General features: G+C 41.9%; 1 protein-coding gene across 2 annotated transcripts; it reads right to left on the bottom strand.

Annotated features, from left to right (window-relative positions):
* Positions 1-7,431: 7,431 nt before the first annotated feature.
* FANCC (FA complementation group C) lies at positions 7,432-120,903 on the bottom strand. 2 transcript variants are annotated; one of them, XM_075277732.1, is made up of 15 exons: positions 120,875-120,903; positions 112,462-112,697; positions 106,698-106,782; positions 90,028-90,122; positions 69,654-69,764; positions 67,356-67,411; positions 65,674-65,838; positions 59,181-59,337; positions 34,392-34,444; positions 23,965-24,079; positions 20,175-20,250; positions 17,330-17,405; positions 14,120-14,294; positions 9,587-9,784; positions 7,432-8,177 (listed from the first exon to the last, which is right to left on the bottom strand). In XM_075277732.1, the coding sequence occupies exons 2-15, from the start codon at positions 112,621-112,623 to the stop codon at positions 8,046-8,048; spliced, it is 1,656 nt and encodes a 551-aa protein (XP_075133833.1). In that variant the 5' UTR covers positions 112,624-112,697; positions 120,875-120,903; the 3' UTR covers positions 7,432-8,045. The 2 variants fall into 2 exon arrangements, with proteins under 2 accessions (XP_075133833.1, XP_075133842.1); XM_075277741.1 differs by having other exon boundaries at positions 23,965-24,064.
* Positions 120,904-209,960: the final 89,057 nt, after the last annotated feature.

Below are 209,960 nucleotides of genomic sequence, written 5' to 3'. Positions count from 1 at the left end.
ATTGTGGGTGCACGTAACCCCCATATATTCTTTGAATTCCCAGTCAGACAATGGTACTGTATACCAGTAGTAAAAATTGTGGGTGCACATAACCCCCATATATTCTTTGAATTCCCAGTCAGACAATGGCACTGTATACCAGTATTAAAAATTGTGGGTGCACATAACCCCCATATATTCTTTGAATTCCCAGTCAGACAATGGAACTGTATAGCAGTAGCAAAAATTGTGGGTGCACGTAACCCCCATATATTCTTTGAATTCCCAGTCAGACAATGGCACTGTATACCAGTAGTAAAAATTGTGGGTGCACATAACCCCAATATATTCTTTGAATTCCCAGTCAGACAATGGCACTGTATACCAGTATTAAAAATTGTGGGTGCACATAACCCCCATATATTCTTTGAATTCCCAGTCAGACAATGGCACTATATACCAGTATTAAAAATTGTGGGTGCACATAACCCCCATATATTCTTTGAATTCCCAGTCAGACAATGGCACTATATACCAGTAGTAAAAATTGTGGGTGCACATAACCCCCATATATTCTTTGAATTCCCAGTCAGACAATGGCACTGTATACCAGTATTAAAAATTGTGGGTGCACATAACCCCCATATATTCTTTGAATTCCCAGTCAGACAATGGCACTGTATACCAGTATTAAAAATTGTGGGTGCACATAACCCCCATATATTCTTTGAATTCCCAGTCAGACAATGGCACTGTATACCAGTAGTAAAAATTGTGGGTGCACATAACCCCCATATATTCTTTGAATTCCCAGTCAGACAATGGCACTGTATACCAGTATTAAAAATTGTGGGTGCACATAACCCCCATATATTCTTTGAATTCCCAGTCAGACAATGGCACTGTATACCAGTAGTAAAAATTGTGGGTGCACATAACCCCCATATATTCTTTGAATTCCCAGTCAGACAATGGCACTGTATACCAGTATTAAAAATTGTGGGTGCACATAACCCCCATATATTCTTTGAATTCCCAGTCAGACAATAGAACTGTATAGCAGTAGCAAAAATTGTGGGTGCACGTAACCCCCATATATTCTTTGAATTCCCAGTCAGACAATGGCACTGTATACCAGTATTAAAAATTGTGGGTGCACGTAACCCCCATATATTCTTTGAATTCCCAGTCAGACAATGGCACTATATACCAGTATTAAAAATTGTGGGTGCACATAACCCCCATATATTCTTTGAATTCCCAGTCAGACAATGGCACTGTATACCAGTATAAAAAATTGTGGGTGCACATAACCCCCATATATTCTTTGAATTCCCAGTCAGACAATGGCACTATATACCAGTAGTAAAAATTGTGGGTGCACATAACCCCCATATATTCTTTGAATTCCCAGTCAGACAATGGCACTGTATACCAGTATTAAAAATTGTGGGTGCACATAACCCCCATATATTCTTTGAATTCCCAGTCAGACAATGGAACTGTATAGCAGTAGCAAAAATTGTGGGTGCACGTAACCCCCATATATTCTTTGAATTCCCAGTCAGACAATGGCACTGTATACCAGTATTAAAAATTGTGGGTGCACATAACCCCCATATATTCTTTGAATTCCCAGTCAGACAATGGCACTGTATACCAGTATTAAAAATTGTGGGTGCACATAACCCCCATATATTCTTTGAATTCCCAGTCAGACAATGGCACTGTATACCAGTATTAAAAATTGTGGGTGCACATAACCCCCATATATTCTTTGAATTCCCAGTCAGACAATGGCACTGTATACCAGTAGTAAAAATTGTGGGTGCACATAACCCCAATATATTCTTTGAATTCCCAGTCAGACAATGGCACTGTATACCAGTATTAAAAATTGTGGGTGCACATAACCCCCATATATTCTTTGAATTCCCAGTCAGACAATGGCACTGTATACCAGTATTAAAAATTGTGGGTGCACATAACCCCCATATATTCTTTGAATTCCCAGTCAGACAATGGCACTGTATACCAGTAGTAAAAATTGTGGGTGCACATAACCCCCATATATTCTTTGAATTCCCAGTCAGACAATGGCACTGTATACCAGTATTAAAAATTGTGGGTGCACATAACCCCAATATATTCTTTGAATTCCCAGTCAGACAATGGCACTGTATACCAGTAGTAAAAATTGTGGGTGCACATAACCCCCATATATTCTTTGAATTCCCAGTCAGACAATGGCACTGTATACCAGTAGTAAAAATTGTGGGTGCACATAACCCCCATATATTCTTTGAATTCCCAGTCAGACAATGGCACTGTATACCAGTAGTAAAAATTGTGGGTGCACATAACCCCCATATATTCTTTGAATTCCCAGTCAGACAATGGCACTGTATACCAGTAGTAAAAATTGTGGGTGCACATAACCCCCATATATTCTTTGAATTCCCAGTCAGACAATGGCACTGTATACCAGTAGTAAAAATTGTGGGTGCACATAACCCCCATATATTCTTTGAATTCCCAGTCAGACAATGGCACTGTATACCAGTAGTAAAAATTGTGGGTGCACATAACCCCCATATATTCTTTGAATTCCCAGTCAGACAATGGCACTGTATACCAGTATTAAAAATTGTGGGTGCACATAACCCCCATATATTCTTTGAATTCCCAGTCAGACAATGGCACTATATACCAGTAGTAAAAATTGTGGGTGCACATAACCCCCATATATTCTTTGAATTCCCAGTCAGACAATGGCACTGTATACCAGTATTAAAAATTGTGGGTGCACATAACCCCCATATATTCTTTGAATTCCCAGTCAGACAATGGCACTGTATACCAGTATTAAAAATTGTGGGTGCACATAACCCCCATATATTCTTTGAATTCCCAGTCAGACAATGGCACTATATACCAGTAGTAAAAATTGTGGGTGCACATAACCCCCATATATTCTTTGAATTCCCAGTCAGACAATGGCACTGTATACCAGTAGTAAAAATTGTGGGTGCACATAACCCCCATATATTCTTTGAATTCCCAGTGAGACAATGGAACTGTATAGCAGTAGCAAAAATTGTGGGTGCACGTAACCCCCATATATTCTTTGAATTCCCAGTCAGACAATGGCACTATATACCAGTAGTAAAAATTGTGGGTGCACATAACCCCCATATATTCTTTGAATTCCCAGTCAGACAATGGCACTATATACCAGTATTAAAAATTGTGGGTGCACATAACCCCCATATATTCTTAATGGCACTGTATACCAGTATTAAAAATTGTGGGTGCACATAACCCCCATATATTCTTTGAATTCCCAGTCAGACAATGGAACTGTATAGCAGTAGCAAAAATTGTGGGTGCACGTAACCCCCATATATTCTTTGAATTCCCAGTCAGACAATGGCACTGTATACCAGTAGTAAAAATTGTGGGTGCACATAACCCCAATATATTCTTTGAATTCCCAGTCAGACAATGGCACTGTATACCAGTATTAAAAATTGTGGGTGCACATAACCCCCATATATTCTTTGAATTCCCAGTCAGACAATGGCACTATATACCAGTGTTAAAAATTGTGGGTGCACATAACCCCCATATATTCTTTGAATTCCCAGTCAGACAATGGCACTGTATACCAGTATTAAAAATTGTGGGTGCACATAACCCCCATATATTCTTTGAATTCCCAGTCAGACAATGGCACTATATACCAGTAGTAAAAATTGTGGGTGCACATAACCCCCATATATTCTTTGAATTCCCAGTCAGACAATGGCACTATATACCAGTAGTAAAAATTGTGGGTGCACATAACCCCCATATATTCTTTGAATTCCCAGTCAGACAATGGCACTATATACCAGTAGTAAAAATTGTGGGTGCACATAACCCCCATATATTCTTTGAATTCCCAGTCAGACAATGGCACTGTATACCAGTATTAAAAATTGTGGGTGCACATAACCCCCATATATTCTTTGAATTCCCAGTCAGACAATGGAACTGTATAGCAGTAGCAAAAATTGTGGGTGCACGTAACCCCCATATATTCTTTGAATTCCCAGTCAGACAATGGCACTGTATACCAGTAGTAAAAATTGTGGGTGCACATAACCCCAATATATTCTTTGAATTCCCAGTCAGACAATGGCACTGTATACCAGTATTAAAAATTGTGGGTGCACATAACCCCCATATATTCTTTGAATTCCCAGTCAGACAATGGCACTATATACCAGTATTAAAAATTGTGGGTGCACATAACCCCCATATATTCTTTGAATTCCCAGTCAGACAATGGCACTGTATACCAGTAGTAAAAATTGTGGGTGCACATAACCCCTATATATTCTTTGAATTCCCAGTCAGACAATGGAACTGTATAGCAGTAGTAAAAATTGTGGGTGCACATAACCCCCATATATTCTTTGAATTCCCAGTCAGACAATGGCACTGTATACCAGTATTAAAAATTGTGGGTGCACATAACCCCCATATATTCTTTGAATTCCCAGTCAGACAATGGCACTATATACCAGTATTAAAAATTGTGGGTGCACATAACCCCCATATATTCTTTGAATTCCCAGTCAGACAATGGCACTGTATACCAGTATTAAAAATTGTGGGTGCACATAACCCCCATATATTCTTTGAATTCCCAGTCAGACAATGGAACTGTATAGCAGTAGCAAAAATTGTGGGTGCACGTAACCCCCATATATTCTTTGAATTCCCAGTCAGACAATGGCACTGTATACCAGTATTAAAAATTGTGGGTGCACATAACCCCCATATATTCTTTGAATTCCCAGTCAGACAATGGCACTGTATACCAGTATTAAAAATTGTGGGTGCACATAACCCCCATATATTCTTTGAATTCCCAGTCAGACAATGGCACTATATACCAGTAGCAAAAATTGTGGGTGTATATAGCCCCAATTCTATTGCTAGGGGACTTGCAGGGTATTTCTGAGGTGAAGGTGGGGGGGCACACCGTTGGAACGGGGATTTGGGGTGTATTTATGGGGTATACGGGAATACACTGTCAGTGTGTTCCATTCAGGATCCTGGGAAAGCTGGGTTGCGGCGATTGAGCCCGTCAGTGCCACGTTACACTGACAAGCTTCTCCCTGGAATTGAAGTTATATGTAAGCCCAATATATTCTTTGAATTCCCAGTGAGACAATGGCACTATATGGCAGTAGCAAAAATAGTGGGTGTATATAGCCCCAATCCTATTGCTAGGGGACTTGCAGGGTATTTCTGGGGTGAAGGTGGGGGGGCACACCGTTGGAACGGGTATCGGGGTTATATATCGGGTATACGGGAATACACTGACAGTGTATTCCATTCAGGATCCTGGGAAAGCTGGGTTGCGGCGATTGAGCCCGTCAGTGCCACGTTACACTGACAAGCTTCTCCCTGGAATTTAGCTCTTATAAGAGCTGTTGGTTGTCTTCTCCTTCCTATCCTAGCCTGTCCCTGCCTACCCAGAATCTAAGCCCTAGCTAACTGGACGGAAACCTCCGTCCCCGGTGAATTGCAAGCTCAGAATGACGCGAAGCTGGGCGGCGCTGTTCTTTTAAATTAGAGGTCACATGTTTTCGGCAGCCAATGGGTTTTGCCTACTTTTTTCAACGTCACCGGTGTCGTAGTTCCTGTCCCACCTACCCTGCGCTGTTATTGGAGCAAAAAAGGCGCCAGGGAAGGTGGGAGGGGAATCGAGTAATGGCGCACTTTACCACGCGGTGTTCGATTCGATTCGAACATGCCGAACAGCCTAATATCCGATCGAACATGAGTTCGATAGAACACTGTTCGCTCATCTCTAATAATAATCACAAAATAAAAAAAATAAAAATAAACTATTAGAAATGGAAAGGACTACATCGTGAGCAGCATTCTATGGTTCCTTTTACTCTAGCAAACCTTTCCTGTACATGTATGACCACCATTCAATTTAAAAGACCATCATGCAATGGAAGTATGGCTGGCTGTAACTTTTCCTGGCAATATCTGATCAGCACGGGTTCCAGAAGCCAGTAGTGATCTGCTGAATGATTTCCTGACTGATATGCTGTGGTCAGACAATCTTTATAAACAATAAGCATGACTGCCCAACACCCAAAATGGTCAGGGGGTCAAGGAGTTAAAAGTTCATTCAAATTTTAGGGAAAATGCAAAGATTATTTTACTCTGGTGGAAATAACCTTCTTATAAAGTGTTTACTCTCTTTTTCAGCAGGCAAGCTAGCTTTAAATTCCTTGGACAGAGTATGGCATTCCTCACTTATGTTCCCACTAGATGGAACAATCCGTTTTGAAGCATGCAGACAGCATCCTCATTTAGACTCCATAGGAATGCTAACCTCACATGATTGCATTTCCACTTCTGTTATAGTTTGGCAGATATTTCACATGGATAAATGGATATTTCTCGTGGAAAAAAAAAAGGTATATTTCAAATCCTTTAGCTAAAATTATCCAGGCATATGGATGCCAGACACGTGGTGAAAGATAATAAACAGCATATAGCCTCTCATCAGGTCACTATTCAGACATAGTACGGATACAAAATGCTGATAAGAATGACGCATACAACATATAGCATTGCAAATTACATAAGAGACTAAACTCGTCTGAGAAGACTTGTTCACCTTTGTGCTCATCACATGACCATGGACTGTAGATCACATGGCCGTTGACTGTAGATCACATGGCCATGGACTGATTTTTATCTACTGGAAGTAACAGAATTAATAACAGTAAGCAGAGATCTAGAAAACTGTGAGGAATTAATACAGAAAGTATATTGGAAAATTGTACAACTTTTATTATTATTATTAACAATTAATAACAATAACATTTGTCTCTGTTGTCCAGTTTGAAACTACAAAAGCTGATTAATAAAAAAAAAAGACATTTTTAAATCTAATTTGTGCTTCGGAGATTTCATTGTCTATAAGCTTGTATATGGTGCTATTGCATCAACCTTATCAAAATGGTGCATGCAGCAGGACACAATGTAGTGTCACTTTCTAGTCAACTTTTTGCTTCTCTTTTTCAGAAAACAAGATTTCACTTTTAGGCTAAGACCCCATGTATTGGGCTGCAGAAAAGAAAAAAAAAAACACAGCAGAAACACATTGTGTTTTCTTCCACAGCATCTTTCACAGAAAGTCTGCTGAAATCGCCAGTGTTTCCACAGGTATAATTGTCATGCTGCGATTTTCTTTTCCGCTGCAGATTTTTTTTCTGCATGTGTGGATGAGATTAGCCAAAATCCCATCCACTTGGCATGTACTGTAAAGCACAGTATTTTTTGCTGTGGTGCTGTGTGTTTGTAATGTAGAGCAGTGGCCTAATTCAGGGTTTTTTTTGTAAGGGGGTGCTACAAAAATAGCAATCCCACCTAGATAACTAAGTGCCATCTGAATTATGTCATTGAAGGGGTATTTCCACCTGATACTGTTAAGTTTTATTGCTAGGAAAGTATGAATCTACTTCATAACAAAGATATTCTGAAGCAGCTGCGGCGTGTGCTATATGGAATGATGAACGATTTAGTATAAAGAACATCAGATGGCTGTGGAGCTTGGAACACTCTTAAAATGTACTTTATCCCCTATATTATACCACCGAACACAAATGCGCTTTTCAATGTTTTAATATTCCAAACTGCACTCAATGTGGTCACATGTATTAGTAAAAAGCCACATTTATTTGATTTCCAGATAGACACAAATAACAAACTCACAATAAATCATTTTAAAAATAATCTTGCTGAAATGTCCGTATCGCTCATTAATATTAAACTGCTCGCAAGCAACTTCCTGACATCTGCATTCTAAATAAGCAATTCTCTTGAGTCAAAGCTGTGAATAAATAGCTTCATTTTCGTACAGGAAAAAGTGACATGGACAATCCAGTGCCAAGAGCACATGAAAATTCCACTGGCCACGAGAGAAGGGTCCAACCTGTGTACAGTTATGTTAGAAGACACATTAAGGCTTGTTTTTCAGCTTCATATTATAGGTTTTGCAGCAGTTTGTGCACTATCGTGACTATCTTCTGACTTTCCATTCCTGGAATATCAAGTCTGCTTAAAGTACGAGCCAGTACGTCAGAAACTTCGCTGGCAGCTTCCTGTGTCTGAGTCATCTGAGAGAAAGGAAACAAGTAACATTATCCTCAAATGCCTTTCGATATTCCACAAACAAATATGCAGTGTGTGTTCCCAAATGCCAATAAGCCAAAATATGACCACAACACAAACAATTTTCATGTTTCCAATTAATCTTCACAAAGTAAGAGCTGGCTTTCCACAATTTGATCAGACCATGACCTTCACTTTGGGTCTAAAAATCAAAGGCTTTGCAACCAAAGCAGGAAGATAAACTTAACAAAAAAGCAAGCAAACTTTTCAAACAATGCATTCTCATATCAGTCTAGGCAGTAGTTGACTTTTCTCCCTATTATATTTGATATTGCGAGTGTAAGTCTTATTGTTGTCTTTATGAAAAGAAAGAGCAAGAATTACTAGAAAGCGATTTACTGTTATCTATACAAGACACTGAATGTGCTCCAATAGTTAAACAAGCACCAAGAATTTAAGATACAATATATAGTACATCTTCTAATAAGATCTGCTGGAGGAATTCAGAAGAATATGTCTGAGGAGATTTATTGTGTACATGCTTGTAAGGGTATGTATGTAACAATAGGTAATGGTATACTGCACATATATCTCTAATATTTTCAATGTATTTTTCTCAAAAATGTAGTTTAAGCCCCCTTTCAGACGATCATATGACTGGTCATTGTGCTATCCGAGTTTATTCCTGATAGCACGCTGGCCCACTCATTTCTATGGACCCGTACACATGGTTGTGAATTACACAGTCACGTGTGCGGGCTGACAGTCCGGGCCACAAAATACAGAACAGGTCCTATTCCTGTCCGATTTTGTGGCCCTGCTTCTGTGGCTCTAATTCATTGAATAAACGGGGCTGCAGAAGTATGGCTGGTGCATGGGCGGCACATGAGTGACATCCATGTGTCACCCGTGCACCGCCCGTGCCATACATTCACGGAAGACCAATAAGATTGTGTAGTACAGAGTTGTGGGAACACTATGTGAAGCCATTCAGACTCTGTGGAACATTGGCTGTGTGTACAAGGCCTTACTGCTCTAAGCAAAAAGAATTCATCTTAACACCTTCTACCAAGTACATAAACTTTTTGAAAATCATATCCGTATGAAATTAGAAATGAATGACAGCATTAGCTTACACACTGTGAACCCATGAGGATATTGGCAGGCTGGCATTTCTTAGCTACTCTATCTACTTCTACTCTACTTTTTTACTACAGGAGTGGTAGACCATATTCCGGGAAGAACCCTTAGAAGCCAGATGCATTCGTAAGTATGTAGCACTTGCTATGGTTTACATGCTTATAGTTTCTGAGCCTGACAGACTCTTAGAATGAATAGGACATATATGAAATATTGTGCAATCTTACATGACCACTACTAACAGTAGAAATACTTGTCACACTTTAGCACTTACTTGAGAAACACAGTCTTTGGCGACAATGTGCCACTCTGGGCAGAATACAATGAAAGTGACACACAGATGTCTAACCAACTGCCACGTACACGGGTGCCACGTATTTCCTTCAGCGAATAATTTGTGAAATGACATGGTACAAATGGCTGAACTTCTCCGGAGTGACACCAAGCATTCATAAACAGCTTTAGCTTCAACCTAAAGAAGATAACAGTTTACAATGATTCATTTGTACTGGTGAAAGATAATGAGCTGTAGTGGTAGCAGAACCTCAAACATGTAGACATCTCTAGAAGAAACTTCTGGGACTATAGCTCTTTCCAAACGAGGGATTAGTGACTGCTGAAATCCACATTACAAAGTCAGCAGACCATTCACTTCTAGAAGGAGAGGCAGATTTAAGGCATTAATGCACATGAGTTGACATTTAACTCTGAAAAAGCAAAAAGTGAAGGCCGGCATTTCTTTAGTGTCTACAATTAAGCTGTCAGGGCATTTAGCCAGAGTATGTTTTTTTTCCTTACTTAAGAAACTGATGAAAGAGCCATTATGGATTGCAAGATCATAACCTGAAAAATGGAAAGTATTGGGAAAATGATCATATACTGAGTACAAGGAACACAGAACTAATCCTGGATTATATAGGATTGTGTAAAGATACGTTACATTTTAGATAACATATTGCTATCTTAATATTCCATCAGTTTAAGAAGCATGTGTTGCTAATCTTGAATAAGAAGGTATTAACTGGGGTTTTAGACCAGCCTGAAAGGGTACAGCAGTTCTACTATGCAGTAAAATCAAAGTAGCAACTGTGTCTCATGTTTTCAAATCTATATATACAGTTCATCCATATACAGTGCCTTGCAAAAATATTCATACCCTTGAACTTTTTCACATTTTGCCACCTTACAACAATAAATTTAAGTGTATTTTATTGTGAATTTAAGTGATAGACTAACAGAAAGTAGAAGATAATGGTGAAGTGGAAGGATAATGATACAAGGTTTTTAGAATTTTAATAAAAAATCTGAAGTATGACGTGCATTGTATTCAGCCTCCCCCCTATATCACTACTTTGTAGAGCCACTTTTCACTGCAATTACAGCTGCAAGTCTTTTAGGTTATGTCCCTACCAGCTTTGCGCGACTATAGACTGAGATTTTTGCCCATTCTTCTTTGCAAAATAGCTCAAGCTCAGCCAGATCGGATGGAGAGCGTCTGTGAACAGCAATTTTCATGTCTTACCACAGTTGCTCAATGGGATTTAGGTCTGGACTGTGACTGGGCCATTCTAACACATGAATATTCTCTGATGTAAACCATTCCACTGTAGCTTTTGCTGTAAGTTTAGGGTCATTGTTTTGCTGGAAGATGAATCTCCTTCCCAGTTTCAAGTCTTTTGTAGACTCCAACAGTTTTTTTTCTAGATTGCCCTGTATTTAGCGCCATCCATCTTTCCCTCAACTCTGACCAGCTTCTCTGTCCCTGCTGAAGAAAAGCCTCCCCACAGCATGATGCTGCCACCACCATGTTTCACAGTGGGGATCCTTGCTGCTTGGGATGCTCAAAGCTTGGGAAATGTTTTTATAACCTAACCCAGCTTTAAACTTTTCCACTACTTTATCTCTAACCTGTCTGAGTTCCTTGGTCTTCATGCTGCTGTTTGTTCACTAGTATTTGCTAACAAACCACTGAGGCCTTCACACACAACTGGATATTAATTATTAGCTAATTAAGTGACTTCTGAAGACAATTAATTGCACTGGATTTTATTTAGGGGTATCAGAGTACAGGGGGATGAATACTTTTGCATGTCACAGTTTTCAGCGTTTTGATTAAAATTGTGAAAACCATCATTTTTGTTCCATTTCACAATTACCTGCTACTTTGTGTTGGTCTATCACTTAAAATCCCAATAAAATACATTTAAGTTTGAGGTTGTAAGGTGACAAAATGTGAAAAATTGCAAGGGGTATGAATACGTTTGCAAGCCGCTGTACTCACTGTAAGAGGGATGTCTAAGTAGAACATACAGAATATTGTACAATTTGGTCAGCAAGATCAGACTGACATCTATGCTTAGGACAATTAGCTGTATTCTTAAGGACACCATACACAGAGAAAAAGAAGGTAAATGCACCAATTTTGGCTAGATCAGTCCATTATCTAATGTGTATAAGAGTCTCATGATCCCAATTTATAAAAGAATGCCTTAGGGGAAAAAACAAACAAACATTGGGTATGTGAATTTAAACATATGATCCTTTTGTTCTGTGTCAATATAAGCCAATGACATATGTGTCTGGCAGTGGCTTCCTCCAACACACCAAACATATGTATGTGGGAGTCAAGAGAAAAACCTGTCAATCACACACTAAAGTGTACAAGCAGCTCTCCTTTTGGAAATATTCTTGGGAAACAAAGTAAGGGTGCATGCACACTGAGTAACGCCGGGCGTGTATGAGAGCCGTACACGCCGGCATTACGGCAGACTGCCGAACACTTCCCATTCACTTCAATGGGAGCGCTCGTAAACGCCGCTGTTACGAGCGCTCCCATTGAAGTGAATGGGAAGTGTTCGGCAGCCCTGCTGTAACGCCGGCGTGTACGGCTCTCATACACGCCCGGCGTTACGTAGTGTGCATGCACCCTAATATTGTAGTACTAATACAACTGACAATGTTAAAGAAACCCTACCAGTTCTCCTGACATGTCGGTTTTAGTACATAATTGTATTCCCTAGGAAATAACACTTCTGAAGCATTCGTTCTTAGAACTTTATGTTGTGCCATTTATCTGTTACTCCTCCTTGAGATGTATTAAGAAACTGACAACCAAGCTTTACCATTAACCTTGTGAATGAGGTGTGTTTCCACAGAATTTGACACTCTAAGGACTGACTGGACCAATGTCAGATGGAGTAGGGTCAGTGTCTCAACTGTAAACACCCAGTTGTATATTTATTCCTAAATTTCTAGAAGGAACAACAGAAAAATAGCAGACAGAGTTCTAAGAAAAAGATGATCTAGTACTGGCATGCTATGGGGAAAACAAGTATTTACTAAAACAAACTTGTCAGAATTGACGACAGATCCTCTTTAGAGATGAGCAAACAGTAAAATGTTCGAGGTTCGATATTCGTTTCGAGTAGCCCTCAATATTCGACTACTCGAATCGAATATCGAACCCTATTATAGTCTATGGGAGGAAAATGCTCGTTTTAGGGGTAGGCAACATTCGATCAAATTATACTTACCAAGTCCACGAGTGAGGGTCGGGCTGAATCCTCCGAGCAGTCTTCTCCTTGCAGCGTCCCCGCGGCGTCTTACGGCTCTTCATTCACTCTGCCAGGCATCGGGCCTGGGCAGAGCTGACTGCGCATGCCCACACTACAAGCGGACATGCGCAGTCGGCTCTGTCCAGGCCAGATGCCTGGCAGAGTGAATGAAGAGCCGGAAGCCGCCGCGGGGAAGCTGCACGGAGAAGACTTCTAAAGGTAGGAGAAGAACCAGCGTTGATTGGCCGACTGTATAGCATTCGGCCAATCAATCCTGGTTCTGCAACGAACTTTTACATTCGAATAGCGAGTGGTACTCGATCAAGTACAAGTATTTCGAATACCGTAGTATTCAATCGAGTACTACTCGCTCATCTCTAATCCTCTTGAATATAAATAATGAATCATCAGAATTGTGGATTTGTATCTTTGCTTCTGGGACTGAACTATTTTAATAGTACAATATGTACAGACTACCAATTTATTTAACCTAAAAATTTAATTTGCAATAAAATGTAATACAAGAATCTCCTTTGTATGTTATTATTTTAGCATTTAAAATCTCTCTCATGCCATGGGATCCAGGAGATTGCATTAAACAACTCACCCTTTGGAAAGCATGGAGCTGCATGTCCCTGAACAGCTTATATTTAATTTAATTTCATTAAGCCTTGTGCAAAAATGCAAATAAATAGTGTTCACAAATATAGTACATCCTAAACTAAGAGACATCATCATGGGTGGTCCTCACAATTCACAGATTCACAACGGTGGTGGGAAAAGCTAACATCTATAACTACAGATACCCAAGCTTACAATCCACAAACAGAATGAATGTAACTACTTCAGCTCTAGAGTTTAGATTGGAAGAATTTTCTGGATTTGGACACAGCCATTACTCAAAAAAAAAAAATCTTCTCTACTTCCGAGTATTAGTAGTGTTATTGTTCAAGTCTCAAGGAACACCTTTGTCTGACTATTAAAGTCTTGGCAGTAAACAGTAAAGGTGCCTTCCTGTTACTTCGATATATGCAGCTTAGCTAAAATTTCTGAAGCCAGAAACCCTGGACTTTATTGCTCTGTTACATAATTGCCTGGACTTCATCTAATGTTAAATAAGTTCCATGAATTGTAAATATATATTGCACGCTGCTGTAATATACTGCTGTACATGGCTGTAATGTAATAATTACACTTTAAGGAGCCTTACATTTTTTCTTGCCAAACACAAGCTGCTTTAGAGCACAACCTACCATTGTTCTACCTCTGCTTTGGCTCTCATTGCATGGATTGTAGTAAAATGCCAGAAGCCACAGCAGGTCGTCTGAAATTTCAGGGTCTGACGTCAACAGCTGCTCTGCTGCAATGTCCACCCATCCTCCTAAACGAATTAGTAAAAACCAGGATTGAAAGACATTCTCGTGAGATCTGGAAAAGAATTAAGTAAGTCACTACAGAATACAAAACAAGCAGATCCAAAATTATTAGAAAACATACAAATATTTTGTCTTCATCTGACTGTCGCTGACAAGACACGGACAAGGCATCAAATATTATTCGGGATAAGCCGTCTATTACCGGTCCCGATCATCCAGCCAAGTATCGGGAACAGGCGTTTATAGGTATTTTTTCCTGATAATAGGTCTGTAAATGTTCTGCCAACAAAAACTCAGTCAGCTGACTACATCTTTTATATAGCAGAAACAATACAAGATTGTGCATCGCCCTTTCCAAACAGAGGTGTAATGCCAACAATCAACAAGACTGTCCTTGGGAAGACGGGAACAATGTCACTTGTGTTGGCCAATGTAAAAGGGTCAAAAAAGCACAGATCAATGTATTATAACATCGATCGGTGCTCATCAGTCTGTGCATTGGCAGATGCAGATGGACTTACTCGTATATCCATTGATCAATCAGGTATCATGTTACCAAACATAATAAAGTAGTAGCAAAAAAAAACCCAATAGAGGCACATAAATACATACAGTCTAACATACGTTAGTCAAAATCCTATATCATGTGGTCCAAACTTGCCCCAATTATAGCAGTATTTTAGTATTTAGTACTCTAATACCATATTTATTATTAAAGTATTCTAATTTTATTCTCTGTTACACACAAACGGCAAGTGGACTCTCTAAGCTAAAATTTAGTGATGGCTAAACCGAGGAGTAAAATCTAAGGGAATCTGTAGAATTCACCCTATAACCCCTATACAGAGATCTCTAGCATAGTTTCAGATCAGTAGCTGTCTGTCTATACTATCAGCACCCTCTTTATACTGCACACTTCACTCTTTCATAACTCATTTTATAATATTTATATAATTTTTTTGTTTAAACTGTGATTTTTATTGAAATTTTCAAATAAACAGTAAACAAACAAACCAGGGTAAAGATTACCGCCAGAGTCGGAAATGGTGGGTAAAACACAAATTAGAGCAACAAAACCAAAGTTGCAATACAAAGCTGCAATATTGACAAGAGACAAAGACAGGGAAACACAAGGAGGGAGGGAGGAAGGAAGGGAATCAGAGACCACGGGTAGCACAATACGAGTCCCAGGGTGCCCAAACCTCTCGAAACTTCTCAACTGTATTGTTTAAAGAAGCTGTGAGGAATTCCAAGCAACTAACATCTGTATTGCGGGCTAAAAGGAAGGGAATCGGAGGTGGCTAGGTAGACTTCCAATGGCGGGCTATAAGGGATTTAACTGCAGTACAGATATACAAAAATAAGATAGAGGGACTTTGCTCAGGGAGCGAGGGGGGAGATTGAGGAGGTATACCATAGGGTCCAAAGGAATTATAAGGGAAAAAACATCAGTCATCATAGTCTGGACCTCCAACCAAAATGGGCGAATCAGGGAGCAATCCCAGAAAATGTGGAAAAGAGTCCCCAGGGCAGACAAACACCTCCAGCAGGTAGGGAAAATGCTGGGATTTAAGGTATGGAGGAGGGCCGGAGTATGGTACCAGTGAAGCAGAATTTTAAATTGGGTCTCACGGTAGGAAATACAGGTAGAAGATTTATTGGCACGCGATCAGATGATCTGCCACTGAGGTAGAGAAATCTGCCTTCCTAGATCAGAGGACCAATAAGTCATATATCTGTGGATCAGGGGAGACCGTCCCTCCGGAGAGGATAACAGACGGTAAATGTCTGAAATCAGAACTTTAGTAGAGGTGCCTGCACGGCGCAGCCTCTCAAAACCGGTGGGGACAGAGACCCGCAGGCCCCCAAACATAGTACATAAAAAATGTGCAATCTGTTGATAATGGAACCACTCTGAACCCGGCATGCCCAGCGAAGAGATGAAATAATCAAAGGGTCTGAGTTCCAAGGAAAAGGGGTTGATGAAGTCCGCTACATGGAACAAACTGAGACCACCTCAAGAGCGAACCATGCGAGAGGCAGCCCCTCTGGGAGGAGCGGGCTGTACAGGAAAGACACCATGGAGGAGCAAGGCAAAGCAAATGGGAACAACTTGCTACACGTAGCCCAAATAGATCTAGTATATTGGATGGGACCTAAGAGGGGGACAGCCAAAACTGGATGTAACGAAGGTGGGCACCCCCATAGTAGTAAAGAAGGTTCGGGAGCCCAAGACCTCCCTCAGTCTTACGCCTTAGGGTAGCACTCATGAAGGACCAATTCTCCAACATATTTTAAGATGAAATGTGATATGGCCATTTATATCTGTAACACCTACATGCTCCTTAGACATCAGGCCTCAGTTTACAAAAGGCGTGAAGGCTCCAAGTACACAAAAGCCACAGTACACTGTCCTTCCTCATCCTTGTATTCTCTTGTTGTAAGTCAACTGGCTGAAGGAACAACCCACAGCCTCCACACTGTCTGCAGTAGAATAAAAAACAATGGAGACTACCTTTATCTGATACCAGTCAAAGATGGGAGAGATCAGCAGGATATTAAACCCCGAGTTCTATGAAGACTTTCTATAAGTCTGACTATATCAGAATCATGCAGAAAATGATAGAGAATGATAATGGGGTTAACTATATTATTAATGCCTGTTTAGCTTCAGTGTTCTTTTAGATTATATGCTTCTATCTCCATTAGTTTCATTGTTTATTGATTCATTTAGTTTTCTGTTATTGGCACTGGCGGAACCAATTAACTGACATTCTGACCACTTTTATACCAGAGATCTCTATAGAGGCGCATGGCCCAGCAGAGGATCTTGATAACTTGATAATTCTGCCCCATTTCCTTAAATTTCTAAAAACCTATGGATGCCACATCATGTAAAAAAAATAAGTAAAAATAAGCTTTTTGTGACTTGAACTATTGGGAATTCTTTTCTTAACACAATAGAGGATTATCATCCCACGCAGGAGTAAGTATTTTGTCAAAAAATGACATGCATGAGCAGGTAATCCTGCAAAACATTACTTGAAAACCATTATACGTGTGTAAATAGAAAACACATTACATTACCTTTCTTCACTGTCCACATTTCTTAGCATTTTACCAATAGTATGCAAATGCTGAATGCAGGTATTAGATGCCAGTCCTAGAATAAAGAAAAAACCCCAGAAACATATGAAATCCAATGTATGTGCAGTAAGAAAAATGTATAAGAAAAATGATTTGCAGGTTTTCCCCAGAAAAAATGCCATATTTGTCCATGGCTATGTGCAGTATTTCACCTAAGACCATTAATCCGGTTCCTGCTGGTGACCATTAAGATGTCCCTGCCTTCCAAACAAATTGTACTGTACTGGGAAGATAGAAAAAAATCTGAATGGGATAGAATTGGAGAAAAAGTGAATTTGTGCAACTTTATTACGGGCTTCGTTTTCACAGCATTCACTGTGCAGCCAAAATGACATGTCAACTGTATTCTATGTTTCAGTACAATTGCAGGTATACCAAATTTATATGGTTTTATTTACAGTTTAACCCCTTAACAAAAATCTTAAACTTAGCAAGAAAAAAAAAAAAGGGGACACCCATAACTTTTTTTTATATTTTCATGTAATAGGATGCATAAGGTGTCTTTTATGCAAGGCCAGGTGTACTTTTTAGTCATACCATTTTGCTGAATGTAAATTGCTTTGAGGACTTTTAACTCAAATTTTTGTTAGTGGTGAAACAACGGAAAAAAAAATGGTGGTTTGGCACTTTTAATGTGTTTCCTGTTCAGCTTATTGAAAAGTATTTTAACTTTTAGACTTTTTTTTTAGTTAATTTTAATTTTTTTTAACTGTTTTATTAGCCCCCTTAGGGTGCTTGAACCTGCAATTCTGCAATTGTTTGATTAATCTTATAATCATAAGGCTGTGTGGGAACCGGCCTGCAAGGGGAAAGGTACAGAGCCAGTGGGGAAAAGCTCTGGGAGAGCTTTTTTTTCACTTTGAGGTTAGAGGGGAGGATCCTGGCCTGCCATGCCTGTTATTACAGTGATAGTTATCATCTGATGACACGCTTTATCTCCAGCTCTCAGCTATAATGTACCATATATACATGAGTATAAGCCGAGTTTTTCAGCACAGCTTTTGTGCTAAAAAGCCCCCCTCGGCTTATACTCGTGTCAAGCAAAAAAATAAATAAAAATTATTATGTATTGTATAGAATCTCCCATAAAACAGTGGAAAAAAAAGCTTTAAAAAAATATAATAAACAATTAAAATAAATAAAAGTTCTAAATCCCTCCTTTCCCTAGAATACATATAAAAGTAGAAAATGACTGTGAAACACATACACATTAGGTTTCCCTGTGTCTGAAAGTGCCCGGTCTACTGAATATAGGGTATCTGCTCCTGTTCCGTTGGGAAGGGGTTACTAGGAGCACCGCAGATACCCTATATTCAGCCAGACTGAATTCCAAGTGGGGGAAAAAAAACCTCAGTCCTCAGGCTCAGGGAAGGGGCAGACAGACAGACAACCAAAACACCCCCTCCCCTTCCCCAGCATCTACTGCACCCAAAAATTCCAGCCATTTAAATTTTTGAAATTTTCCAGTAGCTGCTGCATCTACCCCCCTGCCCCTCGGCGTATACTCGAGTAAATAAATTTTCCCAGTTTTTTGTGGTAAAATTAGGGGCCTCGGCTTATATTCGGGTCAGCTTATACTCAAGTATATACGGTAATGTAATGCAGAGCAGCCACCATCTTTAAAGACCCAGCATCCGCCATACTATTATGGCAGATTTCGGGAAGGGGCTACAGTCAATAAGACTCAGCTGCAATACTAGTAGTTCACATTGACTTGTGACTAAACTAGGACAAAATTTTCTTAATCCAACACAATCCGTTTAAAATGTAAGTGACTGATTTTAAAGTAACATAATAATTAAGAGGTTGTCCGGGATAACCCATTTTTGGCAAGGAGGCCAGGAAAGGTGAAAAAAACCAACCAAAAACCCCAAACTCATACTCACCTGTCCCTAGTGATCCGGTTTTCTCGCTGTGCTTCGGTCCTGCTGTGACAGGGTCTTGTTTTGGTGGAAGTCTCTATGGCACATGACTGCTGAGGCCAAACAGTGGCTTAGAGGAAGGTCATAGGAAATCATGGGTGATGTATGTGAGTGACATCTTGGCTCCTTTACTAAGGTCACATGCGAATGGGACTTCCAACAAAAACAGACCCTGGGCAGCAGAACCGAACTGCAGTTGGAGACAGGTAAGTATGTTTTTTTTTTTTTCCACTTTCACCGGCCTCCTAGCTAAAATGGGTTATCCTGGACAATCCCTTTAATGAAAGGCCCAGTAAAAGTTTTAATTGTAATGTTCACTAAATAAACATAAAATCAGAAACTATATGCCTGTATTTAGCGTGAACATATTATGTATATTTTTACATCAGAAACCATTCCTATGTAATCCATGTGCATTTACAGTGACTATGAACTAGTGAAAATTGAAGTATGAAATACAGTAGTAGGGAAAATCCCAGAGACAATAAGCATTCCCAGTTCCAATCCAGCACAAGGAATCCTGGACGACAGAAAGATTTATTTTCTTGCCTGACCTCAGATCCTGTAACATGCTGAAATGAGATGTGAGCACATTCAGCTGCAGACTGATGCCCAAGCATCTGATATCCTTGAGAATCAGAACATTACATGCATAGCTTGTTAACATGACAATACAGCACATGATAGACGAGATGAGAAATTGTTTCCTTCACAGGAAAGCAAAGAGGAGTCACCTATTTGTGCACTGTAACCCATGGGCAAGTTATGAACCCAGCATACCTCATAAAACACATGAAAAGTATATTTAAAAAAAAGTCTTATCTGGAAAGTTGGCTGATCCAACAATCCCGTGTAGCACCTACCTTCAGCTTTTCTGAGTAATGCCAACACTAGCGGAGTATTCGTGTGTGAAAAGTAAGCTCTTAATGGAAGCCTGGTCTAAGATCAGGGGAAATAAAAATTATACAAAAAAAACCCCATTAAATTGTTGTTTATCAGTTTATTCAAAAATGATCGCACTTACAATGTGCAGTTTAGCTAAAATGTGTAGCAAAAAACGCAGTGTGAACAAAGTGTTAGTTCCCGGGTAAGTGGCAAACAAAAATTATGCAATAAAATAGGTGAGCAACAGAGAAGAGAAGGATTCGTTCTCCACAACAAAGCAAAATTTGTGATCATTTCTGCCACGCAAACATCTACTGTACTTGTAGACATCTGTAAGTGAGGTGTCAGAACCAATGCACCCGGGGCTACAGCTATCACACTATCAGCTGAATTGACACACAACATATTTTAGGTAATATGTCAAAAGTTAATATGGCCAAAAAATACACAAACACAAGCGACTGCCTGAGGAATAAAACACGTGTCCATATGACTGCAACTCTGTACTTGTTACTTCAGCAATTACAGAATAAGATAAGAAATGCACGAGTGTAGCCAGAATCGCTAAAGGCCATACACTCCCCCTACCATGTACATTTCATATGTAGCATTGATTTCAATGTCAGATTTCTAGTAGTATTTTTTGTGAAGTATTTAAGTGACTCTATTAATCATTCAAGATAATTCAAGAGGTGATCTGATTTTGGGAACGTAGGCTACCTTCACACACAATTTTTGAAGGCAATCCTTTTTTTGAGATTGAATCAATAATTTTCAAGCATTGTTTTGTGTTTTTTGGTCATACATTTTTTTAAAAATTTTATTAAAAAAAAAAACAGTCATAGAAAGTCATACCTAGGGCGTGGCGTGTTTGAAAAAAAAGAAGAAAAAAAAAACAAAACAAAAAAACAGAAAAAAGGTACTACATTTTATACCTTTAACTGTAGTATTACTACTAACGGGTGAACCTCTCAAGTTTTGTTTTGGCCTCTTTGGTCCCAAAATTTGCTTTGATCTGGATAAATGTATTGAAAAAAGCCTCCCATTGACTTCAATGGGTTCCATTTTCCATGTGGAACGCACTGAAATCAATGGGAGGCTTTTTCCCCCATTGATTTCAATGGATTTTGCATGGAAAACGGAACCCATTGAAGTCAATGGGAGGCTTTATTTCTGAGCGGATGCTGACACGAATTCCGCGTCAAAATCAGCACGAGGAAACTCCATGTGAATGCCCCCTTAGGCAGGAACACTACATGTGTGAGGAGATAACCCAGGAAATTATCTCTGGCTTTTTGACAAGTCCCAGCCCATAGAAAGTTTATGCATCAGGTCGTACCTGATAGTAACCTATCAAGACAATAGACTATCACCATTAAAATAATTTACAATATTCCACACTTTTTAATTACTTATATGTGCAAGAAATATTTAAGTTTTGTCTACAAATTTAAAGGGATTCTGTCAGCAAGGAAAGCCGTATCAGACTCATGACATTACCTTGTAAAGTGACTTCTACGCTTTCCAAAGATGACTTTCTTATTTTGCATTGCAGCTCCATTTTCATTAAAATCTGTGTTTTATTCTTATGAAAATTAGGCGAAAAGGGCTTTGGGGTAGTTTCTTCGCACTCCGTGCACTGGTTCAGATGTCTACGTATCAGTGTAGGCGTCGTCGTCACGCCACCTACGCTGATACGTAGACGTCTGCTGAGAGAAGAGGATCGCAGAGGCAGCGGGAGCAGTAGCGCGATCGGTAAGTATAATAACATTTTTTTTTTTTTTAATAATAGGCCGCTACGGTAGTTAGGCCTATTTACCAACCTCCCCAGACCTGGTCGCTGCCGCCCCCGCTTCCCCATGTACTATAGGCCGGCAGTGAATAGGCCCGGGCCAGGCCGCGATCCCACTGCCGCTATTATTATACTTGGGGGTCTTTTCAAACCCCCGAGTATAATAATCGGAGCCCCAGAGGAGGTGAGGGAACATAATAAACAATGTTACTTACCTCTCCGGGATCCAATGTTAATCCTAGCTGGCTTCGGGCCTATATGGTAATGCCCAGATGTCACGTGGTTTGGTATATTACCATATGGGCCCAAAGCCTGTGCTAGCAGTACCATATAGGCCCGAAGCCTGCTAGGATTAAAGAGGACCTTTCATGGGTTTGGGCAAAGGCAGTTCTATATACCGCTGGAAAGCCGACAGTGCACTGAATTCAGCACTAACATCGGATACCGGAGAGGTGAGTAACAGTGTTTATTATGTTTCCTTATCTCCCCTGGGGCTCCGATTATTATACTCGGGGGTCGGAAAAGACCCCTGAGTATAATAATAGAGCTTGAAGGGTCCACTGTGGCTCCTGTAACCTCTATTATGCCCCACAGCGGCCCCCCTGCAACCTCTATTATGCCCCACAGTCTATTGTGCCACTGTGGGGCATAATAAAGGCTTCAGGGGCCGCTGTGGGATATATATATATATATATATACACATATATATATATACATATATATATATACACATATATATACATATATATATATATATATATATATATATATATATATACACATATATATACACATATATATATATATATATATATATATATATATATATACACATACATATATATACATATATATATGGGTTGGGTCAAATCCCAGAGTCAAATCACAGCTGAAAGAAGTGGTCGTAGCGGTCCAAAGGGAAGAGACGGGAAATGTGGGGAGACGGCTCCTGTGAGTATTACTGCATTGTAATCTCAGAATGTAATGGCAGAAAATATGAATTGCATTTGAAAAATGCATTTTTAGGGCTAATTTTTAAAAAAAAAAATCCTGGGAGGAGACCCCCCAGACCCAACCCCCCCCGTTCCCCTGGGGGTATTCCATACCACCCAGTAAATAGGGCCCTGCAAACATGACATGAGAAAGCTAACCTGTAAAGCCCTTTTCATCAAATCTGCACAAGAATAAAATGCAGATTTTCATGAAGATGGAGCTGCAATACAAAATAAGAAAGGCATCTTTGAAAAGTGTTGAAACAGCCCTACAAGATTCAGTCATTCGTTTGCTACTGGTTTTCCTGCTGACAGACTCCCTTTAAATGTGGTTATGTTCCTTGTAAAATGGCTTTAAAGGGATTCTACCACTAAAGTAACATTTTTTCTAATTACCGCGTCGGAATAGCCTTAAGAAAGGCTATTAGTCTCTTACCTTTAGAAGTGGTCTCCGCGGCGCCGTTCCTTAGAAATACCGGTTTTAACCGGTATGCAAATGAGTTCTCCACAGCAATGAGGGCGGGTCTCAGCTCTCAAACGGCGATGGGGGTGTCCCTACTGCTGCCCGAGAGCTCACTCCAGCGCCGCCTCCATCTTCAGCTGCAACCCCGCCTCTTCTGTCTTCTTCTGTTGGTCCAATTTATGACGCCTGCGCAGTACACAGAACGGCGCCGCGGAGACCACGTCTAAAGGTAAGAGACGAATAGCCTTTCTTAAGGCTATTCTGACGTGGTAATTAGAAAAAAATGTTGCTTTAGTGGTAGAATCCCTTTAGATTTTTCCATCTGTATTATATTTTTATACTGTGTATTTTTCCTACTGTATTAGGTTAATTTCCATCACACACAGAGCAGATATTGTGTTACATCATATTCCATGGTTGTTTAGTTAAACATAATTGTCTTGGTCATATAGTAATGTAAGCCCTGCAATTTTCATAAATAGACAGTGTCAGGAAACAAGTACAGTATCATATTTACATACCTTTGCATTGTCCTTATAATATTCATGAAGAAAGCAATGGGTAAATAGTCGTATGATGGTTATCATTTTCATGTTTCCATCGCTTTCCAAAATGGCACTCCTAGGAGAAAGGATACTTGTTGAAAAAGAACAGAAAGTGTCATTACATATGAGGATGTATGAGGCAGTAAGGAGATTCAGGCTTATGCATTTAATCTCAGGACATTTACAGAAAAACACACTCACGTAACACTAATTCACAGAGCTGTTCCTAAGGTGATGCCTGGTCACAACTGAAAAAATGGTAATTATGGTTTGTTTTACCGGAAAGAAAAATAATAATTTTACATACTGTACTACAAGTACAGGAATACTTGGAAGTGTCCAAACTGTACGGACTTGCTGGCTCATTACTGTTTTGCTTCCTTTTTATTCTGAGGAAATTCTAAGTGCAGTGGCTACCTGTGAAGCATGTGCTTTCCCTCTGTTCTCTTAAAGGGACTGAAAGTTCTGTATACAAATTACCCCGGCACTTGGATTTTACTACAAAGTATACAGGTTTTGTCCAGATGATCTAGGAGAAGCAGGGACCTGGGTAGCATTGGAACGTAAAATGTAAGGGATCAGAGGACGACAGTATGAGTTCTTTCTGTCTTGATGCCTCTCAAAGTTTTTTTCAAGCAACAACCGGATCGACCCAGCAACCCCTTTAAAGGCATCCTATCATTAAAAAGCTAATTTTTTTGTGACTAACACGTAGGAATAGCCTTAAAAAAGGCTATTCTTCTCCTTCCATTTAGATGTTTTCTCGCGCTGCCGTTCGGTTGAAATCCCAGTTTTTGTCGGTATGCAAATAAGTTCTCTTGCAGCACTGGGGGTGGTCCCGAGTACTCAAACAATGCTGCGAGAGAAATCTACAGTGCCATCTCTATCTTCTTCAGGAATGGCCTCTTCACACACCTTCTTCCGGCGCTGGGGGTCAAACTTCTAGGCCTCGGGCAGAGCCGACTGCGCATGCCCACAAGCCAAAATCAAATGGTCGCTTACTTACCGAACGGAAGCGCGGAGAAGACATCTAAAGGTAGGAGAAAAATAGCCTTTCTTAAGGCTATTCCTACGTGTTAGTCACAAAAATTTGCTTTTTAATGATAGGATCCCTTTAAGGCTAAGGCCCCAAGTGGCGTCCCACAGCACTTTTCACAGAAAGTTCACAGAGGTTTTCTTGCGGACTTTCTGCTTCAGTTTTACCTATAGGGAAATCACCAGTGTTTCTGTATGTATAACTGACATGCTATGATTTCCAAAACCGCAACATGAGGATGGGATTTGCTAGAATTCCATCCACTTTGCTGTGACAGTAAAATTCTGTGATTTTTTTTTTTCCCTGGCCTAAAGTGGGTTACTGGGCTAAAATTATTGATGACTGTCATGTATGGATCGTCCTAACATGTGACGTAGGTGCGGCTGTCAGGGGTTATTTCCGTCGACTCATCCTTCACTCAGAATACAAATTGAGTGTAAATTGCAGCCCAACACAGTCCACACACCCTAAGTATACGCTGCCACCATCTATTGCATTAAGGATCAATAAGAATGCAGGACACATACTCACTGCTCCCAGCAGTCAGACAGCAAACACACTTTAAGACTAAAGCCCCACATTGCGAAAACACAGCATTTTTGCTGCTATGGAAACGCCGTGGAAGCAAAAATGCTGCATTTTACAGTACCAGCAAAGTGAATGAGATTCTAGCTAACCCCATTCACAATCGCAGCATGTCAATTATAGCATCGGAAAACACTGGCATTTTCACTATATGTTTAATAAGAGAAGAAAATCCGCTGGAAAAAAAAAATATCTGCAAAAATGCAAAGAAAATGCTCTGCAAAAAAATGCAATGCATTTCCACTGTGTTTTTTTCCACAACATTTTTTAGCAGTGTTTCACTACGTAGGTCTTAGCCTAAAAAGGTAATGGGATTATAGAGCATATATGAACCATCATTGTATCATCCTCATCTGGGAAAGCTGGGGAATGAATTGTTTCATCTCTGCCTGGAAAGATGAACACCTACAGGGTTTTGTATTGTAATGCAATAAACCTAGCCTGTATTACTTCAAAGAGTGTGCTGCCAGTCTAGGCCATAGAACAACAGAGAATCTGATCCTGTGATCACAGGAAGGAAATGTCTCATTCCTGACAAGTTCCAGACATTACATATGTATACACACATAACAATATAATATTCTGATGACACATACATAGACAGTATAATTTACTAGTGATATCTATCTATCTATCTATCTATCTATCTATCTATCTATCTATCTATCCAGTATAATTCATTAAAAATTTATATAAGTGGGGTTCTTTCATCACAATTACCTATCCACTGGATAGATCAATAATATCTAACTGATGAGCATTCAACATCTGGCACCTGTATTGATTAGTTGTAATCAGTAGTTGATGCACAGATAATGGAGCAGGAAGCAGACAGCGCTGTTCTCTGTATAATGGTTACACTGAATCACTACAGTGTAGTAGGTCCAATTTAATTATGTGAAGCTGAATTGCAATACCTTGGTCTGGCCACTGCAGAGCCATAACTGAATGCTTCCTGCTCTCTTCTTTGTGTATCGGCTGCTGGGAACAGCGGAGTCATGGGGGGGGGTTTCATTATGAGACCCTCACTGATCTGACATTGATAACCTATTCTTGGGATAAGTCATCAATGTTTTTAGCCTCAGAAAACCCATCTAAGTTATAATTATATCTTGCTTTTTAACTTGTTACCTCCACTACGCTGTCTTGTCACATCTTATTTGCTGACGTATTTCAGAAATAGGACATGAAAAGGCATTGTAAATGGTCCCGGAATTGTGGTGCGGAGTGCTTCTCCTCTCTCCTCCTTTCACTAATTGCTGTATGGGCAGCATGGTGGCTCAGTGGTTAATGGCCTGGGTTCAAATCCTGCCAAGGACAACATCTGCAAGGAGTTTGTATGTTCTCCCCATGTTTGCGTGGGTTTCCTCCGGGTATTCCAATTTCCTCCCACACACCAAAGACATACTGATAGGGAATTTAGATTGTGAGCCCTATATGGGACAGTGACCGACAATAACTGTAAAGCGCTGCGGAATATGATGGCGCTATTTAAGTAAGCATAATAAATAAAATAAATAATAATAACTATAGAGAGGGGCAGGTAGTGAGCAGGGACTAATGTGGCGGCATTGTGCTATAGTTAATAGCAACCACAGCATCTAACTGGTTTCACAAGGAGGGGTCTCCCTCTCTCAGGCATTGGCACCCCCACAAAATCAATTGCTGTGAGAGATGGTAGGCAGGGAGCGCCTTTTAGGCTGTAACTCGGGAATTGTGTGTCTGTCAGTTTTGCAGTGACATCACAATACATTGCAGTACGTAAGTAGGCCAATGTATTATGTAAGTGACCAAATTGTTCTATGTTAAAGTCAAAATTAACCCCTTCCCGACATGCGCCGTAATAGTATGGCGCGTGTCGGGTCTGTAACTATGGCGACCGCCCGGGAGCCGGGCGGCCGTCATAGCCGCCGGGTGTCTACTGCTTCAAGCAGTAAACAACCGGCTCTAATGCCTCCGATCGGTCCCCGGACCGATCGGAGGCATTAACCCCTCCGGCGCTGCTGTCAAAGGCGCCGGAGGCGCCATCTTCCCGGCGGCGCATGGGCGCTGCCATTTTGGCAGGGATCGCCGGCTCCTGGAGCATGCTCCAGGGCCGACCCCCCGTTGCCATGACAGCCGGGAGCCTTGTTAAGGGCTCCCAGCCAGTCTGCAAATTCTCTCTTTTGCAGGCTGGTGTATACAGCCTGCAAAAGAGATGATGCTTTTTTGCAATGCATTGCAATGCATTAGCATTGTAATGCATTGCATTAGTGATCAGACCCCCTGGGGTTCAACACCCCTAGGGGGTCTAATAAATGCAAAAAAAAAATAAAAAAAAAAGTAAAAAAAAATATAAAAAAATATAAAAAGTATTAAAAGTTAAAATCACCCCCCTTTCCCTAGAACAGATATAAAAGTAGTTAAAAACTGTGAAACATATACATGTTAGGTATCCCCGCGTCCGAAATCGCCCGCTCTACAAATCTATACAAATATTTTTCCTGTTCGGTAAACGCCGTAGCAGGAAAAATAGTCAAAAGTGCCAAACCGCCGTTTTTTCACTGTTTTAATTCTGCTAAAAATTTGAATAAAAAGTGATCAAAGCAATAACATTTCCCGAAAATGGTAGAACTAAAAAGTACACCCGGCCCCGCAAAAAAAGACGCCCTATGCATCCCCGTACACCTATGTATAAAAAAGTTACGGTCGTCGGAATATGGCGACTTTTAGGAAAAAAAATTTTTAACACCGTTTTCGAATTTTTTTTAGGGGTCAAAATGTAAATAAAACCATATAAATTTGGTATCCCTGGAACCGTACCGAAACACAGAATACAGGGGACAGGTCATTTTGGCTGCACAGTGAACGCCGTAAAACCAAAGCCCGTAAGAAAGTCGCAGAAATGCATTTTTTCTTCAAATCCACCCCATTCTGAATTTTTTTCCTGCTTCCCAGTACATTATATAGAATAATTAATGGTGGCATCATGAAGAAAAAATTGTCCCGCAAAAATTAAGACCTCATATGACTCTGGGAGCGGAGAAATAAAAAAGTTATGGGGTTTAGAAGGAGGGGAGTCAAAAACGAAAAACGAAAATCAAAAAATGCCATCGGCGGGAAGGGGTTAAACAATGATGTGAAAAAAGTTAAATAATATTTTATTATAAAAAAAAAAAAAGTAAAAAGAATGAAAATTTATTTTCCTCTTCAAATGCTTTGCAAATGAAAAAAAAAAAAAAGCACAATACAGAGATTATGTACATAGTGACCCATTGCTATGGAACGATCATATTATTGATCGCACACAGTAAACGCTATTAAAAAAAACGAATTAAATAAAAACGTCAGGTCTTCCTGCACCCCCCCCCCAAAAAAAAAAAAGCTGGTACACAAGACTGTTGACAATATTTTTCAAAAGTTATGAGCCTTAGAAAGCAGCAATGCCAATACGTTTTTGTACAAGAAAGAGTTTTTTATTGCCCAAATGTGATATATTATATTATTATTATGCTGCACAATGAATGGCACAAAATTTATATATAGAAAGACAATTGCAGTATTGTTGTTTTTTCTACTCTATCTCAGAAAGAGTTAATAAAAGTGAATAAAAATAATATAAAACATTAGATCTCCTGTAACAAACAAAAGGTCTTTGCTAAGGTTAAAGGAAATTAACATTTACATAATTTTTGAGCTTTAGTATATAGAACATGTATTATCAGAAAGGTTGGCGGATGTGACCTGCAGGCATTTCCAGGCCAATTTTAAGACATTTGCAGGAAATAGGTTATTCCGGTACAAAAATATGCACCAGACAAACCAATGAAGATCTGTCTAAATAATATCCATTGTAGGTTAGTTGTTTCCACACTACTTTCAAGGAGCGGTGAAGGTCAAGTTTAATATGTTGCTGGGTATATCCAGTAAGCTGACTAGCTACACTTCTTGTGAACTGTGCCATTTAATAATACTTCCTATTTCACATACATTGTTTGGCTTTCTTTTAATGTGGTGTCTGTCATATATGGATGAAATGTTTATTTGTAATAAATCTATTAGTCACATTTTATCTAACGCTGTTACGTGATCACATAAAGCAAGTTAAAAATAAACAGATGATTAAAGGGAATCAACCATGTATTGTAGCCTTTCTAAAGGTTTTTCCAGCAGTTCCTTTGTTTTTCAGATGCATCCTGTAGATTTTAAATGAACTCATTTTTCTTCGTTATCTTCAGCCCTCTCAGAGAGCACAGGGGGTGTATACTTTTGCCACAGAGCACAGCCACATTATCCTTCTGGTCAAGGGCGTAACTACTGAGGTAGCAGCAGTAGCGCACACTAGGGGCCCGGTGACAGCCAATACCGCTGTGCCGGTAACAGGCCCTATTTACATACCGATCCTGGTTCCTGCCCACGGTTGCCTGTGGCTCTCCTGCCACGGAGGCCGCTGTGAACAGGAGCGGGGGGATCAGTAAGTAAGGCTGTGGGCCCCACAAACACTATTATTTTACTTGGGGGTCTTTTCAGACCCCTGAGTATAGTGATTAGAGGCCCAGGGGAGGTAAGAGAACATAAAAAACAGTGTTACTTACCTTTCCAGACAAGCTTCGGGCCTACTTTAGTGATGTCCCTGAAGTCATATGGCCAGGGCCTTATGTGTCACGACGCAGGCCCAGGTCACGTAACATCCTGTACATTATTGAAGATGGCCAACATCAACAAGGATCGCATTGGAACCAGGGATAGGTAAGTAAGAGTGTTTTTATGTTTGTATCCTCCCTTGGGTCTCTGATTATTATGCACTAGGTTTTGAAAAGACCACAGAGTATAATAATTGTATATGTGTGTCCACAATGGGGCATAATACTATGTGCAGGGGCCACTATGCGGCAATAATACTGTGTGCAGGAGCCACTATGGGGCAATAATACTGTGTGCAGGAGCCACTATGGGGCATAATACTGTGTGCAGGAGCCACTATGGGGCAATAATAGTGTGTGCAGGGGCCACTATGGGGCATAATAGCGCACGCAGGAATGCGGGTTGGGGTCTTTGGCATGTCAAAAGTTTGCCACGGGGCCCCACCATTCCTAGTTACACCAATGCTTCTGGTCCTGTCTATGTACCATTATGGGCCATCCTCTTCTCTTTTCTAAACCTTCCCCCAATCTTCATGCTAGTGCCATCACTAGAATTCCAGCATCACTCTGGCCGCCTCCTTGCTCGAAATCCCAACCATGCGCAGAACGCATGGCCATTTCGGGTAATTACTGTAGAGTGCTATAACTCTGGATTTGAAAAGAAGTGAAGGCGGCGCTTCCTAAGGTAGGACCGTTTAGACCAGTAGTCCCCAACCTTTTTTCCACCAGGGACCAGTTTCAGCAAGACAATTTTTCTATGGCCTGGTGGGGGCGTGAAGGGGTGTGGATGGAGGTGGGGAAGGGGTGTGGTTGGGGGGCGGGGTTAAGCATGGGGGTGTAGATTAGAATCATGTACATATGAAAACACAAGAGAAAGTGCAAACTGACGGCCACTGCAGGTTATGAAGATGGATACTGATGACGGATATCACTCCTAATGCTGCTATTATCTTCACTACAGCTACATTACATGTCACAGGGACAGGTGACGTGTAATGTAGTTGCCCAAAGTTTGGTAGGCGAGTGCGGGGTGGAGCCAACACCCGCTGCATGTCCTGCATAGAATTCTGGACATACAGCGGGTCCCGGCTCAACCTCGCACTTTGCTCACCTTATCCCGATGAGCAACAACCAAGCGTCAGTGTTGTGCTGCTGACTCCTCGCCGCCGGTACATGGACAGGTGCAACATGCCCCACGGCCCGGTACTGGTCCGTGGACCGGCGGTTGGGGACCCCTGGTTTAGACCAATAAGATCTAGGGCTAGGTTCACATCTGCATTCGGGTTTCCTTTCCCGAATGAAAACCTAATCTACATAAAAAAGCAGGAAACCCGCAGACCCCAAAGACTACAATGGGTTCGTGTGGTTTCCACCCAAAAAGGGCAAAAATTGCAGAGAGAAAAGCGCTGCTTGAGGGGAATGGAATCCCCGAATATAGTGCAAGTGCTGATGTGAACCCATCGTAAGGAAAGAAGGAGAGACTCTTACCCAGGGAATGTGGTTTAGGCATCTAGTGAAGATGTAGTTCTATTCTGAGTCCCTGATGGGCAATAGAAGCACCAGCCTCATCGGGAGAAGCAAACCAGATGCCTCAGAATCCAATAACGTACAATAGTACCAAAGGTAAAAGGCAGTACAGTGCAACGCATTACGCAATCTTTATCACTTCATCAGGCACACGACAAACAACAACAACAGAAAGATATTTAAAGTATACAAAAAGGAAATTGCACAATAATGGCATAATTCAATAAGCAGCCATGTCATTCATAAAAAAAGCCATTCCAGGAACTGACATCACTTGATAAACAAATTAATTGATTAAAAAAACCTTAATTGATAAAAAAAAGTATTCACCGTATTAGTCACGAAAACACTTAACCTCATGCTGAACAACAGGTGATGTTTAAATCCACTATTGTTTAATCCCTTTGGTGTTAAAGCATGTCATTATAAACCCAATAGGCTTCTCTAGAAATTAAAGCCTTGAATCTATTTCTAATATTATACAAAATCCAAAGTTTAAAGGGATTCAATCATTCAAATGCAATTTTTTCTCCCTTACACATAGGAATAGCTTTAAGAAAGGCTATTCTTCTCCTACCTTTAGATGTCTTCTCTGTGTCGCCGTTCCGTAGAAATTCCGGTTTTCTTCTGTATGCAAATTAGTTCTCTCACAGCACTGGGGGCAGTCCCCAGTGCTCAAACAGAGCATCCCCAATGCTGCGAGAGAAATCTCCAACGCTGCCTCCATCTTCAGCTGGAACGACCTCTCCCTGCGTCTTCTTCCGGCGCTGGCTTCAAACTTCTAGACATGCGCAGTCGGCTCTGCCTTCGGGCCTCAGACAGAGCCGACTGCACATGCTGAGTCAATTTTCCTGTAGCCGCTTACACAGTAAACTGGTGTAAGCAGCCATTTTCTTGTGGCTGCTTTCACACAAAATTTAATAGTGCATTTTCTCCTGCATCAAACAAGCTCTTATATGGCTTCATCAATGGAAAAATAATAGCCACAAAAAATGCAATATCCTTTAGGGGAAAGGTTGCTGCAGCTGGAAAAGGAGTGTAAGGAATGAGAAAGCTATGCAATCATATATCAGGGTACAGCCCAAGGCTTGGCGTTTATGAGGAACAAAAAAAACATACCAGGAAGGACCCCAGAATGTCCTTTCAATCCTGGGAGCTTATGTACTCCTCACATCTTACATATTCACTTTTCGTTATCCAGTGTGTACTCACATCTGGAAAACTAATGCTCAATATCAAAAATTATATTACAAATTTTCGGGTGTATTTTGTCCTTTAAACCCTTGAACAAATAAAACAATTGGAGCAAAAGTGAAAATTTATTGGAAAATATATATCTTTATTAAATTGCTTATGCGGTGCAGTTTCTAAAATGGGGTCATTTAATGGGGGTTTCCACTGTTCTGGTATATCAGGGGTCCTGTAAATGCATCATGGTGTCTGAAAACCAAAATCTGACATCCAAAAACTCAGTGGTGCTCCTTCCCTTTTTCACCCTGCCTTGTGCCTAAACAGCAGCTTACAACCACATGTGGAGTATTTCGGTGTTCAAGTGAAATTGCATTTAAAATTGTGGGATGCATTTTCTACTTTAACCCCTTAAAGGGTTAACAAACTTCCCAAATGCAATGCTGATTTGAATTACATGCGAGTGCAGTTCTGAAAATGGGGTGATTTATGGGAAGTTTCTAATATATAAGTCTTTAGAATCTCCTTCAGAATTGATGTGCTTCCTAACAAATGGTTTGGGAAATTGTCTGTTATACTTGTAAGCTTTCTAACATCTAAAATAAATCAAAGGACAATTAAAAGGTGATGGCAATATAAAGCAGAGAAATGGTAGATAATATTGGTATAACTATTTGTCATAATTGCTATTACCACATAAAAAGACACGTCGGATTTGAAAAATGGAGCTGTGTCCTTAAGATGAATTTAGAGAGGACTGCCAGACCTGTCAGATCTCTTATTTGATGGCCCCAAGACACAGCCAAATAAATATCTAAAATTCACAAAGCATTACTGTTAAAGCAATATGGGGGTTCTGGATTCATTCATTTTGGATGTACATTCGTTCCACCTGCCTAAGGCTACTTTAACTAGAATAGAGCACGGCTCTAGATCCTGCTTGCCCTGTGTTCATACTATAGAGCTCAATCTGGAACCAAGAGACGCCTAGTGTAAGGTCCCATTTGAATGAGGTTGCCTCAAAAGAGATGGGCTCTCACATTTTGATCAAAATCAAGAATCTCAAATTTATACACATAGATAATGACTATATAATAGTAATGCATTTTGAACTTTACATCCTTATTTGCAAACGTCTTGGCACCCTCTACAGAGTGAATCTGCAATTTTGTATTTGCTTGTATTGCAACCATGGCAGTGTGCAGCTATTCACATTTGTTCTGTATAACTTTATTTTTGTCTTTTGCAGATCTCCCATTTGATATCATGATACATATGTATGTAAGTATGAAATTATAAATAGAAGGAGAGTTTATACTGAAATAAATTTGCTGAAATTCTGGAGAAACGATGGTAAAAATTTTTTTACACATATAAGAATCCTAATGTATTTCTTTATTATTGGGTCAGTGAAGCTAATGGACTTTATGGAACGAGAGTCTTACCTGAATATGTCATCCGTTACTCTAAATATGCCTGGGAAACAAGCAGCTTGAGGCTAGGGAAAAGAAGAAAAGAAATAATATAAAACTTATTTTTTCATTTGATACTAGCTTCAGCAGATGCAAATAGATGATGTTTAACAACTTTAATGGAGAAAAGTGAATTGCAACATGTAATGTTCAATACTTGGTAATAGAAAGAATGAAGGTAAGTCTTTACACATATGACTTAAAATGAATGTTCACTCTAAGAGGTTCTTGGGGTTAGAAAGCCCTCTTTCCTATACCCTATTAAGAACCTGAATCCTGAGTGGGTCCTCTGTTTAGGATGCTAGAGAGGAGAGAGGTTAAGAAGAATGCCTGGTAGTTTGAAGAAACTGCACTGGTCCTACATTACACAGACTAAACACTGTTTTGTTTTTAATAAACCCACGTTGGAATAGCCTATTCTAGCCCTACCTGTTGTGTTCTGCTTGCAGCCATTTCTGAATGATATACACTCACCGGCCACTTTATTAGGTACACCATGCTAGTAACGGGTTGGACCCCCTTTTGCCTTCAGAACTGCCTCAATTCTTCGTGGCATAGATTCAACAAGGTGCTGGAAGCATTCCTCAGAGATTTTGGTCCATATTGACATGATGGCATCACACAGTTGCCGCAGATTTGTCGGCTGCACATCCATGATGCGAATCTCCCGTTCCACCACATCCCAAAGATGCTCTATTGGATTGAGATCTGGTGACTGTGGAGGCCATTGGAGTACAGTGAACTCATTGTCATGTTCAAGAAACCAGTCTGAGATGATTCCAGCTTTATGACATGGCGCATTATCCTGCTGAAAGTAGCCATCAGATGTTGGTCATAAAGGGATGGACATGGTCAGCAACAATACTCAGGTAGGCTTTGGCGTTGCAACGATGCTCAATTGGTACCAAGGGGCCCAAAGAGTGCCAAGAAAATATTCCCCACACCATGACACCACCACCAGCCTGAACCGTTGATACAAGGCAGGATGGATCCATGCTTTCATGTTGTTAACGCCAAATTCTGACCCTACCATCCGAATGTCGCAGCAGAAATCGAGACTCATCAGACCAGGCAACGTTTTTCCAATCTTCAATTGTCCAATTTCGATGAGCTTGTGCAAATTGTAGCCTCAGTTTCCTGTTCTTAGCTGAAAGGAGTGGCACCCGGTGTGGTCTTCTGCTGCTGTAGCCCATCTGCCTCAAAGTTCGACGTACTGTGCGTTCAGAGATGCTCTTCTGGCTACCTTGGTTGTAACGGGTGGCTATTTGAGTCACTGTTGCCTTTCTATCAGCTCGAACCAGTCTGGCCATTCTCCTCTGACCTCTGGCATCAACAACGCATTTCCGCCCACAGAACTGCCGCTCACTGGATGTTTTTTCTTTTTCGGACCATTCTCTGTAAACCCTAGAGATGGTTGTGCGTGAAAATCCCAGTAGATCAGCAGTTTCTGAAATACTCAGACCAGCCCTTCTGGCACCAACAACCATGCCACGTTCAAAGGCACTCAAATCACCTTTCTTCCCCATACTGATGCTCGGTTTGAACTGCAGGAGATTGTCTTGACCATGTCTACATGCCTAAATGCACTGAGTTGCCGCCATGTGATTGGCTGATTAGAAATTAAGTGTTAACAAGCAGTTGGACAGGTGTACCTAATATAGTGGCCGGTGAGTGTAGTTTTTTGCTATTATGCCAATGAAACTCATAGAGCACAGGAAGCGTTTCCCCTTTGCTCCGAGCACAGCAGCGTCATACGCCTCCTGACCTTCATTCCGCCACCGAGACCTTTCCTGTACACCCCCTTCTATGTAGATCAGTTCATGTCAGTTTCCTCTTCGCTGCATCAGTAGCAAAGTAATCTTTTCAGGGAGATTGAAATCCCGACATGCGTTGTGGGCTCAGTCCTAACCCGAAGTAGCCACGTCAAGCCAAGCTGACAGCACATGTGCAGGATTTCAATCTCACTGAAGAAGACTGACTGACTGAAGTTGCTGCTGCTAATGCAGTGAAGAGGAGGCTGATGTCAACTGATCTACACAGAAGGGGGCGTGCATGCAGGAAAAGTCTAGGAGGCGGAATGAAGGCCAGGGAGGGTATGACGCTGCTGTGCTCGGAGCACAGGGGAAACACCCCCTTGTGCTCCGTGAGTTTCATTAGCATAATAGCTAAAACTATATACATCAAAAATGGCTGCAAACAGAGGAACAGAAAAGGTAGGGCTAGAATAGCCTTTCTAATGACTAGTCCAACGTGGTTTATTTAAAAATGCATATTTGGGGGCCACACGGTGGCTCAGTGGCTAGCACTGCAGCCTTGCAGCGCTGGTGTCCTGGTGTTCAAATCCCGCCAAGGGCGAAAAACCATCTGCAAGGAGTTTGTATGTTCTCCCTGTGTTTGCATGGATTTCCATCCCATATTCCAAAAAAAGACATACTGATAGGGAAAAATGTGCATTGTGACCTCTATGTGGGGCTCACAATCTACATTTAAAAAAAAAAAAAAAATGCATATTTAGAATGATAGAATCCCTTTAATCCTAGATGACAGTGCTGGAGTCATACCTACTGTTACTACTTACCTGGGAATTGGCCTAGTGATTCCTCTTCTCCATGCATTGAGAGACACATCCCTGCACCTATTTTCTCTAAGACTATGAGCTGATATACACATGACTACTGTATGTTCCTTCACAGATCTGCTTATTGTCAAGTGACATTAACCGGTTAAGGACCAGGCCCAAAAGTATGTTAAAGACCAGGCCTCTTTTTTCAAAACTGACATGTGTCACTTTAAATGGCAATAACTTTGAGACGCTTTAACTTACACAAATGAATTTGAGATGGTTTTCTCGTAACACATTATACTTCATGTTAGTGGTAAACACTAATCAATATTTTTGCATTTATTTATAAAAAAACTAGGAAATTTGATGGAAATTTGAAAAAAATTGCAATTTTCAAAATGTGAAATTCTCTGCTTTTCAGGCGGATAGTCATACCATCCAAATACATGAATAAATATTATCTCCCATATCTCTGCTTTATATTGGCATCATCTTTTGATTGTATTTTAATTTATTTTGGACGTCACAAGGCTTACAAGTGTAACAGCAATTTTCCAGATTTACAAGAAAATTCTCCAAACCAATTTTTTAGGGACCACTTCAGTTCTGAAAGTAATTATAAAGGCCTGTATAATAGAAACCCCCATAAATTACCCCATTTTCAAAACTGCACCCCTCAAATTATTCAAAACAGCATTTGGGATGTTTGTTAACCCTTTAAGCATTTCATAAGAATAAAAATAATATGGCAGTGAAATTTAGACATTTCATTTTTTTTCACTAATACATTCATTTAGACCCAAAATTAACACATTCACAAAGGGTTGAAGGAGAAAATGCATCTGACAGTTTATTGTGCAATTTCTCCCGTGCACAGAAATACCCCACATGTGGGTGTAAACTGATTTTTGGGCACACGGCAGTGCATGGAAGGGAAGGAGCGACACTGGGTGTTTGAACAGCAGATTTTGCTGGAATGATTTTCAGCGCCATGCCTTATTTGCAGAGACCCTAGAGTACCAAAACAATAGAAACCCCCCAAAAGTGACCCCATTTTAGAATCCACACCCCTCACAGAATTCATCAAGGGGTATAGTCAGCATTTAGACCCTACAGTTGTTTCACAGATTTTACTAACATTGGGATGTGTAAATGAAAAATTACTAAAATGTCACTTTATCTCCAAAGTTTTCATTTTCACAAAGGGTTAAAGGAGTAAAAGCCCCCCACAGTTTGTTAAACAATTTCTCCTGAACACGGCAATACCCCATATGTGGCTATAATCTGCTGTATGGGAACATGGCGGGGCTCAGAATGGAAGGAGCGCTATTTGGCTTTTGGATGGCAGATTTTGCTGGAATAATTTTAGGTGCCATGTCGCATTAGCAGAGCCCCTAGAGTACCAATACAGTGGAAACCCCCTAAAAGTGACCCCATTTGGGAAACTATACCCCCCACAGAACATATTAAAGGGTAGAGTGAGCATTTTGACCCTACAGCTGTTTCACAGATTTTATTAACATTGGGCCATGAAAATGAAAAATTACTTTTTTTTTCAACAAACTGTCAATTTAGCCCCAAATTTTTAATTTTCACAAGAGGATAAAGGAGAAAAAGCTCCATAAAGTTCGTTACACAAATTCTGCTGAACACAGAAATGCCCCATATGTGGTCATAATCTGCTGTATGGGAACATGGCGGGGCTCAGAATGGAAAGAGGGCTATTTGGCTTTTGGAGGGCAGATTTTGCTGGAATATTTTTCAGGTCCCATGTCGCATTTGCAGAGCCCCTAAAGTACCAATACAGTGGAAACCCCCTATAAGTGACCCCATTTTGGAAACTACACCCCTCATAGAATTTGTCTAGGGGTAGAGTGAGTATTTTGGCCTCACAGGTGTTTCACAGATTTTATTAACATTGGGACGTGAAAATGAAAAATTACTTTTTTTCCCAATAAATTGTCCATTTAGCGCCATAGTTTTAATTTTGCAAATAGTTTAAGAATTAAAAGCCCCCCACAGTTTGTTACACAATTTCTTCTGAACACGGCAATACCCCATATGTGGCCAAAATCTGCTGTATGGGTACATGCTGGGGCTCAGAATGGAAAGAGCGCTATTTGGATTTTGGAGGGCAGATGTTGCTGGAATAGTTTTCAGGTGCCATGTCGCATTTGCAGAGCCCCTAAAGTATCAATACAATGGAAACCCCTCAAAAGTGACCCCATTTTAGAAACTACACCTGTCAAGGAATGTATCAAGGGGTATTATCATTTTGAGCCTAAAATGCTTCCCAAAAATTAATGTACAAAATGAAAATTGAAATTTTTAAAAATATGCCATTTCGGTGCCCAATACGTTGCACCCACTTTGTGTTGTCAGAGACCTGCACTCCTAAAACTATTAAGTGGGCCATCCCGGGGGTCAAAAAATTATATATGTGGGTGTAAACTGCTGCTTGGGCACACAGCAGGGCTCAGAAGGGAAGGACCACTGTGCGTTTTAGCTTTTGGGATACAGATTTAGAGGGACCCTCTGGGCGCCATGATGTTTTTGCAGAGCCCTGGAGGTTCCAGTAAACTGGAATTCACCAAGAAGTGACCCCATTTTGTAGGGGCAATTTTAGGGTCTCTGCAAATGTGACGTGGTGTCCAAAAACGAAGAATCTAAATCTGCACTCCAAAAGCACATATTGCTCCTTCACATCTGCACCCTGCTGGGTACCCAAATAGCAGTGTATGCCCACATGTATGACACTGGTGTACCCCGGATAACGTACTTAATGCCATATGTGGGTAGAATCGGCTGTTTGGGCACAACCGGGGACAGAAGGGAAGGAGCGCTATTTTGGTTTTTGGAGCACAGTTTGGTTTTTTTTGCCACTTTTGCAAAGCCCCTGAATTGCCAATAAAGTGGAATCCGCAGACATGTCACCCTATTTTGGACACTACCCCACTGATGGGATTTATCAAGTGGTGTAGCGAGAATTTTTAACCCTTGAGTGTTGCATTTATTTAGTTTCCAGAAATGAAATCGCAACTGATAGAGAAGTTAAAAATGAAAATTTTATAGATTTGCCATTTCAGTGTGCAACATGTTGTGCCCGACTTATGTCAGCAGAGACACTCCAAAAACTGTTAAACGGGTATCCCAGGCACAACAGCTTTTAGAGCGTTCATCTCTGATACAAGTTGGGCACAATATATTAGGCACTGAAAGGACGTATTCCTGGAAAAATGGTCATTTTCACCTCTCACAATCCACTACAGTTATAGTTATATATATAAAGTTATAGCAACACTTGGGGGTTAAAAATGCTGTCTGTACCCCTGGATAAATCCTTCAGGGGTGTAGTTTCCAAAATAAGGTAATTTATCAGGGGATTCCAAATTACTGGCGTTTCAGCTCTACAAAAGTGTCATGGCATCCAAAAACCAAACCGTCTGTGCTCCAAAAACCAAATGACCCTTCTTCCCTTCTGTGTCCGGCTGTGCCCTAGTATCAGTTTATACCCACATATGACATTATGTCTGTTATCCGGGGGTACACCAGTGTCATACATGTGTCATACATGTGTCATAAACTGCAGTTTGGACGTACAGCAGGGTGCAGAAGGGAAGGAGCGCTATGCGGCTTTTGGAGCACAGATTCAGATGTTTGGTATCTGGACGCCATGTCATGTTTGTAGAGCCTGTAAGGTACCAGAAAAGTGGATTCCATGGGGTACCAGGAGTGACCCCATTTTGAAAACTGCACCCCTCAAAGAATTTATCAGGGGGTGTAGTGAGTATTAGTATCCCGGACGTGACTGCACAGCGGATGGCGAAGAGGGAATGTATAAGCTGTGCGGAGGACATTGCAAACACCAAATTCCCTACTATGTCCCCGTAGCTCCTATGATTGGGGGAGTCACTCTGGGGGTCACTTTAGGGGTCACTTCTGGTGTCTGTTCCCTCATAAGCTGTAAATCTGGGGTGTCCCCTGATATCCGCTCACACAGCTTATATATTCCCTACATGACGCACCCAGTTGTGTTCTAATAATTTGGCGATTTTTGAGGGTTTTTGTCTTCACATTGTGAGATGCTATATTTTCTTTATGTTTCTGGTGACGCGGCCATATAAGGGCTTATTCTTTGCGGGATGAGATGCATTTCGTAATGACACCATTTTTGGGTGTCTACATCTTATTGAATACATTTTATTAACCCTTTTTTGCTGGATTTAAAAAAAAAAAATCAATCCTGGCATTGAGTTTTACTTTTTTAATTTTGCACCATGCAGCGTACAGTATAAGTAACATGTTCCCTTTATTCTGCGGGTCGGTACGGTTACGGCGATACCTCATTTATAGTATTTTTTTATGTGTTACTAGTTCTGCAGAGGAAAAACACATTTGGGGACATAAATCAATGTTTTTTGCATCGCATCTTCTAAGAGGCGTAACATTTTTATTTTTCGGTTGACAGAGTTGGTTGAGGGCTTATTTTTTGCGGGACAACCTGCGCTTTTTATTGGTACTGTTGTCGGATGCATATGACTTTTTGATCACTTTTTATAGCATATTTTGTATGGTGAGATGGCGAAAAATCATTACTTCCGGCGAGTTTTTTCCGTTTTTTTTTTCCGGCGTTCGCCGTGTACATTAAATATTATTTCAGTTTTATTGTACAGATTGTTACGGACGCGACAATACCAAATATGCATTGTTTTTATTACTTTTTAGTTCTTTTTTTATATAATTCATTTTCTATTGAGAAAAAGGGATTTTTGGGCTTTATAACTTTATTAATTTTTTTCATACACTTCATTTTAGTTTTTTTACATTTTTTTTTACTTTTTCATGTGTCCATTTAGGACACTTCAATCAGCAATACTTTGCTGATATAGAATGCCATGTGAGACACAGCCTGCAGGTGTCCCACATGGCATTCCGTAGCAGGATGTCAGGCTGTGTAGACGCACAGCCTGACATCAGAAGGTCCTGGCAGGATCACCAGGTATGTGGGGGCTCCGGGCAGTCTGGGGTCACTGGCCAGACCCCAGACTACCTTTTACTGCTATCGGCACCCTCCGATCTCGCCGCGGGGGGTGCCGATCTGATTTAATTGTCGGCGGATGCCTTTCGATCGCGCCGTGATGTTTCACGGCGCGATCGAAAGGGTTAAAACGTCCAGTCGGACTCAGTTCCGACTGGACGTTATTGAGGAAGGGGTTAGGTGTTAGTAACACCTAACCCCCGTCCTCCCCGCACCCATCCCCCCGCGAAATAGGTACCTAAAGACAGGACGTATTTTTACAATAGTCCGGTCTTTAGGTACCTGGACCGCAGGCCGTAATTTTACGTACGGCGGTCCTTAACCGGTTAAAGGCGAACATGGAGTACACTCGGCAAAAAATTGCTGAGGCAACCATATGTCCGATTTATCAGAAAAATACCATGCATGCTGCTTCTATTTTTAGACAGTGGAATTGCAAACAGCATTTAGATATGTTTCTTAAAGGGGTATTCCCACCTCACATACTCATCAGTCTTTACTGCTGTAAAATCTTCTTTCTTCCTGGTTTCTTGCATCATTTTGTGGGCGGGGTTTCACATGCAACCTGTCGTTTAGCTCCGCCCCCAAATTCGCATGTAGCTCCGCCCACCCATATCAGACTATGAAGTACAGGCAGCAGCAACTCCATTCTGTGTTACATACAGAGACTGCCCATCTCTGCCATAATGAACACAATTGAATTCGCTAGCCTGATAACTGGGAGAACAGAAGAAATGCAAGCAGCTCCTCTCCCCTATCTGAGAGTAGGACCTAGGTCACATGGTGCAGACACAGGAATAGCTACAGTAGATACACAGGCTGGCTCCCTGCACTTAGCCCCTCCTCCCTCCCCCTGAGAGCAGCAGATACATCACTTGACTCATGAGCAGCTAAGTCAGGGCTGTGGCCACAAAGAATTGAATAAAGTAAGATAGTGGACAAACAAAGCAGTTTTGCTGAAGCAGTGTATTTAGGAAAAGTCTTACATCCACATTAACAAGCAGTGTAGATAGGATCCTTGTGATGGGACAACCCCTTTAAGCCTTTTCTTACTTTGTGAGTATTACAGCCTTAACTTTCAGATTCTGTCAGCTGCTTAAAGAGCTCCAGAGGGCATGTACCACACCCTGATATTTCCTGAATATTGGTGTGTTTATTAGGCCCCTCTATCCAGTAATATTAGAGGATACAGCATGTGATACAATAATAGGGACATTTTGTAAATTATGAGTGTCCAGTACATTGGACCAACTGGGAAGGAGAAGACAACATATATCAATATAAGCCATACTTGAAACCTCTCTCAAAAATAACATAAAAATGAAAAACTATTTATTTGGGGATCTTTAAAATGAATCCATGAAGCAGATGATCAAAATGTGATATGAAAAGTCCCTTACATTTATATCTCAAAAAAGAAACCAAGGGAAACATGAAACAAAGAATCAAAGAAGTTAATTTTTATTTGTTGCCAAAACTAATGCCCGGATAGCCAACAAGGCAAAGTTATGGTTGCTGTCCTTGGTACTTGTGAAATACATTTATGATATTGCCAAATCATATGATGATGGATATCACATCTCTTGCTTCCTATACTTTGATTGCATGTTATGTATTATTTGTTCTCAATTCTAACATAATCAGCACTATGAAACTTTACTATTGAATCCTTACCGTATGTACATCAGTCATGTGCAGCCTTAGTGCACTGTAGGATGAATTGTTTGTGTTCGTGAAACTTATTTCTGTCATCTAGTCTCCCAAAAATTTCTTCCCCTGCTTCTCTAAGCACCATCAACATCAACAACAGCGAGAGGAACACTCCAATTTTATTTTTAATGTGCAGGAACAGTATGAAACACAACCTGCTATTCATGACCCAAGCGAGATTTGTGTTAGAGAGACTAGCCCAGGGGCAGGGAACCTTCGGCTCTCCAGCTGCTGTGAAACTACAACTCCCAGCATGCTCCATTCACTTCCATGGGAGTTCCAAGAACAGCAGAGCAAGTATGCATGCTGGGAGTTGTAGTTTTGCAACAGCTGGAGAGCCGTACGTTCCCTATCCCTGGACTAGCCTGTCAGGCTACAATATTTTTTTGTCAATGAATGGGCCTTTCTGTGTGGATTCCATGAGAATAATGAGCAGGATCATCATTCTCATGGATGCAGCACAGACCAAAATACATGCAGACTTTTCCCACTAGATATGAATACAGTTGAGAAAACCCCATTTACATGGATGTAAGGCAGGTTGTACATAGGCTTAATGCAGATTTCAACACTGAAATCAGCATCAAATCTTAGGTGTGTGAACTTAGTCTTAGGGTTCAAACCAGGTTAATATAGCCTGGTGACATAAATGTAAATGATACCATCAGATGATTCCAATGTAACGCTTGCTGGCTCAGCCAGATCTCTAGTATAGCACTTATTATTGTTAATTCACAAGCAGGCAAGTACTTCACATTAAAACATGACACTACAGAACTTTAGGAAGTCCCTAATAACTTTATTCTCACACTTTAAGGTACAAATGTCATTCAGTAAATATTACATCATTTAGATTAATTCAGAACAATATTTAAGGTACAGTCAAAGCCTCCTGCATAGTTACAGCAATAAAGAAGGCTTGGATTTGGGAAAGTATTGCCAAAGACAAATCAAATATCTTGCTAAAACAGGATGCAGCTCACATGACTCCCAGAGGCTACGAAAAAAAAGAAAGAGTTCTAACAAGCTGCTTTCCAGAAGAGTTGGAGACATTCTATCTTTCTAGTGCCATGAAAAATGCATCAATGTCACTGTTGACAGAAGTCGAGGACACCAAAGTCTATTGTGGTAATGTTTTCCTTCTCTGCATTAGATGTGTTAAATCATTCCAAAGACAGTGTGAAAGCCACAAGAAATGCCAGTAAATCAGGAGTTTCTATTGTGGTTAATGGGTTCATCTATATTTCTCATGAACTATGATCCGGTACACACTATTTATTAAAATATACCACAACATACAGGATGTTTTTTCACCACAAACATACCAGAAATGAATGTTTGCACTATGGGCGAACCTTAAGAGTTTTCACAGTTTTTCTTGTGAGTCACACTTGTACTACACTGCTATTTTAAGGTTTTTGGGTTTTCATAGAACCTACAAATATCCCTCTCTTCACAATAATCCATTCAAATGGATACAGATATTTGGCCATCAACAAAAAAACAAACAAAACCAGATCCATTTTTTTTTTTTTTTTTATGATAGTCACAAAAAAAGTCTCATACAGGGGCCACACGGTGGCTCAGTGGTTAGCATTGCAGCGCTGGGTCCTGGTGTTCAAATCCCACCAAGGGCAAAAACCCATCTGCAAGGAGTTTGTATGTTCTCCCTGTGTTTGCATGGATTTCCATCCCATATTCCAAAAAGACATACTGATAGGGAAAAATGTACATCGTGAGCTCTATGTGGGCTCACAATCTACATTAAAAAAAAAAAAAAAAAAGTCTCATACAATACTTTTGTGTCTGTCATAAAAGAAAAAAAAAGATGAAAGGATTGGGTTTTTTTTTGTTTTCTTTTTAACATTGAAATCTATATAAACGGGAGGTTTTAGACAAAGTGTGGCCCTGGCCAAAATTAATAATGGGGCCCCGGAGGCTGGGATATCAACAGCACCCCAATATTCTGTTACTTAAGAAGTCAGTGCTGCACTTCCAGAGACAATGATATAGTTTTATGAGATAAGTAGAATTATACTGGGGAGAATTAGGGTCCATTCACACAGAGGAAAATGGCGCTTTCTTTGGCGCTGAAAATTCTGCTAGTGAAAAAAAAAGCTAGAGGCACCCATTGAAGTCAATGGGAGGTGTTTTTTCAGTGCTGAAAATTCAGCACTAAATAAAGCACTGTTTTCCTCACAAACAAAAAACATTATATGAAGACCACAATGATCAATAATACCTGTATACAAGGCCTAGATATTTCACTGCTTCCACACTATGACTACCACCATTAACACTATATAGTGATGCAAAGACAACAGTCGACAACTACACAACATTTGTATCCTAATGAACATCAGTTTAATGAAAAGGTTTTTCTGACTCCAAATTAATCTGTCAGGATTTGACACCTAGAATCACAGGGTGAGATCTTGCGTGGAGACTCAGATCAAGGGATATTATCAGAGGTCTTGTATGTCTTCCATTTTCTAATTATTGCTCCCACCATTGATTTCTTCACACCAAGCTACTTGCCTATTGCAGATTCAGTCTTCCCAGTCTGGTGCAGGGCTACAATTTTGTATCTGGTGTCCTTCAACAGCTCTTTGGTCTTCACCATAGTGGAGTTTAGAGTGTGACTGTTTGGGGTTGTGGACCGGTGTCTTTTATACGGATAACCTCAAACAGGAGCCATTACTACAGGTAATGAGTGGAGGACACAGACGCCTCTTAGGGTGCATTCACACAGAGGAAAATGGTGAGGAATTTGTTGTGGAATTTCAGCGCTGAAAAAAAAGCCTCCCATTGACTTCAATGGGTTCTGCTAGCTTTAGCGGAATTTTCCACGCTGAAAAAAAGCCTCCCATTGATTTCAATGGGTTCCGCTAGTTTTTTCCCACTAGCGGAATTTTCCACTTTCCACTAGTGGAAAAAAAAGCTAATGGCACCCATTGAAATCAATGGGAGGCTTTTTTCAGCAGGGAAAATTCAGCGCCAAATAAAGTGCCATTTTCCTCCGTGTGAATCGACCCTTAAAAAAAAGAAGTTACAGGTCTGTGAGAGCCAGAAATCTTGCTTGTTTGTAGGTTGTAGGTGACCAAATACTTATTTTCCACCATAATTTGCAAAGAAATTCTTTCCAAATCAGAAATGTGATTTTCTGGATTTGTTTTCTCATTTTGTCTCTCATAGTTGAGGTCTACCTATGATGTCAATTACAGGCCGACCTCGTCTTTTTAAGTGGGAGGAACTTGCACAATTGGTGGCTGACTAAATACTTTTTTCCCCACTGTAGTTCCTCCTTATAAATAACACTTCCCCCCTTATCAGTAATAGTTTCCCCTTATCAGTAATAGTTTCCCCTTATAAGTAATAGTTCTTCCTTTTAAATAGCCCCCTTATAAATAACAGTTTCCCCAGAATCTTTAATAATAGTTCCTCCTTACTAACAATAGTTCCTCCGCAGGCCTTATTATTAATTGATTCTCCTTAGAAATAGCCCCCCTTTATATTTAATCTCCGTTCGGAGATTGCGCCGCCCCATTTTGCTAAAAAATGGAGAGACCAAAGTCCTGAAAGCAGAACTTTCTCTCCGCATTTCTTGGTTGGAAACCTGGTGGGTCCCATTACAGTCTATTGAGTCCACAGGTAACCACTTTTTAAGCAGATTCTGCTTTGTATGCGATCATTGATATAACCTGTTATGGAAGAAAGGCATGTTTTAGAATCCTCAGTTCCCATGACTGAATGAGACCATGTCCTGACCATGCCTCCAGGGGATGGGGCACCACCTATCATGTGGTCCTGCCTTATCACTCAGTCCCATCACTTGGGAGGGGTGTAGGGCTGCAGAGGATGTAACGTGGCTGTCTCCTATTAGCTGGAGGGTGAGACCAGACTCACTCTGGAGACAGGTTAGAGCTGCTTCTAACCCAGGAGGAGGTTTTTGCTTTATATAAGATGGTGCAGTATTTTTTTTTTTCATTTTCCATAACAACCCAGCAGCACATTCACAAAAGTAGTTATGACACCACTGGCTTTCATATCAAAAAAACAAAATAGACAATAGACACGTGTAAGTCGGATTATTTCTACTACTAATAAATAAAAGTACAAAATGTATTATTATTTTAAACAGTAAACATCACATAGTAATAAAAGAGAACAAACACTAGTGGGGAGAAGATGGAAGTGCCCAATAATTAGACAGCATAGATAACACTCCAAATTACCCCGACCACACATTAAATGGTATAACATGCCAAACGGTTAATACTTATACATCCACTACAGGAAAAATATGGCACTAATTAATAGTGATTATAATAATGTTTCTAGTAACCTTGAATGAAAACATCCAGATATACATGTATATAGAATGTTATTGTACTACATCCCATAGAAAGACCCATAGCTTTACCACAAGATGTAATCTACTATAAGACTAAGGACCCACGTGGTGTCCCGCAGCAAAAAAGTGCCACAAGTCTGCAGCACAGTTTTTACTGCAAAGTGGGCATGGGATTCAATAGAATCCCATCCATTTTACTCTGACTGTAAAACACCACAAATTGTTCAGAACAGAAAAACATTGCATCTAAACGTCCTGTTTCCTGTTGCCAAGGCATAGATATTAATGAAATCTGGAAATCATATTGAGCCATCATTGAGAGGGTGGAGGGAACTGATCTTGTACCGTAAACACAGCCCAAATACACAATCTAGTAATGCAACTCCCTATTGAGATCTCACCATACTACTGCTTTTCTGTCTGTGAGAAAAAAACGGTCAGGACACATTATAGTGACTGGAGACATTCACATGTCTGTTGTTTTTTGTGGACTGAGAAAAAAAAAATCATAATCCATGTGCTGACTATTTCCCAAAGATACATTACTAGGTGATTGCTGAAAAATGAAGACAGCATCTGTTTTATTTATGTATTTTTTTGCGGATGTGGATCAGATGGTATATAAACATCTTTCAAGAACAACAATGCAGGAGCAATTTACTGATGAACAATGCTTTTTCCAATGTAATGGAGCACAAAGAAAAAGTGACAACCAAGTACCTCAGTGAACGAAACTTTGAAATTTTGGGTTCAAGGCTAGAAAACTCCCCAGGTTTCAATCTCACTAGAAACCTGTGGTCAATCCTCAAAAAGAAGGTGGACAAGCAGAAACACAGAAATTGTGATAAACTCCAAGCACTGACCAGGGAAGAATGGGTTATCATCAGGATTTGGCTCAGAAGCTGAAATCCAGCATGTCAGGGTGAATTGCAGAAGTCTTGAAAAATCAGGATCAATACTGTAAATGTTGAGTCTTTAACGTCTTCCCGACATCCGCAGTTTTATTATAGTAGATGTCGGGTATTTAAATATAGCGGCTGCCATGTCTTATATATACAGAAAAAAACCCATGCTAATGCTTGCAATCTGTGCCTGCACCGATCACGGTTATTATGGCCTCCAGTGCTTAAGTCAAAGCTGACAGAGGTACAATTTTTGTGGAGGTGCATGAGCGTCATCATGGGCGGTGGCCTGCTGAAGTTCTATGCAGTCTGTAATAGAAGTGCTAGAAATTTGCAGTGCTGATAAAGTAAAGCAAAAATTAACAGGAATTAAAAATTCAAATCCCTCCCTTTCTCTAGGATACATATATAGGTACAAAAAATACTGTGAAACACAAACACATTAGGTATCACTGCGTCCCAAACCGCCCAGTCTACAAACTTATACACTGTCTACCAATAAGTATTTGGGCACCCATGTAAATGAAGATATCCACGGTCGTGATGTACGTCACGCCTTCCACCATTAAATAGGATACAGCATTGGCATTAGTCGCATGCAAGATGCCACGAGGTGCAGAGTTGTCCGATTTTGAGAAAGGGGTAATTGTGGGGTACCACAGAAATGGTCGATCCTTAAGGGACATAGCAAGCGAACTGAATTACCCAAAATTGACAGTGGCCTATGTGATTACGAAGTGGAAGGTGAATGGTGATTGTCGGAATGTGCCCCGAGTCAGCAGACCCCAAAACTGGGAGATAGAGACCGACGAGTGCTGGCCAGAGAAACCGCACCCAACCGATGGCTCACATACACCAGGAGTTTCACCAGGTATCCAGGAGTATTGTGTCCATCAATACCATCCATAAGGAAGCATCTGCTGGGTTCTACCAACTATTGGATATGAATAAATGTTGTTTTTCTATTCTACCACAGGTGTCCAAATACTTATTGGTAGACAGTGTATATGCTGTAGTGGGAAAAAAATATATCAAAAGAGCCAAAATAGGCAAAATAAACTTGATATATTTGTCAACAAAATTGTATAAACTTATAAAAAGCTTATAATTGTACTTCAGTATGCCATAGAAACAACTGACTAATGCGGCGTTCACACTTGCGCCCAGGTCTGCCCAGGGGTTTCCATCCTAATTCCTGGAGAAACTGCACAGGGGACGGCTTCCCGGTGGTCAGTTTTAAAACCCATTAATTTGAATGGTTTTTTAAATGAAATTGCCGGTGTCTGCCTGCAGCCTCTCCTTGGAAAAAACGTTTTTGCACGGACACAAAGTCGGACATAAAGGACTTTTTGTCCATCCAAAAAAAACGGTTTCCCTGCAGAGACGCTGCATACGGACACTGGTGATTTGCTTTAAAAACCTATTCAAATTAATGGGTTTTAAAACTCACCGCCGGCAAGCCATCCCCTGTGCAGTTTCTCCGGGGATAGGGGACAGTTTCTCCGGGGATTAGGACGGAAACCCCTGGGTGGATAGCAGATGCTGGTGTGAACACTCCCTAAAAGATCTAAAAATACTGAAGCAGCAAACTTTGTGAAATCCATAATAGGTGTCAGCCTCAAAACCTTTGCCTGCAAGCAAGGGAGCATTTTTATTACAAAGATTCCAGTTGAAAGTTAATGTTTTTGTGAGACCTAACAGAGTAATGTAATATTTATTATGATAATCCATTTAATATGATTTAGTATGGAGTAATTTTCTCTTATGTTGACATGTTGATCCAAAATGACCTTTCTGGTTTGTTACGTTTGTATCAGTGTGAAAATATTGTTTTTATCAAAGGATATCTTTTTCAGTAATCCACAACTGGTTGTCATGGGATATTAACTTTGAAACACATACAATACAATACAATAAAACATGTTTCCAGAAATATGAACTGGAGATGAAACGTTTTCTTTCAGATACTGCCACCTAGTGTCTATTATGAGGAAGTAAAAAAGAAAAACTGTTTTGACAGAAATAAAACGTGTTAATATGTTGCTTGTCTCTCCACTACAATTCTTTGCAGAAGAGAAGACAAGCATAAGACCCTGGCTATTACCCTTCTTCTAGATTTCTAGGTGTGATGTGGATAATAGGACAGGAGAAGCTGTAACACATCTATGCCAATAGAAGCTTGATAGGCTGTTACTATGGCCCATATAAGGAGTCAAAAGGCTCTCAATTACCCAAATATTGAAATGTACTACAAATCCCCTTTTAAAATACATGTGCTGCTTGCCCCAAAGCCTTGCACAGTGATCACATGACCTCAAAGTCAATTTCTGATCACACCAGTGACAATGCGGCTTACACAGTGACTAGAAAACAGATGAGGGGGTCACGTGATGCATAGATGGCTTGTTATTGCTTGTGGTATTGTATGCATTTTAAAAAGTCAGTATTGTACATTTTTTATGTATTTTTTTTTTTTAACCTCAGGACCCATTTTATTAAACATTGGAACGCCCCTTTAAAAAGCTTAAATGTATGTTTGACCTTTTGAAATCCCTCATCACAGATTTTATAAAAACAAAAAAATTATAATATATATATATATATATATATATATATATATATATATATATTTATTTAAAATAATATTTTGAGTGCTCCTTTACTGCAGTGCTCCTGCACAGTGATGTACTCACTAAACTATAATTAATTGGCATAACCTATACTTTATAGCAGGGGTAGGGAACGTACGGCTCTCCAGCTGTTGCAAAACTACAACTCCCAGCATGCATACTTGCTCTGCTGTTCTTGGAACTCCCATGGAAGTGAATGGAGCATGCTGGGAGTTGTAGTTTCACAGCAGCTGGAGAGCCGAAGGTTCCCTAACCCTGCTTTATAGTATAGTATTACATCCATAGCCATCTATTAGGACAGAAGAACATTTCCAGATCAACATCCCAGAACCTCCCAGCTCTAGAAAACTAGTAGTCACAAACTACAATATTATATTTTCCAAATAAAGGCTTGAACTTATTCAATGAATCAACTATCACAGCATTCTGTAGCAACGAGTTCCATCGTCTGACTGTCTCTTTAGTAAAGAACCTCCATCTACAATGATGGTAAGACCTTTGACTGTCTCTGAACCAAAAGCCACTCCCAGGAAGACTTCATCAGGTATAACGAGGCAGTTCTCAACTTCAAGAACACCAAACAGGTCTACGTTACCACACTCATATCTTCCCTATCCTGCGACCCCAAACAGCTATTCACCACTTTCAGCTCTCTTCTCCATCCTCCTGTGCCCCCTCCGTCATCACTTTTCTCAGCTGGACTTTGCCTCTTATTTCAAAAACAAACCTGACACCATCAGAAACAGTCTCACCCTACACTCCCAGCAACCACTCTACCCAACTGCTCAGTGCTCTTCATCTTTAACCTGTTTCTCACCAATGAAAAGCTCTCCACCCCAATTTCAAAATCCCACCTCATCACCTCTGTGTTTGACCCAATCCAGTCACATCTCATCCCCATCCTCACTGAAGTCTTTACTCCTGCCCTAACCCAGAGGATCCTTCCCTTCCATCTTCAAATATGCTACTGTCACACCTATCCCTATCAACCATCCCTCAATCCGTCCTCTCCAGCCAACTATCACCACTTCTCACTGCTTCCACATGACTCAAAATTGCTTGAATCCAAAAAGAACAGTGGAATCTGGCCAATTCCACTAAAAACAACCGGTGGCCGCACGCTCCTTCACAGACTAAAAAATGAAGACCAAAGTTATGAAGAAGCGACTATCTATGAAGAAGCTGCTATCTATCAATAAAAGTCGCTTCTTCATTACTTTGGTCTTCAATTTTTAGTCTGTGAAGGAGCATGTGCCCACCGGGTTGTTTTTAGTGGAATTGGCCAGATTCCACTGTTGCCTTTAGCTTTAGTTTACTGCCCGTCATCACAGAGGGCTGTCATCCAGTGTTAGCGACCCTTCATTCTATGGTAATAAAGCCTTTAAACCCTTCCATCTTCTCCAAAAAAGGAAGGAGTGGCTGTCCTACAGTTCTAGAGGAAGGATCGTGGACCCACCACGCAATTTTTGCCTGGTTTTAACACAGGGAAGTGCATATCCTCCTTCTTCTGCTTACAACAGTCAAAATTGCTCAAACAACACGTCCACTCTTTTCTTTTCTTTTTGGTAGAGTTGGAAGGGACCTCAAGGGCCATCGGGTCCAACCCCCTGCGAGTGCAGGTTTTCCTAAATCATCCCAACTATATGTTTATCCAGATTCCGCTTGAAGATTTCCATTGATGGAGCGCCCACCACCTCCCGTGGCAGCCTATTCCACTCTCTCACTACCCTCACTGTCAGAAAGTTTTTCCTAATGTCTAATCTGTATCTCTTTCCCTTTAGTTTCATCCCATTGCTTCTTGTACTTCCTTGTGCTAATGAGAATAGGGTAGATCCCTCTGCACTGTGACTACCTTTCAGATATTTGTAGACTGCTATTAAATCTCCCCTCAGCCTTCTCTTCTGCAAACTAAACAATCCCAGTTCTTTTAGCCGCTCCTCATAGGACATGGTTTGCAGACCTTCCACCATTTTGGTTGCTCTTCTCTGGACTTGCTCCAATATATCGATGTCTTTCTTGAATTGAGGCGCCCAGAACTGTACACAGTATTCCAGGTGTGGTCTGACCAGGGAAGAGTACAGCGGAATAATGACCTCTCTTGATCTAGATTCAATGCTTGTCTTAATACATCCCAGAATTTTATTAGCCTTTTTTGCAGCAGCACCGCACTGTTGGCTCATGTTGAATTTTTTTTTTTTTTTTTTTTTTTTAAATATAGATTGTGAGCCCCACATAGAGCTCACAATGTACATTTTTCCCTATCAGTATGTCTTTTTGGAATATGGGATGGAAATCCATGCAAACACGGGGAGAACATACAAACTCCTTGCAGATGGTTTTACGCCCTTGGCAGGATTTGAACACCAGGACTCCAGCGCTGCAAGGCTGCAGTGCTAACCACTGAGCCACCGTGTGGCCCCGTTGAATTTGTGATCTACTATTATGCCCAAGTCCTTTTCCCCTATGCTATCACTTAGTTCTAATTGCTGAAGTATCCTCCTATTTCTTGTCCAACATAGTCTTTGACAGATTACAGTCAGGCTTCAGATCCCAGCAGTAGACAGAAACTGCACTAACTAAAGTCATGAATGACCTCCTAACTGCCAAAGCCATGCGTCACTACTCTGTTCTCCTCCTTGACCTCTCCTCCGTCTTTGACACAGTCGACCATTGCCTCTTGTTACAAAACTCTCTCATCCCTTGGTCCTCTCCTGGATCTCCTCATAATTAACCAAGGTAATAAAATACCACTCTGCTATTCTTTTATACCAAGTTAAATTCTGGTGGCTGAGATCAGCAAACAAACAATGGTTACAAACTGAGGAACAGGTGAATAACGGATCACCTTTATCAGCACATAATATATTGCTAAACCAAAAAAACACAACCCAGCAAAAAGCCCTCTGCATTATGACAACACAAAAAAATAGTTTGATCTAATCTCCTACTCTGCATTGATAAAGGGCCAAAACCTCAAAACGGCTGTCTGTGGACAAGAACCTCTTTCTTTTGGAGGAGTTTTTCTAGCTTGGCTCTTATTCCCAGATCATGCCCTAAGGTTTCCTTGAACCATGAATTAATCAAAAGGGAGCTGCCATCTTCCAATAGTTGGCCCTAGGAGTAAATACTTCTTTTCCAACAATTAGGTCTTATTTGCATATTCCTTACCCAGAATTCTTAGAAAGGCAATCACTATCCAATCAGTAGGACCACATATAAACCTCATAGGATGGATTAATAAAGGTATGAAAACCACAAGTGATCTAATGGATAATCATCAGATGCTCACATTCCTACAACTGTCTTCGAAATTTCACCAGTCAGACTTCTTCACATATACACACATTTGGTATTCACTTAACTACCTCTCTCCCAATACCCATACAATCCATAAAACTGCCTTTTTATTTTATCCCTCAGAAAACCTTCAAAAAAAGGCATTTCAACCTTTTATAATGGCTTAACCAGATCACTGGAACACAACAAGTAGAAGTATATACTGAAAATGGAAAGCTGACGTTGGAATAGTATATGACATAAAGGACTGGTCAAAAGCCTTCAATTGTCCAGAACAAAATCTCAGAAGGAGTTCATCGTTTCAAGCTTCTATGGAAATTGGCTGTTAAGATGAGATCTAACCCAACAAAGGTTGCAGTGAGCGGAGGCAAACACGGCACAGAAGGATCTTCTGACTGGAAGATTGTCACATCACATCCAAAGCCTATGGTGTCAAACAATGACAACACAAGACACCATAAGGCATTTGTCCAACATTGGGATATGTTACAGATGTCCAGCTGTTGGTTTTCTATTGTCCTCACGTTACTGCTCTCAAGGGCTATCATGTAATACAGGAAGACAGCCACAGATGCTGGAATGGAGGTCTATTTTTTCAGCAATGAGCCACAATTTGGTCTCGGATGCCGTGATAGTCAGAGATTGGTCTGGAGACTACTTGGGCAATGCCATGAAGAGGCCTTCACAAGGGAATGTCACACCAGTCCTACTCCACAGATTATCATGTGGGGTGACATAATGTACAGTTGCATGACTTCAATATTCTTCATTTCAGGTACACTAACAACTTGATGTGACATTGTTGCTTCAGTAGTAGGGTCATTTCTCCAAAGTGTCCCAGTACCTTTTATCAACAGGACAATGCCGGGCCGCATGTTGCTTGTGTTGCTGTGGACAGCCTGCATGATGTACATATGCTACCATGGCCTTCCGTGTCTCCAGACTTGTCTCTCATCGAGCACATCTACAATATTATTGATCAGCAATTGCAAAGGGAGCTTCTAGAAGCCAATCTTGATGATTTAAGTGCTCAAATGCATTCCACTTGGCATAACATTCCTCAAAAAACCATAAATAGCCTTACCGATAGCATGCCAATGGCTGTAAGCAAATGGATTTCTGTGCTTGTCCGTTATGCTCAATACTGAATAAAGCGTTTCCATTTTTTTATAATTTGCATATTAAAGGGTGCTTCAGTTTCCATCAAACGTTAAAACGCTGGCCATTTTGATCTATTGCAGTATAAGCCTTCATACATTATGCCTCATTAGTTTTTCTGTATTCTGCATTTCTCTGAGGCGGGGGACAGGTGAAATACAGAGCAGTCTCTCCCCTATCTCTCATCACTATTACTGTTTTCTTTAAATGTGTTTCTGACAAAAGGAACTGTAAAACAGCAAACACATAGGTGAGAAATGCCCAAGTGACCATACTATAGGAAATCCATTGAAACTGAGCTGCAAATCTAGGTTCTAATATAGCTAAAAAAAAATATCCCTGATATAGAAATATGATCTCAATAAGGAAATGAGCTTGCTGTCTACAACTAACATGCTGTCAGCAATAACACAAGCAGCTACATAGAAGTAGATGGAAGTAAATAGACTCTTCTTACACTCAGTGTAAGCTGTGAGAAGCTGCAGACTCATCCGTGTGCAGTGCACAGACAGGGAACGTTGTGTGTTGATATGCAGAGGCTTTGACCAGAGACCTGCGCCTCCGCCTTCACTCACTGTGTGCCCGTCTTGAGTAGGCTAGTTTCTAAAGATGGAACTTCCCTAGTAACAGGGAGTGAATAACAAATTAGCAAGAATGGAGACACCTAGAGGCAGTAAGTCATTGAGATTTTTTTTTCCAATGACTTTTCATTGTTTTTTGTTGTCTTCTGTGATATCACTTATCAGAAGTTTAACCAATTGCAGAAGTAGTTGTTAACTCTGCTACATCCGTATAGATATGTCAATATATGTATTTAAACATATGTACATATACACACTGAAACCTCCTTTAAAAGACCTCCTTTTAGTCAGACTAGATTTCCTATGAAAGATTTACTATGGTTAGATCTATTATGCCTACTGTTCATATTCTTTGAGAAGACCATCACCTCTAGAAGACAACATTTCTATACAATTTTGACTGGTTGTCTCATATAGGTTTCACTATAATATGAAGAGTCAGACGGAAGAACGATCAAGGTCCTAAAATTTGTCAAACTGTGATGATGGTGCCCTGTAGTGTATGGCGCTTGAACCTATAAGCTGCCAGTTCAAAGTTGGAAAAGCAATCAAAGTCCATGTTTATATTAGGCTTGCAAATATAGCGTAAGATGGAAAAGCGATCAGAGTCCTGTGACACAGAACGAAGGACTAATGAAGTACCGCACTTCCTACAATGGTCCTTGGACAACAAGTCCTGTTCTGGCAAAAAAAAAAGAGCAGGAGAGCCTTAAGAAAACTACAAGAGGAAAAAAGTCAGCTGCATGCACAGGCACAAGCTTGGGGCGAAATACAATTCCTTTTTGCCCATTAGCAAAGCCAAATATACTGATTTGCAAGATTTGAAGAAATTCTGTGGTCAGGCTGCGCAGGACTTCTTCAGCAAACTTCCCTCTGGTGACAAGGTTAAGAACAGCAGTTTTGAGGATGAAGCCTAGAAACTTTAAAAACATCATTTTTGTATGTTTTGTGACAATATATAAAAGTTTCAACAATAAATTTTGATAAGAAGTAGAGTTATAAGTTTCCAAGTATTAAAACTGACTTTACTTAAAATTTATGTTTTTGAACCTTGACTGTTCTTCCATCTGACTCTTCATATTGTGAGAGAGTGAAGGGTGTGGTCTGGGAAGACAGATATATCCCAGCCAGGCACCTAAAGGGTGTATGGTAAAGACCCACACCAGGGAGGTCAGCTGGGTAATCAAGGCCTGATAATAGTCTGTGTGTGAGGACTAGAAGTGTGGCACCACACTGACAGAGCTGACCTGTCCAGAACGGACCTCCAAAGCAGGTACTGTGCCATCCGTTGTTATTGCCAAGGTGGGAGACTGGTAGCCAGTCTCCTGTATAGTCATGGAAAAGTTTCCTTACTTTTAAGTTAGTTTCTCAGCCGAGAAGGGTTTTTGTTTTGTTTATTCTGTGCCTTTGCAAAGGCAGTGTATGTGTTACATGTGAATAAAGCCTGAACTTGTGTGCAATCCAGTGTCCCTGTTTCCTACAAGCATCTACCTGAGCGATTCCCCACAATATATATATAGTGTATGTATATATATTATACATACAGTATATATATGTATATATATCTGTGCATACACACACACATACACAATCTTTTTCCTCCCCTGGACAAAATTAATACAGCACCGTCTGGAATCCTATCCTCATACTATATAGCAGGCCAGCTTATGTCAAAGGAAACAAAAAAGGCACAGTGTCTGCTCAAAAATGTTATAACTTCCCAGAGATTCTAGAATTTCTATAGCTAATTTTGTTACATTCTCAGGGGACAGGAAACAAAATTAACAGAACACCATATAAAATAGGAGTTACCAGACCATCACACTTTAATTACTCTCACAAACCAAAAATAATGCAGCGACTGATCAGGTTTCCTCTCCAAGAAAGAACAGGGTCACCATGATAGTTCTTTTACACTCTGTGCAGAGATATGGCTTCTGATAAATGACACACTTGTGATAAATGACACACTATTGTATTGTTGTTCTAAGCATAATCAGGGTCCATTCATTTTGCCATAGCACCACAATGCTTTATAATTTAATCAGAAAAGCATGACTCATGTTCCCACATAGTAATACTAATCACCTAACACCATATGGTTCATGTACAGGCCATTAATACAACACACTACTTTCTTGTTCACATTGGATCGCTGCAAGAACAAAGGAGTTGAAATATGGGTTATGTTTTACAAACACAGCTGCAATAGGGAATTCCAGGGAGAGCATGGTGACTGCCTTACTACCACATAATGTATATTGTGTAAGGTCTGCCTTCTGAAACTGTATCAAACAGTAATGAAGTGCTAATGCCGCTCTGTAATGTAGATTTCTGGAGCTAGTAGTGCAACAGGAAAAAGTGGGATTAACTCTTTTATCAAACATTTACCTAAAAGAATAAAGGTATGAAAACACATCGCTAGACATACATTCATTATCCCTGCATATTAATCATATTCATGTAAATAGACTTTCAGGTCAATAGGAAAATATTCTCAATGACGTGTTTTGAGATTGGAGCACTTACCAAGTATGAATCTTTTATAATCTGTTCCATTTCTCTGAATGATTTGCTTTGGAGAGCAATTAATCTTTGTAATACATCCAACACTGCTTTTTCAAGGCTCGGCAAATGACGAAGCCACAGGCTAAGTACTGCTGATTCACTTAGCGCAATCTTCTTCCTTCATTTGTAAGGAAAGTACAAACCAATTTAGGAGTAATCTTTTCTTATGAGAAACAGCGCCACAAATGGAGTAAGACATTACCAGCTTCTTACTGTTATACACTCTGTGACATCAGAACACATCTCTTGGGATAAGGAATATTACTTTTTCTTGAAAAGATGTAGTTACTGGAACTCAAATATAATGTTTCTTCTTACAGTAAACGGTGATAAAAACCTTACAGTCAGTGGAATACCCATACATAGAACACACATTAACTCTCCTTTATAGAAAAATGACATTTGTTTTGTAGAAATCAACTGTAATATATGAACAGCTATTGCATCGCTTGTTATCTAAAAGAATGAATCTTATAAAGCACCCCATACTATTCCCGACCACCACCACCTTTCTACATAGATGGTTCAGCGGGTGGCTGTGAGGGTTAAACTTACATTATGCCTTATCCAGGAGATATAGTGTCTGGTGCTTTCCGAAACAACCTTCGTCTGAGTTTCCGCAAACTATTTACACATTTCCCATCACATCTTGTTTTTAAAAGGGATTGTCCAAGACTCCATGTGCATTGGATACCTATGATGTATCCACAAGAGCAGAGCTGCAGTTAAATGACACCCCCACTATGCTCCATACACTGTAGGGGTGGTGGGTAACTACATTTCTGCTTCCATTCCCACTTGAATAGTAGCATAGCTACTTCTGTCCGTACACCCTGTATACAGTTTTTCAGCAGCCAGAATAGCTGATTAGTGCAGGGTTCGGGTGTTGGACCCCTATGAACCAGATAGTAACGGCCAATCCTGTCAGGACTTGAATAACCCCTTGAGAGAGGTTTTCAGGGACTTTGAATTTGACAACCTATCTTTGAAATAGGTCATCAATTAAAGATCTGTGGGTTACAACACCGGAGACCCTGTGGATCAGCTAGTTGAAGTGGCAGCATGCTTCCTGACCACCACTTCTGCTTAATGGGTCATATTACATCACATTCCTCATTCACATGGCATGGAATGAGTTCGGGAGAGCTACAGTACCAAGCACAGTCGCTGCATAAACGTATGGCGCTGTGCTTGGTAAGTAGGGAACTACTGCACTACAGCCTCTTCCAACTGCTGATCAATCAGGGGCTCTGGTCTTGGACCCCTGCCTGGAAAACGCCTTTAAAGGGGCTCTATCAGCAAAATCATGCTGATAAAGCCCCACATATGCATGAATATGTGGTGCACGATGCGTAAGTAGATAACATTCTTTTTTAGGGTATTATTTTAAAACTGGGGGATAGTTTAATATAACATTTACGGTGCCTGAATAGCCTTTAAGGTTTTACTTCATCTTTTCCTTCAGATTTTATTACTCTATTGACAATTTTTAATAACTAACTTCTATTAATTGTAAGTGCCATAAAGCAAACACAGTCTTCTGTGCTGTTTATACATTATGCACCTCTAATATAGCATCCCCTAGGAAAGTATATAAACATAGAAACCATATAGCCAAATTTTCAAAAAATTGTGTATTTGTTCTACATATCCACGTCACATTCTATAAGTCCTGAGAACAGGATACTTCATGCAAACTGAGGTAATGGCCTAGACACAAGAGTTGCACACACACACACAACCACTTGCTCTAGTAGTAGTATTACAAAGTTTTTACACCATTCTAAGGGCCAGGTCAAAAGACAACTCCAATCGTGGGCATATCTCCTGAATGGGTCATCAATGTTAGATCAGTGGGGTCTGACAGCCTAAGCAGGTGCTATACAGAGAAAGGAGTCACAGTTTCTATTCACTAGTACAGTATCTGAGCTGCAGTATCTCAGCACAGCCACTGCACAGATGACAGAACTATCTACTTCCAGTTCTGCTCTCCATACAGCAGCTGCTGAGTAAAGCTAATGGGTGGGAGTCTTGGGTGTCCTAAAGATAGCAAAAAGTCTCTAATATGTATCCAGCTCACCCCTTATTCCAGTCTTTGCCATGAGGAAGGAACGATTTCAGTTCCGAAACACGTAGCTTGAACCTACAACGCTTTGTCATCTGCTATGACCCTCGGGTTGCTATGGAATGATTTTTTAACGAGAAAATAAAAGTTACATGTTATACCGCCTAGTTGACGCTGGATTCCTTTTCCTATACGCTTGCATGTCCTAGGTCATCAATATCATTTGCTTGGGAAACATTGTATTTAACCCCCTCACAATAACTTATATTTGTATAACTTACACTAGTTTTATGATGTGAATTATAGTGAATTATAGTAAATTTATCAGGAAGCGGTGTTCTGGCCCAGCTTAGTCTCCTCACAAATCTCCATCCACTCTCATATAAAGTAGAGAGAGCGTTGTAGAACCAACAATATGGAACATCTCTGGGGCCAAAATGGGCTGAGTGCCACAAAGATGCCAAAAAAACTGGTATAAATTGGATAGTAAATACCTCCCATTATGTATATGTTTGCTGCCGTGATGAACAGTGAAGTAAAAGAGAAAATTCTCTGCAACATTTTGATATTCACTGCTCCCTTAGAAACTAACTAACTATATATATGTATACAGTGTTGGCCAAAAGTATTGGCACCCCTGCAATACTGTCAAATAATACTCATTTTCTTCCAGAAAATGATTGCAAGCACAAACTCTTTGGTATTAATATCTTCATTTATTTTGTCTTCAGTGGAAAAAAGGGGGTGGACAAAAGTATTGGCACTGTTTGAAAAATCATGTGATGCTTCTCTCATTTGTTTAATTAACAGCACCTGTTACTTACCTGAGGCACCTAATAGGTGGTGGCAATAACTAAATCACACTTGCAGCCAGTTGAAATGGATTAAAGTTGACTCAACCTCTGTCCTGTGTCCTTGTGTGTACCACATTGAGCATGGAGAAAAGAAAGAAGACCAAAGAACTGTCTGAGGACTTGAGAAGCAAAATTGTGAGGAAGCATGAGCAATCTCAAGGCTACAAGTCCATCTCCAAAGACCTGAATGTTCCTGTGTCTACCGTGCGCAGTGTCATCAAGAAGTTTAAAGCCCATGGCACTGTGGCTAACCTCCCTAGATGTGGACGGAAAAGAAAAATTGACGAGAGATTTCAACGCAAGATTGTGCGGATGGTGGATAAAGAACCTCGACTAACATCCAAACAAGTTCAAGCTGCCCTGCAGTCCGAGGGTACAACAGTGTCAACCCGTACTATCTGTCAGCGTCTGAATGAAAAGGGACTGTATGGTAGGATACCCAGGAAGACCCCACTTCTTACCCAGAGACATAAAAAAAGCCAGGCTGGAGTTTGCCAAAACTTACCTGAGAAAGCCAAAAACATTTTAGAAGAATGTTCTCTGGTCAGATGAGACAAAAGTAGAGCTTTTTGGGAAAAGGCATCAACATAGATTTTACAGGAAAAAAAAAGAGGCCTTCAAAGAAAAGAACACGGTCCCTACAGTCAAACATGGCGGAGGTTCCCTGATGTTTTGGGGTTGCTTTGCTGCCTCTGGCATTGGGCTGCTTGACCGTGTGCATGGCATTATGAAGTCTGAAGACTACCAACAAATTTTGCAGCATAATGTAGGGCCCAGTGTGAGAAAGCTGGGTCTCCCTCAGAGGTCATGGGTCTTCCAGCAGGACAATGACCCAAAACACACTTCAAAAAGCACTAGAAAATGGTTTGAGAGAAAGCACTGGAGACTTCTAAAGTGGCCAGCAATGAGTCCAGACCTGAATCCCATAGAACACCTGTGGAGAGATCTCAAAATGGCAGTTTGGAGAAGGCCCCCTTCACATCTCAGGGACCTGGAGCAGTTTGCCAAAGAAGAATGGTCTAAAATTCCAGCAAAGCATTGTAAGAAACTCATTGATGGTTACCGGAAGCGGTTGTTCGCAGTTATTTTGTCTAAAGGTTGTGCTACCAAGTATTAGGCTGAGGGTGCCAATACTTTTGTCCAGCCCATTTTTTGAGTTTTGTGTAAAATGATCAATGATTTAAATTTTTTTTTCATTCTCTTTTGTGTTTTTTCATTGCAAGCAAAATAAATGAAGATATTAATACCAAAGAGTTTGTGCTTGCAATCATTTTCTGGAAGAAAATGAGTATTATCTGACAGAATTGCAGGGGTGCCAATACTTTTGGACAACACTGTATATATATATATATATATATATATATATGTCAGTAACAATTGAGTGCGATATGAACAGCTTTTTAATGTTATTTTAAATCAGAAAGTCATTTTAAATGTAGACGTTTTAACTAGTAGCTCCTACCTTGACCACTAGATGGCAATAAAGTCAGACCTAAAGTGATACAGCTCATGAATGTTTATGGAGCATTTTTAAATAAATGAATCAAACTTTCCCTCCAATATCCCCAGCTAATATAGCTAAAACATACACAGAATACAATTTTAGTTGTTCTTTTGATTCTTTGTAACTCAAACTACATTTTGCAGCTTCATATAGACAAAAATGCATAAACATAAAGTACATGTATAATGGGTAGGTGATAAAAACAAGAAAAAAAAATATAGCACAAAAACCTGCAAGACAAAGAAAGGACTCTTGATCAGGGAGGATTGGTGAGAATTACTGTTGCTTTTGGTTGGTCCCTCTGCCTTTGTTACAGCAGGAGGAACATTGAAGTTTATGGGGCAGCAGTGAAGTACCAAAACCCACCGCTATAAAATGTACAAGTGAGCTGCACAGCTTCTGGCATAAAAACAGAACCAAGAGCTGCACTGTCCCCAAACAGCAAACAGAGATTCTGCAGAGGTCTCATTTGTCGGGCCCTCGAAGATCTAAAACTGATGGCCTATCCCAAGAACAGGCTATCAATATTAATAAGTGAATAATCCATTTTAAGTGTAACTACACTTTACAACAACATTAGATTTTTTGGACAGCATTTCTACTTCACTAGGCATAAAGGTGTGTATGGAGAGGGCTCAGGAGCTGAGCCCTGTCCGTGCACGGTGGATGCCAGCTGCATAACACAGCTGTGATAGATACCGACACCAATCGTAGGTGTTAACCAGGGGTGAACCTACCCCTTTCGCCGCCCGAGGCGAACTACAGAAAGCGCACCCCCCCCCCTGAGGAGGGGGCGGAGCGAAGGGGGTGGCGGAGCGAAGGGGGCGGGGCTTAGCGCCGTTCGCAGGCATAGAGCAGGCACGGAGAAGACCTGCTCTCTGCATGAGGGGAGGCTGCTGGAGCAGCGCTAATCCAGTGGCCTCCCCAAACCACCACTTGGTGCTAAGCCAGTCCAGGACAGCTTGTCCTGACATAGCGCCGCCTGAAGCGCTCGCTTCAGGTCGCCTCATGGGAGGTGTGGCGCTGGTGTTAACACTATAGATGCTGCGGTTATATGTGTCCGCAGCATGTAAAGTGCGCAGGCGCCACCTCTTTAACTAATCGCCACCCTCGGGATCATCATCGGAGGGTGGTGATTGGTTGCCATGCCAGCTGGGAGCCTATTGAAGGCTCCCAGGCTTGTCATTACATTAGTTCTATTCTAATAGAAGTCAATATATTTCACCATACACTCCAGTACATTAGCATTGCAGTGTATAGCGTGAGTGATCAGACCCCCTAGGGTTCAAAGGACCCAAGGGGATCTGAAAATAAAAGTAAAACAAAAAAAGTTTTTTTTAATCTTATACAAAAAAACAAAAAAGTTTAGAAAACATTATAAAAATGACATGATAAAAATAAATAAACAAACAATTTAGGGATCCCTGACCTCAAACTATTAAAATATAAAAATATTTATCAGTGAACGGCGTAGTGGGGAAAAAAATTCAAGATGACCAAATAGCTTTTTTCATCCCAACACTTTGCTTCCTATAAAAAATGGAATAAAAAGTGAACAAACCATCAGACCTGCCCCAAAATGATATAAGTAAAAACGCCATGTTGTCCCGCATAAAAAATGCCTTAACCAGCTTAACACACATAAACATAAAAAAGGTTACAGCTCTCACAATATGGCGACACAATTTTTTTTCTATTTTGTTAACTTTTTATGTTTTGAAAAGCTATCAAAACATTACAAATATTATATAATTTTACTATCGCCATGATTGTACTGACCCACAGAATACAGGTAACATGTAATTTTTACCCCATAGTGAATGCTATAAGAATTAAACCCATAAAAAATTGGCACAAATGCGTTCTGAATTTTTTCCACTTTCCCAGTACATTGCACTGGATATTGATTGGTTCCATTACAAAATATAATTTGTTTTGCAAACAATACGCCATGATGTGACTCAGTCAACTGAAAAATGAAAAAATTATGGCAAATATATGCATATAACAGCTTCAATACAGGCTACTTACTTTTGAATAGCATCATTTACGGCATATAAGAAATGGCTGTCAAGAACTTCATATGGCTCAGACCCATGGTAAAGTAGTAATGCTTCTAGTAATGGGACTACGTCAGTCATGGTAAGGATAGGAATACATGCCATGCTTAATGAGCGGACTTGATCAGCCGGTAGTCTGTTGAAAAATGCATAAGACATGTATAACAGGGAATTGGACAGTCCAAACATCATGTCTAATCATCTAAAATGAATAACCAATGGATACATGCCAGAATATGATATTAGACAAGATCAGACTTCTGTCAAGGCAACCAACTAACATTTCTGCTGCAATACATTTAAGCAGCAAAGTTTATGGTTCTGGTTTTATGGTCACTGAAGACTAGAGTGCATTAAACAACATGTAGATAATGTCAGTATCGGCTGCATTATGCTCTGCTCACATCTGCGTTGCATGGCTCTTTCACAAGTTGTGTTATTTTTGACTGGTAGAATAGCAATGCAATGGCTTTAGTTGTCCTACCTGGAATATTACATACAGTATTCCAGTGGAGCCCAAAGAACAACACTGTGTCATACTCAGGATTGGCAGGAGTGAAGAGTCTTATGACTGAATTATCTGCATTATGAACGAATATGTTTTTTATGAAACGTTTGATGCAAAATCGATTAAAGTGAGTACATACAGTATATACTGTACCAACAGGCCATAACGTTAACACCACTTGCCTCATATTGTTTACGTCACCCTTGTGTTGCCAAAATAGCTGTGACTTGTTAAGGCATGTTAGACTTGTTAGGGTTCTAAAGCTGAAAGGTGGAACTCCATGGATTGGATTTATTTTTCCTCTACTGTACATCCCACAGATGTTTGATCGAATTGAGATGTGGGTAATTTAAAGGCCAAGTCAACACTTGACTACTATGTCAGGTTCCTCAAACCAGAGTGGCAGAGTGTATTAGGGTATGTTCACACAGCTGTATTTGCAGCAGATCTGGGCATAATCAGCAAAGTTTTCACACAGTACTATGTTTTTCAACTAAGCAGCACATTTTTACTATGCCAGCAAACCAGAGGTTTTCAATATAATGGGAATTAGCTTACAGGTGAAATGAAAAGTAACACATGTATTACTCATTACTGCAATTTCACAAATTCACCATGTGAACTAATGTTATAGTTTTGGGGGCTTCCATGTTTCTTTCTTTTTTTTAAAAAAAAAAAAACCTGTGGATTTGGCCATTAATTCATAGGAAGGGCCCATGCACATGACCGAGTTCCGTCCAAGGAAAACAGTCCGTGTGTGGGCACCTGGACTGAACTTATGTATAGGGCCATACTGGACTGAATTTGGCCATGCGATAGAAGTCATTGCATCATAGTCAGTTATAATGTAGTCAATCCCCGAACAGCCTAATAGCTATAGTAATTAACTGACTGACGCCATCAGGGAGCTCACTATATTATGACTGGCAATGATACAATGACTTTTATGCACATGGCTAACTTCAGTCCAGGTAGTATGGCCCACATGAATGTTTTCCACAAATTGGGCGTGTGAAAGGGGCCAAAATCTGCAGTAAATCTGCTGTGAATTTGTTGTGAATTTTACTTTGTGTACCACAAAAAGGTGAAATCCATACCAACAGTGTTTAAAGCACTCCAATTGTGATATTTGATGCATTACTTACTCATTTCTTTTATCGTGTTCCTGTCTTCTAAGCTGCTTCACTAAAGATGAAATGATCTATAAGAAAAGCGCAAAATAAAATGTAATAAATTGAAGTGAATCTTTCACTACCTTCACCAAGTCCCGATTTTAGCATCTGTTAATAGACGCCACTCCACTGATTCCAGTGCAGTCGGATGTTATCTCTGGCCCTCACTGCTTCCGAGCAAAATGCGCAGGTAGTTTTGGTGCCTGATATGCTATTTAATCTCTGTAATGTCAGAAGGGCAGTGTCATGCAGGAAATTGGAGATCTAACGCACATCAGAGTGTCACAACTCAGAATCATACCCCTTGCCTGCTCCTGCCTGACACCGCCATCCTCACAGTACAGAGATTTAATAGCATATCAGGAACCAAAGATAACAGCATTCATTGCTGGGGAATGGTAGGGGCTAGAGTAAAAAAAAATTCAATGGTGCCAGAATTAGTGAAGGGGCACCTATTAACTGATGCTAAGAGTTGCAGTTGGTATAAGGTCCTATTTAAAAGGGTATTCCCATCTCGCTTGTTCACCAACCTGCATGCTGTGTGCTCTCTTCACTTCCTGGTTTTCTCGGTACATTGGTGAGTGGGGTTTCACTTGATCTGCTATCTGCTATGTTTGCAGTCAGTAATGAGGGATTGGTTGTAAATGAATTACCACAGTATGAAGCTGATGTAGAGGCTGATGTAGCAGAGCTGGATTTGAGTCAGTTTGCATTACATAGAGGTAATGGACTCGCTATCTCAGCTCTTATCAGCCAAATTCAATTAAACCGACTGATAAGTGGAGGAGCAGGAGATAAAACAGCTCAGCAATATCGGAGCACTCACCTTCCCCCCTGAGAGCAGGAGGTTCATTACTTTTCTGTGGCGGAGCCATAAACAGCTCAGTGCTGCTCCCAGCACTCAGCCCCCCCCCCCCCCCACTCGCTCCCCCCCCTGAGAGCAGGCAGCTAGGTCAAGCTGAGCGCACGGCTGGCTCTGCTTCATTTCTCCATAGGTATGCATTGACAAGCGTTGATTGGCCAGTCTTACAGCATTCGGCCAATCAACGCTGGTCCTGCCGGAGGAGGTGGAGTCTAAAATTGGACCAGAATGGAAACTGGTGTGGACGGCTCTTAGACTCCGCCTCCTCAGGCAGAACCAGCGTTGATTGGCCGAATGTCGTAGACTGGCCAATCAACGCTGGTCAATGCATTCCTATGGGAAAAAGTCCCTTCCGGCATATCACAAGCTGACAGGGGATCCCGACATAATAAAGGTACTTGATGCCCCCAGACATGCTTCCCCTGATGTCCCAGTTGCTTTCCAGGTTGTTGGCATCATTTCCTGGGGTGTCTTAGTGGACTTGGTGACTCTCCTGAGTCGAATGGTGGGATCCCCTGTAGCAAAGCATTTTCTCCCATAGACTATAATGGGGTTTGATATTCGTTCGAATATTGAGATACTATTCGTAACGAATATTGAATCTCGAACATTTTACTGTTCGCTCATCACTAATCATAAACAATACCTTAATAAAATAAAAACAGCCCATCATACTATTAGGGTAAGTTCACATGTGAAATTTTTGCAGTGCGGCCTGCCCGGCAAAACCTGCCATGGAAAACTTACTGCCAGCAGCAAAAAGTTTTCCTGCCGTCATTCACTTCAATGAGAGGTAGCATGGAACCTGCTCAAAGATTGGGCAGAATCCACATGAAGATGAATATTGCGGAAAAAGAAGAGTCTGCCTTCAATTGAAATGAAAGGGAGGTGGAATTTTTTGCTGTGGATTTCACTTCAAAAATTTCACCATGTGAACTGCCTTTAAAGGGATTGTCCAGGATTCATACCTTTTGAGATTGTAACAGCAATGTATTAGTCTTGGAATTCGATACATATTTGTAATTTGATGTTATTACTGGATTGGTCCAGTATGCAGTGCGCATGAGCAGTAGTGCACATGTTCATATACTTCTCCATGTATCACTCATGCACACTGCATACCGGAGTTGTCACCCAACACACACACAGGAGAGGGGTAGAGACTGCATAGAGGAGCCAACCATCTGTGAACATAGAGCTGATGTGCCTTGCCAAAGTTCGATTTTTGTCTCATCTTTCCATCGGACATTCTCGCAGAAGCTTTGTGGCTTGTCAACATGTAATTTGGTTATTATTACTTTTGCCAGATTCAAGTTATCTCTTTCATGAGGGTACCAACAATTTTGTCCACGTATGTAAGTATGAGTCCCGGATGACCCCTTTAAAACAGAGATAATAAAAATGCTTACGTTTTTTAAAAGCTTATCATAGTAGTCAACAGATGTACAACCAAGTTGGGCAAAAACGTAAGTGTCTTCACTTCCTTTTCCAGGTGAAGAAAGTAGGTGACAAAAAAGTCTCTGTGCGTGGATATAAAAAAAAAAAAGTGTTATTTCTCATTTATTTATTTAAACATTATTTATAAAATGTTAATCATTTTAAATATTCATAAATATAATGAGTAAATATTATATATTTATTCAATAATATTATGTAATATGATCTTACTACTAAAAATGGAGTTCAGCACAATAAATTTGTTATTGCTAATAGTATACTTGAGTCATTTATAAAGTTGTTGGAGTGGTTAAAAAAAATAAAAAAAAATATGATGATGAAGTTTGGTTTATAGACTCAACAGTCTTGATCAAAAGACAGAATTTTGAATCCTAGGGTATCAAGTACACATAGTAAATGTTGATCAGGTTTTGGCAAACACTAAGGAGACTAACACAATGTATATTGAACAACCACAGGGAGGCAACATAACACAAGAAATGTTTGGTCTACAACAGATCGGCCTCCATATCCAGTGATGTTACAACCTAATTTTGCTGATATTCAATAAAATGCACATAGGAGTGCAAAACAAAAAACAAAAAAACTAACAGCAAACTAATCATGTCTAAAAATTTTAAGAAAGATTAAAAACTTTAATAAAATGATGTAGTTCAGAGTCTCAAATTATGTCCAAATAAATGAGTGAACCAAATACATATAATAAAATACTGTGAAAGAACTCCTGAGCTGTCAGGTCAATCTAATAAACAAGCTGTTGGTAGAAGTGTTGCTGATGCTTCTTCCCTGGACAATAATATACAGGTTGTCTTTATAAGCTGCTTGTTTGGGTTCTTCCTACCACAAAATTGTGGTTAGGTTATATAGCTCAATGTACCGTAAATGACTGAGATGCTATGACCAGAAGACTTTCTGCAAGCTTGTGATGTTAAAAAAAAAAACACATAAAGGCTGCCACAAAACTGCACTGGACCACACATGCTTGTATTGAATATACACTCGTATGTACAAAAAAGGAGGTGACAAAAAGACTGTGTGTGTGGATACAAATATCTGGCACGTCTTTTCACAACTGATTTTCTTTGGTTTAGGACACGGTAAAGCTAGGTGGACATGACTTGGGCCCGGTTCACATCAGAGTTCGGGTTTCTGTACGGAGAGTCCGCTTGGGCACCCCCCGAATGGAAACCTATATGTATTAAAAAGCAGTTACCTGGGAAAACACGCAGACCCCATAGTCTATAATGAGGTCCATTTGGATGGCCTCTATCAGAATCAGCAGAGGTGCAGATTAAGACTACCATGTGCCCTGAGCTGTATGAAAACGTTGGCCTCCCACCAGGGTAAAGTTTTCAGGGCCTTCTAAAAGGACTGATCATCAGCTGAATGATCATTCATAGGAATGTTTTTTCTCTACCAATTCCCAGCGCACATACAATGTGTACAACATGCACCTGAGATGCTTCCAAACACAAGGATCAGATGAGAGCAGCTGAAGGCCATTTTTTTCTTAATGGCCACGGGTACAAGAGGAGGGCCTTGACTGTGAAAGAGCAGCAGGTTCCCTCACAATGCCGAGTGTAGGAACGCACCACCCACTCTCTGATGCTGCCCCCTTGCTTATGGGAAAAACTAGATGCCACTGTGTGTGTATTTACATGTAAAATTCTAGTGCCATTGCAGACAACTTCTAAGAGGCACGCACTAGATAAACTTGGTGAGACATCTGCGCCACAACTACTCCAATCTGCATTGATAAATCCTGCATAATAGGTTTGTTAAATGTGTCATAGACATGTAATATAAGGTCAGGTTCTGGCTAAAAGGTGCAAGCATGAGAAAAGAAGACATAATAGAGAGTACATGCATCCAAGTGAGTCAGACATCTTTCAGACATGTTCATCTTTCTGTACATTTGTCCAGGGGATTTTAACTTTGAGGAAATACAAGTTTACTTTAAGTGCTTCACTAATATTTACAATGTCTGACGGAAAGGTAGTACAAACATGGTTGGGGCAGGGAGGCTCATTTTCTCACACAGTTATCCTTGTAAATTTAAATCTACGTACATATGTTTTTCTGCAGACAAAAATATGAAGCAAGCTATATATACACATACATATACACTCACCGGCCACTTTATTAGGTACACCATGCTAGTAACGGGTTGGACCCCTTTTGCCTTCAAAACTGCCTCAATTCTTGCATAGATTCAACAAGGTGCTGGAAGCATTCCTCAGAGATTTTGGTCCATATTGACATGATGGCATCACACAGTTGCCGCAGATTTGTCGGCTGCACATCCATGATGCGAATCTCCCGTTCCACCACATCCCAAAGATGCTCTATTGGATTGAGATCTGGTGACTGTGGAGGCCATTGGAGTACAGTGAACTCATTGTCATGTTCAAGAAACCAGTCTGAGTTGATTCCAGCTTTATGACATGGCGCATTATCCTGCTGAAAGTAGCCATCAGATGTTGGGTACATTGTGGTCATAAAGGGATGGACATGGTCAGCAAAAATACTCAGGTAGGCTTTGGCGTTGCAACGATGCTCAATTGGTACCAAGGGGCCCAAAGAGTGCCAAGAAAATATTCCCCACACCATGACACCACCACCACCAGCCTGAACCGTTGATACAAGGCAGTATGGATGCATGCTTTCATGTTGTTGACGCCAAATTCTGACCCTACCATCCGAATGTCGCAGCAGAAATCGAGACTCATCAGACCAGGCAACGTTTTTCCAATCTTCAATTGTCCAATTTCGATGAGCTTGTGCAAATTGTAGCCTCAGTTTCCTGTTCTTAGCTGAAAGGAGTGGCACCCGGTGTGGTCTTCTGCTGCTGTAGCCCATCTGCCTCAAAGTTCGACGTACTGTGCGTTCAGAGATGCTCTTCTGGCTACCTTGGTTGTAACGGGTGGCTATTTGAGTCACTGTTGCCTTTCTATCAGCTCGAACCAGTCTGGCCATTCTCCTCTGACCTCTGGCATCAACAACGCATTTCCGCCCACAGAACTGCCGCTCACTGGATGTTTTTTCTTTTTCGGACCATTCTCTGTAAACCCTAGAGATGGTTGTACGTGAAAATCCCAGTAGATCAGCAGTTTCTGAAATACTCAGACCAGCCCTTCTGGCACCAACAACCATGCCACGTTCAAAGGCACTCAAATCACCTTTCTTCCCCATACTGATGCTCGGTTTGAACTGCAGGAGATTGTCTTGACCATGTCTACATGCCTAAATGCACTGAGTTGCCGCCATGTGATTGGCTGATTAGAAATTAAGTGTTAACGAGCAGTTGGACAGGTGTACCTAATAAAGTGGCCGGTGAGTGTATATATATATATATATATATATATATATATATATATATATATATATATATATTATGCCACCCATTAATAAGTAAAGTCTCAATCTCCCACAAAACTGCTATACTAAATATCTGAAGATGACACAGTAAATGTAAAGGTTGCTTAAGTCTTCAAATGCACTTAAAGGATCACCGCATGCGAGAAGCCTATCTTTAAGACTACTGAGGTACTAGCTGCCACTGAACTGTTACTACATGAAACATTACAGAAAGTAATTCCTGGCATTAGTCAGAAGAAAATGAAGCAAAACCAAGCTTGTTACTTCTATAAAATGATTGTTGCCTTGAATTACATTAACATCAATGGAGTGACCTGAACACATCACATGTACTGATAGTTATCTCCTCTTATGGACCATAAGAACTGAAAAACGGATCCACTCTATGATAGACACAATATAACTGGTCCATCGGGGGTCCATCCTTTGTAACTGAAATTGCTGGATGAAAAAGTCAACCTTGCATGACTTTTTGATCCGGAGATTTTAGATGGATCTGTGCCAAAGACTACAAACAGAGTCTCTGATGTAAATGTGAACCCAGCCATACACGGCAGAGCCAGAGACCACTCTCAGGCCTCTGGCTGCCACACTGACCACTCAGCACCCCATGATCATATTTATGGGGGGCTGTGGGATTAGGAAGGGGAATTTCTTCCCTCTTTCCATCTACTTTACATGCCATGGTCACTATTCAATAAAGAAGGTGTAGGATTAAATTGATGGGCATCGAAGTTATCCGTATTCAGCAATTGCAGCAAGAACTTGTCGGCCAGACCCTGCTGCTGATCATGCTGCTACATTTATGGTGCACGTATGATCACCATAATGAGTATATACGTTACTGAGTGCTACCTGTCTCTTGCTTATGATGGATATATTAGTCATGTAGAGTTATGGGGTTAAGGTTTTATCATATGATAATATAAAAAAAAAATGCTTCTTTGTTTTTACTATAAACAGCTTCACCCAAATCCATTTCTTTTAGGTGGGGATAGCACTTGTATGATTGACAAAGGAAACCCTGTAATCCAAAAAAAAAAAAAAAAAAAGGAAGGAAGTATAAGCACCATAAAAAAACGTAAACCATAATACTGTCAATTACCTGGAATCATGACTAATAATATGGAAAAAATGGAAATTACTGTAATTGAAATCAACAAATAAATTTTCTGGTTTAATTTAAAGGAAACCAGTATTCTGAATGTCAAACGTTTTTGTGTTTCTTTCAAACATGGTTAACCACATTGAACCTAGGTTGCAATCGAGGGAGAGCCAAAAATACTAGAAGAAAAAGACTGTCATTTCTGTTACTATATTTCTTTCACAGATTCCAACTCATTTCCTTGTACCTCAGTGTTACTAGGATAGGAAAACCGATGCTGTGCTGCTACTGTGGCTAAGACCACACAACTTCTCTGTGGAAAACATCCAAGTTCCATCAGTGAGTCACGCTCAGCGCTGGTACGAGGTTCAGTTATGCATGTATGATATCCATCAGGTTTACAAGTTTGCATATGGCTGAGGCAACGAACAGTTAACTGTTTCATGCCAGTAATTTATTCCAAACCCTTGTCCTGTGTAGTAGTCAAAGAGCAAAGCTTGCCTGTGCTGTATACTGCCAAGGCATCCATTTGACTAACAGGTTAATTTATTGTCTGACCCATAAATATGATATTTCCTATGCTACAATTGAACAGCTTCATGCCAAAAGGAAACAGGACACCTTTGGCTGAATCCATGCTAGACAAACAAACGTGCAGAGTTGTTGATTTTTCTTACTCAGTTCTCGTCTAGAGATTTGAGAGTCAAAGCCAGAGAGAGTAGACACCTACAGCAAAGCGTAGCTGCCTTGTGGTTGACAACATACACCAACATCTACTAATGCCAAGCTCAAACCACCTACATTCTAAAGCAGGGGTTTTATTACGTAGATTGCCATATTAATTTCTTAACAAAAATAACAATCATATACATAAGAAACAAGATAACATATTTACATAATGGATTTATCAACAACAACAACAGTAATTTAAGTAGTTATAAGTCTTATTATAGTCATAAGTTATTACTGCTATTACTGAGTTAAGAGGAGGAATTCAGTAGAAAATATCCCCCATAGGTCTTATGCTACACCAAGCAATTTTACGGTTGATCCCAGTACTTCCAATACCTGGAAAGTCCATTCCAAAACTTTAGATACATAGATGTAAGGAGCAGCACTCCTGAACTGATGCAGAATTATCATAGTAACTTAATTTTAGTGGACACATCAAATTAGAGACAAACATGTTAATAAGAGTAGCACTCCTCAATAAAAATTTGCCACATGAGAAAATAGTGTGCAATATTTCAGGAATTCTCCCTTCATCAGGTGTATGTGAATAAGGCATAAGGCCCTTTGGCTCTAGCCTAAGGCTAAGGTCCACATTGTGGAAACGCAGCAATTTTTTGTTGCAGATTTTGCTGTATTTTTTGAGCCAAAGTCAGGAGTGGATTTAACAGAAGGGGCAAGTCTATATGCTTTATTTATACGGTCTATTCCCAGTGGATGTCGGGAAAGGATTAAAGAGGTTATGTGGGGGTTGGAATTTTTTTTTTTTTTTTTTTACTAAGTACATTCATTGTACTGTATCAATTTGCCTAGTGTACAGGAGCCCCATGATTATCTTTGCAGAGTGCAGTGGGGAACAGGGGAGTTGATGGCAGAAGTCTTATTCCTCAGTCTCCCATGCTGATGCCAACTCGCATAACCGACTGCACTCTACTTTATATATCTGGAGTACAGAGGAGTTAGTGATATCATAGAGATCAAGCCTTGCTGTCCAGTATTCTGGAATAAAAAGTCACAAAGTAGAGATTGAAGACTTTTTGAGCTTTACAACATTATGCATTTTTACATCACTCATTTTGCACTTTAGCAGTAAGGTCCGCACTTCTGAAAGTGGAGAGATATTGGTGCTGAAACTAAGGGCACCGATATCTTCTGCACCCAGGGACATATCGGGAAAACTGAATTCAGCGCACTGTCAGCTTTCTAGTGGTATATAATGCCACGGGTGCCAGAGGACTTGAAAGGTTCTCTTTAAAAATGAACCTTCATTGAGGAAGGATTCTTTACTGTATGCAAAGCAGAGGGTGCCATTTGGCTGGAGAGAGCGAGTTATTTACACCCACTAAGGCTACGTTCACATCAGTGCTGCAGTGTCCACCTGAAAATCTTTTTCCTCCATGAAAACAAAGGACCCCATTATAGTCAATGGGGTCTGTTGGACTCCATGTGTTACGGCTATTTCAGCGGTTCACCAACAGACCAGAACAACAGAGAGGCAACGTTTTTACCTAGCGTAATTAGTATTATTACTAATCATGCCCTAAATTACAGTTGTTAGTCTTGGTAGCAGATTCTATATAAGTTGCACAGCTCAAAACATATGTAAATAAAACAATATGTATCAGAAAAATGTTCTAAAAAACCAAATAGTGTGAGCTACATGGAATGCTGTTTACTCCATTTTCGCTGTAAAATAACTGTTGCATGAGGAAAGACTGACTGAAAGTCTTTAGACTGTGACCACCCACATTATGGGAAGCACTATGATTAAAGGGAGTTCTGGGTTCCAATATCTGCCAGCACAGTCTTCTCCATGCTGTAATTATTATATTTGCAGTCTTCTCATAATCTGTTGCATGTGTCGTGGCAAGTCTCCCTCACTTTACCCATACTGGATAAAGCAAGGTGAAATATTTGTAATATGCTGAAGAGAGGCACTAGAAAAATCTAAATTGCAAGTCACCAAAGAACAAAGAATAAAATACATACAAAAGACGACAGTTTGTAAACATTATGTAGCCTCTTTTAATGAACTGGTCGAGTTCAGTACTTTTTACCCAACCCCCCGCCCAATCTAATAATGAGCCAAGTCATTAACCTGGGTCTTAAAAAGGCTGAAACCATGTAAGTTGTGGTTTAAGAGTGCACCAAGAGAACAGTAAAAACAGTCAAATGCATCTGTCACTTTGTTAAGAGATTACACAAATTGGACATTATTGATTAACCCATGGATTTACAATTTCAATACATTGACTTTAAGGAATCTTGTAAAGAAAAGGAAAAGGAAAGAAACAGCAGTTGCTGTACTAATAAAAAGAACTTAAGCATGTCTGTAATGAAAACCAGCGCCAAATAAAAAGAAAAATATGTCCTATAGTATTAGAACATCTGCCAGGCAAAGGAATCATCAGCATCCTCTAAACACAGCAAGTACTCTAGGTAAACCACGACAAGTTCTAAGCTGGGAAAAAGTAGGAACTTGGCCGAGTACTAAACAAACCTAGCCAAGACTCAATGAGAAGGTGATGGACAGAGAAAAGTGCAGATTGTTTGGTTGGGTCACAATTTTCTTCTTGAAAAAAAAAAAAACCTGCACATTTCATAAAGCTTTGAAAAATAGGTCAGCTATAAAGCTATTCATCACTACAGTATTCTAGGTAATAGTCTCCAATACTATACTGGAGATATACAATCATACATTGTGCTGGAAGCCCCACGTTTCACTATGAACAAACAAAGCATATGCAATTTCCTAAACCAAATGTATACATTAATGTCATGATACTAAAAGCATAACTTATACCAATAACTGAGAGCTTTAAAAATCGTGTAAGGTATGGTGACGTTTGATTAAAGGGAATGTCCATGAGCTAAAAAAAAACAAAAAAAAAACCTGGTGGCAGTTTATATAGTAAAGTAATACCACCACAAAACCAACACTTACAGTCATGGCCGTAAGTTTGGGTACCCCTGAAATTTTTACAGAAAATGAAACATTTCTCAAAGAAAATTATTACAATTATACATGTTTTGTTATAGACGTGTTCTTAATTATATTGCGCACTGTGGACAAAGGAACATCAAGATCTCTGGAGATGGACATGTAAACTTGAGATTAGGTTAGGTGATATTTTTTCACAATTTTGGTTCTCAAGTACTCAGACAGTTCTTTTCTCCTCTTTATATTCTTCATGCTTAGTATGGCACACACAGACACACAATACAAAAATTGAGTCAACTTCTCTTCTTTTTATCAGGTTTCAAGTGTGATTTTTATATTGCCCACACCTGTTACTAGCCACAGGAGAGTTTGAATGAGCATCACCTGCTTGAAAGAAAATTATTTACCCACAACTATGAAAAGGTGCCAACAATGACACCTAACGTGTCTGTTTTAGAAACTAATTGTGGAACATTTTTTTACATAAATGTTTTGTACCATTTATCTGTTATTCCTGCTAGCAATTTTGAACAAATTAACAACCGTGTGTTACCAGTTGGTGGCGTTACCATAGCTAGTCTAACATTGGTCTGTTAAGGCCTGCAGTGTTAGGTTGGGTAGAGACACATCCCTTTGAAAAGTTGTCAATTATTTATACATTTCTAGGCATAGTAACAAAGGAGTGACACAATGCAGCGGTATTAGAAAAAAATGTTCCAGAATCGTTATTTCATAAGGCATGCAAGTATTTATAGTAGTAAAAAAGACAAATCAGGAGTTGTGACAGGTTCTCTTTAAATCACTTTCCACTAATCCCATAATTACATAGCCACAGTGGTCATGTGCCATACCTACTGCCACCACTGCTCTGGATGGTAATAGACTGTAGTTGTCATATGCCCTAAGCATGTCATCAGTATTGCTATGTAAACAAAGACAGGCAGGGACCAAGGGAGCACCAGTACCAGAGTGGAAGGTGATTTAACAAGTGGAAATTGTATATCTTGTTTCTATATATATTCTATAGCCAGGTTTTTTCACTTTGGACAACCACAGGTGACGTTTGTCAGTGACATCGCAGTTAATTTCCTGAGGCCGCTGATTGGCCTTGCAGTCACGTTCAACTCAAAGTTCTTTCGGAACAAGCCCTGGGACACCGCTGACCTGCACAGCAGCAGGGTACGCCAAAGCACTGAGGACAGGTGAGTATGTAGTTTTTTATTTATTTATTTTTCACCTTCCCCAGCCTACAGGAAAAAAAATATTTCTAGGACAACTCCTTTAAGAAGCGCTGCTTTCTATTTCTAGGATATTTTATTTAATAAAGAGTTACCGGTAAATATGTAAAACAATTCAGTTGCTGGGAATACATGACTTGTGAAAATCAATGCTACCAGTGCTCTAGTGCCCAGCAAGCATTAGATCACTATTGTTTGTGATCTGTATTTAGACAAATGCAGGGAGGACACTGTATGATGCCCATATCATCCGGAGAATCCATCATTAAATGAATCTATCTTATATGGGCTTCTCGCAACTTTGGAGAAAAGTGTCCATAACATGCAAATACACTACATGTGGTTTCATATATAGAACTGTTTCCAACCATGTTTTACAAAGGTTTAAATTTGGTTATTCATTAATTTTTTGTGGCCAAATTTTACTTTAAGGAGGACCTTTAATGTCCTAATGAAACTGTGTTTTTATATACTGCTAGAAAGCCGACAGTGCACTGAATTCAGCGCACTGTTGGCTTTCCAGGTATGTGCCCCAGTGGAGGAGATATTGGTGCTGCTAGTTCTTTCCCCACTGTCAGAGGGGCATTCATCATAGCTCAATGTCATCGCTGGGATGTGAGGAACGCACCTTCTCCCCAAACAGTACTTGTCCATAGACTAGTACTAGGGGAAGGGAGAAGCGTTCCTCACAGCTAAACGTCATGGCAGTGCAGTAAGGAATGCCTCCTTTGACAGTACAAGGCTTTGTGAGAGTACTGCCGGGGGACGTTCCTTACAGCCCAGCAATGATACTGAGCTATGAGGAACGCCCTTCTAACAGTGGGGAGAGATCGGTGCCAAAACTAATAGCACCGATCTCTCCTCCCCCAGGGCATATACCGAGAAATCCAGTCAGTGCACTGTTGGCTTTCTAGCAGTATATAAAACCGCACTTTCATGAGGACATGAAAAGTCGTCTTTAAAACCTGTAGTGCATTATGAAACATATCAGAATAATGTCATTTTCTGGTGTAGTACTTTTGTACTTTGTGGCTCTCTACAGATTTCATATACGAAATATACATAGCTTTTTCCCCCTGACGAAGCCACTTGTGTGGTTAAACGCGCGTCGGGGCGCGTACTGGTGCGTGATATACATATAAGGTAATGATCAACCACTTCATATGTCCTTCATGTGTTTGCAATGCTAAATGAAAAATTTTTTCTTTGATAACAAGTGTCAGTCATCTAGGGTCCCTCCATGTGTAATTCTGGTTATATTGTCCATGACAATTGTCTTTTTTCAATTCATGGAGAGTCTCCCTTCATTAAATTTTGCATTGACTCACTATAATGCATATTGTCCTATGGAAGCCTATTAGTATGTATCTCACTGCACTTATTGTGGTTGTACCATTTATCTCTGAATTTTTGTTCTTTATTTATTAATATATGTTTTTTCAATAAATTGCATATTTTAGAAAAATATTGTTCTTGTGTGGTAGTTAGCCTGTTCAGGCTAATGCAGTTATACCAAATAGAGTAAATAGTGGGTGATTTGTTCTTTATTGTGTGCAACTACTGTATATATCTTTCGGAAAGTATGCATAATTGGTATTGATAAACACAAGAAACTAAAAGGATTATACATTCAAGAATTATATTCGTTTATGAAACGAAGAAGAGTTTGCAGTATTTACCTTTAATATATTTTTTTCCTAAACATAAAGCCAATTTTTTTTTTAAAGATTCTACTTTTTTGGGCTCACCAAGGCCACATAATATGTAAAAAAAAATATTTTAATATTATCAACAAAAAATAAATATTCCCATTTGAAATGAGTCATTCCAAAAGGAGATGTTGCAGACAATCAGGCATCTATGAAAAATTTTATTTATTAGCCTTAAAATTTTGTTAATATCAAAAACACTTCAAAATGACTGTGGTATAACAATAGTTTTATGAGCACACAGAGAAAGACAGGAGCGCAGATTTGTTCTTTAACTTATACTGTACTTGTGGATAATTATACACCTATAATATAGTCACAGAGTCATCTCCTCTCAAAGTCCTAAATATGTACACCACAAAACACCACACACAGGACATTCCTAAAGTTATTAACTCACACTCTGGGTGCTCTTAACCACCCACGGGCTGTTACTCCAGTATGAATGGAAAATTATGGGGATTTGGGAAGAAATGCTTTTCATTTGGTTGGTACCACAATATTTATACAGCGTCGGAATGCTCTTGATGGTGCCAGGTTTTCCCCCAATACATCATCTGCCACTACTGATTATAGCCTATGTACAGGTCTTTGGTTTAGGATTATAAATATTAACACTTTCACCCTGTGTGGGACATGCCAAAGGAAAAGCTAAATAATTGAAGAGAAGTCAGAAATTTCAAACATCTCCTAACATAAATGTCAAAATACAATTATTGAAATAAAATGAAGAAAAACCCATGCTTAATAGCAAAACACTTTAAATATATTTTATTAGTGCACTACTTTTCAGTTTCCTGAGTGCATCCAGCAATAAACCCTATGGGTTTTTATATATTCGAATGGTCGTGGCTATATCCAGGGACATGTATATATATATATATATATATATATATATATATATATATATATACTAGCTTTTACCCGCGACTTCGTCTGCGGTGATTTGAGAATTGGGCGGACACAGACGTGTGAAACTGTAAAAGTGCTTTAAAAGGTTTGGTGGGCTAGCAAATGTGATGTGATGTGTTGTGCATGTAGTGATACAGACAATGTGATGTGTTGTATTGTGTATGTAGTGATACAGACAATGTGATGTGTTGTATTGTGTATGTAGTGATACAGACAATGTGATGTGTTGTATTGTGTATGTAGTGATACAGACAATGTGATGTGTTGTATTGTGTATGTAGTGATACAGACAATGTGATGTGTTGTATTGTGTATGTCGTGATACAGACAATGTGATGCGTTGTATTGTGTATGTAGTGATACAGACAATGTGATGCGTTGTATTGTGTATGTAGTGATACAGACAATGTGATGCGTTGTATTGTGTATGTAGTGATACAGACAATGTGATGCGTTGTATTGTGTATGTAGTGATACAGACAATGTGATGTGTTGTATTGTGTATGTAGTGATACAGACAATGTGATCTGTTGTATTGTGTATGTAGTGATACAGACAATGTGATCTGTTGTATTGTGTATGTAGTGATACAGACAATGTGATCTGTTATATAGTGGAAAGCTATATGTAAATGTGAGTGAGTAGAGTGAGGGCTACTCCTGAGGTGACAGTAAGGAGTGTGCAGGCAGGTTGAGGCAGGAAATGCCAGGCAGTGTGTGTGAGTCTATAGCTGGAGCTAGGAGTCCTGCTTTTGTGAGTCTCCTGCTAGGAAGCCATGTTGTTTAGTGGCACCAAAAGTAGCCTGTGACTCAATCCTAAGGGAAAACTATGTTTGTGGAAAATTGCACGCAAATCCGTCCAGGCATTTTAGCGTGATTGAGGAACAAACATCCAAACTCACAAACATCCAAGCACACAAACTTTCACACTTATAATATTAGTAGGATATATATATATATATATATATTATATATATATACACACTGTATAAGGATTTATTTTACTTAGTATTTAGAGTAGTGAATGACATTTTCTCTAAGATGGCTTCATTCTCATAAGGGTTTTGCCTTCCTATGGATCAAAGTTGGAGGAGAATAGGTTGAATTAGATGGACTTAAAGGGATTGTCTAGGGATAAGCTTTTTAGGACCTTAGGGCAGGCTAAAACTACATAATCTGTGGGTGGCCAAAAGCTGGACCCCACACTAATCAACCATTTCTGGCACATGTCCTATACACAATACTAAGCTGGAAGCCTAAAGCTCTATACATTGTACAGCATTCGGGCACCATCACTGCAGCTCAGCTCTCATTGAAATCAGTGGGAACTGAGGTGCAGTGACAACATCTGAACACTAGAAGGGATTATATATGTAAATAATTATACAATATCAGTTGTAGAATATAGTTTTCTGCCAAAATTAGACCCGGCTTTACAGCCTTGGTAGCATAACCGCTTTAATAGAAGAGGGTCATCTGTTCAGGATCCTTATACTTGGCCAGAGTGAAGTGATATTATAAAGAGAATCTTTCATTCTGAGGGACAGGCAATGTTCAGACCCTGATTTAAAATAAGATCCATGAAGGAAATTCAAGGCACTGCCACAGATCTGCACACTAATTTGTGTTACTCAAAATGACTAATTCACCCACCACAGTCTCCACCTATAAAGCACTTCCAAAATTTACAAATCAGTTCCTTTTTTCAGTGATACGGATTGAATTATATGTGTGAAAATTTCTGTACCATATGAAATACACTGAAAATTTCAATAAAAAAACAATGAAAGTAAAATTACATCTTGTACTCAGGCACATTTTAGAGCAAAATACATGCAAAATCGGCGTGGAAAAGCACAATCTGTTGATTTACTTATCAAGTAGGAGTGCTGCAAGAAAACTGGACACTTACTGCAGGTTTCCCTACAGATTACAGCTGACCATTGGAGGTTCCATCATTGGGATACTTTGTGATCAGCTTACTGTCAAGTGTACAAATAAAAATACATATATACAAATACATTAGTATAAGAAATCAAGAAGGACCAATTCACACATGCAGTTTTGGCACAGGTTTTTAAGCCAAAATTCAAGTTGCAAGTAGAGGTAAATCATAACTATTAACAGTAATCTATGTGCGGTTACCATAGATCACTATGAATGCCAGATTCAGTCCAGAAAATGCGCTCAATTTGCAGTCTCATTTTTCTAGAATATATATGCCTGTGTGAGGGAGGCCTAACTGTTCTTGGGTAAAGGAGGAATGAAAACATCATGGCATGATAGCATCAGTAAAAGACCAAAAAATAACATTACTGAAAAGACCATCAGGATGTTTTGCAATATAAGTAAACCTGCTGAAAATATGCTTGGTCAATGACAAAGTCAAGGTGATCGTAAAAAAAAACAGGTCATCCGGAGTACATGACTAAAATCTCAAACATCCTGTTTTTAATTGGCAGTAAATGATTTCATTTGGCCTGCTTTGAAGGACTCTTAAAAACAACTGTGGCTTAAAACAGAAATGGCTTAGCCTTAACAAATTTCAAAAATAAGACCTAAATTTTGTCAGAAATTTGCCTTTAAAAACATTCTGGAGAGATACATGAATAAATCTACCATCCTTAGCTTGTATTTTGTATTCTGAGCTATAATGTAGAACATGTAAGATGCTGTCCACCTTATATTTGAATTCTTTTAACCCATTCACGACATCTGCCGTACATATATGGCAGATGTGGGCTCTTTAACATATCGCCTGCTCAAGAGATGAGCGCTTTACAGCATTCAGTATTTAGGTGCTAAATTTACTATTGGTGGAGGTCTAGTTAGTTGTAAGCTTTTTAAAGCAGATATGTTGCGGGATACATTGTCGTTTGTAATGGCACAATTCAATATTCTGTACAATGTACTAGGAAGCTGGAAAAAAAATTCAGAATGGGGTAGAATTGGAAAAAAAAAACCACATATGCAGCAATTTCATATTGGTTTCATTTTGACGGCCTTCACTGTGTGGTAAAAATGAGATGTTACCTGTATTCTGTGGGTCAGTATGAACATGGGAATACAAAATTTGTATAGTATTTTTAATGTTTTGATACCTTAAAAAAAAAGAAAAAGAAAAACTTCGCAAAATAGAAAAAAAAATTGTGTTACCGTGTTCTGACACCTGTATTTGGCCTGAATTTGGAGTTGTCCCCACCCCTCCACCAAATTAAAGTGGAATAACACACTACAGGCTGATCTAACTCTAATGTAATGTACTTAAAACATGTCAAAATGAGGCTCAGTAGTGTGTGTGGCCTCCATGTGCCTGTATGACCTCCCTACAATGCCTGGGCATGCTCCTGATGAGGTTGCGGATGGTCTCCTGAGGGATCTCCTCCCAGACCTGGACTAAAGCATCTGCCAACACCTGGACAGTCTGTGGTGCAACGTGACGGTGGATTGAGTGAGACATGATGTCCCAGACGTGCTCAATCGGATTAAAGGGATTCTACCACTAAAACACATTTTTTTCTAGTTAACACGTCGGAATAGCCTTTAGAAAGGCTATTTGTCTCCTATCTTTAGAAGTGCTCTCCGCCGCGCCGTTCGTTCAAAATACCAGTTTATACCAATATGCTAATGAGTTCTCTCGCAGCGATGGGGGCGTCCCCCATCGCAGGAGCAGCGATGGGGGCGTCCCCATTGCAGCTCGAAAACCGACCGCAGCGCCGCCTCTATGGTCTTGGGTATCCTCCCCTTGCTTCTTCAGCGTCCTGTCGGACGCCTGCGCAGTACGCTCTGTTCGGCGAAGATTGCCAAACGTACTGCGCATGCGCGAAATTGCAGTGCCCGCACTATGGCTGGGACCGAAATTTCGCGCCTGCGCAGTACATTCGGCAATCTTCGCCGAACAGAGCGTACTGTGCAGGCGTCCGACAGGACGCTGAAGAAGCAAGGGAAGGATACCCAAGACCATAGAGGCGGCGCTGCGGTCGGTTTTCGAGCTGCAATGGGGACGCCCCCATCGCTGCTCCTGCGATGGGGGACGCCCCCATCGCTGCGAGAGAACTCATTAGCATACCGGTACAAACCGGTATTTTGAACGAACGGCGCGACGGAGAGCACTTCTAAAGGTAGGAGACAAATAGCCTTTCTAAAGGCTATTCCGACGTGTTAACTAGAAAAAAATGTGTTTTAGTGGTAGAATCCCTTTAAGGTCTGGAGAACGGGCGGGCCAGTCCATAGCTTCAATGCCTTCAACTTGAAGGAACTGCTGACACACTCCAGCCACATAAGGTGCATCCTGGTGTTCTGTGGCGAATGCCAAACGTCCTGCACGGTGTTGGGCTGTGAGTACAACCCCCATCTGTGGACGTCGGGCCCTCATACCATCCTCATGGAGTCGGTGTCTAACCGTTTGTGCAGACACATGCACATTTGTGGTCTGCTGGAGGTCATTTTGCAGGGCTCTGACAGTGTTTCTCCTTGCACAAAGGCGGAGGTAGTGGTCCTGCTGCTGGGTTGTTGCCCTCCTACGGCCCCCTCCATGTCTCCTGGTAGTGCCTCCAGCCTCTGGAGACTACGCTGACAGGCACAGCAAACCTTCTTGCCACAGCTCGCATTGATGTGCCATCCTGGATGAGCTGCACTACCTGAGCCACTTGTGTGAGTTGTAGAGTCCGTCTCATGCTACCACGAGTGTGAAAGCACAACCAACATTCAAAAGTGACCAAAACATCAGTCAAAAAGCATTGGTACTGAGATGTGGTCTGTGGTTCCCACCTGCAGAACCCTCCTTTATTCAGTGTGTCTCGATAATTGCCAATTTCCATCTGTTGTCTATTTCATTTGCACAACAGCATGTGAAATTGATTGTCAATCAGTGTTGCTTGGAGTTACACTGTGTTACTTAAGTGTTCCCTTTATTTTTTTGAGCAGTGTATTTTAGTTAACTATAGAGCTGGGTATAAGATAATCCTTTAATAGTCCCACAGTGGGGAAATTTCAGCATGTTACAGCAGCATAGTAATACAGATACAGGATAATACACAGTAATATATTACAGAAGCAGACACACATATGCTGAGAAGAGAAGATATACTAGGAGCCCATAGCAGCTAAGGAACAGAAGAGAGAGAAGGAAGACGTCATAGTCATAATCATTAGTTTTCTGTGCGGAGTGTCTTCGCTTGGTCTGATGTTGATTATACAGCCTGGTCGCGGTTGGAAGACAGGACTTGCGATAGCGTTCCTTCTCACAATTGAGGTGAAGCAGACGGTCACTTACAGTGCTACCAAGTGCCATCAAGGTCTCATACATGGGTGGGATTTGTTCGCCCGCATGGAGCTCACCACGGACAGTATCCTTCTGTCACCCACCACCTGTACTGGATCCAGGGGGCTCCCAAGGACAGAGCTGGCCCTTCTGATCAGCCTGTCAAGTCTTATTTCTGTCCCTGGTTGATATACTGCTCCCCCAGAAAGCCACACCGAAAAAGATGGCTGAAGCAACCAGAGAGTTGAAAAAGGCCCTAAGAAGTGGTCCCTGGACTTCGAAGGCCCTCAGTCTCCTGAGCAGGTAGAGTCTGCTCAGGCCCTTTCTGTGCAGCGCCTCCAGGTGATCGGCCCAGTCCAGTTTATTATTACGGAGCACTCCCAGGTACTTATAGGTCTTGACTATCTCAATGTATGTCCCTTGGATATCCACCGTGATCGAAGAACTTCTCCATTTACTAAAGTCGACCACCATCTCCTTGGGGGAGACAAGATTATTCGGGCAAGATTACGTTTTTATTGATACCATATGGGGAAAGATCTGATGGTTTGATCACTTTTTATTCAATTTGTTTAGGAGGCAAAGTGTTGGGGGGAAAAAAAATTGCCATTTGGCTATTTTGATTTTTTTTGCCCCATTATGCTGTGCACCACATAGGATATTTTAATAGTCAGGGAATTTCTGAACATGGTGATACCTAATGTGTTTATGTTTACTTTTTTTTTTAATTTACTTTTATATGTGATCTAGGGAAAGGGAGGTGATTTAATTTTATTTTTTGTTTTTTTTTTATACTTTTAAAAACTTTTTTTTTTCTTCTTTTACTTTTAGGATTAGAACCCCTATGGACCTTGAACCTAGTGTCTGATTGCTCATACTATTTATTGCTATACTAATGTATTGCAGTGAATAGTAAAATCACGTGGCTTCTATTTCAAGCTGCCTATAGATGTACTATTATGTCCTGGGTCGTTAATGTGTTAAATCCTTACTGACAGGGGCAACACAGTGGCTCAGTGGTTAGCACTGCAGCCTTGCAGCGCTGGAATCCTGGGTTTGAATCCTGTCAGGAACATCATCTGCAAGGAGTTTGTATTTTCTCCCTGTGTTTACGTGGATTTCCTCCCATTCTACAAAGACATACTGATAGGGGAAAAAAATGTACATTGTAATCCCTATATGAGGCTCACAATCTACATTTTAAAAAAAAAAAAAACCTTACTGACATGCATCGTATTACCTACTTCCAACAATCCAGAGAACGTGTTTTCCCCATAAGAATGAAGCAGTACATCATTTGGAATAGTTAATAACTTGCTAAATGTTAAATTATATCACATGTGGACAAGATTTCTAACTTTTTTCTGTTTTGCACTACCCTTCCTATTTTTTAAAAAATAGTAACCCCTTAGAGACGAAGCCTTGTTTGGTCATTAAGGCTCTGTGAATTTTTTATATTTTCCATCTCCAGCTTACAAAATTCATCTTTTTTAGTATTTATTTATGCTCAGGGCTCGTTCACATCTGCGCCCAGTCTCCATTCTTCAGTTTTCCATTTCCTGCTGGCATTTTTCAAACCCATTAATTTGAATGAGTTTGAAAAGTGTCCGGCAGTGAGCGCCCGTGAGCGTTTTATGCTCTTTGCAGCAAAACCGTTTTTTTTTTAAACCGGACACAGAGTCGGATATGCAGGACTTTGTGTCCAGTTTGCCAGGTTTCCGTCTTCTGCCTGCAGAAGTTGGAAACCTGATAAGGGCTTGTTCACATCTGCGCCTGGGTCTCCGTTCTGCAGGTTTCTGTTTCCTGCAAAAAAACAGGGGCAGGAGACGGAAACCTGCCAGCTTCTTTCAAACCCATTCATTTGAATCCCGGTTCTTGTTGGTGTGCAAATTAACTCTCTCACAGCATTTGGGGCAGGCCCCAGCGATCCAACAGCACTGGGGGCGTGCCCAATCTTCATCAGCAGTGTCCTCTTCATCCTCTTCTTCTGGTAGTGGCTGGTAACTTTTAGGCCTCGGGCCTTGGGCAGAGCAGACTGCGCATGCCCACAGGCCACAAGAAAATGGCCGCTTGCACAGTACTGTAAACGGCCATTTTCTCGTGGCCTGTGGGCATGCGCAGTCTGCTCTGCCCAAGGCCTAGAAGTTACAAGCCACCGCCGGAAAAAGAATGAAAAGGACGCTACTGATGAAGATGGAGGTGGAACTGGAGAGAGTTCTCTCGCAGCACTGGGGATTCCTACGGAACGGTGGCTCGGAGAAGACAACGAAAGTTAGGAGAAGAATAGCCTTTGTTAAGTGTTACTCAGAAAAAAAAGGTTTTGTATGATAGGATCCTCTACAGCATCAGTAGCCTGTGATGAACAGACATATGGCTTCTGATCTATGATCTGATGAGTGAAAAGCTGGTCAGAAGCTAAATGACCCTCTGAACTTTTAGTGTGTACTGCCATTGCCCCCCCACCCCCTCATAAGTATTTGCTAGACACACTATGCATGCCAATTTTCTTCCCCATTTGGAATAGTGAGCAGGATTTGTCACATAACAGACACCACAGTGCCCATTGAGAGTACTCGGTTAGAACTCGAAACTTTATTTGTAAGGTTGCAAAATGTTTATGCCCTGAAAGGCAAAAATCTGAGAACTGTGATGTTTAGGATGTAGTTAACAGAGATGAGATACAACACAAGAGTTAAGCTGGAGAGGAAACACATTTTTTTCTTCTAATTTCATACGACCCCTTTAAAATCACTATCATAATGTCCCACATTCAAGACAGAGGTAAGGGTTCTTTTTCACCATGTTATTTCACTTTGACGTATATGGAAGGAAAGCACCCAGAATATATCTTGAACTGATTGAAAAAAACAGATGTCACAGAGTGGCATTCATCCTGCATATTAACCAGTATTTATAAAAAGAAGAAATATATACTGTGAGGGTCTATGATGTATAAAGTTTTCCCAGCACATATGGAAAACTAAAAGCAGAAACCTGGTGTAAAAACATCCTAAATGAAGCATTACACTGATGCCAGGTATGCTTTATTACCTTTATCCAGCTGTTTGCTTTTCTTTCTATAGCATTCTGTGGTTCACTGCTGGTCAAGCAGCAAAGACAATAGAGCAGTGTCTGGCGAGTGTCCTCTGCAAAAAAAAAAAAAAAAAAGTATATATATATATATATATATATATATATACACACACACACACACATATACATATATTTTTACAAATGCTTATAATGTGTGAAAAAAACCGACAGAAACATACTCTTTCTTTGGCATCTGTTTGCATCCATTTTTTTTGCCATATATTTTTTCCACAGTGGAGGCATAAATTGCGTAAAAATGTGATGTGAACCTAATTTTAGCAAGTAACTGGCAACCCCACCATATACTGTGCATAGCTGTCAGTCGCTGACAAGACTACCAACAAAGGTATAAATGAATGAGGTTCTACTGAAACTTTTCCCACAAATTTATATGTCTGGTCAATTTATCTTGCTCTACAACATGCAGCCTAGTGACTGCACTGCAATTTTTTTTCATTAAAGATTTTATCAGATTTTCCAAGAGAAACATGATCCAAGTGCAAATGGAAACGTAACAGTAGAAGGATTTGGGGAGGGAGAGGGGAGAGAGGGAAGGGGAGGTACATGGGTATAGGACATCAAGAGAGTAGGGAAGAAAGCGGAGGGTATTGAAGGCTCTGGTGAAGAAGAGCTAAACAGTATAAACCCCCTCCCCCCAAAAAAGAGCAAGATAAACTGTATCAGAGTTCAACAGCAAGGGGGGGGGATGTATCCCCTATAAAAAAAAAAGGTTCATGGTGAAACTCTGGAGAGACAATGAGTCAGATCGTATAAAGAACAAGGAAGTAGGTGTGGAGGGAGGGTAGATGTTTTGGGAAAGAGGGGATGAACAGTAGAAAAGATGAAATGGAGATCTAGGGAAAGGAGTTGGGAATGCAGATTGGAAGGCCGCAAAGTACTAAAAGATGTTCCACAAGGACCACACTTGTTTGTGTGTGCTATCGTCCTATTTGAGTCCCGCAAGGAGGTCCTCTATACAGCAGATGTGGAAAATGGAAGATTATAAAGATAATCTGTTTTCCCTTAGCCCAAACAGCAGCACAAGATGGGGTATTCCTGCTCCTGTGTGCTGTTAGGACAGGTGGAACTTTTAATTAGCTAACAGTTTTTCCCCCTATAAGAGGCCAGAGCGACCTCCTCCCCCCTGTGTTAGTCAAAAAGTATAAAAGGCAATATAACAATACAAACATTACCATAAACAATGGGAGGGAGCCTTGTGCTGCTGTTTGGGCTAAGGGAAAACAGATTATCTTTATAATCTTCCATTCCCCCTACGCCAAACAGCAGCACAAGATGGGGATCTAGCAAGTAAAATCCCAACTAGGGTGGGAGATCTCGGCAAGCAGATGCCAAGACAGAATGTCCGAAGGCTGTGGCCTCTGAGCTGCGCCAGTCCAATCTGCAGTGTCTGGCGAACATCAGATGAAACCTCCAGGAAGCAGCGGAACCTATCTGCTCTAAGGAGAGCGAACGTCTCTCTGACCGGGAAGTTGGTCCAATTCCGGTACTGGTAGGTCTTGAGCGCGAAGAGAGCAAGCGATGGCCTCCCTGATCCATCTTGACAGGGTGGCTTTAGAGGCTTTAACACCTTTGTTATGGCCGTAGGTATTGATGAGCAGGTTCTTCGAAAGGAAGCTGTACAATCCAAATATATGCGCAGATATATGCGACCCTAGGACAAAATCCCTGGATGAACCCAAGTTGAACCCTATCAGGGAAAAAGGTAATGAATGGCTCCGAGGCAGCCAAAGCTTGTAATTCTCCAATCCTTTTGGCAGAGGTAATTGCCAACAAGAAGGTTACCTTGTAGGAGAGATATCTCCAGTCCACTTCTGTTAAGAGTTCAAAGGGGGGAGAACAAAGCCCCTGAAGAACCGCAGCCAAGTCCCATTGCGGGACAGGGGGCTGCATCTGAGGGCGGAGCCTAGAGGCCCCTTTAAGGAATTACTTTAATAGAGGATCTTGTTATAACCAGGTCCCTAGAAGAGTGGAAAGTGCTGAAACATGAACCTTCAGGGTAGCTGGAGTTAGCCCCTTATCCAGGTCACTCTGTAGGAACTCCAAGACCGATTCGATAGCAGAGTTATTAAGCTGCCTATCCGAGATCCTTTGGTAACTCCTGTTAGTTGAATCCGCTCTTGAATGGGCCAACGTTCTTAGAACGGCCTGGGATAATCGTCTATCTCCGTATACGATGCGGTCAACCTCCAGGCCATGAGGTTGAACCTGTCCAGGTCCTGGCAGAGCTGTCAGTTCAGAATTACCAGGTTTTGGACTTGTGGAAGCCTCCAGTAGGTCCCTTGACTCATTAGGATGAGGTGGGTAAACCATGCCCTTTTTTGGCCAGAACGGCATGATCACTATTGCCGAAGTCTGGTCCTGCCTGAGTTTCGCCAATACCTTCGGAATCATCAGAATAGGAGGAAAAACGTATGCCAGTTTGAACCTCCAAGGTATTGACAGGGCATCTACCGCCAAAGGATTGTCTTCCCGGTAGAGGGAGCAAAACCTCGTCACTTTGGCGTTGTACTGGGTGGCCATCAGGTCCACCTCGGGGAGACCCCACATCTCAGTGAGATGATGAAAGATGTCCGGATTTAGGGACCATTCGCCTGTCGTCACAGGCCTCTGCTTAGCTGATCCGCAAGGATGTTCAGCCCACCTTGAATATGAACCGCTGATAGTTGTGAAAGATTCCTCTCCACCAGGAGAATATTAGATTTGTCACCTGCAGAAGCGAGGGGGATCTGGTTCCCCCCTTGTTTGCTGATATATCGGACTGCTGTTAAGTTGTCTGTTCTCACTCTCACAGCTTTCCCTTGCAGGTGGGGTGCAAACATTAGAAGCACACGGTGCACCGCAGTGAGCTCTCGCCAGTTGGACAAATGAGCCTTCTCTAAGCTGGTTCCAGGTCCCACGTACCGGGGTCTCCCCCAGAAGCACTCCCCATCTTGTGAGGGAGGCATCTGTGGTCAACAGGGTCCAGGATGTCTGGACCGTGGATTTCCCGTCTCTGAGCTGGGACCACCAAGCCAGTGATCGACGGGTTCTGATGGATAACTGGATAGGCTTCTGTAGCCCTGAAGGACTGTGGTTCCCGACTCTCAGGATCTCGCACTGTAAGGGGCGCATGTGCCATAGGGCCCACAAAACTGCCTTGATGGCTGCGGACATGAGACCTAGGACCTTCATGGCGGTCCTGATAGTAACCTTCCGGGTTGTGGATAGGTGATGAGCCGCTTGACCAATCTTCTCCTTCCAAGGAGGAGGCAGGGAGATCATCATGCTGAGAGAATCCAAGATAAACCCAGAAATTGAATCGGGGTAGATGGAACCACTACCGACTTCTGCCAGTTTATTAGCCAGCCCAGCTCATTTAGGAAAGCCACAGTGGATTCCAACTGTGTGGCAAGCACCTCCTTTGACCGGGCTTTTAGGAGCCATTCGTCTAGTTATGGGACAATAAGATCCCTTGGAGGCGCAGGGCGGCTACGACCGGGGCCACTACCTTTGTGAAGGTGTGGGGGGCCAAGGATTTGCCGAATGGGAGAGCTGTCTAGATAAAGTTGCTTGATGCCCTGAAGAGGGAGGGTCCTTACGTATTTGTCTGGCTTGAACAAGTTGAAGGACCGATGGATCTTGGATAAGCCGTGATCAGGCGGACATATGATGAGACCAAATAGCCTACCCAGCCGATCTAGATGTGCTCTCCTCAGAGAGGGAGGCATAGGTAGTCAACAGGGTCTGGCGTTAGCTGGACCATGGCCACTCTCCACCAGAGAGGGATGCATCAGTGGTCAACAGGGTCCAGGTAAACTGGACCATGGACTCTACGTTTAATTTCATGTTCCTCCTATGGAATGCTTCTCTAGATGTGCTCTCCACCAGAGAGGGAGGCATAGGTAGTCAACAGGTTCCGGCCTTAGCTGGATCGTGGACACTCTCCACCAGAGAGGGATGCATCCGTGGTCAACAGGGTCCAGATAAATTGGACCGTGGACTCTACATTCAATTTCATGTTCCTCCTATGGAACGCTTATCTGGATGTGCTCTCCACCAGAGAGGGAGACATAGGTAGTCAACAGGGTCCGGCCTTAGCTGGACCGTGGACACTCTCCACCAGAGAGGGATGCATCAGTGGTCAACAGGGTCCAGATAAATTGGACCATGGACTCTACATTCAATTTCATGTTCCTCCTATGGAACGCTTATCTGGATGTGCTCTCCACCAGAGAGGGAGACATAGGTAGTCAACAGAGTCCGGCCTTAGCTGGACCGTGGACACTCTCCACCAGAGAGGGATGCATCAGTGGTCAACAGGGTCCAGATAAATTGGACCGTGGACTCTACATTCAATTTCATGTTCCTCCTATAGAACGCTTATCTGGATGTGCTCTCCACCAGAGAGGGAGACATAGGTAGTCAACAGGTTCCAGCCTTAGCTGGACCGTGGACACTCTCCACCAGAGAGGTATGCATCAGTGGACAACAGGGTCCAGGTAAACTGGACCATGAACTCTTCATCCAATTCCACTTTATTCCTATGGAACTTTTCTCTAGATTCGCCCCACTAGTGAGAGAGAGGCGTTTATAGTCAACAGGGTCCAGCGCTAGCTGGACCATGGACATCCCGTCCTTAAGATGGAACACCACCTGGACGAAAGACAAATTTTGAGGAATAACTAAATTGGCTTGACCCAGACTGCTGAGTTTTTTGTCAGCTGGATGACACAGCCTCCTCCATCCAATTCCTCATTGCCCGTATGGGAATCTCCTGTAGATGCGCTCTCTACCGGAGAGGGCTGTCTCTGTGGTCAACTGGGTCCAGACTATCTGGACATGGACATCCAGCCCTTAAAATGAAGCCCCTCCAGGCCCCACGGGTTGTGATTCCAGGCCTCAGACTTACCTTCTGCACTGCATGCGCTATATGGCCCAAGGGACTGCAACTGCAGACTCTGACATAAGATCCAGTAACCTTTGGCAGTTAGGATGGAAACCCGCTGTATCACCTATAGATAATGCACTGCTGATATGATCTTTTCCCACCTAGAGGAGGGAGATTTTCAAGCAGACAGAGTCCAGCATGAAGTTTAGAGACTTTCTCCATGTGAATGGACCATGAGAACCACAAGTACCTTATTAACTTTTTTTTTTTTTTTTTTTTTCATATCACGAATGCAAAGTGCAACTGGGATTGAACCCAGGATACTGTGGATTCAGGCATACAAGTCTGTAACCCTACAGATTGAGCCACTAGGGCTTCTATTTCTAAGTAAGACCTCTTATGAAAACTGGGAGAGGGAACCTTACCAGAAATCTCATGTACTCCTTCACCCAGGAGATGACAACAATAAATGAAGGGCTCCTAGCTGGAGGACCCCGTACTGACAGCAGTGCAGACATGCATAACCTTACAACAAATTGCCTTAGAGCATACACCATCATGTGAGCAATAAGCAAATATGCACCTAATAAGTAATGACAGTACATAGGTATCTGAACCCTTCTTTTAGGTTCACAGCATATAGTCCCCGCTTAGGAATTAAATGCACATTGAAAAACCGCAAGAAATACAAAAATTTGGTTGGATCTTACCATAATGGCGGTGAATCGACTTCGATATTGTGAAGTTGACAGAGTGCCCATAGCAATAGAAATTAGTGCTTTTAGTCTCTGCAGTGAACACAGAGGGAAGGCTGAAAGAGGACACGGCTTACCTTACTGCAGGGCAGTAAATGAACTGCAGCTGAAAAAGTCAGTAACCTGCACAAGGCAGGTAAGACAAAAGACTGCAGTATAAACCTAGATCTTTCACTCAGAAAGAAGGGAAAGAGAAGAAAGGATCTAAGACACCTTATTCTAAACCATAGAGGAGGCCACAGCCTCCTCCACCTGTCTAGTCGCACAGGACAGAAAAAAACACAGGGGGGAGGAGGTCGCTCTGGCCTCTTATAGGGGGAAAAACTGTTAGCTAATTAAAAGTTCCACCTGTCCTAACAGCACACAGGGGCAGGAATACCCCATCTTGTGCTGCTGTTTGGCGTAGGGGGAACCTCCTGTACCCATGACACCATAGCAGAAGAAGTGGTGGTTTTCCACAGTCTGAGTATAATAGATCTGGCCGTAACCAACAAAAAGCCTATGAGTTTATTGGTGTGTTTGTTGATTTTGTGGGGAAAGATATAGAGAAGGAAAAGGGCCGGATCATCCTTCAGCTCAACTCCAGTGACAGTATTCTCCATGTGGCGGAATTCAGTCCAGAAGTGGTGTACTTACTGTGTAAGCGGCCATTCTTCTTGTGGCCGCAGGCATGCGCAGTCACCTCTGCCCAGGCCTGAGGCCTACAAGTTTCACGCCTACGCTGGAAGAAGACACAGAAAGAAGATGTTCCTGAAGAAGACGGAGGTGTCGCTGGAGAGTTCTCTCGCAGCATTGGGGACACCCCCAGTGCTGTTTGAGTGCTGGAAACGGCCCTCAGTGCTGCGAGAGAACTCATTTGCATACTGGAGAAAAGCGGCATTTCTAAGGAACGGCGGCGCAAAGACATCTAAAGGTAGGAGACGAATAGCCTTTCTTAAGGCTATTCCGACGTGTTAGGGAGAAAAAAATACCTTCTGAATGATAAGATCCCTTTAATGCATCATTATAGTTCACTGACTCAAACAGCCTCTGTGTACTGCATTTCCCTAACCAAAAAAATGAGTGGCCATATGAAAGCCATAGTAATAATAGCTAAGTTAGAGACACTGAATCTGCAGCAATCAGACCTTCTAATTGGACTGATACTAATGCCTATAAAATGAGATAATAAAAAGCTGAAGGCCTTTTAAAGGCAATAACATTTTTTTTTGTTGTTGTTGTTATTAAAGTACTTTTAGTTTTTTCTCGGCAATACATGGGGATTTAGTCTTTTTCATTTTTGCATGTTTCTTTTTTCTTTGTTTTAATATCCTGGAAAGTATTACAAAAGGAGGAAACATGATTTTCAGAGCTCCGTGGTACACACAAGACTCATTGAGCACTGTGTATACATCTAACAAGAAAGCAGGGAAGGTAATAAACCATCCCTTCCTTCCCTTGTGGAATCTGGCTGTCATTGACAGGAAGTTCCCGTGTCCTGCACAATTTTGTGCAGCTGCTATCTCTGCAAGGACATATAGGTACGTCCTTTCAGAAATAAACAGCCGTTGCGCAGTCATGTAAAGTCAACGGTAGGTTGGCAGCTAGTTAAGTATGAATAGAGTGCATCATTTGATAATTTGATTTTCATTTTACTGTATATATTGTAAACCGATGGCTGGTCAGGTAATGGAGGGGGTGTGCATCTCACCCAGACTACTCAGGTGGGTGAGATGAGAAAACTCCAGGAATGTTTGTTCTCAGCAGACAACTTTTGTCTGCTGAGCATTTTGGTAAATGCTCAGTACTGGACTGGATTTTTAGGAATGACATGTAGGATTGGTAGTGGGACCTGTCATTCCCCCCCCCCCCCTCCAGTCCACACTTTGGGGATGTTCCGGCAGCTACTCAGCTGCAGAGAGTCTCCTCATCAAGGAGGCTTAAGAAGTTGCTCCAGCAGCAACACTTAGGCAGAGCTTGGCTGGAGAGCAAACAGAGAGGTCAAATTTTTTGGAGCTGTGTCCTGAATGATTCGACTGGCTTTTGATTTCTGTCATTCTAGGTGAGGTAACCTATTCTTAAGTTTAGTTAGAGCCTAGCCAGGCAGGTATCATTGTATTGTTTCCTTTTGTTGCTGCACTACCGTTTGTGAGTGAAAATAAACTCTACCTTTGTTTTGGACTAAACAAACTGGACTTGTGTGTCTATGCCACCCCACCTAAAAACCCCAGACCCTGACAATATCTACTACTAGTGAAAATGAACTTACAGCAATCTGTTTGCACAGCAGCTGAAAAGTGAGTCACTTTTAAAATAATTTATCTTGCTGACATCTTGTGGCCAATTTGAAAACTGCAATAATTTACAGTAATCTTTATACAATCTTTGTCTTTTGTTGACAATGAGATAGGTAAAAAAAAAATGTTTCTACTTTTGAACAACAATCTGCAACATTCCATATTTAATATCTCAATATAATATTGAGCTCTGTTGCAAATACTTACTCTGTGCTAATGTAAACTACTGTTATCAGTCACAGTACTGACACAGTCCATTATTTTCCAATTGCAGGTAAGCAGTATGCTTCACACACCACTATGGTAAAATTTTTACCATAGGAAACCAATGCAAGGAATCCTGAAACTTATCTTTATAACTATACTCTTAGTAGGGCTGGGCAATTAATTGAAAAATAACCAAAACAGTCAAACCAGCTAACCAACGTAATTTTGTGCACGTTGGTTATTTTGGATTGGTTATAACAGTAATTTCGAGGTTCTACCTGCAGTTTCACTCAGACTGAACACTTTCGAACCAGAAATGCTCTTTTTTATACTCTTAGGTCTATTCAGTAAAATGAGTGGAGGCCTATAGGAGGTGAGCAAACATAAAAAACATTGTTACTCACCTCTCCTGAGTTCCGACATAAGCAGTTGCCTACTTCTGGCCTCTTGAAGCCTCCTGAATTACATCAGTGACTGCTGATGCCTGTGATTAGGCCTCAGTGGTCATGTAGATCATGCAGCACTGTGACATTTGTATCTATTACAAGTATCACAGACATCAGTAGTCAGAAGACACCTGAGGAGGACAAGGACTGGTGCCGGAGAACAGGAGAGGTGAGTAATTGTTTTTAATGTTTGTTCATCTCCCATGGGTCTCCACTAATTATACTCTAGGGTCTGAAGAAAGAGTGAGTCTGAGGCCAATTCAGATGTGTTCGGTCTCAACTAAACATTCGAGCGAACCTTGTTGACTAATTTCATTAGGTTTGCATACTCATCCTCCTGTAGACTCCTGGGCCCCACAATGGTTATGAACTGTATCAGCATGGCTGGGCCCTGAGGCTACAAACAATTTCGCCCTTAATATAGGCTTTTTTTTATAAATGGTATGGGTTAAAATAATCGTCATTAATTGTAATCAAGGTAAAATGTTCAATCAATCAAGATTTTTATTTAGGCCATAACCACCCAGCCCTATCTCTTAATTGACCAATATTTTATTCTATTTTCCACCACTCATGCCATGATTTTGTTGAATTTGTTTTGTGAAGATTTTAAAAAAAAATAAATAAATAAAATCTTAACTAAGTTTTAATGTGTACGCTTGTATGTATACTTCTATATAAAGAAATCGTTAAAGAGAAACACAGGACTTTGTGCAGATGTATCAAATGACCAATAATACTGAAAACATAAAACTAAATGAAAATGTCCAGGCCTTTGAAGTCCAAATAATTATTAGGATTGAGTTTCTAGGTTAAAAAAAAAAAAAAAAAAGGTTTTCTAAATCAGCACTTAGCTCTACCAAAGCTGTGCTTTTACAAAGTGTATTTTCATGCCAACATACACAGAGGAAGTGCAAAATTAATCGAAGGTAGTCTATAACCATCTGTTGGGATGAAAAGTATTCTCAGACTACTAAACGGCATTCCAAAAAACTATTAAAATCCATTGAGCATTAATTAAAAAAATTATTACCTCCAGAAACTATAAAAGACGAGGAATTGTGGGATTTCTTCTGACTTTATCATTTTAAAAACTTAACCTCTAGTGAATGAAAATATATCATTTCCTAAAAAAAAAATCTTATATTTCATCCATTTTTTGCATGTAACTATTATAAGAATGACCTAGTCATAATGCGAAATGCAAGTTACTTTAATTGATGGTTAAAGATGCTAATACAGATGTAAAGCAGCCTTGTGTAATAAATGTCTAGCAGCCCTGTAACCTATAGTGACCTCCTGTTGGTAGCACATTTGCTAATCGGTAATGTACAGATGATTTTAACAGACAACCACGTATTATATGTATTTTCTTTTAAATCAAAAGAGATGGAAATGGACCTCATTTTCCACCATAATGCTCTTACGAGCGAGGGCGAGAGCTATTTTTTAATCTAATGCCCTCTGACCATCTAGTGTGGTCAGTACGGGTAGTTTTTCGTGCAGGAAACTCTGCAAATCAAAGTCTATTCTTTTACAGCAGACATTTAGAACAATATGATTATGATTTCCTGCTTCACAATGAGAAAATAACTCGACCACTACACCACAGTAGTAAAATCAACTTTAACTGCCTGTGCTGCTCCCCACACACAAAATGCATGCTCAGCATAATAAAGCGGGGAATATGTGGAGTATTGTAATTAACAGAAAAGAGGGGGCTGGCTCTGGACTTTCTAAGTATAAAAAAGAAGAAATAAAGACCACAAATGTTCGCTCAAGTCTTTATTTTTCTAAGGGAAAAGATACGTTCCAGCTGGTAGAGACCCCAGGAAAGTAGCTGTAGGTTGATGTTATGTAAAAATAGCACTGAAATGATATGAAGGGTGAAACATATAAGAACCATCTGTTTTTGGAAAATTGAAAAAAAAAAAGTAAGGAAATTTCAAGCAAAACACTTCTAGGTGTTGAAGTCAAACAGCAATGTGAGATTTAATTTATTTTTTTTTAACATTTAAAAAAAAAACCCTAAAATGTTTATTTTGTTCAGTTCTATGCTTAGACAGTCACAAAATCACAATACTGAAGCATAACAGCAGGAAACAAAATAAGGTAAATTCGAAAGCATAGTACAGCCAACATACTGCAGCCCACATGCACTGGATACCATATGTGACTTATGCTAGATTCACACTTGTGTTGGGGATTCTGTTCTTCAGCTCCACTTGGGGACCCAAAAAACTGAAACCCAATCCAATTAAACCTGAGAATTCCATAGACTATAATGGGGTCTGCCGGGTTTCCGCCCCCAAAAAATGAATTTTTGAAACAAGTGTGAACCTAGCCTAAGTCTAATGTACAATTCAAGAAGTGTTTAAAGGGGCTCTATCATTGGGAAAAGTAATTTCTAACTAATCACATCCTTGCATAGCCTTTAGAAAGGCTATTCCACACCTACCTTTAGTATGTAAATTGCATCAGTGGTTTTTGAATAAGGGCTCGTTCACATCTGCGCCCGGGGTCTCCACCGTTTCCTGCCTGAAACTGGGAAAGAGACAGAAACCTGCTGGCATTTTTCAAACCCTTTCAAATGAATGGGTTTGAAAAGTGTCCGACCGTGAACGCCGTTGAGCGTTTTGAGCTCTCAGTGGCGAAACCATTTTTTTTTTTAACCGGACACAAAGTTGGACATGCAGGACTCTGTGTCCGGTTTAAAAAAAACGGTTTCGCCGTGCAGAGCATAAAACGCTCACCGGCGCTCACAGCCAGACTGGGTCTGACAGGTTTCCGTCTTCTGCCTGCAGAAGACGGAAACCTCAGAACAGAGACCCGAACGCTGGTGTGAACCTAGCGTCTGTCTGTTTTTATTCATATGCTAATTAGACTGGGTGCACGATGCATTGTGCACCCTCTTTGCTATTGCTTCCTATGCGTGTATACAGCACAGGCTGCTGCTGCTGATGACTCAGCTTCTTGTTTGCACACACATAGGAGATAATAGCAGAGACGAGTGCTGCTGGGAACTTCCTGTGCTGGCTTGAAGCTCATTAGCATATGAATAAAAACGGACTTATTCAGAAACCACTGAGGCAATTTACATACTAAAGGTAGGTGTGGAATAGCCTTTCTAAAGTCTATGCAAGGATGTGATTAATTAAAAAATGACTTTTCCCAATGATAGAGCCCCTTTAATTTCAAAATATTCCCTACTAGAAGGCACTTTCTGAAGCACACTGGGTGCTATATGATTTTTCCATTTGTGCCCTCTATGAAAAACAAATCTAGGGCAACCAGGAAGTCTGCCCCATTAGAAGTGGATCAGAGAGTGCAATTCCCAATTGTTTAGTAATGACCTCATGTATTTTTCAATATCTAGAATTAAAAAAAAGTCACAAAAGTCTGTTGATAATTATTTTCACCATTTGGTTTCCTCCCTACACTTGCTACTGTAGTTCTGTTAACAGATCAGGGTAAGGGCTCGTGCACATCTACGCCCAGGGTCTCCTCTTTCAGGTTTCCTGCCTGAAACTGGGCAGGAGACAGAAACCTGCAGGCATTTTCGAAACCTATTCAAATGAATGGGTTTGAAAAGTGTCTGGCCATGAGCACTGGTGAGCGTTTTGTGCTCTCTGCGGCTAGACCGTTTTTTTTTTAACCGGACACAAAGTCGGATATGCAGAACTTCGTGTCCGGTTTAAAAAAAAAAAACAGTTTCGCCGCGGAGAGCACAAAACATTCACCGGTGCTCACGGCCGGACACGGTCTGACAAGTTTTCCGTGTTCTGCCTGCAGAAGATGGAAACCTGAGAACAGAGACCGGACGCTGGTGTGAACCCAGCGTAAGTTCTATTTTGAAGTCATTTCATAAGTTTATCTGCCTGTTGTTCAAAAGTATTGACCATACTGTTTATTCTTTTTAGACAGATACATTGTCCATATGGGACTGATTTTTTAACCTTGCACTTTATGACACAACACTACTAATGTTTATATATGTACTATGTATTTATGAAAAGTTGTTTCTATAATTGGCCAAAGCCACACAGATATGCAGCATTTTGGCCATGGCGGAAATACAGCAGTGAAAAATGCAGTGTTGTACAGTCCAGGCACAGCAAATGTGATTTCAGTTAAGCTCATCAGGGCCATTTAACACACTTGTGGGCCCAGGTGAAAAGGTTTCATAAGGGGCTTCCCTATCACCACCACATCACCACTGACCCGCACAAATTATAATCAACCCTCATTGACCCCCAAATAGTATAATGTCCATTAATAGCCCTCACATAGTATAATGCCTCCTTAGTGACCTATCCATCAAAAAATGTTGCTACAGTGACATCACACATAAACCTGTCCTCCCCAGTGGCCTCTCAGACATTATATGATAATGTCCCTCTACAGTTGCTCTCATGGTATAATGTTCCTCTCCAGGTATGCCCACAATATAATGTTCCCCTCCAGATTGACGCCATAGTATAATATACTCCTCGAAGTTGCCCCCACAGTTTTATGTCCTCTTTAGAAGTTGCAGTTGAGACACAGCAAAGTGGCCCGGAATAGCGGGACAGTACTGTAAATGAAGGACTGTCCCAAGAGGGCCCGATACAAATGCAATATTTTCCACACACAATTTTCCAAAACAATTTTGAAACACAAAGAATTGTAATTTTACCTACAAAAATGTGTTTTCCCCACATACTTAAATGGGAAAAGGCAAAATAAGTAAAGATCAGCGTAAAAGGTTTTTTTAGCTACAATCCAGATAGTTGTTCTTTTTTTTTACCTATCCACAGGATAGCTCATCAGTATCTAATCTGTGGGGGGCCCAATAGTGTCCAATCAGCTGAACCAGCCACATTCTGGTGCTGGAAGCCACTCCACAGTACAGACGACAAGAAGCAGCTACACTAGCATGCAAATAATACCCAGACACAACTTCTATACAATGGATGAGGCTGCAGCTCTGCACCTATTCTCTTGAAAAAAAGCAGAGCCGATTCTGGCCCCATCCTGTGCAGTGACTTCCAGAACGGGCACATGGCTGGATCAGCTGATTGGTGAGGAGTCTGGGTGTCGGGCCCCAGATTGGTAACTCTTCACAAATTGTCCCCGGCAATCGTAACGAAACACAGAATACAGGGGACATGTCATTTTGGTTGCACAGTGAACGCCGTAAAACCAAAGCCCGTAAGTAAGTCGCAGAAATGCATTTTTTCTTCAAATCCACCCATTCTGAATTTTTTCCCTGCTTCCCAGTACATTATATAGAATAATTAATGGTGGCATCATGAAGGAAAATTTGTCACAGGAAAAATTAAGACCTCATATGGCTCTGGGAGCGGAGAAATAAAAAAGTTATGGGGTTTAGAAGGAGGGGAGTCAAAAACGAAAAACGAAAATCAAAAAATGCCATTGGCGGGAAAGGGTTAACTTCAAATACCTCTGTCCCAAAGTCACTATGTAAAGTTTATACCAACACCGTATATATAGCAACTCACATACAAATTAACTTCAACACAAAAGTCTCACGTATTCTCTGAATTACAGAAAAAACAAGATACAAAGTTACATTTCATATTCCATACCTTATACACAGTACGAAAACCTTACCCGCGCCTGTATATACCCACTTCTACAATCACCGCAATCACTAGCGGGTACCAGCTAGTATATATCCTAAAAACTGTGCAGTTGTCACTTGGCTATTTTGCCATATAAGATGCTATGACTTCCTATTTTTCTGTTAGCATATGTATTTGCAGCGGTCACCTTACCTATCAGCACACTGATGATCACAGCTATCATGTATGTGTAGACACAGAATAGACTAGTCGTCCTGTTACTAATCTCTCCACTCTACAATCTATCCTAAATCCAGCAGCCAGCCTCAACTTCCAGTCTACCACCCTACTCATGCTCTCTGTTCTGCCAAAGACCTGAGACTAACATCCCACGCAATTTGAACCTCCCACTCCCATCTCCAAAACTTCCCTGAAGTTGCACCTATTCTGTATAATGAACTACCCGAGCCAATTAGATAACTTCCCAACTTCAAAATTTTCAAAAGTGCCCTAAAAAACAGGCTGGATTATCACAATGCCTAATCTATTTCTTCTACATTTATGCTTACTAAAATTACTCCTCTCTTCCCTCTCCCTTTTACATTAGCCATAGCCTTACTGCTCTTAGAGTAAAGAATCCACGTCTACGATACTGGTGAAATGAGACGTAGAGGATGACCCCTTCAGCTGACAGCTTTTTTGTCAGCATCAGAAAACCTCTAGGAGGTCTCTAGGTTGACATTAAGGATATTAAGAAGAAAATGCAGTATGTTTCAATGCCAGAATGATAAACAAATGTCAGCAAATTGAGAGAAAACATCATTTTCATTTACTAGACAATAAAAACATGTTTCAACCATTGATTTCTGTCTGAATCAAATACCTTGAAAATCTGGGTAAGACAACACCTTTCAAACCTGAAGAAGCTCTGTGATGTTCTTGACCGCAGGTACTTGATGAACGCCCTAATCCAGGTTTGGAAGCAGCACCAAATAATACTTACATTGTTCTCCTTGCATGAAGTGTATTGTTATTTAAGCAACTGTATGGATGTTATGTGTGTAATATATGGCATTGTTCTTTGGGGACCAGCATGTAGGATGCTGGTATTTAGGGACTGTATGTTATTATTATTCTGTCAGGGCAATATACAGTGGGAGCCAGAAGAAGGTACCACACAAGGCACAAGCCAACAAAATATTGACCTTGGCTACAAGGAATATACACTCACCGGCCACTTTATTAGGTACACCATGCTAGTAACGGGTTGGACCCCCTTTTGTCTTCAGAACTGCCTCAATTCTTCGTGGCATAGATACAACAAGGTGCTGGAAGCATTCCTCAGAGATTTTGGTCCATATTGACATGATGGCATCACACAGTTGCCGCAGATTTGTCGGCTGCACATCCATGATGCGAATCTCCCGTTCCACCACATCCCAAAGATGCTCTATTGGATTGAGATCTGGTGACTGTGGAGGCCATTGGAGTACAGTGAACTCATTGTCATGTTCAAGAAACCAGTCTGAGATGATTCCAGCTTTATGACATGGCGCATTATCCTGCTGAAAGTAGCCATCAGATGTTGGGTACATTGTGGTCATAAAGGGATGGACATGGTCAGCAACAATACTCAGGTAGGCTTTGGCGTTGCAACGATGCTCAATTGGTACCAAGGGGCCCAAAGAGTGCCAAGAAAATATTCCCCACACCATGACACCACCACCACCAGCCTGAACCGTTGATACAAGGCAGGATGGATCCATGCTTTCATGTTGTTGACGCCAAATTCTGACCCTACCATCCGAATGTCGCAGCAGAAATCGAGACTCATCAGACCAGGCAACGTTTTTCCAATCTTCAATTGTCCAATTTCGATGAGCTTGTGCAAATTGTAGCCTCAGTTTCCTGTTCTTAGCTGAAAGGAGTGGCACCCGGTGTGGTCTTCTGCTGCTGTAGCCCATCTGCCTCAAAGTTCGACGTACTGTGCGTTCAGAGATGCTCTTCTGGCTACCTTGGTTGTAACGGGTGGCTATTTGAGTCACTGTTGCCTTTCTATCAGCTCGAACCAGTCTGGCCATTCTCCTCTGACCTCTGGCATCAACAACGCATTTCCGCCCACAGAACTGCCGCTCACTGGATGTTTTTTCTTTTTCGGACCATTCTCTGTAAACCCTAGAGATGGTTGTGCGTGAAAATCCCAGTAGATCAGCAGTTTCTGAAATACTCAGACCAGCCCTTCTGGCACCAACAACCATGCCACGTTCAAAGGCACTCAAATCACCTTTCTTCCCCATACTGATGCTCGGTTTGAACTGCAGGAGATTGTCTTGACCATGTCTACATGCCTAAATGCACTGAGTTGCCGCCATGTGATTGGCTGATTAGAAATTAAGTGTTAACGAGCAGTTGGACAGGTGTACCTAATAAAGTGGCCGGTGAGTGTATTTTCACCATGTAACACAGATAATAATGCAGGCCTCTGTACTTACCATGCCCAATAACAAAAGGATTCCAGCAAAGGCGACCCAGAAGCTGCCCAAGTGCAGGGAACGTTTCTATTGCTGTAGTTGGCTCCTGAATGCAATAATACAAAATAAAGGAGTTTATGCCATACAAGGGAAAAGGACCTCTGTTACATAAGCATCACCAAAGTTGTCAAAATGCAACTAAATGCAAGTAGGAGTACAAAAGGTGGCAATTTCACACTTCGTCTGCGTTTTACGGTCAGAAAATTTTGAGGGTTCAACCTAGGGATAGGGATGTTTTCAACAAACTAAAGATCAGTCGAACTTGCTGCAAGATTTCAATTCCTCAGGTTGTCTGCTTTCATAAAGTGAAAAGCTATTGGGGGTCCGATTAACTGCTTGTTTTATAATCCCTGTTTTCACCAAATAAGAATTGTGTAAAATGTCTCAACCACCAGAGGTGTGAAATTAGAGGAAACCTCTTGAAAAAACTGTTAATACTGTATAAAGCATAGTAAACATAAAAATTGGATATGGCTATGTGCTTATTCTAATTTTATATGAAAATTGTCTTTTCTGATAAAGAGTACCTTAAGAAATCTGCACAATGTATATAAGAGGATGAATGAAATTTAACACAAAAGAGAAACAATCAGCAATGTCGTACAGCAAAGGCAAATAACGTAATAAAAACATAATGGACCGCCAAAGAACTTTATTTATTTATTTATTTCCTTTTTTATGTGATGGCTTATCCTAGCTTTTCTCTACTTGCCTATACAATTTATAGCTACATCATAGGCTTCTAAAGTGGGTGCTGAACAGGGATAATGCACATGTAAAAAACCTGCTAACCATCTCCTGCTGTTGCAATAAACATAACATCTTTGTTTTACATGCACAGCTCACTCTAGACTTGCTGGGGCCATGCACAGAGACAGTCCATGGAGAGCCAACCTAATAACTGTACCAAGGCAACAAAACAAATCACAAAATGGTATAGGCTGTTCATTATAGCAAGTGATAAATCAATCTTATTGCCATTCTGCAGCAGTTACTACAAGCAGGCCAGAGATGCTGTTGTTTGCTATTGCTATTAACAAGCCATATTAACCTTAAATATATAGGCCTGCTACATGCCAGCAAAAGGCAACCATTTTAACTAATTGGCCTGATAACACTGACTAGAAGACAACAGAAAATGTTCTAGTACTAAAGGTCAACAGGAAGAAAGGAATACAAGTAACCACTAATTCTAGCCAATCCAGCTGTTAAAAATAGAAACATCCTATAGGTTATGCTTCATAACCTTTAGGTTATTCTCACTTGGCAATAATAGAACCTTGGGAAAACATTCAATGGGGATAATCTGTATAGCCACCCACCAAGTAGTCAGTGCTGAAACGGCAGCAAGATAGTTCTTACTTTAGCGCAAGGGTTGGCAACCTTTAGCACTCCAGCTGCTGTGAAACTACAACTCCCAACATGCTCCATTCACTTCCATGGGAGTCCCAAGAACAGCAGAACAAGTATACATGCTGGGAGTTGTAGTTTGACAACAGTTGGCGTGCCGAAGGTTGCCTACCCCTGCTTTAGAGCACTGAAATAAAAGTACCCATTGCCGAGTCTAACTTCAATCAATAAGAGGCAGATAGGAGGCTTTTTCCATGATGATTCCAAGGCAAAGTTCAGGCTAAAATCAGCATGGAAAAATCACTAAACTTATCTTATACATACAAGGGCTAAAACTATGGTAATTTGTTGTAAAATGATTTACTATTTTGCCAAGCAGTTCTCTACTGTATGGTATGCTACCACTATGTCATCAAATACCCAGAGGCTGGGGTATTTAACATACATTTTAAGCAGCAACAGGCACATTTGGTTATAAAACAGACAAACATTTATAAAGTACTTTGCAAAATATCATTGTTACTAATAGAAAATAATTATTCAAATTGTATATGGCACTAGTAAAAGCCCAATGAAATCCCCCTTTCCCTACCACTGTTGCCTATAGATATTTCCTGTATCATTGCTTCAGACTACAAAAATAACTGACAAATTCTCTGAGCTGCAGATATCACTATCATAGTCTGAATGGTGGAGCAGGAGGATGAAGTCTTCCTGCTTCACCATTGTATTAACTCTATCTGTGGACAGAGTTGACATCAACACATGCAGCTGTGTTTTCTGTTTTTATCTACTTTTGTTTTAAAGAGACAGCGTGACGACGGCGGCAGGGATAATTGTCAGTAACAACAAGACTGGAAAGTCTTGGCACCATTTGCAATTCCTTAGTTGCATTTTGGTTACCATCTAGAGCACTGTATAGTCCGTCTTCATTCGAGTCAGGCATGCTCAGTTTCTCTTTTTTTCCCCCTTTAGCTGTTTCTTTGGTTGGTGCTTGATAACCATGCATCTCTGAAAATGTAATGGTGCTATAGGGATGCAGATCTTGGAAGAGGACACACATAGGAGGGCGGAAGTCACAGCCACTGAGGAGATGGTTTATTTGCATGGTTGCTCAAGTTTAGTTAGAGGACCTTTCATGTCTACACCCCAATGACAGAGATGTAAGCCCCGTTACTTTTGGCACTGATAGTCCTCCACTCTCAGTAAGCTTTACAGCACAGAATTATCTTTTATCAATCTTTTGTCTCGATGGATTGCCAATGGAAATAACCATGAATGCATGTCATGATTTGATTATTGTGGCCAAGTTATCTTCTTATACATGCACTGTCCCTGCCAGATAATCTGTTCACAATAAAGAAATCATGGCTGGAATTCAGACAAGTACTAGACTATAGAAAATTTTTGCATTCATTGTCGTATCCATTGGTAACAGATTGAAACAAAAGGATGTCACCACTAAGGCTAGGTTCACATCTATGTTGGGGTTTCCGTTCTGCGGGTCTGCCCGCTTTCTGCCCCAAAAATGTGGATAGAAAAGTCCTCCAGGTCTTTTCTTTTCCCATTTTTCAAGCGGAATGGGGGATAGAATCCCTGAACAGTCATACAGCACAAGTGTGGACCTAGCTCTGGATGGTTTCAGTATATCTTTAAAACTATGCAAAACTTTTTGGTTATTTACTTATATTTGACAAATACTAGAGATGAGCAGGTACTATTCGAAACAACCGTTTCGAATAGCACGCACCCATAGGAATAAATGGAAGCGGCCGCAGGAGGTTAACACGCAGGGGGTTAAGCGGCTGGCCGCCGGCAAAGTCTGCGTGCCGGCTGCGTCCATTCATTCCTATGGGTGCGTGCTATTCGAAACGGGAGTTTCGAATAGTACTCGCTCATCTCTAACAAATACATTTAACTTTTTATTGTCTGTATATTAAAATATGATTATGTTCAAGGGAAAACCCCTTTAAAGGCCACAGGCAGAAATACAGTTAAAATAAAAGCAGTGGAAATAAAATTTTTACTGCTTTGCCACTGCAATCTGACGCACCCCATATAAGCCTATGAAGAAAATGCAGTGTTTTGTAGGTAATGTTAACATGCGCTAATTTAATAATACAATAATAATATTAAAGGGATTCTACCACTAAAACACATTTTTTTCTAGTTAACACGTCGGAATAGCCTTTAGAAAGGCTATTTGTCTCCTACCTTTGGAAGTGCTCTCCGCCGTGCCGTTCGTTCAAAATACCGGTTTGTACCGGTATGCTAATTAGTTCTCTCACAGCGATGGGGGCGTCCCCCATCGCAGGAGCAGCGATGGGGGCGTCCCCATTGCAGCTCGAAAACCGACCGCAGCGCCGCCTCTATGGTCTTGGGTATCCTCCCCTTCCTTCTTCAGCGTCCTGTAGGACGCCTGCGCAGTACGCTCTGTTTGGCGAAGATTGCCGAACGTACTGTCCCAGCCATAGTGCGGCCACCGCAATTTTGCGCATGCGCAATACGTTTGGCAATCTTCGCCGAACAGAGCGTACTGCGCAGGCGTCCGACAGGACGCTGAAGAAGGAAGGGGAGGACACCCAAGACCATAGAGGCGGCGCTGCGGTCGGTTTTCGAGCTGCAATGGGGACGCCCCCATCACTGCTCCTGCGATGGGGGACGCCCCCATCGCTGCGAGAGAACTAATTAGCATACCGGTACAAACCGGTATTTTGAACGAACGGCGCGGCGGAGAGCACTTCCAAAGGTAGGAGACGAATAGCCTTTCTAAAGGCTATTCCGACGTGTTAACTAGAAAAAAATGTGTTTTAGTGGTAGAATCCCTTTAATAATAATAACAATAATTTAATAATACAATTTTTCAAAATGCAGTATTTTCCATAGGTTTTTTTTTCCTCCAATGTGCGGATGAAATTAAGCAAAATGTTATTTATTTTGATGGGATTTTAAAATTAGGCAAAATCTCTTTCGGGGGAATTTATATAGTTGCTTTTACTAGGAAGGGAATAAGTCATAATTAATACCAGTATAGGCAAGATTGAAGTAATGCTGCTACTTGCTGGTGGCTGTTTATTATACACATTATTACTCTCCCATTTTTAACTTGTAGTCTTAATCCAGTCAATAAATGCTACGTTTTCGGACTTGTTTTTTTTGCAAATCCCATACAGTTATATGTAGCTCCCAACTGTCCCAGATTCCTAGAGTGCTGTCCCGCAGTATTTTCGGAATCCACAGCAAGATCAAGCAGAAAGGTTAGGCTACGTTCACCGGCGGAATCTGCCAGTGATTGTGAGACAGATTCCATATCATAGTCAGCCACAGATTCCTCCCTGATTCTACCTCCCACTGAATACAAGAAATTAAAAAAAATAAGAATCTTGCTTGATCTTGCTGCAGATTCTACAACTGTTATTTTTGCACATGCATTTGCTGAACATTTGTTTAACTGTGCATTAATTACTATGCGACTATGTGAATTTTGTGGACTACACTAAAATACAGTGTTATTTGATCATAACGTTTGAAGTGGATCCTAGACATAACTACATAGATCTACCGTATATACTCAAGTATAAGCCGACCCGAATATAAGCCGACCCCCCTAATTTTATCACAAAAAACTGGGAAAACTTATTGACTCGAGTATAAGCCTAGGGGGGAAATGCAGCAGCTACTGATAATTTTTCAAAAATTAAAATGGTCAGAGTTTTTGGGTGCAGTAGTTGCTGGGTGCTGGGGAAGGGGAGGGGGTGTTTTGGTTGTCTGTCTGCCCATTCCCTGAGCTTGAGGACTCGTTTTTTTTCCCCCACTTGTAATTCAGCCTGGCCTGTATTTATTAAATTTTTTTTAAAGCTTCTTTTTTTTCCACTATATTATGGGAGATTCTATACATTACTATTGCGGCTGGTCATAGACCAACCCCCACCCAAAAAAAAAAAAAAAAAAAAGTTTTTTTGTTTTTTTTTGCTTGACTCGAGTATAAGCCGAGGGGGGCTTTTTCAGGACAAAAACTGTGCTTAAAAATTTGGCTTATACTCGAGTATCTACGATATGTCTAACACACAGCTATTTCATGCACATGGAGAGATAAAATAGTTTATGCAATACTCTAAGGGATCTCAGTTCATCATGCTATGTATTGACTATTGTGGTACTGTAATATCGGCCAGAGGCAATGCTGACTGGCACTGTTCTGGATGAAAACAAACTAAACACAGACCATGGACAACACTAAAAGTTTTATACTGATCTAAAACATCTGTTCAAACCATCACATTCAGAATATTTTTCATGTGAAACAAAAAAAGAATAATAGACATTTATGTGTATTATTAGTGTGGCTAATAAACAATGAGAGCAGGCTACTTACCATGTGCTTTAGTGTTTCATACATCTTCAGCAGGAACTCATGTAAGTCTGGCAGGTGGAGGCAGATTTCTTTCTGAATGTCTAATGAGGCTGTACCATCCCACTGAACAACTTTATCTAGCCAGGGCTCAATATTTATCGCAGGATGTGTTTTGCTGGTCATTCTCAAGTGGATAGTGCAAAGTCACAGTAGAAAGCATTTATAAATAAACTAATTTTAATGTAGACACTGAAGACCTGAAAAGAGGAAATGGAGACATATTAGATACATTACATAACCATGTAGTAACCATTTATTATTACATCCTTTCCACTACACATTCTTGTGTTTCGGGGGGGGGGGGGGGGGGGGGTTGAATGCCTTGTTTTAAAAATAATTTGTATAGGATTTTCTAAATAAATGTAATGCAAGTCCTCATTAAAGTATCAGTCATGATTCATTTAGATGACAATGAAGAGATCCTTAGGCTCAGTTCACACGCAATTCCGTGTGTGCATATTCAGTCACGGCTGCCGTGACGGGATGCCGAAGCGGTGCATGGCATCCAGTCGCGACTTTCCACTCCGGATTAGGCAGCTAGCAAAAACAAATCATCAATGTACAATTACCAACTGAGCATGGTGTGATATATGTTCCCCCACCCCGATTTAACACCCTCCACACCTACAAACATAATGGTCTCTTGATGTCTGAAATTTCCAGTGTTGAGTACTATGTTGCAATAAAGACTTTCCCTTTAGCAAATAAATGTTTGTCTTTTTTATTCATTACATCATCCAGCATCTAATTGTTTCAACGCAAACAAGGTCTTCAGATTCAGCATTTCCACAGGTATAATTGACATGCTGTGATTTTCAGAAACATGTTTTTTTTTTGTTTTGTTTTTTTTTTAAATGCAGCTTTTCTGCTGTTTTTTTTTCTGCAATGTGTGGATGGTATTAGTCATAATCTCATGTAATTTGCAGGTACTGTTTTATGTTCTCGCAAAGTGGGGCTTCTGCCTTAAAAGGGATATGCAGAATTCGAAAACATGGCTGTCTTCTTCTCAGGAAGTGAACTCAGTGGTCAAATAGCAATGCTCCAGCACAGTTCCATTAAAATGAATGAGACTGAACTGCAGCACGGTCATGTGACCAATGGACATGATGTAACTGAGATTGGGGATGACTTCTAATCCTACATAACCCCTTCAAAGAGGACCTTTCATCCGATTGGGCACAGGCAGTTCTATATACTGCTGGAAAACTGACAGTGCGCTGAATTGAGCGCACGATCGGCTTTCCCGATCTGTGCCCCGGGTAAAGCGCTATCAGTCCCGGGACCGTAGGGCTTTACAGTCAGAAGGGCGTTTCTGACACTTAGCCAGGGATGCCCTTCTGCTCAGCAGCGCCTATCGTGCTGTGCTCTAAGACCGGGGAGGAACGCCCCCTCCCCTCCTGATAATACTCGTCTATGGACGAGCACTGTGAGCAGAGGGAGGGGGCGTTCCTCCCCACTCACACTCTACAGTGTGATAGGCGCTGCTGGGCAGAAGGGCGTCCCTGGCTAAGTGTCAGGAACGCCCTTCTGACTGTGAAGAGCTATGGTACCGGGACCGATAGCGCTTTACCCGGGGCACAGATCGGGAAAGCCTAGAAAATTACCTTTATTTTTGTTTTTTAAACAATGACAAACATTTTTTTTTTTTGTGTAGATTGTGAGCCCCACATAGAGCTCACAATGTACATTTTTCCCTATCAGTATGTCTTTGAAATATGGGATGGAAAGCCATGCAAACACGGGGAGAACATACAAACTCCTTGCAGATTTACGTTATCTATCTAATGTTTTGTTACGTATATCCCATCTGTTGCATCCTTATTGTATTACATATATAATGTTCATGTTTGTGATCCGGTGAACCCATTTATTTGCTTACATATTGTCTTATCATATTACATAGCTGCTATGAACAGAGCAGCGATGGAGAAGAGAATGCACAAACAGAATTGGTAAAGGAGGAGCTGTCTCACAAGAAGAGGTGTGGAGGGTAAGTATGTAATATTTGTCAGGGGTTGGGTTGAATAGGTTGGGAAGGGTGTGATAGAGACAGGGAGAGGGTAAGTGAGGAAGGAAGGGGAAGTGAGGTGAGAGGGGTTAGTGAAAAAGTTACATAGCAGGAAGCTACACCGTGCAAACAAATGCAGGAGATACTAGAAGCTCCCAGAGACACCCAGAAATCACTCAAAACACTGTTAAAGGTATATGAGTGCTTTTATTAACCCATTAGTAGCACTAACAGACATTTTTTAGAAAATCATTTTTTGCCCAGAAAACCCCTTTAACTCCTTCCCAACATCTGCCGTAATAGCTGCGAGCGAGTGGCCGCCATAGATGCCCAGTGTCTGCTGTTTTATACAGCTGACCAAGGCACCATTTTTTACTGACAGCGATGAGCGGCACAATTTTCTCAGCGATTGCAGGCATCCGGAGCAAGCTCCAGGGCCTGCATCCCGTTTCTATGACAGCCTGGAGAGTTGTGAAGGCTCTCTAGCCTGTCATTCAGTACTTTCTATTGCAGGCCACTTTATGTAATGCCTGCAATAGAAATGCCAGATTTTTGCAATGCATTAGCATTGTAAAGCATTGCATTAGAGATCAGACCCCCTGGGGTTCAAGACCCTTAGTGGGTCTAACAAATGCAAAATAAATAAAATAAATAAATATATATATATACATACATAAATAAAAAGCATTAAAAATTCAAATAACCTCTCTTTCCCTAGAACACATATAAAAGTACTTAAATACTGTGAAATGTATACACATGACGCTAGGTTCACACCTGCGTCCAGGGTCTCCGTTCTGTGGTATCCGTCTTCTGCATGCCAGAAGACGGAAACCACAGACCGGTTCCGGCCTTGAGCGGCGGTGAGCGTTTTATGTTCTCCGCCGCGAAACCGGTTTTTTAAATCCGGACACAGAGTATTGCATATCCGACTCTGTGTCCGGATTATAAAACCCGGTTTTGCGGCGGAGAGCATAAAACGCTCACCGCCGCACAGCTTTCTCACCCATTCAAATGAATGGGTGAAAAAGTGTCCTGCAGCTTTCCGTCTCCTGCTCTGTTTTATGCAGGAAACGGAAACCTGCAGTACGGAGAGGAGAACGCAGATGTGAACGAGCCCTTAGGTATCTCTGTGTGGGAAAACATCCGGTCTACCAATCTGTAGAAATATTTTTACCGTAGCTGGAAAAATGTCAAAAGTTCCAAACTGCCATTTTGCCTCTGATAAAAATTTTAATAAAAAGTGATCAAAACAATTCTAAGCCCCCAAAATTATATAACTAAAAAGTACAAATGGTTACTAGAGATGAGCGAACAGTGTTCTATCGAACACATGTTCGATCGGATATCAGGGTGTTCGCAATGTTCGAATCGAATCGAACACCACGTGGTAAAGTGCGCCAAAATTCGATTCCCCTCCCACCTTCCCTGGCGCCTTTTTTGCACCAATAACAGCGCAGGGGAGGTGGGACAGGAACTACGACACTGGGGGCATTGAAAAAAATTGGAAAAAGTCATTGGCTGCCGAAATCAGGTGACCTCCATTTTAGACGAATAGTGGATTTCAAATCCGGGTCATATGAGAATGTGAACTTTGTGACTATGAGACAGGGATAGCTGTACAGGCAGGGATAGCTAGGGATAACCTTTATTTAGGGGGGAATGTTATTAAAAATAACTTTTTGGGGCTCTATCGGGTGTGTAATTGTGATTTTTGTGAGATAAACTTTTTCCCATAGGGATGCATTGGCCAGCGCTGATTGGCCGAATTCCGTACTCTGGCCAATCAGTGCTGGCCAATGCATTCTATTAGCTTGATGAAGCAGAGTGTGCACAAGGGTTCAAGCGCACCCTCGGCTCTGATGTAGCAGAGCCGAGGCTGCACAAGGGTTCAAGCGCACCCTCGGCTCTGATGTAGGAGAGCCGAGGGTGCACTTGAACCCTTGTGCACCCTCAGCTCTGCTACATCAGAGCCGAGGGTGCGCTTGAACCCTTGTGCACACTCTGCTTCATCAAGCTAATAGAATGCATTGGCCAGCGCTGATTGGCCAATGTATTCTATTAGCCTGATGAAGTAGAGCTGAATGTGTGTGCTAAGCACACACATTCAGCTCTACTTCATCGGGCTAATAGAATGCATTGGCCAGCGCTGATTGGCCAGAGTACGGAACTCGACCAATCAGCGCTGGCTCTGCTGGAGGAGGCGGAGTCTAAGATCGCTCCACACCAGTCTCCATTCAGGTCCGACCTTAGACTCCGCCTCCTCCGGCAGAGCCAGCGCTGATTGGCCGAAGGCTGGCCAATGCATTCCTATGCGAATGCAGAGACTTAGCAGTGCTGAGTCAGTTTTGCTCAACTACACATCTGATGCACACTCGGCACTGCTACATCAGATGTAGCAATCTGATGTAGCAGAGCCGAGGGTGCACTAGAACCCCTGTGCAAACTCAGTTCACGCTAATAGAATGCATTGGCCAGCGCTGATTGGCCAATGCATTCTATTAGCCCGATGAAGTAGAGCTGAATGTGTGTGCTAAGCACACACATTCAGCACTGCTTCATCAAGCCAATACAATGCATTAGCCAGTGCTGATTGGCCAGAGTACGGAATTCGGCCAATCAGCGCTGGCTCTGCTGGAGGAGGCGGAGTCTAAGGTCGGACCTGAATGGAGACTGGTGTGGAGCGATCTTAGACTCCGCCTCCTCCAGCAGAGCCAGCGCTGATTGGTCGAGTTCCGTACTCTGGCCAATCAGCGCTGGCCAATGCATTCTATTAGCCCGATGAAGTAGAGCTGAATGTGTGTGCTTAGCAGACACATTCAGCTCTACTTCATCAGGCTAATAGAATACATTGGCCAATCAACGCTGGCCAATGCATTCTATTAGCTTGATGAAGCAGAGTGTGCACAAGGGTTCAAGCGCACCCTCGGCTCTGATGTAGCAGAGCCGAGGCTGCACAAGGGTTCAAGTGCACCCTCGGCTCTCCTACATCAGAGCCGAGGGTGCGCTTGAACCCTTGTGCAGCCTCGGCTCTGCTACATCAGAGCCGAGGGTGCGCTTGAACCCTTGTGCACACTCTGCTTCATCAAGCTAATAGAATGCATTGGCCAGCACTGATTGGCCAGAGTACGGAATTCGGCCAATCAGCGCTGGCCAATGCATTCTATTAGCCCGATGAAGTAGAGCTGAATGTGTGTGCTAAGCACACACATTCAGCACTGCTTCATCACGCCAATACAATGCATTAGCCAGTGCTGATTGGCCAGAGTACGGAATTCGGCCAATCAGCGCTGGCTCTGCTGGAGGAGGCGGAGTCTAAGATCGCTCCACACCAGTCTCCATTCAGGTCCGACCTTAGACTCCGCCTCCTCCAGCAGAGCCAGCGCTGATTGGCCGAATTCCGTACTCTGGCCAATCAGCACTGGCTAATGCATTGTATTGGCTTGATGAAGCAGTGCTGAATGTGTGTGCTTAGCACACACATTCAGCTCTACTTCATCGGGCTAATAGAATGCATTGGCCAATCAGCGCTGGCCAATGCATTCTATTAGCGTGAACTGAGTTTGCACAGGGGTTCTAGTGCACCCTCGGCTCTGCTACATCAGATTGCTACATCTGATGTAGCAGTGCCGAGTGTGCATCAGATGTGTAGTTGAGCAAAACTGACTCAGCACTGCTAAGTCTGCATTCGCATAGGAATGCATTGGCCAGCCTTCGGCCAATCAGCGCTGGCTCTGCCGGAGGAGGCGGAGTCTAAGGTCGGACCTGAATGGAGACTGGTGTGGAGTGACCTTAGACTCCGCCTCCTCCAGCAGAGCCAGCGCTGATTGGCCGAATTCCGTACTCTGGCCAATCAGCACTGGCTAATGCATTGTATTGGCTTGATGAAGCAGTGCTGAATGTGTGTGCTTAGCACACACATTCAGCTCTACTTCATCGGGCTAATAGAATGCATTGGCCAATCAGCGCTGGCCAATGCATTCTATTAGCGTGAACTGAGTTTGCACAGGGGTTCTAGTGCACCCTCGGCTCTGCTACATCAGATTGCTACATCTGATGTAGCAGTGCCGAGTGTGCATCAGATGTGTAGTTGAGCAAAACTGACTCAGCACTGCTAAGTCTGCATTCGCATAGGAATGCATTGGCCAGCCTTCGGCCAATCAGCGCTGGCTCTGCCGGAGGAGGCGGAGTCTAAGGTCGGACCTGAATGGAGACTGGTGTGGAGCAACCTTAGACTCCGCCTCCTCCAGCAGAGCCAGCGCTGATTGGCCGAATTCCGTACTCTGGCCAATCAGCACTGGCTAATGCATTGTATTGGCTTGATGAAGCAGTGCTGAATGTGTGTGCTTAGCACACACATTCAGCTCTACTTTATCGGGCTAATAGAATGCATTGGCCAGCGCTGATTGGCCGAATTCCGTACTCTGGCCAATCAGCACTGGCTAATGCATTGTATTGGCTTGATGAAGCAGTGCTGAATGTGTGTGCTTAGCACACACATTCAGCTCTACTTCATCGGGCTAATAGAATGCATTGGCCAATCAGCGCTGGCCAATGCATTCTATTAGCGTGAACTGAGTTTGCACAGGGGTTCTAGTGCACCCTCGGCTCTGCTACATCAGATTGCTACATCTGATGTAGCAGTGCCGAGTGTGCATCAGATGTGTAGTTGAGCAAAACTGACTCAGCACTGCTAAGTCTGCATTCGCATAGGAATGCATTGGCCAGCCTTCGGCCAATCAGCGCTGGCTCTGCCGGAGGAGGCGGAGTCTAAGGTCGGACCTGAATGGAGACTGGTGTGGAGCGACCTTAGACTCCGCCTCCTCCAGCAGAGCCAGCGCTGATTGGCCGAATTCCGTACTCTGGCCAATCAGCACTGGCTAATGCATTGTATTGGCTTGATGAAGCAGTGCTGAATGTGTGTGCTTAGCACACACATTCAGCTCTACTTCATCGGGCTAATAGAATGCATTGGCCAGCGCTGATTGGCCGAATTCCGTACTCTGGCCAATCAGCACTGGCTAATGCATTGTATTGGCTTGATGAAGCAGTGCTGAATGTGTGTGCTTAGCACACACATTCAGCTCTACTTCATCGGGCTAATAGAATGCATTGGCCAATCAGCGCTGGCCAATGCATTCTATTAGCGTGAACTGAGTTTGCACAGGGGTTCTAGTGCACCCTCGGCTCTGCTACATCAGATTGCTACATCTGATGTAGCAGTGCCGAGTGTGCATCAGATGTGTAGTTGAGCAAAACTGACTCAGCACTGCTAAGTCTGCATTCGCATAGGAATGCATTGGCCAGCCTTCGGCCAATCAGCGCTGGCTCTGCCGGAGGAGGCGGAGTCTAAGGTCGGACCTGAATGGAGACTGGTGTGGAGCTATCTTAGACTCCGCCTCCTCCAGCAGAGCCAGCGCTGATTGGTCGAGTTCCGTACTCTGGCCAATCAGCACTGGCCAATGCATTTCTATGGGGAAAAGTTAGCTTGCGAAAATCGCAAACTGACAGGGATTTCCATGAAATAAAGTGACTTTTATGCCCCCAGACATGCTTCCCCTGCTGTCCCAGTGTCATTCCAGGGTGTTGGTATCATTTCCTGGGGTGTCATAGTGGACTTGGTGACCCTCCAGACACGAATTTGGGTTTCCCCCTTAACGAGTTTATGTTCCCCATAGACTATAATGGGGTTCGAAACCCATTCGAACACTCGAACAGTGAGCGGCTGTTCGAATCGAATTTCGAACCTCGAACATTTTAGTGTTCGCTCATCTCTAATGGTTACGCAAAAAAGACGCCCCATGCTTTCCTGTATACGGAAGTATTAAAAAAAAGTTACAGCTGTCAGAATATGGCGACTTTTTTGGCACAGTTTTGGATTTTTAAGGGGTTAAAATGTAAATAAAAGCATATAAATTAGGTATCCCCAGAATCATACAGAAACATAGAATACAGGGGACATATCATTTTGGCTGCACTTTTTCTTCCCACCCCCCTAGCCTTCATAGGATAGATGAGATCTATGAATCTGTTCAGGGAAGGCGCCAAGAACTTTCCCCGCACAAGTAGTAAACTCCAAGTGAAAACATGGTGTGAAAGCTGCCCTACAGCCCATGGCACCTACAATGTAACATATATCCCAGTGCGTTTATAGCGGGAAGGAAGGCTACAAGGAGAGAACGCTATCTGGGAAGTTGTGTTACATCCTGTGCTACAACCAACAAGCGGCACAACAGGGCTTCTATAAGAAACTAAAGTGTGTGAGCAGGCTCCAGACACCTCTATTTCACTACCACGTGTCACAATATACAGCCCGACAATAGCTAAACACTACAGCCACGTCCATAGGTAAAGATCTGTACGTACACAGGCTCACTGGGGAGATGAGTCTTCCTAGTAATTCCAAGGACCTCTCATGACGTCATGGCCACGTGTTCAGCCTAGTGTGGGAGGAGCTACTGATGTCGTACAGGAATGTATCGTGTTACACAGCAAGAGGAAGCTGCTGAGTAACACCACACAGCAGAGACTTGTGGAAAGTAGTGAGAAAGAGAGTTGTGTGAGAAAGAACAAATGGGGATACTGGTTGTGTGTGAGGAGGATGGAGTGGGGGTGCAGGTTGTATGTAAGGGAGGAGGGAGTTGGGGTGCAGGCTGTGCGTGAGAGGGAAGGAGTGGGGGTGCAGGTTGTATGTAAGGGAGGAGGGAGTGGGGTTGCAGGCTGTATATAAGGGAGGAGGGAGTGTGGGTTCAGGCTGTACATGAGTGGGGGTGCAGGTTGTATGTAAGGGAGGAGGGAGTGGGGTTGCAGGCTGTATATAAGGGAGGAGGGAGTGGGGGCTCAGGCTGTACATGAGTGGGGGTGCAGGTTGTATTTAAGGGAGGAAAGAATGGGGGTGCAGACTGTGTGAGAGGGAAGGAGTGGGGGTGCAGGCTGTATTTAAGGGAGGAAAGAATGGGGGTGCAGACTGTGTGAGAGGGAAGGAGTGGGGGTGCAGGCTGTATTTAAGGGAGGAGGGAGTTTGGGTGCAGGCTGTGCATGAGTGGGGGTGCAGGTTGTATATAAGGGAGGAGGGAGTGGGGTTGCAGGCTGTACATGAGTAGGGAGTGCAGGCTGTATGTAAGGGAGGAGGGAGTGGGCAGGGGTGAACCATTGGTTTCTGCCACCTGAGGCAGATGTCAGAAAGCCGCCCCCCCCCAACTCCCCGGAGGAGGGGGTGAGGCCGAGCGGAGGGGGCGGGGCCGAGCGACGCGAGCGTCTTTAGCAGGCAGGGAGAGGGCCTACTCTCTGCCTGAGTGTGAGGGGCGGCCGCTGGAGCAGTGCTGCTCCAGTGGCCTCCCCAATCCACCGCTCAGTGACGGTGACCCTAAGCCAGTCCAGGACAGCTGGTCCTGGACTGGCTTAGGTCAGCAAAAATGCCGCCATCCCCGGGGCCCTGACATAGCGCCGCCTAAAGCGGTCGCCTCATGGGAGGTGCGGCGCTGGGAGTGGGGGTTCAGGCTGTGAGTGAGTGGGGAGTGCAGGCTGTATGTGAGCAAGAATGGGGATACAAGGTGTGTGTGTATATAGCAAAGACCTCGTCTTCAAACTTATAAAAATGTTTTTTTCCATACGCTGAATACCAGAAATAAATCATGAGTTAAAGGGGTATTCCCATAACTCTTGTTCTACAGCCTGCAGGCTCTGTACTCACTTCACTTCCTGGATTTCTCGCACATTGGTGGGCGGGGTTTCCCTTGCTCTGCTATGATCCACAGTATGATGCTGATGTGGAAACTGATGTAGCAGAGCTGGATTTGAGTCAGCTTGCAGTACATACAGAGGTAACGGACTCCTTATCTCAGCCCTTATCAGCCAAATTCAATTAAACCGGCTGATAAGTGGAAAAGCTGAAGATAGACAGCACAGTAATCCCGGAGCTCTCACCTCCCCCTCCCCTATATGAGGAGCTCCGTTGCTGGTCAGGCCCTCCCCCCCTCCCCCGGGAAGCTGGAAAAAGATTCAGAATGGAGTGGAGTTGGGAGAAAAACTGCATTTGAGAGACAGGCCCCATGTTGCGGAAAAGCAGCTTTTTTAGTTGCGGTTTAGTACGTCGTAGGCCGGGTGTTTAATTATGGCCATAGCCGCCTGGTGTCTACTGTTTTATACAGTAGACACCCAGCACTACTGTGTACGATCAGTGCCTGCATCGACTGCACGCATTAACCCTTCCAGTGCCTAGGTCAAAGCTGACTAAGGCGCCATTTTTCCTGTGATCACCGACACCCAGAGTAATCTCTGGGGCTGGCGTCACGTTACCATGACAGCCGGAAGCCTTGTAAAAGCTTCCTGGCCTGTCATTCTGGTAGCCTGCAATAGAAGAGCTGGAATATTGCAATGCATTAGCATTGTAATGTATTTTATTAGTGATCAGACCCCTGGGATTCAAGACTCCAAGGGGGTCTGGCAAATGAAAAAAAAAAATGTATAAAAAAAATTAGAAGTATTAAAAGTTCAAATCGCCCCCCCCTTTCCCTAGAACACATATAAAAATTCTTATATACTGTGAAACACATGCACATTCGGTATCCCTGTGTCTGAAATCACCCACTCTACAAATCTATAAAAATATTTTTCCCATAAGGTACACACCGTAGCAGGAGAAAAAGTGCCAAACCGCCATTTTTTCGCCTCTGATAAAAATTAGAATTAAAAGTGATCAAAGCAACAGTAATTCCCCAAAATGGTACAACTGAAAAGTTCACCTGTCCCTGCAAAAAAAGATGCCCTATACATCCCTGTATACGGGTTATAAGTGTCAGAATATGGCGGTTTTTAGAAAAAAAAAGTTTTTAACACTGTTTTGGATTTTTGTTAAGGAGTTAAAATGTAAATAAAACCATATCAATTTGATATCCTCATAATCGTACCGAAACATAGAATATAGGTGACATGTCATTTTGGCTGCACAGTGAACGTCGTAAAACCGAGGCCTGTAAGAAAGTCACACAATTGCACGTTTTCTTCAAATCCACCCCATTCTGAATTTTTTTCCAGCTTCCCAGTACATTGTACAGAATAATTGATGGTAGCATCTTGAAGAAACTGTTTTGTTTTTTTTTGAATGTAGATTGTGAGCCCCACATAGAGCTCACAATGTACATTTTTCCCTATCAGTATGTCTTTTTGTAGTATGGGATGAAAATCCATGCAAACACGGGGAGAACGTGCAAACTCCTTGCAGATGTTTTTTTTTTTCCCTTGGCGGGATTTGAACTGAGGACTCCAAGGCTGCAGTGCTAGCCACTGAGCCACTGTATGGCCCAAAAAAAAATTTGTCCCGCAAACATTAAGACCTCATATGGGTCTGACAGTGGAAAAATAAAACAGTTATTGGGTTTGGAAGGAGTGGAGTCAAAAATCAAAAAGTGTCATTGGCGGGAAGGGGTTAATAACTGGTGGCGACCATGCTGCTACTCAAACAGGTGGGTATAGTCAAAGTCAGAGCAAACACCAAGGATGATAGAAAAAAAAGCAACAGGTCATTTAGGGTCAGTTCACACGTGAACTGCCCACGCGGGTTTTGACATCGAGAGAGCCGCGGTGAGCCGCGTCTCTCTCTTGTCAAAACCCGCCTGCCGCGACCATCGCGGTCGCGGCTTTCCCCTCCGCTGTCGGCTCAAATGAATGAGCCGACATAGGAGGGAGCTGCCGGGGGCGGAAGCCGCGCGGCTGAGCCCACGCGGCTTCCGCCTGAAGAAAGGGCATGTCGTTTCTTTTCTCCGCTAGCGGCAGCCCGCCGCTAGCGGAAAAAAAAAGCCCGGTGGTCTACATAGACCACCATTGTAAAGGGGCGGATTTTGAAGCGAAATCCGCTGTCAAAATCCGCCCCTTTGCCTACTTGTGAACTAGCCCTTAGAGATAACACGATGGCAGATTCAGCCTCCAAACTAGCTGTAGGGAATATGCCTAAAAAATCACTGATAGTGAGTAGCATAAAACGTATCTTTTAATATAACAATAAATAAAAATCCCACCAAATAATCAAGTAGAAACATGATAGCCAGATAGGGTGTGATACAGCTGCCAATATAAACGCAGCTGACACTTTCCTATACTATAAGGAAAAAAGAAGCGAGGTGCTCATTCTTCAGGCCGTTTCGCCTCGCAATTCGGCCTGAAGACACTCCCTCCTCTGGACTAGGCCCATTCATTGTGCCTAATACGAAGCCGAGTGCTCGGCTGGATGCCAATGCAGTCCAAAGAACCGGGTGTGAACTTACCCTAATTGTTTTGTCCAAACCACAACGGTCCCTAGGTGTAGTTCACCACTACCTATTGGGGTCATATTCAGTCCACAACTGCACACCTTTATTGCCAAAAATATCTTTTAGAACCCCATACGTTAGAGCATAAAATGAGCAAATAAAGTCCCAATCAACTGGTGGTTGTGAGATCTGACCACATTCACCTCTGGGATTCTATTAAAGGGATTCTACCATTAAAAAATTATTTTCTCCATAACACGTTGGAATAGCCTTAAGAAAGGCTATTCGTCTCCTACCTTTAGATGTCTTCTCCGCCCCGCCGTTCAGTTAAAATCCCGTTTTCCTCCGGTATGCAAATGAGTTCTCTCACAGCACTGGGGGCAGGCCCCAGCGCTCAAACAGCACTGGGGGGCGTCCCCAATGCTGCCGGAGAACTCTAGCGCCGCCTCCATCTTCTTCTGGAACGGGGTCTTCACCGCGTCTTCTTCCGGGGGTTGGCTTCAAACTGCTAGGGCAAAGCCGACTGCGCATGCCTGCAGCCACAAGAAAAATGGCCGCTTACACAGTATTGTAAGCGGCCATTCTTTTGTGGCCAGTGGGCATGCGCAGTCGGCTTTGCCCGAGGCCTAGAAGTTTGAAGCAAACCCTATATGAAAATTATTTTATACTAAAAGCCTCTGCTGGTTTAAAATAAATAAACACCATATCCTGAGACCCATAACTTTTTAAAATATATATATTGGTGGAGCATTATGGGGTCTTTTTTTACAAGTTGGATTTCAGTATATATTGATGCCATAATTGATATTGATTTGTAACATATTACTTTTTGACCACTTTTTATTCCTTTTTTGGACAGGGTAGGTGTGTTGGCCCCCCTCAAAAAACCCTACAATTCTTGCAATTTTTTTAACTCATGGGATAAATAATAGTAATTATCTGCTCAACATGATATAATGCAGAACATGAGTCACTATATTACATGTGGTGTTTGCAGCCCCTAAATACTCATTTCTTTCTGTGGGGTAAAGAACTAGTCTCAGATCACATAGCTTAACTTTTCGGAAATGAATAGTATAGGTGAAAATAAGGAAATTTGTAATATAACTTATTTAACAAATATGTTTCCTTCTCCATTTATCAAGCTGAGTTAGGGTCCATTCACACGGAGGAAAATGGTGAGGAATTTGGTGTGGAATTTTCCACGCTGAAAGAAAATTCTCCCATTGATTTCAATTGGTTCTGCTAGCTAGCACTGCTAGCTAGTGGGAAAAAAATCCATTGAAGTCAATGGGAGACTTTTCTTTCAGCGTGGAAAATTCCACACCAAATTCCTCACCATTTTCCTTCGTATGAATGGACCCTTACTTTTTACATATCAGTCTATAGAGAAAGGAGGGATAGAAGTAAGCTTCTGGAAAACACACAAATATAACTGTTGCTGCTACACTCTGCTAGTCAGATTCTAGGGGAGCTCTCATGGTCTGTTCAAACTAGCGTTCGGGGTACTCTGTCCCCCATTCGGAGTGAAATAAGTATTAAATCGGCAGAAACCTGGCCGACCCCATTATAGCCTATGAAGTCTGCAGGTTTCCGTGGGTAACAACTTTTTTGGGTTTCCTTTTTTCAGGTCCCCAAAAAACGGACCCGAAGAATGGAAACTCTAACGCTAGTGTGAACCTATCATTAATAATGCCATGCTATAGATCAGGGGTAGGCAACCTCCACTACAGCTGTTGTAAAACTACAACTCCCAGCATGCATACTTGCTCTGCTGTTCTTGGGACTCCTATGGAAGTGAATGGAGAATGTTAGGCGTTGCAGTTTCACAGCTGGAGTGCCGAAGGTCCTTGATCCCTGCTATAGATAATGAATGGACAGCCTCCTCATCCCCCTCCTGTCTCCATAGAGCTGTAAGTGTAAGCAGGATAGGCTGTGGATTCTAAGTATACAGACTGTTAAGCAGATAAGGAGGAGAAAGCGACTTCTTTATAACTGGAGGTGCACTTTAAGCCACCAAGTAGTTGCTCAGAATAAGGTCCTAGAATTAACTTTTTTTAATGGTTTTGGAGTTGGAGTCGGGCCAGGGTTGGATGGAGTCAGAGTCGGAATAAAGTTAGACACTCTGATTTCAAAATATAATTAGTAGAGATGAGCGAACTTGATAAGGTTATATTGCTTCATTCCTCTAGTACAGAGTGTTGTTCCCCATTCTCCCCACCACCAAATACACACATACATGTGTCTGTTGTCACCACTAGGGGGCCAATATATATGTAGAAAATCCTACACAGCTGTATAGATGCTGTTTTCAATCCATTCAAAGCCTTATAAATGCTGTCTTGTTAAATGACTTCATTACTGTAGCCTTTGATTATCATTGTGTCAACCACCAAGCCAGTTTATTTAGTTTTCTTTCAGAAATCAAAGGGAATCCCACAGCTTGAGCCAAATATTCACATTACATTCTCAGTACATTAAGTGATATCCCGTTTCCCTATTAACTTTAAAATGCCTTCTCGTTCTCTATGTTCTGCAAGAGGGTAGCGCATATTAATCTGTTATTTGCCTGCATCTGGGATACATCAGTTTTACCTTATCCACATATATAAAACAGCTACCTTTCAACATTTTCAATAAAAACAAAATAAATTAGAAAAGACGAGATCTGTTATATAAAATAAATACCACCTACCAACTATTTTACACTCTGGAACAAGATCATCATCACTGGTACCTTTATTATCATAACTTGTAGGCATGCATACAATGTTGTGGAACAGCCCATCTGTAAACAAGAATACTGAACAAGTCTAGAGAGACTGCAAGGCTCAAATTCTAACTAATTCAAACAGCTCCAGTCCTAGGTGGGAGTCGAACATTTCCAACAATAAATGAAAACTGAGAAAATGCAGGGGCAAATTGAGAATTTAAAGTGGTTCTGGTAAAATCTAAGTGTGGCCCCATATCACAGGTAGGCTAACTCAACCAAGGGCAAGGCCATCATAGATTGATATGAAAGGGTTGGTGTGGGTAAAATATTTTTAACCATGAGTCACATGGTTCCAGTAAGTCACAGGATTCTTGTGGCCTACCAAAGGTCAGAAACATCCAGGGGATGTCAGATAGTGTGGCATGGTGACATCATTGTGTTGCCTGATTTCCCCTGTGACAGATCACTGAGAAGACCCTGCTGGCACTGCACAGACCAAGTTTAGATACACTCACCACTTTATTAGGTACACCATGCTAGTAACGGGTTGGACCCCCTTTTGCCTTCAGAACTGCCTCAATTCTTCGTGGAATAGATTCAACAAGGTGCTGGAAGCATTCCTCAGAGATTTTGGTCCATATTGACATGATGGCATCATACAGTTGCCGCAGATTTGACGGCTGCACATCCATGATGCGAATCTCCCGTTCCACCACATCCCAAAGATGCTCTATTGGATTGAGATCTGGTGACTGTGGAGGCCATTGGAGTACAGTGAACTCATTGTCATGTTCAAGAAACCAGTCTGAGATGATTCCAGCTTTATGACATGGCGCATTATCCTGCTGAAAGTAGCCATCAGATGTTGGGTACATTGTGGTCATAAAGGGATGGACATGGTCAGCAACAATACTCAGGTAGGCTTTGGCGTTGCAACGATGCTCAATTGGTACCAAGGGGCCCAAAGAGTGCCAAGAAAATATTCCCCACACCATGACACCACCAGCCTGAACCGTTGATACAAGGCAGGATGGATCCATGCTTTCATGTTGTTGACGCCAAATTCTGACCCTACCATCCGAATGTCGCAGCAGAAATCGAGACTCATCAGACCAGGCAACGTTTTTCCAATCTTCAAATGTCCAATTTCGATGAGCTTGTGCAAATTGTAGCCTCAGTTTCCTGTTCTTAGCTGAAAGGAGTGGCACCCGATGTGGTCTTCTGCTGCTGTAGCCCATCTGCCTCAAAGTTCGTACTGTGCGGTCAGAGATGCTCTTCTGGCTACCTTGGTTGTAACGGGTGGCTATTTGAGTCACTGTTGCCTTTCTATCAGCACGAACCAGTCTGGCCATTCTCCTCTGACCTCTGGCATCAACAACGCATTTCCGCCCACAGAACTGCCGCTCACTGGATGTTTTTTCTTTTTCGGACCATTCTCTGTAAACCCTAGAGATGGTTGTGCGTGAAAATCCCAGTAGATCAGCAGTTTCTGAAATACTCAGACCAGCCCTTCTGGCACCAACAACCATGCCACGTTCAAAGGCACTCAAATCACCTTTCTTCCCCATACTGATGCTCGGTTTGAACTGCAGGAGATTGTCTTGACCATGTCTACATGCCTAAATGCACTGAGTTGCCGCCATGTGATTGGCTGATTAGAAATTAAGTGTTAACGAGCAGTTGGACAGGTGTACCTAATAAAGTGGCCGGTGAGTGTATATTTCTATGTTGTCATTATTAATTTATGGGGACACAAAGGGGGATTATTAATACATGGGCCCTTATAAATACATGCGGGCACTGTGGAGAATGCTTGTGTAGATTCATGCAAATAAAACTTATATAAGGCGCTGTCGCATGATAATATGAGGCGCACAGAGCTAAAAAGCCTATTGGTCACGCCCGTACTATTAGATGAAACAAGCAGCACCTTGTATGAGTTTTATCTGTTTGGATTTGAAATGGAGGCATCCACTTCCCTCATTAATTTTAGGTGGGTGGATGCTCTATACAACATTGTGCATCTCAGCTGTTCCTATCATATTTTGAAAGGGCCTGTCTGCATCATACATTGAGCCTTATTTTATTTTGCTAAGTGAAGCCTTTTTTCTGTGACACAGAGGATATTACTACTATATGGGGCTACATGGCCATTCTGATCGGCATTATTGCTATGTGGGTAGTAAGGTGGGGAATGATCACAGTCTAGCAGACTCTTTTATTATGTGTTGCACCAGTGAAGGCATTTTTACCATCTGGGGCATTATGGATAGGGATTAAATGTAGACATTGGGGATGTTTTGCGAAAGTGAGGAGCTAGAGATAACTCTCCATTAAATTCTGCATGGACAAGTCTAGAAGAAGTTGGTATGGTGTTGCTGACTGGATGGAGAAGAAAATGGAAAGTTAATGACTTCATGACATCAACTGTAAGTTACTAGAAATAACTATTGTCATCACTTCTATAATCTGCAGAGTGCCTGTGTAGAACTGGGGTAATTTGGGACCTTTTGTATGGAGTTTTTTCTTATTTAGTATCAGTATGACAGTATTATTCATTTACAACATGGTGGTAACACTTGGTCATGGTCTGGCAGTATTGTTTGGCCTTTATATAGTGGTATTGTTGATAATATTGGCTTTGATATATTGGTAATTTTTCCTTGTGTAGTGATATTATTTAATCACTGTATAAGGTAACCGCATTGTCTTTACTTAGAAGAACATATATCTTTTTAGACCTTGCAATGCCACTACAGCTCATCTCCCACTTATTTCAATGGGAACTGAGCTACACAGTCCAGTCACATTAATGTGACCACCTGTCAAAATCCAGAATAATCACCTTTCGCACAGAGGACCACTGCGAGACGTGCAGGAAGAGAAGGGATGTTGTGGTGATGTTCACTGGAATGTTGAGCCATGCGACTCCAGTGCCGTGTCCAGCTGCACTAGGTTACGCGGTTGAGCATCCATGGCACAAACAAACCAATTGAGGTGGTTCCACAGATTCTCGATTGGGTTCAAGTCCGGGGAATTTGCTGGCAAAGGGAGTAAGGTAAACTCATCCTGGTGCTCCTCGGTCCACACACATACACTGCGAGCTTTATGACACATGGCATTGTCCTGCTGGTAGATGCCATCATCCTGAGGAAAAACAATTCGCATGTAGGGAGGAACATGGTCCGCAAGGATAGATGCATACTTGTGTTGATCCATTGTGCCTTCCACAATGATAAGTGCACCCAGATGGCTGATGACATGTGCCTTCTGCGATTGGTTATTTAACGTTGATGTCAAAAGTAGGCGGTGCTCGCATTAATATGACTGGACTGAGCTATAATCACATTAATAGGCCAATGCCGAATGTATGATACCACCGACTTCCTGCTCTGTACGATATGCCAAAAACTTTCTCATACTGATGACCTTATGTAAGGACAGGCATGCATGCAGCTTAGGGTTACCCCTGTCTATGTCAGCTACAGTTATTAACTTGTCAGTGAGCTGACGCCTTATTGACTCAGTGTTCAGATTTGCTGTCCTCTACTCATAAGTATCTGTTCGAACTCTTCATACAAGACATTTTATGAAAAGTATCTATACATGAGTTTGAAAGGCAAGCTATATAGCACAGTGTGTGATCAAAAACAGAAGCTCTCAGTGAATCTTCCCTTGGCATATTTCTAGCCCATCTCTGATAAAATGTGTGGTACCATCCTTGCATGGTGTCAGTGGCTGTAGGAAAAGTAAGAATTCTAAACGTTGGAAAACTACTCGGTGATCACTTTGATTGTGACAGAATGTGTTTTTCAGATTTTATAATTGCCATTCTAGTATCTTCATAACAGGAGAAGCTATAGTGCCCTCCAATATTTGGATTCCAGACCATAATCCCAAAATTACCATCCATAACTTTCTGAACAAGTTTCTGCACTGCACCTACAGTAGCTCCATAATAATAGCAGTTATTGGCACCCACAGCATTTAAAACTTACAACTACTACATATATCACAAGTGCCAAACCTACAGTGTCCCTATGAACGACAGCTACAGCAGTGCCAAAACTTGAATCCACTGTAAGGCTACGGCTCCATGTAGTGAAATGCAGCTAAAAAATGCTACAGAAAAACTGCAGCGGAAATGCATTTTTTTCTCAGTTTTTCTCAGCAGTTTTTCTTCCTTTGGTAAACATATAGGGAAAAACTCCAGCATTTCTATTGGAATAATTGACATGCTGCTATTCTTAAAAATGTGGGCTTTTTTAAAATCACAGCCTTTCCGCAGCAGATTTTTTTTCTATAATGTGTGAATGGGATTAGCTTGAATATCATTCACTTTGCAGGTACTGTAAAATGCAGCGTTCTTTTCCATGGCATCTCCGCAGTATCAAAAATGCTGCATTTTCGCAATGTGGGGCTTTAACCTAACAGAAGAAAATAAGTACTTTCATGCCAACACCATATGTTCTTTGGGTAATAGCTTGATCTGTGGCTTAATCCTCTTTAAAATTCAGGCTTTCATTCTTTGATATAATGATCTGTGAATCTTCAGCATTCCTGTACTTGAGACATTAGAATTTTTCAATATCAGGCCATCATTTTATCATCTGGGGTCACACTGAAGAATAATTCATACTATGGTTCAGTATAGATAATAGTATGAATTCCAGTGTACCTATGTTTCAGTCAGTTACAAATATATACTCTCGCATGAACTACTAAAATTACAAAGTAAATGTTTTTATGTTCACAATCTCAGATTGGTACTATATGTTTGGGATCATTTCAGACAGTGCAACTGGATGCTGTTTAAAACTGCGTTGGAAAAAAACACGCATTTTTGTGCTTTTTTTTTTCCTCGATAAAAGTTTTACTAAAGCTTTATAATACAATATATCATAGAAACATAACACTATGCAATGGCGTTTTTGTCCTTGTTCATCATTTCCTAACAGTGCATAGGTTGGCATTACAGAAAATAAAAATTATTATTAATCAACTTTGTTTTTTATTATTAATCAACTTTGTTTTTATGATCAGGGCATCGAACACAATAAAAATGTCCAATATTAGTAAAAATAATGACTATATTCAGCAGCCTAGCTTCATATACAATAACAAAATGTTATAGAAAAATAATGTCATTATACAGTACTATAAGTGTCGAGATATTAAACTTAAAAGTGTGGTTGCTTTCTAGATTTACAATTACACTGTAAGTCTCTTTCTCAAACAAGTCCCCAAATGTAATTTCCCATTATGTTTTCGTTGTACTGTCCTTGGTAGCGATGTTCAAAATCCAGTATATCATGATGAAAACGTTCTCCTTGCTCCTCAGAGAATTCCCCCATATTCTCCTTAAACTTGTTGAGCTGGGCATCAAGAATATGAACTTTAAGAGACATCCTGCAGCCCATTTCGTGGTACTTAAACACAAGAATTTGGACCAGCTCTATATAATTTTCTGCCTTGTGCTTACCAAGGAAACCTCACACCACTTCAAGAAAACTGTGCCAAGCCTCTTTCTACTTTGTGAGTAGCTGAGGAAATTCTACACACTCTATCACCTTCTTTATCTGAAGTCCGGCGAAAATGCCAGCTTTGATCTTGACCTCGTACAGCTTTGGAAAGATATTTTGAAGGTGTGTGCAAGCTGGGGACTCTTTGATATGGAGAGGTGGCATTAGCACCTTGTGGGGCTCCCATTTTACATTGCTCTTTCCTAAAGAGAACTCAGTACATTGTGGCTAGTCCCTCTGGTGGTAATGGTCATTCTTGTCCCTGCTGTCCCATACGCAAAGGTAGCAGGGAAATTTTGTGTTACCACCCTGTAAACCCATAAGAAATGCTACCATCTTAAAATCTCCAATAACATCTCAACGATGAGTAGCATATTTCAGCATCTCCAACAAAGTCTTGACATTGTTGTAGTCCTCCTTTAAGTGTATGGAGTGAGCCAAAGGAACAAAGGAATAGATGGATACTTATTCCCATTATGTAGCAGCACAGCCTTTAAACTTCTAGATGAGCTATCTATAAAAAGTCACCACTCTTGTGGGTTGAAGACAATACCAATTGCAAAGAATAACCAGTGACATTGTGACAGTAGCGCAGACCGTCACAATTGCTGAAGAAACTAGCAAATGTTCAATGCCGTTTCCGCTGGTCCACAACTTGAACACTTTCGTCCAGAAGGTTCCACTGTTTCAGTCTAGATGTCAGTAGCTCAGCACTGGACTATGCAGCTGACTTTGTATATCTCTTATCTCCTTTACATGATGTATGGACACATAACCAACAAAAGTATTAATCTTATGGTATCTGGGCACTCTGTCATATTTTATGGTATATGAAGGTCACTTAGAGTGTACAGACCCAGAGTCTATGTAGCTCATTGTTAATCAAGTTGCAACATGTCATCTTATCTCTTTTGCCATGATATATACATATAGACATAGTCTGGGATGTTAGCTCACACATAAGTATTTTGAATCCTTCTTTGTTTCATAGGAAAGTCCATCCCAGTGTGGAAAGCTATAATGAGATGCAGATTATAATGAGCCTCCGCCAATAGCCATGTGCCAGGCTTGTCTTATATCTCTATAACCAATCATGATTGTACTAATTAGAATAGCCAAGCCAGCTCTTTGTCTGTAATGTATTTAAACTACCTTTTTCTTATAATAAAATCAGAACTCACTTGATACACTATCAAGTATTAAGCGAGTGTGGGAGCTTGCGAGTGTGGTTTGTTCCTAAGTGTGGTTTGGTCTAAGTGTGACTTAATATTAAGTGACTTTAGATTCAGGGACTTTACAGGGAAAACCCTTTTATTTTTTATTTGAATTTGTGTGTTTTGCTGTAATATTCCCCATCAGGTAAGATGAGCTCCATACTTACCAATGCTGTCCAGTGTGCATCTTGCAACATGTATGCTCTGCTTGAGCAGCCGCTTGACGGGGCATACTATTGTGAAAGATGCAATCACATTGCACATTTGGAAGCCCAGATCATGGATCTAAATGGGCAAATTGAAACACTGCGATCCATTGGTAACTTGGAAAGGGAGGTTAGTCCTGAACTGGCACACCCCAACATGTTTGCTAAATTGGCAGATGAGGGGGATGTTAGTACAGGGGTAACATTGCTGCAGCACGATACTTCCTCTGAAAGCCTCTGAATGTCTGCTCCAGTAAGAAGGGGGATAGGAGCGCAGAGAAGACTAGACAGGTGCTGGTAGTGGGAGATTCAATTATTAGGGGAACAAATAGGGCAATCTGTCACAAAGACCGGGATCGTCGTACGGTGTGTTGCCTTCCTGGCGCTCGAGTTCGACATATCGCGGATCGGGTTGACAGATTACTGGGTGGGGCTGCTGTGGATCCAGCGGTCATGGTGCACGTCGGCACAAATGACAAAGTTAGCGGTAGGTGGAAGGTCCTTAAAAATGATTTCAGGGATTTAGGGAGCAAGTTGAAGGCAAGGACCTCCAGGGTAGTATTCTCAGAAATACTGCCTGTTCCACGAGCCACACAGGAAAGGCAGCGGGAGATTAGGGAGATAAACAAGTGGCTCAAGAGTTGGTGTAGGAAGGAGGGGTTTGGGTTCCTGGAGAACTGGGCCGACTTTGCTGTGGGCTACAGGTTCTATGCTAGGGACGGGTTGCATCTCAATGGAGAGGGTGCAGCTGTGCTGGGGGAGAAGATGGCTAGACGGTTGGAGGAGTGTTTAAACTAGGTACTGGGGGGACGGTAACAGATGTAGAGGGCAAGATAGTGTAGAAATGGAAAGAGGGCTAGATACTGTAACTGGGGGTGGAGCAGGGGGTCGGGTTAGAGCAGTCAGTAGGCAGTGGAAGAGTAGGGAAGATAAATCTATGAAATGTATATATACGAACGCCCGAAGTCTCACTAACAAGATGGAGGAACTAGAAGTGATGATGTTGGAAGACAATTATGACATGGTGGGGGTAAGTGAGACATAGCTGGACTCTAGCTATGACTGGGCTGTAAATATACAAGGGTACAGTATGTTTAGAAAGGAGCGTACAAATAAGAAAGGGGGAGGGGTTTGCTTATACGTAAAAACCGGCCTTAAAGGGGTTGTCCCATCACAAGGATCCTATCTATACTGCTTGTTAATGTGGATGTAAGACTTTTCCTAAATACACTGCTTCAGCAAAACTGCTTTGTTTGTCCACTATCTTACTTTATTCAATTTCTTGTGGCCACAGCCCTGACCTAGCTGCTCCTGAGTCAAATGATGTATCTGCTGCTCTCAGGGGGAGGGAGGAGGGGCTAAGTGCAGGGAGCGAGCCTGTGTCTGTAGCTAATCCTGTGTATACACCATGTGACCTAGGTCCTGCACTCAGATAGGGGAGAGGAGCTGCTTTCATTTCTTCTGTTCTCCCAGTTATCAGGCTAGCTAATTCATTTGTGCTCATTATGGCAGAGACAGGCAGTCTCTGTATGTAACACAGAATGGAGTTGCTGCTGCCTGTACTTCATAGTTCAATGTGGGTGGGCGGAGCTACACGCGGATTTGGGGGCGGAGCTAAACGGCAGGTTGCCTGTGAAACCCCGCCCACCAAATGATGCAAGAAACCAGGAAGAAAGAAGATTTTACAAGAGTGAAGACTGCTGAGTATGTGAGGTGGGAATACCCCTTTAAGCCAGTCCTGCGTGAGGACATCTGGGAGGAAAATGATTATGTGGAGTCCTTATGGGTGGAGATTACGGGAGGAACAAAAAATAATAAAATACTGATAGGGGTTTGTTATAAATCTCCAAATATAAGGGAAGAAGCTGAAAATATACTATTAAAAAAAATAGATGAGGCCGCAAAGCATAATAAAGTCATTATTATGAGGGATTTCAACTACCCTGATATCAACTGGGAGGCAGAAACCTGCAGATCCAACAAAGGGAACAGGTTCTTGTCAGTAATAAAAGACAATTACCTATCGCAACTAGTGCAGGACCCAACAAGAGGCGAGGCACTTTTAGACCTAATTTTAACAAATGAACCTGACACACTATCAAAAGTGGAGGTTGGGGGACATCTGGGTAATAGTGACCATAGCATAATACATTTTCTTGTACACATTAAGAAGATGTTCATTAGAGGGGGTACAAAAACACTAAACTTCAGGAAGGCAAATTTTAACCAGCTGAGAGAGGAGCTTAGCAGCATAAACTGGGACAATGTCCTCAACGTGACGGTAACACAAACTAAATGGGACATCTTCAAAAATATACTAAATAAGAGCACTAGAAAACACATACCCTATGGGAATAAGCGGGCTAGAAATCATAGAAAACCAATATGGCTAACTAAAACAGTACAGAATGCAATGAGGGATAAAAAGGAAGCATTTAAAGTACTAAAACAAGAAAGTAGCGACACAGCATTAAAAAACTATAAGGAGAAAAATAAATTGTGCAAAAAAAACAAATAAAGGAGGCGAAGATTGAGGCTGAGAGAAAAATTGCCAAGGAAAGTAAAAGTAATCCAAAATTATTCTTCAATTACATAAATAATAAGAGAATAAAAACTGACAATGTGGGCACTTTCAAAAATAATCTGGGTGTAATGGTGGAGGAGGATGAGGAAAAAGCACAAGTATTAAATGCCTTCTTCTCTACAGTGTTTACACAAGAAAATCCATTGGCCAACAGCATGATTAGGGGTAATGTAAACTCTCAATTAAATGTCACCTGCTTAACCCAGGAAGAAGTGCGGCGGCGCCTGCAAAACACTAAAATAGAGAAATCGCCCGGTGCAGATGGTATACACCCCCGAGTTCTGAGGGAATTAAGCATGGTCATAGATAGACCCTTGTATCTAATATTTAAGGATTCAGTAATGACTGGGTCTGTTCCACAGGATTGGCGAATAGCAAATGTGGTGCCAATTTTCAAAAAGGGGTGTAAAAGGGAACCTGGAAACTATAGGCCAATAAGTTTAACTTCTGTGGTGGGAAAGATATTTGAGGGCTTTCTAAGAGATGCTATCCAGGAGTATCTCAATGTAAATAATCTTATAACACCAAATCAGCATGGGTTTATGAGGAATTGATCCTGTCAGACTAATCTGATCAGCTTCTATGAGGAGTTCAGTTTAAGGCTGGACATGGGTAATGCAGTGGACGTGGTGTACCTGGACATGGGTAATGCAGTAGACGTGGTGTACCTGGACATGGGTAATGCAGTAGATGTGGTGTACCTGGACATGGGTAATGCAGTAGACGTGGTGTACCTGGACGTTTCAAAGGCTTTTGATACTGTTCCACATAAACGGTTGGTATGCAAAATGAGAATGTTGGGACTGGGGGAAAACATATGCGTTTGGGTTAGCAACTGGCTCACTGATAGGAAACAGAGGGTACTTGTTAATGGTAAATATTCAGACTGGGCCACAGTCACCAGTGGGGTGCCACAGGGGTCAGTATTAGGTCCTCTATTGTTTAATATCTTTATTAATGACCTGGTAGAGGGTTTACAAAGTAGGGTGTCCATATTTGCAGATGATACTAAACTTTGTAGGGTAATCAATAATGAGGAGGATAGTAGATTATTACAAGGGGATCTAAGGAAACTGGAAGCATGGGCGGAGACTTGGCAAATGAAGTTTAATATTGACAAATGTAAAGTAATGCACTTTGGGCGACGTAATAAAATTTATGACTATGTACTAAATAGTAAATTACTGGGTAAGACTGTCAATGAAAAAGACTTAAGGATTTTGGTGGACAGCAAGCTTACTTTTAATGACCAGTGTCAGGCAGCTGCTGCCAAGGCAAATAAAATTATGGGATACATCAAAAGAGGTCTAGATTCTCATGACAAGGACATAGTTATGCCTCTATACAAATCACTGGTACGGCCACACTTAGAATATTGTGCACAATTTTGGGCCCCGATATACAAGAAAGACATAAGTGAACTTGAAAAAGTGCAAAGACGGGCAACCAAAATGATTAGGGGAATGGGTGGACTGGAGTACAACGATAGATTAACAAACTTGGGGTTATTCAGTTTAGAGAAAAGACGTCTACGGGGAGATCTAATAACAATGTACAAATACATGAAGGGACAATACAAAGAACTTTCTAAGGATATTTTTACTCCTAGGCCAGTGACAGTGACAAGAGGACATCCATTACATATGGAGGAGAGAAAGTTTCACCAGAAACATAGAAGGGGATTCTTCACAGTAAGAACAACGAGGCTCTGGAACTCTCTGCCCCAGGAAGTGGTGATGGCGGATTCACTGAACAAGTTCAAAGAGGGCCTGGATGCCTTTCTTGAAGAGAAAAATATAATGGGTTATGGTCTCTAGATTTTAAGGACACGTTGATCCAGGGTTTTATACTGACTGCCAGATTTGGAGTCGGGAAGGATTTTTTTCCCCTTAAATAGGGCAATTGGCATGAGCCTCATGGGGGTTTTTTGCCTTTCCCTGGATCAACACTGTAGGGGATTGTAGGGTTATAGGTTGGACTTGATGGACTCATGTCTTTATCCAACCTCATCTACTATGTAACTATGTAAAATGTGTTACTTAGTGTAATAAATGAAAAGAGCTTCCATAAGAGTGATAGGGTAGGGAAGTGAGGGATACTTGATATGGGGAATGGATAAGACAAAAAGAAAAGGGGACATAATGCTGTGACGCAGCAGTGACACTTAAGAAGTACTTGAGTATTGGAGAAAATTATACATTTCCAAACAGTAAACAACAATGGACCGTTACCGAGTATAAAATAAACATCTGATTGGTATTAGCAGGCACGTATGGAAAAGAAAGGAGGTTAGAGAACAACGCAGGGGCAAGGTAGAATGGACTAAAAGGAGGAAGACAGGGTAGATTAGGATGAAAGAGTGGAAGGATGATTGAGAAGTATGATGTGTTCCATAGGAGCCACACATTTTGATAAACAGTATCGTCTGGTCTGAGTTCCATGACTAGGTCCTCCATACTTCTTATGTACTTCTCTTGGAGCCAGGCTGATATGAAAAATATTTAGTTAACATGCTTCACCTCTAAAATCAAACTTCATATAAAAAACATGAGCAATTTTTTTTTCCCAAAGTGGTTTTGTTGTTCTGTTGTTCAAGCAGATCTAAAATACAAGGCAGAGAAAATTCAGAATCCCTCTAGAACTGGTTTATCTGGTGAGGGTCCGGTGGCCCCTCATAAAAGAGGGGGTACTGTAACGTCTCTGCCTGTTCAGGTCTCTGTGCCACCCTCTGCTCGCATGCTGTGGTGCAGGAGGCGTGTGCAGTTGGCTTCCTTGCTTAGAGTTTTTGGTTGCACTGTGTGAACACGGCTCTAGTTCTGTAATTGAATTTTCACCACACCCGTCTTCTGCCCTTGTTTGCCTCTGTTCATTGACAGCCTGTCCACCCACAACTCCAGGGCGGGTTCTTCCTCCCTATTTATTCTTGGCTCTCATTCACATTGGTGCTTGCTATTGCCTTGTGCGTGCTGGCTTTTCTCTTGCTGTTTATTCTTGTATTCTGATTCTTGACCTCTGACTTTCCCTATTGACTACTCTTTTGGATATTGATTTTGACACTTTATTGCTCGAATGTTACCGAACCCTTGGCTTGGTGACCTCCCTTTGTTGTTTGTCTTGTCTGTGTTTTGTGTGTCACATATTTAGGAAGGGTTTTGGCGTCCAGTTGTCGCCTATTACTTAGGATAGGACCGGCAAGCAGGAAGAGACAGTGGGGGGTTTCAGACCAGGGCTCACTGTCTCTTGTGCCCCTTCCTCCAGGGTTCATCTACAACACTGGGGAACTGCTGTCTGGCACTTCCCTTACAGGTTTTAACTGCACTTAGCTGCACCATCTCAATGAACCCTAATGGTGAACAACTTTATGTTGGTTTCCATCAGGCTTCTACTACTAATGACTAGAATAATTTAGAGTGCAGCTCTATCCTACCAAGTACATAAAAATATAGAAATCTGATGTAACCTGATATACACATTATAAATCAAAGGGATCTTTCAGGCTATATTACAAAATCAATCTTTCTTATCTATCATGGCTCCTGTAACATCAGATGCCATGAGGACATCAGTGTCTTTCCTTGCATATTTTCTTTTTTTCCTGCTGATAAAAAGAAAAGCTGGCCATACACATTAGGGAGGAAAGGAAATCCCTTTCCTCATGGCCCAGGCGATAAAGATAGAATGTATAATGGCATAGTTCCTATTAGTACACTCTACTCTAAAAAGAGAAAGAATGTTCAGAACAGATTTCGAGAGTCATCTAGATCGTAATAGGGACAGGTCAACTTCCAGGCAGTCAGATTGAAGTGTTTCAGGTCATAGCAGAGCCGAGAGCCCTGAGACACCAGGTTCTCTCTTTGGCCAGAATGGAATGATAATGGCAATTACTGAAGCTTCGTCCTGCCTGATTTTCATAAATACCTTATCATGGAAACCAGAGGGAAAATGTATGCCAACCTTAACTTCCAAGGGATGGACAAGGCATCCACAGCCAAAGAATTGTCCTTCTGGTAAAGAGAACAAAACTTCTCCATCCTGGCATTGCCATCAGGTCTGCTTCTGGATAACCCTATTTCCAGATGATCACCTAGAAGGCTTCTGGATGGAGAGACCATTCCCCTAGAATCGCAAGACTTCAACTCAGTTTGCCCTCTATCACATTCAGTGTTCCCTTGATAAATATGGCAGAGAGATGAGTTAAAGTGTACTCTGCCCAACTCTGGAAGAGAAATGTCAACTTGTTGTCTGACTTTACTCTTGACTGCTTTACCCTGCAGAAGATGGAGTGCCAACCATACAGCTCAGAGTTCTCTCCAGTTGGACGACATCATCCTCTCATGGGCATTCCAAGAAGCCTGGACAGGAATCTCATCAAGGTGGGCTCCCCAACTTGAGAGTGTTATCAACAACTTCCATTGACGTTGAACCGTGGACTTCCTGTTTTTTAGCCGATTAAGGACCAGGCCCAAAAGTATGTTAAAGACCAGGCCTCTTTTTTCAAAACTGACATGTGTCACTTTAAATGGCAATAACTTTGAGACGCTTTAACTTACACAAATGAATTTGAGATTGTTTTCTTGTAACACATTATACTTCATGTTAGTGGTAAACACTAATCAATATTTTTGCATTTATTTATAAAAAAACTAGGAAATTTGATGGAAATTTGAAAAAAATTGCAATTTTCAAAATGTGAAATTATCTGCTTTTCAGGCAGATAGTCATACCATCCAAATACATGAATAAATATTATCTCCCATATCTCTGCTTTATATTGGCATCATATTTTGATTGTCTTTTAATTTATTTTGGACGTCACAAGGCTTACAAGTGTAACAGCAATTTTCCAGATTTACAAGAAAATTCTCCAAACCAATTTTTTAGGGACCACTTCAGTTCTGAAAGTAATTATAAAGGCCTGTATAATAGAAACCCCCATAAATTACCCCATTTTCAAAACTGCACCCCTCAAATTATTCAAAACAGCATTTGGGATGTTTGTTAACCCTTTAAGCATTTCATAAGAATAAAAATAATATGGCAGTGAAATTTAGACATTTCATTTTTTTTCACTAATACATTCATTTAGACCCAAAATTAACACATTCACAAAGGGTTGAAGGAGAAAATGCATCTGACAGTTTATTGTGCAATTTCTCCCGTGCACAGAAATACCCCACATGTGGGTGTAAACTGATTTTTGGGCACACGGCAGTGCATGGAAGGGAAGGAGCGACACTGGGTGTTTGAACAGCAGATTTTGCTGGAATAATTTTCAGCGCCATGCCTTATTTGCAGAGACCCTAGAGTACCAAAACAATGGAAACCCCCCAAAAGTGACCCCATTTTAGAATCCACACCCCTCACAGAATTCATCAAGAGGTATAGTCAGCATTTAGACCCTACAGTTGTTTCACAGATTTTACTAACATTGGGATGTGTAAATGAAAAATTACTAAAATGTCACTTTATCTCCAAAGTTTTCATTTTCACAAGGGGATAAAGGAGTAAAAGCCCCCCACAGTTTGTTAAACAATTTCTCCTGAACACGGCAATACCCCATATGTGGCTATAATCTGCTGTATGGGAACATGGCGGGGCTCAGAATGGAAGGAGCGCTATTTGGCTTTTGGATGGCAGATTTTGCTGGAATAATTTTAGGTGCCATGTCGCATTAGCAGAGCCCCTAGAGTACCAATACAGTGGAAACCCCCTAAAAGTGACCCCATTTGGGAAACTATACCCCCCACAGAACATATTAAAGGGTAGAGTGAGCATTTTGACCCTACAGCTGTTTCACAGATTTTATTAACATTGGGCCATGAAAATGAAAAATTACTTTTTTTCCAACAAACTGTCAATTTAGCCCCAAATTTTTAATTTTCACAAGAGGATAAAGGAGAAAAAGCTCCCTAAAGTTCGTTACACAAATTCTGCTGAACACAGAAATGCCCCATATGTGGTCATAATCTGCTGTATGGGAACATGGCGGGGCTCAGAATGGAAAGAGGGCTATTTGGCTTTTGGAGGGCAGATTTTGCTGGAATATTTTTCAGGTCCCATGTCGCATTTGCAGAGCCCCTAAAGTACCAATACAGTGGAAACCCCCTATAAGTGACCCCATTTTGGAAACTACACCCCTCATAGAATTTGTCTAGGGGTAGAGTGAGTATTTTGGCCTCACAGGTGTTTCACAGATTTTATTAACATTGGGACGTGAAAATGAAAAATTACTTTTTTTCCCAATAAATCGTCCATTTAGCGCCATAGTTTTAATTTTGCAAATAGTTTAAGAATTAAAAGCCCCCCACAGTTTGTTACACAATTTCTTCTGAACACGGCAATACCCCATATGTGGCCAAAATCTGCTGTATGGGTACATGCTGGGGCTCAGAATGGAAAGAGCGCTATTTGGATTTTGGAGGGCATATATTGCTGGAATAGTTTTGAGGTGCCATGTCGCATTTGCAGAGCCCCTAAAGTATCAATACAATGGAAACCCCTCAAAAGTGACCCCATTTTAGAAACTACACCTGTCAAGGAATGTATCAAGGGGTATTATCATTTTGAGCCTAAAATGCTTCCCAAAAATTAATGTACAAAATGAAAATTGAAATTTTTAAAAATATGCCATTTCGGTGCCCAATACGTTGCACCCACTTTGTGTTGTCAGAGACCTGCACTCCTAAAACTATTAAGTGGGCCATCCCGGGGGTCAAAAAATTAGATATGTGGGTGTAAACTGCTGCTTGGGCACACAGCAGGGCTCAGAAGGGAAGGACCACTGTGCGTTTTAGCTTTTGGGGTACAGATTTAGAGGGACCCTCTGGGCGCCATGATGTTTTTGCAGAGCCCTGGAGGTTCCAGTAAACTGGAATTCACCAAGAAGTGACCCCATTTTGTAGGGGCAATTTTAGGGTCTCTGCAAATGTGACGTGGTGTCCAAAAACGAAGAATCTAAATCTTCACTCCAAAAGCACATATTGCTCCTTCACATCTGCACCCTGCTGGGTACCCAAATAGCAGTGTATGCCCACATGTATGACACTGGTGTACCCCGGATAACGTACTTAATGCCATATGTGGGTAGAAATGGCTGTTTGGGCACAGCCGGGGACAGAAGGAAAGGAGCGCTATATTGGTTTTTGGAGCACACCATGCCACTTTTGCAAAGCCCCTGAATTGCCAATAAAGTGGAATCCGCAGACATGTCACCCTATTTTGGACACTACCCCACTGATGGGATTTATCAAGTGGTGTAGCGAGAATTTTTAACCCTTGAGTGTTGCATTTATTTAGTTTCCAGAAATGAAATCGCAACTGATAGAGAAGTTAAAAATGAAAATTTTACAGATTTGCCATTTCAGTGTGCAACATGTTGTGCCCGACTTATGTCAGCAGAGACACTCCAAAAACTGTTAAACGGGTATCCCAGGCACAACAGCTTTTAGAGCGTTCATCTCTGATACAAGGTGGGCACAACATATTACGCACTGAAAGGACGTATTCCTGGAAAAATGGTCATTTTCACCTCTCACAATCCACTACAGTTATAGTTATATATATAAAGTTATAGCAACACTTGGGGGTTAAAAATGCTGTCTGTACCCCTGGATAAATCCTTCAGGGGTGTAGTTTCCAAAATAAGGTAATTTATCAGGGGATTCCAAATTACTGGCGTTTCAGCTCTACAAAAGTGTCATGGCATCCAAAAACCAAACCGTCTGTGCTCCAAAAACCAAATGACCCTTCTTCCCTTCTGTGTCCGGCTGTGCCCTAGTATCAGTTTATACCCACATATGACATTATGTCCGTTATCCGGGGGTACACCAGTGTCATACATGTGTCATACATGTGTCATAAACTGCAGTTTGGACGTACAGCAGGGTGCAGAAGGGAAGGAGCGCTATGCGGCTTTTGGAGCACAGATTCAGATGTTTGGTATCTGGACGCCATGTCATGTTTGTAGAGCCTGTAAGGTACCAGAAAAGTGGATTCCATGGGGTACCAGGAGTGACCCCATTTTGAAAACTGCACCCCTCAAAGAATTTATCAGGGGGTGTAGTGAGTATTAGTATCCCGGACGTGACTGCACAGCGGATGGCGAAGAGGGAATATATAAGCTGTGCGGAGGACATTGCAAACACCAAATTCCCTACTATGTCCCCGTAGCTCCTATGATTGGGGGAGTCACTCTGGGGGTCACTTTAGGGGTCACTTCTGGTGTCTGTTCCCTCATAAGCTGTAAATCTGGGGTGTCCCCTGATATCCGCTCACACAGCTTATATATTCCCTACATGACGCACCCAGTTGTGTTCTAATAATTTGGCGATTTTTGAGGGTTTTTGTCTTCACATTACTAGATGCTATATTTTCTTTATGTTTCTGGTGACGTGGCCATATAAGGGCTTATTCTTTGCGGGATGAGATGCATTTCGTAATGACACCATTTTTGGGTGTCTACATCTTATTGAATACATTTTATTAACCCTTTTTTGCTGGATTTAAAAAAAAAAAATCAATCCTGGCATTGAGTTTTACTTTTTTAATTTTGCGCCATGCAGCGTACAGTATAAGTAACATGTTCCCTTTATTCTGCGGGTCGGTACGGTTACGGCGATACCTCATTTATAGTATTTTTTTATGTGTTACTAGTTCTGCAGAGGAAAAACACATTTGGGGACATAAATCAATGTTTTTTGCATCGCATCTTCTAAGAGGCGTAACATTTTTATTTTTCGGTTGACAGAGTTGGTTGAGGGCTTATTTTTTGCGGGACAACCTGCGCTTTTTATTGGTACTGTTGTCGGATGCATATGACTTTTTGATCACTTTTTATAGCATATTTTGTATGGTGAGATGGCGAAAAATCATTACTTCCGGCGAGTTTTTTCCGTTTTTTTTTTCCGGCGTTCGCCGTGTACATTAAATATTATTTCAGTTTTATTGTACAGATTGTTACGGACGCGACAATACCAAATATGCATTGTTTTTATTACTTTTGAGTTCTTTTTTTATATAATTCATTTTCTATTGAGAAAAAGGGATTTTTGGGCTTTATAACTTTATTAATTTTTTTCATACACTTCATTTTATTTTTTTTACATTTTTTTTTACTTTTTCATGTGTCCATTTAGGACACTTCAATCAGCAATACTTTGCTGATATAGAATGCCATGTGAGACACAGCCTGCAGGTGTCCCACATGGCATTCCGTAGCAGGATGTCAGGCTGTGTAGACGCACAGCCTGACATCAGAAGGTCCTGGCAGGATCACCAGGTATGTGGGGGCTTCGGGCAGTCTGGGGTCACTGGCCAGACCCCAGACTACCTTTTACTGCTATCGGCACCCTCCGATCTCGCCGCGGGGGGTGCCGATCTGATTTAATTGTCGGCGGATGCCTTTCGATCGCGCCGTGATGTTTCACGGCGCGATCGAAAGGGTTAAAACTTCCAGTCGGACTCAGTTCCGACTGGACGTTATGGAGGAAGGGGTTAGGTGTTAGTAACACCTAACCCCTGTCCCCCCCGCACCCCTCCCCCCGCCAGAAAGGTACCTAAAGGCCGGACGTATTTCGGCAATAGTCCGGTCTTTAGGTACCAGCACATGAGGCCGTAAATTTACGTACGGCGGTCCTCATGTGGTTAAATAAATCCACCACTTGATGGATATATGTGTTTCTAGAGAGGGAGAATTTTCTGTCTAGTCCACTGGAACTGTGATTCCAGGCCAATAGTACTTCCCTCCAGAGGAGACAAAGATGTGAAAAGTTATTTGACTAGATTTCAAATGGAACACTGAATTGTGCCTGATTATTAGGAGCCTCTTAATAATTCAGGCTCATACCACTCCTTTTAGGGACTTGATTAATAATGGCGTACAGAACACCAGTCTTAATAAATTTCGACAAATATGTTTGTCCCTGTGTTAGATGATAAAGGGATTGGAGGTCTGAAACATGTTTCCTTTTCCTATTTGCATGACTGTTTCCCAGATTTTCACGGCTGAACATATGCTAAAGTAATAAAAGTTGCAACTGTGCTGTGATGCAATGTACACTTAAAACATATGTGAACACCACTTTTGCAAATTTTACATTATAGCAATTTCAAAAAAAGATTCTGTATAGCAATGTCAACTTGGCATAAAATATTTTTATTTTTTAAATCTTTAGCATGTCTTGTCAATATGTCCCTTTAGATCAACAAACAGCAATGTGGCAAGTAACTTCTCAGCAGGGTAAAAACCAAAATATAAGCAAAACTAAAACCTGCAGACAATTAGAGAGGTAATTTTGCTTATTGATCTTCATTAGTATGTTGTGTAATAGGTTAATTAAAATCCTGACCTATCCAAGTTGTCATTTTGATGACAAAAGCATTACTAAACTTTTAGACAGCTTTTGATTTTCTGCCAGTATGTGTTAATGTGTTACAATTTGTAATATACTTTATCAACAAATTTTCCCTCCTTTCTGTGAAATTCTGCATTTTTCACTTTTTCTCTTGCTTCACAAGTGAGAGCTGTCCCCGTTTCTCATTTTCTCATTGTGTGTATTGAGTATGGGGCTTTGCGAAGTGAAGGGAAAATGTGGGTGTGGGAGGGCCAGACTTCTATATCTCAGACATTACAAAGCTCTATGCAGATCATGTTTTTTACACCCGTTTAATGGTATATTACGTTTGTGTCCTTAAACCCCCCCAAAAAAACTGAACACATCTATCTGTCTATGAGGGAACCTTCACACGGAGTAAACGCGCGTGTATTTTTGCTAAATACACGTGTAAAAATAAGACTCCCATTGACTTCAATGATATTTTTTACACGTGTAAAAGTACGCCTGTAAAAATATGCCTGTAAAATGTCATTGAAGTCAATAGGAGTCTTATTTTTACACGTGTATTTTGCAAAAATACACACGCGTTTACTCCGTGTGAAGGCTCCTAAAGGTAAGGCCATCAATTTGCATCTGTTTTTTAACAACCGTTAAGCGGATGTAAAAAAAAAAAAAAAAAAAGATCTGAATAGATCCTAAATGTATGAACTTGTTTTTGGTGTCATATGAAAGAGAAGATCTTCACCTCAGCTGTGCATATCTTCACCTGTGTTTTCAATCAGTGAAATCTCTGTAAATCATTCAGGTAGAATTCTTAGTGTCATATGAACGGTGTGACAGAGGAGTGACCAAGAAGAAAAAGACCTCTTCCACTATTTAGCTAGAAGTTTAACCCTTTTGCTGACAGAGGTCTCTGGAAATTTTGCACCTCTGTTAGGCAGAGCAATTTTTACAGTTTTGAGATGGAGAAATAAAACCTAAATTGCAACATTAAAAAAAAAAATCATACTAACTTCCCCATACCCATATATATTCTGAAAGTAGACACCTGCAGCATTGTCAGAATGCCACATAATATTGTATATGAACAGTTACCTTCATGCAATTTTGATTTAAAGTCTAAAGAATTGGCTGTGTGGTGTGATGCAATTGTCAGTTGTTGCTATTTTGTTTTTGTAGTTATATTCTGTTTAGTTAGCAGGATTTTTGTTTGATGTTTTCTGTGCCTAAAATGAAACTTTATTTATTTTTCTATATTTTCAAATAAACGTGTTTCACCAGACGCTTGCGTTCCTGTCTCTGACTGTTTGGGCCCCTGCACTGCTGCGGCTACTGAGCTTTGTCCCCACAATACCGTCACAGTCTTCAGAAACACTGGTGGTTTCCCTATAGGTATAATTGAAGCAGAAAGACCGCAGAGGAAATCTCCGCAGACTTTCAGTGAGAAGCACTGCAGGAAAAACCATGATGCGTTGCCACCGGGGTTTTTCCTGTATCGTTTTTTTTGCTGAGGCCCGCTACGTGGGACCTTAGCCTCAAACAGCAAAGGAGATGAGGAAACTGTTCCTCCCCAATGCCATTTGCATTGGCATGTCTAATAGAGTATTCATTATACCAAATTTGCTTTTACTTGAGACTGCCTAAAATATTTTTCTACATTTCAAGATGTAATTAGTTAGTCTTGTTTTGACTAATCATAGCAATTACTAGACTTAAGATCAATGCAATTCCAATTCTTGGCTGGTGATGACAGTCTATTGTCACTGATTTCTGATGGTGTGTATATATAACACCAGTTTTACACCAGATATGGAACTTGAACACCATAGCACCAGATATGGAATTTGAAGATGATTCTATTTTTTTTTTTTTTTTAGGCGCCGCCCCCTGAGAGGCTGGCTGCCTTTGATGCAGTGCTCCAAGCTGGGAGCAAACTTTTTCTTTCCTTTTTCACTCTTTTTCTCTATATCTTCAAGAATCCGGTAACCAAGCAATCTAGCACTATGAATTTAGCAACTATAAATCGAATGGAAGACCCTGTGGAGTTTTTTGTTCCTTTTGTTTCCATTGTAAAGCATGGGCTCAAGACCTGGTTCAGCTGGTTTCCACATGTGCCTGTTACCATCCCCCCAGCTAGGACAGCATGGCTCAACATGCGGCATGGAAGAGAAACCTACATGGAAATGCGGACTTCTTCGTTCAAGGAGATGATTTCTGGCATCAATTGCTGATGTGTGAAGATGCTACAGCTGACTGGTATTTCTTTCTATTACTGTGGACACGTGGGACTCTGTTACAGCCTGGGAACCATCACCCACCTACCCCAGGAGTTATGGAAGCTTGGCAAGAGAGCAGCACCCTGTCTACCTGGATGGTCTCTGACTTCCTTGGGGCAGTAGAACACTGTGGTAAGGAGGAGGAGGACGGCTTGTGATGAAGGACATTTGGGGCATTTTTTGTGGTTAAAAGGACAATAGTGCTGATGCGAGATACCGAACTATCAGCTGTGAGCAGGAGATCTCACCACCTACCAAAGGAACTGCCATATGTTATCATGATAGCTGCTTATGTCCCCCACCTCTGCAAAAATTTCTGCTTGTTATATCCACATGCTGTGACCCCCCTCCTCGTGTCCTACAACCAAGTCGGCTGTATTATTATTATTATTATTATTATAATTATTATTATTAACATCAATCTGCACTAAATGATCCTGCAGTGTGTCTGTGTTTCTTTCTTTTTTAGTTTCTATGATTCCTAGGATTTCTCTATCTGCTATGAGCTTGTATGTGTTTTCTCTCTTGTTATATACTACTGTACCTTCTATGAAACTGTATCACTGAAATTTCCCCATTGTGGGACTATTAAAGGAATATCTTATCTTATCTTATCTTATTACAGGTAGAACCTGGCAACCAGTTCAGGGTGATATAAGAGGGTGGGGGCTGCAATAGTTCCAGTCAACATCCAAAACACCTTCCTGGGGTAGACCTAAATAGAGTGTACTGTTCCTGTAAGCAGCCACAGTAAAATGGCCGAACAGATGTGCACAGTCGGCTCTGCCCAAAGCCCGATGGTAGAGCCGTCTGAACATGTGCAGGATTTCTACCCTGTACACATGCTCGCCTTGGTGATTAAGATACGGAGGGCGCGGCGGAGAGGTGCGGCTGAAGAAGATTGAAGTGTCACTGGAGAGTCTTCAGGCAGCTTAGGGGATGCCCCCTGTACTGTCTGGAGACTCATTTGCATACCAGGAAAAACCGGAATAGGGGACGAATAGCCTTTCTAAAGGGTATTCCGACGTGGTATTAACTCAAAAAGGATTCTAATGATAGAATCCTTATAATCTTTGTCCTGAACCCAAGACAAAACAAATCCTGAGAGGTTTGCCCATCACTACTACTATAGGCTGCCCTGGTGTGACACAGCTAAAAGTGGCATTGTCTCTAATAACCAACCTTATATAACCAATAAAATTAGATTCCTTTTAATAGACTCAGCTATTTTATTCAGAATGCAAAGTCACAGAAAAGGCACATTTACAGATTTGTAAAGAAAAAACACTGTGATTCACTGAGTTTACAGTTAGAATTTCCTGGGTAGGTTATGAGTATTATTTCTAGGGTGAAATGCACATTAACCATACTACAAGGTAAATATTATTTTTTTAACATATACATTTTATAGTGTAGTAAAAATGTCTTTCATAGCTCCCCAGCTCTAACTCTATTACACTCCTAGTTTATGAGAAAGATCAGAGACGCCAGTATGGCTAGGAAATACAAAACCAGAATGAACATAAAAATGGAAAATGGCAATGAATTAGATACATAAAACAGTTTTATTATTGACATATAATTATATTCTATAGCTATTTATTAACAAATGGGATATATTATATATTAATCTTTAGAACTGAAAAGCTGTCAGCTGTCTTGTGCAAGGCTCACACGTTAGGAGTGGATCCTAGAGACACGAAAACCATAAAAGAAACAAATGATACAGCTTAGGATTCATAAAAGGAATTGAATTATAATACATAAGTATGGATTTTTTATAAACAATATTAACAATAAACTCAATAGGAACATCCATCAGTGCCATAAGTGCTTTTTAGTTCTCACATCTCACATACCTGTTGTCTTCTGAAAGTTTCTGAATTGAATTCTGCAAACCGTGGAACCCCGAGGGAGGGAGTTTTCAAGTGACACTTATGCTAAGAGTTCTTGTTATGACTTGTGAACAATCATAGTTGGCAGAAACTTCAAAGAAATGCTAATGTAGCATTTAATTAAATAGCACAATGTTGAAACTAAGCGTATTAAATAATGACTTAATATTGAAATTGAAAAGGTCTTGGAACTATGTTGTAACCAATCATATAGCTATTGGAATAGAAAAAGGATTTGGTGCCACACAAATGTATGCATTATATTTATAGACTAGTACACATTCGATGCTTAAAGTGCACCTTTCATGTCCTCAGGCACATGCGGCTTTATATACCGCTAGAAAGGCGACAGTGCGCTAAATTCATTGTACTTTCCTGTTATGTGCCTCTGTGGTGGAGGTATCATTGTCATTAATTTCAGCACCGATACCTCCCCACTGTCAGAAGGGCATTCCAGAAAGACAACCATCCCTGTACCCCTCCAGAAATTGACACTTTATAGAAAGGTCAACCGGGGACAGCCCGGCACACAGTGATTAGTGAACAGAAGATTAGATATGGCTTCTATAAAAATGGAATATCAACATATATTCAATCCCCATATTATAATAGTAGACCCATATAATTATATATATGGTTTCTGTGATACCAAATATGTCTATGCTTAGTGGAATTCACTGTTAATTTCTAATATATATATATATATATATATATATATATATATATATATATATAATATATATATATATATATATATATATATTTGCATAAATATATTAGTATGTACATAGATTGATATTAGTATATACAATATTATTGAAAAAAATACAAAAATTTTCAGAAGGTTACTGAGCAGATTCTTCCATCTATTTTAGTATGTTTCATTTATTTATTTAAAGGCAGGAATTGAACCCAAAACAGACAAAGTTCTTACTCTCTTTTGCAGTAGAAATACTTCTATATGCCAGTGCATTATATTCTAAAATATTTGTCTACATACCAATACATTAATCAGGGAAAGATATATATATATATATATATATATATATATATATATATATATATATATATATATATATATATATATATACACTATTGAGAGAGGAATATGAAAGAGGTAAGAGTAATAAAATTCTCATTGAAGATAAAAGACCTGGTGATTCACCTGGTCGGGAAATATCTTTTCATGTATGTGCAGCAGCCCAGATACTCATTGCTTTTAATTTTACTTATACTACTCTTGTACTTTTATTGAAACTAGCGTTTCGAATACCATTCGCTCATCTCTATTGGCTACCCTTCTTGTTTTTATGGCTTGGTACAGCCCATGCCAATCAAAGGCATAGGTCTCCAGAGAACCATTAGAGCTGGCACTAGCAACTCTGACTCTGGCATGCTCTCAACTGTCCCTGAGGGAGAGGAGAAATCTGGCCCAAGACTAACACCAGACAGCCCTGAGACAGGAAAGATTGATCTGTCATCCTAAAGAAGAATGCTTCCTAAGAAGCTGCATACAGGAACTCATTTGCCAGTCAGGTATTTGGGCCCCTGGGACTTCCATGAATTCAGGCCCCAGATCTCTATTTTCTGGAAGAGCCGAAGTTTACTATTAACTTGGAGTGGAGTAAAAGGCCGACCACCATCATCATCACAGTCTGGGCTTTCCTCAACCCAAGCCTGGGTGTAGCCAACAGCTTGAAGACTTCTACCCCTAGTTGACATTTACCTTATTCTCAAAGTAAAGTTTCACCTTGGTTAAAAGGGTTTTCCAGGCAAAAAAATCTTTCTTTTAAATAGGTCTGTTAGTGCTAGTAATGGGTTAACAAGTATACCCAAATACCTTTAGCAGTGTTTTGAGTGGTTTCTGAGTGGCTTTGCAAGCTCCTGGCATCTTCTCTATTTGTTTACATGGTATAGCCTCCTGCTGTGTAGCTTCCACACTACCTTCCTCTGACTGTCCCCCTCCTTTCCATTTTCCATTGTACCCCCTCCCTGTCTACCTAGCTATCCCGCCCACTACTAGCCCTTCCCAACTAATTAACTCAGCCCCCACCCCCCCGCATAACACTTACCTGTCTTCCGGGGAGACAGCTCCTCCCTTTCTTTGACTCTGCGCAGGCTGGAGATACCTCTCTTCCTCTTTTCAAGCACATACACAGACCGTAAGTACTTCTGCTGCCTGCGCAGTAGAGATGGAGTGCCACCTCTACTGCACATGTGTTGCAGGCACCTTCAGACTGTGCCAGCGCTTGCTGAGAAGAAGAGGGGAGGAGCCTTTGAAGGGATGGGATTGGGGTGGAGTAATGGTGATGTTCTAGATTACATTAGTCTAAGCGAAATTGTTTCAGACATGAAAACAGTTGATCTCAACCAATTTTCAGATGCTGAGATCGAAAATGATGCTCAAATTTTTAAATTGGCTTTAATTTTCGTGATACAGAGTTACTTTGGATATTTCTCATAGTCTTTAATACAATACTGGGAAAAGTTTGCAGTATTGCATCATCTACTAGAATTGCATAATCTGAGAATGACCAATAGAAAGATGCCAATAAAAGCCAGGTGATGCAATCCTAAATAAATGTGTGTCACACAACTTTATATATTCTCCCTATATCAGCCACCCAGCACTTGTTACAGTTTGGCTTACATCGTTCAGTCTATATACGTTCAGCGATGCCTCCGAGTTGCATTAATAAAACAGATCATTTCTGCTATATATGTGGCAAAGTGACTTTTACTTCACAAAAACGAAGTTTGAGTCCCATGGTTAGGAAACCCTACCACCTGTACTACGGCTGAAAAATAGGAGATCAGGACAAGAGTTGGGCCCCACACACATGCTGTAATAGATGTTCATCAAATCTCACACAGTGGTTGAACGGGAAAACACAATCTATGCCTTTTGCAGTGCCAGTGGTTTCGAGAGAGCCAACTGACCATACTGCCAAGTACTACTTCTGCATGGTGCCTTGAATTGGGAAACAAATTTCGAATAAAAAGAAGTGGACTTTACAATATCCAAATATTCCATCTGCAATACACCCAGTAGCTCATTCAGAAGAATTCCCAGTCCCAAAAGCACCAGAAACAATCTCACTGAATTCCACTGAGGAAGAAAAAGAAGAAACATGTGGTCATGAACCACCTACAGTGTTGGCCGTAAGTATTGGCACCCCTGCAATTCTGTCAGATAATACTATTTCTTCCAGAAAATGATTGCAAGCACAAACTCTTTGGTATTAATATCTTCATTTATTTTGCTTGCAATGAAAAAAACACAAAAGAGAATGAAAAAAAAGTCAAATCATTGATCATTTTACACAAAACTCTAAAATGGGCCGGACAAAAGTATTGGTACCCTCAGCCTAATACTTGATAGCACAACCTTTAGACAAAATAACTGCGAACAACCGCTTCCGGTAACCAATGAGTTTCTTACAATGCTTTGCTGGAATTTTAGACCATTCTTCTTTGGCAAACTTCTCCAGGTCCCTGAGATTTGAAGGGTGCCTTCTCCAAACTGCCATTTTGAGATCTCTCCACAGGTGTTCTATGGGATTCCGGTCTGGACTCATTGCTGGCCACTTTAGAAGTCTCCAGTGCTTTCTCTCAAACCATTTTCTAGTTTTTTGAAGTGTGTTTTGGGTCATTGTCCTGCTGGAAGACCCATGATCTCTGAGGGAGACCCAGCTTTCTCACACTGGGCCCTACATTATGCTGCAAAATTTGTTGGCAGTCTGCAGACTTCATAATGCCATACACACGGTCAAGCAGTCCAGTGCCAGAGGCAGCAAAGCAACCCCAAAACATCAGGGAACCTCCGCCATGTTTGACTGTAGGGACCGTGTTCTTTTCTTTGAAGGCCTCTTTTTTTTCCTGTAAACTCTATGTTGATGCCTTTTCCCAAAAAGCTCTACTTTTGTCTCATCTGACCAGAGATTTTTGGTTTCTCAGGTAAGTTTTGGCAAACTCCAGCCTGGCTTTTTTATGTCTCTGGGTAAGAAGTGGGGTCTTCCTGGGTATCCTACCATACAGTCCCTTTTCATTCAGACGCCGACGGATAGTACGGGTTGAGACTGTTGTACCCTCGGACTGCAGGGCAGCTTGAACTTGTTTGGATGTTAGTCAAGGTTCTTTATCCACCATCCGCACAATCTTGCATTGAAATCTCTCTGCAATTTTTCTTTTCCGTCCACATCTAGAGAGGTTAGCCACAGTGCCATGGGCTTTAAACTTCTTGATGACACTGCGCACGGTAGACACAGGTCTTTGGAGCTGGACTTGTAGCCTTGAGATTGCTCATGCTTCGTCACAAGTTTGCTTCTCAAGTCCTCAGACAGTTCTTTGGTCTTCTTTCTTTTCTCCATGCTCAATGTGGTACACACAAGGACACAGGACAGAGGTTGAGTCAACTTTAATCCATTTCAACTGGCTGCAAGTGTGATTTAGTTATTGCCACCACCTGTTAGGTGCCTCAGGTAAGTAACAGGTGCTGTTAATTACACAAATTAGAGAAGCATCACATGATTTTTCAAACAGTGCCAATACTTTTGTTGGTGTGGAATTATATCCAATTTGGCTTTTTGACAATTCTTTTTGTGGTTTTCCATTGAAGACAAATTAAATGAAGATAATAATACCAAAGAATTTGTGATTGCAATCATTTTCTGGAAGAAAATGAGTATTATCTGACAAAATTGCAGGGGTGCCAATACTTTTGGCCAACACTGTACCTCGCATGATCAAGATTTTCTTTACTCAATCTCCACTGAACCACACCTTATATCACAAAGTGAACTGAACAATCTTGTTAGAGATGTAAATCTACCCAAGAGTAAGGCAGAGCTCTTAGGTTCTAGACTTCAACAGTGGAATCTGCTAGCAGATGATGTTCGGATTTCTTTGTTCAGGGACTGTCAAAAGCATCTTGTCCAATTCTACTTCACGGAGGGTGATCTTGTTGCATGCAATATATTAGCCTAAACATAATTATAATTTGTAAAAGTGCTTAGACAAGTTTGTAAATTATAGTTGATTTTATATACAGTTAAGTTTCCTCGGAATATATTTAAAAACAATAAACTTGCACCTATATGATTGAAGAAGTCACAATTATATATTCTAATCTATACAATTTACATAACAGTAAAACGAGAATTCTTCGATATCATAGAAACTAGAGCCAATTGACAGCACATGAAAATCAATAAGAAATGGCTCATTTTATTTCTGAACCAAACAACTTTTGAAAATTTGTAGACTTATCAAAAGTGTGCCTGGGGCAGTCACGTGACCACCCCAGTGATATGAGTAATTATAGATTTTTTTAATATAAGTAAATTAGAAGTTAGGTGAGGAGAGGGTTTAGTTTAGGGTTCATTTTTATTTCATCCTGGGCAACCCCTTTAAACTGTACCACTGCCTCCTCAATCAATCTATCGTTTACAGGGGCCCTTCTGAACACCACCACATGTCTTAGGGTGAGAGTGGATGCGTCTTCAACTGGAATTGCCCCAAGGGAATAGCTACCACCAACATCAAGTACTGCACAGGTCCCCCTCATCAGTGTCTAGTCATGGAGGTGGGCTGGGGAAGTTCGGTTGAGTGTAGCCTACCCTGTGACATCACCACTGTCATTACTTCTCTCATCATCCAGATCACTCCACTGGGTTTCGCTACATGCATGTATATTCTGGTTTTAGCCTGGTGAAAATGACTATACTATTGACTGGGTGAGAGGATCTAAAAACCGAGAAAACCCAGGGGACTTGACATGTCTGACTTTCCATCTGAAATCTGAGTCCCATTCATTTAATAGAAGGCAGTAGCTGATTTTTTCAGCTAGTGGAAAAAATAAGCTGCCTGCTTGATCTTCAAGCTGCCTGCTTGAACTGAATGGGAGGTGTAAAATACACCTCTTACATCGGCATGGAATTGACCTGGAATTGGACAGTCAGTGTTCATCACTTGCCCAATACCGTCCCTACAGTGAATCATGGTAGCAGCACCCTGCTATAGGGGTGTTTTTCAACAGCTGGGACAGGGAAACTGGTCAGGCTTAAGGAAAAGGTGAAGGTGAACGGAGTAAAGTACAGAGATATCCTTAATGAAAATCGGATCTCAGACTGGGCTAAAGATCAGACATGACACTAAGGCAACAGCCAAGGTAATATAAGGATGCTTTGTAGATTTGAGCTATAATTATTAAATACTAAAACTTTTCTTGCAACTTTTAAAAAATTAAGGGTAAAGGAGCAAAAAGTTGCAAATATTTGGACAAAGATGGCTTTTGCCAAAATATAAAATTTATGGTGCAAGACAACTGCCACAAAGCCCATAGTAATTCCCCCTGCTGGTTTGATATAACCAATCACTGACAAATATAGATAAGTTGTCCACCAAAAAAAAACATATGTCACTGAGGTGGTCCGACCACCCAGTAGAGGTGGTGATTGGGACAATTTCGTTTTGCGAAAGGAAACAGAATGGATATACAGACTGGATACATTGTATCCTAATGGTCTAAATAAACAGATGGACTTTACGTGCTTTATTTCGCAAAAATAAGGGGACCACTGGCTAGAGTGTGCATTTATATGATGCACACTCTAAGTATACATCCATATTGCGTGTCCGTCACACCCCAACCCCTCATGATATGTCTTTTGGTGGGTGACTGCAATCTGGACCCATAACATGAAGATGTTGAAGTAAAACATCGGTTCATTCAGTGACACTTGTATTATGTGTCATGTAGTCTCTGGAAGGGGACATGTGAGTTTGGATACTTACCTGAACAAAGGATCCTTGACAAAGCAATGTTGTCTGTCTTAGGTTTTATTCCCTGATGACATCGGGACAATGGTTTCCTCAAGAGCAGCTCCTCACTGCAAAAGGACACTCTGTTTCATAAGCATTATATGGTCCTCCAAATAGTTATTTGAAACAAGGATATTTTGTTTCAATATTCCCTTCCAAATAATATTGATCTTGTTCTGGGAATGTAAAGAGGATATGCGAGACATTTAGGAAGGGATATGGTTTGTGGAAGTACTTAACCCATGGGGTGTTAATAACATATGACGAGACTTCCTATTACTAGGGATTAATAGCCACCTGTCAGCACGATCGTATGCAGCAGCAGCAGCAGAGATTGAGCGGTAGTAGGTACTTCAGCAATGAGGCTATCGGCTTCTTGTGTAGCGGAGGTGGCCTTGATTGTAGTGGAGGTAGCGGAGCTATGAGTACGCGCATGCACGAGTATCTGGATGGGCTTACGAGGTAATAGCGATCTATCGTGGAGCCCAACACGCATGCGTGGAGTGTCCAGAGCGGTGCCTTGATTGGAGGCGTGAGAGGAGCTGGGAGGAGCCTGGTCCTTAAATAGTGGAGGATTTTCAGTGCACGGCACCGCCGGTATCAGAGCGGTCATACTGCGGTCACGCTGCTTGTTTATTTGAAAAAGAGAATAGCCCCTGATGATTCTCTGAACGGAGTTGAAACGCGTAGGGCAGATACAACTGAAAGACAGGGCTATCTAGCTTCATGTCTGTGTTAGCACTGCCATTAGGAGTATTGTGGACCCAAGTCAGAGGTTCATTTGGTATTGATTCCTGTTGGTGTGGCACTAGGCCAGTATCCTCAGGATAAATGCCTTATTGAAACACTCTGTCATTAACCCTTGAGGTCTTGCGATTTGATTACTCCTGTGGAATGTGCTATGGCATGCAATTTTTTGGTTTAGGGAGGCAGGGCCAGCAACTGGCAATTGTAGGCACGAATAGTATACATATGTCTGGCCAATGCTTTTCCTTCTTACCATTTTGTGACTACCACTCATACCATCAGAAGGGGTGTGTAGATAGCATGCCATTTTTTGCTATATATCAGTCAGTCTTTCACCTGAAAGTGTGACTATATAATTGACCACTCTTTGTTTATATACAAAAAAGGACACTTTTTATCTTTTTGTATTTATTAAAGGTTAAGTTTTATTATTTTATCAGAGTCCCCCAAGGTTTTCACTCAGTGACATCTGGTTTGATATAACAATGAGGATTCAGTACACTAAATTATACCGTACATACAGCATGAAATACTTAGAAACTGGATCAGTTTGCATACAGTTAAAAGCAGTCTTATACGTGGTTGATTATATTGTAATTCAGATGATGATTTCCATATTTAATCTATCATAGTTTTACAAGTGTGTGGCACAATCTAGAATGGCTTGTGGTGTTAGTTATTAGTTTCAGATTTTTTCCAGAGTATAAAACATGAACTCTATTTATACCTTGCAAATAAAGATTGTGAAAGGGTAAGTATCTATCATAAGGTGATTCACCTTAAACCCTGGTTATGGGGAGCACAGATGAAATGTCAATTTTAAATACATGGGAATGTATGTATTACATGAACCTTTAACGCCTAGCTTTAAAGTGTAACTGCCATTTTTTGTTCGCTATTGTTTCGGGAGGTGTTTGGTGACAATTTTTGTAATATACTTCATTATCCTATCTAAATTCCTTTTTATTATAAAACAGGTAGTAACATTGCTCTTAGCAACCATTTAACTGAGCTGTTACTAAGGAAAATCTGTACATAGTTGTATTGTGAATATTCAGATCTGAAGCATTTAACAAAGGGGGATGGTCACTTCAAATGGATGTATCTTCAGTTTTATATGAAAAAGAAAACTGTTCATGTTGCATATAAAATCACATTCCCAACTCTGTGTGTTGTGTTTTTTTTTTATAATGTAGATTGTGAGTCCCATATAGGGCTCACAATGTACATTTTTCCCTATCAGAATGTCTTTGGAGTATGGGAGGAAATCCACATAAACACAGGGAGAACATACAAACTCCTTGAAGAAGTTTTGTCCTTAGCAGGATTCGAACCCAGGACTCCAGCGCAGTAAGGCTGCAGTGCTAGCCACAGAGGCACCATGTTGCCGCCATTCTCAACTGTGATTTTAACTTGTGACATCTCAGGTTCTGTTATAGTTAGTACTTCAATCTTGGCAGCATATGAAAGCTGAGAATCTTAGCTTTCTTGCGATACCAGAATATTTTGAAGTGACTATCCCCCTTTGGTAAATGCTTCAGCTCTACATACTGTGTATGGACAGAGTCTCCCTGGCAATGTTTATTTCAAACATTCCTAATGGGAACTTTACAGCCTGTTTTCTGTTAAAATGATCACCCAGTTTATTAGTATTAGCACATTCACACATCCAAACCCTCAACACCTCCTGCCGCCTCGAACTCAAGAACATCCACCGATTCCACTCCTTCCTCACCCCTGAAACTATAAAATTGCTAGTCCATGCTTTCATAATCTCCCGCTTAGATTGCTGTAATGCCCTTTTCCATGGCCTCCCAGTGAATACTCTCTAACCCACCTTAAACTGTGCTGCTCGCTTTTTACACCCTTTTTAAAGGTTATGGTTCTTGAAAAGACCACTCCCACTTTTGCAATTCGCATTTTGCAGCCAATCACCCTGTGAAGGATTCTCCCAGGTTGACATCTCTGGTAGTGGTTACCTGTCTGTAACAGAAGCACAAAACTTCTCATCATCAACAGCCAGTACTATTAGGCATGTTTATCTCCTTGCTCCCTGCTCTCTTTACTGAGGCTGTTCTGTGATGTGACTGCCTCACTAGTTTTTTCAGCATAATCTTCAAAACATGTTGTCTGGGTAACTTTGACCTTCCCAGTCTTGTGCAACCTGGCATATTGTGCTGCAGGTTTTCTGTGAGGGTAAGGTCCATCTCCCCAGTGCTTTTAGACCCTGATGTTGCAATCTTATGATAGGGTAACAGCATGGGTGGTATTGCCATCCATTTACAGCAGGAGAGCCAGGGCAGAAATACTCTGTGAGATGACTGTTCAAACTTGCACCACTAATCTAACCATAAAAAAAAACAATAAAACTTGATAGTCTTCAGTAGTTGATACCTTTTTTAATGGCTAACTAATAATGATGACAGATGCATATTTATGTAAAAAGAGACACATAAGAATAGAATGTTAGGTGGGAGGGTGGATGGTCATTGGTACATACAAATATCTAACCATGGGGAAGATGGCCTTTTTCTAAATGAAACCCAACCCCTATTCTAGAATTTTCTGTTGTCTAGAAGGAAACACCCCAATGCTATCTATGTAAATACAATAATAAATCAATAAATAAAAATAAGTTTTAACTCCCAATTTACTTTACTCCTTATGTGTCTGGTTCAATCTCATTTATGCAGGGTGTCACATATGTCCAATATCATTATTAGGGTTCACATCGATCTTTTTGTTGCATTTTCTGCATCAAAATCAACATAGAAAATGCCTCAACTCTGTTAAAATCAATGGCACAGGAAAAAAAAGTGTCCTGCCCTATCTTGCTTTGGGGACTACACTACAAACAGCACTGAATCTGTGCTGGGTGCCTAATATGTACATTAACCCCATTCAATAGGGATAATAAACATTCTGATCCTCGGCAGTTCAAAACTGCAATTGTCAGCAGAAAGATTTCTGCTGTGGACTTCATGACAAAAAGGTCACATTTTTCTATTGCTTATTTTCTCCATTTAAGCATAATTTTAGATGCATAACAATGATGAAATAGTCATATGTGCTTATATGTTACTTCTTATGACATGCTTTGGATATGACATTTATTGTCTTTACAATCCCTGCTCATGTCTTATTTTCCTTATGTAATTAATGTATGAATGTTATGTGCGGACATGTATACTTTACGTTTTTTCTGTACATGTTTGTATTAAAATTAATACTGGAGACTCGAGTTGCCCTTGTATTACATGGATGGCCATTTTACTGTATGGCCACCATTTAATAGCATATATTAATGCGGCAGGGGAAATGACTAGGTGGTTGTAGTTTCTTTTAGAAAAAAAGAAACACTTTTAGACTAATATACAATAAGGCTACAGCTTTGATCAGAAATTAGTAAATTAAGACACACTTCTTTCATGTGTTATGGTTACATTCAAGAATATAGATTCACTAAACTGCATCTGCGGTGCGAAGACTAAAAAAAGTCACCAGTCTTTACTCTTAAACCCTACAAAGAATTATGGACTTTACTACAAGAGGATCCTCAGCTCCCGGTCCATAAAATACTAATGGACTAATGAGGTTAGGTATGGAGTAATCTGACAGACCAGAGGTCAAGATGAGATCATGTTCAGAAATGGATCCAAGGATGAAAGCCAGACAAATGATACCAGACAAATCCAGTCACAAGGCAAACACAGTATGCAAGAACAAGGCCAACCATCAGTCAGGAATAAAGCAAGTAGCAATAGCACAAGGCCAACCATCAGTCAGGAATAAAGCAAGTAGCAATAGCACAACAAGTGAGACCTAGGAGAAAGGATGAACCATAATCAGAAGAGAAGGCACAGCAGGGAAATCCTCCTTTAAATAGGCCTCCATGTCTGACACCATCTTTAGGCGCTGTCTTCCTTACCAACCTAATGCTGCAGATTCTAACAGGGCTGTGGTGTAAGACTGGAGCCAGAGCAGGGGTAAAAAAGTATTTAGGCGTCCTCCTGAAAAGATTTAGTGAGGCTTGAAGGGATATTTCAGGTGGAATCTCCTGCTGATCAGAGGAGAATGAATGTATTCCTTAGAAATACAACCTTTCTGATCAAGACCATATGCCTTACAGGCAATAAGATAGAACAACTATCTATGGACCTTTTTACAATCCAGAATCTTTATTTGAAAGCTAAGTCACATGGGGTTCTGTTTTTACTAAAACAACTGTTCGTGACCAGGTGGTACGGAAGGGAATATGTAAACTATTGGGTATCTGGAGAGAAGGTGGAAACAACCTAAAGCACCGTTTTTTTCCATCTGCTTATTGGTACCTGACTATGAACCTAACATGAGCTGTGGGGAGGGTAATGTAACCCCTTAACAACATTTAATGTACAGGTATGTCATAATGCTGCAGGTGGTATGGAGAGAGCTCAAGAGCAGAGTCCTCTCCATGTATGATACACAGATCGAGCCTAAACTGATCACGGCTGTTAGACCTTTAGATTCGGTGGGCATTCTGGCCATGGCATGTAAGCAGTGGTGGTGCATGGGCATCACCATATTGAATTGGATTGTTGTTCCACACAAAGTGTCATCAGGGGGCAGAGATCTATTTGTGTGATAGCCAGGAGTCTATTGAAGGCTCCTTGCCCTGTCTTTAAAGAAGGTCTGCTGCATGCTGTCATAGGAAGCTTGTAATAGGAGTGCAGAGATTTTACAAAATATTACAATACTGTAGTATTGCAATATATCATATGAACAATCAGACTCCCTAGGGAGGAAGTCTAAAAATAAAAGTTACAAAAGTGTAAAAGTATTTTGTGTGTATATATATATATATATATATATATATGATCAAATCACCCCTTTTTCCTAGATCACATTATGTGTACTTGTATGTCAAAATGCTGAACTCTAAAAATCACATATATTGAACGCTATAGCGGAAAAAAAAGAACAAAGTGGACAAATTGCCATTTTTTGCTACTTTGTCTCCCAAAGAAACTTGGATAAAAAGTGATTATAACGTATTCCCCAAAATGCCAGTTAGAGGCTCCCATTCCAGCGGCAGGGATTGTGTTTATAGTGAGGTATGCACCTCATCAATAAATTGAATTTTATTCTATCCTCTGGTCGTGCAGGAGATATCAGGACTAGCATTGAAATCATCGCTCTTCATAAATCCCTTTAAATGAAGAGAGGTCTTTCAGTTTTCAAATAGTGGAGGACCAGTACGGAGAAAAGCAGGGTTTGCCTATTCACTTTCTTACAAGTTAGAGTTGTTAAATGTGCCAAAACTTAAGAATAGTCATTAGAAAACTGAGGAGTCTTTGAAGAGTCCTGAGAGGTGGAGGCCAGTTAAAAATGCAGATACTTTATCTGGATCCATAATAAAGTCAGGCTGGGTTCACACCTGTGCCTTTTCTCCATTTGGGGTTTCCATCCACCCCACTTAGAAAAATGAGGACCCCATTATAGTCTATGGATTTTCTACTTGTTTGTAGGATACTAAAACCACTTTAATGACTTCACACCACGTCTGTAGGTAAGTTGAGTGACTTTTTATGCTAGTTGTACTGTATACTGCTATTACTTTCTATGATATATGTTTGGACCATTTGATATTGTTTTTGCTGATTGGTCTATATTATAATAGTTGCATGTTAGATTAGCACCTACTTCCCTGCATCCATTGTGGTATTATTATTTTTACAATCATACAGATTTATTGGTATAATACTGGTATAATCTGGTGGGAGCTTCTATTTTTGATTATCTTTATTATGGAAGTATCCCTCCATCATAGTTAATAAATAAAATACTAATAAAATAGAAAAATAGAACTTAAAAAGCTACAGAAATATAAATAGCAATAAAATACTAAACTTCAAATCATCCCTTTACCTAGATTTTAAATAAGTATGAATTAAAACAATCCTGAACGAATTATACATCTAAAAACACATGGTCTATAAGCATATAAAAATATTTTTCCTAGACAGTGAACACTGTAGCTGTATTTTCACCATTTCACTTTCCATAAAAATTTGAATAAAAACCGATCAAAACAACAAAACCTGGACAGCTCTGCATGATCTTAGCATTCCCCAAAATGGTATAAGTAGAAAGCACATTTGGCCCTGCAAAAAAAGATGCCTTGTGCATTGCATCTCCATACATGGAGACATAAAAAAAAAGAGAATTGTGTGAGAATATGGCGACTCCTAAGAATTTTTTTTTATTTTATACAAACTTTTGGATTGTTTTAAAAGGGCTAAAACGTAAAAAAAAATATATATAAATTTGGTATCTTAGTGACCCATGGAATATAGGTGACATGTAATTTTGACTGCGCCCTAAAGTCAAAGCCTGTAACTAAGATACACTAAAGATACACTAAGATACAATTGCATCCAATTTTTTTTTACAGCTGAGACTTAATAGATTCATACAGTGTTGGCCAAAAGTATTGTCACCCCTGCAATTCTGTCAGATAATACTAATTTTCTTCCAGAAAATGATTGCAAGCACAAATTCTTTGGTATTATTATCTTCATTTAATTTGTCTTCAATGGAAAACCACAAAAAGAATTGTCAAAAAGCCAAATTGGATATAATTCCACACCAAACATAAAATAGGGGGTGGACAAAAGTATTGGCACTGTTTGAAAAATCATGTGATGCTTCTCTAATTTGTGTAATTAACAGCACCTGTTACTTACCTGAGGCACCTAACGGGTGGTGGCAATAACTAAATCACACTTGCAGCCAGCTGAAATGGATTAACGTTGACTTAACCTCTGTCCTGTGTCCTTGTGTGTACTACATTGAGCATGGAGAAAAGAAAGAAGACCAAAGAACTGTCTGAGGACTTGAGAAGCAAAATTGTGAGGAAACATGAGCAATCTCAAGGCTACAAGTCCATCTCCAAAGACCTGAATGTTCCCTGTGTCTACCATGCGCAGTGTCATCAAGAAGTTTAAAGCCCATGGCACTGTGACTAACCTCCCTAGATGTGGACGGAAAAGAAAAATTGCCGAGAGATTTCAATGCAAGATTGTGCAGATGATGGATAATGAACCTTGACTAACATCCAAACAAGTTCAAGCTGCCCTGCAGTCCGAGGGTACAACAGTGTCAACCCGTACTATCTGTCAGCATCTGAATGAAAAGGGACTGTATGGTAGGATACCCAGGAAGACCCCACTTCTTACCCAGAGACATAAAAAAGCCAGGCTGGAGTTTGCCAAAACTTACCTGAGAAAGCCAAAAGCATTTTGGAAGAATGTTCTCTGGTCAGATGAGACAAAAGTAGAGCTTTTTGGGGAAAGGCATCAACATAGAGTTTACAGGGAAAAAAAATAGGCCTTCAAAGAAAAGAACACGGTCCCTACAGTCAAACATGGCGGAGGTTCCCTGATGTTTTGGGGTTGCTTTGCTGCCTCTGGCACTGGACTGCTTGACCGTGTGCATGGTATTATGAAGTCTGAAGACTACCAACAAATTTTGCAGCATAATGTAGGGCCCAGTGTGAGAAAGCTGGGTCTCCCTCAGAGGTCATGGATTTTCCAGCAGGACAATGACCCAAAACACACTTCAAAAAGCAGTAGAAAATGGTTTGAGAGAAAGCACTGGAACATAGAACACCTGTGGGGGAGATCTCAAAATAGCAGTTTGGAGAAGGCACCCTTCAAATCTCAGGGACCTGGAGCAGTTGCCAAACAATGGTCTAAAATTCCAGCAGAGCATTGTGAGAAACTCATTGATGGTTACTGGAAGCGGTTGTTCGCAGTTATTTTGTCTAAAGGTTGTGCTACCAAGTATTAGGCTGAGGGTGCCAATACTTTTGTCCCGCCCATTTTTGGACTTTTTTTTCATTCTCTTTTGTGTTTTTTCATTGCAAGCAAAATAAATGAAGATATTAATACCAAAGAGTTTGTGCTTGCAATCATTTTCTGGAAGAAGACGAGTATTATCTGACAGGATTGCAGTAGTGCCAATTCTTTTGGCCAACACTGTATCTAGGTCTATGTAACAAGACAGACCGGTATATAGCCAGGTATTGCCAGGTCTCTACACGTTTTTCCCTAGGATATCAGTCCCAGAGTTCATCAGCAGACCCACTTAAAAAATAAAAAATTCCCCACTACAGATGAATCAAATGCATCACAGTAAAAACTGCATTTCCCAGGTTGGGGTGGTGGATCCTGGTACTCTGATACTAAGGCTCCGTTCCCACGGAGTAACACGCCGCGCATTCAGACATGTATACACGTGTCAGAGTGTGAGCGCTCAAAACAGATCCCATTCACTTCAATGTGTGCCGGCTTACGGGCGCTATACATTGAAATCAATTACTCCGTGGTAACGGAGCCTAAGCCTGAAACAACTCTCCCTCCAATCCAAAAAACAAAAACTCTCAGAGTCTTAGTTTCATATAAAAATACACTCTTTATTTTTTTTATCAAAAAAATATAATATTTATAGCTACACCCCAGAGCTATCAGTTGCATGAATAAACATGAGGCATTCCCCTTTAAGAAAAAAAAATAAAAATCTCTCCTCCAATCTACATTATTTCCATTAGCTGGCATTAGACTTATATATTACCTATTATACATCCATCCAAGGAAATACTCACAGTCTCCATCACATGATACAGTCCAAATTTCACGTGAAGTATCGTAAGATTTCATTCCAGCACCATGTAGTACACTATACATCGAACATCAGGCAAATTATCACTAGACTTGCATAATACAAAGTGGATCTCCTCACTTACCCACAGTGGGCAGTTCTAAAAGTTTTATTCTACTTTCCTACTCAGTCCCTTACCCTTAATAAAGATGGCCGAATGGATGACTTTGCCCTTATCTTTACAAAACCTTTAAGTACTGTGAAGAATTTATTCAGTTTGCATTCTAATTTTGCATACAGAAATTGAATTCATCTACCCTATAAAAAATATGTATGGGGTAATCTCCTTTATAGTTCCGAAGAAAATGGCCCATATCTAAAACAGCACATGTGGAAAACCAGCTATTAACAGTATGTTATAGAGAAAACCAAACCTAAAGAATAAAATTAGAATACATATTTGCTAAATCATTGCAGATGATCCCAAAAACTATTTTTGGACAGCTTGTTCTCTCTGGATTTCATTAAAGTATCACAAGTACAAATACCTCCGGGCAATGAAATATCTTTGATTTGATCATCATTGGCCTCACCCTTATTTTGGAATGGAGTGCATTGTGAATTGTACAGTCTGCTCTTCCATCTACAATATACGATTGTGAATAAATTGCTGCCATCAGAGTTCATTAAATATGGGTATGTACCATTGCTTTTTTACATAGCATTTTTGGTACAATTTTTAGTTGTTCTAAAAAGAGCAAAACTCTGCTTGCTACCTGCGGCTGCCATATACAAGCATAGAAAAATCTAAACATGCTGAAGGTGCCCACATCAAACTATAACTTTAATTAAAAGCCTTCAGATCAGCCAAGAGCTACCACTCCTAAACTCCTAAACATATCTTTTTGCATTGAGATGTATATTGTGACAAAACATCAGATCCCTGTGAATGGAGATCCTAAAGTACATAAGGAAGCAGAGGCATTGTAAGTGGGCAGTGCAGTGGTACAATAAGAAATAAGAGATAAGATAATACTTTAATAGACCCGCCATGGAGAAATTCATCACCTTACCATGATAATAGCATACATATACTGTCTACCAATAAGTATTTGGACACCTGTGGTAGAATAGAAAACATTTATTCATATACAATAGTTGGTAGAACCCAGCAGATGCTTCCTTACAGATGGTATTGATCGACACAATACTCCCGGATGCCTGGTGAAACTCCTGGTGTATGTGAGCCATCGGTTGGGTGCGGTTTCTCTGGCCAGCACTCGTCCGTCCCTATCTCCCAGTTTTGGGGGTCTGCCAACTCAGGGCACATTCCGGCAATACCCGTTCACCTTCCACTTTGTAATCATATAGGCCACTGTCGATTTTGGGTAATTAAGTTCACTTGCTATGACCTTTAAAGAGGACCTTTCACCATTTTGCCCACAGGCAGTTCTATATACTGCCGGAAAGCTGACAGTGTGCTGAGTTCAGCGCACTGTCGGCTTTCCCGATCTGTGCCCGGTGTGAAGAGCTTACGGTCCGGTACCGTAGCTCTTCTATGGTCAGAAGGGCGTTTCTGACAGTCAGTCAGAGTGTCCTTCTTCACAGCACAGCCAATCGCGCTGTGCTGTGAGAGCCGGGAGGAACGCCCCCTCCATCTACTCGCAGTACTCGTCCATAGACGAGCATTATCAGGGAGAGAGGGGGGAGTTCCTCCCGGCTCTCACAGCACAGCGCGATTGGCTGTGCTGTGAAGAAGGACGTCTCTGACTGACTGTCAGAAACACCCTTCTGACCATAGAAGAGCTACGGTACCGGACCGTAAGCTCTTCACACCGGGCACAGATCGGGAAAGTCGACAGTGCGCTGAACTCAGCGTACTGTCAGCTTTCCGGCAGTATATAACACTGCCTGTGGGCAAAATGGTGAAAGGTCCTCTTTAAGGATCGACCATTTCTGTGGTACCCCACAATTACCCCTTTCTCAAAATCGGACAGCTCTGCATTTCGTGGTATCTTGCATGCGACTAATGCCAATGCACTAATGCCAATGCTGTTTCTCATTTAACGGCGGAAGGGGTGACGTACATCACGACCGCAGATATCTTCATTTGCATGGGTGTCCAAATACTTATTAGTAGACAGCGTGCATACATACATACATACATACATACTTTAGTTTGAAGTCTATATTTGACTATAGCAGCAACAACTTTTTACACTGGAATAAATGCTAAATACTGCAGTTGCATCCATATTTAACCCATTCCTGTGAAGTCATTTTTTGTTTTTGCATTTTCCTCCACGAATTGTACTTCATAATTACTATTTTATATGTGGTGAAATCGGGAAAAAATGCAATTGTCCCATATTCTTTCAGGTTTTGTTTTTATGATGAAAGTGATAGGTTTCCTATATCATGTGATTCATTACAATTACAGCAATACCAAATGTAGGACCTGTGCAAAAGCCTGAAAACTAAGGCCAGCCATCTAGGTATTGTGGCTGAAAGGCACAGTGAAAATCAGCTGTGGACCTGACATGTGTAGCCATACTCCTATATAGTACTTTCATGTTTAGGGCCGGGGCCCCATGGGCCGGAAACACTGCGATCTGCCTGCTTTGGAAACTTCACAGGAAAAATAGCGGCATTTTACAATAACTGCAAAGTGGATGGGATTCATGCGAATCCCATGCCCACTTTGCATTTAAAACCACAACGTGGACACGCTGCGATTTCCAAAACCGGCGCAGTTTTGGAAATCGCAGCATGTCAGTTATATCTACGGAAACACAGACAGCTTTCCCATAGATATAATTTTAACAGAAAGTCCGCGGAGGAAAACTCCACAAACTTTCTGTTCAAAGCGCTGCGGGAAGAACTGTGATGCTTTCTCGCCACGGTTTCTCCTGCAGAACTTTAGCGCTGCGGATCGTCCTGTGGGGCCTTAGCCTTAAAGCATTTAAAACTAATAAAAAACTTTGAAAGAAGCAAAATTTTGTTTGCATTGCCATATTGTAACTAACAAAGTGGCGATAAAACAGTCATTCGGACATTTTGATTTTTTTTACTTGCTACTGGGTTAACTGTATGAGATAAATCATTTAATATTTTACGGTCAAGGAATTTTGTGACAGAGATGTCTAATTTGTTGAATTTTTCCATGTACAGTATAACATTATATATATAACAAGATTTTATCAATGTCAGTAAGAAGAAATATTAAGAATGATGAAAAATGGAAAACAAATGTTCATAGCAGCCATTAAAGAATTTCATTTTGCAGTACACTGAAAGTCACACCCAAGAAAGATACCTGACTGGTTCTCAATTAGTTTGGACCAATGTTCGTTTATATGCGCAGTTTGTAATTATATAGTTAAATTAGCTATACTGAGAAAATGTCTATGGACAAAACTTAATGAGAACTCCTAATAATATAGTTGTTACTCTGGGAAGTGGAACCTGAAACTGTTCAGCTACAGGGTTATGAAATAGGATTTATTACAAACTCCAGAGAATTATGTATGCCTCAGGCTCAAGCAGTGTAAAAGAATCTATTCAAGCATCATTAAGCAATACAATATGAATAAAGTACATTTCCCCAATACTAGCCCACAAATCCCTGTAGGATAAGGCTAGAACTAGATTGCATAAACAAATGTTGCATGGCATTCAACCACATTACTAACATGGGAAGCCACTTAAAAATTGCCGGTTACATGATAATACTGTATGTTGATTTGATTTCTGACCAGGAAAGTTCATATAACTTTCTGTTTATGAAATACAAAATACAACATTTAGTCTAAAAATGTTTTAGTCCACCAGTATCTAATAAATCCTAACCCTTATAATCCTATAATCTAAGTACATACAAGACATCAAATACAAAAAAATATAAAATGGAAATCTAGCATATGCTAGTGATCTCATGAATCCTTTTATGGCAGTGGCGTCCACCTAGTCCATTTTTATAATATAAGATAATTTTTTCCAAAAACAGTTTAAAAGGGGGGGTCATAGTATCAGGGACAAGTTCATAGATGGCAATAGGTCACAAGTCAAAGGTAAAGTGCAGTAATAAATATTAAGTAACTCTAGGTTCACACCTGCATTTGGGTTTCCACTCAGGAGATCTGCTTGGGGACCCCTTTAATGGAAACCTAAGCCACTTTAAAAACTGGTTTCTCGTGGAATCCCATGGACCCTAGACTAAAATGGGGTCCACCAGGTTTCTGCTCGGTTTCCGCGGGAGGAGGATGAAAAATGTGGAGAGAAAAGCAATGCTTGCAGTGCTTTTCTCTCCACATTTTTCAATCAGAATGGGGAACAGAATCCCCTAGTGGAGAGTAGGTGCAGGTGTGAACCTAGCTTAACAGATTTATTCATGCAAGCAGCGCCACACCTCTAATGAGGCGACCTGAAGCAACCACTTCAGACGGCACTATGCCGGGGCCCGGGGGGGGGGGGGGGGGCATTTTTACTGACCTAAGCCAGTCCAGGACAAGCTGTCCTGGACTGGCTTAGCGTCACTGTCTCGGCAGCCTGGCAAGGGAAGCGAGCAGTGGCTTGGGGCGGACCTGTGGAGGCAGCGCTGCTTAAACTCACCTATTAGCAGCACTGCTCCAGCGCTGTAGTGCTCCTGTTAACCCACAAGTGCAAGAATTGCAAGTGGGTGGAAAAAAAACCAGTCCTCAAGCCCAAGGAAAAGCCAGACAGACATTCAAAAGCCCCCCTCCCCCTTCCCCAGCACCCCAAACCCCCCAGCACTCCAAACCTCCCCCCTTGTATTAATAATGTTCCTAATAGCCCTTAAAGTCCTATGAAAAAGTTTGGGCACCCCTATTAATCTTAATCATTTTTAGTTCTAAATATTTTGGTGTTTGCAACAACCATTTCAGTTTGATATATCTAACAACTGATGGACACAGTAATATTTCAGGACTAAAATGAGGTTTATTGTACTAACAGAAAATATGCAATATGCATTAAACCAAAATTTGACTGCTGCAAAAATTTTGGTACCCATATCATTTTATTGATTTGAATACTCCTAACTACTTTTTACTGACTTACTGAAGCACAAAATTGGTTTTGTAACCTCAGTGAGCTTTGAACTTCATAGCCAGGTGTATCCAATCATAAGAAAAGGTATTTAAGGTGGCCAATTGCAAGTTGTTCTCCTATTTGAATCTTCTCTGAAGAGTGGCATCATGGGCTACTCAAAACAACTCTCAAATGATCTGAAAACAAAGATTGTTCAACATAGTTGTTCAGGGGAAGGATACAAAAAGTTGTCTCAGAGATTTAACCTGTCAGTTTCCACCGTGAGAAACATAGTAAGGAAATGGAAGACCACAGGGACAGTTCTTGTTAAGCCCAGAAGTGGCAGGCCAAGAAAAATATCAGAAAGGCAGAGAAGAAGAATGGTGAGAACAGTCAAGGACAATCCACAGAACACCTCCAAAGAGCTGCAGCATCATCTTGCTGCAGATGGTGTCACTGTGCATCGGTCAACAATACAGCGCACTTTGCACAAGGAGAAGCTGTATGGGAGAGTGATGAGAAAGAAGCCGTTTCTGCAAGCACGCCACAAACAGAGCCCCCTGAGGTATGCAAAAGCACATTTGGACAAGCCAGCTTCATTTTGGAAGAAGGTCCTGTGGACTGATGAAACAAAGATTGAGTTGTTTGGTCATACAAAAAGGCGTTATGCATGGCGTCCAAAAAAAACGGCATTCCAAGAAAAACACTTGCTACCCACTGTAAAATTTGGTGGAGGTTCCATCATGCTTTGGGGCTGTGTGGCCAATGCAAGCACCGGGAATCTTGTTAAAGTTGAGGGTCGCATGGATTCCACTCAGTATCAGCAGATTCTTGAGAATAATGTTCAAGAATCAGTGACGAAGTTGAAGTTACGCCGGGGATGGATATTTCAGCAAGACAATGATCCAAAACACCGCTCCAAATCCTCAGGCATTCATGAAGAGGAACAATTACAATGTTCTGGAATGGCCATCCCAGTCCCCAGACCTGAATATCATTGAACATCTGTGGGATGATTTGAAGCGGGCTGTCCATGCTCGGCGACCATCAAACTTAACTGAACTTGAATTGTTTTGTAAAAAGGAATGGTCCAAAATACCTTCATCCAGGATCCAGGAACTGATTAAAAGCTACAGGAAGCGACTAGAGGCTGTTATCTTTGCAAAAGGAGGATCTACTAAATATTAATGTCACTTTTCTGTTGAGGTGCCCATACTTTTGCACCGGTCAAATTTTGGTTTAATGCATATTGCACATCTTCTGTTAGTACAATAAACCTCATTTCAATCCTGAAATATTACTGTGTCCACCAGTTATTAGATATATCAAACTGAAATGGCTGCTGCAAACACCAAAATATTTAGAACCAAAAATGATTAAGTTTAATAGGGGTGCCCAAACCTTTTCATAGAACTGTATCTTAACAATTTGACCTGATAAAACAAAACGGTTTTCAGATTTGAAATCAGAATAAAAAAAACTGCTTAAGAAATACTTAATGACATTTAAGATATCCACAGCATTTTCCAGTGTTATCTGTAACTGCACTGTCCTGGAAAAGTTGATCTGCAGAGGTCCAGCTATTGGACCCCACAGTTGTAATATTGATGACCTAGGATAGGCCATCAATATTAGGAAAATGGATAAACCCTTGAAAGAGGTTGTTCAGGAATTGGAGCAACCCATATGGTGGGTGACAGGTGTAAAATAAAAATAAAAAAATCACACTCATCTGTCTCGGCGCCCCGTTGTCTGCTGCCAGTTTCTGACACTAAAGAGACACTGTTGGGGAACAACGTGGTTCTTGGGACAGACACAAGTTAGTATGCTTTTTTTTTTTCTTCTTTTTTTTTAACACCTCTCTGCCCACCAAAAGGGTTGCTACAATTTATGGACAACCTCTTTAAAGGGGTTTTCTAGGCCATAAATTTTGTATGGCCACCTCACTGGTCCCCCATACTGTATAGGGTCCAGTGATAGAGCCATTACATTGTGTGGGTGCACTGATGGGGGCCAATATCCTGTGGAGGGGGCATTAAACTGTGTGGGGCATGGGGGGGGGGTTGAAGATAGATCTTAAATGGGTTGTCCAGGCTTTATTTCTTTTTTTTATGGCCTATATTCAGGCATTAAAAAATAATACTAGGGGGGGGCGTGGCTAGCCGGCGAGGCAGCAGGACGTGCAGCTGAGAGCTCCTCTGCCTTTACCACCGTATCTGCCGGCATCTCTGAACTATTTGGGCCGTTACGACCGGGACACAGCCTCAGGGGTCTCCCCCGGACCCCAGTCAGCTACCTTGAGGTGTTCCCCACCCTCCCCGTGGTGTCTAGCCCGGGGATTCTGTCTGCGGCCTACCTCTTCAGCGGCGTGGAGCCGCCATCTTGGACGCGCGGCCTCTTCTTGTACCGCTGCGGCTTCTCACCCGGACCTCCTGTTCCTCCTGCGGCCTGTTCCGAGTAGCTGTCGGCAAGTCTCCTCTGTCCTGCGGTGCGACCGGAGCGGGCATCCCGGATCTCCTGTCTTCCTGCGGCCGCCTGCCATCTTTACACGCGGCCTCTCCAGCGTTGCGGCCTGTTCAGCTCTCCGCGCCGCCACCGGGTCTTCTCAGCAGCTCCCTCCACCTCCGGAGACGCCTGGGACCGCTTAGGCCTGCACAGTGGTCAGTCACACCTGAGGCCTGTATTGGAAGAGGCGGGCCTCCTGAGACACCAGGCAGCAGAGGACCCCTGGATCTCCTTCCTGGACTATGCCTGCTGCATATTGCTCCCGGTGAGTCTCTCCCTGTGTGTGATTTAACTCCTTGGGCACTACTGAACCGCCCCTACTGGCCCTTACACCTCTCCGGGCAGACTCTCCGGCCGGGACACCCGTTGGAGTGGCAATTAGTAGTCCCTGGACTCCCCCCTCCTGCACTATAGCAGAGTGAAGTTTTAACCCACTAGCCTGCGGCTGCCTGTTCCGCTGGGCCTGTATGCTGCTTCTATGACCCTGCCTGTCAGAGTGTCTCCTCCTAGCTTCTTGGACAATTCCTCCTCGCAGTTGGCCCTCACTCCTCACTGATCCCGCACCTCTCACAGAGTTTACAGATGGCTATGTGTAATTGCTTTATGTGAGTCCAGGAAGTTCTGCGAGTGTACCCTTACTATAACTTTTAGTCTGGCATTCCCGTGCCATGTCCAAGAGACGTCCTAACAAATCTTCTGCTCCTCACCGCACACCGAGCCGATCGCTGACACGCTCACCAACTATTTCTAGCTATCTTTCTCGGACTGTTGCTTCTGCCACTTCCTCAGATACTGAAGATCTAGCATCTCAGTCCTCTGCACTGCCCCTGTCATGGCCCATGCTCTCCTATTCAACGATGGATCCTGGTCTGTGTGTTCCACCTCTGGTCCAGCCCACTCTCTCGCCTCAATGTTCAGCCGCTCCGGTTGTCTCAGCGGACTTTCAGATGCTCAAGGACCTTATCCAGGCTCTCCCTACTAAACAAGACTTGGATGATGTGGTCTCTCGCCTGGAGCAGTCACACGCTCAAGCTCTGGCGGCTGTCAGCGCAGACGTCTCCCACCTTACTACCAGAGCTGATACAACTGACCAATCATTGTCCGCTTTGGCGCAACGTTTATCCGCTGTTGAGAATAACCAATCCCGTTCCGAAGCCCATTTGCAAAACATTGCTCTCCTCCTCGACGATCAGGAGAATCGTGGTCGCAGAAACAACATCCGCCTGCGTGGCATTCCGGAGAGAGGCCCACGTGATGATCTACATGACAGAGTGTCCACCATCTTTAACATTGTCACACAGCGCCCCGTGGATGCCTCCTATATGTTTGACAGGGTGCATCGGGTACAGCGCTCTGGCCCGGTTGACCCGGATAATCCCAGAGATGTCCTTTGTAGGCTTCATTATTACTCCGAGAAGGAGCATATCCTCAGATGCGCTTGGTCTATGGGACCCCTGCAGTTTGAAGACGTCGCGGTCAAGCTTCTCCCGGATGTGCCATCCCGCACTCTGGCCATGCGGCGCTCTCTCCAGCCTATCTTGGCCCTTGTTAAAGACAGTGGAGGTTCCTACCGTTGGGGTCACCCGTTCCACCTTATTGCCCGTAAAGGCTCCTCTTCAGTCTTGGTCCGCTCCCCAGCTGACTTACCGGATCTGTTTGCTCTTCTGGATGTGGCTCCTGTATCTGTTCCGAACTGGCTTGCCTTGGATGTTTCTCGACCCCCGTCTACCCGTCGTAGGAGGGGATCCAGACGCACTTCACCGGCTTCTACTCTAGAGAGACCTCGGAGAAGCCTCTCCCCTCTACGTCTCTCTGTGGTTGATCTACCTGCACCTCCGTTGAGCCAGCCTGATTTGTCCCGTCAACTCCCTAATGAGGCGTGACGTCCTGTGTCGGTGCTCTGTTTGACTGTTTACTTGTAGGGCAGGCCTGCTGCTTTACCTCAGCGCAGTGGTCTCACCCTAAGCCGTGGGGGACTGTTCCGGATGTTTGCCGTTTATTTTGTCAGTTACTCTCCCGTCAGCTTTTGGTGTTTTTTCTTTTGGGGTCTGTTGCAGAGTTCCTTTGAATCTGTTTATACTGACAGCCCCCACTGTTTTCTATTACTGCTGTAGCTAGTGATGTTGGGTTCCTGCTCTATTTTGGTGGGTGGTTTTGATTTGGCGTTATATGGGTTACTTGCACTGTACTCGTTGTTTAATTTGCCTATGCCCTTGTTCTGTCTTTTGCACCCGCCTTCTACTTATTCTTTGCATATTCTCTTTCTCCCCTCCCCTCGGGTTTCTGGGGGGTGGGGCACGGGTTCTCATTTCTGGTACACTCGTGGAGCCCATGGGCTCATTTCCCGGTTTCTGTTGTTCCTTTCTCCCTCTTTTCTGCTCTCCTTCCTGTGCCCTCTGTTAAATGCTGTGCCCCCCCCGTTTTTTTTGTTTTTTTTTCTAGGGATATCTAGATTTGCTCTACTTTTCCCTTCCATTTCTTGAATTCCTTTTCGCCTCCTCCTTCTCTTCCTCGTTCTTTCCCTCTCTTCTCTTCCCTCGTACCTACCTCCCCCTCTTCTTCCTCCTCTCACCTCCACCCCCCTTCCCCCCCCCTTTTTTTTTTTTTCTTTTTCCCCTCCCCTTTAGGGAGCAAGCGGAGGAGGACCCTCCCCCCTGTTTCCATTATGCCGCCTGATCAGCTGTCCTCCATTTCGGTGGGCTCTCTCAATGTGCGGGGCCTCCACAGCCCGGAGAAGCGTTCCGTTCTCTTCAACTTGCTCAAAGGTAAGCGCCTTCATGTGGTGTTCCTGCAGGAAACCCATTATTGCTCTAGTAGACCGTTTAATCTGACAAATGCTTGGTTTCCTCATGCTTATCATAGCTCCTCGCCTGACCCTAGATCCAGAGGGACTAGTATTTTGATTTCTCGCTCCCTTTCGTGGGAACACCTGGAGACTCGCACGGACTCTGAGGGGAGACTCGTTATGCTCAAGGGCCGTATTTCCTCTCAACTCTTTACTTTTGCTTCATTGTATCTGCCTAACTCTGGGCAGGGTAGGGCCCTCAGCTCCTACCTTGAGCTGTTGGATGACTTCGCAGAGGGTTTCCTGGTAGCGGGGGGTGACCTTAACCTGGTCCTTGATCCTTCGGTAGATTCCTCCACGGGCCTCTCCTCTCATTCTTACTCGCTTCTTCGGGGAATTAAGAGGGACATTCATGCCCATCAGCTTGTTGACTCCTGGAGACTGCTTCATCCCACAGACAGAGATTACTCTTATTTCTCCCCCATGCATAACCGCTACTCTCGCATCGACTACCTTTTTATCCAGCACCAACACCTTCACTCTCTGTTGTCAGCATCAATTGACAACATCACATTCTCAGACCATGCATTGATCACGCTCTCGGTCTCTTTATCCTCCCCTATTCCATTTCAGCGGCAGTGGAAGCTTAATGTTTCGTTACTTGAGGATGTGGCGGTTCTGACTGATGTTAAAACCCAGTTGGAGGAATACTTTGTGAGGGAAGAGTCATCAGGGGTTGATCCGTCAGTTGTGTGGGAGGCGCACAAATGTTTGGTCCGTGGAATTCTGATACAGCACGGTTCCCGTCTGAAAAGAGAGCGTCGAGCTCAGGTTGACTCTCTGCTTCAAAGGATCCGCACTCTGGAGCTTCTGCACAAGCGACAGCTCACTGCCGATGTATATGCTCAGCTGGCTAGCGCCAGGGAGGAGTTGCGCACGTTGGTTCTTGATAAGGCTAAGGGGACTTTGGCTAAGTGTAGACGGCACTTTTATGAACACGGCAATAAGTGCGGGCGCTCACTTGCCAGGGCCCTGCGAGCTCAGAGGTCTTCCACGTATGTTCCATGTGTGCGTTCCACTCAGGGGCCCCGGGTGCATCTGCCTCTGGAAGTGGCAGCGGCGTTTCGAGATTACTACGCCTCCTTATACTCTGTTGATCCTGATTCCTCTTCGGCCCCTGACTCTGAGTTTCGTGATAACATCCGTGCCTACCTCTCTTTTTCGGGCCTTCCTTCGCTGTCCCCAGAGGATCTGGAGTCCCTGGAATCCCCCATCGGGGAGGAAGAGATCTCCCAGGCAATTTCTAATATGGCTTCGGGCAAAGCTCCGGGTCCTGATGGCCTCCCTCTTGTCTATTATAAAAAGCTCGGCCCTGAACTTAAGCCTCAATTGCTCCAACTCTTTAACTCCGTTGCCGGTGGTTCGGCCTTATGTCGTGATTCCCTACGGGCGCACATTACAGTCATTCCCAAACCGGGCAAGGATCCCCTCCTTTGCCCGAGCTATCACCCCATTTCCTTGATCAATGTGGATCTGAAAATTTTGGCCAAGATCCTTTCTTCCCGCCTGTCCCCTCTTTTGGGTGACATCATCCATCCGGACCAGGCTGGTTTCATGCCCGGCCGTGAGGCTCGAGACAATACCACGAAGGCCATTAACCTCATCCATGGGGCCAGGTTATCGAACTCTCCTCTTGTGCTTCTTTCCGCGGACGCCGAGAAGGCCTTCGATAGGGTCAAATGGGGCTTTATGGAGGAAACCTTGCTCCATATCGGCCTTCGGGATCGTATGATGAAGTGGATCCTGGCCTTGTACTCTTCCCCTTCGGCCATGGTCAGAGTGAATGGGTTACTTTCCGAACCTTTTCCCATACTTAATGGCACCAGGCAGGGCTGCCCCCTGTCGCCCCTTATTTTGTTCTGACTCTAGAACCCTTTCTTCGGCAGGTCAGGGCTAACCCACAGATTTCAGGTGTTGCTCATTCCTCACTGATCTATAAGGTGGCAGCTTATGCGGACGATTTATTGTTCTTTCTTTCCTCTCCTCATCTCTCTTTGCCGGCCTTAATGTCTGCTTTCCAGGAGTACTCGGTGCTGTCCAATTTCAAAATAAACTTCTCAAAGTCTGAGATTCTTAACGTCTCTCTCCCCACCCATCAGGTTGATTCCTTGAGTCGCTCTCTTCCTTTCCGTTGGGCGCCTTCCTCCCTTAAATACTTGGGGATCTACGTTACTCCAGACCCAAAAGATTTGTTTAGTTGCAATTTTCCCCCATTACTTACCTCCATCCGGGCTGATTGTTCCAGGTGGTCTCTGAATGCTTTTACTTGGTTCGGGAGATGCGCCATTTTTAAGATGAATATTCTCCCGCGTCTTCTCTACCTCATGCAGGCTTTGCCCATCCATGTCCCCACTTCTTTTCTCCGGTCCCTAACATCTATTCAACTGAACTTCATTTGGTCAGGTAGACCGGCCAGAGTGGGCAAGGCCCTCCTTTTTCGCCCCAAGGACTGTGGCGGTTTGTCTCTCCCAGACATGCATTCGTATTATTTGGCCACTCACCTGACGCGAGTTGTTGATTGGTGCAGACACGGTCCCTTTGCAGGCGGCTCCCTGGTTGTCTTCTTCCTTTCTCTCTTCCGTTTCCTCTCATCCCACTATTGGTCCGACTCTTCGGGTTTGCTCCAGAGGTCTCATCCGGTCCACCTTCCTTCCCGGAAATTCATCCTTTTTCCCTGTATTGGGTAACCCTGGCTTCTCTCTGGGACTTGTTGATTGTGTTTTCCGCAACTGGCGTCGCCTAGGGATCCACCGCGTGTGCCACTTCCGCAGTGATACGGGCTGGCGTACTTCGTCGGGTCCCCGAGCCCCTCCTGACTTGCCCCCTTTGGATGCGTGGCGGGAGATGCAACTCCGTCACTTCCTGGCTTCTCTTCCCGACCCCTCGGAGTTCCGCTCTGAACCTACGTCCTTGGAGAGGATTTTGGTTGGGGATGGCCCCCTTCGTCATTCTCTCTCGCTCACATATCGACTCTTAATTGAGCCTCCGGATGACTTTGTGCCCCCATTTATGTTGAAATGGGAAGGTGACTTGTCTCTTTCTCTTTCCCGGGAACAGAGACGTCAAATTTTCCGCCTTTCCCACTCCACCTCGATCAGCTCCCGCTACCAGGAGGCTAGTTATAAACTTTTGTCACGGTGGTACAGGGTCCCTACGAGGTTACACGCTATTTTCCCTCAGGTGTCTCCTTTGTGTTCGAGATGTGGTCAAGAAGACGGTGACATGCTTCATATCTTCTGGTCCTGTCCTGCTCTGTCCTCTTTTTGGGATGGAGTCAAACGTGTCACCTTGCAACTCACCAATACCCCCCACCACTTGGGTCCGGCCCTGTTTCTTCTCAATCATTGCGAGTCCTCGGTGAAAGTTTATAAACGTTCTCTGCTTCGCTTCTTGGTCATCGCTGCCCGAGCGTGTATCCCGCTCTTCTGGAAGCGTGTAGAAGCCCCTCCTCTATCCCTCTGGATTTCCAAGGTCAATGAGATTATGCGGATGGAAGAACTTACCTCTTTCCTGCAGGACTCGACTGATGCTTACATCAAGACCTGGTATCCCTGGTTCCAGTTTCAGGGTACCGGAGAGTATCGGACGCTCCTGGGTTCTGGTCCTCTCTCTTAGAACTGACGACCTTCACTATATCTGCAGGTCTCACTGGTACGTGGGTTTTCGGGTTTGTCTTCTGCTCGCTCCCCCTCCCCCCCCTTCCCATTCTCCCTCCCCCCCCTTTTTTTTTTTTTCTTCTTCTTCTCTTCCTCTCCCTCTCTCTCTTCTTCTCTTCTCCTCCTCTCTTTTCTATCCCCTCTTTCTTTCCTACTCTCCTGCCATGGTTTGTTACTTTTTTTTTCTTTTCCCCCTTTTCATCCCTTAATTTGCCTTACTTGGTTTGTCCAGGGATTCTCCCTGATGATTCCGTTTTGTTCGGTGCTTTCTCTTTTTTAGTTGTTATTTGTCATTTTGCTTTTGTATATTGTCTTTGTACATCTCTGGGCGCTGGTTGGCCCTGATGTTCACTGTTTTTGTGTGTTATAAAAATTTGCAATAAAAACTTTGAATTAAAAAAAAAATAAAAAATAAAAAATAATACTAGCTGCCATACAGGGCATTTCCTTGGGCTGATCAGTTTACTGGTGTACAAGTCATGAAACAGGCACAGTTTTTATTAAAAATAAAAGTGGGGAAGAATCTAGGCAGGCCATGGATATCTTGGTCCCTTAGATTCTCGCACATGGACCCTCCAGCAATATACTTGAGGTTGGAGAATCTTGGCAAACACACAAAATTGATAAATCTTAAAATAGTTGTCCCATTATGGATACTTATCCCTTAACCACAGTACAGTGGTTTCCTTTAACACAAACGGCATATGGTAAACCATGAACATGACATGGCCTTTATACAAGCACCATGCTTACTTCAAACAGCTGAAAAATTGTAACCCCACTCATCTCTTATTGATAATCTTTGCTAAAGATAGGTCATAAAAAAATTAACTGGATATCCTCTTTAACAACATGAAAAAACGGTATGTCTGTTCCTTCAATATGGGAATACATATGTAAGTATTGGACTATCTATCATAGTTACATAGTAGATGAGGTTGGATAAAGACATGAGTCCATCAAGTCCAACCTATAACCCTACAATCCCTACAGTGTTGATCCAAGGGAAGGCAAAAAAACCCCATAAGGCTCGTGCCAATTGCCCTATTTCAGGGGAAAAAATTCCTTCCCGACTCCAAATCTGGCAGTCAGTATAAAACCCTGGATCAACGTGTCCTTAAAATCTAGAGACCATAACCCATTATATTTTTCTCTTCAAGAAAGGCATCCAGGCCCACTTTGAACTTGTTCAGTGAATCCGCCATTACCACTTCCTGGGGCAGAGAGTTCCAGAGCCTTGTTGTTCTTACTGTGAAGAATCCCCTTCTATGTTTCTGGTGAAACCTTCTCTCCTCCAGACGTAGAGGATGTCCTCTTGTCACTGTCACTGGCCTAGGAGTAAAAAGATCCTTAGAAAGTTCTTTGTATTGTTCCTTCATGTATTTGTACATTGTTATTAGATCTCCCCGTAGACGTCTTTTCTCTAAACTGAATAACCCCAAGTTTGTTAATCTATCGTTGTACTCCAGTCCACCCATTCCCCTAATCATTTTGGTTGCCCGTCTTTGCACTTTTTCAAGTTCACTTATGTCTTTCTTGTATATCGGGGCCCAAAATTGCGCACAATATTCTAAGTGTGGCCGTACCAGTGATTTGTAGAGAGGCATAACTATGTCCTTGTCATGAGAATCTAGACCTCTTTTGATGCATCCCATTATTTTATTTGCCTTGGCAGCAGCTGCCTGACACTGGTCATTAAAGGTAAGCTATCTATCTATCTATCTATCTATCTATCTATCTATCTATCTATCTCCTATCTATCTATCTATCTATCTATCTATCTATCTGCCTATCTATCTATCTATCTATCTATCTATCTATCTATCTATCCCAAGCACATGGGTGATCTGTATGGATAATCATTTCTAATATAAGCACATATTTATAAAGTATGCAGAGAATTATTTTTTTGTTGAGTGATGGATCTGTATAATTTTCACATTCTGATAGAGCTCATTTTACTCTACTGTTTGCCAACTGGCAAATACTAACAAAATATTACCATTACACTTGGCTTGTGTTTATCTGGTCTTCCTTTAGGTGCCAATCTACTGAAAGCTAATCTAGGCTCAGAGAATGTTAATCTGCACACAAAGTCATGGCTTTGTATGAAGCTTGTGGAGGAAATAGGATAGCATAGAAGACCTTACCTAATACTCTGACCTCTTGGCTGGTATCAAGATGCTAATAAGTAAGCAGCAGGAAATGCACACAGAATTTAGCTTTGTTTCAAATTAATATACAAAATGGACATTGTACTAATAAAACAGAATAAATGGAGAGCTAAATACAAATGCTTTGCACATAAAAAAAAATCACTTGAAACAAATGTTTTATACTTTAAAGTGTCAGTGTGCATGCTAGACCACTGGTCTATTCATACAGCTAGGACATCTGTTCTCATAATCAGTGGTGGTCTTACTTGCTGGACCTCCAACTAATTACACAAGTTCTGGTTATGGGAAAACTTCTTAAGGCTATTGGGCCATGTAATGATCCGCAGCCAAAAAGCGCTGATGGAAAAACTGCATTGGAAATGCATCATGTTTTTTATACAGTTCTTTTCACAGATAATCTGCAGAGGTTTTCTATGCAGACTTTCTATGCGGACTTTCTGCTTCAATTACACCAATACAGAAAACATCTGCATCTTTCAATCTTGGAGCCCATTCATAAGCCAGAGACCCTTGCATACTTGAGAATTGTTATCACAGTTTTAAATACACAGTGTGATACTCTATGGAGCTCTTGCATTGCCGATACCCATTTTATTAGTGTGAGGCTTCATTCCATTCTAGATGGTAATTTGGTTCTATTAGGTTCTATTGATTTCTATTCTACTCATGTGGGAGTACGCTCGTTCACTGTTTATTTTATATTTAAATATAGTACATGACTAGGTCAACCTTTGGGAAAGTTCACACAGCGGAAACCTTTTCTGCCGTGTGACAAAAATAAAAACATACAAGCTATATACACAGTCCAGTCACATTAATGTGATCACCTGTCAAAATCCAGAATAACCACCTTTCGCAGAGTGGACCGCTGCAAGACGTGCAGGAAGAGAGGGGATGTTGTGCTGATGTTCACTGTGTAAGTGGCCACAAAAAAATGGCCACTTACACCATACGGGGCCCGAGGCCCAATGGCAGAGCTGACTGCGCATGCGTAGAAGTTTGAACCCAGCTCCGGAAGAAGACGTGCAGAGAGGCCATTCCTGAAGATGATGGAGGCAGCGCTGGAGATTTCTCTTGCAACATTGGGGACGCCCCCAGTGCTGTTTGAGTGCTGGGGCCCACCCCCAGTGCTGCAAGAGAACACATTTGCATGCTGATGAAAACCTGGATTTCTACCAAATGGCGGAGCGGAGAAGACATCTAAAAGTAGGAGAAGAGTAGCCTTTCTTAAGGCTATTCCTACGTGTGATCGAGAAAAAATGTGATTTTAATGATAGAATCCCTTTAAGCTCTGATTTGTGACAAACGTATTTAGCCTGAAACAAATCTTTAGACCAAACCACCCAAACCTAAAACTAAACAACTCTTCTGAGGTTCTCCCATTTCTAATGCTGATCATTTTAGCATTAGAAACTGTTAAATATTGTGTAGCTGAATTTACCATCAATTCTAGTCAACAATTCATAGTCCTTACATTCAACGACTTCTTTAGAAAGAAGCAAAAACTACACTGCGAACATTTTGGAGCCATTACTGACTTCTTGCTGTGGAATTGGAATTTTGTGTAGTAAAGGTTTGGAAAGTTCTGAGATGATAAAAATTAGCAGGAGGCATAGTTTTCTGAAAGGAACTTTTTTTTTTTCCATTTTTCCATGGACCTTCAGTGCCAAGGTGTAATATATACTAAAAGGGACTGGACGCCCTGTTATTTTTTACCAGCCAAGCAGGCAATTTTATTTTGCATCACTAACATTGAAGCAGCTGAAGATTTGACTAAGCTCATTCAAGACTAAGTAAACATGAAGCAAATTGAATTCCACAAGTAGCAGAAGCCGAACTTATATAAAGTGGAATAAAATATATTTACATTAAATTTAGAGTCAAGGTTGTAAGATTCGGAAATCATGAGAGTGAAAGGGCAGATCAGTGGATGTTTTCCCACATTCTAGGATTTTTTTCAGGCTTTCAGTAATAAACAAAATATCAATGTAACCTTACAAGGGATAAGATATCAAAGCAAATTTACCTAGTATTAAAGTGCCATACATGTTAGCATCAGCGCTGAGGCCAGTAATTGGATGCAGTAGCCATGTATACATACCGCTAGTCATTTCGGCAGAAAAGAAAAAAATGAGAACCACCAGTGTGAAGGTGCTGGAAATGCAGAGGATTTAAAGGTGATTAATATTTGGTCTATTACAAATTTACTGTATCTATCCTTATTACTTATACTCTCGGAAAAATTGGGAACCCTTCAGATTAGCTGTTTAATGAGATTGTAGAGGTCAGGAAACCTATTCTAAAGATTAAGAAGTCCTTGAAAACCCTTTCATTTTCTATTAGGGTATGTTCACGTGGCGAAAAATGAAAAATATTTTTGCCGCTGTCTATCCACGACAAGATACTGATGCAGTACATCCGCATTCTATCGCGGTATCCCACTGCTGGTTAGGCTCAGATAAATGAGTCTTCAGCCACGAGCTCTGTAGCTGAATCAGCTGCATTGTCAGCTGTAACAGGATGCTTCTTTATTCTGCGTCCTGCTGCGATCTCTGCCTCCCATTGAAAACCATGAGAGGCAGATTCCAGGTGGAATCTGCCCCGATTTGGGGGCAAAATCCACCCCCAAATCTGAAGAAATTTCCTCTATGTGAACACAGCCTAAGGCTAAGGGCCCACGTTGCGGAAACGCAGCTTTTTTTGTTGCAGATTTTGTTGCGATTTTTTTGAGCCAAATCCAAGTATGGATTCAAAAGGAATGGGAAATGGATAGGAAACTTCTCCCTTCAGCTCAATTCACTCTTGGCTTTAATTCAAAAAACCACAGCGACAAAAAAAGCTGCATTTCCACAACCTGAGGTCTTAGCCTAAGGCTGAGTGCACACAGAGGCCGCCTCAGTTTCTAGACCAAAAAACGGATAGCAACAACTGGATGCCGGTGCAGTGCACTCTGCTCCGGATTAGGCCCAATGAATGGGCCTAGTCGGGAGGAGGGAGCATCTTCAGGCGGATTCGGTAGGCGAATCGGCCTGAAGAATGAGCATGTCCGTTCTTTTTTCCGGGAGCTGTAACAAACACGATCTACTTTTCTATCCGCATGTTCTGTGCAGGCAGCTCGCAGAGAGCACACAGACCCCATTACAGTATGTGGGGTCCATGTGCTTTCACTGCAAACTGCTTTCCGGTGCGTTCGGTACTCCATTCGGGGGGTCCCCATGCAGACTCCCCTGAACGGATTACCAACGCAGATGTGAACAAGGTCTTACTTGCCGCCTCTGTGTCCTGTTCCTGCTTCTGTCTCTTTATCTATTAGTGTTTGTACCTGCTAAACTTCATCCTGCCTATCTTTGTCTGTCTACATCTATTTAAGGGCCCCTTCACACAGTGTAAGTGCGCCGCTCATTTAGACACGTATACACGTGTCCGAGCGCAGCGCTTCCCATTGATTTTAATGGGAAGTGTGCGTATATGCCGATATACGCGCGCTTCCCATTGAAATCAATGGGCTCTGTTTTGAAGCACTTATGCTGTGTGAAGGGGCCCTAAGACTGTGTCCTTGGTCCCACTTTGGCTAAACAATCTTTTGAGCTATGATTAGTGGCTCAACTTGCAAAAACTGAACCCCATAGCAAATTTTTGACTTGCCACTCCCCCATGGAATGGCACTCCTTTCCCAGACACCCCATTTACAAACACTATAATATCCCAAAGTGGCCTCCAGACAGTGTAATATCCCGTAGTGCCCTTCCGCACAATTTAATGTCCCATCGAAGCCCCTCCACACAGTATAATTTCCTTTAGTGGTCCCTGCACACAGTAACATGTCCCATAGCAGCCACTGCACACAGAATAATGTCCTATAGTGGCCCTTCCATACAGTATATTGTCACATAGTGGCCTCTCCCTGCAGTATAATATCCCATGTTGGCTCCTCCACACATTATAATGTCATATAGCAGACTCTTTGCACAGTATGATGTTCCATAGCAGCCCATGCACACAGTATAATGTCTCATAGTAGCCCAAAGGACGTCTTTCCGGTGCCTGAATAAACACATTGAAATGAATGGGTACGTATGGCCATATGTACATCATATAAAGTCATGTGCATAGGCCTAATACCCATTTGTACCCTGGGCTTTCTTGAATATTCCTCTACCTGTTTGGTTTTGAGCTTTCTGCAATATTCCTCTACTACCTGTGCTTCCTGTAAGGTATCTCTGCTCCCAGTTCTTTAGTCCTGCCCTTGATTCTTGTTGTTTATCTGGCTTTTGTTTTTAGTCTGTGTACACATTATTTGTTTTATTCTTTTTTTTTTGCGGTGCGCCACACCTCAGCTCTGTCCAGCCCAAACCAGCACCACCTCAAGAGGTAGTGACCTTGAGACGGCAAAAGCCAGATCCCCACATGGAGGTTAAAGGGTGAATGCTCTTAGAGGTGAATCCAAGCACAGTGGGTTCACAATTTGCCACCTGCCCACATCACAATCTATAATCTATTTTCAATTGCTTGAAAATTATTTGACAGAATCTCTAGCTGAGCTCAGAATCTTTAATAAAAAAAATGAAAATGTGAACTTCTTTACTCCTTGTTAAGTTGTAGACATTCCTTCAGAGTGTTTATAGATTCTGCCCTCTCTATAGCACTTTTAAGGTATATCTATCACTTTCCCAAAGTGTTTATGCAGATGTCAAGACATTCAGCCCTATCAATCGCAGCTTAGACACTATTTGTCCATACAGTTTTAAAGAATGGGTTTAATAATGAACTGGTTGAAAGAACTAAAACATTTGGTGGTTGTGAAGACAAAAAGGGAAAAAAATGCACCAATTGATGGTAGAATTGGAACATTTTTATTTTAAATAGATGAACTTTGTTCACTTTGCAACGCTTTACGAGAACAACAAGTTAAATTTCTCAAGATCAGTTATCGTTCAGATTAGTCAGTTCCAAAAATATTTCCATTTGCAGGTAGTTAACTGCTTGTCATAAGTGGAGCCAGAGAGAAAATAATATACTTCTATTAAAATTCTGGCTTGGAGTGTAGCACAACTTTTACATCTGTACTGATATCTCAGGATCAGGTCATGTGAAGTATCGGAGAATTTCATGTATGAATCAGTATTGAGCAGAATAATGATGAAATGCTAATGAGAAACAGCAGTTAATTAAAAGTGTTGAAATAATGAGCTGGGAGAAGTAATTAATATATGGTTAGTGTGCTCATTTGTGCAGTATATGGACCCAACACAGCTGCGAAGAGTAACAGTAACTCAGTACAGTGATGGCGCAAAGGTGTGCAAACCCACATTGACCCAAGAACACGGCCGCCAACGAATTTGTGAAATATACCCATTATAAAAAGTCAAACAAAATAAAAGGACAATATTTAGATTAGACTTTTTTCTTGGCAATATAAAGTTTATTTTTAGGCTGAGTTCAGATGGAGGTTTTTTAAAATCCTGACCAAAAAAACAGCTCCCATTGAAATCAATGGGAGCCGGTCAGTTCTTTTTTTCCCGCGAGCAGTTGTTCCATCTCTCTGAACAAAGAAGCGACATTCTCATTCTTCAGGCAGATGCCACGGCCAGATCAGCCTCAGATGTCCGCCTAAAGACACTCCCTCCTGACTATGCCCATTCATTTGGGCCTAATCTGGATGCCAGTGTGGCTACTGGGTTTTTGGTCCGGAATCTGAAGTGGCCTCCACCTCAAATTCCGGACCAAAAAACTCTGTCTGAACTCAGCCTTAACTCTTCAAGGATTCATCAAAGTGTCGCAAAAACAACCTGACATAGGGTAAAAATGTTGAGATTTATTTGATATTGGCTTAACTCTTTTCCCACATCCACAGTACTATTACAGTAATGATTGCCACATGGAAACCGTGATCAGAATACAATTTGATAGTGAGAAATAACCCTTTAGATGCCTGGAACAAAAATGACTGAAGCATTTATTTACAGGTAGTACATGCATATTTGTGACAATTGCTGACCCCTTCAATGATATATAGAGGTGGAGAGCTGTTAGTAGGACAACTATTGAAGGCCCCCTGCTCTCAGTATAGCCCTATTTGGCAGCCAGTATTAGACGTCTATGGATTTTCCAGTATACTGCTCTGCATTGGTTCAAGACCCCTAGGGGGTCTAAAAATAACAAAAAACTTGAAAGTCTTCAGTAGCTGATACCTTTTTTAATGGCTAACAAATAATGATGTCAGATTACAACGTTTCGAAGCTCCCGACTTCTTCTTCAGGTATATCTAAAAACAATTTCTGAAGGATGCATATTTATGTACAAGAGTGACACATAGGAATAGAATTCTAGGAGGCAGGGTTGAAGATAGTTATTGGTTATACAACTAAACAATTCATCAGTTTGTGATGTTCTTATCAGTTCACAGAGTGTCTTTTATTGCTGGCTGTCTCAGTTCAGTGATTTCTGTAGGATGCCATGAACCCATGTTAGTGTATTTAATAATATGCACCAAATGTTCCACTGAAAATCTGTATGTTGGAGAGACGGGTCAGAAGCTCAGATTGAGAATTAATTCACATCGCCATACAATTAGAGAACAAAGAATGGACCTTCCTGTGTCAAAACATTTCTGCAATGAAGATCATAATATCACCAATGACATGAAAATCTAGGAAAGAGAGACGGAGTTATGAGTACAAATTTATGACCTTGTTTAACACTCGAGAGAGAGGGATTAATCTCTTACATGGGTCCATTTTTTAATATCTCCTACCCACTGGCTAACACGGTACAAAAACAAACATGTTCCTTATAGTGATAGGAGCCACATGTTAGGCTTAGGATAGTCTACTCTTAGGCCCCTCAGTATCTGCCAGACTCATTATATTGTACTAGGTTTCTTCTGAGGTTTGAGGCCTAGTCACTTGCACTACCCCATCCAGGGGACACCCTCCACTTAACACCTCCACAAGGCCCTAGATTGCTTACATAAAACATTGCACTACTTACAGTATGTGTTGAAGTATCAGGCAGGGCATTTGGCCATGCCTCTGACACTGCTTAATAGGAATCTAATGAAGGCAGACTTGGGGGGGCCTTCATTATGTTCCTGGCTGCCATGAAACAGTATTGGTATCCCCCAATGGTGTTCATCCCTCACGTTCCAAGAACTTACAGAGGGAACCCCCACCCTTGAAACAGTTCATCATTAGAGATGAGCGAACAGTGTTCTATCGAACTCATGTTCGATCGGATATTAGGCTGTTCGGCATGTTCGAATCGAATCGAACACCGCGTGGTAAAGTGCGCCATTACTCGATTCCCCTCCCACCTTCCCTGGCGCCTTTTTTGCTCCAATAACAGCGCAGGGTAGGTGGGACAGGAACTACAACACCGGTGACGTTGAAAAAAGTAGGCAAAACCCATTGGCTGCCGAAAACATGTGACCTCTAATTTAAAAGAACAGCGACGCCCAGCTTCGCGTCATTCTGAGCTTGCAATTCACCGGGGACGGAGGTTTCCGTCCAGTTAGCTAGGGCTTAGATTCTGGGTAGGCAGGGACAGGCTAGGATAGGAAGGAGAAGACAACCAACAGCTCTTATAAGAGCTAAATTCCAGGGAGAAGCTTGTCAGTGTAACGTGGCACTGACAGGCTCAATCGCCGCAACCCAGCTTTCCGCGGATCCTGAATGGAATACACTGACAGTGTATTCCCGTATACCCCATATATACACCCCAAATCCCCGTTCCAACGGTGTGCCCCCCCACCTTCACCCCAGAAATACCCTGCAAGTCCCCTAGCAATAGAATTGGGGCTATATACACCCACTATTTTTGCTACTGCCATATAGTGCCATTGTCTGACTGGGAATTCAAAGAATATATTGGGGTTACAAATACCCTCATTTCTTGCTACTGGTATATAGTGCCATTGTCTGACTGGGAATTCAAAGAATATATTGGGGTTACAAATACCCTCATTTCTTGCTACTGGTATATAGTGCCATTGTCTGACTGGGAATTCAAAGAATATATTGGGGTTACAAATACCCTCATTTCTTGCTACTGCCATATAGTGCCAGTTTCTGACTGGTAATTCAAAGAATATATTGGGGTTACGTGCACCCACAATTTTTGCTACTGGTATATAGTGCCATTGTCTGACTGGGAATTCAAAGAATATATTGGGGTTACAAATACCCTCATTTCTTGCTACTGCCATATAGTGCCAGTTTCTGACTGGTAATTCAAAGAATATATTGGGGTTACAAATACCCTCATTTCTTGCTACTGCCATATAGTGCCAGTTTCTGACTGGTAATTCAAAGAATATATTGGGGTTACGTGCACCCACAATTTTTGCTACTGGTATATAGTGCCATTGTCTGACTGGGAATTCAAAGAATATATTGGGGTTACAAATACCCTCATTTCTTGCTACTGCCATATAGTGCCAGTTTCTGACTGGTAATTCAAAGAATATATTGGGGTTATAAATACCCTCATTTCTTGCTACTGCCATATAGTGCCAGTTTCTGACTGGTAATTCAAAGAATATATTGGGGTTATAAATACCCTCATTTCTTGCTACTGGTATATAGTGCCATTGTCTGACTGGGAATTCAAAGAATATATTGGGGTTACAAATACCCTCATTTCTTGCTACTGGTATATAGTGCCATTGTCTGACTGGGAATTCAAAGAATATATTGGGGTTACAAATACCCTCATTTCTTGCTACTGCCATATAGTGCCAGTTTCTGACTGGTAATTCAAAGAATATATTGGGGTTATAAATACCCTCATTTCTTGCTACTGCCATATAGTGCCAGTTTCTGACTGGGAATTCAAAGAATATATTGGGGTTACAAATACCCTCATTTCTTGCTACTGGTATATAGTGCCATTGTCTGACTGGGAATTCAAAGAATATATTGGGGTTACAAATACCCTCATTTCTTGCTACTGGTATATAGTGCCATTGTCTGACTGGGAATTCAAAGAATATATTGGGGTTACAAATACCCTCATTTCTTGCTACTGCCATATAGTGCCAGTTTCTGACTGGTAATTCAAAGAATATATTGGGGTTATAAATACCCTCATTTCTTGCTACTGCCATATAGTGCCAGTTTCTGACTGGGAATTCAAAGAATATATTGGGGTTACAAATACCCTCATTTCTTGCTACTGGTATATAGTGCCATTGTCTGACTGGGAATTCAAAGAATATATTGGGGTTACAAATACCCTCATTTCTTGCTACTGCCATATAGTGCCAGTTTCTGACTGGGAATTCAAAGAATATATTGGGGTTACATGCACCCACAATTTTTGCTACTGGTATATAGTGCCAGTTTCTAACTGGGAATTCAAAATGCGCAAGGCTCCTGGAAAGGGACGTGGACGAGGCCGTGGGCGAGGTCGGGGGAATGGTTCTGGGGAGCAAGGTAGCAGTGAAGCCACAGGGCGTCCCGTGCCTACTCCTGTGGGGCAGCAAGCATTGCGCCACTCCACAGTGCCAGGGTTGCTTGCCACATTAACTAAACTGCAGGGTACAAACCTTAGTAGGCCCGAGAACCAGGAACAGGTCTTGCAATGGCTGTCAGAGAACGCTTACAGCACATTGTCCAGCAGCCAGTCAGACTCTGCCTCCTCTCCTCCTATTACCCAACAGTCTTGTCCTCCTTCCTCCCAAAATTCCCAAGCTTCACAGAACAATAACCCCAACTGTCCCTGCTCCCCAGAGCTGTTCTCCGCTCCTTTCATTGTCCCTCAACCTGCCTCTCCACGTCACGATTCCACGAACCTAACAGAGGAGCATCTGTGTCCAGATGCTCAAACACTAGAGTCTCTTCCATCTCCGTTCGATTTGGTGGTGGATGACCAGCAACCCACCCTCATCGACGATGATGTGACGCAGTTGCCGTCAGGGCATCCAGTTGACCGGCGCATTGTGCGGGAGGAGGAGATGAGACAGGAGTTGGAAGAGGAAGTGGTGGATGATGAGGACACTGACCCAACCTGGACAGGGGGGATGTCAAGCGGGGAAAGTAGTGTGGATGTTGAGGCAGGTGCAGCACCAAAAAGGGTAGCTAGAGGCAGAGGCAGAGGTCAGCAGCTTAGGCGAAGCCAGGCCACACCCGGAACCTCCCAAGATGTTCCAGTTCGTACCCAGCCCCGAAAAACTCCCACCTCGAGGGCACGTTTCTCGAAGGTGTGGAGTTTTTTCAAGGAATGCGCCGAGGACAGATATAGTGTTGTCTGCACAATTTGCCTCTCGAAATTGATTAGGGGCTCTGAGAAGAGCAACCTGTCCACCACTTCAATGCGCCGTCATTTGGAATCCAAGCACTGGAATCAGTGGCAGGCAGCAACGGCAGGACAAAGGCCGCCTGCCGTTCACGCCACTGCCACTGCCTCTGCCACTGCCTCTGCCTCTGCCACTGCCACTGCTGACTGTGCTGGCGATGCACTCCAGAGGACGAGCCAGGACACCACTTCATCTGCCTCCACCACTTTGTTGACTTCTCCCTCATCCTCCCCTGTTCCTGTCTTATCTCCTTCTCCTGCACCATCAAAGGCACCATCAGGCGCTTCTTTACAACAACCCACCATCTCTCAGACATTGGAGCGGCGGCAGAAATACACTGCTAACCACCCACACGCGCAAGCCTTGAACGCCAACATCGCTAAACTGCTGGCCCAGGAGATGTTGGCGTTCCGGCTTGTTGAAACTCCCGCCTTCCTGGACCTGATGGCAACTGCGGCACCTCGCTATGCCGTCCCTAGCCGTCACTACTTCTCCCGGTGTGCCGTCCCCGCCTTGCACCAGCACGTGTCACTCAACATCAGGCGGGCCCTTAGTTCCGCGCTTTGCACAAAGGTCCACTTGACCACCGACGCGTGGACAAGTGCATGCGGACAGGGACGCTACATTTCACTGACGGCACACTGGGTGAATGTAGTTGAGGCTGGGACTGCTTCCCAAACTGGCCCGGTGTACCTCGTCTCCCCGCCTAACATTCCTGGCAGGGACACGAGAAGAACACCCCCCTCCTCCTCCTCCTCCACCGCCTCCTCCTCCGCCACCGCCTCCTCCTCCGCTGTTAGATTGACCCCAGCTACGAGTTGGAAACGTTGCAGCACTGGCGTTGGTAGACGTCAGCAGGCTGTGCTGAAGCTGATCAGCTTGGGGGACAGACAGCACACTGCCTCCGAGGTGAGGGATGCCCTCCTCGATGAGACGGCAATATGGTTTGAGCCGCTGCACCTGGGCCCAGGCATGGTCGTTTGTGATAACGGCCGGAACCTGGTAGCAGCTCTGGAGCTTGCCGGACTCCAACATGTTCCATGCCTGGCCCACGTCTTCAACCTAGTGGTGCAACGTTTCCTAAAGAGCTACCCCAATGTTCCAGATCTACTGGTGAAAGTGCGGCGCATGTGCGCCCACTTTCGCAAGTCGACAGTAGCCGCTGCTAGCTTAAAATCTCTCCAGCAACGCCTGCGTGTGCCACAACACCGACTTTTGTGCGACGTCCCCACACGCTGGAACTCAACGTTTCAGATGTTGAATAGAGTGGTTGAGCAGCAGAGACCTTTGATGGAATACCAGCTACAAAACCGTAGGGTGCCACAAAGTCAGCTGCCTCAGTTTCACATCCATGAGTGGCCATGGATGAGAGACCTTTGTGACATCCTACGGGTCTTTGAGGAGTCCACAAGGAGGGTGAGCTCTGAGGATGCGATGGTGAGCCTTACAATCCCGCTCTTGTGTGTTCTGAGAGAATCCCTGATTGACATCAGGGATAACTCAGATCACACAGAGGAGTTAGGGATAGCATCCGATCCGTCACAGCTGGAGAGTAGGTCCACACATCTGTCCGCTTCATCGCGTTTAATGGAGGAGGAGGAGGAGGAGGAGGAGGAAGAAGAGTTGTCCGATGATGTGATGGTGATACAGGAGGCTTCCGGGCAACTTCGAATCGTCCCATTGTTGCAGCGCGGATGGGTAGACATGGAGGATGAGGAGGAAATGGAGATTGAACTTTCCGGTGGGGCCAGAGGAGTCATGCCAACTAACACTGTGGCAGACATGGCTGAGTTCAAGTTGGGGTGCTTTACAACCGACAAGCGTATTGTCAAAATCATGGAGGACAACCAGTACTGGATCTTTGCTATCCTTGACCCCCGGTATAAAAACAACATCTCGTCTTTTATTCCGGTAGAGGGGAGGGCCAATCGCATCAATGCTTGCCACAGGCAATTGGTGCAGAATATGATGGAGATGTTTCCAGCATGTGACGTTGGCGGCAGGGAGGGCAGTTCCTCCAGTAGGCAACCAAGTTCTCACCGGTCCACACAAACGAGGGGCACACTGTCTAAGGTCTGGGACACCTTGATGGCACCCCCTCGCCAAAGTGCCGCCACGGAGGGTCCTAGTGTCACCAGGCGTGAGAAGTATAGGCGCATGTTGCGGGAATACCTTTCCGACCACAGCCCTGTCCTCTCTGACCCCTCTGCGCCCTACACGTATTGGGTGTCAAAGTTGGACCTGTGGCTTGAACTTGCCCTATATGCCTTGGAGGTGCTGTCCTGTCCTGCCGCCAGCGTCCTATCTGAGAGGGTGTTCAGTGCAGCCGGTGGCATCATCACTGACAAGCGCACCCGTCTGTCAGCTGAGAGTGCCGACCGGCTCACTTTGATAAAAATGAACCACCACTGGATAGAGCCTTCATTTTTGTGCCCACCTGTGTAAAGCACCCCAACATGAAACTCCATGTCTGTACTCAACCTCTCCAATTCCTCCGCATCCTCATACTCATCCACCATAAGCGTTGCACAATTCTGCTAATACTAGGCTCCCTCCACCCTGATTTCCCCCAACTCTGCTGGTTAGAGGCTCCCTCCACCCTGATTTCCACCAACTCTGCTGGTTAGAGGCTCCCTCCACCCTGCTTTCCCACAACTCTGCTGGTTAGAGGCTCCCTCCACCCTGCTTTCCCACAACTCTGCTGGTTAGAGGCTCCCTCCACCCTGCTTTCCCACAACTCTGCTGGTTAGAGGCTCCCTCCACCCTGATTTCCCCCAACTCTGCTGGTTAGAGGCTCCCTCCACCCTGATTTCCACCAACTCTGCTGGTTAGAGGCTCCCTCCACCCTGCTTTCCCACAACTCTGCTGGTTAGAGGCTCCCTCCACCCTGATTTCCACCAACTCTGCTGGTTAGAGGCTCCCTCCAACCTGATTTCCACCAACTCTGCTGGTTAGAGGCTCCCTCCACCCTGCTTTCCCACAACTCTGCTGGTTAGAGGCTCCCTCCACCCTGATTTCCACCAACTCTGCTGGTTAGAGGCTCCCTCCACCCTGTTTTCCCACAACTCTGCTGGTTAGAGGCTCCCTCCACCATGAATTGGTCCAAACTGGGCTGTTTAGAGACTCCCTCCACCATGAATTGGTCCAAACTGGGGTTTTTAGAGGCTCCCTCCACCATGAATTGGTCCAAACTGGGCTGTTTAGAGGCTCCCTCCACCATGAATTGGTCCAAACTGGGGTTTTTAGAGGCTCCCTCCACCATGAATTTGCCCAAACTGGGCTGTTTAGAGGCTCCCTCCACCATGAATTGGTCCAAACTGGGGTTTTTAGAGGCTCCCTCCACCATGAATTTGCCCAAACTGGGGTGTTTAGAGGCTCCCTCCACCATGAATTTGCCCAAACTCTGCTGGTTAGAGGCTCAATCCACCCTGATTTTCAAAACAAATGTTGGTGCCAACCTCAACTTACTACAAGGGCCAAATTCACTGCTGGTGACAAGCTCTCCTCACTGCAAGTGCCAAATACACATGTTTCAAGGTGTTTTCCTACTGTCAGAGAGGTGGTATTGAGTGTGTAAAGTGTGTAGTTGTTAGGCTGTGATGTTGGGGTAATAGAGGGTCTTTGGTGTGTTAGATGCCCCCAGACATGCTTCCCCTGCTGTCCCAGTGTCATTCCAGAGGTGTTGGCATCATTTCCTGGGGTGTCATAGTGGACTTGGTGACCCTCCAGACACGGATTTGGGTTTCCCCCTTAACGAGTATCTGTTCCCCATAGACTATAATGGGGTTCGAAACCCGTTCGAACACACGAACATTGAGCGGCTGTTCGAATCGAATTTCGAACCTCGAACATTTTAGTGTTCGCTCATCTCTATTCATCATAAATCTTTTTTATTAAGTTTCAAAGTGCTTAATCTGAAACCATTTAAGGCTAAGGCCCAACGTTGGGGAAATGCAGTATTTTTTTGTTGCAAATTTTGCTGCAGTTTTTTGAGTCAAAGTCAGGGGTGGATTTAACTGAAGGGAATTGTCTAAATACTTGTTTATATTTTCTATTCCTTTTCAAGCCACTCCTGACTTTGCCCCAAAAAATCACAGCAAAATCTGCAACAAAAAACGCTGCATTTCTGCAACTTGGGGCCTTAGTCTTAGACTGCTGTCATAAACAAAATATCCCTTTAATAACCCCTTAGAGATTATCATATTTATAAATGTAAATATATGTCTATTCAAACAACCATATAAAATAACATTACTTTAATAAGATTGTTTACATGTCGAGGAAAGATTTTTCAGATTGCAAAGGGTTCTTTACGTCAAGGCTAGGGCTACTAGGTAATTTTGCTTGCGACTCCCATCACGTGACCAAAGATCACCAGGAGACCTGTCACTCATGTTAGTGAATGGAGTTGAATTGCAGACCCAATGACACAGCGAGTACAATTTCTAGTTGAAATTAGATCAGACATTGCTTGATTTTTTTGCGGTTATAATCTCGGTCATGGCACCCTTGATGTAGCAATATGACTCCACTAATATGAGTGAAAGAGTCACAAGGCGAGCTGGCAATCTTTGGTCTCAAGGAAGGAGTCACAACCAAACTTGTCATGTAGCCCTAGCCTTAAAGTAATGAAAATATGAAATGGCCAATCCCAAGAGGCAGATACTAGGTCATGAATAATCAAATTGTAGAGCATGAACTAGGTCATCTACTAGGGGAAAGGCATTTGTGTAGGAGACAGCATTGCAAAATACTCTCAAGTCAAGTAATAACCCTCTTGGTGGTGAAATAGGTGAAAACTAAAGGCTAAGCAAAGGAGCCAAATAATTAGTGTTATTATAGGTTTATTAATGCCTATTTGTGCATTTGGAGGACCAGGCAATGGGCATGGTTTGACTTTATACATATTTTGATATCTGGATTATTCATAATCAGTTTTATTTCTGGACATTTGGGTACTATACTTGATAAGAGAGTTTTTTTTAAAACTTTTTTCCAAGGAGCCTAAGGCTATGGTCCCATATTGTAGAAAAGCTGATATTTTTTGTTGTAGATTTTGCTGCAGTTTTATGAGCCAAATCTAGGAATGGATTGATCAGAAGGGAGAAGTATAAGTACTTCCTAGATATTTCCCATCCCTTCTAGCCACTACAATGTTTGTCTCAAAAAAATGTAGCAAAATCTGCAGCAAAAAAAAAAAAAATAGCGTTTCCACAACATGTTGCTTTAGACGCCTTATTATACAGTGAGTCAATACCTTCTCATTAGAAGTCTCTTAAGGTACTGGTATGTGAAAATGCTCATATATTGCACACATGAAACACGTGGGTAACATACGTTCTGTTTACCGTACATGTAAAATATCAGCTGTAGAACTTCCAGGCTCTTTTCCTGCTTGAGACAACAGATGTTTTGTCTAAAATGCATAGGTATTCTAAACATTTTGGAAGAGTGGGCTTTCTATCTTGGCATCATGCTTTTGCTGGCCTAAAAGTCAGAATAAAAAAAATTACACAATTTCTATATTATACTGTAACACTTCTCCTGTGAAAGAAAAGATTTTATGAATGCATACTCCTGCCATGATAATACAGAGTTTTATTGTATGATGTGAAGGTTCCAGGAAATATTACAGAACTAATGTAACAATTAATAAGATAGAAAAAATTCTTAGAGTATTATACACAAAAGATATTTTATATGTACCTTTGGTTTACAAGCCTATTGAAAATATCCATTAGTGTATGCAAAACTTTGGTGACGTGTGATGGTTTATAAACATGATGGATGAACAAAATATTACAATTTCTTTTTTTTAATGTAGATTGTGAGCCCCACATAGAGCTCACAATGTACATTTTTCCCTATCAGTATGTCTTTTTGGAATATGGGATGGAAATCCATGCAAGCACGGAGAGAACATACAAACTCCTTGCAGATGGTTTTTTGCCCTTTGGAGGATTTGAACACCAGGACTCCAGCGCTGCAAGGCTGCAGTGCTAACCACTAAGCCACCGTGTGGCCCAAAATGTTACACTTTCTAATTGATTTTCTTGTCTCTCTAAACAAGTCCAAAGTAGTCTGTTTTCTTACAGTACGATGCAGAGTTTACAAATGCCCTTATACCAGTAACTTTGCCAAGTACTTGTCAGTCTAGTCTATGCACAAAGCTGAAGGATAATAGTCCACTTGGGTGGTCAAATGGATGAGAACTGTCTGCTAAGCAAAAGAGCCAAGCAGCCAGTTTTATTCTAGGTTTACTGAGGCCTGTTTGTGCAGTCAGAGGATCAGGCATTAGGCTTGTTTTGGCATTAGATACACTTCAATATTCTGATGATTTCACTGCAGGAACTATGGGTGCTGTATTTGTTCCAAGCTGTTTGACTAGTAATACCATGTATCAATCAGCTCTGTAGTCTCTGCAAACAGCTTATTTATATGTATGTTTGTATATATCTGTATATATATATATATATATATATATATAAAAATATCTATATGTATATTTTTTTAAACAATTTTATCTTTTTATTGGTACCTCATTTCAACTGAAACTCTCATTCTGACACATTATATCATGATTTAATACAAGTCAAAGAACATCAATTTTTTTTTATATAATGACCTGAAGTTATTTAGCAGCATACCATATTTTAAAGGTAAGGGGTGCCGGGAAAATGTAAGCAGTGGCGTAACTAAAACCTTGAGGGCCCCAGTGCAAACTTTTGTCTGGGGCCGCCTACCCCTACCTACCTCAGATGTTTGAAAGGGATACAGCTGTAGTATACACAACTACAGTTATCAATAATATGGTAATTGAGCAGCGAAATGCCCGGCATGTAAACAATACTGGACAAAATAATATGCTCCACAGTGGCCTCCATACAGTATAATATGTCCACAGTGGCTCCACACAGTATTATATGCTCCACAATGGCCCCACACAGTATTATATGCTCCACAGTGGCCCCCACACAGTATTATGTGCTTCACATTGCCCCCCCCATAGTATTATGTGCACTGCAGTGGTCCCCACACAGTATTATATGCTCCACACTGGCCCCACACAGTATTATATGCTCCACAGTGGCCCCCACACAGTATTATATGCTCCACAGTGGCCTCCACAGTATTATATGCTCCACAGTGGCCACCACACAGTATTATGTGCTTCACATTGGCCCCCCCCCATAGTATTATGTGCACTGCAGTGGTCCCCACACAGTACTATATGCTCCATAATGGCCCCCAAACAGCATTATATGATCCACAGTGGCCCCACACTTTATTATATACTCCACAGTGGCCCCCACACAGTATTATATGCCCCCATACAGTATTATATGCTTCCAAAAAAAACCTAGAGCCTGTTCTATTATTATACTCTAGGGTCTCCTCAGAGTATAAAAAGTGGAAATCCAGGAGAACCCAGATTAAAAATAGCAAACTCTTATACTCACCTTGCCTCACCTCTCCTGGGCAATATCACTCCATCATGCTGTCCGCGGCATCTTCCTTAGTCCTCTTCTACCTGATGACTGAGGTCACTTGCTTCAGACGTCGCTGCTGGGACCTATGATTGGACCTCAGTGGTCATGTGGGTCGCGATGATGTCATTATGCCAGGGCACCCCATGTGACTGCTGCAATGTGGTCTGGCTCAGCATAAATAGAGCCCAGGGACTTAAAACATTTTTCAAAGTCAGACCACTCCTCAACCTCAGGAGGGAGTTTAAGGATCCAAGCTTTTGGATCCCCCTGTAGCAGAGATATAACCACTCCCACCATGTGGGCCTGAGTCGCATGTGGATTAACACAAAAGTACAGGCGACCAGACTCCCTGAAAGTCTCAAATTTTTCACGGTCCCCTGAGAAACGATCTGGCAGTAACATCTTAACCCTAGGAAGGGAAGAGACAGCTGGGGATGATGTAGCAGCTTCAGTAAGGGTCTGAACCTGTTTAGCTCAGCTACCAGGCCTGCCAATCCCTCCAACTTGGCTGCAAGGCCCTGAATAGGATCCATGCTTATCTGGAGGGAAGTAATGGCAGTAGGTTTTTGGGCTTGCTATTATGTTAGGGAATTACTAGGACAGCAATTCCCCAGAAGCTGCTGGAAACCCTGGAGAAAGGGGCACAAGAGACAGTGAGTCCTAAGCTGAAGCCCCTCACTGTCCCTTCCTCTTGCCTGGCCCTATCCTACGCAATAGGCAGCAACTTGGAGACGATCCCTACCTATATACGTGGCACACAAAACGCAGACAAGACAATAACAACAAAGGGAGGTCAGCTAGCCAGGGGTCAGTAACAGTGGAGCAATAAAGTGTCAAAATGGGAATCCAAAAGAATAGTCAATAGGGAAAGCCAGAGGTCAAGAATCAGAATATAAGTAATAACAGCGAGAGAAAAAGCAAGGACGCACAAGGCAATAGCAAGCACCTGTGTGAATGTGAGCTAAGCATAAATAGGGAGGAAGAACCTGCCCATGGAGTTAATAGGTAGACAGGCTGTCAATCTTGCAGTAAGACCAGAATTAACCACTTCATAAACAGTGGCAATCAAGGGCAGAAGACGGGTGTGGTGGAAACTCAATCACAGAACTAGGGCAGAGTTCACACAGTGCAACCAAAGACTGTAAGTAAGGAACCAAACTGCACACGCCTCCTGCACCGCCGCATGCGAGCAGAGGGTGGCGCAGTGACCTGAACAGGCAGAGACGTTACACCTATCAAATTTCTAGCTCTCTAAGGCAAACACAGTGAAAGTAAAATATATGTCAATGTGAAAATTGATGTAGGCAGTGGATACAAACATCTAGTTTAACTATACACTGTACTCCTCAGAAGTGTGCGCCTGAGTAGTATGCTGAAAAGATATATAGAAAAACCGGGAACTGGCAGAGTGCTAAAGGCAGCAAAATCCGTAATAGACTTGAAAATTAAAAGTGACGATATGCAAGATTAAGATGAATTGGTTCTGTTTTATTGCTCCAAGGACATGAACAACAGCTTAAAACGGCTACGCGTTTCGACACCGGGCGGGTGTCTTCTTCAGGCCACTAAAATATACAGTAACAGACAAATACTAGAATTAAAATCAATAATCCAAACATGATAAAACATAATCATAAATAAATAAATGAATAAATACATAGATAAATAGATAGAAAAAAACAGTAGTAGTAATCATAATAAAAAGTAACATAGTACATATAAAATATCAGGTGTAGGAGATATGATTGTCTCAGCAGCTCTAAGCAAAAGTTTTTAGAAAAAGAAACAGAGAACCATGGTAAGATTTGGTTGACAGATAACTAGATACATACATGAGTAAACAGATAGATGGAAAGGTGGTAATGGTCATAATAAAAAGTCATATGATAGATATCAAATATAAAGTATAGGGGAGCATGCTTGTCCCAGCAAGCTCTGAATAAAGGGGAAAAAAAAAAGGGGGGGGGGGCAGGTATAAGGGAGTAAGCTTGTCTCTGCAAGCAAGCTGTGAATAAAGACAAAAAAAAAAAAAAAAAAAAAAAAAGGGGGACAGGAGCAAAAAGTAGCAAATATAATGCATGTAAGGGCATAAAGTGGATAAACAAGTAGATACAGAGAGTAGCAAAAGCATGACGCATGTCAGCAAAGTGGAATAGACAGTTTATGATGTATAACAATACATAAATATATCATTAATGATATGGAGGTACACATAGTAAATAAAAACAATAAATTGGGAAATCAAGATGGATATAAATATTGAAAGGTCAAAGGCGACAGGTAACAGTGATAGTGGTAGGGGGCAGCAGGAAGATGAATCAAAAGGACGATTCTACAGTGTCATTAAGACCATTGGGTTCTAAGGTTTGAAGCTTAAATATCCAATAAGCTTCAAACCTTAGAACCCAATGGTCTTAATGACACTGTAGAATCGTCCTTTTGATTCATCTTCCTGCTGCCCCCTACCACTATCACTGTTACCTGTCGCCTTTGGCCTTTCAATATTTATATCCATCTTGATTTCCCAATTTATTGTTTTTATTTACGATGTGTACCTCCATATCATTAATGATATATTTATGTATTGTTATACATCATAAACTGTCTATTCCACTTTGCTGACATGCGTCATGCTTTTGCTACTCTCTGTATCTACTTGTTTATCCACTTTATGCCCTTACATGCATTATATTTGCTACTTTTTGCTCCTGTCCCCCTTTTTTTTCTTTTTTTTTTTTTTTTGTCTTTATTCACAGCTTGCTTGCAGAGACAAGCTTACTCCCTTATACCTGCGCCCCCCCCCCCTTTTTTTTTTTTTTTTTTTTTTCCCCTTCTCCCCTCCCACATCAGGGTATATATACCCCTCATGGCACTACAAGGCCTGACTTGGTTCTAAGGCTGTTGCTGGACACTTCCTGCTGTGAGTAATTCCTCATTACCCATTAGCATTACACTGTAGCCCTTACAGGGATCCACAACCAATATGCAAAAGAATGTGTTTATTGCAACCTATGACATGCTATATGGGGATTTCTTGTTTTATCAGTATACTACTAGAGATGAGCGAACACTAAAATGTTCGAGGTTCGAAATTCGATTCGAACAGCCGCTCACTGTTCGAGTGTTCGAATGGGTTTCGAACCCCATTATAGTCTATGGGGAACATAAACTCGTTAAGGGGGAAACCCAAATTCGTGTCTGGAGGGTCACCAAGTCCACTATGACACCCCAGGAAATGATACCAACACCCTGGAATGACACTGGGACAGCAGGGGAAGCATGTCTGGGGGCATAAAAGTCACTTTATTTCATGGAAATCCCTGTCAGTTTGCGATTTTCGCAAGCTAACTTTTCCCCATAGAAATGCATTGGCCAGTGCTGATTGGCCAGAGTACGGAACTCGACCAATCAGCGCTGGCTCTGCTGGAGGAGGCGGAGTCTAAGATAGCTCCACACCAGTCTCCATTCAGGTCCGACCTTAGACTCCGCCTCCTCCGGCAGAGCCAGCGCTGATTGGCCGAAGGCTGGCCAATGCATTCCTATGCGAATGCAGACTTAGCAGTGCTGAGTCAGTTTTGCTCAACTACACATCTGATGCACACTCGGCACTGCTACATCAGATGTAGCAATCTGATGTAGCAGAGCCGAGGGTGCACTAGAACCCCTGTGCAAACTCAGTTCACGCTAATAGAATGCATTGGCCAGCGCTGATTGGCCAATGCATTCTATTAGCCCGATGAAGTAGAGCTGAATGTGTGTGCTAAGCACACACATTCAGCACTGCTTCATCAAGCCAATACAATGCATTAGCCAGTGCTGATTGGCCAGAGTACGGAATTCGGCCAATCAGCGCTGGCCAATGCATTCTATTAGCCCGATGAAGTAGAGCTGAATGTGTGTGCTAAGCACACACATTCAGCACTGCTTCATCAAGCCAATACAATGCATTAGCCAGTGCTGATTGGCCAGAGTACGGAATTCGGCCAATCAGCGCTGGCTCTGCTGGAGGAGGCGGAGTCTAAGATCGCTCCACACCAGTCTCCATTCAGGTCCGACCTTAGACTCCGCCTCCTCCGGCAGAGCCAGCGCTGATTGGCCGAAGGCTGGCCAATGCATTCCTATGCGAATGCAGACTTAGCAGTGCTGAGTCAGTTTTGCTCAACTACACATCTGATGCACACTCGGCACTGCTACATCAGATGTAGCAATCTGATGTAGCAGAGCCGAGGGTGCACTAGAACCCCTGTGCAAACTCAGTTCACGCTAATAGAATGCATTGGCCAGCGCTGATTGGCCAATGCATTCTATTAGCCCGATGAAGTAGAGCTGAATGTGTGTGCTAAGCACACACATTCAGCACTGCTTCATCAAGCCAATACAATGCATTAGCCAGTGCTGATTGGCCAGAGCACGGAATTCGGCCAATCAGCGCTGGCTCTGCTGGAGGAGGCGGAGTCTAAGATCGCTCCACACCAGTCTCCATTCAGGTCCGACCTTAGACTCCGCCTCCTCCGGCAGAGCCAGCGCTGATTGGCCGAAGGCTGGCCAATGCATTCCTATGCGAATGCAGACTTAGCAGTGCTGAGTCAGTTTTGCTCAACTACACATCTGATGCACACTCGGCACTGCTACATCAGATGTAGCAATCTGATGTAGCAGAGCCGAGGGTGCACTAGAACCCCTGTGCAAACTCAGTTCACGCTAATAGAATGCATTGGCCAGCGCTGATTGGCCAATGCATTCTATTAGCCCGATGAAGTAGAGCTGAATGTGTGTGCTAAGCACACACATTCAGCACTGCTTCATCAAGCCAATACAATGCATTAGCCAGTGCTGATTGGCCAGAGTACGGAATTCGGCCAATCAGCGCTGGCCAATGCATTCTATTAGCCCGATGAAGTAGAGCTGAATGTGTGTGCTTAGCACACACATTCAGCTCTACTTCATCAGGCTAATAGAATACATTGGCCAATCAGCGCTGGCCAATGCATTCTATTAGCTTGATGAAGCAGAGTGTGCACAAGGGTTCAAGCGCACCCTCGGCTCTGATGTAGCAGAGCTGAGGGTGCACAAGGGTTCAAGTGCACCCTCGGCTCTCCTACATCAGAGCTGAGGGTGCGCTTGAACCCTTGTGCACACTCTGCTTCATCAAGCTAATAGAATGCATTGGCCAGCACTGATTGGCCAGAGTACGGAATTCGGCCAATCAGCGCTGGCCAATGCATCCCTATGGGAAAAAGTTTATCTCACAAAAATCACAATTACACACCCGATAGAGCCCCAAAAAGTTATTTTTAATAACATTCCCCCCTAAATAAAGGTTATCCCTAGCTATCCCTGCCTGTACAGCTATCCCTGTCTCATAGTCACAAAGTTCACATTCTCATATGACCCGGATTTGAAATCCACTATTCGTCTAAAATGGAGGTCACCTGATTTCGGCAGCCAATGACTTTTTCCAATTTTTTTCAATGCCCCCAGTGTCGTAGTTCCTGTCCCACCTCCCCTGCGCTGTTATTGGTGCAAAAAAGGCGCCAGGGAAGGTGGGAGGGGAATCGAATTTTGGCGCACTTTACCACGTGGTGTTCGATTCGAACATGGCGAACACCCTGATATCCGATCGAACATGTGTTCGATAGAACACTGTTCGCTCATCTCTATATACTACCACTTTACCACCTTACTTAGCAACTTTAAGTTTGCGCATCACCATTTTACTAGGATGTTGGTCTAGGTTTTGGGGACCCCCAACTTTCCATATGTCAAAAGTTTTTGATTTAGTCTATGTAGAACTGCACATGACTGTACTTTTTTTTTTTTTTTTTCCCCTTTATTCAGAGCTTGCTGGGACAAGCATGCTCCCCTATACTTTATATTTGATATCTATCATATGACTTTTTATTATGACCATTACCACCTTTCCATCTATCTGTTTACTCATGTATGTATCTAGTTATCTGTCAACCAAATCTTACCATGGTTCTCTGTTTCTTTTTCTAAAAACTTTTGCTTAGAGCTGCTGAGACAATGATATCTCCTACACCTGATATTTTATATGTACTATGTTACTTTTTATTATGATTACTACCACTGTTTTTTTCTATCTATTTATCTATGTATTTATTCATTTATTTATTTATGATTACGTTTTATCATGTTTGGATTATTGATTTTAATTCTAGTATTTGTCTGTTACTGTATATTTTAGTGGCCTGAAGAAGACACCCGCCCGGTGTCGAAACGCGTAGCCGTTTTAAGCTGTTGTTCATGTCCTTGGAGCAATAAAACAGAACCAATTCATCTTAATCTTGCATATCGTCACTTTTAATTTTCAAGTCTATTACGGATTTTGCTGCCTTTAGCGCTCTGCCAGTTCCCGGTTTTTCTATATATCTTTTCAATTTTTTCACCACCCACTTTGTGGGACGGTGTCCGGGTTAGAGCTGCAATTGGCCTGTTGGGCAATTGGCCCGGTGGGCTTCTGACTGGAGTCTACTATTTCCACCAGACGGGCGCCAGGTCACCCTTTTTAAACTTCTCTGAGTAGTATGCTGTTTGAGACACTTGCTGCTGCTTAAGCAGCGAAGAGGATGATGAGAAGTTATTTGCATAGAGAGGGGCAGGAAAGAAAGGACCAGAAGGTGGCATGCAGGGTATGATGCTGCTGAGCTCCGTGACCTTCAATAGCATAACCCAAAAAAACGAGATAATTCAAAAACGGCTGGGAGCAAGAAAATAAGAAAGGTAGGACTAGAATAGCCTTACGGAAGTCTATTCCAGTGTGTCTTTAGTTAAAAAAGGGTATATCAAATGATAGACTCCCTTTAAAACACTTCAAAAATTATAATTGCCCTTTCATTCGGTAAAGGTGCTTGTCTGTCATTTATTAGACATACCTGGTGGTCGGACCTGAATGGAGACTGGTGTGGAGCGATCTTAGACTCCGCCTCCTCCAGCAGAGCCAGCGCTGATTGGCCGAATTCCGTACTCTGGCCAATCAGCACTGGCTAATGCATTGTATTGGCGTGATGAAGCAGTGCTGAATGAGTGTGCTTAGCACATACATTCAGCTCTACTTCATCGGGCTAATAGAATGCATTGGCCAATCAGCGCTGGCCAATGCATTCTATTAGCATGAACTGAGTTTGCACAGGGGTTCTAGTGCACCCTTGGCTCTGCTACATCAGATTGCTACATCTGATGTAGCAGTGCCGAGTGTGCATCAGATGTGTAGTTGAGCAAAACTGACTCAGCACTGCTAAGTCTCTGCATTCGCATAGGAATGCATTGGCCAGCCTTCGGCCAATCAGCGCTGGCTCTGCCGGAGGAGGCGGAGTCTAAGGTCGGACCTGAATGGAGACTGGTGTGGAGCGATCTTAGACTCCGCCTCCTCCAGCAGAGCCAGCGCTGATTGGTCGAGTTCCGTACTCTGGCCAATCAGCACTGGCCAATGCATTTCTATGGGGAAAAGTTAGCTTGCGAAAATCGCAAACTGACAGGGATTTCCATGAAATAAAGTGACTTTTATGCCCCCAGACATGCTTCCCCTGCTGTTCCAGTGTCATTCCAGAGGTGTTGGTATCATTTCCTGGGGTGTCATAGTGGACTTGGTGACCCTCCAGACACGAATTTGGGTTTCCCCCTTAACGAGTTTATGTTCCCCATAGACTATAATGGGGTTCGAAACTCATTCGAACACTCGAACAGTGAGCGGCTGTTCGAATCGAATTTCGAACCTCGAACATTTTAGTGTTCGCTCATCTCTAGTGTTTACGTGTCTAAATGAGCGGCGCGTTTTACTCCGTGGGAACAGAGCCTTCCTCTGTAGGCAGAATAGGGCAGGAATCTAGGTGGGATAAGGTGGGGTTGCCTCAGTCCACCAGATTTACTATAAGGCTAAGGCCCCACGTGGCATTCCGCAGCAAAATAGCACTGTGATAAAACCTGCAGTGGCAACGCACCATATTTCTTCCTTTCTGCTTCCTTTATACCTATAGGGAAACCACCAGCGTTTCCGTAGGTATAATTGACATGGTGCAGTTTCCAAAACCAAACGTTTCTGCTGTGTATATTTTATCGCAGAGTGGGGATGGGATTCACTAGAATCTCATCCACTCTGGTGTGACTATAAAATGCTGCATTTTTTTTCCTGTTTGCAAACCACAGCATTTCCGCCACGTGGAGCCCTGGCCTAACTCACGCCAGAAAACCAGCATAAGTTATACCATAATCCATG

This window comes from Leptodactylus fuscus, chromosome 1 (assembly GCF_031893055.1).
Source record: "Leptodactylus fuscus isolate aLepFus1 chromosome 1, aLepFus1.hap2, whole genome shotgun sequence".
Taxonomy (NCBI): Eukaryota; Metazoa; Chordata; class Amphibia; order Anura; family Leptodactylidae; genus Leptodactylus; species Leptodactylus fuscus.
The sequence above is the reverse complement of the archived record's forward strand: the minus strand, read 5'-3'. Positions and strand labels throughout refer to the sequence as shown.

Coding starts and splice junctions, on each gene's coding strand:
- FANCC (XM_075277732.1), bottom strand. CDS start 112,623: ATGACCAGCAAAACACATCCTGCGATAAATATTGAGCCCTGGCTAGAT. Junction 65,839..67,355: donor GAACACGATAAAAGAAATGA/GTAAGTAATGCA, acceptor ATTTTTCAACAG/ACTACCGGCTGATCAAGTCC. Junction 14,295..17,329: donor AATGTGGACAGTGAAGAAAG/GTAATGTAATGT, acceptor ATTCTTTTCCAG/ATCTCACGAGAATGTCTTTC.